The sequence below is a fragment of the Symphodus melops genome (assembly GCF_947650265.1).
Source record: "Symphodus melops genome assembly, chromosome: 7".
NCBI lineage: Eukaryota > Metazoa > Chordata > Actinopteri > Labriformes > Labridae > Symphodus > Symphodus melops.
In genome coordinates, this window is record NC_136697.1 from 5688953 (window position 1) to 5961269 (window position 272317).

Genomic DNA, 272317 nt, shown 5'->3' on the forward strand with positions numbered 1-272317 from the left:
TGCTGGGCCGACTCCTAATGGCACATTTCCCTAAAGGTGAGTCACTTTAACACCAGATCTGTAAAATGTTATCAGAGTGCATTTAATTTTCAAGCTAGAAAATCTTTGATTTATAATTCTACTACATATGTTTTCTAAAAAAAAGATGGCATTCACAAAATGCCAATGAGTAGTATTTTAATCTGTATTCTTACAACACTTCTTGTAGCACCTGCTTAACAGAGAAAGGAGCAGAAGCAACATTCCTAATTATATTGATAATGATCATAGTCAGATTTAAAGACTTTTTCTTTCCCAGTCATACAGAGGTGGAATGGTTTTCTAGACCACTGGAAAGTTTATCTCTGATAACACAAAGCTGCAGACGGGGTCTAACTGCCCGTGGTTTTTAGCGTTGCTGTCTTTTTGACCCGTTGGCACACGTCAGTTGTGATGTTGTGTTTGATTTTGTCATCTGTATCATGGCTTCTTGTTGTTTCTGTCATTCTTCCTTTTTTAAGTTTTCTTTCATGACAGGCAAAATCAGGCCCTCAGTTTTCACAAATCCCTGTACTCAACAGTACTCAACAGTATACTCAACAGTACAGTTGAGTACTGTTCAGCTACAGCAGAGCCGACAGACACAGAGGCGCTGCATGCAAGACAGGACACTGCTTTGGGCCCCCATGCCAGTCAGGGGCCCAGAAGGCTGAAATGTTTTAAAGCACAGCAGAGGCTCACAATGTGTTAATTTTGCAATGACAGTAGAAAACCTCTCTAAGAGGGTCCCATCTGACAGCACTCACAAAAATGAGTTATGTATACAGGTTTCAGTGGCCAAACACAACATCTGTACACTCCTGACATATATCAGGATAGAGACCGAAACATCCAAGCAGAAGATTCAATGTAACTGTTCTGGAAACATACATGCACCTCTGGTTAGACACACATTGTTATTACATCTGTGTTTCTACAAAATGTGTGTGTGTGGATAACGGGGACATCCTTAACCATGTCCATTTCTCTGAAACATGTCCAATGTTTTTCCGAGTGTGACTATTTTCCTGCTCCTGGAGCTTCTGCAGCAGACCGGAAATCTGTCACTGCCATGATCCAACAACGGTCAGCCTGCACAGAGAAGGGGCCGGAGATGAGAAGGAAGTGGACAGGAAGTTCGTCCTGGTACGATGGTACTTAAACTTGATGGGTGTGGGTGGCCTAGTGGTTAGTTTGCTTAATCCATGTACATGGAGCAGGCAGCCCAGATCCAAATCTGACCTTCAAAACCCACAAAAAGAAAAAGATTCAACTTAGCACCTGTGTTAGTCGGCAGCATAACTCCTCATCTGTTAAAGAAAAATGAGCAGACAGATGTTTTCACCGTTGTCCTTTTTGAAGGCAGCCATGTTTCAGGCTGATTGGCTAACAGTGCGACATAGGGGGCGTGTCCCAGCGGGTTAGTGTGCTGTTACTATGCCGACCCACTTTCCCAAACTAGAGAAATAAATAAAAAATTTTGAACAACGATATGCCTGCCTGAGAATGAGAATAACTTTATGGACATAGTAAGTCACAGCACTGGATATAGATAACCTTCTGCTATTTCTTTTCTTCTCATAACACCTCGAGGAAAAATGTATCCTGTGTGTCTGATTGTCCGCCAACAGAAAGAGCAATATTGCAGAAAACACACCGACTTACTGTAGTTTATAGTTTGAAATCTCACTCTCCCCATCCTCTTAGTCTGACCTTTCTCATGTCCTTGAGGGAGTTGTTTTTATCCTCTTCCTGTCACCGCTCTTTATTTGGAAAAGGCTGATATACAGTAGGGAAAGCTGCGGTAGGTATCCGGGTAAACAAGCTTTGAATGGCTTCGCAGAGGCAATGAATTCTGAAGGGGGCTTCAAAGAGTGAAGTGAAGTTTTTTCTTTTTTAAAGCAGCTGTCAGTGTGTGACTAAGACTTTTTTTGGGGACATCTAATTTTTTCCATTTTTTTTTTTTTTTTCAGCTTGAGCAGAATATTGACAGCAGTCTCTGCCAGCAGTTTTTCTTTGCTGCCAATGTAAATTTACATGCAACCAAAGGAAGCCTTTCAGGTGTCCTCACGATCTGCAGAGAGAGAAGCAATGACTTATTTAACGGGTGTTTTGAAAGTTTTTTTGTTTTAGCTGTTTCGAGAGGAGACTACTCTGCAGTGTTATGAAGGTTTTTCAGCCAGAATGGTTCAACTGTCTTAACTGGAGCTGCAGAATATATCATGTAACTGTAATCTCAGCATGTGCATTCCTGGATGTCTGAGGTCAAGCAAATACACAGATGTCATGCTGCTTTTGTTTCTGATGCTTGATAATGCAATTAATCCAGTCAACTCAAATGGGCAAATCTGACCAAAATTGCAATCCTTTGCTGCAGCTTTTTAAACTTGTATCTGCTGAGATACAGTTCTCTCAGTCTGATCCTCAGTCGTTGTCGTTGCCCTCTGCTCTCACATGTGAACGTAAAAAACAAGTCATTTGAATATTCCCTTTGAATAACATTAAATAATAAATAAAGGTATGGCTTGCTAACGGCAGCGCGAGATGTTTTTTGCTGGTCAGTATTAAACAGGTGGTATGACCACAAGAAGGCTAATCTGAAAAGCTGTCATGGTTTGGCTCTGTGTTTCGTCTTGTTTTAGTTTTCTTTCTCTTTCTTTTGGACGGTTTGGATTTATGATTTAGGCAAGTTTTTGTTTTGCCTTTTTAATAAATATTTGTTTACTGCACTTGGGTCCTCCTTCCTTGTTTTTCTACCCATCGTACACCCCGTGACAAAAGCAACATAAGAAAATGGAGTCATTGAAAGGCCCAGAGTGTGGGGAGCAGGTTGTTGAGCTGGCGCCAGAGTTTGACAAGCTGCATTGTGACAGGCAGGATCGTGACGGGAGACCTTGAAGTCTGTAAAAAAAAAAAAAAGCAGTGAACCATTTCAGACACACAGAGGGAGGTCAGAGGGTGAAAGAGACACAAAAAAAGGTCGTGCCAGGGATCATTTTCCTCTCCTCAGATCTCTGAAGTGTCAGCACATCAAAAAAAATGGAGTTCATATTTCTCTTTCAGCCTTTTTTTTTTTTTTTATTCCCTCTCCTCTGAACTTTTTTACAGTCGGACACCGTCAAAGGAAAATCCACGAAAACAGAAAAAAATACAAAATGTTTATGTAAAACTTTGTTGTTGGGTTTGACATGAGGGGAACGATGATGTGACTGTAAATATTTCTAACCATGAGCTCTTGTATTCTGATACGGCCCCTTAATAAAGGATTCCTTTTCAGAAAGCAAATCATAAACAAATAAGGCAGATTAAATTAAAGTATGAAGATTTTTTTTTTTTTAACCATTAAAGGACAACACTGAGCTAATGGATAAAAAGGGCACATTATCACCCTTTTCCACCTTTTCAAACAGTCCCTCTGTGGTCGAAATGAAACATCTGTGCTGTGTTTTGGTCCAAATATCAAGGATAAGGATAATCTTTATTGATCCCCCAATGGGGGAAATTTGGGTGTTACAGCAGCTCCAAAAAACAGTAAAAAACAAGGAATATAAACGGCATCAAATAGCAAAAAAGAAAAAAAGAACAGCTATGAGCAAGTTTACATGAATTCAATAAGGGGGATAAAAAATACAAAGACTTAAATAATACCAGGCATAAACACTATGTACACTTTCGCTCGTGGAAAGACAGATAACATGAATCAAGCAGCAGTAGAAACCAGCTCTCTCAGAACGCTCTGTTTTGGTGTGTGTGTCTCTTTAAATGTAATGAGCCCCGCCCCTTGAGTTTTCCCCATAGACACCTCTGTTGTGAGAATAAAAATGGTGGACCTGCGCAAAAGTTTTTCTCTGGGCTGGAAGTTGAGTCCATGGGTGGAGATACCAGGGGAGGGGAGGGGATTTTTTTTTTTTTTTACCACAATCCAACTTGTGATGTCACAAATTAGGAAAATTTAAAACGGAGCATTTTTCTCTGTCTGGTAAGACTTAAGCAGACCACAAACAAAGGACTGGATGGATTTATTTCACATTTTGTGGGTCTGTAGACACTCAGGTTACCCAAATAAATAAAACAAGTAGATGTTTCATTAATCTTATTAGTCATTATTTATTGGTCAAACAGAAGAGTCAAATCAGCCCACAAAGGGCCGTCAGACCGGGAACCTCTACCATAAACTTATTACAACGCCACCAAATCCCTGAACACAATCGAACAACAAACAAACTGCCTGATCCACTGACAAGACATTTCACTGAAGAGCTATGTAAGACATATGATGTGAGAGACAGAAGCAGAGGACAGAGGAGTGACGCCGTGATCAAAAAGCTGTGTCTGACACATTGCATGGCGAATGGAGTCGCCTGTTTGGGAGCGTCGGCCTGCTGCTGGCACATGGTCACGCCACGTACGACTCATATTTTACTCCAGATTTGCCAATCTTCCTCCACCATGATTCATATGAACGTTATTCCCAGTGGACTAGCTTTATGACCGTAAATGTGTACTTCATGTCTTTGTTGACGACATGAGTGAACGTATGAAATGATTTCAAACTTTACCACTTGCCTTTTTCATTAAGGCTTTATTGAACATTTAGTTATGTGTTATCTCTGTGACGTCAGTATGTCATACGATACGTTTCCAAGGATACCAGAAAGCTCGTAACAGAGTTAATTCCAGCTAACAAGGTTAGCTAACTTAAACCATATTTGGGTCCACTAATTGTTTTTTGTTGTTTTTGGAATCAACCATTGAGACAAAATCACAAAAAGAAGGCCCACAGAGAGACGTATGTTGTTGCGGACCTCTTTTTTATCTTCACTGACTTCAATAGTAGTAATTTGTGGATGTTTAAGATGATCCTCTGACAGACACACACATTAGCAGCAGCAGTCCATTGTCATTGAACCAGGCCTCCAACGATGCATCAACAGGGTGAACGGCTGTGAGGTAACAATCAAAGACGGCGCCACATAAAGACATGTTATTGTCATGATTAAAACATGACTGCATGTTTCTTTGAATTCACCTCCACAGAGTTTTGTTCTCGGGGGGCTACCTCGATAACAGTGACGAGGACTAAAGCTTGTTAAAGAGCGTGTGCAGTGCCTGGAGCTCACACACCACGTCTCTGCTTGTCAGAAGGCAAGTGGCAGAACAAAACAAAAAAACTCAAAACAAAGAGAGGACTTCCACACTCGCTCTGGGGTAACATTTGTGACCTTGGATGAGCTCTCAGATGCATTTCTCTCCTCACACTCTCGGCTCTTTTCTTCTCCCCTCTGCTGCCTCCGCTCTCTTTGAACCACAAAGCGCAGGCCTGATTGTTGAATATGCTTTCACACATCACTGATTTTGCCTCAGTTTCAGCTCTGTCACAGTTCTTCCTCTCTCTCCCGCCTCACTTTTCTCTGTTTGTCTCTCAGCACTCTCTCTTTGTGTTTCCACAGACTGCTATAAGAACACAAGACAGTTTTAAAAACAAACAACTCAGTCTCTGTCAAATGTTTTCTCAACAAGGCGGCATATTAAATCAAGTCTTTCTTCATGACTGGATCTGTATTAAGAGTATTTTCATTACATCGGTCTGTTCAGCTTTTTGTCCTGCGTTATACAAACAGGAATGGGTGAACGTTTAGGTCATCTACGGTAATACATTCTGCCTCCATGACACAAGATACTTCAAGCACTTTAAGACACTTTGGTTTCTCTGGTAGTTAACGATGAAAGAATAGAACAATGACTAGTTTCCACTTTTCTATGCCACCATTTGCTGCCACTCGACTCAATAACTGGATTTCTGCGGTCCGTCTCTGAAAAAGCTGCAGACATGCGTCAAGCTGGACAGAATAGAACAACCTGGACAAGGAAACGCACCGAGTGTCCCGTTCCTTTCAAAATAAAACACAATATACGGACTCATGGTCGTAATTTCTATCACTTTTATCAACATTGTGAGAAAACAAGCACCGAATGAACAGCAAATCATCGTCAGGAAGACAAAGCAACATGTTGTTTGCACGTTTGTCTCTGTGATCTTGTAGTTCTCCTGTGATGTGAGTTCAGCTGATCATGGCTGCGCATGAAAGGAGTGTGTAAAAATGGCGTAAACACTGTGTCCTAACAGCACTCAAGCACTGGATTGTACATTGCTCACTCTCCACGCTCTGTTAAATATGCAATTCTTTTATCTGTCATTTTCGGCTTTGGCTTCCATCCTGAACAGCAGCATCTTGGTCATATGAGTGAGTTTGATTTGATTCTGACCTGACTCAGTGAATTAATGGTTTGAATGCAGAGACGTCTTGACAGAGAGTTTCTGCATCATCAGCAGGACTTTGGCCTGACTGCTGATTGCTGACCACAGAGTGCGATCAGCGGACGAGCAGCCAACAGTCTGCCAATCCCCTGCTGATGACCTTCAGCATGCAGCTGATGATCTCCTCACTTGGTTGCTGTTTTTTTAAGGTCTCCAAAGTCAGTTCCGTTGCTGATGAATGCTTTCAGTTCAAAGGTTTGATTCATGCATTCATTTGATGATGTGGAGGGAGATCCATGAAACACTGAAGACAGAATGTTCCACATTTGACACATAAAGACATCAGAAATTGAGAATCTGCTGTAAATGTGTCTTTGAGTCCTGACGGTGTACAACGAGTCCTGTCAGCTGTTTTGTCATCACATACGACTTTTGCCTTTCATGATATAAGTATCAAGATTTTAAACTCTACATATCAAACATGTCTGAAATTGTTAGGGGTGTCCCCAACGATGGCTGACAGGGCTTTAAGATTGGATCTTTATACTACTCACACTCCAAGATAATCTGGGCAGATATTTGGTTCTGATCAGCTCGACCCAGAGCAACCCTAGGATTGTAGGTGACTGAGAATCGGACCTTAAATCGGCCCGATTATCGTAAGATAAGATAAGATTATCCTTTATTCATCTCGCAAGCGGAGAAATGTGTTACAGCAGCAAAGCAGGATAGCAGAAGAAAATCACGCAGTGCAAAAAAATCAAAAATAAATAGATAAAAATATGAGTGTAGAAAAAAGATGTGCATCAAAACAATAATCAAAGAGCTAGTAAAAAATATTCATCAATTAAAGAGTGAGTAAAAATATGCATCAAAAAAGGAACAGTTGAAATGCCAGTAACCTATTGATGTAAGCCTGTGTGAACAGCATGAACACTATCTTGCACACAGTGCATATAAGGATGGACATGATATTGCACAATTGTGCAATATATTGTCCCATAAATAAATATTGCATTGCAATCAAATTTAAAACTAAAAATACAAATAAGATCAGGTGACATCTTACAACATTATTATTGAACAAGAAGTAGAACTTGTATAGTACAAGTTGTGGCCATGGATGAAGGATGCTGACACGGTTTAGGGTTCCTTCATGGTAAGATGGCCAAAAACATTACAAACATACATACAGGTGAACCTTTTCCAATCCGTGCACAAGGATCAACTGGATGTCTGTCATAGATTGTTTCTGTGTTTTATCTTGTTTTAGTTTTCATTCTGTTTGTTTCCTGGTGTTGATTGTTTCTCATGTGTGTTTTAATGTTTCATAGTCTTGTGTTTACTTTAGTCTGTAGTGTGTTTCTCTGTGTCCTCATATGTTGCCTGTAAGTTTATTTCCTGTGTTATGTTTTAAGTCTAGTCTTTGGTGTTTCCTGTTTTATTTTATAATATCTGGTTTAGGTGTCAGGTGTCAGTGTTGGGTTTGACTTTGTACTTGTCCTCAGTTGTTCTGGTCTTGTGTTCTTTGTTCCTTGTGTTTATCGTCTGTGTGATTACCCTGATTGTCCTCACCTGTCTCGTTAGTCTCACCTGTGTCTGATTACCTCATGTCTATTTAGTCTCTGTCTTTGTTACCCTCTGTGTCGGTTCATTGTCTTTTGTATTCTGTCGGTGTTGTTTGCAGTCTGTCTCCGAGCCTGTCGTTTATCTCCCTCGGCTCCATGGATTTACTTTGTTTTTCCTCTCGTGGTTGTTGGATTTCTTATTTAAGCAAGTTTTTTTTTTTTTTTTTTTCATTTTGTTTGAATACATATTTTGTTTTTCTGCACTTGGGTCCTCCTCCCTGTCTTCTGCCGGCACAAGTGACAATGTCCAAGAATCAGTGAAGCCATTTTTGCGAATTCTCTCCAAAAGGCCAATGCTCCTGTATCCGATCCAAGCTGAAACTTCAGAGCAAGTTACCGTGGTGATCTAGCCAGGTTAAAAGAGGAGGTTTCATGATTCAGAAAACTCTGACTTTAATCTCAACAGACCAGACTTACTTTCCAATCTCCCTTCATGCGACACCTCCCCTGGTGTCATCAATGGATTACTGTTATTAAGAACAAAAGTAAAACATCAAAGTCAACTCTTTTGTGAATTTTTCAATGAGCAGTACAGTTGAAAAAAAAAAGAGTTTCTCTTTGACCCCGGTGTAAAGCAAGAGTAGAAACATTTCAAAAATAAATATAAAGGACAAAAACACAGATTTTCAAAAAAAAATCAAGATACTGTGCATAGATGTGCATTTTGAAAAAACAACAGAAGCAGCAACAACAAATGTGCATGGACTTGAACCGCAATAAAACCCAAGCTTTTTTTATTTTAGAAAGTTTGTGATTGTGTCTAAAATCACACCATCACACCTCCCTCCTCTTTACTTCCTGTGGTTATGTGGTGGACTTCATAGTGCACTCAAAGACAAAGTAGACTGGACTTGCTGTCTTGTTGGTCTCAATAATGAGGCCATCGATGTTTCTTTTCTAAAACGTGCAGCAGCACCACGAGCCAGGGATCAATAATAAACTACTTCAGTGATTACTCATATTATACTGATACATTTTGTGTCATGGCAGACAGCAGTCAAACATCACTTTCTGTTGCATGATGGTTTATTATATAGCAATATTACTGGTTTATTTAACAATAATACACTATTAGGTTCAACTCAAGTCTAAAAGTACAACATCTTAAAAATGGTCACTCTTCTCTTGTAATGGTTTGAAAAGTTTACTTTCAGCAGGCTCCACCCTCTTCTGTCCTCACATTTTTTAAATGCAGAAATTCAAAAAGGAGTGATGAGATAATATCTTAGCCCCTAAGAGTCAGGGGATGCAGGACATCGACCATGAGGGAGAGATCTGAAAATGTTACATCTTTCATGATGAGGATGCTGATGATGTTTGTCAAGTGATCGTTGGACCACAAATGTGTTTTCAGGGTTGGCTCTCATAGTTTATTCTCTGGTGTTTTTTTCTGTACATGTATGTGGGTGGAAAATAGTTGTTGCAGTTGTTTCTATTAATGTGAGGGCCTCTATACAGCAGGCTTTGATGGAGGCTGTCCATCCACAGCAGCATAATCAAACCATTGGCAAACATTCTGTGATCATACAAACATCCTCAGAGACGCCTGAGAAATGTGCAGTCCTCCTGATGTTTGGGCTTCAACAGAACTCGTACTGTTAGTCCGATCTGCTCGGTTAGAAAAGCCTGAAGCTGATTGTTGAGATCACATCAGGTCCTCTCGCTAACTTCTGCTTTATATTTCATTGTTTTCTATACAGCGAGTACAAGCCTTCTCTCCACTGTGTCCTCAGGACACGATGCTGCTGAGTGTATTCCCTGTGTTCACCCTCCTGCATGCTGCCTTGTTTCTGACAGTTGTATCTCAGTGTTTGTGTTCGTAGCCTTAGCATTGATTGTGTCTTTCTTCCTTTAAGTTTGATTTTAGTTTCTTCTGCTACTCGTTAAATCCTTCACACCATTTATTTTCTTTTCGCAACCATCTTTGTTTTCGTTTACTTTTCTGTTGAGCCCATTCTTTGTGTTATGTCTTGACCGAGCTGTAATCTCCAGTGTTGAAAAAATAAAGCCAATGCTGAAGTTTAAAATCCTGCAGTTTTTCTAGTCTCCACTTGAGGCCGGCTGCAGAAGCACAGGAAGTCACATACACATCCATTCAATAGACGGTTTGAACAGCAGATATTAACATGTTTACTGACTGGTTCAAATCATGACGGTCTGCTTAGCTCATGTCTTGATTGGCACACGCGAGTGTGGGGGCGTTTTGATTGGATGAAGGATATGCTTCACAATAAGGCGTGTAGCTGACTTGATTGACAGGTGGGTGGGTGGTGTAACGGTTTTGTCTCGAGGCCTAAAACCCGCCTCAGCTCCGGCTCTCAGCCTGTTGTTAGGTTGACTGAAAGTTAGGGTGCGACATCACTCAGGCTTCGTCCAATAACATTTACAGTCTATGTTCACGTCTCCTGTCTTTCTAACTTTGCCCCTCTTCTATTTCTAATCTCTTCCCAGCTCCCTTACTCTTACTGGAGTGATGTCATCATCATGGTAGCTTTTGATTGGACCGTGTTCAGTGTAGGCTCAGTGTACAGCAGTGTTCAGAGTTCTGCCTTTTCTAGATGTTTAACAAATATACTGTGTTCAACAATAAGAAAGATATCATAAAACACCAGCTCTATGGTTAACTTTGAATTGTTCATAGATTTATTTATCATGTTTGCTATAAATGTCATCTTTACTTGTATTCATCCCTGAGGTGGAAATTACAGTTTACACTCTTTTATTGGGAGACATGCTCCCATACAGGCGGGACCTCTGGACATGCATTAATGGAGCGATGTCAGAGTGAGTGGGCAGGGAGCACTCTTGGGCTGGTGGGGTTTCAATGCATTGCTCAAGGGCACAGCAGCAGGACCCGCAAATTGCCCTGGCACCTCTCCAGCAACCAGACCAACTTCCATACTTAGGTCCACAGTGGGACTTGACCCGTCAACCCTCCAGTTCTCAGCCCAAGTCCCGACAGACTAAGCTACTACTGCCCCCAAATATAATCAAATTATATTTTCTGTTTCTGTAGTTGTTGATCTGACACTGTTCTTTAATTTATTTATACATTCTTTTACAAGAAATATTTCAATTGTGCTCTCTCTTTCACCAGTCTCCCAGCGAGGGTTGGTATCCAACCTCTTTTAGCCAGACAATCCCTTATTTGGTACTTTGTTGATTTGTTCCAAATTTATTTGGGATGCCCGTTGTCCTGTGTTGACGTCTCTTCTATGTAATCACTAGACAACACTTTCCTGGTCCTAGGTCTGATCCTCAGACACAGCTAGTATCCCATCATGCACCAATGACGTCCATCTAGTGACACCTCCTAGCTCTCCTGTGCATCTTAAATACATACAGCATGAAAAGTGCAGAATTTTTCTTCATGGATGGTGTTGTTTATTTAAGTTGTGGCATAAAGGTTTGAATAAGAATATGGACAACCCAGCTAAAAAAAAAGAAAAGCTACAGCAGGCAAGGAGAAGACGTAGGTTAAAGTTACGATGGATGGGAGACGAAGGTGAGACCAGAAGGCCACACTAGAAAAAGGTCTAATTTATATCAGTTCATTTTTTGTGACAAACGACTGCTTGATGCTGTCAAGGGCAGCAAGAAACCATAAAAAGGGGGACTAAGTGAGTCATGCCTCTACTTTGGATTTGATTTCTCATTGTAAGGCTCCAACCTGTAATTTATCTTCTCATTTAGTGTGATATAGTGCTTCTCAAATCAGAGTCCAGGGACTGTGAGATGCTAATAAGGTGGCTACAAGGGGTCCAACGTGTAGAGTGGAATCATTTATTTTCTCTGTAAAAGCCTCATATTATCTTTAATGAACAGAATGACAGAAAGTGAATTATGTGTAGTTGTGTCATTTTGAAGGGAAAAAGAGCTTAATTCATGTGAATGTAGATAATAATACAGTTTTAGTTATGGTACATCCATATTTCTGGCTCAGACTGGTTTTACAAGGATCCAACTTGTGATGTCACAAACTGAGAAAATATGAAACTGAAAAAATCCAGCCTGACCCGACCCTAACGTTCTGACCGAGCCTGATGTACAACAATTGTTGAATAAGTGGGCTGTTAAAAAAATGACGTTTTCAACTCTAGTACAATTCTGAGTTGACCGGCTTTTTCATGTGCCTGTTCATCATCGAGGTCCTTGCTGTGTGCCCACATACATGTTGTCACTGTTCAAGATCAACCTATAAGTCAAAATGATCAAAAAATAAACTCAACCCAAACTTAATTTGTATCGTATACTTCTTTGATACCAACTAAAAATCAGAGATTACCAATTTAAATCTTTTGTAATGCTTGGATATAATGGGAGAAAATTACGTGTAAATGTAATCGATCGATCACTGCTATATCAGAAGAAAAAAGAAACGAGGATTACAAGAATAGGAGGCTGAATAATCCAGTCAGCGAGACCGTCTTTGTCTATGTGTATCCGTCACATGGTGAGGTGATGTGGAATGAATCTTCGGCCTATCGTTCAGACACTTTCACAGGCGTTTCAGTGCTCTTTTCTTTTATTGTACCACCTTCTATCTCCTGTTGGTCAGGCAGGTCAGACTCGGGTGGAGCGGGAGGTGCTTGTTGCAGAGTAAATGTCTGACTAAAGGGCCCGGCCTGGCCCGAACCCGTCGAGTTGGAGCCAGAACCAATTGGGTTCGAGTGGAGGATCAAAGCTGAAGTTGTGGTTAAAAGTCTGGCAGTTCTGTACCAACTGGAGTCAGTCTTTAGACAGAAGACGTGATGAGATAAAAGGAATGGAAAAAACAACAACCTTTTAACACGTTTGCAGTCGAGGTTTAAAAAGACAATGTGGGGGAACAGGTGGCCCATGTGTGGAGGCTATGGTCCTCAATGCCCAGGTTCACATCCGGCCTGTGGCTCCTTTCACACATGTTGGTCCCCACTTTCTCTCTCTCCCTGATTTCCGTCTCTGTCCTGTCTTTATAATAAAGGAACAAAAGGTCCAAAATAAATCTTTAAAAAAACAAAAGAAAAAGAAAATGCAAAGTCTCTGTTTGGTTTGTGAAGACTCCATTGGACTTATAAAGCAAAGAAAAATCGAAAGGCTGTTCTCAAAGTCGAGTTCAATCGGAGTCAAGTATGAGCTTGAAAAAAAGTTCTAAATATAGTCTATCTCGACCAATGCCAAAACACTTAAAAGAACATTAAACACAGTAAAGTTGTAAGGTCCTTCTAAAAAGAAGTTCATATTCATTTTGCTGGTGAAATTTCGAGGTTGCAGTTCTTTGTGTTGGGTCATGTGACTGACGGGAAATCCTGGAGGCTTCTTGAGGCTCTATGACACTGTGGAGCTGCAGCACAGGCTTGTTATCTTACCAAGAAGCACACATTTATGTCACCTAAAAACAGCTGAAAAACAGATATGGAGATCAGCTGCACATTTTTATGCAACCCTCTGGACACCTTTTCAATCTCTAAAAACGGGAGAGTTCATTAAAACTTCACTCCAGTGATGTTCACATGTATCTAGGGGGTCTAATGGTTTCCATTACACCGCCGCCAGAATGAAATACTATCATCAACATATCTTTGTAACATATATATTTTATTTTATATTTTTCTGTCACTGTGGGATCAACCACATGTATTTTTTATAGACAGCTGTGGTGAGAAGAAGTTCTTTATTGATATGCCTGAGTTAAAAAAACAAATAAAAAAACATCAGCATCCTGTAATGTGGTGAGTTTGTGTGTGTGTGTGTGTGTGTGTGTGTGTGTGTGTGTGCTGACAGGCGTTACCGTGATGTGTGTCCCCCCCCTCCACACACACACACACACACACACACACACACACATACTGAGAGCGTCCACTTGATGAACAATTATCATTCATTAGTCCCTATAACTCTCTCTCGTCTGTCTTTGCTAACACTCTGTTTCTTCACCTCTCTCTCTCTCTCTCTCTCTCTCTCTCTCTCTCTCTCTCTTTCTCTCCCTTTTCTACTCTCTGGCTTTTCCTCGATGTCCTTCAGCGATCGGCATGGAGCTGTCATTCTGTCAGCCCTCCATCAGAATATCGATTCACCGATCTCTGCCCGACCGTGGACAAATGCTTGCATGCCAATTTCTCTCTGTTTTCTCCCACACGTTCCTTCCCCTCAGTCCACTCTCTCGCTCCCTCTCTCGCCCTGACTTCTTCTGTAGCTCTAAGTAGTTTTGGCAGTGGGGTAAATAATCCATTCTAAACTTTATTTCACTGTGACAAGAAATATTGCTCTTTTAGACTGAGGCGAAACGTGGCGTGCCAGTGGCGTTTAGGAAGACTGATAAAGGTGGGCAGTGTGGCGTTGCAGATACTCAGAGGTGATCTTCTGAGAGCTCAGAGAAAACAGAAAGACCATTTACTCTCCACTCATGACTCACTCTGACATTGACTTTCTGTTTGCCATTTTCACTGGGGGAGGATTTCAGGACACACTGCCCAATCCAATCACCATTTAGCAGAAACAGTGAGGCATGATTTGGGAATGTTTCACAGGAAAAGGCTGTGGATATTTAAACATCATGGAAGCACATTGTAGCTCCACAGATGCTGTTAACCATTAAGATCTGACTAGATGATGTGCCTTCACTGAAAATTCCCAAAGAAAATGTACTCTTGCTTATTATTCAAATTATTTATGAAAGGTTAATTATGCAACGTTTGGGGTACATTTCCAGTAGATGTTGCACTTTAGCGGCAGTGTCGTTTCCACCAGATCGACCGGGAATGTAGTTCCCCTAAAAAAGACCCTGCTAGGGGTTGTGTACTTTCTGAAGGTCCAGGAACTTTTGATACCAGAGCACGCAGCCCCTGCAGATCTGGAAGGTTTCTGATTGGTCAATCACAGCCGGCCGTTATATCACCTGCTGTGTTCAAACACACTATTATAGACTAAGCATGACTTTAAAAGAACAAATGAACTAAATAAATAGAAAAGCAAACAAGAGAAGAGTCAAAGGTTTAAAACCTTTTTTGTGTTTTAAACTTTAAGTGTTTCACTAATTCATCGAGATAAAACTACTTGGTTTGACTTCTGCTTAAATAATTAACATTTATGTTTGTGTAAAATAGTGTTTTTTTTCTTTCTTCTCTATTTAAAAAAAACATACTTACTTTGGTGACTGAAAATCTTTTCAGAAATACAGTTTGAAAGTGATCCTCAAAGATCTTCTGTATTCACAAAACAAATCATGTTCTCAAGTTTAAATGTCAATGTCACAAAGAATACTTCACCACAACATTAACTTTAAGACATTCATTGCAGGGTTAACATCATTAATCTACCTAAAAGGTGAGTCTTGGTGAAGTGAGGGGAGTGAAGTGTTTTAACAGTTTGATTCCAGTCTTCTTTTCTTTAATGACACTAAACACTCGTCTTCCCAGGACTTCAGACAGCTATGGGCCTCAAGAACCTTTTAGTTCCTTCACGAGGAGTCCCTGAACCTTTCAGTTCTGGGGGCCTTTGGGGCTATTGTGTATGATGTTGTTATGATTTGGGTTTTGTTAGTGTGTGCACTTTTGTTGTTTGGTTTCCCTGTCTGTCTTCTCCTCCTGTGTGCTCCCTTCCCCCTTGATTACCATTTGTTTCAGCTGCACACCCAGGTGTCACTCATTCCACGACTCATCAACTCCTCCTCTTAAGCCGGCTCTCCACATGCAGCCGGCGCCAGATTATTGTCAACCCTCCGTGGTATCATACCTCTAAATCAGGCTCCCTTGTATTTTTGATGTTCCTCGTGATTTACTTGTACTTACCCTCCTCTTGTTCTCTCCTCGTCAAGCTCCCAGTCCAGACCTACCTGCCCCTCGTGTCCTGTCGTCTCATCGTGTTCACTTTGGATTTCACCTCACGTGTGCTGGATTAGGGTTGTTGGAGAGTCACCTGGATTGTTGTCTGCACTACTCACCTTGGAGCTTGGACTCTTGATCAGTATTGTCACTAGTGTCACTTTCCCCATTTATAACAAATTGTTGTTGTTTATCTGGTCCTTGGTCTCGGGTCTTATTCTGGTTTTACAACAGATGTGGCTCCTCAAAGTAACAGTAAAACGTCACCCCTGCACTTGTACATGGCTATGCCGTGCTTCGTTTTTTCGTTGGAGACTAAAACACAGCTTTTTATTTCAAAATAGACAATAGAACAATTTACATCATTCATTGTTTTGGCTTCAGAAAGACTGAGGTCAAATCAACCTTTGTCCAAATAATGAGGCACTTAAAATTATACATCGCAACAATTTTATTAAGCACACGCCTTTGTCCAAATCGACACACATCTGAGAGACAGCTTAACTCAAGCAAGGAGCCTGAGAAGAGGTCAAAATGAGAAGAAGGGCTGAGAAAGTCTGGTCACAAACGTGCTGCATGCATTGAAAAGAGGTAAGGGAAAGGCTGGATACAAAGAGGCTGTATGAAAATGAATTGAAGATTAATTGAAGATATATAAATCTCAATTTCATTCATCAACATGAAAAAAACACTTTTGCCACAGTACTTTGGGCAAAAGGTGCAGTACAACCTGTTATATAAGTGTGAACATATTTTATATATATATATATATACACAAAAATATACACACACACACACACACACACACACTTGGGTCATTGTTAATTTCTCATCTAAATTTCAAGCATAATCTAAAAACTATTTAGATGGGATCTTTGGGGAAAAAGTCAGTTCAGTAAAAAGCAGTTTGGAGGCATCAAGATGAACAGCTGGTGGCTTTTTAATTAAGGAGGCGAAAACATGAAGTTACACAAGAGCTCCAGTCAAACAATGGAAACCTGGGTGTTGTGATCCATATTTCTGAGTCATTGCTGCGTCAGGTGTATCACCAGTCTATTCTGTTGTCCCAACTTCCTGGTTTGTGATAGTTCCCTGGCAACAAAAGCATTCAAACATCCCACTCAGGTTATTCCAATGCAAATCAAAACCACATCTGTTAGATCAACTTAACGGGGCAAAAAGATTTTACAATTCTGTGTTCAGTAATGAATCCCTCTAAATGTCAGATGATTGGAGTCCTTGACGAGAAAGATGAGTCCCTACATTATATACAGTAGCCTAAAATCTGAGAAATAGGGGAAATCACCTACTACCATCTGGCACTAAGAGAGAGTCTTGTTTTCTCTGGCTGGTATTAAAAGCCTTAAGACATTCAATTAACAAAGCAAAGAGAGGACAGACGTGAATCCATGTTTATTCAGAAGCTCCGAGCGAGAGCGGTCCTGTAATGGCATGCAACATTTCCCCCCAGCGGGCGCGTTTGCCTGTGAATGGTGGCAGCGTTCCCTGTGCTCTGCCTAACAGGATAAAGTGTTCTGTTCTGCTGTGTGCCGTCCTCTTCTGTTCGGGCTCTCGCTCAAATGACAGGATCGCTATCACAAGGGACGGCCACTTCCGCTGGGGAATATTTGCATGTCAGCCAGCCTGCCTGCTTCTTCTGCCGTCTCAATTTGTCATCCTTTCATTGTTTTATTTTCTTGTTTTGTAAATCCTTCTTTCATTCTACCCAACACACCGGCCCTGTCAATCATGCACTCACTGTAAGGTGGATAATAAAAAAACAAAAAAAACACAAGGATCAGCTGTGAGGAAACGCACCTGAATGAAGAGGAGACTGTCTCAGTGGAGATAGAGACGCCGCACCTACAAGCTGGACAGATGTTGAATTCAGATGTTATTAGTTGTGCATTGGATCATAATTCATCTGGGATCTGTTCTTATCTTCCCACATGGATCATGCTACTTGTGATCCGAAGATTAATAGAAAAGCTATCCACCTGTTTTATAATAAATGTACTGCTGTTAACTCCCTGTGTGTAGACTGAAGCGTCTCAGCTCGGTGTTGTCCCCCGTGACGTTGCACTGCGTAAATATCCTTTATGAAGCTCTATACGCTTCCAGTCAGGGTCAGGGAGACTAGTGCGTCATGATCAGGTCTTTCTCATTTACCCTTTCTTTTTTTGCACACGCACTCATGTTTCCACTGTCATTCTCCAGCTGTCAGTTTTGGGCTGTCATTGGTTAAGCAGCTGTCTGGAGCTCATCTAACCAATGGCACGGCATTGCTCCCTCATATTTTAGCCTATCATCGTTCTGCTCCCCTTTTTAAATATGATCCTTTCTCTACCTTAGTTCCTTCATGCTGATGTGTCCTGCGCCCTTCCACCTCCCCATCACCGCCATCTTCATCAGCAGATTCATCATCCATCAATTTCTTCACCCATCAAATCATCGGCTTCACCACCACCAGGGTCCGGACTCCATGATGACACTCACAATCTCATTCTTCAAACACATCAACCAGCCCCACGAGCCTAAGCACCAAAGACTTTCTGTCAAGACTCATTTCTATGTTACTCATTGTAATAAAGCATTTCCTTCAATGTTTCTCTGTCCTGATTTGCGCCGTTAGGTGTGTTTTAATGTCTCTGTGTGTTTAATATTTGCTTTTTGCTCTCCACCTGTTGTTGATAAAGCTGATATCAGAAGTCCCGCCCCTTCTTGATTTTGAATTGTCAGTGATGGAGGAGTGAGACGCTGTTCTAAAAGTTACCTCTCTGGACAGTGACCTGTACACTGAGCTGAAACAAGTGTGAGTGTATTGAAAAATACACTGTCGATGGCAATGCCAAAAAAGCATTCTGTGGACACTGCTCCTATAACATGAGTGAGTCTGTATCTGGGTGTAACCTCAGCGTCCCTGTGTTTTCTGTGTTTCCTCATCCCCCTCATGTCTGTCTGTTCCTCCCTTTATATCTGTGTTGTGGGCGTGGCTTATCACTCTCCAGTCCTACCTCTTGGTTACCTGGTCAAACCTCTACACGTCCTCAATGCTGCACACCTGTCTCCCATCAGCTGTCAAGCCTGCAGTGTTTAAAATCTCTGGTCTTCCCTCCACTCTTCGCCTCATCATCTGCTCACCAAAAGTGTTTTTTTTTTTATTCTTGTTTTTGCCTGACTTTTAGAACTTTTGATAGACCTCACCTCGACTTAAGTGTTTTGAGTTGTTGTTGACTAAAACAAGACGTAAATTAAAAGTGACAAAATCAAACACATTTCATCTAACGGCAAAGACTTTAATCTAAAAAGCTAAATGGATCCTGTTGCACATAAGCACACAGAACTCGCCATGAGTCTGGTTCTGTGGGAGGTTGAAGTATGAATGAAGTATTCATGTTGGGTCTTTGTACATAATATAAGAACGAAGTCTCTTACCTGTTCTCTTGTTTAAAGGGTCTTGAGATGACGTTTGTTATTAATGGTCCTACACAAATAAAGAGTGATTACATGAGTTAAACAGTTAATGGTTTAAAGGGTTCAATATACGTAGCTCAGGCCTGAGGTGAAAGTTGTAACTTTAACCTTTAAAGAAAGTTTTATCGAAGAAGAATCTGCAGGGGAGGAAACCTTTGTCACGTTGTCAGTTGTTGTGAGTAAAATGAGTCCAACCTCTGAAAATATTCATCATGCACAGAAATAATGGAAATGTTGATGTGATTGATTGTACCTCTGTTTTGTTTAACGAAGGCACGACGTCGGGATGTGTCATATTGTCAGAGCAAACAAGCTATTTTTCACCACAGCTTTCCTTCAAGATGCTGACGACTTAAAAAAATAAAATAAAGTTGTTCCGACACGATTGAATTGGGAATGTGACCTTGTCTATACTCGGTTCAAGGTAGTAAACAATTTTGCCTAGCGAGTCGTGGAAAGCAATACGAGGAATACATTATTTTTGTATTTCCCGTACCGTGTGAAAGTGATGAGCTGTATAAGACTTGAATTTCAGATATGTCGGCCATGATTCTGCTGTTGACACAGTTATTAGAGAACACCTTCGGACAGTCTGCCTCAGCATTTCTCAGTCAAGGTCAGACAAGCTCTAACTTTTCATTCCGACTGTCCCCTCGCAGACTCCTAACATGAATCATCTCTCCGGACACATTTGTAATAATGTAATTTCAAAGTAATTTCAAAGCCCCAAATATACACGGTTATTGATGATGATGCTGAATGACCTACAGGTACACACACACCTACAACTTGATTTCACCAATTCTACTTCATTAATTCAGCAGCCTGACTCTCTAAACATCATAAATCACTGCAGCACCAGCAGCCCAACCCCACTCACCTTTTCTCTCCCACCCACTCTCTCCCAACCTTATCCCTCTCCATCTCTCCCTTCTTGTCACCCACTCCCTCTTCAATCACTCTCTTATTTTCTCTCTTTGCCCGGCTTCTTTCTGAGGTCTGAAAAGTTTTGTAGTACGCAGTCTAAATAGTGCTCTGATGGATCGTCTGTCTTCCACAGGCCTGAAGATTAGCTCAAGGGCAAACCAACTCCTGTTTCCTGGGTGCCATGCTGAAGATGAATAACTGTTTATTAACCCCGATGTAGAGTGACTCCTTCCCCACCTCATTATGCGGGGTGGTGGTGGTGGTGGTGAGGGGGGGAGGCAAGCAGCGGCTCAAGTTGGCCATGTGGCACTCTCTCTCCGTGCCTCCCTGTTCCAGTCACTCCTCCTGTCTCTCTCTCGGTTTCTCTGAGGCAGATTAACCAGCAGCCTGATGTAAAGTGACAGTGTGTGTTTGGTTCTTGTTTGCCCCTTGACAACACGGGAAATTGGCTTTTCATCTTACCAAAAGCCCCGCAGCGCAGAACGTATGTTAGAGGACATTCATCTTATTATGATGGGCAGAGTGTAATTGAAAGTTATGTCTCCCTTTAATGACAATATCTCACCAAGGGCTTCATTTGTTAGCCCCAAAGTTATCCAGCTCTGTTCTTGTTTTTGCATCTGAATGTGAAGAGGAGCTATCTGCACCTGTCCTCTGTGCTGACGGAGCTCAACTCGGTCCACGTTTAGGTGATGAACTTGGCAGGGAGAGGATTTTTCCAGTTGACTCAAAGGCCACAGGAACGAAACAAACGAGTGCAACTCAGACAGAAACTCAGATTGGGTTGGGGCTGGTTTTGTTCCAGTGAGAGAGAGAGAGACACTTTAGATGTGTGTGTCATGCCACAGCACTGTTTGCACTTTTTAAGGTTCCTCACATACAAAACCTTCTCTTTGTTACACATTGTCACAAGCACACTGAGTGTCTTTGATTCAAACAGTCACCTTCAGGTATTTTAGTGCCAGACATTGTGTTGGCGTTGCGCACTGCGGTCTAATCATCTTCCACTTTCTCAACTCAGTAAAACAAGTTTTAATATGAGCCTGGCTGTCCGTTCTGTTAAGTGTCCGTACCATCATTATCTAACGCTGTCATGACTCTGTGCCACCTCCATGCGTCATTCACAGGAAGCATTTTACAATTTTTTTTTTTAAATGTCTCTTCTTCCCAAAACATCCCGTGGGCCAGATGAAAGGCCTTGAATGACACATGTGCTCTCGACCGTCTCCACACATGTGGATTAAGTATGTGCAGATCTGGTGGGTCAAGCCACGGACTTTGCTCCACTGGAACCGGCACATCATGACTCCTGAGAACAGCTGATCTGGCAGAGAACTATACATCAGACAGGAAATTGTGTCAACAAGACTCTTGCTACGAGGCTTTTCAGCGCAAAACGGCTACAACGCAGACTTTACACACGCTCTATGCCGATGTTGTACACTCGTTCTCTTCCACTGACTCCTCTCTACTGACTCTCCCAACGATCAACAGTGACTTGCATCCATACAAATGACCTTCCTGGAGGACAGATTCAAACTGTGCTGTTTTCCAGTGGAGTGTGAGCTGAATGTGAGTGTACACGATGGTGGTGTGATTTAATGGAAAGGTGTTGAACTGTGATTCTCACTCTGCTGGCCACTACAATGTAGGAGTTACATTTTGATATCTGGAAAGTACTCCATTCAGATATGCAACAACTCGTCGAACAAACTGTCAACATCTTTTAAGCTTGTGTTAACCACAGACCTTCTTTTAAGCGTCTAACCACAAACCCGTTCAAAATCCACATTGACTTTTAGAGGTTAGAACCCATGGCGCTAAAAAGCTAACTCACTTCCTGGTTTTAGGACTCGTTCTAAAACATCTGATTGAAAGTAACAGACATGATTCTAAGCTGTTGTTTGATACGGTGTCAAAACTCACCCAGATCAATCCGGTGGTTGACTGTCCACAACTAACTGCACAAGACTTTCTTTTATTCTTTAATGATAAGATAAAGATTGTTTGTGCATCAGGCTCAACAACCTGTTCATTGGATCCTCTCCCTTCTTGGGTTATAATAAAGGAGCTCTGGTCTACACTTGGCCCGTATGTTTTATCAATTTTAAACTACTCCCTGTCTTCAGGTGTCTCTCCGGAGTGTTTTAAATTAGCAGTGGTAACACCATTATTAAAGAAGTCTGGATTAGATATTGAAACATTATCTAATTACAGACTATATATCAAACCTTGCTTTTCTATCCAAAGTGTTTGAGAAAGTGATTTCTAAGCAGCTGGTCAAATATCTGACTGAAAATAATCTATTTGAGCCTCTTCAGTCTGCTTTTAGGGCCTATCATTCCACTGAGACCGCACTGATAAAGGTGGTTTATGATCTTTTGATGACCGCCGACTCTGACTGTACTTCTGTTTTATTGCTGTTTGATCTCAGTGCTGCTTTAGATACGGTTGATCACTGTATTTTAATTGAAATACACTCTGTTATTCATCCTGATTTGTTTTTAGTGTTTTTAGTACCTGTACAGCACTTTGTTTGAAAGCGCTTTATAAATAAAGTTATTGTTCCTGTGGCGGTCTATTGCTCTATCAAAAAATTTGAAAAAAAACAAAACAAAACAAAAACAAACTTGGAAGGCATTTTCTGTCAGCTGATTGGTCATTCAAAAAACCTGCGGAATGTGATGATGCAATATAGAAGAATAACAGAGAGTGGTGATGTCATAGTACATGGGTTGGTGGTTGGTTTGGCAAACAGCCACAACGAGAGCACGTGGATCAACTCTGGACAAACAAAACGAGAACTTGCGATTCACACTCTTTTTAGTTGAGAAGATAAAGATGGAGGCAGTGGACAAAAGGACCAACATTGCTTGTGAGGCTGAGAATCATAAATTGTTAAAAGAAGTTGTTAAGTTTAAAAAACAAGCTGAAATATACCAAAATGAACTGCTACTTCATAATGTCATTGTAAAGGAAAACACAGAATTGAAACTTGAGCGTGATAAACAGATGTACCGAAAAGGGAATGGATCCTTGCAGAGGGAAATCATTATGCTCAGGAAGCAGTTAGCTGTGCATCAAGAGACTGATACGTCTAATCAAGAGCAGCAACAGTTGAAAAAACAAACAAAACTGTACCAGGAGAACAAAGAGAGAGAGGTCCGGGAAGAGATTTCAGGCTACAAAAAGGAGATGCTTATTTTCAAAAAACAGATCCAGGACCTGGAACAGACCTTAAAAAAGAAAGAGACAGAACATGCGGAGGAAATTCATGTCCTTGAGCTGGAGGTGGAGACACTACGGAAGGAGAATAGCAATCTGAAAAATGATGGACTCATTGCAAGAGCCAAAATCGCAGATGTGTCTCAAAAAAAAAGGGCCCTTTGCAAAGAAGAGAAAAGATGTAAAGAACTGAGCAAAACTCTGAAACAGGAGAGAGAGGAAAGAGAGATGAGCAACAAGCCTCTAATTTATAAAATACCTGTGAACATGACATCTGATACAAACGTGAAGATTAAGATGCTAGAAGACAAGCTCATTGCCAAGACCACTCAATTGACAGACTTGCAAAGAAAACTGGACGTCAAAGGTCAAATTATAGGTGGACTGGAGAAGCAGTGTGAGGAGCTGAAGGGCAGACTTTTAATGTTGCCTCCCCCAGAAGAAATTAGGATGATCCCTGAGTACCAAAGGGAAAACAGACAGCTCAGAGATAGGATCAAGGCATTGACAAGTGTCAATAATACTTTACTAATGACAGTCGAAGAGTCCAAAAGTGACAACGAGAATTCTGTTAATGAGCTACGTTCCACCAAAAAGCTGTATCTGAAAGAAAAAAAGCTAAACCAAGAGTTGAGGCAGATCCAGAGGCAGAGTGGAGTTATGAGGTGGCTTGAAGAAGAAACCGCTCCCCTCCAGGTCCTTCCTCCCATCCCTCAAAAGCCCAACGCAGGCTCTAAGGTTAACAGGCTTAACACCCCTCTACGTACTGTCACACAAAAGAATGGATTTAAGATAGAAAAGAAACCAGTCCTCCCCGAGATAAGCAAAAAGTCCAGCTGTTCATCAAAGGAAAAATCACATGCCAGGGTAACAGCCTCCTCCACACAGTCTGTCCAGGAGCAGCGTGAAACACGACAACTAAAGATTATTTTAAATGAATCAGGTTGTTACCAGGAAGACATGTCAGCTTCGACTAGACAATTATAATTATATATAATATAATTATAACTACTAATTAAAAAAGAAAAGAATTAGGATATAGACATTTGATTTAAAGCAGTGGGTCTCAACTGGTCTAGCCTCAGGACCCGCCAACAACAGCTGAAGAAGAAAACGCGAACCAAGTTTCATTGAGATTTGTTTGATGAAAACTGTTTGGACATAAAGTGCCCCTGACTGTGACTGACTGGTGAACTGTCCAGTGTGTACCTCTCGCCCAATGATAGCTGGGATCAGCTCCAGCCACCTCGCAACCCCAAACAGGAAAATAAAGATGGATGGACACATTCACAACTGAAAATAACTCCACAACCCCCTTTTGACCCACCAGTTGAGACCCACTAATTTTAAACATAATGAACACACTGAATAAGAGATTTGAAATTGAAAATGTGCAACAAAAAAATAAAACAAACAAATAGTAAGTCATAGTGAGTCTATCATATTTATGTCCAAACCTCTCAGTCCCAATCCCCGGTCCCCTCATAACCATATGCATTGTATGTCCTGTTGTCCCACATGTATGTTCTTGTGTTCACCCTTTGTCAGCGTGCAGCCGTTAAAACTGTACCATGTTGGTGAAAAAGAATTTCCCCTCGGGGACAATAAAAAAAAAAAGTCTAATGAACGTGCACTCCACATGGTGCTGATCAGACTGCAGTGTGCAACACTGAAGGATGCATTCACATCTGTTTATTTGGAAACAATCGATCACTTTATGCCTCGCACAGAACTATGACAATGACTTGTTCTACCATGTTTGTATCAAAGAGACTCTCAGGTAGAATAACCTGTGTCAAAGTTACTGTAACCTGGAACAGCGGTTTCAAAAGGATATGAGTGAGAAATCTCAAAGACATTTAAAAACTTAACTTAATGATTGTTGTTTTCTTCTGAAGTGTTGTACATTTCATTTTTTCCATGTGCCGAATTCAGTTTATAGTGACAGACATTTTGTATTAAATCTGTAACCTGCAGCCTTATAAATTCATATTTAGTGAATGCCAAAAAAAAAAATTTAAATGAAAGAAAAAAAAGAAGTTCATACGATGCAAAATCAGCATTTGGGTTTACTGCAAAAATTACTGTAATTGTAAATTACTTTTATTCAGACTCACAGACTCCTAGTGATGAGAAGAGACACAAGACCAAATTACCATATTTGACTGTTGTTTGAAACAGATCACAGATTTCAGTAACTCAATATATAAACTTACTGTGTTTCTGTGTACACGCTGGTCGCTCCTCTCGTCCGTTTGTAAAACTCTGCACAGTGATGCATGATGGAATATATTGCTACTTTTCACAGTGACTGTGGGACACATTGAGCGGACTTATAAAGGGTATGACATTGATCATTTAGAATTCGGACAGCACTAAAAAATTGCATGTCCACTACACAGTGAATAGGGAGTGGTTAAATCCCTGCCAGAAAAAAAACATACATGGATAGTTTGATCTATGGTTCTGTTAACTTAGGATATTGGCACAGCCGGTTACTTAAATAAAGTAAATATCCTTTTTTTCACTTACCAGGTATTCCAATTTCGGCACAGATGGTGTGCCAGGCCCTCTCCTTTTTTCCTGTCCTATTAACTATTACAGGTTATAACATCACATCTTTGTGTCAAAAAGCCCCGGTGTCCACAGACTGCCACGATCAGTCTCTACTCCATTGTCGATCGTATGACCTTCTAAGACCAGTGAATATGTTGAATGTGTCAGCGAAGTTGAATATTTTGAACTTGCGCAAAGTTGCAACAACGTGAATTTCGCATCCATTTTTTATATGGGGTGCGTGACATAACCACTAGGCTACCTGGCAGCTGACTTTTTTTTTGTTGTTTTTATTTAGTAGAGAGATGATGATGACAGTAGAGATCCCCACTAAAAATAAAGTAGTTTGGTTATATTAAATCATTGTGCTTCATAAAAAGGATGTTTGGAAGCAATGAAAGAAGAAAAGAATCCAAGAATAGATAAACCACTCTGTTTTTACTTAAGCAAGCTGAGCACAGAAGAATAGCTAAAAATGATATACAAGGTTTACAGATTTTTCAGTGACAAATTAGTGAATTAATTGAGTTTGCAGCACTTCAAAGTACCAACACTGCCAGAAAACGTGTAATTCCCGTTGCCATGGTAACCAGCAATTAACATTGGACCCATATGTAAAAGAAGAACAACAAAACATCTGCATCTTTGACCTGTGACCAAACCATTATAAATCGTCTAAAGTACTGGTGTGCACTGTGGAAAGTGACTCAAATCATCACAACACTAACTGAAAAGAATTAACTGCAGTATGTGTGACTGGCATTAACATGGAGAAGATACATTACCACGTAATTTCTCGAGAATGTTGTATGCTGTTCTGTCTTGGTAGAAATATTGAAATATAAAAAGCAATACAGCCTTTGCCAGGAAATCAAACACACAAACTAAATGTGCTTCTTATCTTAACATTGACTCTCCATATAAGGCATGAGTTTGTTCTGTTATAAACATTTTTTTGGTCTTTGCACTCGGTTATCTAAAAAGCAATGTGCACTTGTCAACACCTGGGGTTAGATGGAGCGTTATTTACAGCGCTGTTTCCGCAGACTTTTTTTTGTCACCATATCTGAAGATTTCTTTCTGAATTTCAGCAACAAAAAACAAAAATCAACATTTTAGGTGTCTTACCATTCAGTTTGTCGATGTGTACACCTCCTATTGGTATAGACACCACCAAGGACAGAACATCACTAACCAGATTCTCACTCTGATGTTAAGCATAGATACACGTTTTTCAAATGCCAGATAAAATGGAAGGCAAGGGTTAAAAAGAAATATTCAAAGACAGTAATAGGGTTCAGGATTATCAAATTTAAACTGTTAAGCATAACAACAACTCATTCACCACATATATATTTACCAATTTCCTTTCCCATGAGATTGTTCTGTAGCCAAAGAGGAAAGGGTTAGAAAAGGGGGAATCCTCTCCCATTGACTCGTTTTTCAAGACACCATAAGTTCCTCCCTACATAGCAAAACTGCATTTCATTTTGGCAAATGTTTTGGGTATACCACATCACAAGGGCTCTGTCAGGGTTCCAAGTCTTAAATCTATGACGCTGCGCCGTTTTGGTCCAGGAGGCCAACTCAGTGTGACCTTCCCTGCTAAGTTCAGGGCAGTCCGTGAAGCTGCGACTCCACTTCCCATGTCTACTTTCTTTCCTGCACCTGGCTTGTTTGCTAAGTTAGCTAGCTGCACAGCTGGGCAAGCTCAGGTTCAGGAGAAGCATTGGGGAGCTTGGAGTTGAAGATCTGGAGAGAGTCCTTGATGCGTGCCACCTCTCCAGCTGAGAGCTTAAGCCGATGGCGCAAAAGACAAGAAAACAGATCTAGAGGCTGCGGTGCCGGTGGAGACAGGCGGTTAATCCGGTCTCTCATCTCCAGTAACATCAGAAAGGCAGCGTCCTGTGTACCCTGTGTGTACGGGTAGTCCAACTGCAGAATCAAATCCTTGATGCCCTCTGGGTCAAAGTGCATGCTGTATCCAAACACTTTAAGGGTGTTGATCTTCATGTAACCCATGTTGGACGTCTGGTCATCAAGGTCCAATGGTTCATAGAAGAGAGTTTCATTCACTGTTGGATCATCTGTGAGAATGCGGCTTCTCAGGTAGATATGCACCGTTTCAAAGAAGGACTTCCACTTGTTGCCCAGAGACAGTGTCCAGTTGTAACACTGTGCTGTTGCAACAGCGTCCAGTCGAGTTCTCTCCCAGTCAGGGAAGTCAGGTTGGTTCACTGGCATGAACCAGCTCTCAGAGTGACTCCCTCCGAAAGGATTTACATATATCGCAGGCACAGGCTCCAGAGTTGAATTCTTAGTCAAGCAAATCTGAAAAGAAATGCCCAACAGCATGTGGATGAGATTGGACTTGTTCTTGTTACTCTTGAGCGTCAGCAACATCCTCTTCCTCCAGGCAGGATTAAACCAACTACCTAGACGCACGTCATTGCTGATGTAGATGGCGTGGACTTCTAATCTGCTGTCCAGTCGCTGCAGCAGGTACTTAACCTGAAACGAGAATGATAAGCTTTTAGAACCTTACAGGTACACAGTTTATTAAATATCATAGAAATACTTAAAATGACAGAATAAAAAACACACACAGACATGTTTACAGCTGTTTCAGTAGCAGAAACTTTCCCGAGGACTAGGTACCTTTGGTGAGACTGGTGATGGATTGGTGAATTTACAAAAGAAGGGTAGCTGGAAGCATCATGAGCCTCTGTTCCTACAGCTTACAAAAGTCCAGGTCACATCAGATACTTAAGGACCGATATAGAGCTTTTTCCTAAGAATTTAAATGTAGACTTGTAAAAAATGTAAACTTGAAATGGCTGTTGCTAAAGTGGCTAAATGAGACCGCGGTTGTCATGGAGACATTAAACATCATCACGCCGGGAACTCTCTCACTAATCCTCCTTACAGCCTGTTCTTGTAAATATTAGGTTAATAATAAATAGCTTCTCAAAACCGTTGATTAGATCAATGAATCATAGCGGTTGTGATGTCATATTAAACCAACTGCGGTGTAGTTAGCTTGTAGCATAACGTTAGCTTTTTACTTCTCACGGCTGCATTAACACTTCAAACTTCATATAAATGATGTTCATCTGTAAAGATTATCCAGCTGAACGAAACAACTATACATCAGAAACGTGTTTGACACAGAGCTTATTTTCTGCAATGATCCAAAATCCAAAGCAAAAATCCCATAGACAAAACCTTGTTCAAACCCATGGTGAAGCTACTTCAAGGTTTTCCAGTCTATAAAAGGTATGAGAATGAATGGAACACATATAATAGAAAAATCTGGAAACCTCAGCATCAGGCATATCCAAGTCCAAGTTCAGATAGTGGTCAAGGGATGCAGCAATGCTTGGCCGGCAGGAACCAAGATGAAGGAGGTTGCCGTGGTGACAGGCTCCACAGCGGGTTGCGTTGTCAGTGGCACAGGACAGGCAGGAGGTGGAGGAAGTGCCCACAACACAGGGAATGGCTCCCTGACAAGTGGGCTGCTCCAGAGGGCAGATACAGCTCTTCACCTCTTCAGAGAAGGAGCCCAACACACCGTGCTCGTTACAATAGAGCAGAGACTGGGCCCTGTTCAACCAAAACCCAACAGGCCTGCAGAGGAGAGAAGAGAGAAAACACAACAGTGCTGTCATGACTACAGTTCTGTACCTTGTGTTATTCCATCACCTAATATTGTGATCAGCCATGTCAAGCAGACTTATTGAGTGCTTTTCTAGTCTTCTCACTACAACAAGTGCTTTTAACCTGCAGGTCACACCTACGCATTCCCACACCGATGGCAGAGGCTGCTATGTGAAGTGAGATTCAACATTAACTAATCCATTCATTAGCACACTGCTGATAAAGCAGAGAGAAATTGGGCTTAAGAGTCTTGCCCGAGGATACAGCCGACGTGGCAACTCCAACGAGGAGTTTCACAGTACGTACAGTTTACCTTGACAGATCCTTGAATAAAACAATAGCCCTACTGACTAGGGATGTAACAATCCAGCTTTTAAGGTTCTGATACTGATACCAATTCTAGGACTGGAGTATCTGCTGATACCAAGTAGCGATCCGATACATGTATTACATTAAAAGCCTGTATTCTAAGCTGGCAGGGTATCCATTATATGTAAGGCACAATCAGGGTTTTCCAACATTGAAACTCAAAATGAAATACATTTGTAAGCTGACTGAATAGTTATTATAAAAAACAAATATGTGCCAGTACTTTGTTTGAATTTAAAAGTGACAACAGGCAAACGTCAGAGGTCCAGATGTCTGTGGCGAAACTCACACACATCTTTTAACTCTGATGATAAGTGGTTGCACAGTGTGTGCTTCTGCTGGAGCACGACACATCAGTTTAGCAGAAAAAAGCTCAAGCGTGATAGGAAGCTAGACACCGAAACAACATTAACACATCCAGTTTGTTTTAGAATAAAACACAGTTTTGACGGTTCAGAAAAATGACCGTACGAGTGTTTTGTTTACATGTTTTATATACATTTTTATAGCAATGCCAATTCGCTGCTTAAGTTGTTGGTGTGAAATATCTTCAAACTGCCGAGCCTTTAGCTGTAGCCTTTTCTATGCTATCTTAGTTCTGGTTAGCTCTCTGTCTTGATCAAAGCTGCCGGCGCACAGATGGTGACGTAGTACAGGTGTGTGGTTGGTGTAAACACAGCAACACCAAACTAAATTTAATAGCTCAGCTTTGAGGATTGGCTCCATGGATTGTCACCGATCCCTGATTCTGCTTTTTTCGTCAGGATTGGACAGATATCCGATACCAGGATTGGAGCCATCTCTACTACTGATGAATAATTAATACATGGAAATGTAGAGAACTGATCTTTCCCAATAAAATATGTATTTTTTTCTCAAGTTGTATAAACAATAATTATTTTCACAACAACTTGGTTTAGAAGAAAATAAATCTCTGATCTAACGACCAGGACTTTTCCTATCTGTCTTAACAGTGAAGTGAATCTCTGGTACTTTATCTTGAGAGTCATCACAAAGTCATCAGTGAGTCATCTAGCAGACAGCAGTAGGCCTAAAGTCAATGGGAGTCCAAATGTAATGTAAAGTCTTTATCTGCTGTGTAATGGCTGCTTACATTACTGTAAGGTTAATGTTGACCTATTAATGCTGATGCCCATTTCTAAACGCTGGATGGTCATGTTAACGAGGGCAAAGTTTTCAGATCACAGGGTAAACATGTTGGAGTAATCCCAAGATAACTCTGGAGAGGGCGCTAAACGGCCCGCCCTGCTTTACACGCCAGGAGTTCTTTAACAAGATCACATCTCGTCTCTCCATAGCCAGGTTACGCTGTTTTAATTGGCTGTCCCTCCCCTAGCAACCCTGCAGCGTTCTGCCCCACCTGGAAAGGCTTTCAGAGAGCTGCACAATCAGAAGAAAGTGGGCACATGGAAATCGGTGCATTACAAGAACAATTAGGCACCTCTGAAGTATCTTTATTTGTCTGTCTTGTAGTCTGAAGTTGCTGCTCGGTACAAATATGACAAATTTTCTGAAAATAAAAGGGAAGGGTGTTTGGTGCGACATCGGAGATGAAAAGGCTGGCATACATAAATTACCATCCACTTTGGTGCTGTCGCAGCAGCAACAAGTTCAGACTGAAATTGGCTCAGCAGAGATTCTATCCCCAGGCTAAGTTCAGGAAATCACACACCACGTTGCCCAAATGCTCCAGCAATTCCTTCCCCTCAGGCCTATGTAAATAGACAAAAATGGATGATGATAAAACAAATTGATTTGTGCAGGAGGAATAGGGAGCTTTTTGCAGCTCAGCAGTCTCTGATGACTTGTTGCTGTAACAAGGTGGTTTAAGACTCTGAGTGACAGGGTAAGGTGGAGCGTGAGGGTAAGGCTACAGGAAGGTGAGTGAGGGAGAGAAACACAGACAGAAAGCTAAGGCAGTGTGTGGGGGGAGATGAAGTGGTGGGTACTTGGGAAAGAACTGTCAGGGAAATTAAAGTCCTCTGTAAACAAGTGTCCGACTGTCAGCCTGGGAGAGGACTTGATTACAGCACACTCCAACACCACATACCTTACCTCCACAAAGGCTCCCAGCGCCAGTAAAGTAGACCCTTTATTTCACACCTTCCCTTCTTTCTGTCTTTGTCTCCCTCTTCTCATCGCATCTCGACTTTCTACTACAACTTCTACAACAATGTTCCCTTCTTTTTGAAACTCTTACGCAGCTTCAGTCCCTCTCAAATAAAGACATGAGGGTGCTTTGCTCTGGAGAACCATAGTTGAAGCATTCACTCAGCAAAGAGAAGTCAGTTAGCCTGTCACATTGGTTTTAACAACAGTGCTTAATGTGTTACAGCAGTAACAGCACAAATCAGTAAGTGTGTTTTAAGACCCCGGTCCATTTGTGCATTTCAAAACCCAGGGAGCTACATGTATATTGGACATTTCTGCACAATTTCCCACAACTCAGATCTAACGTGGTGATCAGGGGCGTCGGGGGTACTGAGAATCCTGCAACACCCCTCAAAATAGTGCACAATTAAAACCATCAGCTTATAAAATGTTTAACTTTATGTTTCCCACTTTTCATATCTAGATGCATTATACAGGGATATGTGTGTAAGCTGTGGTAGCTGTCACTTGTTTATCATGCATCCTGCAGTGTTGCAACTCAAACTACACTCGATTTACATCTTCTGCTGTTTGCTCAAGGCATGGACCAGGCTTTAGCCTTCTGCTAACAGAGCGTGCCAATTTGCACACACATGGGGAACAATAAACAAGTAACTTCAATTGATCATGTTGTAATGGATGGACGCGTCCTGTTTGCTCCGTGTTTGCTGGGGTAAAATCAATGAATGAATGAATGAATAAAAATTATGCAGTAAAGAGCAACAGAGCAGTGTCGGTCATACAGCAGTCATTGTCAACAGACTGTTGTCATGGAGACGGGACAGATAGGGCCGAACCAAAGTCAAAACTCATAGTAGCTGGTGCAATGGGCCAACAGTCACTAGAAAGCATAAAACGTAACATCGCTGCAACGTCATATTAAGGATTAAATGTTCCAAAGCTTAAAATAAAAAGGATATCTACCGTCAGATTTTCCTGTCCCAAGCAAAAGAGAGAGGGACAAAAGGTTTTGGAGCAGCTGCCTAAATAATGTATGTAGATTTGTTTCTCCCTATAAGGGAAAGATCAAGTTGATAGAAGTCGATGCTGTAAACATTCCTCAAGTGTTGAGTTCATGACAGTAGCCCTATTTAAGGAGACTTTAGCTTATTTAGATGTAATTATTGCCAGCCAAAACCAAAGATCCATCTCGGTGAATCTGCTTAAAAGAAATGATATTGCACCCCTGTGACATCATTTCCCCTCCCCTTGTGTTTAGAACTTGTAAAGAATCCAAAGTTGACTTCTTTCCAAGAAGATGGATCTGGGTTTTCCCATTGTGCAACGTTAAGAATCCTCCAGCTCTAATGAATCAGCTGCCAAAACTTTACATGATGACACATTACGCCTTCCTCGTTTATTTTGTTTCCTGTCAGGGTATGTCAGCGGGATACCTCTCTCGTGGCAGACTGATGCGAGGTTGTTTGGGGCAGCGTTTGCTCAGGGTGAACAGTTTCCTGATGATCTTCTGGGCTTTGCTCTGCACCAGGGCAGTGCTGGACTCCAGCTGGGCGTAGCGCTTCTGGAGGGACAAGTCGGCCGACCAGAACTTGGCGATCATGGACACATTCAAGAACCTGTCAGTGGGCAAGCGCTTCAGGAGGGCCTTAAATTCATCTGTAGAGAATGACAGAGACAGAAAGAACGAACAATTAGACCGACTTTCATCATTTCGCGTCGACAAAAACCCTTTTCAAATGCTGGAAACCCTTGCATCACAATCTGTTCCATCCTCTGTGGTGTGCTTAGATAATGACAGAGGAGCTGAAGGACTTTCATGTGTCATTAGAAAACAATAAAAAGCTGTTACGTTCTAATGAATTGTCATGACAGAGTAAACACCTGTGCTTCAATCTGCAGGGATGCTCATTCCCCTCACCATTAGACACTCATTTTATTCCCAGCAGCATCATTTGCAACACTGTCATTTGGAAACATAGTTATCTAACGATTGACAGCATGTTGTCACGTGCAGATGGCCTTTTTTAACTCTTTTTTTTTTCTTTTTTTTAGATCGTTAATTCTTGTTATAGAACGCTAAACCAAAAAACAACAACATTCAAACAGAAGCATGCAGCTCAATACGGACAGTTTCTACTCAATCTCTTTGGTGTTCTCCTCTTAAACGCAAATGCCACGAAACACTTGAGATTGTTATTCCCAGACAATAATGCAGCTGTCCCAGCAAGTTTGTTTCAAAGCCAAGGAAGCAAAATAGAAGGGAGTGGTTTGATCTGCTCAAGGATGATGACTTTTTTTTAACAAACATCACTTCAGGATCTTTAGCAGCATTGCAGCCATAACTAATTAAGCAGTGGTTCACAAAGTGGGGTCCCAGAACCCCCAGGGGTCTGCAGACCATAGCTTGAATAATTTACAAAAAATTGAGACTTGCACCACAAACTGGGACTTGCACCAATAAAATCAGCTATTTTGACAATACTCCCTCCCACTTTAGTTTTGTGCCTTAACTCTGACATGTTCTTGACATATTTGTCACTTTATAGTCACAATGATTGAAAAAAACAATCAAAATACCTCTGAGCCAATATGTTCTCAAAACTTTTAAAATAAATTCTTTGAATAGTATAAATTCTAATTCTATTGTGGTACTCCATAGTACATAAATACATTGTATTAATATGTGCTTATTAACATTGCCATGACAGACACAATAATGAGGGGCTCCTGAAAAGGGTCCATGTTTTAAAAAAGAACCCCTGCACTAAAGTATCTGAATGACCCATATTGTGTGGAGAGTAGCGGTAGGACCAAAACATCGCAGCGCATGCTAACAGATTCCATTCACCAACAACCAATCACAACCCTCAGAACTAGAATCCGGCCAAATATTTTGCATCGATAAGTAACTTAAAATAAATGCTGAATGATCTTGTGTTTGTTTAGCGTTTCAAGTGCTTTTACACCACTGGTCACACCTACACATTCAGTGACCATCAGTATGAGCTTATCCCATTCACACACTGAAACAGCAGGACCCACCCAAGGTTAAGTGCCTCACCCAAGGGCACATGGGATGTGTTGCTGCAGGAGTTGGGGGTCATAGTGTCTCTATAGTTTGCATCCCAAAGTGGATATAATTTCTTCTACTTAACAACAGATCATCTTGCCGGTATAACAATATCCACCTAGCCAAAATAGAGACCGGAATTAAGATGTTTTTATCAATTCAGATGGTCATTCTTCAAAAATGTGTGTGTGTCAATTTTAAACAAACAAACATTGAGCACTACTGGAGTGACTGAGAACATCTGCACAGGCTCGAACCTTGTGTTACATTTGCAAAGAGTTCCTAAAGCTGAGATCTTTGTAGATCACGTTCAGAACCAGTGAACAAATGTTTTGCCAGTATGATACCTATAGGAGAAATTGAACCTATTATTTCTTTTTCTACCAAATCCAGCTAAGTGAGACTTCATCGGATTGTTTTGGGTCTGCTGGAAAATCATATTCCCATGTGCTGTTGTTGGCAGCGAGAGAGTGAGGAAATCTGAAGCCAAGCCGACCCGAGCTGAGCCCAACTGATGAGACTCGAGCCTATTACAGTGCTCAGCGATCCCAGACGACACACATGGTCTTGCTCTCCCTTTCTGTCCCTCTCTCTGCTTCTGTCTAACAGTGTGATCCTTCTCTGGACGAGTGAGTCAGAATCTCCTGAGGTTTCTGCTTCGGCTTGTTCCTGTCTGGTTTCCCTTCCAGCCTTCTAATCTCTCTCTGTGGCCTCTTGTGTCTTCTGTAGCCTCTCTGAACTGATATGTAGGGCAACATTGACTGTTTATAACATGGTCTGAAAGGATTTTTTTGGTTTATGTAGATCTTGGCCCTTCCTGTGGACAAAGCTGTTCATCTAATATTCTGATATTTCATGTACATATGGTAAAACAAATCTTTTCAACATTTTATGCCTTTATTAAATAGACAGGAGAATGGATAGAGTTGGAAATCAGGGAGAGAAGGGCATGACATGCAGGACGGGAGCCACTGGTCAGGTATGAACCACCCAATTTGAGGACTACAGACTCCTTACAGGGTTGCACTACTAGCCAAGTCACCACCGCCCGGCATGTCTTGTTTTTGAAGGTCACATACTAAGCAAGATACACTTCTCCATGTTTCTCTCACACTAACATCTAAAAACCCCTAGTCATAAGAAAAGCTCATCCTCTCCGTCTTTTGCCTGTTCCACTTTTCAGAAAATATGTGCTCAAACAGGCCGTTTTGAAGGTTTTCCCTCCATGACATCACAAAGGGCAGTAACCCCTCCTCCAGGTGGGTGACACTCCCACTGCTTGTGTTTGTTGTGCCCTCTGAGTCTGCCTTCTCAATGTAAACAATAGGACATGGAGCGAGAAAGCCCGAGCCAGCCAAGCCCTTCCAGAGAGGGGGGCGTGGTCAGACACAGCTCATTTACATATTTAAAGCTACAGACACAGAAACTGCCTGTTCTGAGTAGGGCTGAAATAGAGGGGTTTAAAGGCATAATCAAATGCAGGACCAGAGAGGATTTAGAAGACGACACTTCACACACATGGTTTGGGGATATCTGACACTTACTCAAATTTGTTGAAAAGGAGGAAAATATGTAACCTTTATCAAAAATATTTCACCCTGCTTCCTTTTCTGCTTCCCAAATGTACAACTTTTCTTTACAATGCAGAATTTCACTCATGACTGAGGCTGTTTGAGCTAAATACAAACTAGCGTTATATTGCCTCGCCTTGGCCACTGTTTGTGTTGGCAAGAAGATGAAATCATGATGAAAGATGGCACACTAGGTCATCTGAATTTAAATTGTTAGTAGACTTATTTCATTAGAATACACAACATGGTTTCAGACCTCCCGTAGTTTGTTTTTTAGCCTCAGCACAGAGACCAGAAGTAGGTCTGAACTGACCATTAACAGGTGAGATCGACGCCTCCACATGCCTCAGCACATCCTTCTTCACTCCGTCCTACATCTTTCTTTATCTCCTCTCCGCTTTCCCTCCATCAGTGATTAACACACATTCTTCTTAACACTCCCTCAGCATTATTCAAGGCCCGCCTCTCCCTCTCTCTCTCTGTCTTCACACACTCTCGATAAGAATCATTAGCACCGTCATCACGCCGAGGAAATTTGTCTGTCTGTTTTCCTCCCTTTTCCTGACATTTATGACTCCATGTCTAAAATTTATGGACAATTTGGCTCACTCAAAATCTATCAGATAAAGAGGCCGGGGGGGTTGTTTTCCATAATGGGTGACCGCACGGCCTCAAAATCTCCATCTCTCTGCCGCGTTAGTGATTCACGGCACCATCAAGCAGAGACGACAGCTAAGTGACTGGCTGGCTAAGGCCTGTTCATTTAACTCCCTACAAGGACATGGGGTATTAAAAAGTGAGAGCCAGGATTTGCAGAAGTCAAACTGCCCAGCAGTGAAGTGGAGGGTGAAGTCCATCAAACTCAGAGGGTTCACTGCTGTCTGGTTTTTGGGCCTGGCTGGTATAGTGCAGCTATTGGGATTAGAGTCTTTTTCAGTAACTCTGACTCCCATGTCTAAGAAGTATTACAGCCTTTTAAAAAGATTGGGTAAAGACATTCATGAACCCTTCGGGATGAATGCTAATGACTTTGGTGATCCTCTGAATATTCAAAATGGTGTTTGATCAGAGCAATGGAGACATCATTTGTTGCTTTTTGTTATTCCCGTGAGTTTGCCCATGAGATAATCTGTGTTTTTTCCCTCAAAGATCTGCCCATCGAAAACCAAAAAGCATTGGTTTTTGGGTTCACAACATCACCCAAGAGGCCCTAAAAGCAGAATAATTTCTCCTCCTTATCCAGTGACTGTCTCTGTATTACTTTAATTGCCATATTCAGCTACTGGAGCTTTCCAGTTTCCATTTTAACAAGGTGTTGGCTATGGGTCACCCTCAGCTCAGCTAGAAACCAGCATTTGTCAGACAACAACCACCTGCGTTCAGTGTCACAATTATCCATCTGCCTGTGTTGATTGGTTGTTTTACAATATCTGGAAAAAAGCTATCTGACTTGTAAAAACAGTATTAACCAAACATGAATGAAATTGGTGTGATTTATTGCAACAAGCTGGAAGGAAATATTCTAAATACAAACCTCATTGATATTTGTCTGGGACTTGAACATATATTTTTCAAATGCTTTTGAAACAGAGTTTTTCCACGGCATCAGGAGGATCTTTGTGCAGATAAGCTTTTGTGAATTGTGGGCTCAAGTTGAAAAACTAGTTGCAAAGCTGTAGTTTGTCTTTATGGTCATCCTGTATGTAATCAGTCAGTAAACAGAACAGTTCACTCTTATTTGGTCTGAAGATGTCAAAAGTGATAGTTTAGATAGTAGTTCACCGGCCTCTGCGGGGATTAATGTGGAACTTGTTTGAATGGTACATATACTGATGTTTTTACTGTAGATAATTGCACTATATAACAAAACTAATTTAATTGATTCTCAGGGTTAAACGCCTCTAACACCTCTTTATGCATTAGAATAACTTTTGAATCAAACATAATTGTCTTGATCAGTTTGACATTTCTATTTGTGTTGTTATTTTCTGTACCATTAAATGATCTGTAAAAACATGCACATAAATCAATTGTAACACTTGCATATCCTTCCTGTCACACTGCCTCTGTCGCAGCTTGAATTGGAATTGATGGCTTTACGTCTGTCACGTGTCACACCAGCCTCTGCAACATATTCTCCTTCAGATGCCTTCTTTCTGTACTGTGCCCCTGCTTCCCTGTCTCCTGGATCAAATCCTCTCATTAAATCCCTCATGATTTCACACAACAACAACTTCAATTATCGTCTTTAATTCTGTTGCAAACATGACAGACAATAAGGTTGGAGTTGGGAAATGCAGCAGCTCTCTGACTCCTTTCTCTTTTCTTTTCTTTTTTTTTTCCAGCTCTGACGCCGCCTGGGAGAGACGGAGCGGAAAACAGAGGGTCCTGAGCTGTCGAGTAAGCTGCTGTCTTCATCACTTCAAAGTGTCTGTGGCATATTAAAGGCGGCGTCCATCACAAAGCGCTCACACAATAGTTAGCAGGGGACATTTTATGTGGCAGTTTCTATAGGTGCTTTGTATTAAAAAGTACACCTCAAGTACTTTTTGAAGTCAGATCCATCACTGCTGAGAGGATTGATCCATCTTTTTGAAGTGGCTTTAAAAAAAAAAATCACTAACTTACCTTGAGCATAAATCCTTCCAATAATATGAGAATTATATATATGGCAATAAAATATGGCAAGAAAGAAAACATGTAACCTCAGGACACTTTTAAAGGTGTTTCCAATATTTATACCAAAATATCTAAAAATCTAAAAACTGTACTCATGCTATGTTATATATACTGTATATTATTGTTGAGCTTTTACATTATCAACAGTTATCAAAGCCAGAGAAATCCATAATTGTACATTTGCAATGAGTGTGTCTCGTCGCCGTGGCTGCCATGACAGACATAACATATTTATTGTTGCCAAGGAAACACAAGATGTTATGTAAAAGACTGCTAAATTAGAAATTGAGAATTGCCATTGAAAGCTGCCGTATTGTTGCTGTATGTGCAGCTGTGTTAAAAACGTTGTTGGTAAACTAGCAGGTTGGTAAAGAAATTCTCTCCCTCAGGTCTGATTCTGGGTTTGCGCTCATGGGGGTCGGGGTGGGGGGTAGAACCAAAGAGAGAACTCCCATGATTCCCCTCCAGTCTCGACTTCATGTTTTGTCATTGTTTTGATTGAGAGCAGAATATAAACACACTGTGTGTTAAATCGTGAACCAGACTGAGATTGACTGCATGCACATGTCTAGTGTTATGTTGGCTTTCATGTGTGTGTTGTTGTATAAAGTCGACTACAAAGACATTTTATTGTCCCACAATCCTGTCAAAAGTGATGCAATAGAGAAGAGCAGGGGGAAAAAACAGAGAACTCATCTTACTTATTCATCATGTGAGTGATTCATACGGATACACTTTAATCATGTTTGCTTCTTAATAAAGTCGGCTTTTTGTTTTCAGATTAGCCCATAATCCCCTTAAGACTCGCAGCTTTTCCTGACACATCTTCTGCAATTAGCAGAAATCCTTCAAGAGGACAGGAGAAATGTCTGTACTTGACATGAGGTGAACTCTGAAATTCATAAACAAGCTTTGCACTGAACTGGGTTTTTTTTTTCCCGACGCAGTAATTTATCTCTGCAGATCAACATGTTAAAGAGGCAGATCTGATCCGATTTAGCTTGATGCATCACCACGACGCAATCAAACCTGATTTTGATCTGTGAGGCCGACACAGTTACAGAAAGGTAACTAGCAGGATCTAGTAGCTCATATTAGGGATGTAACATAGAGTCTTCTGGATGATACTGATATACTAAATTGTCTGATTCTTTGTTTTGATACATAAAACTCACATTTAGTTTTTTATTACATTCCTACACACAAACTTCTTAGCCTCTATCAGCACTGCCTCCAAAACTGACCCGACCGACTTGTTTTCAGTCACAGATCAAGCGCTGACCTGGATTTCAGCACCGTATTTTTAGAGCCCCATGCTCCAAATGGAAAATATGGTCAGTGCATTAATGGAAGTTGATGGAGCCGTTGGAGGGGGAGGAAAGCAGTGGGAGGAAAAGTTCAGACCATCCAGTGTACGGAGCAAAGAGACAGCCAACTGGCCTGCAGTTATAATGAGACATACTGTACATCACATTGCATTTCCTCTAAATGTGCCTATCGGTTTATTCAAATAATTATGTTTGCATTACATTTTAATGGAAACACTTAGTGTAGATCATTATTTATTTAACCTTGTAAACCTTAAATGAGGCCAATTGTGTTTTAAATCTGTTACAGCTGTGGTTTGAATTTCCTGGCTGTTGTGTTGATTTGGTCTCATTTTACTGTGCTGGATGTAACTGTGTGTCTGTTCTCCTTTTCTGCCTAATCAGGTGCGAGTGAGACCCTGCAGGTGATTGGCAGATAGGCTTCCATCTCTGCAGCAGATTGGCTGAGTCGGAGGTTTAAGCCCCATATAAATGGCCCAATCAGAACGTTAACATGCACATTTAAATTGAGCTAAGGTCAAAGATCAATTAGACTACAAACTGACTGAGTGCTAGAATATATAAGCACTGATGGAAAAATCGATTTAATGACATATGTGCTCCCTTTAGCTAGTTAATATAGCTCCTTCTTCCGATCTTGCTCATGGGACTTGATTAATCCTGAAGTTTTTTTTATTACTTCACGTTTACTAGCTCTTTTGTTATCACAGGGAGAACCTGCAAACTTCACACAGAGAGGATCCGGTCCGAAGGGGATTTGAACCAGAAACCTCCTCATTGTGAGCAAACAGTGCTAAATACTGCCCAAGATATAACTTATCCTCTGGTGACATCTATTTAGCTAACTCACGCATCAGTTTTAACATGTAAAGTTACATCAGCAGCAGCAGCAGCAGCAGCAGCAGCAGCAGCAGCGTGGTTTGTGGATTGTAATGACGATGGTTTGCCCTCTCTGAGATTTAAGTTTGAGTAACTTGTCCTTTTCTCACTGTGCACAACTTCATCTCTAAAACATAAGAACAGGAAGTATCCGTCGTGTGCTGCAGTGAATAACAAACTGCTGATCCACGGTCAGGGAAGAGAAGTGTCTCTTTTATAACGACTTGTGAATATTTAGGGCTATGAAGGATATCATACAGATTTGTCCAAAGCCTCAAAATCAAAGTCTGATTCACATGCCGAGGTGTGTCTGTATTTGGGCCCAAAACCTTTTTGTGATTTCCCAGGGAGCTGTGCACATTCTGACAAAATCCTTGAGTCTTGGAGTTAAAGGAAATCAGCTAACCAGACCCCTGTTGCTCATTTCTTATCTCTGCTTGAGACCAGAGCCTCGAGGCTAACACTACAGCTACAGGCACAACACACCTGAGTTTAAGATATGAAAACAGAGAGGGTGTGTTGTGCTATCTGTGTAACATAAGTGCTCTCTTCAGTGGCTACGTTTTTTCTCTCTCCTCCGTTTACATATTAATAAAGCAAAAAGGACTTTAGACCTGTCTGCTAAATGAATTGTAGGCAGTTGTCAGTTTTAATTTTATTCATATAGTTTCACAATTAATTCTTTTTTTTTTTTGTGGAAAATTTATTTGGGGTTTGTTAATGCCTTATTAGAGAGACAGGCCAGGGATATATTCTGTCATCAGAGGGAGAGAGAATGATTCTGACTTCCAATGCATGAAACTGCTGCAACCGCTGTATGTGGACATACACAAGGTGGTGAGAACTGAATTGGCTTGCATGCACGTGTCATGAATCCGACAGTGATTTTACGTATGCACTTATTTTATGCGCAGAGTAAGAACATTTCTATACACATATTAGTGAATGAGGCCCATTGTCTTCACCTGTGTCATTAGTCTCACCTGTGTCTGATTACGCTGTGTAATTAGTCTGTGTTCCTTCCTTCTTATTGTCAGTTCATTGGCTGTTTTTAAAACGACATACCAAAGACTACTATCTAAATCAGTATCCAATACTACATACTGTGTTCAGCAGTAGTATGCAGTAGTTATTTAGCCAAGGACCAACAATTATAAATATATGAACACATGTGTTATCGGTTCATGCCCATAATGTGGTCAGATATACAGTCTGACTGACGACTTCAAACGTTTGTGCTTTGGCCTTTCGATCTCTGACCTGGCGCTTTGCATTGTGGGAAACAGTACACGAGGTAGACTGGTCCGATGCATAAGGATAAGGATAATCTTTATTGATCCCCGAATGGGGGAAATTTGGGTAAAAAGAGAGAGAGTGCATTTTTCCCGAAGCAGTATGACATCCTGGTACTTTTGGCATACTGTGAATCTTCGCAATTGTTCGCATACCACACACTGCATACTGCACTTTGGCCAAATCAGTACTTACTAGCGTAGTAGCATATTAAGTGTGTCACATAATAACAGGTACTCACACATTAAGTTCACCTTGGTAACATCCCATCTACCTCAGTGATAGAGGGGTCTCCTGTTGGTTGCTCCCTAGCTGTGTAAGCTGCCTCGGACAGGACAACATGTACTAACAGCTCTCATTCAGATTCTTCACTAAGCTCCAGCTTTCAGTGGAATACAAATGACAGCCCAATCCCCTCCATGTCAGGCATCGCTTCAGGGGAGGTCTGGCTTTCTAAACCACAAATTATATTTTGCACCACAGAAACCCACAGAGGACAGCTCTGTGCACTGGCACGGCATCAGCTGAATAAATCCACGCTGTGTCTCTGTTAAAAGCTGACATGCTATCACACTCACAAATCTAAACATACATGACAGATTTACTCTCCACATCTCAGACACTTCCCCACGACCTGAGTGAAAAATGGGAATCATTTCTGTGGGGGAAACCAATATGTGCATGAAACACAACATGTCAGGGAAGTAATACTATCAGTGTGTGCACTTATTGGACTCTGGTGGGTGATTCCAACATGCGAAAAAAAGCTTAAGTGTCGTGCCTTCCGACTCTTACTAGTCATACAGCAGATCAATCTCACCAAGAAACACAATTTTGCTTCACATTCAAGGCACAAAAACAGAGTCCCAGCCAACGAGGAAGAGAGGCTGATATAAAAAAGTAGCTCCAGAGACACTGACTGTCTTTGTGGTTTTGCAATTAGCTGGTTAAAGCCAAACAACATTCACACAGTAAATCCCACGTCACATATTACATATTATTAACACTAATATGTGTCCCGAGCCTGTTTGCAAAACCAAATTATGAAAACTCACAAAGAGAGAGCAAAAGGAGCTCAAGGTGCCAGTTCTGTAGATGTTTCCAAAGAAGAGGCGCTGTTTGGAGATGACATCACAAAGGGCAGTAGCCCCTCCCCCAGGTGGGTGACACTCCCACAGCTCGGTGTTTGTTCTGCCCTCTGAGTCTGCCTTCTCATTGTAAACAACAGGACATGGAGGGAGAAAGACCGAGCCACCCGAGCCCTTTCAGAGAGGGGGCGTGTTCAGACACAGCTCATTTACATATTTAAAGCTACAGACACAGAATCAGCCTATTATGAGCAGGGCTGAAATAGAGGGGTTTATAGACATGATCAAATACAGGATCAGAGTGGATTTACAACAGGACACTTCAAACACGTTTAGGGAGCTCTGAGACTTACCTTTTGAAAAGGAGAACAATGTAAGCTTTAAATACAGTGACTTTGAGGGCTGCTTCACAATTTCAACTCAATGATTTATGACTTATTTCGACATTCAGTACAAAGTGTGGGACTTTGTGTAACCCAAACCCCCCTGTGTATTAAACAGACAGTTTTGCATGATAAGCACGAGTATAATTAAATTTGTCGCTAAGAGACAAAGTGGAAATTTATTTTCAGTTTGGCTGTATAATCAAAACCCCAACTGTCGCTGATAAAACAAACAAAAACAAACAACAACACTGTTTTTGTTTTATAGAGTAATCTCTGCTTCATCGGTCAAGGTTTAAAAATATAATTTAGAGGTGACATCAAACATTGAATAGGGATATTTATTTTTAATATATGAGGTAATAGTTGTGGCTTGGTATTTCTGAACAAACTGTCTGGAATTGGGGTCCAATTAGATCATTAAAAAGTAATTCAATAACCTGATCTTAAAACCTTGAAGAAATAAAAATAAAAACAGCTAGATATTTTGGAACTTAGATTCATGAATAAATAAATAAACCGGTCTTTATTTTTGTAGCCAGTTCTTATGTGATAGAGTACGATGAAGCTGCCGGAGCCCACATCCTCCTCCTCCTATGTTGTCCAGGTTGAATTAATATGACACCAGCAGAAACAAACACCTAGGATTCTGCTCTGCCTTAAGCCAACCTGAGGAAAGATGAACTACCTCCCTGGCTCCTGTGGAGGGATCAGAGATGGATAATGGATTCAGGCGAACACAGAAGGGGATGAATGGGGGCCAGCTATTATCAAGCTGCTTCGTCCTGAGGGGGGAAACCTTCCGTCATTTTTCTTGCTTTCACGATTTTACTGTGGAGGCCTGACGGATCACATATGCTCTTTTCAGAAACGTTCTGCTTCACATGAGCACAGTCACATTTCGGAGCTGCATGGAAAGCCTTGGCCTCCCGTGGTCAGCTGCTGCCCAGTTAAACCACAGCTCCCCACTGTCAGGAACTGAGCAGCTCCAGTGGAACAGCTGGAGGTTGTTCAAGGACATTTTAACTGTCGCTGCTAAAGAGCGGGAGAAAAATTACTGGTTTACTACCCTTGCTATCCTCTGTGATAGAGATGTTGTCTGTCGATGTGCCACTGCAGTGATTTATTGGCTGTGGACTGTGGGGTGTTAGTGTGGGGAATGAATTGGAAAGTATTCAAAGGAGTGATGTGGGGAATCACTGTAAAGCAGAACTGATGTGTTTTTATCTCCTGAGCAAAGAATTGTTACTCCTTTTTTGACCAATGTCACATTTGTAAAAGAGATTTCTTGTGGCCGGATGACATCTTTGAACATAGCATACATACAGTATATATACAGAGTTCAGAGTAATCTGTTTTTTTATGTACAGAGAGAAATGATCTGTTGACATATGGTGTAAACTAATCTCAAAACTGATTGTGACAGTGTAGAAACCTATAAGTTAAATTTAACCAAAAGACAAAGATCCCCCTGCGCGCAGTTACGTTCAGGAACCTTTCCTTTAGCTGAGAGACCGGCAGGTTTAATGCCAGGAACCTTGTTTTCTTTGTGATCTCGATGAAATGGAAAATGAGATTGACTTTTTGTTGGGATGTTCTTTTATGTTCTTTAGTTTACATAGATTTTTTTCGGTTCGATGAGGATGAAAAACTTGAGTTGTGTTTCCAAAAAGGAACCTTTGTTATGCCAGATTTTATTTCAAAAGTCTGGGAAAAAGCCCGCTGCAAGCGTGTATCAACTGAGCAGAGCAGATCGACCCGACAGGATGTCAGATCAGGGAATGCATAAAGTGTGCAGTCAGTTTCAAAATAAAAGACAATGTACAGTTGTTCTTTATTTACTTATTTCTTTGTGCTCTTTTGTTCCCGTGTGATCTGTGGTTCTCCTGAGATCTTGAGACCCCACAAATCAAACTGCTCATAGCATGTATGTATCGATCTGAACATCAGTCAACTTCTATTTTTTTTACTTTTACTTTGGTAACTCTACAGAGAGCAACAACATGTTACCGCTCAGCACTTTTATTACTCAATAAATCATTTTCCTTTATGTCTCATATTCCTTTTTGCTGATCTTTGTTCGTTTTTTCATTATCTCATCTTAAATCATCCTCACATTCTGGTACTTGTTGTTCAGTCGGGCGTACTGCCATCAGTTAACACTTTAAAGCCTCGAACGGGACAGTAATCTTCCAGGCTGTTAGCAGGTAAAATCATTTGTTTCCTGTCATCAGCATGTGAGGAAAGCCTGCAGCAGTGTCCACATTTTTAATTGATGATAAATGGAGGACAGATGCATCATGGGACACCTGTACTTAACCAGTGCATGACATGCCTCAACATGCACTCGTCATACATTAAGGGGAGGCCATGCTGGGGTCTGATGTTGGTGCCTAATAAGGGGGGCATTAACCTTGAATATTCCCAAGGTCTCGGGTGGTAAAAGGAACCCAGATGGGCCCGGGCTGCTTTGTGTGCGCACAGATGGGTTTTAACTGTGCACCCGCTCGAGCTGCAAACGACCCCAAGTTATAGCACCACTCTGTTTATGTTTTTACACCTTTTACTGAGCTCCTTTATGTGTGAAGGTGATGGAGCCAACTGGATGAACATAAAGTAAAAGAAAGCAATACAAAGACTATTTAGCCTCTGTGTTTATTTTTACAGCAGCTCACATTTACCAAATAAAGTTGTTGCCTCTGTGATTTTTTAACCACTAAAAGTCATCATTCTTTACTTTACTGGATGAAATAATTTACATTCTCTACTGCAATTATTGAAAGTCAGATTTTTCCAACTCCTCGTTTTGCAGATTTGAAACAAACGCCTTTCTTTCGTTGTTTGTCTAAATATTATTTTATCCCTTAATTGCAAATATTGAGCTTAGTTACGTAGAATCTTACTCTAAAATATCAACATGAGTAATAAAAATGGACTAAATCTGTTATATATGCTTTCTTTACCTCAAATATTTCCCACAGTCATCAAAGCCAGACAAACACTTCCTTTATAGTTGGAACGGGACGTGTTTTGTGGCCATGACAGACCTGACATGTTTATTGTTGTTGTGGAAACACTGGAAGCTGCCGTGCTGTTGCTGTACGTGCTGCTGTAATAAGAAGGTCATGTAAACATTAGCTCATCTGTAAACATGTTCTTTTCCTCAGGTCTGTTTTACCTGGTCGTCATGACTACGGCTGATTGGGAGTTAGTTGTTACGTTTGCTGAGGGTAGAGTAGCAGAGAAAATGACTCCCATGATTACCCTCCAGCCTCAACGTCAACTTTTCTTATTGTTTTGATTGAGAGCCCCCTGGTGGCAGAATTTAAATAATGCCTACCAGTATTATCACCACCTGCGCGGGGTGTGGATACTGCCTTGTGTCAATGCCTTTTTTCTCCACTAAAGTGTAGTCATCAAACAACTGCATGCACTGAACTGTCACAGTACAGGATGAATACAAATACTGTTATACCCAAAGCAAGTCAGCGCGTTCTTTCTGTCGAGCTCTCACATCGTCTTCATATTCAAAGAAGTTAAATGTTTTTTGTCGATGCACTCACAGCACTCTCAGCTGAATGAAGTAAAACTTTTTGAACACCTCACTTCTCCTTCACCGTCAAATACAACATTTAGAAGGGGCGGGACTTCTGATATCACTTTTGTCGCCAACAATGGCGACAAAAGTGAGTCTCTCAAGCTGCTGCTGGTGCCAGGACACGACTCGTTTACACCTTCATCATGTTGTCATGGTGATAGGCCTATTTTCTTCCTAATAGCAAATATTCAGCACAGGGAGCTATCGATAATAAACCTTATGCACCGAGGGGAGCAGAAGATTACCTTCGTAACCTAGCAACCATAAGCACTGATGAGACCTGCTCTACAAAAAAAAGGTTGCGGGAGCTGCCATCTGTGGACACTAATATATACTGAAGTATACCTTTATGTTTCAGGTTCTGTTTTATTCTATTTACAGTTTATTGGTGAGCAGTTTGTAATCACATCACTTCATTTCTTCATTTGTGTTTCAAATGTCTGTATGTCTTCTGTATCGTTTAAGGCAGCTAAGGTGGAGCTTCAGGATGTGATTCTCTCCTCCTTTAGTTTACAAAACACTTTTTTGATTTCAGTCCTTCGGAGCACTCACCTTGTGCTTCTTGAAGGCTAAGCTTTTTTTTTATTTCTTTTATCTGCTGCTTGACAATAACTATTTTACAAAGCGGTTTAGATCGAGAAAAAACAAAAGGCACTCTCACATCCTCAGAAAACACAAAAGCATGAAATAAAATCTCCCTCTGGGTAACGTAAATCCTCCTCTTCACCCTTTATGGTCAATGATATGATGATTGAATTGTTGATAGTCTGGATGTGTGAATGCAGTCCTGCCCTTGCTCTGCTAAGATGCCAAATTTGGCCTCTGTTTGTCGATCAAAGTACGTTTACTTTCTGCAGCGCCAGCCTTCAGTCTGCCTAACCGACAGTGTCCTGTGGCAAGCGTGTCAGCAATTACAGGTTCAAACGTCTCTTCACAATGAAGAGCTTGTAGTCAGCTATAAATCTTTGTTCTCTCAGAACAGGCAGAGTACTTCAGCTTCTCCTGCTCCATGCTCTGGGCCCAGGGCGAAGTACAGGTGGGAGGTGTTTGTGAGCAGCTTAGACCGCTCTGAGCTCTCTGCACCGGAGAGATGGGAATGACTTTGTTCCCCGCGGCGGCTGCAGGGTTGGGCAGGAGGAGAGACAGATTACAGATTGGCTGCTAGAACTAGAGGGATGGAGATCGCTGTCAGGGATTTGGCAAGTGTTAGCTCTGGTCACTTAAAAGCTAAACCTGTGCTGAAGAACTGGAATAGACTTTTCCTTAACCTTTCACACAGAGGGAAATAATTAAAAACACCAATGAATAGCCTATTGTGAATTTATGAATAGCAAATTTGGTTCCAATTATCTCTCACCAATAAGATGTCAGTGCTGAGATGAGTAATGAGGGCTTATAATTATCAGCTGTCATGTGGTGTGAAATGAATCATCATAATGACTTGTGTCTTCTCACTAACCTGACTGGCTGATGTAAACAGATTTAAACTGTTGTTTGATGATCAGCTGCTCCATTAAAGACATCACAGCTAACTAAACGGCTGCAGCGCTAATTGTTCACCTTGTCTTGATGAGGAGTTTTACCTGTGATGGAAAAGCTAATGCATTTGTATCAGCATGAGTAACTGAATGGGAACATTTTCTTTAAATCAATGTTACAGCCTCAGCCCCGCCCCCCTTTGTTTGGCTTGGGTGCGTGTGTGTGGTGGGTGCATCTGTAAGTTCCTATTGTCAGGTAGCGAATGGGAGAGCTGAGTGGCCAATCTGTGACAAGGATGCACTAACGAGCGAGAAGTCTGCCACTGCAGTAATGGAGGAGGATGCATCAGAGATGTTTGTTGGTGTGTAACTAGTCTTGTTAGTTATTGTTGTATTTTAGGAGCACACTATAACTGCACGTCGACCATTCATTTATTATTTACACAAGGTTCGGGATGCTGTTTGGTTGTGCTTTATTTCGCTAGTCAAGGTCGCAAGTTTGGCTTTATTTTGATGTTGTGTTTACCAAGATAAGTTCGAGTCTCTTCCTGTATTCTTTATTCATTGATTTAAACAGCACCCGTCGGCCCTTCTCAGTTGCCTCACGTCATATTGTTTCACCGGATTGCAACACAATAGCTGATAATATAGACTGTAAATATGAACGGACTAAGCCTCAGAGACATCATTCATCTGTTCCTGCAGGGGGCGCCAGAGGCTCATCAGCAGCAGCCGACATGTTAGAGACATTGTCTCAGTCTAACTTTCAACCTGACGACAGGCTAAGAGGTGGAGGTGAGGCGGTTTTAAAATCCTCCTGACAAACCAGTACACCGTGAGGCCCAGCTGTCAATCATGTCAGCGTCACGCCAACCTACGGATGTATCGCTCGTTAAATCAAAACGCATGCAGAAAATAAAAAATGACCTCCCATAAAGTGTGTGCCCAAAGGACAGGCTGCAAGTGTGTTAATTTGAGCTGACAGAAAAAAAAAAAAAAAACAGTCTGTTTTTAAATGTGGTGTGTTTGAGACTCTTTGGGCTCTTGGAGCCAGCCTCAAGTGGACACTCAACAAACTGCACCTTCGTACACTTTTGCACTGGCTTCATGTTTTAAACCCGCTGGTTGCCTGACTCGTACATTGTATCAGCAGCTCTCCGACTTAAAATGATAGGTTATAAAAAGGGCAATTTGATCATCATTAAATTATGCAGTTCCCACTAGTTTCTTCAAAAACTTTAAACATTCATACAATATAAATTTTAAAATAACGTCCAACAAATCCTCCTGATCTCCCATCACAGCAATCCCTTTTATAAAACAGTAACCCTGAGAGACAACATCGAGAGTGAGTCATCTGCTTTCTTCAATATGTCAGGCAACCGGACTTTAAATATAGATCTGAGCCTGTGTCTCTATGTGAAGTACATCTATTAAAAAAAAAAAAAAAAAGGGAAATGACCGCCGGTATGTGTCCTCCAGTCTGACTCTGAACCTCTCCGCCTCATAAAGTTTCATTCCAGCGGATGAACTTTACAAGGCCCTGGAAGGATAAAAAGAAGCTGTCTTTAGCTGTAGAGGCTCGTTAATGAGCAGCTCATTAACTCCAAGGCCTGTCCGCCTGGTTGCATGCAGCTGTGACTCACACGAACACACACACATGCACACAGAAGCAATCACACAATGAGTCAAAGCACACACACACACACACACACACACACACACACACACACACACATGCAGTGATGACATTTGATTGGTTTGTATCTGTGTTCTAATTGAGTCTCCAGAGAGTCACGTTGGAACCAGGACTGTTCGGTCCAGCCAGGCGAGCAGATGGAAACACACGAGGGCAAAAGACTCCTGACACTGTCAGAGAAAAAAATCCAATGAATTCAACTGGTGAACTTCATCTGTCCAATCTGATTATGAAATAAATACAAATGTTGATGATACAACAGTTAGTAGTTCTGGTGATGTTATTAACATTACGACGGCTGAGTCTGTGGTCTCTGGACTGGAAGGTCGGGAGTTCGATCTCCAGCTCCTGCAGACACATGTCCGATGTTTTCCTGGGCAAGACACGAAACCCTGAGTAACTCCTGCTGCTTCTTCAGCTGGGTTTATATGTGCATGAATGGGATTAGTTACTTCTACACTGCAGCCTCTACCATCAGCGTGTGAATGTGACCTGCAGTGTGAAAAGCCTTTGGCCTATTTACCATTAATCCTGTGTATAAGACATACTATTAATATGCATTGTTTCATTTCAGAAGTGGGCTGCATCTTACACACTGATGTAACCAATACAGTATGAAATGCAGACACATGCACGGTCATGACCGTGGGTGCAGCCACCATCTCCATCGCACACTACACTGGATGCAAGGCGGGGATCAAATGTTCAGTAAATCAAACTTTTTGATTGAAAGAGTCGGATATTATTGAGTGACCAGCGGAGTCAAGCGCGACTCGTGGTCTGTCGGTATTCTTCCCAACCTTCCACGTAGACCGAGAGCTCGACCAGCGTACTGTACTGTAGCTAGAAGGAGTGCAAAGTCCACAAAGTGAAAACAGATTGTACTAAAAGAGCAACCCAGCTGCACACTGACTTCATGTTGTAGACTTAAACACTGAAGAAATGATCGATGACAGTTAAAAATGTTTTATTTTTCCGATGTTACGGTACCATTATTCTCTTCACTTCAATCACTGGGTCATGTGTGGATGTAAATGTGACTCACAGGAAACCAGATCAAAAGATGCAGAAAAAGTTATTTCAATCGAGATGTTTGACAACTCCTCTCAATGAAAGACTGTTTGGTTTGTTTTCTTTTGCTCAACTAAATCCTGTAAATGCATTCTCAGTGTCCACAGAACAGGGACTCTCTCACAGCTTCACATGAAGCTCTCGCATGTTGAAATCTCAGTCGACCAGGTTAAAGCCAGTCGCTCTGGGCTCCTTCCAGATTTCAGCAAAGTGTCATAATCTTAAATCAACCCAGAGGTTGCCTGGTACATGATGAATTCCCCACCGCATCCATACCACCCTCGAATCCTTAAGAGTGTTCATTACACAGACGGACCCCCAGGGGAGGAGTGCACCTCCTCCTTCTCCACTTATCTCTATCTTCAGGTAAAGAGGAGTTTTTCCCTTAAGACCCTGGGAGGAGGACAGCTTCTAGAGATCAAGCATGAAAAGGTAAAGGCTGTGTGCAAAGAATCTCCTCTTACCCCCTGCTGAGACTCCCTCCAGCTGCTTTACAGAGCCAGTGCTTGAGTGAAAAACAAACGTGAAGGTGCAGCTCCCTTAAAAAGCCCTAAAGCAGGACAGTGTGAGGCATGAAGGAATACATAAATCTCTTGACGGCCCTTTCCCGTTCATCTCCCGTCTAACGACCATCATCTGAACTGATCGTTGTTCATTTGCTCGCAATTTCCCCGCTCATACTCTTTATATTCCTCTCTCTCCTTGATGTACTTTTAACAGGGAGATGTCCTCTGCCTCCACATCTCTTCTCTCCTCCTCTTTCCGATTTTGCCCTCCACTCCTCCCATTCACATCACCTCCCGTCCTCCCCATAATCTCATTTCTTTTTCTCAGCTTCCATGTCCTCCCTCCTCAACCTTCCTCACCCCCCCTCGCCTCTCTCTCTCTGCCTTCATTTACTCTGCCCTCCTTATTTCTTCCTCTCCCCTACACGTGTTATGGGATTAATAGGTACCAGGTTATGCCTTGCAGAGCCACCACGTCACAACCTCTCACCCGAAATGTCGTCCTGAGATGAACTGCGGCCAACAGTCTATTTGTCAGCTTTGGGGGCGTGTGCCCTTGGGCTATTTATAGGCCGGGATGTGTAATAAGTAAGTCAGGAGAGGGGAATATTGAATGCCACTTATGAGTTACTCCATTCCTCGGGGGCTTTTCCTGCTTCAGGCTCTTATGTTTCCATTTTATAATAAATGTTACCGTTCTGTCTGTGGACTCGTCACTCCGCCTCTCTTTACATACAATCCTCCACTAAGCCACCCTCAGCATCGCCTCATCTGAAACCTCCTCCACAGACATCTGTGCTGCTCTGCCAGTGCAGGCGCTCGTGTCTTTTGGGACACGTCCATCCACCTCCTCTTGAGCCTTTCTCCTCCTACGCCGCTCGGTGCTGCTTCAGTGACGACTTTGAATCATTTTAGAATTGGAAACATGTTGTTGAAAGGTGCATGGGTGAGGCAAGAAATATAATACAGGTGCATACAACCACATGACTTGTATGAATGGACTAATGATAGCTAATATGTCCTCTTTAAAGTATAACTTTAAAATATAACTTTAAAGAGGACATACAGTATTATCTCCATTTTTCCACCCTTTCAATCAGTCCCCCTGTGGTCTAAATAAAACATCTGTGTTTCTGAGCTTTGGTCCAAATATAACATGAATCAAGCAGCAGAGGAGGTTTGTGACCCTGTAGAAACCAGCTCTCTCTGAACGCTCCGTTTTGGTGTGTGTCTCTTTAAATGCAATGACCGCCCCCTGAGTTTTCCCGGCTAACATCACTCCTCTGTAAAGAGAATAAAAATGGCGGACCTGCACAAAATAAAAGTTTTCCTCTCAGCTGGAGGTGGAGTCCGTGGGTGGACATACCAGAGGACGGGATTTTCTTCCCAGAATCCAACTTGTGATGTCACAAACATTGTTTTTGAAATGGAGCTTTTTTCTCTGTGTGGTAAGACTTCTACAGACCACAGACAGAGGACAGGGTGAATTTGTTGTAAATGTTGTGGGTTGATAGACACTCAGGTTGTTCACAAACGTGTTCCTTTAATCACCTGGTATTCACATTGTTTAAACAGCCAATCACCATGACTCCTGTTAGCGGTGTGTTTGTTTTAAAGAGAGGAGCGGGGTGTTTCTGTTTATGCAAAGATCAACTGCACTTTAAACCTCCTACAACCTGCTCAAATGTCTAAAGTCTGTGGTGCAGCATGTTTCTGATATTTAAAGGAGTTCACAACACACGTCCGCTAAACTTAATCCACACCCACAGGACGCACAACACATCCACGGTTTCATACCAGTGCATTTTGTGATCCATTCAAACTGAGCTTTTAATTGAACAGAGGGCTGGCACACACACACACCTACCCACACACACACACACCTACACGCACACACTCTGTTGCAACAGAGAGTTGGATTGATAATAAAACTACAAGTGCAGCTGATAATGAAGCCCACAGTCTATAAAGTCCTGACATGTGATCAGATGTCAGACTGAATTTAGCTGAAGTGTCAGTGATAATAAAACAATTGGATACATCATTTTGGTGAGCTGTCCTGAAATACTTTTAAAGGAAAAGAATCAAAGTGCAGACAGTCACCGTACTGACACTCAGTGAGCCCCTAACATCCGCAGTGAGGCTCTCTGTTGTTAAAAAGTGTTCCTCTGTGTGTTGGATTATTGGATTTCTGTGTACTCTGGTTGTGTAAAGAGTGAACAGGTGTCCTGCACTCACATCATTTCATCGACAAATCGTCCTTATAGATGAAACTAATCTTCATGAAGCTGTCTGTTCACCTGTCGTGTCTGTGAGTCAACGCCACACTTCGAGTCAGACTCTCTCTGGCTGTCTGAATGGCTGGCAGCTACAACAACAATGGATTTTATCACAATCATATTTTCTTAAACCTATTAGGTTAAAAAAATCTCGCCTGTCTATAAAAACAATAATAATATCTTCTGCTATCACAAAAAGCATAATGTTGCAAAAATGATAATGCCTAGATATTACTCATACATGGTACAAGTTTTTAGTGCTGTGTCATTGCTCGTTTTTTTTTTCTTTCTCTCTCTCTCTCTCCCTCTCCCTCTTTGTCTCTCTCTCTCTGTCTCTCTCTCTCTCTGTCTCTCTCCTGTGTGCTCTCCAGGTGTTGTGATGTCACACCTGTGATAATTTAGCAATCAGGGCTGAGCTGGAGTACAAACTACGGGACTACCAGACTACGAGGTGATCATGCTGGTTGTGGGCCCAATTCCCCCTGTCAGACCAAAACAAAGGCCTAATCTTTATATCTATGAATCTAAAGATTATCCTGCCAGATTCTCCTGTCGTGTGAGGTGTGTGAAGAATGATTTAACCCCCTTCATCTGCTCTGAAGATGATCAGGGGCCGCCCCGATTTGAATTTGTAAATATTAAACTTGTTCAATATTTACGACCAGAAATCCTGTTGTGTGGGGAGAACACCGAGGACGGCCGAACACGGACTCTGTGAATTTTCATTTGGAACGGAACAATAGCCAATTGGGACTGAAGCACAACAAACGTTACCATGGCGACAACAGCAAACAGGAAGCATAAAGTTAGATGGATGTCATAAATTCAGGACCAACTTGTAGATTTGTGTCTCCGTGTTTGGAGTTGTGTTACAAGAAGCCATAACTACAGTACAGACTCCTCTTCCTTCTGCTAGTCATTATTGGGTTTAAAAAAGTGTTTCTCCCTTGTAGAGCTTTGGAAACATTATTTAAATTAGTTTTTACTTTTGATTATTTATTTTTTATTTAACCAGTTAATTAATCCATTGAGATCAAGATCTCTTCACATGGGTGACCTGGTGAGGAGGGCCGCAGCAGTACACGTCAAACATCACAAGATAAAGAAACACTTTACAAACTAAAAGTTAAAAGAATAAAAAAAACTACATTTTGCAAATTGATTTAGATACAGTAAAGTGCAGAGTCGTGATCACGGATTACAATACAGACAAAGTTTGTGAAATGAGATCTGCCGTCCTGAAGTCGTTCTGGAGAAAGCCAAACTGAACGCTCTCTTCACAGGAACAACTTATGGTGCCATCTTGACTGACCTTGTGTGTAAAAGTTGGGGGATGCTTTGAGCTGAAAAGCTTCATATTCATATTCAACTCCTTACACCAGAATCATCTTTATGCAGACAGAGTTCTGTTTTACATTGTTATATTAATGTTACACAGCCCTGTTGAGTGCCTGTTTGTGATCCGAGCACTGCATCAAAAAGACAGGAGGAGAGGAAGAAAACAGCATGCAGTGAAACATACAAGAGCTTAGAAGACCCTTAATAAAGACATACACAGAATAGAGGAAGAGGGACATGAATAAACTCGAGGCTATGGCAGCTTTTAAAGGCTGGTTAATAGAAAGTAAATGTCATCAGGGTTAAAACACCTCCGTTAGGTGCTGCAGTGGTTGATGTGAAACACTTAAACATCGCTATCCAGGGCTGCTGTGGCCAAAGTGTGGCCCTAAGCGTTATTATTATTTTTTTTTTACGAGCATCTGTTGTAATTTAACAGGACAGGTCTAAAAAGAAGCAGCATATTTACAGGAGGGATGGAAAAAGAGGGCTTTTCAGCTCGGTGTGCGCGAACTGACTGATCACATTTGTCTTTTATAAACTAAATGAACAAGTAGATAGACTGAAGGTTAATATACCTGGCTGTGTGGGCTGATGTTCATTACATCAGTTATATTTCACATATTGCAGGCACCATCCTGATAAACAGGGCGAGAAAAAAAACCTCAGAAAATATAAATCTGAATATATATGAAAATAAATCCCTGTCATAGACGGTAAGGATCTACGCTCAGTGCGTGTTCTATGTGTTGAAAATGTCGGGCCTGGATCTATCAGTGGAAATATAAAAAAAAAATTATGCAGAAACCAAGTTAATCTTGTGTAAATGTGTCTGAGTCATGACTGTGTAAAAGAAGTGTGAGTCCCCGTGTATATAAAAGCTGTTTCAGTCAAAGACCAGAATAAAGAAGAAAAACATACTCACTGCTCATTTGGTGTCACGTACGTGTTTTTAGAGGAGGGTCTTTCCTTGTCAGTCTATGTGCAATGTGCAATAGGAGCTAACTAAAGTATGCTATTATTAGCTTGCTAACACAACAAGGCCGGCCACAGGTGATTTGTCATTTCGTCTGCCACCGCTCCATGCAGACTGGCGTGGAGAGGGGCTGAAGGTGTGGCCAAGCAGACGTTTGTTTTGGTTTTATTTTGGCGCTCAAGAGCGACATCTACTGGATCAGAAAAGTCACACATTCTCCCTTTAAGTTCAATTTGAAATGAGTTATAGGCATATAATGCTACAGAGGCAGTAACAAACATAACATCACACTCATTATTTCTCATTTTTAAAATAATAGATCAATCAAGATTAACCCTCTGGGGTCAATAGACACTCTGGCGTATCAAAATCACATGACCAATTTAAGATGAAGTTGAAGCGAGACAGCATCTATGAGTCACGGCTCAGACTTTTTGTGTTGATGCAGCCTTCAAACTACATGCCCGTTTTTAAATGATGTTGATAGGCCAAGTAAAACTGGATTTATGAAATACTATGTACAGCACATGTTTTCGCTAACGGTGCTGTCACGTTTGCTTCGCGTTTGGTGCTGGAAGAGACGGCGTTCCTCACCTCAAGAAGGAAGTGTTTGCAAAAAACAATCACATGACACCCTTTCTTATTGGCGGAAAAAAGTGCACCATCTAAACCAATTAAAACACAGCATTTCGTTGCTAAGGAAGAGGGCAGCTGTAGGAGTGACGGTAGCAAAAAAGACAACGATATTGACGGAGATAGCAGTGGTTAGATTATTTAGATTTGCGATATTTAGCGTGTTTTGGGTGTATAATTAGTTTGTAGAGTAGTGTTGGGGTTTTTTTGTGTTTAGTGTGTATTGTAGTAATCTTTTAGTTTTGTGTGCCAAACAATAAGGCGACTCCTGAATGTGAAGCAGGCAGAGCAGCTCATCTTTGAAGATGATGCTGAGTCAGAGTCTGAGCGGGAGGGTAAATAGTTGTATAGAACATTGTTTTTTGCAAATCTTGTAAATAAGTTTTGTTACTATGGTGTTAATATAGTATGTAAAAAATAAATAATAAATAATTGTAAATTCATACATTTGAGGTTATGCTGAAAAAAAGAAGATACCACACAAGGCCAGATAAACAGTTTTTTAAGGTGAAATATAAAGAAAAAAATCAAAAGTAGTTGAAAATGGCCAATTAAAGCTTAGACCCCAGAGGGTTAAAGCCCTTAACTATGGGAAGAGAGCCCATAGCAATACTGCATCACCCAGTTCATTTCCAAAGTAATGACATCACATCCCTCATTTATGCACTTTGAAATATTTCTCTAACTTTAAATGAGGACATCATGCAAATAAAAGTACATCCATGCACATTGTGGCTGCCAACAGTTTATAATTTAAGAGAGGCGGATAATTAACATAGCTCAGGAACTGGTTCAAAGCCAGCAGCTCAAGCTTGGCTTTGAAATACAGCATAGACACAGAACCAGCTTCCCACTGAGTTACTGGAGGAAGAGATTACACATGTTTTTCAAGCCTTGATTTTTAATTACATATTTCAAGTTAACTTAACAGTGTGGTGTTACTGTAACGAGTCAAACTGCTTCTGTGTTCTCTGTTTTAAAAGACAAACCTGAAAACTGCCAAAAAGCTTTTTTTTAAACACGCAGTAAGAAAATTCCTCCACCAGGGGGCTCTCAATCTAAACACCAACAAAAGATGACATCGAGGCTGGCAGGAATCATGGGAGGGGTTCGCTCTACTACTAACTAAAGTGTGTTAACATCATAATAATATATACTTTATTCATCCCACGAGGGGGAAATGTGTTTTTTACACTCTTTTTAATAACACAGACTGAAATACACACACATGCACAAACAGGATTCTGCACTATTGGAGAGGTCTCAGAGTGAGGAGGCTGCCCACAGTGAGCGCTCCTGAGCAGTTTCGGGGGATTTGTGCGTTGCTCAAGGGCACCTCGGCAGTGCTAAAGAAGTGGACTGGAACCTGTTGCAGCAAACCGAACAAATTGTGGACTTGATTGAACCCTACAGACCCACAGTCCCTCCAGACTGAGCTACTGCCGCCCCATTAGAGTGCTAATACCAAAATGCAGGCCACAGGCTCGACCAATGAACACGTTTTTTTCTCCCACTTATGTTTAAAGGTCCTTAATTATGTTTCATTTCGTTTGAGAAGTCCTTCGTGGGAACTCGAGGCGTGGCTAAACAGCTGTTTATTTTAGTTTCATACTGGTGCTCAAGGGTGACATCTACTGGATCAAAAAGTTGAACGTTCCGTTTTTAATGATGATCCTTAAACAATGGAATCAGGAATGTTTATATGGCAATGGGTATCTCTACTATGGCATGCTGTAAAGGTGGACTGGATTGTTGTAAAACCCTTAATCCAAAGTATAAGCTCCTGTTTTCGCTTGCTTTCAATCAAAAGGCACTCTAAGACACAGTGCTGACTACAGCTCTAACAGACGCCAGAGGAAAGATTACGTTTGGGAAGCTGCTGTAAAACAATAAAGAAACATACAGGGGGCAAGAGAGGAAAAAATAGACAAAAACAAGAAGCAGAGAAAGCTGCCAGAGCCAAACACGGCTCCCTCGGGATCATAATAAGAAGAGCGAAATGAGAAGGTGGAGGAAGTACGGTATAGCTAAAGCTAGAGCTGAGGAAGAATCCATCCCTGTGACTAAAATAATCCCTCCTTCTTTTGTTGTCGCCACACATCCAGGAAGTGCGTGTGCTGCGTTCACACCCAGAGTCAGCACGACTTTTTTTCTCTTGACAGAAATAAAGGCGTCGATGGGCACAGATTCAAAGCAGTAGGGTCCTGATGGCGTTGGGGGGATGTTTTGCCAGGACTATTTGTAGTTGAAAGTATCAAACAGATTCTTGTTCGCTTGCAGGGAGGCTTTTTAACGAACACAACGAAGGAAGAGAGACAATTAGACAATTTGTAATCACAAAACTACAAGGACAGCAAAACAAAGCAGAACAGTGATGGGGGGGAAACCATCAAAGGATGTGTACCGGGAGAAGGCGAGGGACAGAGAGAGAGAGAGAGAGAGAGAGAGAGAGAGAGAGAGAGAGCTACAGAGATGTTAACACCTGAAGACAAGATTAATGGATTCATGCACAAATTGTGGCTGCTCCTTTTAACAAAGACTGATGGGAAACTGATGTTGCCCGTCACAGATCTGCAATTTCTGGATTTAATTAATAGTTTCATACTAACTATTATTGATTTTGGCAATTATACTTGTCGTGATGGATTTTTTCTTATTTAATACAAGTAGAATTCAAACATTAGGTCCATAGGACTGAATAACTGGTCAGTTCCTGTTTTTACTATGTCAAACCATCTCCTGCACACTGCCCAAATTGCACAGTACAGAAATGTTGCCAATTGATGTGTGCAATGTAGACGGTGACCCTTCCTCTCTGTCTGTTTCTAAGATACATATACGTGATTTTTTTGTCCGTAAGAGACGCTAAATGGTCATCAGAATCGTCATTATTTACAATCCTATGAACGTGAATGAAGCGCCGCTGCCTCGTCTCCTGCTCGTGGAAACTTCAGGCAGAATATGCTTTAGATAAGTCAATCACTGCATACGTCTTGAGAGTGCGTCATAGTACAAAAAAACATTCATGTCAAAGGTCAAACGCTTGGACAGACATTCTGCTCACTAAAGAAAACATTTATACATTTTAAGACTGTGGGTCAGTGGTAGATCACAGCCAGAGAGAAGGTTGACGATGCTGCGTCAATGACGTTTGAATGTGAATGAATTGATAGTTAACGGACACTATAGTCTTCTGACTACTCACAGCTCTGTTACACCTCAGCTCACACCTACACCTTCACACAGTGGTTACAGAGGCTGCTGTGTGAAGCAACCTGTCCCATTCGTATACATTCACATGCAGCTGATGAGGCAACTCGGAGTTAAGTGTCTCGCCCAAGAACACGTGGGACATGTTGCTGCTGGAGCTGGGAATCGAACCCTAACCTGTCGGTTGAGAGACGACAAACTGAGCCTCATGTTGAATATATCTGGGCTCTTCAGGTGAATGTGGCTCATGCTGAGTGTAAAATGAAACTTTTGATTAGGACTGAGACTTTGCGATAGTCTGAGTGTGTCTGAAGCACACATTGATAGCACATCCAATTAATAGTTTGTGACTTGTGTTTGGCATTGTTAGCAGTCCAGACAGCAGCTCCTCACAGCAGTGAAATCATTAAATTGAAAAGCTCCGTTTCTTCTTAACAACATCATGACATCGTCAACGTATAGAGACAATAACAAGCCTGACTCATTGCTTGTTTGCTAATGAACAGAGGTGCAGAACAGGCAGCTGCTCCAGAGCTACAGTCTACAGCGAGGCAAGCACCTCAGGGTTCTGATGCTCTTTTAAAGATGATCTAGTGTTAGACGGATTGGGTGAAAAAGTAAAATAATCCCAGACGGGATTGCTTATATGGTCACCATGACATGCTGCTGTAGCCGACTGGTTTGAACTAGTTTATAATGACTAAATAACAAAAAGTTGTTAATAAACTTCTTAGTGATGAGATTTGTTATAGTGATGACTTTCTGGTCACTCCTGCAAACTTTACTTCATTATATTGAACATGATACAATACTTCATTTAGTTTGGTCAGCCCCCTGAGGTTGTTACAGGAATGGACAGTGACATGAAACATGCAGCACCCCTCAGAAAGAAAAAGGTGTTCCCTTGTGCACAACCACCGAGAGACCGAGCGTTGCACGCAGCTCCTGCTAACAGAGACGTAGAGGATTTGAATTGATTTCACTTTACACAGCAGCCTCTAGCGTCAGTGTGTGAATGTGCAGGTGTGACCTGAAAAGAGCTTCGAGTAGTCAGAAGATGAGAAAACAACGATACACGCTCAGGTCCATTTACCGATTACACCGATTACTGACAGCAGCAGCGACTTCTTCCGGCCTTGGCCTCCAAACTCCTGTGTCATTTTCTTTGTTAAAACAGACGGACACATCATTCGTTTTGGTCTTTTCAATAAACACAACTAAATATTTTGAAAGCCCAGAGTCATAAAAAAACCCTGCTTGACATTAAGAGCTTTGAGTTTGAAGAAAACACATTATTTAGTGAAGTTTTTTATCGAAGCTGACAACAAAATGCGAATTTCCAGGTGTGTAACAAAAACTCACTGCAAAAGAAATCTTTTCCCATCACAGAATATGTTTCCTCTTTTTCTATCTTTATCTGAAGCTGCTTGGAAACATCTTTCAAGTCTGTGGCAGAGAAATAAAAACGACAGCACTCTGCTCATGAATGTGGCTCATTGCAATCTCTTCCACACTGGATGGACCCGGGCGGGAGGAAATCTGCCGCTAAGCCCTGAAGCTGGCTGTGTTTTCCAATTTTTACGAAACCAAAGGTGTGATGTTCCCAACACAACTTATTCACACCTTTGCAGGACACCTTGCCTCTGAACAGAACAGCAGATCTATCCAAGAGCAAAAGAAAATCCTGACTGCAGAGAGCCGTGTGTGCGTGTGGCTAACTACCAAGCTAGCTTTGGGTCTTTCGTTGAGGAAATGGTGAGTGGCTGAGGTTTGAGGGTATTATTCTCCTCGTTCCTCCCACACATTGAATCGGTTCTGTGTCCGCCTATCTCCTCTCTGACATGCACAAACACACACTCACACACAAGCATGAACACACACACCAAGAAGCCCACAATCCTTGCAGTTGTTTTTCTCTCGCCGCGATAAATTTATCAGGCCGTCCCAGCAGACGAGATTCAGCCCAAGTTCCTCGGCACCGCCACAAGCTAAAACATCTCTGACTGTGTGTGTGTGTGTGTGTGTGTGTGTGTGCACAAAGGAGAGAAGTTGCAAAAGAGGGGAAGAGATGGCTCGCTGTGAAAGTCAAACATTATTTGTAGATTAGCCTCCTTTCATCCATTCTTCTTTTCCCACCTCAGCCCTCCCTGTTTGAGCCTTGATTGTATGCATACAATGTGTAATATGAGTTTCTGTGTTCCTTTAGGATTAGATCAAACATGGCTGCAAGTGAATGTCTGTCTGTCCTTTCTGTCCTTGTGTTTCCTGACAAGCCTTCCATGATATTTGTTGCTCGAACACAAACCTCTAAAACTACCAAAGGCCTTGCTTTTTTTATGATAAACCCCACAAAGTTAAGCTCTTGACAAAACATCAGCAGAACAAGGAAGTCCTGGAAAGTGTAAGCCTCCTCCTCTCTTTTCAATAAACTGTCAGTGAGCTAACGTGCTGCAGAAAAAAGCCACAATGCAAAGTCTGCTGCTGTCAAACCGAGGTGAAGTGGATTCACAGAATGCTTTTTACTTCTGCCTTGTCTCTGTCTAACAGAGGTGGGACAGAGTCATTGATCTCAAGTGTCGAGTCAAGTCACAAGTAAAGACGGAAAGGTCCCGGGTCAGGTCCAAAGTCAACTTTGAAGTTGGGTCCTAAGCATCCAGTCAGCATCTCATGCATGCCAAAGCAGTACTTCCTGAAGTATGGGCAGCGGCCCCCTAGTGGGCTGTGTGGGTGCTGCAGGTGGGATTAGAGATTGTTCATATATGATCCTAATGTATTGGTGTCGTAAAGACTTTGATCCCATCATACAGCTGATGATGTAAAACGACAGCGTGGAGGCACAAGTGGCCGGTGTGTTTTTCACTCTGAGCACATTAAAACTGACAGTGAACTATAAAGTGGAGAATAAATATTAGCTTAATCGGTAAAATCAAACAACTATATGTTATGTGAAATGAAGCCGTGGCAGGCGGAAGTTTGGGAAAGGTTGAAGACTTTTTCTGTATAAACCATGGACTGTGTTCTGTTGAGCTAAAAGTAAACAGCTGTGCGAGATGGTGACACTTGTTTCTCTGTCAGCAGTACACCTGTACACAGACCTGTCACACAGTGTGTGTAGTCCATCGGTGTACAGGACCCTTAAAGCTCAGAATCTTTTAATAGAAACACTTGAAAAACCCAGACTTCTTCACACAACACATCCATATTTAGTCAAAGTCCATTATTCCGCGTTTTACAGTTGATCCCATTTTTCATTTTCTAATTCTTTGATTGTGTCTGTGTTTTCCATATCTTGGTATCCGAGGGCCCTAAAACAACATACACACTTTATAATCTACTTTCAAGTCACGTGGCTGGAGTCCACGTGAAGTCACAAGTCTTTGGTGTTAAAGTCCAAGTTGGAAGTCCTTTTGTGATCTCGTCAAGTCGAGTCCAGAGTCATCAAATCTGTGACTCAATGAGTCCACACCTCCGCTAACGAAGCAACTTACCCAAACAATGGCAGAGCACGCACGCACACACACACACAGACAACACATACCTACACCTACACACACACACACACACATCGTCAGAAGAAAATCTGCCGCAGGTCAAATCCTGCCTTCACCCTCCAAGTCATTAAGAAGTGAGCGGCTGATTTGTGGAGATGAAGGTAAAAAAAAAGAGAGAAGATTCCAGTCCAGGTTTGGGAGCCTGAGCTGTTCTGCATGGTTGCTGCCATTACATCACACACCTGTGTCTCCCTCCCTGTGATGAATCGTGTCCATAAAGCTGTCTGGCCTGCTGGAAATCCATTTATCAAGAGTGAAGCTGCACACCTGATGGAGGCTCCATCACTGTGGCTCGGCACGCGAAGACACAACTTTCACATTGCTGACTCCAAACTTTTCCCCATCACGTCTAATAATGCTAAAGTTTCAAAAAGAGAGCTCGACAGAGGGAAAGTGTGAGTCTGGAGTTTTCTGTTTTTAGGGAATAAAGATGTAGAGAAAAACATATTAAACTTCAGTTAAACTATGAAATGTTGTTTGTTTATTTCTGATGAGGAGAAACTGCACACTTTTAACATTGTTTGATAACGTATTCAGCGCTGAAAAGACAGACGTGGTGCTGTGTTAGCCCGTCTATACGTAATAGATGAAGCATAGATAAGTAAACCTCACACAGTGCCGGTGACTGACCCTTAAATCTGCTCACTCTCCTCCCTCTAAAAGCTGAGATGTTGGTCAAAGAACCTCTGCTGCAGTCTTGTTTCTTCATGTGTAACGGGCTTATTGTAACTCTTTGACTTTATTTGAGCACTTACTCTTGTTTTAGTTTCCCCCACATTGAACCTAAAACATTATAAATGCAGCATCCTGAAGTATCAGGCGGGATGAATGCACATCATCCAGCCTGAGGTCAATTTTTCTGTAAATATCTGCAGTGATTGAAAACAGTCAGAGAAGCACTTCACAGGTACACGCTGAATAACCAGAGTGTGATTGAGGATGAACCGCATCCAGCTTGAAGCTATAAATCATCACCATCCCACCTGCTGCATCTGTGAAGGATCTTATACAACGGTCCCCGTCCAGCTGTCCACTGCTCTGCTCTCTTATCTAACAGGAGCACGCTCAGTAAGGACATCTCGCAACTCTGAGCCAAAAAAGAAAACACGGTAATAAAAAGGGATTTCAACTTCCGAACCTCATCGAATGTGAAAGTAAAGCTTTAAAGAACAAATGAACAAACTGTGTGTTTCCAATTACAGTGAATTGTTAACTAAATGATTTTGCTATAAGGTTTTATCAACGTTCAAGGATTTGAGAAAAACATCTGCTGACATGGATTCTTTTGGAGAGAAAATATTGAGATTGTTTCTACCAATCAGCAGACTGAAATCAAAAGCTTTGAGTGCTAACAGTATGTGTCACCTACATGGATTTCAAATGGTTATAGAGTTTTTTGCGTTTTCTTTGAGGTGTAGTAAAATGTGCCAAAATCTCCTTTTTTGGTGATAAATGAAAGATTTAGTTTTCTGCACAATGCCTAAAATACCACTTTAAAAACTAGGCCTTATAAATGTGTTCAACACTACTCCCACAGGACTAGAATTACCTGGGCACCTGTAATCAATTCATTTATTACCAACCCGTTTTTATCAAACACAGATTTGCTCTGATAATAGTAATCAAGTCTAGATTTGCAAGTCAGTGATTAGGGAGGCAATTCTTATTAAAGCTTCTGCAGCTTTTCCAGTAAGAAGAATAAAGGCTGCGTTGGACAACAACGTTTTGAAAATCAAAGATTTGAGAGCATCTTCAGCAGCTCATCTTGCTTCAGTGTTCACAGAAAGAAGAGACGACAAATAATGATAAGATGGACGAAGTGCTTTGCCCGGGGGTCGGCCAGGGAGGGAATCTGATTGGCCAGGCCAAAATCCTTAAGACTGATTAGCTGTCTTCATTCCCAGAGACGGGTCATTTAAAAACAAGAATAAGAGCAGAGCACTTTTAATTGTTGCTACTCGGCTAACCCGAACATCATCGGCTTCGACGCTTCACAATTAAAATCTCAAAATATTCAAAACAAAATTGGCGGTGTGATGTCAGTAGATTTGACTAATTTGGAAACTTTTCAGAAATCCAGATTGAATGTGGTGCATCAAACATTGACATTCAGGGATCAAATCTTCTGTCAGCCCGAAGGCCTTAAAACTGACAGCCAACCAGAGTTAATACCATACCAACAGTTGTTGGTGGAAGCTTTTTTGGCCATGCTTGACTCTAAACTAAATTAACACAATCGCAATTTCTCAAACAAGTTTCACTAAAGTCCATACCTGACTCCATGAACTCCTGGTTGAAGGCGCTCCAAGCCTCTTTGCTCTTTTCCAGGTTCTCCTCCATGACCTTGATGTCGGCGAAGGGACAGTTGCATTCTGGGAAGCGGGGAGAGCAGTGGCACCAGCAGTCGTTGTTGCGGCACAGCAACTCGCCCTCCGAGTTGCACGCCACATAGCTCAGGGCTGCCTCCACGAAACGCCCACGCAGGAACTCTGGCAGGACATCTTGCAATCCTGGGGGAATCAAAAGAAACACACACAGTGAGAGATCTTTCTTTTTAGAACACAGTGGGCTTTTTGTGTTATCTTTGTAAGGCTGAGAAGAGAAATATAAAGAATGTGGAGATAGAGTTTAAGTCTGCAAAGAGAGAGTGAAGGCTGAAAATAAAAATGAAGGAACATCGCAGAAGGAAATCCTCAGCATAGACTTTCCCACAGTGTTCTGACACCATGTTGTTTTTAAAAGAGGCAAACGCTTTGAATCGAGATCACAACACTCACCATCAACTAGCAGCTTATTAGCATGCAGATTAGTAGCATGCTAGCATCTTATTAGTCATGATTTAGCGTTTATTATTATTCTACGTGACCATAGCTAATAGGTCATTTACTTACTCCTGTCCCCACCCTCTATATCAGAGACTCCCCGTCACTCTCCACCTTCAAAACTCGACTCTTTAACATAACAACTACTGACATTGTTTTTATGTTGTTCTTTGTTCAGCATCTTTGAGTACTCAGGAAACCACAAATCTAAAGTATTCTCATTATCTTTGTTTGTCTTTATTGAACATTACTAACAAACATGCCAGGCCAATAGAAATGACGGGATGTGCAGACAGATTCTCAGCTGAAGGGTCTGCAACCTCTCAGAATCAATGATTGCATGAACTTAAGTATCACCTGTGTAAATATCTCTGAGTCCTGACTGTCTACAATGAGTGAGAAGCTCGAGTCGTGCTGGCTGTATTGTTATCAGAGCCGTCTTTACATGGATGGGACGACCGAGTGTATAACGCTTTTTTAGTCAAAGACTGGACTGTTTTAAGATTACGGTCATTCTGTATCACTTAATGAGCATCATGAAGCTAAAAGCTAACCAAAGTGTGCTAACATTAGCACGCTAACACAACAACGCAGGACACAACGCGGTTACAGCCTGCTCTTCATGTTGCGTTCTCATTGATAACTCCTTCGTGCAAACTCGGATGGAGAAGGGTTGGAGGTGTGTCGCTGGAGAAGAGTGGAGGTTTCAAAATAGCGTAGGTGTCGCAAAACAAAAGTTTGTTTTGGTTTAATGCTGAGGCTCAAATCTGATGGATCAAAAAGTTGCCCATCTTCCTTTAACTAACCAAATGTTGCTATTTTAATACTATTTAGCTGAACCAGCGGCTAAGCTAGTCTTCCTACCCAGACCTCTCAGGTCATCAGACCAGCTGCTTCCTCTTCTGTCTGAGGCTGAAGGAAAACAGGATTTTCTGCAGCAAAGCTCTAGAATAGTCTCTCTCTTAATATGGAGCGTTTCCCTTTTTTTAAGAGCACACACTTCTTCTCCCCTCATGCACAAATATATTTCCTCCCATTCCCCACCTTGGTTCCTGTGGTCCTAAAGGTCAAATGTGTACGTTCGTCCTCTCTGGATGTTAGATTAGTTTTTAACACAATGTCTTCATTTTGTTTTTGTATTGTTACCTTGTTGTACAACACTTTATCATCTCTGGTGTTTGTTGTCAGCCTGGAATTAATCTGAGTTTTTTCTGATCAATTAAACAAACTCAAAGCATTATTTTGACAGCTGTAATTACAACATGTGACCACATTGTTCACAGTGGTACAGATTTGATTATCTGTATGTCAGGTCTCTATTCAGCAGCACTTTTTCAGCAGGAATTTCAACAAATCACAGCAGCTGTGTAGCTGTGACAATTCAAACTAATGAAGGGTAAACTTCAATTGGGCTGCTGTGGTTACAAGTTTGGCTCCCTGTTATGGCACTCTTTAAAAAGAGCAGAGCCATTGTTAACATCGGAGGTAACACCTGTGTTTCCCTTCTTCACTCTGCCACATAGAAGCTGCTGAGAGGAAAAAGTGCTTTGGAAAAGTTTCCACAATAACTGGTGGCACTGAGCAGAGAGACGGCGCCCACAGGCCCTGTTTGATGACACATGATGTCGGCACATAGAGTCAGACTCCCTCACACAAAGTTGCATGTTGAAGCATGCAGCGTACTTCAAGAACCGGTTGGCACACGCTAATTTAAATGAATAATTCAAGATAAAATATTTTAATGTAGCATTAAGGATCACAACAGCTTGCATAACAAAGTCTGATCTGTGTGACACATTGCTGATTTTCAGGGTTTTTAACATCACATCACAGTTTACATGCAGTGCTTTCATTATTTAAATTATATTAAAAATGATCTTGATACGCTAATTATAAAAAAAGTTTCATGATTACACAGCTTATTAAAAGCTGATGTAAGGTGGGAGAAGTGCTTTGTCATTTGTTAAGATAGCAGCGGGCGGCTTCCAGAGCTCGAGCTGGGTGCTGCTCACGCTGCTTTTCTCTGAAACTGTCTGCCGGTTGACGACTGCCTGCCTGTCTGTCTGTGGCCCCGCCTGTCTGCCTGTCTAATAATCATTAATTTGTTATGTGGAAAGCTTCCTCTCGCTCCACTTCACCATCTCATTCTGGATGATTTTCAACAGTCAAGTCAAACCCCGCTGTGCCCCGATATGAATATGCATGTCTCTCTTCTTTGGTATTTACTCTTTCAATGGTTTGGAAAGAGATGTAATTAGTCACAATTCTCCTCTCCAATGATTTGGCAGGTGCTTTGAGGTTTGTGTGTGTGTGTACTAGCTGCTAATCTGGCAGTGGGGTTTCTTCAATTTGGGAGACAGCTAAATAACACTACTCCTATTACAAGTCACTCTCCCAATGTCTGTCTTCACCACTCTTGTTTTTCTCCCTCCTCACTTTCTGTTCAAATCGCTCTGTATCATCAGAGGAGCAGACTCGATTATTTCCCTGAGGACTGCTCTTGGCTTTGTAAGGACTTTTTAGCACAGTTATGGTCGAAGTTAAAGGAAGCCATCCTCGTTATTTTAACTCCAATCCTTTTTTGACTGCACTGAAAATCTGCAATCACATCTTGATAACTGCGTGATATAAATCAATGGATTCAGTGCTTTTTCTCTTCCCGAGCAGCCTCTACACTTCCACATTACATCCATCAAAAAATAAGTTTTCTCATATTTGATTGGTGCCTTTAAGCATTTCTAAAAACCTCTTCTGTAATCCACTTGTTGCCAGAAAAAAGTTAGAGAATAAAAACTTCAGCCACATGTTACAATAATAACTTCTATAAAATCCTGTTATCTGTCCATCCTTATCGTTCAGTCCTTGCTCTCAACACTAAAAGCTTATTATCAATGTTCTGCCTATTTTACCAGAAAGAGTTCAGATCACTCATTCGTACTGATCTTTTATCAGGTGGCTACAAGGCTGTTTGATTCCCACTGTCTTAAGTTGAGATAGTGAAGTTTCCCCGTACAGTAAATGTGTCGTCCCCAAGCTTTTGTCTACAGTGCACAATGTTAGTCACCAGTAGAGTCTTAGGGCCTGATTTACTCGTATGTGTATTAAAATGTGTGCAAACTTGATGCCACCAGTAAAAAATGTGCTATCTGATGTACTAACAGCGTGCAGTGAGGATTGCGTCTTTCATGTGAGCAAAACAACACGTATTGTCCAAATAGTACGTTTGCCTTAATGAATATGCACAACGAGGCGTTTCTGCCTCAGCGTGCAAAATACTGGGAGGAGAAAATGTAAATAAGTTAAGTTAGTACACGCAGTGTGATTTACCAAGACGGGCAAAAATTGCGCTGGTTGTGACGGTGTCTGAATTTAACACCTTTGAAAAGAACGTGCTAATCCAAGAGCCCCAGTGTTACGCACTGCAGGCTGCAGTTAGGAGGAGACATAGGCTCAATAAAAGACGTGTTTACATGTTTAAATGACAGAAAAATCAATGGTATGCATTTATTAATAATAGTTTAAAAGAAACACCATGATTAAACTGTAACTGAACATTCACAGCATCTGCATTCTAAAGAATTTCAACATTGACACTAATGTCGTCCTATTTCCCTCTTCTCACCAACATTACATTTTAAACTGGGCAGTTCCTTTTCTCGGGTTACGTGTCTCTGGTGCGCTCCGGAGACACGTCTCTTCACTCTACAGCCCCCTCTCCTGCTGCTGCGCTGTGGGACGCTTGAACGGGGGGCTCACCATGCTTGTACCCCCAACTTCAGTACCTGTTGCCATGGCATTTATGTCCGATTAGACACAGCGCTTATAAGTCACGTTTTCCTTTTGTTATATTCACATTTATCTGCTATTACTTGAAAATACTGGACGTACATTTGCCTCTCACTAATACCTATTTGGCGCTTGCAGTCGTCCAGCTTTCCGTCCAAACTCTCCGTGATGTAAACCAGTAGAACGCACAAAAGCCTGACAGAAATACTACGGCCTCCACAAGGTTTGCACCTGACGCCATTCACGCAAATGCTCTTAGTAAAACGCCCACAAGCCAAACGTGCAAACTTTTGCAATGAACACGCAATTTAGTACTCTTTAATTGAGATCTTAGTAAATTAGGCCCTTAAAGTTTGATTTCCTGTCACTGTCACAGTTTTTATTGAAGTAAAAACTGTGTGTTTTCTCCTTTCCATTTGAACTAAAAGGTGTATTTTTGATGATACAGGGTAGTGGATAGAATAAGAAACCAGAGAGAGAGAGAGTGTGGGGAACGACGTGCAGGAAAAGAGCCACAGGTGGGCTCTGCTCTTTGGGACTTCAGCCTCTGTGTATTGGGCATGCACATTAACCACTAGCTGGCTACTTTCGTCACGTTGTAAGTGAGGAAATCATGAAAGAGACTGTTGATTATCTTTGAATTTATTCGACTGAGATCAGACATGTCAGAACGCACATCGCTCATGGGTTTACTCATCTTTTGAATTCAGTTAGATTTCTTATAGGCCAGAAAGACGAGGTTACCGTGACCTGTGCATATCCAACCTGCATTTCTTCAACCTAAGTGAATATATTTTATTTTTAGCTCACAACATATATACTTTTTATGGACACTTTATTTTCTTTGTCTAATTTTAGTATAGCTGCACGGTTGTTCATGTACTGCTCTGTGTGCTTTTTAATTGCCCCCCGGGGACAAATAAAGTTTTTTGAATTGAACTGAATTATAACTCTGACAGTCACTTTATTCAGGGTTTGTTTGAAGCACAATCACATTGTATTGTTTTCAATGTGTTGTGTCATCTCTTAAAATGTACTGTTTAGGCTGTTTGTTTTCTGCTACCTGTGTTCTGTGAGGTTCAATGTATACTTGTGTACGTGTGTGTCATCAACCTATATGTTTCGATTTGTCCTCGATGAAAGCGTGCCGCGACATACTACTCCACTCATCTGTGGAGAATGCAAACGTAAGCTTGATTTGTTTTTATATAAATGTAATAATATAACGTAATAATAAAGCCTAACGAAGGAACTCAAAGCTGCTGCAGCAACATGCACTCAGTTAGCTCAGATAGTTTTGATGTGCACTGGATTTGTAGGTGAGCTCCTAATCAATGCAAACGTGTTGGAGAAAGGATGTTGGAAGGGATCAAAGCTGACATCTTTGACTTGTTATCAAAGAAAGAAATAACAACCAAAGCTCTGATTCCAAACTGGAGATGGAACAAATGGAAACATGGGCGGGCTGCCTACAGTGAGGTCAGTCCAGTCATCGCCTCGGTTCACTGAGGCAACACACATGAAAGTCATGTTGTGGTCCAAGGTTTTGGCCGACAGAGAGGAGGCACCAGCGCACATTTCTGTCAGAACAAGTTAACTTCCAATCCAGCCCGACCACTTTTACCCTGTGACAAGAACAAAACAATGTAAGACCAAGGCAAACTAGTCAAACAAGTCCCAAAGGACTGCTCCCACATTTGGTGCCTCTCATCAGCAGATGACACACTTCCCATGAGCGGACCTTGTAGGACAAACAAACCTGTTTTATTTTACTGACTGCTTCTGTTCAATTTAATTGCTATTTATTTATTTTATCTATATCCAATGACAGACCACCAACACCTTCGTCATTAGAGAGACCCTCACTACACATATGCATCACATAATGTGGCATTCATATTTATGGATATATAAGCATGCTCAGTTATTCACGTATCGAAGGAAGAATGTGTGACTGTCTTATCCAGTAGATGTCGCCCTTGAGCACCAGCATGAAACCAACGCAAACTGCCGTGTGGTCACACCTCCGCTCTCCCCCAGCGACAGCTCCAACTTATGTTTAAAATGTCGCACAGTCTTTACTGTATAGTTCTATTAGAGAGGTAAAGTTTAGAAAATGAGCTCATTGTTTCCAACACAAGTCATGTAATGGACATAGTCGGAGTATTAAATTACATTCGTCGGTCACTCCCCCTCTTCTCACTTTGCTGCTTTTCACCTTTGACACTTTGGTTTTTTTTCCAGCAGCAGCAGATTGGTATTCAGCCAAATGCTCACCCTGTACATCATGCAATTCACATCCACTGCTTCAACATGAATAAAAACACTCTTCAAAATGTCACACAACGCGTCTGCGGTGAATGTGAACCCTTATTTGGTATGTCATATTATTTGTAGCTACACAAGCCCCAAACATGCCATTGAGCCTGCATGAATATCGCTGAGGTGGGGATGATACGGCAGGCTTACTGAGGTTAAAAGAGGCCTCCAGCAACAGTTTTCTCAGAATCGTCAGATAAACATAGACTGTGAAAGAGGAGATTAGCTGCGAAGAAGTCACATGCTTGAACATTTGAATGGAAGTCTAAATGAAAGCCTTTACAACCGTCAGGAAAAGAACTGACAGGGTGAAAGTTATCTGCCGTGTCTATGACTGCCTAAGAACGTTACCAACAGCTTTGTTTACATCTGCTATGACATACCTTTTTTTTTTTTTTTTATTGGATTATATGACGTAGCATAAGTGTTTCCGAATAACAAGCCAGAGAAGGTGGACTGAAAGCTTTATTTCAGTCTTGTTTCCATCCAGTCCCAAAGGATGAATTTCAGGAAGGAGAACTTGTGTTATTTGCTTCTCCTGGTTTTGGGCTTTTCAGGGTCACTACCCAGAAGGCTTTGCTTCCATCCAGCCAGCCACAGATTTAGATCACACTAGTATCCCTGGAATTAGCAGACCCACGGTTCGCTCGCTCTCTATCTCTCAATCTCCAGCATAGACCACACTTTCCATTTTGGGGCAATTTAAAGCTCTTAAGGCTTCCCACTATGATCTCCTCCCCGTTGCTGCCAGTGTGTGTTCACCAGAGTGTGTGTCTCTCTCAGCCTTTTTATTCAGTGAGTGCTTGTCTGCTACACTAGAACGCACTCTGGGCTGTGGAGGGAATAGTGTTTGGTTGCCTTGGACTCTGCTCTCAAGAGCTTCAGGCTTTGGCGGTGACCCAGCTTTGACTCCAGCCGTTTTTATTCTGCACTCCTGACGATATCTAGGTAACTTCAGGACTGCTCTGGAGATTCTGCTGAGCTGGCTGTTCACATACACCTCACAGCAGGAGACTAGCAATGTCAGATGGGCGGGGGGAAAGGTAAGACATGATGTTAAAACAATGTTCAAGAGATAGTTCAAGAGAATAAAAACATCCACAAACAAAGGAGAGAGCAACACACAGAACACATAATGCAGCAAGTAAATTATGGGCACAGCGATCGTATTGGTCGTGTGCAGGCAGCGTGCAGCAGTCACGGTATAGAAACGTCACTCCCACTACTGTTGGCTCCAGCTGAAATCTCCTGATAATATCCTGCTCAGTTCTCACGTCAGCTCACTCACTCGTGAAATAAATACAAGGCAGCTGGCAGGAGAAACTCCGGGTAAAGTCCGAGTGAAGAATTTGGCTCTTTGACAAACTCTTTTTTTGTCACTTGTGATTCTTTATCCATCTGACTGTTGCTTGAGTTTCCTACAGACGAGCATATATACTTCGGCTGGGTTGTCGGGATGTTTTGTGCTTCCTTCTGATCGTTTTTTTTTGTTTTTTTTTGAGGGGGGGGGGGATTCAGCCACATTTGGAAGGTGTATGAAGGACGCAGGGTGGTAAGGTTGGAAACAGATAAGGCCCGCTTGGATGTGAGAGAATGAAATCCTAAAGGCATTTAAGTTAAAAGGGCAGAAATTCTTTTACAGTATTGTTGCAAGCTCCTTTTCAAACCTGGCACTCTCCCTACATCTCTCCATATCTCGCCACCTCTTTAAAACCACCTTTACATTTGAGACTGCCTTTTATCGCTCTACTGTCAGGGAGGGCACGGATAAGGAATTTGGCACAGGATCGCAGCGCCGTGATGTACGAGGACAGGTGGTGTGTTGAGATTTTGTTTCAGCCACTGCCCAGAGTACGGCCTGAGCAGAGCGAGGCACCTGACAGACCTCTTACTCAACCCGAGTTTACAAGTGTCGAACTGCTCCTGTCCCCGAGGCCCCCGCTCCAGCTATTGATGGGGTTCCAACAGAGTTCAAAAGGTGTGTTTGGGGTGCTGTGGCTGAGGATCTGTGAGAGTTTTTCCTGGACTCCCTCTAAAAAAAAAAATAAAAAAAAAAAAAAGGCGGCTGAGCAGCCGTCAGCAGGCAGTGCTTTCAATTCTGAATAGAAGGCTATATTGCAGACTTATTCTCCTGCTTGGCTTATAAGAAGCAAAGGTTGAGGAAACTACTTTGACTGAGTCATACATTGGAACAAATGTATATCAGATTTCATCTAATAACTCAGAGGTTTTCGAGACTAACTTCCTGAGTTAGGGTTTTTTGTATTCAGGTACGAGTGGCATCGTCATGGTCAAGGGAGAACGCTGATCTCTTCTCGTAGCAGCTGTGAAGTTTCCCTGTAAAACCATCGCTCGATTTTCAGACGCTTAGTATTCAAACACTGCAAACTTTAAAAGTCAACATACTGAGGACTTTATGGTCAACATAAGTACATCATAAATTATGTACGAGGACGAAGTGAAGCCTTGAGCAATTCCGAATGAAAAGGCCTCCTCAATGAGAATAAAGAGGGTGCTTATAAAACGGTGGACAAATTCAAGGATTCTTTAATCCTTCGCAGGCGTGATGGAGCTTTCTTGGAAATATAATTAAGAGGAAATGTTGGACAAGGTCACAGCGTGGTTAGTGGTGGGAATAGTTGCTATAATGTCCCTTGAACGTAGTTTCAGTAACTTTCCTCCGGTTCTCTGCAGCTGAAACCTTGAAAACAGGGATTTCATATGAGCGTGGGACAGAAACGAGGCCGGGGTGTTGTGGATTTGCAAAACAGTTTGTGTCCGTTTTGGGCCCAAAAAGATTGATGAGAAAACGTACTTTCAATATGAAAACGTACAGACGTTTTAATCAAAGTTTTTACAACAGCTGTCATTTCTTTTCATAAAAATGTTGTATGAAGCAGTTTTCTTTTCTGTATCTGGATAAGAGCGAGGCTTTTTATTCGAAAGGAAACCAGTACCACTGTGAAACCTTTGGATGAAGTGTGTAATTCACTCAGCTCAGAGATTTAGTTACGTACTTGTATTAGTGGCAGGGTATTGGAAAGGATCTCATGAAACAGTGTGAATCACGATACATGAATCCCGATTTAAAGTATGCCAATACTTTGCAATACTTTTCATCATTTACTAAAAATAAGTTCAAACAGTGTGCTGTGTTGAGTCAGGAGTTTCTTCAGTTCATGAGAACAAAAGCTCTTCACAATATCACATTTTTTACCTTCACTGTGAAACTAGCGAACTGTTCCGATACCATGGCAACAGAAATGTAATTTCCCAACCTGCTCATAATGCCGGAACTGGAAAAAAAACCCTTAGATACCATCTGTAGCAAACACTAACGTAACTTCTCTGAATGAAACACCGGATGAACACGTCAGCGCTTTACTCTGTCCTCACAACCTTCAGATGTCCTGTCCAGTAAAGGACTAAATGCAATATGTAGAAAAAACTCCAATCAATTCAAGGACAAATAAGGCATGCCTCTCCCGGTGGCTTTAACTCAAGTCTAGGGAAGCTGTTAATCACCGTTGAAAAAGGACCGGCTCAGAAAAAAAGGTCATCTTGTATGATTTCATTTGGTTTATAAAATAACTCCTTCTACAGATAAAAGGACAAAGACAGAGCATCCGGTTGTGAAACTGAATGTTATCTGTATATCCAGAGGCACATTTCTGAAGAATCGTCTGAGCCTTCATGCTGTCTGTTAGAATTTGTCCCTTGAATCTGTTTAGTAGTTTGACTCATTTAGTTGAAACTGAATCTCAGGCCATGAGTCACTAACAATGGATTGCAGCCGCTGACAGCTCCAAGCATTGTGCATCATTTTCTCAAGCTATTAGCTCCGTCTTAGAGTCTTCTCCTCAAAGGAGGATTGACCCACTGACTTCATACCTGTAGATCAGACCTCTGCTGTGTGCAGAGAAGCAGCTGACCCTGAAGGAAAGGAGACTAACAGGACTAAAACACTAATAATAAATGTGATTGTATTTCCAGTTTATTGGCTAAGTTTTACAGATAACTACATAAAGCTGTGGTGTAAAATCGGTCTGGTCCCTAAATCATATTCTGGTTGCTGAATAAAACACTGCAAACTTATATCAGAGGGAGCCTCCTGAGTTTGCAATACAGGGTCTTATAATCATAAACAACAAAAAGTATTTACCATCCAGATATTAAACAATACCAAAAGCTGTAAATGTTCCTGGTGCTGGGTTTAAATTGCTCGTATATTCAGATATGTATTTAGAAAACATCTATAGTAAGGTCCGAGTAGTGACAGTTTTGACATCTGACCATGGTGTTGTGTCTTCAGCTGCTGGTGTATTTCTAGGGCAGATCATTGATTTTCTTTTTTTCTGAAGGCTGCACATATTGTCACATGAATCTTTTCTCTGTGTGCAGAGCTCGAGTGATGTCACTCCCATGAAGGAGATCGCTGTCAAACTGAGGCAGCTACGAATCAAACAATGTCAAGTAAAGAGCTGATCGAAAACATTTCACCAGTCTGGAGAAATGGTCATACTGTAGGCAGTATGAAACATGGACGTAGTCTCAGTGACATCAGCCACTGGTTTCTGAATCAGCATCGACGGTGTTCAACATGTTGGAGTGCTGTCTCAATCTAATTTTTGGTCAACCGAGCGTCAAGCCAAGAGGAGGAGCAGAGGCTGGTCTTTAATGCTCTGGCAAACAGCTACATGGCAGCCGCCTGACAGATCAGCAAATCACACAAAACAAAACTAAAGAAAACACCGGGTACTCAACAGTCAGTAAGTTAGTAAGTCGGCCTTTTTGGTGCTGGATCCTGCATCTCCAGACTCCGGAGCCAGTTGATCCCAGATTGAAATAAACAAATCCAAGGAGCGATTGTGCCGAGGTAACTCCAGCCAACCGAGACGGCTCAACACAGACTTAAAAAAAAACGCTTTTATATTACACAGTCACCTTCTCCTCCTCGACTGTTTTTTTTCTCCACTCACTCTCGACTCCGTCAAAGAGGACGGATCCCAATTTCCGCGGGGATCGGTGGATTATTTCTCATTGGATACTGACATGAATGTGGGTGGATGACGGGGAATGGAGGTGTGTAGTGATGTGATTTTGACCTTTCCATGGCCGCTACAATACTAAGACCAACTTGTTGTTTATATGGGGCTTCAAGGTGGAAGGTTTGGTTTTTTTTCCATGTCCCTGTTATTCCCATGCGCTCCTGTGTGTGAGTACCGGAGTTGATGTTCCTAGACTCTTGATGTGTTGTTGATGCACTTGGCCATCCCGCCCACATGCATACACAAGCACTATATAACTGCAGAACTTACAAAAGAAGATGTTTGATTTTAACAGGAGAAAAAAAACATTTGATATAAAATAGATTTTGCATCTCCACTTCAAAGCATGACACTGAGAGAAGGGCCGCCCCTGGTGGAACCAAAGAAGTTACACACATTAGCACATATAGGTCGAGGTACTCGACACGCACTCACAGGCATGCAATCAGAGTCCAGGAGCAGATGGAGAAAAGAAGAGCAGCACTGATGCATTTGGGGAATAGGAAACAAAGAGATTGTTCAACTTGAATGTACAGCAGCTTCAGAGTTTCACCACAAAATGATGCAACACTTTTGGGTCCTTTCACCCTGATACTGGTTTATTTATATATTTTTCAGCAGTGCAGAGGCTCAAACAAAAAGTGGCTGTGCTGTTGGAGTCATTCATCCTGTAATAATGAAGATGTCTATGTGCAGACATATAGAATTAAGTTAAGTGCTAATGGACACAAACACACAAAAACACACCATCTAATTCAAAAAGCACACACAAAGGGTTAAATGCATCCATAACAGAGTGAACAGGCTCCTGTGCTGTATGAGCTGTTATGCATCCTTTCCATGATAACTTATATTGTTCCAAACCTTGTGCTAAGACAAACCTAGACAAACTTTGTCCACAGGACCGAGGAGACGATTTGCGTCCTCTCACACAATGGTACGGAGAGCTCTTTTTTTGTGGGAGATTAATTACGATACAGCGCTGGAACGACATCGGTTTAAAGGTAGACATGACAAATTCAACAGGTGCTGTAATTGGACTCTGTTGCCTTCATAGGAAAATACTCGTCATACTCTGATGAGGGTCGGTGATGGTGAATTAAGCAATGGTGGTCACTTCCAGTTTTCCAGCTTCCCTGTTAAACATCATTCAACTATTTTGAATGCAATCAGCCACTGCTGTGAACAAACACAATCTGGTTAAAATTCATGTTTGTTTACTCGGGCTTGAAGCCAGTTTTAATATAACAGATTTACAGAACACAAAACTGAAAGTAAAAATGAAATGGAATTGTGATTTTAAACAAACAGAAACCCCAGAGCCTTAAAACATTTCGGTTTCAGCAAGAAAAGGTTTCAATGGCATCGACTTCAACAAGCTGCAACCCCACACCTCAGGCTTTGAACTATCCCCTGGGAAAAAGGAGACAACAGTTGAAGCCAGCCAGCCTCATAAAGTGTTTAGAAGCTGCATACATAGTCATACACATTGTTGTTGTGCTGGTTTAAAGGGTATTTAATTTTCATCTCCCTAAACTGGCTACCACTTAGTACTTTCATCAAATCCCAAACTCTGCTGCATGCTCACAAAACTTTGTCAAAAAACGCCAGGCAGACACTCCCTCCCTCCCACTTCGCTCTGCCAATGAAAGGCGTCTGATCCAAGCTTCACAACAGAGCCCTAAACCTGTAGCTAGACTCTCCTCCTCTGTCGCCCCCCGGAGGTGGAGTGAACTTCCAAACTCCACTTGATCTGCAGACTCCTTTTGCACCTTTAAGAAAAAGCTCAAAACTAAGGTCTTTATGATCACCATACGCACTTATATATTGATGATGACGATGATGCTTTTGATATAGTCACGTTTTTTAGGATGGTTTTCATTCTGATTTGAACTGAAAAACGTCTGTGGATGTTCTGCTCTGCTTCTGGTCAGTGCCTGTGTGTCCGATCAGACTTTAAGTAGTTTGTTGTACATCACTTTAGATAAAAGCATCTGCTAAGTGAATTGTAAAATTGTACTTCTTGGCTTGAAAGCATTTTAAATGGGAAACATTTTTCATCGAAAACCAATTCAGGACATTTGTAATAAGACATACGGGAGCTAAAAACAGACTATATTTAATGCTGCAAAAGGTAGCTGATCAAATGGCCTCAGGTTTTTGGTTTGGCTGAAGGCTATTGGGTTGGATGTATTAGAATGTTTTCCTTCATAGATATAGATAAGAGTTATCCATAGTTTAGTATAACACATTAATGTGGATGCACTCTCTTCAATTCATTACAACTGAACATACAACAAACACATCACACATACGACACCATCAGTAAATAAAAGGACCATTTAAGTCTGTGTTGAATCTCTCTTTCCTTCCTGGCACAAGGATCTGGTAATGACTATTACGTGGACGGATTGGAGCTCTTCAATTAACACACGATTTATCTGAAAACACAATATATGTGGGTGCATTAAGGATATTACATTAAAGGAAGCAAAGTCAACCCACGACCAACCTCTTAATGTACCAACAAATCAAAGTTCCCTGGGACTGGACCTTATAAATGAACTCTTTGTTTGATCACTTATTCCAACAGTGATCGTTTAAAGTTCACTGTGAGGCTTATTAAGCCCTAAAATCCATATTTTTAACCAGCATCTTTGCCTAAGTGATGGGCTTCTACAGGAACATGAATATTTGCAGACTCTGAAATATACAGCATATGCTGTTTATCAAAGGTCCAACATGTAAGATATCTAGCTGGCTTCTGTGAAAATAATGCAGCAGCCAGCACGTCCACTGTTTAAGTTTTGATTCTGGTCCTGAATAGTCTGGATTTATTTACCCCTCAGTTTGTCCGGCAAACATTAAACCAACAGGTGTTGCAGCGATGGAAGCTGAAAAGTGAACTGGTTCAGATAGAAGTGATTGTACCCGACCTAAAAAGCCTCTGTATGTTTCTAATCAGCTCCACCAGCAGAAACCTGCTCAAACTAGGATCAATGTTGGAGATGCAGCAATCAAAGGCCAAAGAAGGAATGAAATATTAGAGTTGTTGGTGTACAGTAGTTCAGCATCAGCTGTTCCATATCAGCTAATAAACAATCAATCAATAATCGCAACAATAATCATTGTCTATAGCCTTTTTTGTATATTTTCTTCTGCTTTTTCCATGCATATGTTTTGTATATATTTTCCAACAGAAGAGTGTTCTATTATTTATTCTATCTTAATCTTTAAATTGTGACTTTTTTTGTTACCTGCTACATTTTATTGTATATGCTGCTGGAACCTAAATTTCCTTGGGGGAGTCATCCCAAAAGGATCAATAAAGTTCAGTCTACGTCTAAGTCTAAGATACACGAGATAGATGTCAGGTCACCTATAGCTCTCATAGAATGATGTTTTATGTGTTTTAATACCTGAAACAAACCTGAACCAATCTTTTTTTTCCTCATTTGTCAGAAGCCATCTTGAGTTATAGTACTCATCAATTCAGAAACACAGGGCGCTGCAATCTAACAGCACTATTGCCTCTGGCCTTACATGAGAAAAGCAAATTACACTTCAGCTTTAGAGACATCTGAAGTACCCACTGTGAAGCACTAGGAAAGACAGTGATGCCCTACACTTTGGATAAGAACAATCAAGGACACACTCGAATCAGAAAGTTTAGACCTTCCTTTTGTCTCCTTCTTGGAAGAACAGTGCTGCTGATTATTGCTCACATGATGGCCTCGGAGAGAAAGGACAAGGCCGTCTGGTCGGGGAGGATAATGGTGTTTTGCTATTCTGCTCTTTTCTTTATGCTCTTTTAATCTTGTTGCCCATTAAACTCTCTGCCCACAAGCCTGTTTGGTTGCAGAATGTGCTTAGACGCTAAAAAATGTTTCATGAAAAAGTTGTGATCATCATTTCAGGAGTAATACAGGAGAAGTAGCTGCTACTGAATTATTAACACTAAAGCGAGACAATCTGCAGAACAGCCTCTAAGGAAATGGCTTTTACTTTTTTTGCCAGAGAAAAAAGGGAGTAAAGTTTAAGGCTTGAACAACAAAAAAAAGGAATAAAAGGACAAAGCATCAGGATGAAATCTAAGACAAACGACTCTGTGAGCTGTCAGCTGTTTGATTTTCAAGTGACCTTTAGAAACAGAGATGTGAGATAAAACATAAAAGGACGTAAACTATAGAGCAGGCCCACAATCATCTTGGTTTGTGCGGGTGGAGAGATGAGCGTTTATCTCACAAGTATAAAAACCAGAAAGTAAAATAATGAGCTGGCTGGCGTTTTGTCTGCACCAAAATGTCAGCTGCGTTAGCTTGAAGAGTCATCACACAAGTCATGTTCACCAGAGGTTAGCTGAGGAGAAACACTTGTTGTGTTTCAAACTTTGCCGGATCTCGTCTCCTTAGGTGTCTCACTTCTTCACTTTGGGTAATTTCATTTCTGTCTCCATGCGAGAAAACAATTAGCCTGAACAGGAGCGTCCTCGATGATCATCTCTCTCATGTACGCAGCGGGGAAGGTGCTTAATTATTGAGCAGAAGAGCATTAAAGACTAAAGCTGGTGTGAAAACACTTTGATAGAAGCCATAATTAAACTTATATAAAATGCTTTTAGAGTCTATACAGGGGGTCTGAACAATGGCCCCGTTTCCACAGATTGGATTTGTTCGGTTCGTCTTAGTACGGCTCAAATTTTGTGGCGTCTCCATAGAATAAAGCAGGGAAATATCCCCGAATTACCAACCCGTACCGTCCTACTTTTTGGGCCCCTTAAAACCCTGAACAGTTAATCACTCACCCACTTTTATATAGGTTGAGTGAGCCTTGATTCTTAATTACCTAAATTGTCTTCTCCTTAAAAAGAATTGGTTACTAGACGAGATGTCAGGTTGTGATAAGAAACAAGTAGGAAGTGTCTTCCCCTACAGATTGGACAAAGGATTCGGGAGTATGATGCACCAATGAGAGAAGCGGAACCAAACATCAGGAGGCGCATCATTTGGAAAGCTGCCCAATCGGAGGAAGGAAACCGCACATTCTCAAATGCATTATTTGGTTAGATCTTCTCTGTCTAATGTATAAAAGGGTTCAGGGAAAGATAGTCGGGGCTCAGACTTCATGAACTGACCAGGTATCTGTCTGTTGTCAGGGACACGTAGTGTTGAACCCAGAGACTCTGTAACTTCTATTCTTGATTCATCGGGTTAATAAACTCTGTTAACCTGAAAGAGACGCCTCCAGTCATTCCTCTCATCCCATCAAAAGAATGCGCAGAGAGATTCAAGGTAATTATTTAGAGGAGTCAGATTTCTATTAACAACATTTGGGAAAAGGATGAAATAGCAGCTTTTATCCTTCAACCTTCACCCACTGAAAACGTCACGTCAAGGAAAGGTGTTAGGAGAATTCATAAAGGACTTAGTGAAAGGCGATCGTGGTGTTTTGATAATCCGACCGCATTTCCACTAGACGACATGAGTGACGTGGGTTTGTCGTGGTGAAACTACAATTACAGTTTCCAGAAAATGGACTACAAAAAGCTCATCATCACAGGTTTCTCCTGTGCCTTCTTACCGGTGAAATAATGCTAAAAACCATGTGGTGTGAATGAAAAGGATAAAGGATCCTTCACTGTGATGGTTTTATAATGTCAGCATCACGTCCAGAGTTCATCTCTGGGTTTAAGACTGTTAAAGTTGTTTGAGGTAAATTATTACAGTGCTAACTTGCACGATCTGCGTCACTTTTTTTTATTGACAAGGTTTTATAGGCCTATTACAATTTCTTGTTTTAAATGAACAGCAAAGCATCTCCACAAACATTATACAGGAATGTTTAAAAGCAAAGTTACCGTAAATTCCGGACTATTGAGCGCACCTGGATATTAGCCGCACCGGCTAAAAATAAGTTAAAAAAATGATTAGTACATATATAAGCCGCACTTGATTATAAGCCGCAGGTGTCCACGTTATAACAGAGCTATTTGCACAGAAAGACGTTTCTTTAACATTTTTTTAACTTTTAATTAAATACGTAATACCGGTAACATCCGCAAATACGAAGCCTACTGTAAATCCTTTATCAAACAGTGTCTGTAACGCGGCTGATGAAAAAGATTACCGTAATATATTTCACAGGAAAAAGTCCATCCATTCACTGCCTCAGAATGACTTCATTACTCACTTCCTCAGTCTCTTTTTCGTTGTCGCTGTCAGTGTCATCTTAACGTGCAGCAGCTCTGTTAGCTTCTTTGACAGCCAGCTCGATCGCCTTTAACTTGAAAGCTGCATCATATGCATTTCTCCGGGTGTTTTCCATGATGAGGGTGCGTGCATGAAGCGCAAAATGACTGATATTAAGATCCGATGTGACGAAGTCAAATGTTATTGCGGCACAAGCTCATTGTCCCCCAAGAAAAATCCATAAATAAGCCGTTTTAAAAGCCGCAGTGTTAAAAACCGCGACAAAAAGTAGCGGCTTATAGTCCGGAATTTACGGTAATCTTTTTCACACACAAAATAAAAAGAAGGAAAAGGAATACAAAGAGAGAAACTAATTGTGAGTCAATCGATATAGAAACCCAATGCAGATTGTCTCACATTTCTCCTCTCACAGATTGTTAGTTTTCCTGAACGCTCATATGTGCGGGTTGTTTTAAAAGTTTTGACCGCAAGGTATTGTGGGGCGGGATTTTCCTCTCTCCTTTGGTAAAGGATGGTCCAGTGTTTCCTGTGCTAAAGGAGGTCATAAAGGAAGCATTGAGCCACCTTTCCTTCACTTTTAGAGAATTTGAACGGCTCTTATCATGGCTGCCACCTAAATGCTTCCGGGGTTAAAGAAAAACAGATAGTGAAAACAGATAGGAGGGACAATCCGAACGCCCCCCTGGTCTTCTCTCGACTATACTCTGCCAGATGACAAAGACAAAGGCAAAGACCCTGTCCTCTGTCTGGATTTTAATTTTTTGTGTTGTTTTAGTTGACCTGGGATTTTTCTTGGCGGGCAGCTCGAGCGTTTCCTTTAACCAATGACAGCGCAGCACTGCAGCGTTCTGCCACCCTCAAAAAAAATCCATAGGGCTGAAAATTGGGCACGTGGGGAGGCGGGCCTTAAAGAGACAGCAGCCATTAAAAAAAACCATTTCAGGCACAGACTGGAATATGAGGCTTTTCATCGACATCAGTATAAGATAAATTAAACATTTATTTTTAACTGCAAATCTTTATCTTTCACAGCCTGACAACATGAAAGGTGAAATTATGTCCATGTTGTTCCCTGGTGTTATTGGTCCTGCGTGACTAAGGCTTAGGGAGAAATCAGTTTAAAGAATGATCATGTTTGGATGTGGATTATATTGTCAGCAAAATATTCACAACAATAAACTGAATCTCTGACATAATTATAGCTTTTATACCTTTCTCTCAATTAATTTACTTTTACTCAATCACAGAACAAACAAATGTTTGAAACTATTGTTGTTGCAAAACTATTTGAAATCATGTCCCAATGCATGCACAGATCTACACATATGTAGACCAATTTTGAAACTGATTTAATAATGGCAGAAAAGCTTGATTTGATTTGGCTGTAGGTCTTGAAATTACACACAAATATGAGCCTGAGATCAACAGATCGTCACGCACACATTTGCGATTCTTGCACAGCAGGAGTGTTGCGAAAGTCATGTGTAAAATGAGAGCCAATGGAGAGGTCCTCCTCAGATGTAACCGAGGATTTGTGGATATTTTTTCTGGGTGTGCATTTGTGGTTCTGTGTATAGATTTTCAAATAGAGCCACAATAATAGCTTGGTACAAATGTTCTTTTTCAGACACATAAGGATCAACACATGCAGTGATTTGGACCTGAGTGCACAGAGGGACACACACACCACTGCTGTGTTACAGGACATTAATGCCAGTCCACTGCCATGGCAACAGAGCCCTATGGATATATAAGGAGCCAAAGTGTCACAGGGAACCGAGTGAACATGACAACATGTGACAAATGACAAATGAACTTCACTGATTGTAGAAATGAAGAGATAAACTGGAGCCAAGGTTTCCTGCTAACGAGCGGACTCACATACAAAAACAACAGTACCAGAAAGAGACAGTCCTTCACAGTGTCTTTATAAGGCCTCACCTCCATCGTACTCCGCCCTGTACAAGAGTCTGACTCAACATTGAATGCTCTACACTGATGGTAAAAAGGTTTGACGTTGCACTCATGGGCTGTTTAATACTTCATCACAGACATAATGATCCCTCGTCAGGAGGACACAGTTCTTCATTTGTGTGATGCAGAGATGTGTCGGAGGATGAGTGGAGTAACTGTTGACAGTGACTGTTCTTAACCTCGATGGTGACGCTGCTGTCCGTGCCTCACAGTGAATACAGAAGCTTGAGTTTGTTCTATAGAATATAGTGCCGGCTGGATGATGAGAAAGTGACGTTTCTTATTGCCAACAAAGGAACAAATTTAAATTATTTAGGAATTATGTGGTGGAAAGTTTAAGACAAGATTGCATGTGACTGGATTAGCACTTCACCTTGACTTTTCTTGTGTAGTGTTCCAGGTGTGGCTGTATAGAGGAGCGAGGCTTGGGGGTCGGTGTGGTCAGATACACAGTCTATCTACAGCCTGGTAAGATAACCGAGTCCCCATGAGACTGAGAGCCAGTCAGGCAGAACAGACATATAAACCACTGCAGCGTAAAGTAAAGGGTCATCCCGGCCAACTACAACACACAGGAGGTGAGAGGCTCGGCAGGGTGGTGGATGGACGGTGGTGTTAGTGTGTGTGTTCAAGCGTGTGTGTGAATCCCATCCTATTCCTCAAGACGACCTTTTCCTCAGAGCTGTGAGTCCATGCGTATGCGTGTGTGTGTTTGTGTGTGTGCGCACAATCCCATCCTCATCCTTTGTGTGTGGGCATGAATTTAAGACTGACATGTACAAGACGAGAGAATGGGTTTTTCCTATATGTGTAATTGAAAATAAATGTTTGTTTGTTGAATAAATATTGCTGCAACAGATTCCTACATGCACAAAAGTCACACACACACACACACACACACACACACACATCTGGTCATTTCATAAATGTTCCTCAGTCACCGGCGTCTGCCGTGCACACATACTTCTGATCACTTCAGGCACTGTTGCTTGTAAAGAGGAATTTATAGCACAGAGGTTGTGTTCATCTGATGGGCTCTTCATGGCTCGTCTGTGACACTGTTGTTTCTCTCTATTCTGCATCTGAGGAAGGTTTAATTCATGCTGAAACGTGGATTATTGAAGAAGCACTTTCCCACCTATACCGTGGTGCATGAAGACGACAAAAATCCATCATTCTCGTGTCAGCAATAAAGCTTACGTTCAGGACTTGGATCTGCGGCTAACTATCCATGCACACTATGTCTGCACCATCAGCTCTGACGTGAAGAGATGTTAATTATATACACACGAAATCATCCCACATCAAAGAAAATCACACAAACACACATCTGTTTGTGAGTCCAGCTGTGCATAAACGCGTTCCTGTCTTTGAAGTGGGAACTGTTCCAAAGAGCTGTGTGAAATGCAAAATAATGACTATGTCTGTGTGTGAGTGTGTGACATGCAGGAGTTTGAGATTGACATGTGATAGATCACTGCGGCTGCGTGTGTGTTTTTGTGCGTTGTCCAGACTTACCCTTCAAGTGGATCTTATTTTCCGGGCTGTGCACCAACACCGAGCTAACTGAATCCAAACTGTCGTAGTTGCTGCAGCCGAGAGGGCCCGTCCTCGTCTCCGTTACCTGGGAGAGAAAAAAGAAAAAAAAGGACGTTTTTTTCCCCCACATTTTTTCTATCATACCATTTTAGCAGCAAACGAGGCAGATGTTTGTTCCCATTTACAGCCGTCAAGTTTGCAACTTGTGGCAGGCGCAGCATGTAAAGGCAGCCGGGCGAGTGCATGTGTCAGAGCCCTCTGACAGCAGAGACAACCATCGCCATCTTTTGCTTCACTCCCACACGAGCAGCCACAGCTGGCTGCGATGCTGTCTCACAGAGGACAGCGCAGGACAGAGAGAGAGAGAGAATCAGGAGAGAACTGTTCCTCACACTTAACACAAGTCTACGTCTGTGTGTATGTAAGATTGCATAAATCCTTTCTATGACCCTGTACTCATAAACGCTACTACTAACCACCACAAAATGAAACACGACCGATGACGAGTGAAGCCATGTTCCTTATTGTGCTTCAGACAGTTTCACTGAACTTCAGGATGCAGCTCAGCCAATCACACAGTGGTACTGAAACTGACGCGACAACAAAAGACTCCTCTTGCTGCTCGATATCTTTAAAAATGTAACGTGGCAGTAATTGGTAAACACTTTGAACATCATCACACTCTCTCATATCTCGCCCTCGCTCTGCCCCTCTGTGTTTCTTCAGAGAGAGAGAGAGGGAGAAGAAAGATCAAACCTCATTTACAGACATATTTGTCTCTCAGTAGGAACTTAATGAGCTATTTCCTCTTTACAAAGAAAACATCTAAGTTACTCTCTGAGCTGAACGGATGTACCAGAAGTCTCTGCCATCAAGGTCAATGAAATATTTATTGTTGGACAAACATCTGATGTGGATATGAGTAGATCCGAGATACACATCCTGAATTATAGGATGGATAAACAACATGCGAGGTGACAGTGTGTGTAAGATGCTCTGCTGTGATTAGGGATGCTAATTGGGTGGGGAAGCAGACAAAGAGGGTGATTAAAGTCAAAAAGATCAAGTGCAGAGATGAAAGAAAGACAAAGAACATTAAGGAAGAATGAGCAAGGGCCCGACAAGTAAGTAATTCCCAGAGTGTTCAACATAGTTCAATTAGAATGAGAAGACGGATACGGATACTTTACAACTTAATCACCGAGTCTGCCGCTCTGCGTCTCAAAGACAGTCTCTTTGCTACATCTCCACACTGTTTTATACAAAGAAGAGGAAGGAGGCCTTCAAGGCGCTCTAAACGATACACACCTAAAACATCTTTCAAAGATGTCGCAGAGATGAGACTGAAATATAGGCCAGAGACGGACGGAGAGAAGTAGGGTAAAGAGCTGTTTTAGGGTTTGTTTAACAGCTCAAGTGGGCAAAGATCATCTATTCTAGTCAACAAGACTGAACTGGTATCCATCTGATTCATCGGCTTGTATTGACAGTGGAGTAAAGGAAGTTTCCTGTTCACTCAGAGTGTTCGCACAGAATTTAAATGAGTTTGGTAGAGACATGTGAAAGTTGGAGAAATGTATAGATTTGCTGCTTTATATTCATGGTGGTCCCTGGAGCGCTGTTTTAAGCTAAAGTTTTGGTGAAACAGTGAAACCGCTTTTTTAGCTCCAAACAGTGTTTCATGTACTAATATTTCTGTGAGCAAAGTTTGTGTATTTAGCTTACAAAATATAACATACAAAAAAAAACATACGAATGTCACTCTCAAGTCTATCCTTTAAAAAGACATCTGACTCGCTCCCACATCGAGAGATAACGTGTCGGCCACTCAAAAAGCTTTTAGCCACAGTCCCAAGTTTTGCAAAGACTTGCGGGGTCACAAACTGCAGGACTACAACTAGAGAACATTTCCCATCATGCACCAGGTTGGAAATGTGCTTTTGAGCAGAAGAGCAAACTGTGGGAGAAGCTGTTTGAGTCCTGGGGACAAAACGAATGCCTCTTTAGAAAAGGAAAAATGGCTGACAGAAGTTGTTGCAGCCATTGGAACCCAGAGAATACTCGGTTAGATCTCGGAGTGTTGCTGGGATGTTGAGGGATACAATCTGAGATGAGTGCAGAAGATTTCCCCGTTGATTTCAAGAGCTGCAGCATCTCTGCCCTCTATCGTAAGCCATGGCTGATTCTCATGGCAACACACAAAGGACGTCACAGGGGAACATGCCAGGCCTGGAACTGCTTTGTTTACAGGAGTTGTGTCCAACGTTGTGAACAAATTCATCTTTTGAGAAGCACAGAAAGAGCCCGGCTGCTTCTGCGTCCTGCGAGGAAACTACATACAGGGATTGACGTTTTGGGGAAAAGTCGTTATCAAAGGTGAGCAGAAAGTTCCCAAGCTAAAAACAGATGGAAGCACAAACGGAGAGTCACTATCAAAAACACCATCAATGGACATATGTTAGTCGGATTATCCTGCAGGGACTACGTGTTTTTGTGATACGTTGTTTGTCTGCATGAAATGCAATCATTTCACTGTTTTTCCAACAGTTTGATGTTTCAAAGATCTTTTTTTTCCCCGTCGTTGTTTTCAAACATGATAACTTATACCACCATCACAATCCTTATTCTCAAAGAGGAGAAAGCACAGCTGTGTTACATTGAACACACCGAGCTTGTTTGTAACTCCAGTGAAGAACTTCAACGCTAATCCACCAGAGAGATGCCACCCCCGTCTCTTTGTCAAAAACTCCCAAGAGCCCTCGACTGAGCGGCTCGTTCAACCTGGACCACTTTGTTGTGAATGTTTATTCAATGATGCGAGTTATGCAAACACTGCACAGTGACAAGAGTGTTTCTTACAAGCCTAGAAGCTTTTTTAAAATTCGCATATTAAGTTACGTAATCCTTCACATGTTCAACCGTCAGTTTGTGTGGCCGAAGATCAGGAGACATGAGCCCCGTTTCCACCGAGCGGTCCGGCTCGGTTTGTCTCGGTACGCCGCGCATTTTGCTGTGTTTCCACAGACTAATCCCAGGAAAGCTTCCCAAATAACCGATCCGTACCATTCTATTTTTTGGGACCGTTCCGTTGGGGTGCCAAGAATGTCGAGCCGACCCGAGGTGGAGCTAAACACTGCAGTTCGTTGATTGGTTGAAAGAATCGTCACTTCCCATGTGACATCGGCAAACAGAACTCTGCCGTGTGTAAACCATTGACTGTAACACACAGCTGATTGTTTACGTCTGTATTTCTCCTCGCCGATCACAGCCTTCTCTGAAACAAAGCTTGATTTAGTTTTTGTAATAAAGAGTCACATGATGTCAGTGACAGAGGAGATGAACTGCTGGATGTCTTTCGTTGTTGGTTTGTTTGTGTCGCGTTTTTCTCCTTTGTGGAATTTATTAGTTAGCGGTTAGCTGTTAGCGGTTAGCTGCTATCGTGTGATGCTATTACGTAGCGGCTATCGGCATCCGTCTTACACGTCGCCTACCAAATAGGGCACGGGTGGCTGTGGAAACACAAACTGGATCAGGCTTAATCGAACCAAACTGTACTGATCCGTACCGGACTGCTGTGTGGAAACGCGGCTATGTTGTAAGATAAACCGGCCCATCCCATCTCAGCTCCACTGATCCCAGCTCACAGCGTCGCCCTCTCTGACTCAGATTGTCATGGTTTTAGTGGTAGCATCACTGTCACATGACTGAACGCTATGAATGGACGTGCGTTCAGAAACAAGCGTCACATCACCCTTTGCTCCGCTCAAACCACACGAACTGTCAACTGGATGAACTGCTCCTCTCTCCACATAGTGAAATAGTCTCCCGCTGTGGGGTGCATTTCACGAGCAGTCCTCCTGACATGATCCACATTTGATATCAGCTTTACAGAGATTATATTTTCCCCTCTTATGTTCAAACAGTATCTTTAATATAAACCTTACTGACGCCTCCTTTTGTCCAGGAAAGAAAATCTGAATTCTGCACCAGATGTGTGTGATTGAGAGTGCTCCACTCAATCTATCTCCACCCCCCCCCCCCACACACACACATACACACACACACACACCCCCCCCCCCCCCCCCACACACACACACACACACACACACACACACACACCTCCTCCTACAAGCGACACGCAGCCGAGAGGCGTTCATGACCACGGGTCGAGTGCCTCCCACTCGCTGCCGCTTCCTCTCCCGCAATGACTTGATCTGGCAGAACGCGACGTGGCAGGTGGCTCGCATACCAGAGATCCTCATTTAGCAAAAACATTTAAAGGATGCTCTTCCCCGAGCAGAAGTAGGAGTGTGTTTGAAGTGTGTGTGTGTGTGTGTGTGTGTGTGTGTGTGTGTGTTTGTAGGCGGATGTGCAAAATCACTGGCTGTTTGTTAAAGGACAGAACTATTTACCTGCCTGTCAGTCTGCAGGAAGAGAGAGCGGGCGCCATCTGTAATCACGATCAGGTCGGCGGCTCCACGTGTGATATTCCACTTTCTTTGACGAAGTTTTGTTTGAATGAGATATGAAACAATAAATGCAGCTGAGAGAAGATGAACAAATCTATGAATCAAGACGTAAAACTGAAACATGACGTCTGATGAATGTGTCTGGATCTTTGTGCATGAAGCCCAAAAGCACTGAACAGAAGAAAGCGTGTGGCGTTGCCTTCCATCATTAATATGCAGATATATGCAGCTCCACGCTCCACCATCTAATTAGATCATTTTGTCATTAGAGGAAACTGTGGAGTGATGAAATGACGGCTCAAGCACAGATTCCTCTTGAGTTATTGTGATAAACGATTTCAAAGTTAAGACGGAGTTAGTTCAAACTCATAACGCCACATTTTTCCAGACATTTCTCCTTATTATGCGTTCATAAATTTCACACTTTAATACACGATTAGATTTCTGTGGGCGTCTTCCAGCCGTCGGAGACCTGGAGGTAGACCTAGAACATGCTCGAGGGATCATCCTGTTTATTTCGCCCCCTCTTAAAAATGTGAATTAAATCTTGAGTATTTTTTTTTTCCTTCACTTTGGCATTAATCGTAAACAGCAATCACAGCTCCAGATTGTGAGCTGTACTTATAAGGAGTAATGCAGCTAATCCTCTTCATCGGGAGTGTGTAGGAGAGCTTTCATCAGCTGTGATTGACACTGACCTCAAAACCTCAGTAAACAGCTCACGACTGTCATCACATTTTGATTGTGAAGTGACGTCATTTCATCACATCTGCAGCACAGCCACTTTAAAGCATGGCAGAAAAGAAAAAAAAAATCTGACATGTTGTCGACATGTTGTCGAAGACGAAGAGATCTGTTTCAACTCAGAAGACGGAGGGAGGGAAGGAGGGTTTTGCAGGTTTTCTTATTAGCTACTTCCTTAAAGGAGATCTTTTACGATGTTGGACGTCAGTACGAAACCTTGACAAAGGTTGTTTTCAACACAAGATATACAGCTGCTGTGTATTTGCCAGATGTGGTTTGCTGCTGCTCTGATCAAGATTTTACTAGAACTTGGTGAGACTTCTGTCGACCTATTAAAGCAAAGTTTAAAGACACACCCACCTAAAAAGCATATGTGCACTCTTGTTGTTTCAAACACATCGGGAAAAACGCGTTTCCATGTTGTAAAATGCACATTAAGGCCTGTTAGGTCAGATAAACAACTTGTAAAAAGAATTGGGTGTCCGACTTGCCAACCAAACATCAGAATCGTCATTGCATGAGGGGCAAAATGTTTTTACTTATATACTATATACTTATACTTTTTGTTCATTCACGTATTGCACATCAACTTCTATCTCAAATATAACTTTTAACAGTTCACAAATCAATACTGTTTTTTTTCCCCTCTTGTTTCAACATTCAATTTCACAAACTGAAATCACGCACACACAGAAGTAAGACTGATTTCCCAACTCAGAAACTCGGAAACCCCCGGGCAGCACACGAATGCAGCATCAGTCACATTTCCCAGATCAGGTCTGTAAAAAGCACAGCACGGATGTTTTAGACCACAGGGGGTTGTTTGAAAAGGTGGAGAATGTGTTGTCTTTAAAGAGAGAGCAGCTCAGACTGAAGCTGAAATACAGAATCAGATAATTAAGGAGGTTTTTAAACTACATATCTCGGAGCGCTCCTCCACAGGTGTCCCAGTCTGACATGAGTCATAGTGAAAGTGAGAACAATAGTAATGAGACCCAAAACAGCTCTGTTGTTTTCAACTATTATTGTCCAACATGATTAATGATTAAATACAAATGTGTACGTCCCTCTGAACGTAGCTCACAGAGCAGGTCTAGACTACAATCGACCATGTGAAAGCACTTTGTAGCAGCGGTAATGAAAAGCTTCCTTTAAAGAGCAAACCCAGACAAAGAGCCTGCTTCACTAAAGAACTGACTGATAGCTCTGTCAGGAGTTTCTGGTTTCCTTATTTTTTTTAATTGTATTTCTGAAGTTGCTGCCTGTTTTATTTTGTCCTGACTGTTATATAGTTCTCTGTTGGTCTTCAGTGTTTCCTGTTTAACTTTGTAGATCCAGTGTTTCTTGTTCCCTCTCTCTGTCTGGGTTCACTTCCTTTTTTCATTGCCCTCACCTATTTCACCTGTTGTCCAATCACTTATAGCCTATTCAGTGCCTGCGTATTTTCTCTCCTTTGTCTGTTTATCACACGTCATCCGCTCGACGTTTCTCCTTTTTGTCTCGTCTTACCTCCCGGCGTTTCCTTGTGACTTTGTTGAGATTTTGTTTTGGCTCTTTTCATTTCTTCTTTTGGAGTTTCAAGTAAGCCTTTGTTTTTTTCACATTTTTTGTTGTAAATGAAGTCTTGTGGTTGTCTCCATGTGAGTCATCCTCTTTCTCTTTCTTACTGAATGTGACCAGCTCCAATAAACGTGCATCATCTTCCCCGGCTACATCTATATCTGAAGGTCGAATTCTTCAAGAATATACAAATGATATTCAGATGCAAACAAGCTCATGAAGTCGTCCCGTTCAGTGCAGTTTTTGTTTCTTTTTTGTGTTTGAATGTGAAGAAGTGACGTCTGCACCTCCACTCTGTGCGGAGCCGAGCTCTCGTGTTGACGGGGAACAACGTGTCCACGTGAAGATGATGGGCGAAGAGGCGAGGGGAAACTTCTTCAAGTTTATTTTGAGTTCACCATCGTGAAATCGTGCAAGACTTTAAAGAGATGAATACAAAGCTTCCTTCTTGATTGGAAGGACAACTCAGATAACGTTTTTTTTTTTTTTTTTAAACTGCATCAGCTCTTGTGGCTGTATATGTTTGTCACTGAGTTCTGCAGGATGATGGAAGCACTGAAGACAACAACACAAGAATCCAATCACACACACTGAATAACTTATGCTCTCTAAACTGAAAATTTAGTTTCTCCATTTCAGACTGAGTTAGGATAAAATGTTTCCACCTGAAGGCTGCAGCATCTGATTTGTAATTTCCGTCGGCTTCCTCTCAGAGTCTCTTGAGCTCAGGCTGTGATAACTCTGTTTCTCTCTTCGTTGGCATGCGATACCTCTCGGGCACCTTCACTTCCCTGCCTTGTGCTGTGCTTGAGCATCCAGCTCAAGTTACTTTTACTGAAGGTTTACCCGTCGACGTACTGCTCTGAATGCATGAGGTGGGCGGCTGGGACGACTTTCTGCTCTTTTAAAGACTTTGAGAGAGTCATTGGTGCGTCCTTGCTTCTGACAGCTGCTGTTACTCAGACTGAGAGTGGAAATCTCCGATAATGCATTCTCAAACTAGGCTCCCTTTTATCCCTCCACTTGTTGACAGGAACACAGAAATTGTGACTTAACAGAGAAGTAACTGAATACCCATCCATTCTACTCAGAGAAAATTCAAACTACTTAAAAAAAAACAAAAAAACAATCAGGACAAGCGAACATGTGCTTTATATTCAAATGTCACTTTCATTTAGAGCAAACAGAATCCTCCGCCTGCAGGAGCCACCTCTGGCTTTTACAAATGGTCCTTTACTTCATTTTTTTAAAGCCTAATTTGAATAGGAGAAAAGCCCAAAAGAGCAGCGTCAATCAGACATTGCTGATTGTATTGCTGCTAAGTGAGGTCGAGTAGGTCAAAAAACAAGACTGCAATTACCATGCTGCTAAAGAGAATGAAACAGAGATTTCCAAGAATATGACGGTTTAAAAAAAAAAAGAAGGCCTTTTTGGTTTAAAGGTTATTAATATTCTCCTCATTTTCAGTTTTAAATAAGTCTAAAAGCTGACCAAAACATGTGTGAAGAGTCTTGTAAATCCACTCTGATCCTGTATTTGATCATGTCTATAAACCCCTCTATTTCAGCCCTGATCAGAACAGGCTGTTTCTGTGTCTGTAGCTTTAAATATGTAAATGAGCTGTGTGTGACCACGCCCCCTCTCTGGAAGGACTTGGGTTGCTCGGGCTTTCTCGCTCCATGTCTTATAGTTTACAGTAAGAAGGCAGACTCAGAGGGCAGAACAAACACCTAGCTGTGGGAGTGTCACCCACCTGGGGGAGGGGCTGCTGCCCTTTGTGATGTCATGAAGGGAAATATCTCCAAACGGCCTGCCCCAATTATGGGGCACGACCTAAGAGTTCAAGCTGTACAAGTAAAATCAGGGCAAAACATTCACAGTTACCAACAGAAAACTCCCCCAGATGGAAGCTGATCTCAGTCGTGTCATATGCACGGCTCAACTGGCTACACAAAAAAACAATCCCTCTCTCACACAAGCAAACTAGCACCTCAATCATATATTATATGTGGGAAGTTAAGTTTGAGCACATGGTTAGCTACCTGGCGTGTTTATCACCTTAAAGTTTCCTTTAACATCTAATGAGACTTTTGACATCTCTTACTGTGCAGATATCTGTATTCCTTTTGATGAAAGGCATTCTGTAAAACATGAGAAGCAGTGTTGCAGTTTAACGTAGCCAAGGTAATTAAACAGATAATCCCTGAATGGATGATAAAAAAGCTTTTCTGATAGTCCATTGCTGCTAAACTTTCTACAACTGTTGGCTTCAATACAAAAAAAACAAATGTATTTTGTTGCACCTGTCATTCATTAGTATTCACCAACAGGCACAAATGTTTCAAAAAAGAGCAAAACATTGGCTCACTATTAATTTATTCTCAAAGGGTAATGTGTTTCTGCATCCTTATGTTTCACTAGTAAGATTCAAAATTAATACTGAATAATACTTAAAGGAGCAATATGTCACTCTGGCATCGAGTGTTTAAAATTGGTACTCCAGCCTAAATTGAAAACATATGAGAAAGCTGTCTTCCCCCGCCCCCTCCTGTCTAAAGTGGATGCTCACACAGGTTGCCATGTGGTGGACACTGAAGCTTCAGTGTTTAGCCAGCTCTGCATTGGTCTGTAAACCTTTCAGCATTCTAGCCTCTCTCCATTTTTCTTCTTCTTTTTGCAGGGGCTTTTTAGGTCGGGTACAATCACTTCTATCTGAAACAGTTCTCTTGTCCGCTTCAATTGCTGCCACACCTGGGGCGTCCAAATCTTCTCTGTGGAGGAGCCTTAGAACCGTCTACCTTCTCTGTTCCAAACAAAACAATTATAACACACACATACAATTATTTTTTAAATCTTTTTAATGCTAGATTGTGATTTCAGTACATTTTTTTCCCCTCTTTTTAGGATATAAGAGCGACCTGCATTGCAGCAAAGTTTGTCTCAAAGCTTAGATTCACTTTTAAAAATGTTGTGCACAAACTTTTTTTTCGGTCATTAAATTTCAATTTCACGTTCTCTCACTAATCAAACTTCTCAGCCGAGGTAAAAGCAATTTGTGCCGAATCCAGGAGGGCTTTTGTGTTCTCTGTTTTCTGACACATACAAATATTCAGAGCTTTGTGGGAGGAAAGTAAAAACATTTCCAAGCAATCAAATTCTCCACAGTCCCTGTTTAAGTGTCTCTTGGCAACTTAAGTGGTCAGTCGCACATCTGCGTGCTGTGCATGTGCCTCATGCGACATGCTAGACATGATTGGACCCCCGTAATTCAAGGTACACAGAGTTGACACACTGCGATGACTCATTCTGCTCAGATTGACTATTTAAGTTGAAGCTTGAAAACACAGTCCGCCCACCCACACACCTGCTGTCATCACATGAAAGCCAACAGATCTGTTTACATGTGGAGGAAAGGGAAAAAAAACAACCCTTGGTTGTGCTTTACTTTCTGTCGTCAAATCGGAGAAGGATTTTAAAGAAAAGGGAAGCCACGCAGAGGAATTATCTTTTCACTGAATGGCAATGAGAAAAAACTGTTCCTCTCAGTAATTACTGATGAAAAGAGCTGCAGAACACCTGATGTTGTTGGTATGTGACAATCAACTCACTCAAGGTGAGTCAAGTGTTTAGTATTCAGGTAAATAAAAACCGAACCAAAGAACAAGTTAAACACTTCAAACTGAGTCACAACTACAATGTTCTCAAAGAAAGGGGATCCTTCGAGAAATAAGGATAATCACTCTCATGTGGTACACAGCCAAGGTTCTACAAGGGTGCTAAAGGATGGATTGTAGCCTCATTTTAAATTACTGCACCCTCAATTCAATGGACGCAAAAAATAACTATAAATAAACATCGCAGAAAAAGTAAAGACATTGTTGTTTGGTTATTTCTTTGTTGTAATCATGCTTTTTCTTGCCAATACATCTCATACCATTGGAAAGCCTGTTTATTCCCTTTTAAATGGTGTTACATTTGTCAGGAATATATATTGCGGGATGAGCAGCAGAGCGGAGTATGTGGGTTGAGCCCATGAAAAGCTTGCCAAAACTTTTCTGCCAATGTTTAATTTAATTCCTGACTTTTTGTGCACCATTTTTTCCCCCTTTTTTTTCAACAAGCATTCAAGGCTTTCAAATGTCACCAGCGTTTGTTACATCCATGCTCTGATGCTGCTGACAGGTGCAGGCGACCTGTCTGTTCATCAGGGACCAATAACGTCAATGTTTTATTGCTGTTCCCAGTCATTGTAGCTGCACTCCCTTTAATCTAAGTAATTTTCTTCTGGAAATGGGCCGATAACCAAGCAGTACTCGCTGTAGTGTAGTGGAAGCTTCGTGATTCATGTTTACAAAGGAGAAGGACCAGCAGCACTTACTTCCTCACTTCTTCATAAAATCAAGCAACAACAACACTGCATTTTACTGTGACTTCAAAATCAAAGCAACTTTTGTCAACTGATTTTAAATGCCTTACACCTATTACTGAAAATAATGTAAACTGTATGTTTTAGTATCTCATTATGAATTATGAATTTAAAGATTTTTAACATTAAACACAGCATTTTATTACTCACTGTCTGTGTGTGTGTGTGTGTGTGTGTGTGTGTGTGTGTGTGTGTGTATGCGTGTGTGTTTATAACCCAGTCCAGATGGCTTACAGTAGAGTACAGTATGCATAAATAAATGTCTCCCTCTGGGACTTTAAAGGAACTTGACATTTGCCATGCTTTACTGCCTCTGTGGGCTACAGAACATACACAGTGTTTCTAATGCAGCCTGCTGTTTTAAAATATGACCTTGCAAGCGCTCTCTCTCTCTCTCTCTCTCTCTCTCTCTCTCTCTCTTTCTCTCTCCGCTCACCTTTGAGGAATGATGCACCTTGAAATAATCTTTTAAAAAGATTTCTTGTGCGCATACCTTTAGAGCGGGACTATTTGTTATAGGTGCAGCACAGAGTAATATATCCCAAAGGGACAACTTTGTAGGAGTTTTAATGTTTTCATGTCTGCCCTGATGGGTGGCTCTTTTGTTGACTGCACAGTGAGTTTGTATAGGAGCTGTAATGAAATAGAGATTTTTCATCGGAACATGTTCTTTCAGTACGCTTCCTCAGTGGTTTCACGCATGTGTAAAAATACCTTGATGGCAGAAGTGGCGATCTGGAGGTGGTGCAGTCGCCTTAGGGTGCTCTCTCGATCTGTGAAGTAGGAAGCGGCCAGCTGATGCAGAAGCTCAAGAGACACCACTGAGCTGTTGCTGTTACCCTCCGACTTCTTATTCAGCTTCTGCTTGTCCAGGAAAATGGTCAGAGACTCCTCTCCTGTGGACGCACAAACAATCAATGAATGCAGGAAATATTGATACTATTTCAGATTGTCATTATTACTATTACTACTACTTTCATCAAGCTCTATTTTAACTTTTAAACACAACCTCAAGAAATGATTGCGAAGCTCATGTATAGATTGGAATAGTGTGCCTTTATTGTCATTAATCGTACAACACAATGATTTGGGTTCACCTTAAAGTGCACAAAGCAAAAAACAAAAAAAAAACAACAGAAGAAGAATATTAAGATGGGCTATGTATGGTAGGAGTCATTTTCACGTAGCAGCATAATAAATTATGAACAGATAGGCAGAAATATAAAATGAATATTTGTACAGTCTAAAGTGTAAACTATTGCAGAAATATAAAACATATATATCGCACAGATCAAAGTGACATCTGTCATGTCACCTGCAAATCTGGTAAGAAATATTGAAAAGTAGTTTTGAATGTTCAGAAAACAAGGAAAGAGCCACGCAAGTCGCGTCCCTTTACCTTTCAAGATCTCGACAGTGTTTGCTAAGGTGGTATTATTCCCAAATCTGAAATGGATTTGTGGTCCCAAAAGAAAACACTCTGATTTAAAGATACTATGAAAGAATGAGCTAAGAGAGCAGTGATTCAAACTAAAGAGAGCCACATGAGCTCTTTTTCAATTATCAGGCTGTGTAAATTAAAAGGTAAATGGATGGTACTTAACCTGTCTGACCATTCAAAGCACTTTTAAACACATTACATCCACCCATTCACACACCAAACCCTCTCCCTTTGAATTTGTTCTATATTTAGCCTCCATCCATTAATGTGTCATTCATTACGTGTGAAATGTTTGCACTAAAACGGAAACATGTGACCATGTCGCCTCACAGCCAACACATGCATGCAATGAATACGTTTGAGATAAAACAGATCAGTTTCACCAAAGACTTCTCTCGGTAACCATCATGAATACTTGTCATCAGGAGAACTATTCTGACAGCACAAGGTTGTCACTCATAAAAAGAACCACAGCTTTAAAGGGTTGCTTTGAGATGAAACTTGTTTATTTCATGATGAAAAGGCTGTCTGGATGGGGTCCAAACCTTGAGCCACAACAGATCAATATGGACAAATTACTTTGGGGCACCAGGCTATTGGGCATATTAAGCAGGAGCTCTTGGAAAGCTTCTGTGTTCACAATAATTAAAATAAAACTATGCCAGCTAAGAGGAATTGAAAGGTTAGGTGGAATGAAAGGAAGAAAATAAATATGACTCAGCCTCCTGAACAACAGTTATGTCCTGGAGTTATGTCCACTGTATCGTGGACAGTATATTAATATGGACAACACATCTTCTCCTGTTGTGCAAAACTGAAGCAAAAGACACCCCCACTACAGGCAGTCACATAACATGCTGGTGGCCTAATTTGGAGCCAAGAAGGAGCTGGATGCTAAATAAAGGCTGGTTCACACGGCAGGATTTTAAAATTGTCGGCGGATTTCCCAAACTTTAGAGACCACACACATGGCGATAAATAATCGGAGGTTTTACAGTTTTGGTCGTACAGTGTGTGGTGTGCGGCCACACGGCGACATCAACACACCACACACCAACCGATTTCACTCGCGAACGTCCCCCGATCAGACGGGAAATCTCGCAAAACCTCTCGAGATCAAACGTGATTCCAGAGTCAACAAACGGACAAAGAGGATGTAATAGGGATCGTTTGTGCTGTTTTTATCTGAAAAACACGTTTTAAAAAGAGGCGTCGGTCAAAGGAGCGGAGACAACGGGAGCATGAACTGTACTTGCTACATGTTGACATGGAGGTGAGTAGTTGTTGTTTTGCTACCAGTGTTTCTTGGCTACTACGTCACCTCGCTTTCTGATTGGCTACGCGTCACAGTCAACAGGCTCGTGCTCGTTTTCTCCTCGGGGGGGAAACACCACATATGATGAGAGATCGGGCCAAAACAATCCAACATGTTGAATATCCCCGATTTGAGATCGGAGCGGTCCCGACATTCCTCTGACCAGACGAGAACGGTCTGAACACACCACACACGGCAGGATGATCTTTTAAGATTATCTGATGATGATCGGAGCGTCCTTAAGATTATCGGAAGGGAGAATCGGGGCCAAAATCGGCGTAGTTTTCCTGCCTTGTGAACCAGGCTTTACGTACACATTTAACTGACCCAAAAAACATCAAATAAACCCTCAGGTTGAAAAAGTCCACAGCAGAACAGAAACTTGCATCTGTTTGCAGCAGACACTTCTGGTTATAGAAAGTTTTAAAACTGTATTCTCCTTATCTCCTTTCCTGCTCTCCTGGTTGAGAACAGGGCTGTGTTTGTCAACAGAGCTGTCAATCATGACAGTGGTGTTTCTGATGTCTGTTGTGGCCCGAGGCAATAATTCAAAGGTGCATCTCCAACAGGGACTCTGACTCGCTGAGGCACCCGCACCGCTCGGTCACATCGAGTCGAGCTGTACACACTAAGCTGCTCCGCTAGCAAAGTTAACTAATATTACACATCATAGAACAAACAGTGGATTTTAACGTTAGCAGAAGTTATGTTATTCAAGTGTCTCTCCCCTAGTTGATTAATATTTTATCGTCATTATCTGCTCTATTATCCTCTCTCTTTCTTCGCTTTCTTTTTTCCTCTAAATCCCACACAGACAACTCCCTTTCTGTCTTTCATTGCTAAACTCACATTCTCTGGAATAATGAGTGCGACGCGTAGCAGCCCATCGAGAGTGGGGCCGTCTTACTTACTGCAAACTTTGCACATTTTAAGTCACTGCTGTGGTTTAAATTTACTCAGACCTCAGGGGTCCCCTACTGGCCCTGGGGCCCCGAGTGATTTCCAGCCTTGCCTGTTGATCAGCAGCGTCTCTGGTTTACAACAATCTTTTGTGCATCATAGAACTGATTTTAAAAAAAGTAGGCGGAGCACTTGGACACAAATCAGCATGATAATAACGATCATGACAGATTCATTTACTCTTTATAGTTTGACCCTCACCCTGTGTTTTTAATAATGATGAGGCAGGGTTTAATACAGAAAGGGCAGCCAGTCAGCAGGGGAAGCTGTACATATTTTGGCACCACACTCAGGTGGTTGTTGCTCCAACATTTTAATATATAGCTTATCTACAGTGTCAGAAATGTGACATACGATGTCCTGCAACACTATATGAGCACCACCAGACGCAAACAACTTTCTGTAGTACGTAGTGTTTACGTTTACTGATTGTACCTACCCTTCAAGCTAGCACGAGCTAACTACCAGTGTTTGGCACGAGAGTGTCCAACAGAAAGCAGACCAACTCTACATCTGTGGGTAAACGCCAACACAAGGTTCTCCTTGTTTAGGAACAAGCGTTACAGTATTCTACAGCATATTTTCTCTTCCTTGTTAAGTCCACGTCTGTCCTTTTTGCTGGTTTCAATCACTGTATTGTAGCTACCCACTCCTAAACTAAGGCCTAGTTTACGCGGAGACGCAGCCTAGAAACGCAGCAAAACGACCCCACTCAGACCGTCTACACGGCAGGTCTTGCCTGAGTGAAAACAATGTAGTTCTCACGCCCGGCCAGTAGTGGGTAGTGGAACTTTGCAACGCGACACTCAGCAGCATAACCGCTTCCTCCACAACATCCTCCTTAGCGGCTAGTTCTCCCAAGTCTTACCCAAATACTGCGTATGGTCGCCCTGTGCTTAGGTAAAGGTTGAACTATTTGCCGCAAGTATTCGATGGCCAATTCGTTACTCAACTATTTCGTCTTACTGTCACAGTGTCTCCGTGTAAACGTGGCCTTACCTGCATGCTGCTAATGTCTGGTGGAAACACACGTCACAGGACGTCCAAACGTGGAGGTTAGGCCACGTTTACACAGAGACACTGTGACAGTAAGACGAAATAGTTGAGTCCAAACGTCCTGTGTCAACAAAAACAATGCAACATACTGTATGAACATCCAGAGTCTCTGCAGACAGTCACCACCAAACGAAGTCATGAGTATCAATCGATATTTTATCTTTAAGGAAAAAGCTACTGCTGCTATTTTTAACAAAGGCAAATAATCTGTTGTGAGGGAGTGTCTCGAATGTGGACATTTCACTGTCAAGCAGGTCTCTGGTCATCTGTTTCCTCAGGTGAAAGGTATGGGTGAACAAAGGAGAGGTTCAGACACACCTTCAATAAACCTAGAGTAGATCAAATGAAACTAAAGAGCAGCCATTAAGACGATCACTTCACAGCTCCGTGTAACGCTGGCTCAGGAGAGAGACGTAAAGAGTGAGACAGAAAGAGATGAAAACAAACTCTAACAAAAAACAGAGAAACGGAGAGTGTAGATTTGTGCAGCTTTGGTCTAATCAGTATGCAGACGAGCTCAGCCCATTTAGTCGAGGCTGTTAATTACATATAGAGTCTAACTATCAGTCTGCGGCTGGATTCATCTCCGCTCTGTCTCCCACGCTAATGCCTCAGTGTATACATCCAGTGATAAGAAGCACCAGAGCGAGGTGTCTAAACCTTTCACTGAAATAACAAAGACACTGCCGGGAGTCGGCGTGAAGTAAACAACGTTTTCGATGTGAACACTCCCTCATGTCAATCGGTGTCTTCCTTTTGAAGGTGCATGGGCAATGTCACTTTGAAATGATAGTGTTTTCTCATAATTTAAAGTCCATTACATCTCCTATAAGCTCGACGATATCTCTCGATATTCACAGTTTATTACAGGGTTTGACTGAGAGCCTGCCAGTGTCTGGCTGCGATGAAAAGGATGCTGAGACGTTTATGCTCACTATCAATTTTCTACAAGTTCCTTTATCAAAAACTATAAAGTGATCCCATATATCTGTGCTGCTATGGGATGACCAGGATCAACAGTGTGTCAATAACATGAGGTCATCACAGCGAACATAACACAGGACTCGGTCTCATTTTGTCAGGCGCACACGATCAATACTGATAGCAATTCTGCCTTGTGAAATACTTCTCCCCTCGGAGATGGAGGTTAAAAGGAAATCCAATAAGAACATATATATATATATATATATAAATTATGCTAAGAACAGGTCAATTTAATATCCCTGCTTGCAGCGGATGCAGCTGCACTTTATGTTCATCAGGAAATAGGAGGATTGGAAAATCCTTGAGGTGAACAGTCTCGGTTCAGTGAAGGAGGGTGTGGTATTGTTGCAATCATTGTCTTTCACTTGACATTTTTACTGAGATAAAAAAAAACCCCAGAAAGAACAGAAATCCTCTAGTTCTGCAGAGCTTGATACACACGCCATAACTCTGTGCATTTTTATTATGAACTCCTCTGAGACCTGACATGAGCAGCTCTTCTATTTATGGTGTGCCCCGACACTTTCGAACCCGAGAATAAAGAGGCGAGAGTGTGTGTGTGTGTGTGTGTGTGTGTGTGTGTGTGTGTGTGTCACTACGCAGTCCTCGCTTACCTCCCAGGGTAGCAGAAACCAGAAAGTGGGTCCCGTACTTCTTGATGAGGTTTTCGTTGATCTGCTGCAGGGTCGGCCGTCGCCCCAGTAACCGCAGGTTTCGTAGGAACTCTGGCGCTAAGGGCAACGGAGCTTTGAGGAAATCTCTCTTCTCTGTTGCCAGGCTGTTCACCTTCCAGTGGCTGAACTCCCTGAAAGGATGAAGACATTACAAGGTTAATACACACTTCAACAGACATTTATGAAGGAAAGCATATCACATTCACACACACAGAATAGATCCTTCAGAGTGGTTAAAGCTGCTCTATGTGTCCAGCGATGTTCATGCTGTTTTCTCTTGTTATCTTTTGTTTCCTGCATTAAAATCAAATTGCACATATTTTTAAAGACTTATACCTGGGCTTTTTTTGCCTTTATTTAGAGAAAGGCCTGGATAGAGTTGGAGGGGAGCAAAAATAAAAACAACTTGTGATCATACACCCGATAGCTGAGTGCATAGAGCAGATCATTGTCTCCGGTGTTGGCAGAAATCACACACGAGTTTTTAGGAGAGTAAATATTGGACTTGAATTCTTGGCCAGAAGCTGAACTCGCTCTGTGTTGCTGCACGCGTTGTGCTCGGTCGATTAACAGTCAACTTTTTGCCAACACAATGTAAGAATAGGTTCATGAGATGATGCTATTAAAGCCCTAAAACTCTTCGCTGGCTGCCAAACACAAACAGTGACAGGCCAAACAATTTGCATTTGGAGAGTCAGGATGCAGATTCTAAAATAATGTTGAGAGTTTCATGGAAAAATGTTTTTGGCTTTGCATTTAGCTGTTTATGCATTATCTTAAAAATGTTGCTGCAGGTCTGTTTAATGCAGCCTGTTTCTCTTCATGGGATTTCCTTGAAACTATTATGGCCTGTTGCAACAAACAAACTCTGAGTTCACCATAGTTAAGACCTGAGACAGAGAAAGTATTTAACGACACGCTGATTGATCTGAGTATAATTTACAGGAGACGGATTTCAGTAGCAGCTCACGCTTCCTTATGAAGCTCTCTTTTGATGTAACATTCTGTGTTTCCATGGCAACGATAAACACCATGGCAGATCTATTATGGTGGCCGCCACAACAAAAGACCCGTCCTGTTACAACTGTAAATCGCAGATTTCTCTGACTTTGGTAACTGTAGGAATATTTGAAGTAATGTAGAAACTCCAAAAATGTTTCCAACAAAGGATTAGTCCATTCTGAATAAATAATATATTACTGCGTAAAGATTCTTGTAATTGTGATAACTGTAATGCTGATCCAGACAGATAGAGGTTTGTACTTCCTATTTCACTGAAGGTGTTTTTTTTTGTTTCAGCAGATAATGCTGATCCACAATGTGAACGTGTTACAGCAGCATGGTTTGATCATAAAGAGTGAGGAGTCTCTCTACTCGCCATCCTCTGAAGTATAACATGACACAAAGAGAGACCTGCACTGTTGAAGAGCTGCAACCCTACATCTGGGGATGTCATGGTTTGGTTTGGTTTATGTTGTATTTCAGTGTTTTGAGTTCTAGGGCCTTTCTCTAGTGTAGTCTTGTGTTTGCTTTAGTGTGTTTCCCTGTGTGTAAATGTTTTCTGATTTAAATTGAGTCCTAGTCTTTAGTGTGTGTGTCCTTCTATATTGTCTGTAAGCTTGTTTCCTGTGTTACTTGTGTTTTAAGGTTCTTAGTTTGGTGTTTAATGTTTCTTAGACTAGTTTTAAGTGTTTTATTTTGTAATATCTTGTTTTAGTTCTAGTCTTTTCAGTGTCAGGTTTTACTTTGTACTTGTCCTCAGTGTTCTGGTCTTGTGTTCTTTCTTCCTTGTTGATTACCCTGATTAGTCTCACCTGTGTCTAATTAATTGTCTATTTAGTCTCTGTCTTTGTCGCCCTCTGTGTCAGTTCATTGTCTTTTGTTGGTGTCAGATGTTGGATGTTTCCCTGTTTTCCCTGCGCTCTGGAATTGCCTTGTTTTGCTCCTTGTGGTTTTTTTTCAGACAGTTTGGATTTATTATTTAAGTCAGTTTTTGTTTTGTCTTTTGTTTAATACATTTTTTTTAGTTTTCTGCACATGGGTCTTCCTCACTGTTTTCTGCCTGCACCCGTGACAGGGGAAGAGCAGCGAGACATTCACCGACTCTTGTCTCCTCAGGTCCCAACACGCTCACACAGTGTTTTAAAAAGAGAAAGTGATGAAACAGAGGGCTAAACATGACCCTGTCACAACTTTTTTGTAATTTGTGTTGTTTGCATCAATTTCCAAATACACACATCGCTTTCCAAGCACAGCTCCCTTTTTTTTTTAACACTTCAGCTTTGTGCTATTTCCATACATAATGGGTATTAGAGTTCTGAAAGGGATCACTTTTTGCTCTTCCACATTGGACAAATTGATGAAGGTTGCTGCTTGTTTGCAGCATATCTTTGCGAGTTTGTCTGTTTTTGACTTAATAGATCATTAAATAAACCCACGGGCTCATGGTCATGGTGACAGAGGAACATGTCAGCCTGTGCAACATTGGGGCTCACTGATGAGTTCTCGGTAGTCTGAAAAAAAAAAAAAAAAAAAAAGGACATTATCCGGCCCTAGATACACACAGCTTGTTTGTATCCACCCGCTGAATCCTGTGTTATCCTCTGAGGAATGTCTGTGACCCGCCCGTTCCCGGTCACTGTGGAGCTGAGTGACATTTAAATTACTGGACTTGTGGTAGCTCCCTGTTCCCCGGCTGTCCGCACAAAAAGCCGGGCAGTTAAGACCTCATTTCGGTTCCATTGCTCAAGCGAACACAGTGACAAGAGAGAGCGAGAGAGAGAGGGATGAGTCTGGGAAAATTCATCCATTCGAAGAAGCTGATAATCATTTCATGTCTTCAGTCCTGCCACAGCGGAACCTCGAGGTGTACCATTATGCAAATAGCTGCAGAAAAGTGCAGATCCACCTCATCTGCACCTTTGGTGGCAAAACAAGAGGCACATTATGTATGCATTCCCTGTGAACAAAATACCAGCAGTGACAGTTTCCCATGAGTGCTCTGTCCCTAACACACACACACACACACACACACGCACGCACACAAACACACACACACAGGGACACACACTCAGGGCCGTCCACAATGGGAGGTGGACTGTATCACTGTCTCCTCTAACACTGCCCTTCTGCGGTCAATAGTTTACTATGACTAACCACCAAACACTATAATGATGTTGTAGACAGCGCAGTGTGTACAGTAGGCTACACACAATAGGCCAATTACAGAACATTATCGGCACAGGGTCATTCAGATGGTACCACACTGAAGATAGCAGTCAGCTGTAATTAGTTAGTAGCAGTTTATAAGAAACCGTTACAAAGCTCTCCTTGAAGGCCCCCCCCCCCCCCCCCCCCCCCCCACACACACACACACACACACACGCGAAGCATATCGGCAAATTAGAGCTTCATTAGGAGCTTCATCCTAACATAATGCACCAATTAATGTCTGTAGCCTGGCCACAGTCACAGGGCAATTTGCACATTAAGTCGGTCCACAAAGAACGCACATCAACCTTAGAGAACTACAGGGCATCATGTGGGGCTGCAAGCAAAACGTAAAAAAAATGAAGTTTGTTTGTTTGGACTCTCAACATATGGGAAGATGTTATTCTGTGTCTTTTATCGCTGTTTTGAAGATGTAAAAGTTATATATTGTTGCTTCATAGGTCATATATTATCATTTTTACCAGTTTAAATAAGTCTGAGAACTCCCAATAACATGTCTGTGGAGTCTCTTGCCAAAGATAACAGGTCGGTGTAATGAACACCTTCTTAACATCCACGCGTGCCAACATTACAGTGATGTTTTCAGAGGCACTTTCTCTACCCTTTAATGCTCTTTATTTCTTCTTTTTTTTTAATCATTCAAAGATATCTTACACTATAGGAAGACTCGAACAAGCAAACTTGTTCTTGTTCTCACTTCTTTATCCTTCAACTCTGCTTCATGCTGACAGCTGCCAACTCGAGCCTGCTTGTTTTTTAAACTACCTGTAGGCAAGTTACGCAATGATGATACTCTAATTCAATGCTCTTGTTGTTTATAAATCAAACTTCCTGCTTTGCACCCTTCCTTGAGACCTCACTGTTCAACCCGGTCTCGTCAATTTGTGTACAAATAACACAACATTGAAATGTTGTGTTATTCATACGCCAAATCCCAATTTTAAGTGCATATGATACGACTTACAACACATACCGACTGGTTAAGGTTAGAAAACAGGATTGGGAGAGGTTAGAATAGTTGTCTATGGGTAACCCCTTGACTCCTCCTGATGAAAGTGAGGGATTGGCGTATGCATTGCACAACATTTCAATGTTGTGTTATTTGTACGCAAACTGTGAGACTGGGTTCCACTGTTCAAGATCCTTTATACTGTTGGACGATATTTAATTAAAAGTCGCTTGTTTGTTTTTTGCAGCTAATCAAAGGATTCAGTACCTGACTATCAGGGTCTGATTCATAAAAGGATTGTGCAGCTTTTGAGCCTGCTCAACTGCTGCAGATGAGTCAAAAAGACACCTTGTTGGGGACGCCCTTCAGTACGGAGGCTGTGGTCCTCCAGGCAGGCAGCCCGGCATCGAATCCACCCTGTGGCTCCTCTTACAGCCTGTCATTCCCTGCTCTCTCTGTCCCTGTTTACTGACTCAATACACTGTCCAACTTCTTAAAAAAAAAAAATCTCTCTGTGTCATTCACAAATGCACATAAAGGGTTAAATGCTTCCCTAACTGGACTGCATAGCCAACAGTGCCTCTGTGCTGTTTGTGCATATTTAAATGATCTATTATGAAGTCATCTGGGGAATAATTTGACCCTTTCTATGCAAATGAGCTTCATTACAAAAAAAAAGACTCATTCACAGATAGCAGCTTTCTTTTTGCCACGAGCACTCAGTGAGAAAGTTCCCGTCTGAGTCCAGCTCAAATACAAACTCCACCTCTGAATTACTGATTCGTAAAGGATCTGCAGATGAAGTCTGGACTGATGTCTTTGACGTGATTATTAACAGTGACATCAGGGGTCAGCATCCTGACACTTCTTCTCTATGTGTGGGGACCTTAAGCATGAAAAACTTGAGAAACGTGCTCTTCCCCTCCGATCTCGTCATCTTTACGAGGAGAAGAGAAGACAGAGCTCCACCGGCCTCCACTCAGAGGAAAGGTGCAGATAACTTCTCCCCACATTCAGACACAAAACAAGAGCAACATCATTACAGCTATATGCTGTATGGATGAGACCTGCTGGAGACGGAGCAGATAGCAAGGGCACATTGATGGACAACATATGGATATGTTAGTGGTCGCAAATCATTCAGGCCGTTCATGTTGAGAGGCAGAAAAGACCTGATAATGAGTCCTGAGCACAGGAATGGATTCAGAGTGTTCCTATATCACTTATCTTGGCTTTCTTACAAAAACCTCTGCAAAATGCCATCACTGAAGGGCTGTGCTCAAACCTCAGAAATCCCCAACTTCATCCTCCTTCAGAAATACACTATATAAACCTACCAGTGCTGTTTACACGAACAATGCTTTGTGGGAACCCCTTTGGAATTCACTTCATAAAAGTTTTATGAGATAAAGAAAAATACATTTCTTTCAAAGTTACACACGTATTTCATCCTGCACACTGCTAACAGCCAGCAGCATCAGAGGGACATCTATGGAGACGAAAGTGGTCCTGAAAGCGATCCAGAAAAAAAAAAAAAAGATTGTTGTTACGATCTCAATGCAGAATTTATGAAAACAAATTGGATGCCAAAGCGACACTTTTTCTGAGTTGACATAGGTGTGAAGAAAACAACATTTGTTCCCTTGTCTTTAACTTATGTGGCAATTTGTCTGCAAAGCACTAACTCATAATCCAAACATACGAAGTTCAAGTCTGCTATCCTCATCTCTGTGACTGTATGACAACAAACACCTCGTAGAGGCACATACCTGCATTTCATTCCCCACTCTCTCTCTCTCTCTCTCTCTGATCTGTTGTAGAACTCTAAATCTGTCTTGTTCACATGACCACTTTTTCAAGTCATCATCTCGGAATCAAATGCATTTCTACACGGTCTTGTCCCAGACTGGGCGGACTCCGGATTTTGAATCGAATAAGACCGGTCAAGTCCTGCACTTTTCACCTTTCCAGGTCAATACTGTGAATAGAGAGCAGATAAAGATAAAGATCTGCATTTTCATTGCTGTGATATTTATGGTCTTGGTCTCGATCCCTGAATGTCTTGGTCTTATCTTGGTCTCAGAGCACTCTGGTCTTGGGTATGTCTTGGTCTAGGTGTGTGTGGCCTTGACTACAGCACTATCTATCTCTTTGAAAAAGAGAGAAATATATTACATATTAAACAATATATGCATGGTGTGTTGCACTGCGTCTCCCTCCTGCATATTTAGCCATTTTATTCTTGAGTGATTAAAACAACATGAATAGCTTTCCTTTTGTGATGTAACATCACATCCCAAACTATCATCTAACATCTGTCTTCCATTACAGAAATCTGAGGCCAAAACATTAAATTCACTAAACAGCAGATCTAATTTGATGTGTAAAAAAACACCAAACAAGCAGCACTGTGAAGTAAACGCATTCTGAAAGGACATTTATTGGACTGCACATCTTTAAATGAAACAAAAAGTCCGAAGTCATTTCAGCTTCTACGCTCAGACCAAATTTAGCTATTCCAATCCCTGGAGCACCAACATGACAAATATCCCAAAGCAAAGGTCAATCTCATTTGAATGCAGCAAACTATAACAATTAGTCTGCAGCTATCACATGCATCAGCAGGCATTAGTTTTAGCTTAGCATTTAGTCCAGCGAGTCACAGGATGGCGGCCAGCAGTTGCACGCTGATTAAGTGAAGCTGATTTAGACTGATGTGTTTTCTGAGCCGCTCCACAGTGACCGAGCACGGGGGAAGGAGAGCTGACGGCGACGGGCTGAAAAGCAAAGAAGAGGCGGGCATCATTTACTTTTCTCCTCGCTTCGCTCTCTAAGAGTTAACGCAGAGACTGGTGGCTGACTATTTGGCTAATGATGATAGATGGTGTTAATTACAAGGTTTTAGTACAGCACTGATTGCACCTGCAGCTCGGGCTCTTGGTTTCGCTGAAGCAGAGGGTATTCGTCTCCAAAAGAGAGCGAGGGGAAAAAACTGAAAGTAGAAGTCTGCCTAGGCAGACATTTCTCATGGATGTTTCTCTTGGCATCTTGTAATAAGATAACACCTGGATGATAGAGAGAGAGATATGAGAGAGAGAGAGAGAGAGAGAGAAGGAAGGTGCTTTGGGTGGATGTGTTTGCCAAACACTTCCCTTCAGAGAGGCGGGAGTGTTTGGAAAACATTTCACTGCATGTCTTGATCTTAACTTGTGCCAACCTATCAATTTTTGTTTTGGTAATGTTTTTTTTAATTTAAGGTTTAAAACTATAAACCCGACGGGGCGCCGGTGGCGCAGCGGCAGCGCGCGCGCCCCATATAGCGAGGCGTTGCTCCTCGCGCGGGCTGCCCGGGTTCGCGTCCGGCCTGTGGCCCATTTCCCGCATGTCTCGCCCTGCTCTCTCCCTGTTTCCGACTCTATCCACTTTCCTCCCACTATCAATAAAGGCCAAAAATAAATCTTAAAAAAAACCAAAAACAAACTATAAACCTGACTTAATTCATCAGCGCTACATGTAGACTGATGAGAAACCGTGTGGAGAATTCAGGGAACTATAGAAACAGCTGTTATCCAGGTGGAGTTGGAAAAGTTCCAACATATATGTGTGGTGTCTGTCAGTCACACTCCTACATTACTGACCATCGTTATGTCCCCATAACTCAGGTTCTGTGAAAACTTACTCAAACCTGTGATAACAGGTTATCCAGTCATGGAAGCAAACTGACTACAAACAATACAATGTGAACGTAGAGATGTGTGTCTCTTTCAACACACAACATGACATTAGCATTCGTCTATCGTCATTTATTCCACAGCTGTGTTTAATATGTGATATATACTCGCAAAGCCCAACAGACGTGATGTACTATCTGAAGTTAGAAGCAGTGTAAGTGGCATACTGAAGGAAAACCATCAGGGTGACACAAGAACCTAAGCTTGTCCGGCGGCCCCTCCTGTCCGGGTTTTAATCTATAAAAATTACAACACATTAAATACATTATCCCTGAGGTGTCTATCCACCTGGTGAATGTGAGACTTGCAATCAGTTTTCTGATCTCATCTTTGGTCTCCACCACCTCTCGAGTGAACCATCTGTCTCATTAGCTGCTCATGTTTGTCTTCTACAAAGTTCAAAAAATTGGCTGGTAGCTTAAATTCATGCAGGATCGTCACTTTCAATGATCCATTTCATTTCTTTGTATTTTTATTTTGTCATGTGATGCATTCTTATAAATCACTGAATGGTATTGCTTTCCAAGTTGTGATCCTCTGCAGCTGATGTGTGTCAGTTAGCTTTTGGTTTCTTTAAAATATGTGTCAGAAAATCCCTCCCAGTCTCCGCCTGTACCCTTTGCATAAAACATTAAGAGTGTTTTTTTTTTTTGTTTTTTTTTACATCTTGGAATTGGAGTTTCATGAATTAAAAATCTATCAAATGGGGTTTGGGATGCTGAGGTTGCACTGCCTTTTTTTGTTCCTGGGTAGCTAAGCTGTGAGTGTTTGGATGGCATTGTTGTGCTCTTATTTATTCATTGCTCCCTCATCCTTCACTTTCTGCAAGTCGTAACAACAGGGGTTGAGTGAGGTTTCAAGGGGGCCTTCTGTTTTGGAGCAACAATGTTGTTTTTGCCTTTGATACTGCAGAGATCCTTGTATATTACGCCAGCATGTAAGCCTGTCGTGGTTTTACTGTGTTTACTCCAGATTTGTGAAGGTCTTTTGTATTATTGGGTGACCATGTGTCCTCACCAAGCAGTTTCCTCAGACGATGAAAAAAGAAGCTGCAGTTCCTTGAGTGTCCACGTTTAGCTTGTTGCAAAGTTCAAGGAATCCCCATTAGGTGCCATATTAAAATGCCAATTTTTATAACAAGTAACAGCATGATTACAGCTCTGTACACATAACTGACAGTATCAGTGGCTCAAGAGTTTATTGTTCTTTTTGTTTGTTTGTTTACAAAAAATGTTTGGGGGATTTTTGGTCTTGTTGGATAGGACATAAAGCGTTGGGAGGAGAGAGTGCAGGATGACACTCAGCAATGGTCACCCTAGCCACGGTACATGGGATGCACAACATAACCACGAACATATCCAGCGTTTGTTTTGATGAGTTATGAGTTAACATGAGTTAAGCCTAAACATTTGCATAATTAGGGGTGTGGCTAAGTTGAATGACAGGTGGATGCATTGCAGATGATCAGTTTCTAGATTCATCAAAAACTAATTGAGATAGCATTTCCAATATGGCTGCCGCCATCGTTTGGCTTAATAATGTCTCTTCAGAAATCAATGGGTGACTTCATTCTTTATAATATTAATCTTGTAATAAAGTTAGAATAGAATAAGAGTTCCATTAAAAAGAGACAGAGACAAAAAACAGGGAACAGGAAGTCCCTTGAAAACATTCCTGAACAAACATTCTGTCCCACATCACAAACCTGTTTGTTCCAAGCTGTGAGTCATGATGAGATGTTTGTGGTTTTCAAAGTGAACCGTGCTGAAGCTTTATCTCAAGCACTTTCACCTGAATCAGGTAAAGTCTCTGGACTGTTTCTGGAGTCAGTAGAGGGTGGACCTCACCCCTGTTGAGTTAAACCATGAAATCCTCAGTGGAAATGATCCTCGATCCATGAGAGGTTCAATCCAATGCATTCCAAGTGTTGAAGTGTTCTATTATGCTCAGGGGAACCTGCTTTCTGCAGCACCGTTGATTAAAAAACACAAATAATTATGAAGTTAATGGGACACAAGTGCAAGTAATTAAAGCTATTTAGCATACTGATATAAAAGCTTGGTTGTTTGTTTTTTCCCCATCTGTCATTTTCCTTTCATTTTTTCCTACCTAAAGACACAAACCTTTTGATTGTTTTGCCTCTGGTTTCGTGCCCTCTAATCATTTTTTTTTTTTTTTAAATCTCAGCTAATTATAAATGAGGGCAACAAATTCACTATTTCTTCTCACCATTACAATTCAAAGAAAATGCACGTTGAGTAAACTACAAAAGACTTTGCAGCAGAAGCTAATTGCTTGTTGGATAAGTGAATCCAGTTTCAGGAGATTGCTAATTGATTTACAAGCTGTACTAAAAACAGCGCAAGACAATTGAGGTGTAGAAGAAATCATTAAATCAGTGTACCCGACAAAAGTGATAAAAGTCCTTTAACGAATAGACAATTTGTATGCGCTAACCCTGCCCAAAGACTTATTACTTAAGTAACTCCTCTTTGAACATACACTGACAACAGTAAACACAAAAAAGTTGACGCTTGTCACAATGTATAGTGAGCCAGTTTACTGTATATTGTCCTGCTAACAACACTTCAATAATTTGACACCAAATATTAGTCTGGAAATGACACATTTCTTCTTCTTATAAATCTGTCTGTGAGAGCTGCGTCCATGGCATTTGTTATCTCTAGCTAACATTAAATCAGCTGACTACCTCTCACATTTAAGTGAATATGTCCTCTGATGATGAAGTGAACAGGTGTGCATGTCACTGCTGGAGTCTGTTAATGTTCCTTACTGGTCACATTTGTACATCTCACATGTGCACACACTGTTATTTTTGTATGGCCGCGCTGAGCTCTTTCCTCTTTACTGAAAGGCGCTGTTGACTTCACGTTTGCTCTTTTCAATATGTCTGATATTCCCTGTATTTTATTTTATTGCTCCATGTCTGCTTGGTTAAAACATTATCTCAAATGACCTGCAGTAAAAAGTGACGGAGCAGTGTCAGCTACACAGCGGCACTATGTCAACAAACTGTTGTCATGGAGACAGGACGGACCTACAGCGCTTTTCTTTTCAGCACTCAAACGCTTCATGCTCACTCTCCTGAGTGCAGATAAACAGGAAGTGAGTTTGGTCCGTGGTCACTAAACTTTGGTGACATATTGCTCGCTGTTTTCGCGGGGGACTGCTCTGATTGGTGAAAGTCACGGAGAAAACTATTTTGATTGTTCAAATTTGCAGAAAAGTTGCAAAATTGCCCAAATTGCAAGGTCGCCCAGAAATCACGACTTCCTGGAGCTAGGGACTGTTTCATGTCATGTGTCAGCAGCAGCATTATTAACATGGGATAGCAGACTGTTTGCTTTGTGTACTTGGCTAATCAGAATCTAGTATTTAACACCAGCATGTACTTATGATAGCCTTTTTACTGTTAGCAAATGCAGCAGCTACAGTTTCTGGTTTAAAATAAAAACAATCTATCAATCCAATCCAGCTTTATTTATGGAGCACATTTAAAATCAATAGAGTGGAACAAAAGGTTTACAAGAAAATAGAAAGTATTAAAGTGAAAAAAGGAAAAATAACAAAATACAAAAACAACAATAAACAATGCAAAGCAAACAGCGTGACTTAAACACAGGCCACGTGTTTACCAGCCCAACCAAGAGGGGCATCAGATTTCACAGTTTTGGGGCTACAGCTGTGAAGGCTGCTCAGCCGGTCTCCCCTATTTTTCAGCCCAGTGTTAAATGGAACCAGAAGTGACTGATCAGCAGACCGGCATAGGAGATAAATCCATCCATCAATCATTTATCATTTGTTATTGGTGTATTACACACAAGTTGTTGGATCATCCTAAAATAGGAAGTCAATTGTTCTCAGTATAGAGGCAGACAAGTTAATTTGTGAGCCTGTCATAATTTGTTTGTGGCAGAATGTGAGATGAGATGAGTCACAGCGAGCAGCGACACAACGATGAAGGCTCACTCTGCTCCATGAGCAAGGTCAGCCTGGATATTTGCTGGTTCACATTTAAGGCTGCAATCTGAGCCATTTTGATAACGATGCCGTCATAATCGCTTTAAAAGAATAAAATAATATATATATATATATATATATATATATATATATATATATATATATATATATATATATATATTCTCATTCCGTTCTCATTCCTAGCTTATTAATTTGGGAAAAAAAAATAAATACAAAAACTCAAGATATGTGCAACATCACATTCTCCCTGTTCGCTCTGAAAAGGTCATTTACATCTTTTAAAAGAACCTACCACAGCTTCCAATTCTGAGATGATTATATATTTAAGTACTTGAGTATTTATTTTGCTCAGATACGTCTATACAGGACACCTAGTCATTCTAATAATGTTTCTTTCCAGATTATGACAATAGTACAAAATATCATAAACAAAACTGTATTGGTCAGCAGTTTCAAATTGAAGTTAGCATCATCTTTACTCTTCAGGGGGGCTCCATCCTTTCATTATCAAAACTGACGTATCACTTCACCTATCAGTCAGTCAGGAGCTCACATTTCATAAACAGGATCCCTGAACATCAAAGTGGCCATATTACATTTGTCAAACCGTCTTGTCAAACACTCATCGAAAGGTTATTATTCCCCAACGCTCTAAATAAATTACGCTCGGTGGCTCGGGCTTTCTTGAGAGCTGAATTCATTCTCTCGTCCTGGGATCCGAGTTCATTAAAAAGTCCTTTCTGTCTCGTGGGAGACCACTAGAAATAGACCCTCCACCCAGCCTGCAGGGTGGAAGCCAGTGCATGATTTTTTAATGATGTCTGAGATCCTCCCACCAGAGTCATTATACACAGATCTCCTCAAAGAAATTAAACTGCAAACTGAGTGCAAGAGACCCAAAGAAGTGGCCACATCCTCGCAGCTAATGTGCACTGTGACATACGGGGGAGCGCTCAGGATTATTTGTAGGCAGAACTGATATAACACCAACAGATTTATGACCCTTTGGAATAATATGTGCAGGTAAGCACTGCAAAGTTTGTGGAGGAACTTTTAAGTATGCAGCTCTCCTGTTTTGGAGTTTACAGTATGGAGAGGGAGTCAAACCAATTTCTTGTTGGGTAATGCTAAATTTGCACGCCGTGTCCTAAATCTGTAGCAGACATCACCTGCCTACTCACGAGCCTGGCGTATCTAGGTTGAGTGTCTCTGTCAGCTATTTTTAAAATTTGTCATGCTTCAGCTGAATCTCGCAGGCTGAAGACACCACACTTTATTCTACGCATGTATTCCACCGACGCTGCAGAGATGTGCTTTAATTGCAGCATATTGGAGGAGCCATTAAGAGATGCATAGAGGCTGTCATGTAATGGTGACGCTGAAAATCAATGACGATCAGATTATAATCACATGAAGGGCAGAGAGCTACTGAGGCTACTCCTTTAATGAAGCATGTCCTCCTGGATGTGATTCTTTCTACCTTCATGACGTTTGTTCTTATACTACAAATACCTGTTACAGCGTTTTTAGACAAACGTAAACGTGAATATCGGCTGCTCAAGCACCAGCTGTAAAAAGAAAATCATGCTTAGACCTTAATGCAAGAGTAAAACTGATTTTACCCTTACATTTCAGTGACTGAAAGTTTGTCTTCAACCCAAGCAAACAAAAAAGTACACAGCATAAAACGTTCCACTTTCACTGAATCGAAACTGTCCACACACCAAACATTCATTCACTTCAGACGTACAGCTTCAAATAAGAATCCTGTTTAAGGGACAAGAACATCTCCATTAACTCTGCCATGAAATGTTTATTCATTTCAATTATTTTCTGGCATGAATACGATAATATTGCTAAAGCATAAAATTACACAAACAAATCCAATAATATTACATATAATAATAATAATATATAATATATATGATAATAATAATGATAATATAAATCATGATTATAACATATACTATGTTTGGGGTTTTTTCCTTTGTTCAATCTGACACGAGTCTCGTTCACTCCAGGTGAGATTGATCACACCTGCGGTCAATCAGGCACTGATTGCAGAGCTCCTCACTGATTGGCTCAAGAGGGCAGGGAGCAGGATATTTAATGAGCTCAGCAGGCTGCTTGATGTGTGTCGCTTTTAAAAAAAAAGCTGTGAGGGGAGCTGGTTTTTCTGTTAGCCGGATGTCTTCTGTTTTTGTCTGCAGAGGAACATTTATTTTTAGTATTATTTTGTGTTGTGTCGACTGAGAAACCTGCGAACTGGTTGTCGATCCTTTTTTCAATGAATCAGCATTGGGGGACGTGTCATACAAGAACATGAAGTAAAATACGTTAAAAATAAGTATACTATCACATCAGATGATATGCAGCAAATTGATGTACAGAGGTGACGCACTTAAAACCAGCTCAAGACCAAGGCTGATCAATTTATCTGTATGTGCATGATATCACTGCATGTCCTGAACATTCATACTTTATTGACTATCATTCTTATCTGGTCTTCCCAAAAAAATGCTTTTATTTTGTGAGGAGTAAGAGTTGTTTTTAATTAGATGAACAGCTGTTTTATATGAAAGTTCACAACCTGTACCCGTTTCATGCACTGCATTCATTTAAACAGTTCCTCCGCAGTAATCTAGACTAGTGTTGACTCACGAGCTTCTGTCAGTGTTCCTCTAAATGAGGCTTTCAGAACACGCTCTGCAGAGGACGACTTAGAGTTGACCAAGTGAGGTGCTTTGAAACTTTTCGCCAACCTACCTGCCTCTCTGTGATGGAATCATTCTGCAGAAATCACAGTTCAACACGTCCATGTTTACTATCTCTCCCCCACCACACACTTTTTTGTTTGAGTGTGCGTGGGACCAATGTGACCTATTTTCCCCAAACTGAAAAACTAGGTTTTGGATTTATTAGTATTTGTATCCACTCCTCTGCTGGTCCCCAAAAGAGCAAGGAGGTGCGTCGCTACAGTTACACGACTCTGCATTGAAATACGGTCATTCCAAATGAGAAGGCTTCCTTGTCATTGTTTCTCAGGCTGAATAATTGTTGTTGAGGGAAACTACGATTTAATATCTTAGGTGTCTTTGACAGACGCGCCCTGCTGATGTTAATTTGAAGAGATACACTCTGTCTGTCTTTGTACAGTACTTCTGTGACTTTTCAGCATTACTTTTCTGAAAAGACAGAAAGCTATACTGACAGTTGCATTATTCATAACTTAGACTGAAGGACGAGATTACTTATTGATGTGCATAAGATATCCCCGGATCACACAGAAAGTTTTTTAACTTTTTAAAGTTCTGCAGGTCTGATGATAGAAGTGCTGCACTATTGTGGTTAGAAGAAGGCAGATGTAGCACAGTTACCTTTTGAAATAGTTTCTTTAGCGTAAACGTAAACTGACAACAAAAGATGGTGGGTTTGCTTTCTTTTTTTTTTTCAGTTGAAATCAAGCTATTGTCCCAGCATCCTCTGCAGAATTGATTGAAAAGATGTCTGTTTACGTCTGAAGAAGAAACACCACTGATTTTCACTGTTAAGTTCAAAGCTACTTGCAGACGTTGCAGGTAAACTGAAGGCTTCTCACCTGCGTTTTTGAAAAGTGTCCATGAACTTAGCATATAGCTCATCGCCATCTTGAACAGTTCCAAAAGCTAAACCGATTTGTTGCAGATACACTATTGGCAGAGTATGACAACAGAGTCTTTCATGATTCAGTCAACTTTAGAACGCCATGTGTCATAATCTGTCCATATCTACTTAGATTAGCAAGGTATGACTCTGTCTCTATGGCTCCTACGTTCTCAGCATGAAGACTAAATAAATTATTTACAACGTAAGAATTTTTCTGATCAATGGAAATAAATGTGTAAGGTAGTAATGGTTAGCAGCGCAGTTAGTAAGTTGAACTCTATTACTATGTTTTGATAACACTCTGATTCGGTCTCTTTAATGACTTCAATCCTATTTATTGACTCATATTGTTTAAGGAAATACATTACTTCATATGTTTGTTAAACCTTTGATGAACACAGCATTTGAAATTTTAACACCAAGCCTCTCAAAAACATCCATAATTAAATTAGATCACTGATCAATTAATCACCAGAAACCTCTCTCCTGGCCAGCTCTCCATAAATAATTCAGCACACGTTTATCTACGTTTCTTTAGCATAAACACAAACCAACATTTATTAATATCAAAAGGGATCAGAAAATTCTAAATTGAGAGAGAGGAACATTTTAAACAGATGATGATATTGAATAAAATCAGAAGACTTGGACTTGTTTTACTAAAAAAAAAAAAAATTATTAGAAAATAATCAAGAAAAAAAATGAAATAGAAAATATTCAATCAAAAATAAATCTTTTTTATTTTATTTTGAAAACATCGGATCACAGGCAAGTTTCTTCAAATGCCAGAAGTGTTTTCACAGCACAATTTAGACTTTGGATGCACAGACCAGGTTAAAAATCACATCAAGCTACATGACGAAATGTTGTTTAAACACCGTGCCCGACCCATTCACTCTTCACCTATTGTTGTGGTGCAGAAACGTAACGATGTCCGTTTGTGTATTGATTATCAGAGACTGAATCTACAGACTGTGAAAGATGCTTATGCATTACCAAACCTGGAAGAGATCATTTTAGCACTCCGTGGATCCAAATGGTTCACTGTTCTTGATTTGAAATCTGGTTACAACCAGCTTGAGATGGATGAAGCTGACGAAGCCAAAACAGCTTCTTTTTTTACACCTCTTGGATTCTGGGAGTTCAATTGTATGCCACAAGGTTTAACTAATTCACCCAGTGCTTTCCAGCGATTGATGGAAAAATGCATTGTTACATTTGAAGTAAGTCATTGTTTTCCTTGATAATCATATTCTCTCCAACTCTTGGAAGCATGAATAATGATTGATGAACGTACTCAAGGAGTATGGACTGAAATTGTCACCTGAAAAATGCAAATTCTTTCAAACTTCAGTACGTTATCTTGGACATATCATTTATGAAAATGGAGTCAAGACTGACCCCGGCAAGATTCAAACTTTCAAAACCTGGCCAATTCCAAAAAACCTGAATGAACTGAAATCCTTTCTTGGGTTTTACGGCTGTTGCCGCCTTTTTTTCAAAGACTATGTTGCCATCGTCAAACCTTTGAATGAACTTACCCGTGGTTATCCACCACTGTGCAAATGACAGAAAATGTAAATGACAAGTTCTGGTCAATACCGTGATCCAAAACACCCTTTTGATGGTCGATGGACCTCTTACACACAGAGGCAAGCAGCACTGGATTGGGAGCTGCTTTATACCAAGAATGTTAACTTTTTATTTGATGAATGTATGTAAAAAAACATGCTCGTGCATGTGTTTCTTTCAACGATTCATGAAGCAGATGTTTTTAGTTTAGAAGAGTTTAAGTGTAACACAATCAAGGATCTAGAGAGGAACAACGTCAGTAAGTACAAACAAGCGGCTTTAAGTCTGATCGAGCTGACAGGAAGTGACCACAGGTGCTGACTGGAAGTAACAGGGACTATGAAGCGACTCTAACAGACCCAGGGCGTCTTTGGGTTCCCTAGCTTCACTAACGGAGATTACGAAGCTGGTTATCAACCTGATCTTTTAACCCAGAGTTTCCAAGAGCGTGTTCAGATGAAAGGGGCGGAGTTAGCTTCATATAACCTTTATCACAATCATCACTGTGTCTGCTGAAGGATATCTGTTAAAATAATTATTAACTTAACGAACTGTATTTAAAATCATACATGAAGTGTCCTCCCCCGTCTCTCTCAGCTCGTTGTGCTCCTCGATCGGGAGATCTGATTCCCTTTTAAACATGCATAACTCTTATCCTTCATGAAATCAAAACATTAACAAAAACATTTAACAGATTAAAAAATTAACCCCCCAACAGTGTGTGCTGACAACCACATGAGCTATAAGGACTCTTAAATCATTTTATAGACAGGGCTGTAAGCGTGATAACAAACATTTTAATATGGATTGTGTATGGGACTCACATACATTTTTCAAACCAGCCTTAAGTGGACAGTTGAGGTAGTGCAGTTTTTTAGCTTTGTTTTTAATATCAAAGGTATGATTCTGAATCTTCGGTTATAATTACTCTACTTGTGATGCTAATTCACTTGGCCCAATAATGGCTATTTCCATGATGTATTAGCATCAAGCTAGCAAACTAAGATGTGCATCTCTGGTCTGTCTGAAATGTTTTCTCTCTATATGTTCCTCTCCTTCTCAGGTTCATCATCAGTTGTTCTCTTGATGCTTCTTAAATTCTTCTATTCCCTACTGCCACTTAAACACACCATGTCAGAAAACCAAAATTATACTTCATCAAAATATTAAACTACGAAGCTAAACAGAGGTATGTCACAATGTCTTATTTTGTGAAAGGTTACAACCAAATGAGACCAGGCATTGTTCAGACACCAGTTCAATGTCTCATTCTGTCCCCCACTCTGACCTCCATCCCCACCAGTGTCCAACCTGCACTTATTGAATAAAGACTGCACCTTGCAATTAGACTTCAAATTGACTCGCGGGTTATTCCATTTCCAACTGTATTGTCCTGGGGATGTATTCTCCACAGAAAATCAGCAGAATCAAACAAATGTGTTTGTGTTTTTATGTTTTCAGCTGGGAGGAAATAATTGGATCAGTATGTGTTAAAACACAGTTACTGTGGCACTTATTATCACAGCAAGCTGCTCACTGTGTCCTGGTGTGAAGCCAGTGCATTCATATAAAACACACCGACACACAACAATTACCATCCAATCTTGGTGCACCATTTAGGGGTGAGATTGACTGCCTCCCCTCTCACACTGATATGTGATGAGGAACATTGCTGCTTTTGAGACCTAATGATGGCCGTGCTGAGGAAAATAAGTCCCTATAATCAGAGACAAATGCTCTCCTATTTGGCTGCTTCAAATTTAAAAGACAGTTAAGGCTCCGCGTTAAGATGATGTTATTCTAACAATGAGCTTCTTGCAATGAGGAGCCAATGGGAGCTGAAAAAAATCCCACCTCTGTAGCAATGAACATTGAACTACGAGATGGAGGTGTAACGCTGTAAGTATTTGACCAGAGCTGTCACTCATGAATTACATTTCAAAACTACTTCACCATAACACTAAACTCATGTGATTACAACAGGGCCCTAATCTAATACCATGTTTAAAATGGGTACTGCGATCCCTATGCAAAACATTGTTGAGAGCCGTCCCTCCATCTCTATAGTAAATGCTCACACAGGTTTTCAGCATCACCACATGACTGTGTTATAATCATCTTTATCGTTAATCTTACACACTGCATGTTTTAATTCCTGATCTGTCTTTCCACGAGCGAAAGTGTACATAGTGTTTATGCCTTGTATTATAGTGTTTATGGTGTTTATAGTGTTTATGCCTTGTATTATTTAAGTCTATTGTATTTTTCTTTAACCCCTTTATTTAATTAATGTAAACTGACTCATAGCTGTTCTTTTTTTTTTTCTTTTTGCTATTTGATGCCGTTTATATTCCCTGTTTTACTGTTTTTTGGAGCTGTTGTAAATTTCCCCCATTGGGGGATCAATAAAGTTTATCCTTATCCTTATGTGGTGGACAGTGAAGCTTCAGTGTTTAGCCAGCTCCGCATCGGTCTGTAAACCTTTCTAACCTCTCTCCGTGTTTCAAAAGCATCTCCAACACTGATTCGAGTTTGAGCAGTGTTCTGCTGGTGGAGCTTATTAGAAACATGCAGAGGCTTTTTAGTTTGGGCTGAATCAGTTATATCAGAACCAGCCTGCTTGCCCTTTGGGTCCAAAACATCAGTGTGGGGGAAGCCTTCAAAGTGCCTACCTTCTCTGGTCTCAACAAATCCAGACCATTCAGGACCAGAATCTAAAGTTAGGAGGAGGAAATACTGGTTGCTGCATTCTTGTCAGAGAAGCCAGCACTTCAACAGAACATGTTTCCTTCATGTCTGATCATACAGCACTAGTCAAGGTCAACACTGTACGTCTCTCTCCCCTGTTGGACTTATTTTGCTGTGAATAATTCTTCTTTTGTCAGTTCAAATGACTTCTAAAACAGTGGAAAGGCACCGTGAGAACAAACTGCTATCTTATTGTAAGATGAAACACATTGCTAACATTTAGGTGAGTCTGAAGAAAACAGAAAACCCTATGGACGTTTTCATAAGATCTCCAGAGACGGGCTTGTGCTGCACAGATACAACATTTTTTAGAGCCACAGGAGCTTCATATAGTGGTCCACTTCCTTGTTTGAGCACGGTTCCATCTCCTACGAAACGTACACAAGTGCACATGAATAGTGCCTGTGGGCGCCTTCTCAAGCGGACTCGGACACAGAATATGGTACGTGCAGTATGTTTCTGTTCAAACTGATCAAATCCCAGACTTTGGGGTCAAGTTTTCAGATCGGGGCTCAGATCCAGGCTCTTAATAGAAATTCTGTTGTTCAAGTTGTCAGACAACCAAATGTTTTATGATCCAAGAATAATAAATATTATTGGACAAGTTTCAAATATTACATTTTTTTTTTACACAAATGTAACCTACTAGTTTTTCCAAAATTAACACTGATCACACTTTAGATACGCATACTCCATGTGCAAGCAGCCATCGTTCTGCTCTTCCAGTGGAGCAGTCTGTTCCAGAAAATGCACCTTGCAGTGTCCTAGAAGCCTGAAAAAGTCTGAGCTGTGGCAGTTTGCTCATTTCCATTATTTGCCAGATCCCAGCGTGCTAAACATTAGGCCTGCTGCCAAATAACACAATGTGGTAGAACTAACTGGTTCTTAGCACAACCTGGCCACCGTCTGCTCTTATCCATATGGTCAATTTGTCTTCCGCTCTCACAGGCAGACAGACTGAGACACACACTGTTCTTCTCTTCTTCACTGACACACTTCTTTCCCCTTAAATCCCTCCTTCCTGGTCTTTTCTGCTGAATTGTACTATTGGCTTCCTCCCCCACCATCCTTAGCTCCTCATCTCTTTCTCCCTCTCACTTCAGCCAAGGCAACATTTGAACGCTCACTCAGCCTCTCGGTTGCCTCTCTGTTGCACTGTTTGCATCCTCCTTTGTCTGCTGTTTCAAAATCAGTTGCTAAGTAAGCCTTTTGGCTTCTGCAATCTCCACCGGAGAGTTTATTCCACCCAGAGATTTGTGAGTGCATCGTGTGAGTGAAAGATAAGCAGGAACAGAGCAAACATTATGCAACAAAACCATGACTTCAGCAGTAAGTTAAAGCCTTATATGAAAGAGACTGGGGGGGGGAGTCAACACTTTTTTTTTCTCCAGGATAACGGCAGAAAAATATTATTGGACATTGCAGTGAATTTAAAAGTAAGTGTAAAATTTGTTGCACCTGGTAACAAGTGTTTTCCTTTTTGCCAAGTAATGAGTCATCCTGCGTCAAGGAGCAAAAAGCTCTCCCCCTTGCCTATGTAGTGCTGCTAAAATAATGCCAGCAAACATTGCAACATTGTGAAAGCCCAACAGAGGTATGTCTTGAGCTTTAAGGTGGACGATTGCCAACGGCAACATCGATCAATCTGACATGGAACGAAATGGAGGACTGCAACATTTCAATCCTTTTTTGGAAAGAAAGCAGAAAGTAATGGGAAGTTCTGCTCAACCAAAGAGTATATTTATTGGCTATAGCAGAGTCAGTAGACGGAAACGCATTCTGTCTGGTTTTCTAAATGTTTGTTATTGAGGAAAACTTGTAAAATGTCGCTGGATCGGAGACAGAAATAAGGCTGGATGAAAAGCAGCCAAATTGAAACTGGCAGCTGACTGTGTGAGAAGCTAACTTTAGTGGTAATGATTTGACATGTTCTGATCCTCCACCTCCGACCAACAGGCAGCACACTCAACACATCGTCGGCTCGGACTGTTCCTGGAACGACATCAACCGCGGCTCGCTCAAACAGAAGCTTCTCTGTGGTGATTTCTGCTGCAGTGATGAGGAGCTAGTTTGACTGCTATTGGACTGTTTTGAAAATAGAAGTTTAAGTTGAGCAAATTACCACTAATTGGTCCATTTCTTATGTACACCACAAAAAAAACCAAGCCAATGAAAACAGGAGATGACTTCATTCAATAAATGACTCTTTTTTTCTTTTTTAGTACAGTATACAATAAATATTTGAGATTGAATTTATAATTTATGTTTTCTATAGCTTTTTCATACTTTCTGATTCGTTATACAGCCACATGCTGTTATTGATATCGTCCACAAGGTGTCACTGATTGGAAAAATGCTTATTTGAACATCTAAGACGTGGATGTTCGTGCGTCATTGGACATCAGCCTTGTCTGCATCTCACACATGCACACATGTACACTTCTACTTGTTGTTATTTGAGCATAGAAGGTTTTTACTGTTGTTCTACTGTGCCAGTTCTATAAAAGCTTGCATTATTAACAAACTGATACTATTGCCTATATTGATGCCTCAAAAGGAATTCATCTATGCAGAAGGCGTAGCCACAAGGGCAAGCCGAGACCAATGACAAACTGTTACTCTTGTATGTGCAATAAACCTATCCCCTTTGATGCAGTCGTGACTGGTGTCACTTCTGTGGCTGATAGCAAAGAACGTTTACTGTATTCAATACACAAAGACAAAAGACATTGTCTTGAGATCCGTTTTTACCAACAAAAATCCACAACAAACTAGTCAAATACATGTGCTGATTGTAATGTATTTGTTTTTAATTTATATACGCTCCAGACAGTGCCGTTTTGTATTGCTGAGGGAGCAGAGGTGCAGAAAACAAATTTCCATTACAAGCTGAAGAACAGTCAATGTGTTGCTTCCTTCAGTGCCCCGACCACATCTGTTACATACGCACAATTCAATACACCAGAACTGCTGTGCTATGACACAAGTTCTGAAGGGCGGCACAGCAAGTAGGAACATCAACTCCTTCTCAGATAGAAGAGAGAAAGATGGCCGCACACCATCTCAGTTTTGAGAAACTGAGACAAATCAGACTTTATTATTCCCATGAATTATCTAACATTCCTCTACGTTTCGAAAATACTGTATGTCCGACAGAAAGCGTCTTGAATTTATTATGAGATAACTGGATTGTAGCAGAAGTGAAATCAGTCAGGCTCCTTAGTCCGCCTCAGCTATTTTCTCACTTCTCCCAATTTGAAATTCATTAGGGAGTCAGAAGCCCCCTCTGGCTCGGACTACCTTCCCAAACCCTCATGCATGCTGTCTGTTGCCAATCACTAACCAGCAGGCTCTTAAATCAGCTAGTTAGCTGCAGCTATCCCCTGCTGCCGGCTGCTACGGTCTCATTAACATGATACCACCACATCATTTAGGAAGTGTTTTTGGACACCGTGGAACATTCTCATCTTGTCCTGAGCTGTGACAGTAAACCCGAGCGTGTCTGTCTGATCTGGTCTGAAACTGTGATGTGATCAAGTGAGGTTCAGCTAGTTCTGTAGCCTCTACAGTAGGATTAATGCCACAGTGTAACGGCTGAATGCTGATGATTCTTGAGTTTCAATAAATGATGCTGCAGCCGTTTCTTTAAAGAAACTGTGAGTCTGAGGAATGGACCTGAAGTGTTTCTACATTCTAACATTTATAAAACTGACTTGTGGAAGTGACTACAAGTGGACATTTTTAAAATCTGTACTCTCCTTATTGTCAACCATCATCGTCCATCGTCTGACAGCAGATCAGCACATGTATTTGACAGCAGGTAGACAGTAAAATATACCGTTTTGTCAGGTCTGGCGTGAAAAGGGCACGGACATTTTTGATTAATGATTTATTTTGGGCCTCTTCATGCCTTTATTTTAGAGTTGGAAATCAGGGAAGAGAATGGGGAATGATGTGTGGAAAGGAGCCACAGGTCGGATTCAAACCTTAGCCGCCTGCTTAAAGGACCACAGCCTTCACCCACGGGGAGCACACAGTGCCCCCGCAAAAAAAGTTTTTTGAATAGACGTCAAAATTGCCATTTTCTGTAGAATCTGAAATTTGAGATTCAGTCATTCATAAAAGTACAACTCTATAAGTTCAAATTCTACGACTACAAACCTAAAGGAAGATGTTTTGTGTCTTTTCCATTGCAATAAGTTTAGCATCACAGTCCAACAGATCCAGAATCAAACTCTGAGGTAAAAGTGACTAACTTTGTTTGTATAATATTCCTGTAGCCTCTTGAGTAATTTTGAATAGCTTTTAAATCAGTCCCGTTCAAACAAACGGTTCCAATAATACACACCTCTCTTCAACATGAAATCTTGAGTTAATTGTACACTCTAAAAACAAATCTTCTGGCTCAACTAAGAAAATTAACGCAACTGTTTGCGTCAATCTTTTTTTTGGGAAATAGCTTTTCCTTTACAGTCAAAAGGATTTTTAATTACCACCTACTTAACAATTGGTGGCACAAACACATATGTAGTGTATTTTAAGAATTATATACTTAATTATCATTGTTATGAACATAAGTTTTTAAATTGACAACTGTTAAAAAATTAAGTTGCTCCAATTCAATTTTTTATGTTTTTGTTGATTGAATTAATTCACCCAGAAACAAAACTCTTCGAAAAAAAATGTTTTATTCCAAAACATTTAACGTATATTTCAATATGTGAAATAGGGAAAAAAATAGACAAACTTAAATTACCCCACAAGTTAAATGACCAAACTGGCCATACTGCCTTGGGAAATTAAGTTGTAACCAAACTAATTTATGCCATCACAACAGATCAGTTATGCTATCACAGCTAAGTTCTAGGCAGTTGTAGTGAAAACCACAGTGCCAAACATGTAAAAACTTCAGAACTCCAATATTTTTAAATAATTCTGTCAAATCTTTGTAACATTTTGTGAAACTACAGTGATAACGGTCCATGTGTCTCAACTGCCACCAAACCTCTAAAGGTCCTGCAATTTTTTTTTACATATATATATATATTTACACGGTATACTAAAGACCACAGCATCTTGGAATATCCTTTCCCTCAAGGATTTTGGTTCCCTCCACCACGATGGCTGCAGTCCTGTGGTCAGTGGGCTGGTAACCGATGATGGCCATTGTCATCATCTGTCTGTCAAGGCCTGCTTCAAACTCGTCCGTGTCCTTGTAAAGAAAATTAAACAATAAGTTAACGTGCTAGAAGTTAATGAACTGGTGATGAGCTAATAATCAATTACATTATAATCTCAATGAGTGACTGAATTTAGTTTGAAATGCAAGTTACTGGCAAAGTAATTATCATACCTCAAGAAGTCTTTCTTTGATCCACCTGATTCTCGCACCTGTAGCTCCTCATCTTGATGAGACCACGTCCATAAGTTTTGGGATGCAAAGGTTGAGTTTGCCCGTAAAGACAGGTTCAAGGCTTACAGTAGTGATTCTTTTGAATTCTTCATTTAGCTGTAGAGCACATAAACAAAAAATATTATTTTCTGCAGACAACTAAGAATACTGTGACAATTACCAACGAGTATTACTATACTATACCTCAATAGTCAAAGAAAATCTCCAAAATTAAATGATGACCTCCTAAAAAAAGAAGAGCACCTAATTGACCCATTATTATTGACTAGTAATTTGTTATTATCTTCCAAGAAGGTATTGATTTCAGTTTCTTACTTTAAACTTGCAAAGACTTAAAACTTGATGCAGATATTTTGCATAATTTGAAAAAAAATTGTATTTTAACATTCATGTTGCAAGCAGGCTATTTTCATAATTCTGCTTCGTAGTACGTTCAAGAATGTTCTAATGTATGAATGTGTTCTATTTTATGCATTGATGAGAATTGTTAAGAAAAAAAACTAAATTCGAATCAAGAAGAATAGGCATATGATGAATCAATCTTCGATTCAAATCTTAGCCACAAATAGATAAATGTAGGTCTGAATGATATCAATAGAAACACATTAACAACCAATGCTGTCCATGCAGCGCGCACATGCTGGTTGCAGCTATATTGCACTTTTGGTTACATACACATTAAACAATGTAGCTAACAGTTACACAAACAAAAATGAAATCATGAACTTCCATAATGGAAAGCCCTTTCTAGCTGAGAGAACTTGTCATTTGCAACTTAATGATTCCTGTGCTAAATTAAATGGGATGGACAAAAAAAATTACTGCTAATGCTAACTGTGAATAGCTTAAGCTACATGTAGAACATTACATGAGCTGTACTTGCAGGTGTAGTCTAAAATCCATACACAAGTCCACTGTTGGTCATATCAGAATTGACAATATGCCAAAATACATTGTTTTAGTGGAATAAAATTGTAAAAGAAATAAAACTCACCTCAAAATGTCCTTTGTGTGGTATTCCTTCAGCCAACACCCAGTGTTAACCGTCAGAACTTATCCGGGCATGTGGGTAGGTGAAATTTTGAACTTATGGTGAAACAAATTAAGTCATCAAACCAATTTAATGAAGTTACTATAACTTAAATTTTGTTTTAAATCAGACGCAGAAATTTGCGTTGAAATTATATAAAATATTACTACCAACATTATTAAGTCAGCACAACTGATGAAATTATGTGTCCAATTCAAAAGGCACAAGTCCACAAGGCACAAAATATTTCTTGATTTAGAAAACCAGATTTAATCTGGTTTTCTAAATCAAGAAATATTTTTTTTTATGTTGCGGCTATGCATTTAATTAAGTGGTGGTAACAGATCCCCAGAATTACTTTTTAGAGTGTAGTTGTGCTGCCTGCACAATTACAACATACTATGGTTCATCCACTTCTCTGATTTATTGAGACACAATTTGAAATTACGCAAATAAAAACTCAAACTTTACAAGCCGCTATAAAATCATTGACCTGTCGTACTTCAGATGATATATCCAATGCTGTGCAGGTGACGGCTCTGCTCTCTCTGAGAAGCCTTCTCTTTCAGGTTATTTATTTGTGACAATCAAAGTGAGATTCATGCCTCGTGAAGTTGCTCCGACAGAGTAATCACTGTTGCACAGCTGCCTAATATTGTGGGGACATCTGTTTCTGCATATGTGTTTACCTCCATTCAAATCTGTCCAGCTGAATGTCTTCTCCTGGCATCGTCCAACAGGTTAGGAAACCCTCTCTCTCTCATTTCCTCAGTTTAGAAGTCTCTTACATGCTGTTAAAGCAGATTTGCCTTCGACTTTACTGTTTCGAGTGACAGGTGGACATTAAGGTTGTCAACACGTCGCCCTCTCGCACACAGATGATTTCTTAGCTGAGCATGGAGAGGGAGTGTTGTCACATGGGGCCTCCTCAGGGAGGCGCTCGACTGGCATTGAAAAATGCGGACATTTTGAGCCACTGCTGTGGTTTGAAGTTGGTCGGCCGTTCGGGGGCCCTTACTGGCCTGGAGCTTTCCCTGCAGAACAAGTGGCGTCTGCATGCGTAGGGCTTACGTCTGTAAGAGAGAGGTGCAGGGAAGCCATTGAGGGCAAAGTGGACGGTGTGCAGCTGTTGCCTGACGGAACAGAGGAGGGTTTTTAGTCTGGAAACTAATCTTTAGATGATGAAAAAAGGGGAAAACATTGCCCAGTTTCTACTCCATCAGTGTTGTATCTGCAGCAGAGGGCTCTTTTTGATGTCTCATTGTCTGAGTGTAGCTCTGAGGTCTTTGTCTCCCTCTGTGTCACACACACACACACACACACACACACACACACACTCATGAGCACAAAGAAACAGTTGGAGGCTGAGGGGTTTAAATGTGTATGGGTATCTGACTGTTCTCAAAGGGACTTGGAAAGGAAGGAAGTCTCCACACTTCACTCTGGTTCCTGCTGGGCGTATGAACACAACTCTCAACAACTCTCCGTGGTGCCTTTTCATAACGTCGTGTCACAACAGCGACTTAACCAATCTTTCATTAAGCCTTAAACATTCATATTGATTCCACAATGGCTTCATATTGGTACACGTGCACACACAGTGTCAGATAGGCACACACACACACACACAGTGTCAGATATGCAAGCGCACACACACACATAGTGTCAGATATGCACGCTCACACACACACACACACACACACAGTGTCAGATATGCACACACACACACACACACACACACACACACAGTGTCAGATATGCACACACACGCACACACACACACACACACAGTGTCAGATATGCACACACACACACACACACACGCACACAGTGTCAGATATGCACGCACACACACACACACTGTCAGATATGCACGCACACACACACACACACAAGCACACAGTGCTTTTCTCCGCCGCTCCTTCCATCTTGCCCCTGTAACTCAGCTGTTATACCCACAAAACCACCCTATTAAACCTCCAAGACTTTCTGACTGAAGGTGAAAGGTCAACAAGGCTGCGTGCATTTACATTTGGGTGCATGACGTGTTTAGTAGGATTGTTGGTCTCTTTTTTTTAACTCTTAATTATTCGCTCCCCGACCTTAAAACTGCCAAAATTCAAATTCAATCAAACACGATTTTTGCACACACTTTTTTCACTTTTAACAAACTCAGAATAGGACACAGAAACGTTTGAACATGTTCTCCCCCCCCCCCCCAAAAAAAAAAAAAAAGAAAAAAAAAAAAGAATTTCTAGGGCTGAACTGTGGAGGAAGCCTCCTGACGTTGACGTGACATCGCGCGCCAACCTGTCAACCATGTAAGCTACCCGCCCAACTATGGATAACAAGTATCGTTTTCAAAATCAAAACTGCTCACCGGTGTGAGCCTTTGATGGCAATAACTAGTCAAACTGGTTTTGTTTTCTGTACCAGGCTGTAAACTTTATTGCTGTCTTTTTTTTGGCCAGCTATGTGGATGTGACTACTTGAGTCCTGGAGTCAGCTACAAGCATACACTCGACCAAACTGCAGGATGTTGTACTTCTGCATTCATTTTTTCAAGACCAGAGTTTTGCCACATGACTCGGGTTGTTAAACCCACTAGCGTGTTGTGTTACGACAACCGAGTAGGACTGTATAAACTGAAGTTCTCAGAAAGCTGTTTTTGATTCTTTTTTAAAGTCTTTAGATACTTGTTTTCAGCTGAAGGACTCAAGGATTATTATCTTTTCTTTTCTTTTTTTTACTGTCAGTTATTTCCTCATTTTAATTGGATGGAGACCAAACAGAAAGGGACTCAGACTCACATGTTCAGACATCCACCCACGCTCTCCTCTCTCTGTATCACAGCTTCTCTTTCAACAACATTTTGTTTTGACAGATTCAGCTTTGCATTGCATATTTGATGGCTGAGCTTCTCTTTTATTTTTTTTTCATCTGCTCAATAGCTCATATTAAACATTGATGTCAAATCTCGCTTTCAGAGAACGTTGCATCACTTCATAGGTATTTACTTTCTAAGGAGACGGTCTCATTTTGTTTTCTGACTGCCTTTGAAAACATTTAATTAACATGGTAACTGCTGGGTTAATTTAAAAAAAAATATGGCTAAGAACAAAGACGTGCTAGTGCAAGACCAAGACCATGAAGATCGTCATCTTGTGTGCAGGGAGACGTGTCACTCACTTAGATTCTAAAAACGGGATGATCTAATAATTGAATTGAATTTATTCCTTCTTTTAGAAAGGGTTTTTCTTCTCACAGTGATGATGTGGAAAAGTAGCCTGTCAGGTGGTCCTGACCAGTCTTATTTTAAAACCCAGAGGCCACCCAGTCTGAGATCAAGACCAAAGACCGAGTAAATAGTTTTGAGACCGAGACCTTTAAAAAGTGATCTGGACACCTTTCAAGTGCTACTGACTGGACTACAAGGCACGGTAGACAATAACTTCCATTCATCATATGATAATAATGAACAAAATGCAAACACGGCTTCAGACATGCATACTGACATTGTTCTGTCAGTTTTACATATGCATGTTTCTCTGTAGTAAATGTTTTTTCTCTGCTCTCTTCATCTCTTCTCTCAGTGTGTTTGAAACATGCGTGTGTTTTAGACCGGTGGTCATGTGTGCAGCAGTTGGTGCTTCTTCTGTTTCATGCCTTTATAAAATATAAAAGTTAAACTTTCAGAGACCCTCTGTGTTAGCGCGCCAGTGTGTGACTCGCATTGGTCCTTGGTCCTATACAAACAAGCACACACACAAAGAGACTGCTTCCATCACTGAGCCACAGGCGTTTTTCTGCCCCGCTGCGCTGTCCACGCTAAGCCTTCTGTGTCTCTGATGTTGTGGACCACAGTGGGAAATCTGCAGTCCAAGCCCTACCACCCTCCAACCTCCCCACACCCTCATCTCATGTCTCATCAGCAGCCAATCTCTGTGAACTCCTCCAGAAGCCTATAGGTGAACATGAAGCAGTGCCCCAGTCTCAGTAAGAACAGCTCCGCACGGCGTCTTTGCCACTTTAGAGAGATGTGATTGAACTGGCAATGCTTTGTTCTTCCAAATGCTGCCAGTTAAGACTCGTCACTCTTAACTGCAGGAGTCCGAGGCGATGGCTGGCTCAATGATTGAGTGATCATGTTTTGCAGATTTGTTTCAAAACGTCCTCCAACCTATACGACCGGAGAGCTCGTCTGTCATGTAATACGACACATAATAGCATTTCCTAAATTAGCGCCCCTACCGGCGAACGGAGACATGTCAGTACACCGTCACACTGCTTGATGCGCTTACCTAGGTAAGTGGTAATTAACTAATGTTTTGGGGAAAAAAAGTTATCTAGCTTGGACTTGGGTTAGGGTTTGGGGTCAAACACATTCACCGGATCGAGGTTATTTATACGTCCGCTAGAGGTCGCTTGCCTCTAAAAAGTAAATATGGGTCGTAATTTGACACTTGGACAAACGACCAGTGGAGTCGTATAGTTTGGAGGACAGGCTCATTTGTTTAAAGATGGGATTAAGTCTAACAATTTGTTCAGACTCAAAATATGACTTTAATTGAAGTTTCTTCTTTGAGATGATCATCATGTGGGGCTCTGTTCCAATACCCACAAATTCAACACGAGCTTCCTCTTAATCCCACATATGGTTTGAATTACTTCCCTATACTGCCCTACAAAGCAAAAAGGCAGTAACTGCAATTTTGGTCAAAAATGAGTTATTATCATTTTCCTGACATTCATTGCATCCTTTATTATGTAACAAAATATATTGTCTTAAATGTGTATCGTTTTGGAGAAAAACTTTTTTTTTTTTAACAGTAACTGCAAAAAGCCCGAGTGAAACAAAGCAAAAACACAGTAAAAGCCATTACTGTTTTCTTGCTTTGTTTCATACAAGTTACTCGTGCTTTGTATTACTAGCCTACATTACAACCATGTTACTACACAGTGATGTCACAACTTTAATTGAGTCACACAATGCTGTGGTCTATTCCAAATGAACTGTCCCCATTTGGGCCTTCATGGAACTTGAAATGTGAAATACTTTTTAAGCAGCCATGTCAGCACCAAAACACTGACCAAAAATGGTCAAATGGCTTTGGGCATAGTATATCCATGTTCAGGAAAACAAAGGATTCCAATTATTCTAAATGCAGCGTATCTAACACAAGCTGTGATGAAATGTTTTTTGAAGAATATGTAGTTACTGCCTTTTCCCTTGGTATTGTGGCACATTTTTGGTAAGCAATACAAAGCAAGAACACAGTAACTGTAAAATGGGGTAAAATATCAAATAAAATATGATGATTGATATGTACAAAGAATAAGCTCATATAAAGTAACAAAAATGCCACATGTCCAATAATATACCTACAACTACTTAGGCTGGACGAGGTGATAACTTTAGAGTCATTTTTCTCAGTTCTGCACTCCGCGTAGTTACTGCCTTTTTGCTTTGTAGGGCAGTATAGATCTGTCAATATTTAAAAACTGTGTTTGTGATGAATAATGATTTAAAACACTTGATATGTACCACATTGAAATGCAAAAAAAAAAAAAAAAAAAAAGGAACGATGTTCAGATAACGACATGTGTTGGCCAATCAGATTTCAGTTGGGGCCCTAGCTACCCCCTACCCCCTTTCCAAACTACCTGAGAATTACCTGAGCCCATGCAGTTTATAAGTAGCCACACACCGAGGGGCCAATTAGACAACCTTATGGATACAAACACACGACTACTACACGTTATACAAATTGGATTGCAGTAGCTCAGTTTATGAGGACATTGGTTATTACTAGAGGGTTGTAGGTTCAAGTCCTGGTGTGGACCGAGTCTGAAAATTGGTCTAGTAGCTACAGAGGTGCCAACTCACTTCAACGTGTCAGGTGCCCTTGAGCAAAGCAACATTAATAACGTTTATTTCAATTTTGCCAAAAACCATAACTCCCCTTTCAAATAAGCTCACTTCGCCCACATATTGAAACATTGCTAGAGACACGAGGGAGTCACACTGGGAGCAACAGTAAAAAGCTGCTGCTCTTTTCTTTTCCGTGAACCAGTTTTCAAACTTTGTCAGAGTCCTGGACTGTTCTGTGTATGTCCTCGAGTCCAAAGACGTTTATATCATCTGTTTCATTTTGTCCTTTTTTCTTGCTTCTCTTGTTGGTCTGAGCATCGACCGTCTCATAGTCATGTCTTTGAACAGTTGACGCTAAATGTACTGGACGCCTTTCTTTACATATTACTGTATGTCAGAGCCAGCAGACAATGCCTCCAGAGTCTGATCTCCCTTCAGACTGCAGCCAGAAGAGAGACGACGTCACAGCAGACATCTCTACTTGTGCTGTTACCATTTTACAGCTTGTTAGAGGCTATACAGCCGCTCATGTAACTTACTGTATGCAATGATGAGATTAAAGGATTTTATGGATTAGGGTTAGAGCGGGAAAATACTTCTAACATGTATTCTCATCTCATTACCCCTTATTTAAAAGCTAATGAGAGCGGACGATTTCGCTCTAGAGAAAAGCCCGGCGGCACTTATTTCCTTTAATGGTAATCAGATAATCAACATAAGTGAGGTCACAGGAGTACAATTACAAACAACACAAGAGGAGTGCTTTTTTGTGTGTGAATTGTGTGACTTCATCATTTCCGGCTCGTACTGCAGGCCATCTTTTCTCTGAGATGATGAAAAACAAGTTCAAGCACGTAGCATTATAATGAAGGCCTAATTGCTACATGATGCGTTTTGATCTGGACTGTCAGTCTCTTCATTTATCCAGCTATTGTTGTCTCATGTACACTATCTCCATTATCACTAATCAGATTTTAGACAATGCTCACAAAATGAGGTTCCTCATTACCCCTCTCAGAATTACACTGATTAGTGTTTCCATTTATGTGCAGATAATCTTGAATATTTCAAACTGAAAGTTAGTTGTGTAGCGTGGGAGCTGGACACACCACTAAAACTATGGTGACGACCGCTCGGACCGACAGCTGACGATCTCCTTGGTGTGTGGGGATGACATTCAACAAAGGGCCGACGTCAGATTCATATAAAAGGCTGCTGTGATGACGACTACAGCCTCAAAACAGGGTGGCACAAAATATTGTCTCGGCTATCCGACACCCTGAAATGTTTCTTTTAATGGGATTTCACAACGAGACATGAGTGTTTGAAGCTTTATATAGTGTTGTTTTTAGTTGTTGTCTGGTGAAAAAGAAGTTATTTTATTCAGCTCTGCAGAGAATCCTTGAAGCCATGTTGTCAGGCCCCCTCTGGCCTTGTTTATCTACCACTGTCATAGTTTTCATACAAATTGGGGTTGGGGTGGGGGTGTGTGAGCGTGGGTCGGCTGAAATGTACAAGTGCTTTGTTGTTGTGGGAAGCAGCAATCAAATCAAACGCACAAAATGAGTCCAGAAATTTAGGAATGCATTTAGAGAGAGAGAGAGAGAGAGAGAGGCAGAGCGCGGAGATGAGAGGACACAACAGGAAACTGTTACTTATGAAGAAGCCATGACTTGTTCATATCTGGAATGAAAGCTCATGCCAAACTCATTAAGTGATAAGTGTTGAATAAATTCATTCAGTATCCCGACCAACAGCACAAACTGTTTACTTGTTTCCTAGTAACAAGAAATAACACCCAATGGCTTTGCTTTAACACAACAATATGAAAAACATTTGGAGGCTTGAAATATCCACAGTGGAGTTTAGGAAGCTCAAAGTACTTGGTTAGTGAAGACCACCTAAATCTTTCCCCTACATGCATGGACGGACTGTAACCTAATTATTTTACCTCTTGCAAAGTCATTGTCTGGAGTGGCAGGACAACAGCATCATGCATTAACATGTACAGTCAATGGTCTTGACTGATGATGGAAGTTCAATCGTTGTAGGTTAAAGTTATGCTGCCTTGACATTATTGAGGTCGATTGCAGAAGCTAAAAAGACAACACCAAATGGATGCTACAGAAACATATAAAATCTTCACACCCACTGGGCGGCTGACAAGATTACTCTAGATTGTTCATTTAGACGGCTGTGGCTCAGTTATTGGAGTCGGTCATCTATTAACCAGAAGGTTGAGGGTTCAATCTCTAGCTCCAGCCACAAGTACAACGTGTCCTTGGGCAAGACACTCCGTGTTCCCGCTGTTTAGTGTGGAGTGTAAATGTGTGAATTCTTTTCATTCGGATGGACTCTTTACAGAGCAGCATCTACCATCAGTGTGTGAATGAGAGGAAGAGCTTTGAGTGGTCATACAAGCTCAAGTTCATTTACCATTTAATTGGAGGATTGCAACAAGTATTCACTTCATGACTTCGATGTAATCACGATCACAATGTTATCTGATGTGCTGTCTGAAATCTGCCCGTGTCACTGCGTCTGCTGAAAATGTTCTCTCCACATATAAAGGGCGGTACACTTTTTACTTTGCAAATTTGGTGTGATTTATCACTGGTCCAGTAAATTTATAATGAGAATTGTAAAATGTCCTCATTCTGCCATTAGTGGTAAACCCATGTCTTATTTAATGTCAGTGTTTTTACAGCTGTTCTGTTTTTGTCTCAAATGTCCCACAGCAGCTTTAGAAACACTTGTTGACATGATTTGTTCTTCTTAAGTGTTGTATTTAGTTTATTTCAGGGTTTAGATTTATTTCCTGTTTTATTTTGACATCATTTTTCTTGTACTTCCTGTCTTCCATGTCTCCTGTCATGCTTTAATCCCTGTGTTTTTCTGATGGGTAAAGCTTTCAGTGTTATTCCTGTTGAATTTTCTTCTGTCCTTGTGTTCCACTTTCCCTGAGTGTGTGCAGTTCAATAGTCTCTTCTTTAGTGTTTCTTGTCTTACTTCCTCCCTTTGTCTGGTTTCCTCGCACTTCGTTCACCGCCACCAATTTCTCCAGTGTCTTGTTTGTCACACCTGTCCAGTCATACCTGGTCTATTCGGTGCCTGTGTGCTTTCTCTGCATTGTCATTTTGTCACATGTCAAACACCCCTAGAGTTGAGCACATTTGAACTCTGCCAGCACAGCTCGCGGTCCCACTGCATCAGGACCAACCATGACTGAGCACGATTACGTCTTGGACATAAGATCATCATACACCACATGCATGATTTATGTTATTATGAAGCATTCTCAGTTTACATACATGTGGACTCAAGAAAAAAAATAGTAAAATGGACGTACAGTCAAGACGTCGAAGAACAACACGGAGAACATAACAGCTACTTTGTGACTTATTTTAAGTCATGTTAGTGAGATACAGCTATAAATCTCTGCATTTCTCCAGAATGAAGGCTGTCAGCGTTGTGTAGCTGCGAGCTTGTGCTTGTGCTCCTGTATGAAGTTTACTTCTCCAAAGTGTAACAAAGTCAACGTCAAAGTGTATGGAGCGGTCACACTGGTCAAACGAACTGGACGTTAGTGTTGAAGCGTGCTTGGGCACTGTACATACGTCTCCTCTGCCCGCGCCTTTATCGTAAGTTGCAGAAACATTCAGTCTACAGGATGAAACGGCAGATTTTTCCTTGTGAATTTTTCCTATACTCATTCCACCTCAGTGTGCTCTTCTCTTCCTGGGTGGATATGAGAAAATGGGTATTTTGGAAACAAAATGATTACCTTCACATTTTGGCTTCTGTAAAGGACATCAAGGGGAAATTAAGGTGTTCATCCCAAAATGAGTCAAACATGACCTGCAGAGAAAGTCTTTTATTTGCCACAGTAGGAGGAATGCATCTGCAGTGCAGCGCCAAGACACGAATAAAAGTGATTCATGTTAATGCTGCCTTGCATACACCCCAACTCACGCCATTTCTAAAAGGTGTTTTTTTCTCTTCTTCTGTCCAGCTATGAGTTTTAAAAGCTGTGCTGGCATGTATAATTGGCACTTACAGATTGCCAGTTCAATGCTGGTATTGATGTCCCTGTTATATCTCACCTGCAACGATAAATGGACTGGAGCTTGCATAGAGCTTTTTTATTCTTCTGACTATAAAGTGCTTTTACACCGTAGGTCACACATACAACCATATGGTAGAGTCTGCTCTGTAAAGTGACCATCAGAAGTAACTAACGCCATTCACACACAGTAGCGCCACTGCTAGAGCTAATTGGGGGTAAGTGTCTTGCTCATGGATACATCGGATAAGATGCTGCAAGAGCTGGCGATTGAACCCCCAACCTTCCAGTTAGGAGATCCAAATCTACCACTGATCAACAGCAGCCCTGCAAGAGGATTAAACAGTTGGAGAAAGCCGTTCTTCCCATGATCTGCTATTGGAGGTAGTACCAGAGACACAATGTGGGAAGATGGTGGAAATGTGTATTGCGGAGACTACAGGACAGAACAGTGCTGCAAGTCAGGCGGCTATTTGTGTGTGTTTAGTTTACCAAATGGTCAAATGTCATCAACCTCGCTAGGCAACACCAGGAATACGAGTCAAAGAAATGTGGCCTTCGATGTCAGTTAAATTGTATGCGCAAACTGCAATGCAGCCCCCGACTTGCTGTAGCGTGATGTAAACGAGTGAAGTGATCGGACTGCATCTTGTAAGCACAGCACTGCTTGGCATGATTTAAATCTAGAAAACAGTGATGGAGTTGATGCATCCGGTTAAAAATATCCTCCGGAGCATGCAGTGATCACATCACGTTTCATCGAAGTAAAGATAGAGCGAGACAGAAAGGACAAAACCAAAAGGATGTCATACAAGAGGGACGGGTCAGCTAAAAATGTCTAACCTCTAAGTCACTGAGTGTGTTACCATGTGGGGGAAAAAACACTGATCAGAAAGCAGCCAACGAGGAAGGCAGGCAGAGGAAGTGATGGCAGAGTGTGCATTTTTTTGAACATCTTTTTAAACAAGTTCTGAAATGGTTAAAGAACAAAGAATAAGGCAAAGATAATTAGAGCTCTCAGGCTAGTCTACATTTCTGACAGTACAAACAGGCTGTGACAACTTTCAAGGCTGAGAGAAACACTTTCTAAAGCTCACAGAGGGAGGGAGTGGGGGGGAGGAAATGAAAAGTAAAGAATCATACATAGATATTCCAAGTTCAGGAAATGGAAATCCGAATTGCAGCCTCAGCAGAGGTAGTTTATATCCATCACTTTTGGTATTAAATTTGCAGTAATGATAATGGTGACAGGGTCGGCCATGAACTCTGGACCTGGCACAGGACTGTACTGCATTATTTATAGCGTGCACAGCGAACAGAATCTGGACACACACTGAAACCTCCTGCTTTGGCACACGCTCCTCTCCAGCAGGGAACTGTTTGGGCCAAAAGAGAGATTTTAGGTTTTCTAACGCCATAATTATTCCAGCATACAGCCAACAATAAGTACACTAAAATGGTTATACATTTCTGCATGTTTCTGCAAGCAAGCGCCAGAAATTATACCCTGTATTACTCTATGTTGAACACTTGTTTCTGATTGGCTGATTTCACATAGCAACGATAGATAACAGCTTATTACTAAGAAAAGCAGGTGATTGCTAGGGAAGTGGTTCTAATCACAGACAATCACAATTAACTATTGAATTTCAGTGTTAAATTGCAACTGGAAAAAAAAGTAATAATTTGACAGCATTAACAAAAAAAAACATCATCAGAGGAACACTTCAACATGTTATGTTGAAGTGCTGGCTTCTCTGACAACAATGCAGCAGCCAGTATGTCCTTCTTCTAACTTTACATTCTGGATGTTTTAATGCACCACCCACACAGCCGTTTTGGACGACCCACGGTTTGCCAGGCTAACTGCAAACCAACAGATGATGGAAGCGATCAAGAGAACTGGTTCAGATAGACCTATAGTACTCGACCTACTTTACATGTTTCTAATAAGATCCACAAGCTCCACTGATGCAGAGCTGGCTAAACACTGAAGCTTCAACGTCCACATCGACTCTAGAAAGGAGGGGGCGGGGGAGACAGCTCTCTCTAATGTTTACAATTTGGACTGCATTTTCCGTTTTAAGCACCAGGTGTCAGAGTTACATACTGCACCTTTAACATGATTTCACTATAAAATAGGTCACAATGAGCATGACTTATAATACTGGAGGTGAGAGGTTAGAAAGGCAAAACACTGAAGCTTCAGTGTCTGATCAGAATCCATTTTTATTGCCAAGTGCACTTACATTTATGAGGAATTTATCTTGTTGTATTGGTGCGAAAGAAAAAAACAAGCCAATAATATGAGCATGCAGTTCCTCTTTTAAACACTAGGTGTCAGAGATACGTATTTCTCCTGTAATATTATTGTATCAGTGTTTCCCACACATTCCTGGGCGGGGCGCCCAAATACACTCCCTAACTGTTTTTATTTAAAAAAACAGTATTTATTCATATAATTTCTACCTGCATGAGAGAGTAAGAGCAAAACAAAAATTCTGTTAAAGTAGAGAGAGAGAGAAGGTCTGCTGTCTGTGCAGTACATCCCTCTTGTAAATGCACCGCTTGAGGTGCCTTGTTGCCACTAACAGTGAAGCTTCTGTGTTGGACTCTGTTCATTCTTTATTAACAACAGCTCGTCTGATATGTTACTGGTTAAAATGAGCTCATTGCTTTTACTTAATTGAATCTCACAAACTATTGGTTTGCCGTCTTAAGCAATGAAGACAAAGACAAAAGAACAAAGAAGAAGAAAAGGAGTCATTGTCGTTGTTGTCTCTCAGAGTTCTAATCCCGCTTTACACAAATCATAATGCTGCAGCTTGAATTGGATTTCTTCCCATCAGGCGGATTTTAATAAAGCGGAGCTGTGTTTTGACAATAATGCGTGTTCTGAGTGATAAAAAGTGATCCAGAACATCTTTTCATTACATGCTCTCAGACACAGACAGGAGGCGCTTGATTGAATTCTAGTACCAGTGCTGCATTATGAGAAAAAAAATATATATTTATATAAAAAGAGCTGAAAAGAAAAGTAACATCACATTGACCTCCACTGTTTGTTTCTGTGCATTTATATGATTTCATTATAACTGATTTATTCCATTTCATTTGCGGTTTTATATTTGATTTAATCCTCTGAGTGATGTTTTGCTTTCAAACTTTAAGTCATTACTTTCTTTCCAACCAAAGAATAAATAGGAATTTCTTTATAACTGTATTTTAAGCACAGAAGGGTGACATTTACATTTTCAAGATATTACACAGCTAAATGTTTCTCAAGCTGTTTCATTACCTCGCCAAACCGCCACTGTGTTTGCAGGAGAGACAAACAGCAAGCAGCCATGAAGGCTTCTAAAGATTTGAACTAACGCCACTTCAATATGAAATACAGGTGGAAATACTTCACCACGGCTTTTGTCCACAGACTCTTTGCGCTGGAAGTGCTCGCGACCTTCTTTTCAGAGTGCTTCTCCCCGGCACTTATTGTTGCTGGTTCGTAATGTTAACTCCTTCGTCTTTAGTAAAGTTTGTAGTGTGTTAGGAAAGTAAATATCACAAAGAACACACAAATATGACGTAAAGGAGCCATGTAGAGGTGCTGCTTGTGATCAGGCAATTTGGGGTCTCAGGTCAGTAGGGGGCCCGTCCAAGGGCAGACAAACCTTAAACCACAACAGTGGTTCAAAACCTCTCTCAGGTGGCCCCATCTGACAACACTGTTGCCCTGCTGAGCACGGTATCATTGAAGAAGAAAAACTGAAAAGACCGTGCAGAGCCTGATCCAGTGTCGCACAGACAGCAGGCTCGGAAGCAGCAGCTCTCTTCCCTTAGCCAGGTGGATGTATGGAGAAGGATGCACACAAGCTCCAGAAAGTACACATGGTCCCACGTTAATAAGAACAGAATCTCCTTAGCTCGTCTTGATTGCATTTATTGTTTTAAGCGTCATTTGAGTATATTTAAAACAGATCAGATTTAACCAGATAGATCATTCTTTGCTTTTAAGTTGTGTTTGTGTTTGAATCATTTTATCTAAAAGTGCCTACTGGCATTTCAATTTAGTTTTAACTATTGATCAAAGTTTTAGACAAGCCCCAGGCATTGATGATCTCACTGTTGAGTTTTAATAAGCCTACTGGGATATTTTGGCTCAGGATTTCTTGGATGTGTGAAATAAAAGTTTGTCCATTGGTTCACTCCCACTGTCGAGCCTTCATCACACTCTTGCCAAAAAAAGAGCATAGGGGCGTTCGACAGGGCTGTGCTCTGTCTGGGATGCTCTTTGCACTCTCTCTGGAACATCTCCTTCAGAAAGTGTCTTCTACTCTTCGTAGGCTGTTTTTACCTGGTTTTAATAGCAATGCAGTTGTATCTGCTGATGCTGATGATGATGTTGTTTTATTAAGACAGCAACAAGATGTAGACACAGGAGCAAATGTAAGTGAGGAGTTTTCTGTTTTATCCACTGCCAATGTGAACTGGACCGTTGGTGAGTGGTGCAAAAGCCTCCCTGTTCTCCCTCAAAGCGTGGTCTGAAGAAGAGAGACAGGGCTTCTTAGCAGGAGACCAGAAGAGATATGGCTTCAAATATGTAGGCCATTTATTTAGGATAGCAAAACATGGTAAAAAAAAAATAAAACAAACTGAAAAAGTAGAGAGCAATTTGGCAAAGTGGAGATGACTACATTCCTAAATGTAGTCAGCTCTCTGCACTAGTTTTTAACAGAGCCTTTGATTTGTGGCGCAAGACTAGATGTGTACCAGCTCTGTTCCAGGACTGATGGGGACGCTATGCAGCACAAAGACCGTGCACTCTCTGACATCCAGGTTGTGACTTCTTTATTGGGGGTCCGTTCTGCCAGGCTGATGCAGAGAAGCCTGGAGCTGTGGAGACGGAAACTCCCTTCAAAGATAAAAAATCTCCCCCTCCTGTATGGTGAGGAAAGGCTTCAACCTGACCCCAGGCTTGGATCATTTAAGATTTAGGCAAGGCAGAGCAAGCAGTGGTTTGTATTTGTTACATTGCTGTAAATTTAGTTCCTTGGAGCCCAAGGACTGAAATCAAGGAATATTAGCCGACATTTTTCAAAGTGTAACATTATCTGAGAAACCATTCTGAGGCCATGAGCCAAAAGGTTTGAGAGGTACTCCAGAGGTGTAGGGTGGTAAGAGCTTAACACCAGCTTGTTGATCTTTTGAGTCCAGTCACACAAAGTCTGTTTTTATCCGACACACACACAAACTAATTCAGGGGTGCAGACCCCTCTCACCTGTAAATCTTGTATCTGGTAGAAAATCCCTGCTGGAACCTCTCTCTGAACTCCATGTACTCAGGACATCTGTGGAAAGGTCCTTTCTCCGACAGCAGCCAGTCCAGCTGCCCCCCACTCTGCCTCGTGTTGAAGCCCCACGCCGAAGAGCTGGACGGAGACGAGGAGGATGAAGACGACGTTAATGAGGGGGACGACAGGGAACCATGGAAAGCCTTCCCGCCATGTCCCCCACCGCCAACTTGTTCTGCTTGGGTGGGCCATAGCAACACCCACGGCAACCATAGGAGCATGAAGGAGGATGCCGACCATCTAGCAATGCAGGAGGAGCCATGGGAGCACCTGTCTTTTCTCATTGGCCAATGAGTCGCCATGGTCCTGGTGGTGATGTACTAGGGCACCTAGGACCGGCATTTCTTCTGACAGTCACCTCCCACTGGCCCTAAAATGAAGACAAACACACATTTAATTTTAGAATCATAATAAAAATGGTTTAAAACACATCCATTGGATGAAAACATGAAAAATTGACATTTCATTGCACATGTTATAATTACAGTCCAGAAACCCTTGAACACAGCATAATGACCCCCAAAGTGGTGTTAAACAGGAAAGCGTCAATCATCACAGTGTGTGGCTGTTTTCATCTTGTCTGCACTAGATGAAAGGATTTCACTGCATGCCAAAGACCCACCTAATTATCATAATAAAACTGCAAAAATGTATTCAATGTACACATCAGTAAGGCACTGCCTTCAGTCCTCCAAAGACATTTTATTCTCACACATTTCACTGATAACGGCACTGCTTGCTGACAGGCGCCATTTTTGCCACTTTTCATATCAAGCACCTTATACTTGAATAAATCTGCACTTCTTGTACGGACACATCCCCAATCTGATGCATCTGTCTCCCCTTGCTAAATGCAAATCAAGGTGAGCACAGCTTTAGTCCAGCTGGTGGTAATACACCCACCATGCCGCCCACACACCCACACAGGTCAATACTGTCCCACCCGCAAAGCTTCGACAGATGCTACACCTTCTGGGTGATCAGGTTAGAACTGCTCGAGCCTCCTGATTAAAAAAAAAAAAAAGGGTTCTAATATTGTTTGGATTTCTGTTCTATTTTACAGCTGCACTTAGAGTCATACAAACTTGATTCCCCACAATGCATCTGAAAAAAACTTAAAGATAATGAGCATGATCGATTTGCTGTTACTGTGGTATACATGGCAAGAGAAATGGGAGCATGGTGTTAAGTCAACTGGTAAAAACACATTGCTCTTCCATGATTGGGCCATTGCTATGACGATCTGTCAGTCAACCACTAAGGACACAAAGACATTAGCTGCTAACAGACTGTGACAGCACCATAACAAGCTCCCCCCTGTTATTACACTCATGTACTTGTACATTGAACCTGTACTAGCTTAATATTGGCGTCCCAGTGTGTGTATTCATATTGCATTACAGCGTTGCAGAACACAATAACTATTAAGATTCCCTAAACATCCTTTGGGCTTGTTGTTACCCAAAGACACCACTAGAGCGTGTCAGCGTGCCAGTGCTCATCTCAGTCACTGTTCTGAAAAGCGTATGTGAGCACACAGTGAGAGCTTCACATACACACACTCTCAGACATGCACACACACACAGCTGTTCTGCAGGGCCAGCTTAGACTGACCGCTCGTCACTACCGCCAATGGATGGCAGATCTGGGTTGGAATAAATCCGCCTCACCATTCCTCAACTGTCATTGCACGCGAGGTCACACACAAGGTGTAACGGGGAGGAAATATATTCTGTGAAAGTCAACTCATTACTTTGTGCAAGGTAGACTATGAGCAGTCATCCAAACATGTTAGCATGCATTCATGTAAAAGTGCTAGTTTATAATGCAAATCAAGGCCCAACAAATGTCTGAATGAAGCTGAGAGTGATATTTAAACTGATCACAATCGTCTGTAAACTTGAGGTGCAAATGGTGTCATACCAGTGTGCCAGGAACATGAATCCATAATTTGTTATCCTCGAGACAGCACTCTTAAGATGCTAAATCCAGCAGAAAGTGATTTGACATTAAAGAGCAGAAAAAAAGACAAAGGTAAGAGGTTATGAATTATTTATAAAGAAAAATAAATTCAAAATGAATTTGGTGATTAGAGTAAGTGCTTCCCTGACACCAAACAGAAGAGCCGTTGTACATGAGCGAAATAAAAATAATACAAACAAAGAGATGTCGCAGGAAGTAACATCTCTGAAAGAGTCTTACAGCTCCTGTGAAGAGACTGGAATTAATACTGAGGCACTTTCACAACCTTCAAAAGCAAAGAATACCATCACTATAAAAAAGTACAAGAATTTCTTTAGGGTCATAATTAATGTCTGAAACCTTAGCCTGTAAGGTGATTAATGCTGCGGAAACAACCTTTTCCACAGTAGAGTGATACATTCAACTGAAAGATTTTTTTCAGGACAAAATCTGCAAAGATGAGGCGTACTGCTTTGTCCACATGTGGCACACGATAAGGTTGTTCTTATGGTGTGTGGGGCACAAAATACACCACACTCACGAACAGATTCCACCCATAAACATTCAAGAATCCCGACCATAAAAACTGGATATCTCCATCTGTTCAAGGAAAATGTCAAAAGGAAAAACTAAAAAAAGGAAAACTATGGATACAACTGTGAATGGAGTATATATAGAGTGAGCTGAAGAGTAACAATTAATTTTCGGCAGTTGAGCTTCCTTCTTAAGTCAGTGAGCTTTACAATGAGGGGGCTCAGTCTGAAGGGACATGAATTGAGAACCGGAGGGTCGACACCAGGACTTGAACTAGTTGCCATCCATTTCCCAACCCAAGTTCCAGTGCAGAAACAAATCTGAAATGTTGATTCGGGAGTTGGAGTGGAAATTTACTTCCTAAGCACTCCCAAGCTTCCCCCTGAGCAAGGCACTGAACCCCCCTGAGCAAGGCACTGAACCCCCCCACCAGCTCAGGAGCGCTAACTGTGGGCAGCCCCCCTCACACTGATATCTCTCCATTAGTGAATGTCTATAGGATCCTTTGACTTCTAAGTTGTTGTATATTGGGTTTTACATCAATGGCAAAATGTGTCCAAGAAATGAAATGCAGATGTATAGCCGCCCACTCAGTCTGCAGTCTTTTCTCTCAGTCCAGCGCATGCTTGGCTTATGTAGAACATGTTTTATATAATATTGTGCCACCTTGATGTTCTTCTGAGCAAACACAAATCTTACATCTCCAAAGGTTGAGAGTGTGTTGAAATCAATCAGTGCTATAATAAAGGTCCACTTATTAATAATGTGGAGACCAAGATATTAAGAATGAGGCAGGACAGCAGGACGGACAGCAAGAACTGCCTTTGTAGTGATAACAAAGGGATTTCACTTCTTTCAGATTATTAAGAGGTACTCGGAGGAGCCGTTGTTACAGTATATATCGAGTGCTGAATGTGCGAAGCCGCGGCGGCACCGTGACACGTCTGACTGATATCCGCGTCTTCACACTCGGTGCGTTTGGACAAGACTGTCATCACCCACCTCCACATCAGGGTGCTACGTGAGAACACAGCAAACACATCAGCACACTGCAGCTCGAGTGTGAATTCAAACCGTCTGACGCAGAACTCGCGGGCGGAGCAGACAAGCACACTCTTTATTAACACTTTATTTTAAGGACTATTTATGGTGCCCTTTAGGAAAGTCGAGGCGGGCTCTTCATTTCACTATTAATGACTTGCCGGGCAGCTGGGTGGAGCCTTTAGGGACGAATCAGCATTACAGAGCGGATATGCAGAGTAGCGGAGAAGACGCTGTAAGTGGATGGGGATCTTAAGTATTCCCAGTTTGTCTTACAAACAAATCAGAGAATTAATTTCAGGTGGATAAATGCAGGCTCAGACATGAAAACACAATACTCAGGGCGCTGCATTTTTAATTTTCTCTCGCTGCGCCGAGAGATTACGGCAGTTTAAAAAGGCAATTAGCAAAGTCATGTGTCAAACGAATGTATTTATGCATCCAGGAGCAGGATCACTGTTTGATGAATAGAATATTATGCTAATGCTGCTTCTTGTACAGTCTGGCCCAAAGGTAGAGCTGGTGCAAATTAGAAATGTGCCGCATGGTAGGTGTCTAGTTTCTATTTTTGTAATGTCCCGGGAGAAGCAGAAATCATGTACTGTGGAATAAGACAGCTTCAAATTAAGTACCCACCCTCCTATTTTTAAATGAGCTGATTGACATAAAAGTACAACTTTTAGGGCCAAAGGGACGGAAATGGCACTCTTTCCTGTGTACATCAGCACTTTTTTCAATCAAGTGACACTGATCATGCAGCTTATTGATTCAACCAACTGGACCAGTTTTTCAAAAGCCATATAAATACTATCTTCAAAACATTCTCACATTAAAGTTGAATTTTAAACACATAATGAGAACAGATCATCTCTGTCCCTCCAACACTCTCAATCTGAAGACGTTTGACAAATACTGACTTTTACTATGACGGCGTAGTAAGCCTACAGATGGATGTCTGCATGTGTTTCACTTTGCTGTCTGTTTTTCTTCTGATTATTTTCTGGGATATTGCGAATAAAACAAAGGTAAAAGAAGGTCTATTAAAACCAGCCTACATTACAGACCAATCTTAAATATCTCTGTATCAAGCGAGTCCTTGGGAACATCAATTACAAATCCTAATAAATAGAAACCCTAAAGTGAAAATGTAAATATATCCAAATGCAGGTCAAAGTGTGGGCACAGAACAGTATAAGTCAATAATACAGTATAATATATTATTATGATATACATACTTTAAGCTGTCGGGCACTCCTACTAAAATAAAGGTTTTCTTTATATTCACCATTTTCTACATTTCAGAGTGACGTTAGGTATTCAAATATTAAAAAATAAAAGATTTCATTTCAGTTTGGAGTTAAATGCGACCACACGTAGGCTCATCTTCACTATTCTTATAAGAAACAGATGTCGAACATGAACATCTCTTCCAGATAATAACATGCAGTTCATTCAGGTGTGTATAAAACATGTGACTGGTTGTTTATATTTTGACCTTTTCTTATTTTGGAGGCCGGGACAGTGAGAGTAGCAGACAACAGAGTGGAGATGGTCAGGAGGACACGCGGGATAGAGGCCTGGAGCGAGAGAGAAAACCGGGCCTAACAGCGAGGACAACAACACTGTGCTGATAAACATTTGAAATCAGTGTTTCATCACCTAGAAATAAATACATGATTGTGTAGTTATTTAACTGGTGCTGAAGAGGAGAAGCTATGTCTAAGGATTAAGCTTTCATCTTTGTCAGGGAGAATATTTGATTTGTATATTTATTCCAAACATGTAAGAAAAACAGACGTAAAAATAGAATAATTGCAAACAATATAAAGTATAATTCAGAAAAAATAAAATACATTACGTTACATGTCCGTAAAGGATTAAGAAGAAAATAAAAACTTATTGAATCCAACCCCCTCTCCATCTGTTCAGCTAGCCTGTATTAGATTTAAGTTGTGACTTTCTGTAATATAATATGAAAATATATTTTTGTTGTTTGTATATGTAATTTTTAAACGTCACGTTTTATATAAATAAATGTATAAATGAACGACAGATTTTGAATAATAAAATAACAACAGCAACAAAAAGGAAAATAAATAGTTGTTGTGGTCGTTCAGATTGGAGAAATTAATATGAGATGCTGCAACTTAGCTCAGTGTTCTGCCAATTGTGGGAGAAGTTTTTTATCAAATACTGCACGTCGATAATTGGATGTTTTTTTGTCTGATCTGCACGTTGGACTTGAGTGAATTCATCTTCCAAAGAGAGACGGTGTTTGAGATGTAAGAAGTGAAAAGAGACTCCATGTCCTGTACCTGCGACACTGATCAAAACAATACATGAAGAGTCTGCAGAAAGGACAGGCTTCCTGCAGAGTAAGGAAACATGGATGTGAGTGTGTAACAGTGGAAAGGATGGAGCGGCAGGACATCAGAGGAATGTGGAGAAAGAGTGACAGGGTTTAGGTAGACCGAGTGATTGACAGGGTGGAAACAAAGAGACAATAGAAATGCAAAGGGTAAAATAGAGGATTGTTGGGAGGAAAGACTTTGTGTGAGAGTGTGTGCCATATACACTCAGCTCGTTCTTTTTCTTCTCTGCTGTATCTCGTCCATCCTTTCTTTATAATTATGTCTCCAATCTGTTTGTCTCATTACTCGTATCTTACATATTACTTCCAATTGTATTGACGAAAAACATCTGAAGAGAACGTTATTTGTTTAAGGGCTGTTCTCCTCCTTTTTTTTTAATAAATTTGAAATATATAAGAGACACTCATAGTGTTGAGAAGGATATTGGTTCAGAATGATTGTATCCTCGTCAAGCAGCTAAGATTTGACTTTCAAATGAAGTTCTGTCACTTCTTCAAAAGCTACCGCTCGCTGAAGTAAGGGAACTCAATATCTGCCATACTCCCCCTGACCCCCCCCCCCTCCTCTCCCGCTCCTCTACTCTGAGACTCGCCCGCTAATTATGAAATGCATAAAACATGCAGCGAATGCCGGAAAGACAATAGAGGGAAATGTGAATTTTTTTGCCTGACATTTAATGTTCCCCTTGCATTATTCACAAATCCAATGCCTATTTACTCTCCTCTCTCGGGGGATCAGGAGGAAAAGTGAAAAAAGAAAAAAAAGGGCATGAAAATCAAGGCTCTGTATTGGAAAGAGGGGGAGGGGTGAGGGGTGAGGGCATGCAGGTGGAATGGAAAAATCGACCACGTGTCGCGCTTAAATAACATCTCGGAGACGACAGCGGAGTCAAGGGTGAGCCGCGGCGTATGTTTATTGGATTTTTTTCCCCCATCGGCAGCAAGGAGTGACTTGTCGTACCATGTTTGCACATAGAGGCGAAGGCAAAGGGGGAAAAAGTCGGGAACTGTGAGAGATGAGGAAGAGCTGCGAGAAGTGCTTGAGAGATGAGGGTGGGAGAAAACAAAGATTTTGTGTAGATGGAAAAAAAAAAAGGGGGGTGGGCGTTTTGATCGAATGCAGTGAAGTCTGAATGATCCATACATCACGTCTCCATACTGTCGCTCTGATCTCAGGTGCTCCAAATGATTTCACCAGCAGACTCTTTCTGCAACACTTGTTTGAAAACGTGTCAGATTCACATACCCCAAAGATCACAGCAGCTTGTATCACCTGATGTTTAGGTACCTGCACACGTGCAGAAATGGAGAGGCGCTAACACGTCATCATTTTCTGTGCAAGAAAATCTGCGACAAATGCAAGAACAAAGGATCCTGTTTGATACTACAAACCTTCACCTCACAGCATCTGAAGCACTTTTCATACGCGTGTCCTTTGGAAAGACACTTAACCCGAAGTTCCCCCCTCAGCTGCGTCGGCGGCGTATGAATGTGTATGAATACATAAGTTAATAGTTATTGACACTGCCAGCAGCCTCTACCATCAGTGTGTGAATGTGTAGTTACACAAGCTCAAGTCCATTTAGCATGAGAGAACCCAACGGGACATTTTTAGCCGTCTTCACTGCTCATGGGCAGCAAACACGACTGTTTCACAACCGACGGCATCACTGTGTGAGTAACAAAGCTGCTTCTTTCATTCTTTCTCTCATGCTCATGAGGTGACACTGCGAGCACGTCCAGTGACACACAGCCTTGATAATCTGTCATAATAGTGTCGGGCTCGCTCGCTTGGCAGTGTCCTTTTATTATGTCATGCACTGCCTCCAACCGCACCCCGCCACTCCCATCTGGCATGGATGGTTATGCATGAATGGAAATAACTGAGTGTTCATGGTTGTCTGTTATTCGACATATTTGACAATAGGGTATCTGAGTGTGTGTGTGTTTGATTGTTTTGCAGATATCAGCAGCATTTTAAACAAACATTTCCCCGTCTTTTCTCTTTCCTGCCGCAGCGGTCTCTCCAATAAAACCCGGGTCCTTAAACACCCCGTCCAGCCGCAGAGTGACCGAGCTAAAGGCTAACGTGTGAGCGGTTTCACCTCCTGACCCGTTGAAGCAATCCGTGCTCTACTTCGAAGGACACAGAATTATGTGTGGAAGCCGTTCTCTGAGCTTCCCTCCTCTCTCCCTACCTTCATTTCTCTCTGCAGCAGAGAGCGTGAACCCAGAGCAGAATTCATCAGCTCACTGTCTGCGCAGCATAGTTAGCACAGCTGGGAATCCTTATTAAATCTGACACACACATGCGTTCCGTGTCCGTTTGTACGCGCGAATGTGTGTGTGTGTGTGTGTGTGTGCAGATTGTGTGAGTGTGCGTATGCTGAGGAGCACCTGGCCGGGCCTTTGGCAAACATTAGAGCTAGGGGAGGTCCATCAGCATTAGAGGCCAGCTGTATTCCTCACCCCAGCAGCTCACTACTCACCTCTCAGCGTTTACGCGAGTCAGCAGCAATGGTCAGCCAGCTGCACACCTGCTCTGCACCCCCTGTAATTTAGACCGCTCGCACACCCAGGCTCGGCTGGATGTAGTTAGGGAGACGGGGGATGGAAGTGACAGAGACAGAGAGAGCAGGAACCAGACAAAAGCTCGAGCAGGAGGATTGATGCTGACAGGACAGGATGACAGTCTAAGAGAGACAAACAGGCAGGTGAAGAGAGAGAGAGAGGCGGATGTACCCAGAGAAAAGGGATAATGGCAGCGACAGAGACGAGATCCGATCTACATTTAGATGTGAGCCTTAAATGTGGGCGAAGAGCAAATGCTGGCTGAAGGGAACGAAGAGGACGCCATGTTTGGATTCTTAGTTAAAGGATTAGTTTTACATCCCTTTTCCTCCAAGAGATTTCAGAGTTTATTAGAAAGCTTTTAAAAGCGCCATTGTAATATTAGCCAAATATTTCTGTAATAAAATAGAAACAGAAAAGCGCTATTTTTGATTAATTTTCCTATTTCTGCACACTTAAAGAGAGCCAGCTGTCTGTTGGGGGATTTCAGTGAAGCTGTCTCAACCCTTCATGAATTTCCTTTCAAAATAGACAATTCAATATGCCTTAATAAACAAACAATGCCTCTCCTTTGAGAATCAGCAGATGAAGTTGGATGTAAGTGAAAACTGTCAAATGAACTCACTGAAAGCTTTAACTATGCCACTTTTGTTCGACACATCTTCCCTCCATTTTTAATATTTCAAAGATGAAATGAGTCAATGTGACTCCGGACAAATGGACTTTTACAATCATGCGTGGTTACAGTCCTAGCTAACATGTGTCTGTACCTTCTTAACATTATTGAGCATGAATCACATCAGAACAACCAAAAAAAAGAAAAGAAAGATGATCTTTCTGGGTACAGCAAATGTCTACACAATTTTATTTCCATCCCTAATAGAAAGGTCATTAGAGACACTTTGTGTTTGCTGTGGCTGGAGTGTACAGTGTTGTCAACTTTACTTATTAGCAATCTAATTAACTTCCCTGAGAGCGATGCTTGCAATATTATTCTACTGAGCCTGTTTAATAAATTCAAATTGTGAAATGCCAATAAGAGTCTCAAGGATCCGCCTGAGTGAATGGAATAATAAAACGTGTGCTCTGACTGATTTGTTCAAAGACGTCTCGTAATCAAATGTATTGAAAGCAGTTCCACGATCTTTATGGGTGAGCAGATATTTTGGTATTTGAAATATTCAGAGAGCAAACTCCAAATCCATCCACGTCTTCCTCCACACCGAAGGCAAACACAGACGCACTTGTCCTGATGAAACTGCACTCAGCATCTCTTCACTGGAATCTGCAATCTGACATCAAATTAAGCCACTTCAGCTGATCTTCAGAAAGTTGTTTTTCAAAGGCCTGACTTTCCAAAGAAGCCAGCAAAGAAGAACAAACTCTTTAATGTCAATTATTCAGCAGGCCTTTTTCACAACCTTCCAGGACGATCAAAATGCCTTAACTCTACCTACAGCTGTGCAGTAAAACAATAAAACCTGCAAACAGACCATGGAAAGAAGAATGATGCTGGATAAAGAAAGTGTTCTGCAATTAAATTGTGTGACTGGATTAATCAGCCGAGGACAGGAGACAGAGGCGTGAAAGGGCATCTGATTAAAATGGAAAAAGAGAAACGTATAATTGGCTTTTTTTTTTTCTCAGAGTCACAGCGCCTACAGGCTGAATCTGTTCTTGAACAAGCGGGGAAACCAACCCCCTCACAAACACACAAACGCACGGATACGTCTTCGCACAAACTCACGCACACACAAAACGGCCGGATTATAAGGCAGCAGAGCCAGCAGTAATGTCATTGTAGTGACGATAATGTCGGGAGACACGCACGGATGGGCTGTGGTTGGAAACTGGAACCAGGACAAATTTCAAACTATGCTGGCTATGTGTGTGTGTGTGTGTGTGTGTTCATGTATCTGTGCAGCACATATTTCACCGCAGTGCATTTCTTTGTGTGTGTGTGTGTGTGTGTGTGTGAGAGAGAGAGAGAGAGTCTAATCAGTGTGTTTCTCCTGCCATCTCCAGCTAGACAAACAGCCATATGGTCAATTAAGGCCCATCAATACCTCTGTTAACATCTTTACCAGCTGATAATTAAGAGAACAACAGCCTGTCAGCAGCAGCACGCTCTGCTGAAAGTCATATCGGCCTGCCTGACAGGCCCCGCCCACTTCTCAGTGAGAGGCACAATCTGCTGCTTACACCAAGTTTTATCAGCAAGCATTATAACTACAATGATTTATGATACAATGATTGATGTCATTCCTTTTCAAAAATCTTTGGTCTTATTGTTTCATTTCGAACATTTCTAGTTTTTTTTTTTTTTTTTTTTGCTGTGTGGTTCAGCTGCACCTACAACGTGAGGGATCACTGGATGATGAGGAACACAGAAAAGGAGGACTGTGTCAGTTTTGTGCGCGTGCAGCCTCGTTGTAAATCCTCCTGAGCTTCTGTTGACAGGTGCTGCAGAAAGGCTTCAGGAAAAAAAGATTTAAAAGAAGAAAAAAAAGAGCAACTGGAGCCAAATAACTCAATCAGTTGAAGGTTATTGATTACCTGCCTTAACAAAAAAGCAAGCAATCTAAATGTAATCAAATATATCATGGTCTTCATCATTACGAACAAATATGTGTATACGCCATAAATATGAGATTAACTAAACAAACTGAAATGACTGAAATCAATCTGATGTTACCCATGAAAGTTGTGAATGATTTTCAGATTACTCTGTATAAAGGTCTGGCTCCCACTCGAGAGAGAGAGAGAGAACCTGACATGTCCAGTATGTTGACGAGGTCAGCCTCCACTAGTGTTGTCCTCCCCCAAATCACTCTCGGTCAATAAAGTCCAGGTCTCGTCTAAGATTTACAAGTATTTTTACTCAGCCTCGTCAAGACCAGTCCCACCACCACTGAAAAGCTTTTCTTCCAGGTCATCACTGTGATTAAATGGAAAGCACCTCTTTCCAAAAGAACAAATGACTTCAATTCATTCATAATTCGATTTTTATCCCCCAGTTACGTCTGCAGCCTTCCCAGTGTTAAAGTAACTCGCCGGCTCCCCACAACATGAGGATTTTTCAGTGATATTTATGGTCTTGGTACGCCCTCACTCTGCCTTGGTCTTGACTCAGTCTTGATCCCTATAGGTCTTGTCTTGATCTCGGTTAGGGTACCCTTGACCACAACAATGGCCTCCACCACAGGTGTCTGCCCTGCGCATGTTTGATCGACACAGGTCGATGATTACTGTCCATGTGATCACAGCTGGCTCGTATTTACTTTACATTTTCTTAGAATAATCTAGCACTATGAATTAATGCATTTCATCAATGAGCACCTTTCAACAGTTTAATTGTTGGTTGGTGTTACAGCAGCTGCTGCTTCCCACAGTGTAATTACAGATACCAGATACAGATGTTTGAATGTTTCCACTCTTGTAAACGCATTTTATCAAAATTACTAAGAAACTGAAACATCATATATTGAAATCTCTGTATACTTCTTAACCTTTAAAGGTTTTCAGTGTAAGAGGAGTAAAGGGTTAGCACTTATTTCATCAGAACATATTTAAGAAAGAATGAGCAATTATTTAACATTTTAGGAAAAGATAAATGTGAAATGTCTTTGGTGAGTAGACTCCGCCTGATGACTTTATATGTAGTCTGAAGGGTAGCGAGACAGACAGCAGGATAGGACACGCCCCCTGATGGAGTCTAGACCCTGGTGGTGGTGGTGGTGGTGATAGAAGAATGCAGGATGTGATGAGGAGTGGGGTTTTTTTTTTTTTTTAAAAGGTTTATTTTTGGCCTTTTTGCCTTTATTGATAGGACAGTGGATAGAGTCGGAAACAGGGAGAGAGTGGGGAGAGACATGCGGGAAAGTGGCCACAGGCCGGACGCGAACCCGGGCCGCCCGCGCGAGGAGCAAAGCCTCGCAACATGGTGCGCGCGCTGCCGCTGCGCTATCGGCACCACCAGAGGAGTGGGTTTTTAAAACTGGATCTCTGCTGCTGAGCTGGAACGAAGGTGACCAGGGCAGAGGAGTAAATTCAAGCTGGACAAACCTGCTCTCTCTCTTCCACAGTCAGTCTGTCATTTCAGTGAGATCATTGAAATGATTGAATTAGTTGAACTACATTATGTTCATTCTCCTTCTGGTAGTTTAAAATCAGTGTGAGCCAATAATGAACTCATGGTTTCTTGCGATATTAAACACATTTGTAATTTCATTGTGTTGATCTTTCTTTATTCTTCATTTGACAGTCAGTTGTTGATTTCCTGCAGACGTTGATAAAAGTACATTACTGAATCATACCACAGGTTAGACATCATGATGCCTTTGACCTTTGCTTGAGGAAATGTTCCTGATTCCTAATTAAACCACTGTCTAAACGCTAGCAGTCGGGAAAGAGAACTTCTACAAACCTTTGGTCCCAACGAGAATACTGAAGAGAACTAATGAAGAAAAATATTGAATGTCATGCCACAGCTGCTAATTACTGAAGAACCTGATACTAAATATAATCAGTGCTGCATGCATCCACTCAACAGACCACGGTCCTCTGAATCAATGTTAAAAAGCTCTTAGCCGAACCCTCCACAGCTGAGTAAAATCTTTACACACACAAACATTTGGCAGTTAATTGAGCGAGCTTCAGGCCTCCTGTGGCACATCACTTTTTTTTTTTTTTTTTTTACGAGTCCAGCCACATAGGCTAATAGGACAGCCATGCAATTAGTACTGGGCACAATGTAGCTCTAATGATTATTCCCACTATTACACAAACAAAAGGCCTTTGACCAACTAGCCACAATGTCACTGGGATAATTGCTGGTTTGACATATTGGGCCAAGAAAAGCTGATTCCTTAAGGAGCCAGTGCTGTAAGTGAAAGCCACATTGTCAACCAAACGCATCCAGTAATGAGCTCATGGTAGCTTTTGTGGACACAAAGATGTTTGAGTGGCAGAGTGCACAGATTGTCATGTGGCGCCCCTGTGATGAATGAACAAATATTAACACAGCAGACGTCAGGTTTTGAAATGAGTTCGATGTCGAAATCAAAGGGTTAGGTTTTATCCACGGTTATATTTGCTGATTAATTTTTTCAATTATTTGCTCTGCTCATTGCTCTGCTGATAGATAATGGACTATTTCATGTTTGAAGGCTGAGGGGCTTTGAATTCCTATTAATACAGCTTACCTCGCATTGTGGCAGTGTTGCTCTGATAATATTCTGATACTGTCACTCATGAAAAGTAGAGGGTGGGAAATAAAATAGATTTAAGTAAAAAACAATTATTTTCTTCAGAGATTTTAAATAGATTCATAACTTCCTAAAAACAAGCAATCTTTATTTATTTGCATAGCTGTTGTTGTTGTTTTTTGGCTAATCAGTCCCTCCATGCTAAGTGCTAAGGCTAGCTCTTTTACTCAGTAGAATACCAAATGGAGCAGCAAGAAATTCAGCCAGTCTCACAGATGACTGGAGCAGATCCTGAAGTATGTACTAATTGAAAACTAGACTTTGAATCATGAGTCCAGAATCATTTTGAATCGTGAGACACCCAAAGATTTCCCGCCCTGAGTAGGTGTTGACCAGCAGTGTCCATTAACCAGACACTATATATAAAAAGTGACGTCCACCATCTGCCAATACTGCTAATTTAACGGAAACAACCATAATTAGCCATAGCCCAGGGCACATCCCATTTTAAAGGAAATCCATTGACAAACTAACTGCTGGTCATTTACTTCTGAATAGGGTCACTAACAGCCATGAAAAGCTTCCTGATAGTCTGATGATAAAAAACATCACCTTTTTAGGGAACGAAAAGAGATCAAAAGAGCTTATATTTTAATTTACATATTATTTTGGATTATAAGTCAGGAGAAAGGGTGAGACAATTTAGGAAAATTATAACTTTATTATTACAGCACCTAAGACGCCTTAGTTTGAAGGAGCAGCTCAGTGAGTTTAGGTTTTCAAATTCTTCCTCCGTATTTTGTCGTAGAATGAGAGCAAAAAACTGACATTAAAGGTTTATTATTATATTTTAAACAATATAGCAGTTATCAAATATATCCTAACTAAATGTGTTGTTCAGTAGAAAAACAGTGTCAAACTCCCTCTGGGCTTGTTGTTCTCTGCTCTATGTTAACATGGACGAGACAGCGCCTTCTTCTGCTTGTTTATGTTTCACTCAGAGGCTTAAACAGGTCTTGTACATGATTTGTCTCATGAACCACTCCCTCGCCAACTGTTAGCCTGGCAAACCCTTTTGGAGACGAGCAACATCCCCGCCCACTCAGGGAAGCTGTTTCATTGCCGTGTCACTGCAGGAGAACCATTGGACTTTTCAAACCGAAGAAAAATCTTCAACTTTGGGCTGCATGTCAGAGTGGAGCTCAGTCCTACAAGTGGCTGCACTTGGCTGGAGCACTGAAGGAGCCGTGGGGGATTTCAGTTCAAATGTGTTGTGCTTATTATTTTTAAGTAAAAGTTCTTTAAAGTTTGCATCACTTGCAAAAATTCTGCAAAAGACTGATCATTAACATTTAAAAATCAGTCCTCTGGTTCACCCAGGACTTTGACACACATTAGTGTGACTGTGTGGATATCCTGGTTCACGTCAAAGGAGTAATCTAGAGGAGCAGTTGGCCCCTAATTAAAGTGGCTTATGCACTAATGGCCAATACGATCATTGCTGGGCAGGCCATATGTGGGCTAATGGGCCAACCATGTTTTAAAAATGAGTCCAGTGATAAAGGTGTTAAAGGTTCCCTCGTGCCAAATATCAATAATGCACATAAATGAACCTTGAAACACAGGTGGACTGATTCTCATTCAAAATGCATTCTGTGACCGTGCTGCATGACCTCATCTACATTTTTATGTAGAGCACTCACTCTGGGCTGGGGTGACCAGACGCTGGACACATGGACCCAATACTGATGTGAATAAAAATGAGGAGCTCAAAACCAGGATTTGCATGGTTCAAGGGAAACGTGACTGTATCCTGGAAACGTTGGCTTATCACAATCTATTCCTGCCGAGGGATTTAGCAGAGGTGGGTCATTAAGTCAAGTGCTCTGCCTATGTGCAAGTCTAAGATACATGTAATTGCATTCCATTATCACTATTTCTTCACTTCATTTCAGACTAACACATGGTACATATGAGCTCTGCTGGCAGCATTGGTGTATGGACGAACATGCTGGTTGACAGTTGGACAGTAGCTTCACCGCATAATGAAAAAAAAAAAAAAAAAACATTGGATGGATAAATAAATATTGAGCACATGGTTCTTGTTTTCAGAGGATTTTTCATCTTGAAATAGTTGGAACTCTTGCCTTCACCATAGCTCTACCAGAAGGTGTGTAAACATTGGCTTTTAGTGCTATAAGAGACAACACACTTTAGCACTCTGCACAAAGTATTCAGTCACATGCTTGACTGCTTTATGAATATAAGGCCTTTATTTTTTGCTTTGCTACACTTTGTAATTTGTATTTGGATCTTTTAAAAGCTATTTTCAACTATGGGAACCTGATTCATTTACTGCTGGAACATGAATGTACCTTAATGCTCGTCGACATTTTCTTATGTATAATAGATTTGTTTTTAAATGTGGCCGACTTAATGGTGTTGGGTCACATTTGCGCTGACAAAGGCTATGCCACCCCTTTTAAGGCCATTTCACGGGTAAGTAATGGCCACCTAGAAGTCATCAATCTTCAATAAGTGGTGAGCGGGCAGGTGGAGAGCCACAGTCCGTCTGGCAGCCACAGAGGCGAGTGAGTTCGTTCTAAAACTGTCATGTTTATGCTCATTCAGCGCTCGCCCACACAGCTGCTCAGCCAGAGTTTAATCATACAGAAGTTTCTTTGCTTGACCTTTGAAATGATGTGCAATTACGAGGAGGCTTAATAACAGATCATTGCTGCTCTTTTGTATTTAATGACATAAGCCTAATAGTTTAAGTGTCCCGCTCGTAGCGAGGGTTAAGTTCACTGCAGGGCAAACATGGAGCAGACAGTGAATCGGATCAAACTAGATCCACCTGACAAGTTTATTAAAAGTACAGTTATTAAACAGTTTGTTTAATACATGGGGGACCTGATTCACAAAAAGGATCGAGAGTCTTTTTGCGCTCTCTTTACCTTGCTCAACAGCGACAAATTTTCAAAGCACACGCAACGGGTCGAATGCACTGCTAATAGGAGAATCTATGTGCTTCCCTAGTGTTTGCTTGTATCAGACGATTTATTGACCATTTCAATGTGGCAAAACAAGCCCCTTTCTGTGGGAATTAAGCTTGTTGCTTATTCACAAACAATCGTGCCAATAGCCACCCACAGTTAAAATGAAAACATGACTTTCTGCTAGGAGTGGGTGGTCGTAGTGCCACAGTATTTTACGCATGTCATGCACACATTTTCCAGTCATAACGACACCTACTCCACCTTTGCATGACCTACAATTTGTGCATGGCTCTGTGGCTCAACCTCTTGAAAATACGTGCACACTTTGGCCAAATCTTTTGAGTCAGTCGACGTTGTTATGCATCCCAGAAATGATGTGTTGTTTATCTGTATAAGCTGCTTTCGCTCGCTTGACTCAGGGAGGGGATTTTGTTCTGAATGGAGGGAGTTGTTTTGTGACAGCCGCATGGCCCGTTATGCTGTGTCTTCTCTTCTCCTGTGTTGCAAGTACATCTAATTGTTAGGTGTGGCTGTCCAATCAGCCTGACTGAGAGCAACTGGCACCATGGGCTGCTCAGAGACTCTTTATCCATGCACCTTGTTTGGTTACGCCATCATCCTTTTCCATCCAACACATGCACAAAATGTTTTTCACACAATATGACGTGACCTCAGAATAAACTGTCATCAAGTGTCTTCTCCTTTCGGGCTCATCATCTACATGTGGACAGCATGAGAGCCCTCAGCGCAGCTCTACATTCAGACACAAAACAGGAGCAAGCTGCACAAAGTGGAACAACTATGAGGGCGTCTTTGGACTTTAATACATTTAGTGCAATAAACTTGTGACTTGAACCTTGAGAGAGAGAGAGAGAGAGATAGATAAATAGAGTTTTTAAGCCGCAATCTGAGGTTTTGTGTTTTGTGTTAGTCCGTCGTCTCTCAACCAGGAGGTCAAAGTTTCCTTGTGCAAGACACTGTATCCTAAATTGTTCCCGCTGCTGTGTCAATTGTGTTTGAAAGTGAATGAATGGGATTAGTCACTACTGTGGACAGCTGTAGCTCAGTTGGTAGAGTTGGTTGTCTATGAACGAGAAGGTTGAGGGTTCAATGAGCAGCTCCTGCAGTCAATAGTCAGTGTGTCCTTGGGTAACACACTTAACCCCAGGTTATTCCTGCTCTTGAATCAGCGGCTTGTGAATGTTCATGACAGGAGTTAGCACTGATGGACACTTTACACTTAAGTCCTTTTACCAATTACTTTATTTAAATTCCATCAGATGAGAACGAGGAGGGGGAACATGGTATTTCTCACAATGTCTAAAGTGTCAGTATTCACTTTCTCTGACTGCTAACTACCTGATAAAGATGCATGAACAAAGCCCGCCTCATTATCTACTGGTTAGGGTGTCTGAGGAGTGAAAAAATACAAGTAGATAATGGTGTGAATAGACAAAAGAAGGTGTCCAAGGGCTCAACATTAAAGAGCCGGAGAGCTCAAATTAATGCCACTGTGACACTCAATCACAGAACTAGTGCACTTTTATATTAAAAGACGCACTGCTTTATATATCTCAATCTCACCCGCCTGCATTAATACAGCAGCAGCCTCATAATACCTACTTATAGGCTGTGGAGGTAAGGCTGACTCTCAAATAGAGTTCATAGAAATAATCTTGGATCCTTCGCTGAGATATAAAAAGAATACTGAAAAGAAAAGTTATATTACACAAAAAGCTCAAATGTTGTAGCTACTCAAGCTGAGTGTTAACACAACCTGTCTTTCTGTCCATTAGTTTCCCTGATTGTGCTCACCTGTATCTCATTGTCTGATTGTCCCTGTCTGTCCTCCCTGATGTTGGCTTGTGCCAGCAGTCCCTGAGTCTCTTGTTTCACCATTGCCTGCCCTCTTGGATTTTCTTCTGTGTTTTTGGATTATCTGTGTCTTTTAGCGTAACCTGCACTGTGGTAGCCTACATTATTGGGTCCTTTTATCCGTCTGGTTCTGTTGTGTACAGTATGTGCTATTATCACCAGATGTGGTTAAAGAAATCTGACATCTAAAACTGTTTTGATAAGGAAAGTAAAAGGACTTGAATGGTAAATGGACAAAATATGAAACCGCCACAGTTAGCGCATATGTGTGCGTGTTGCTAAGTAGCAACAGCTAACATCTGTGCAGTTGGTACTTTGGCTGCTCAGAGTGAATAAACACAGGCGAACATTTGCTCAGCAATCTGTTGAGAAACTCTCGGTGTTCGGAGCTGTTCTGGGGTCTTTGTCTTGCATGTCAACTTAGGCTTGCACACCTTTCTTTGTCCAACTTGAGATGAAAGCCAGCTGCACTTTCACATTAATTTAACCACAAGACCAGATCACCAGATGGCTAATAGCTTGGTGTCTTCATCCAGCTTTGCCTTGCAGTAATAACAAAGCTCAGACAACTTTTATGGAATAACATTGGATCCACAATTACAAAACCTTACTTTCTGAATCTCAAACAAGAAAAAATAGTTTCAAAGAAAAAAACACTTCAGCAGGTGAGATTAGCAGATTCCTCTTTTAAGACACTGTATTTACCCGTTTAATCGCAGACACTTAAGGGGGATGGATTTAATTTATCTGACAATATCTTTGCTAACAATCTTCTGCACTATGAGCAACGTCAAGGGTGCTGTTGCTATCTAAAATTTATCAGCCAATGAGGACACACCTCCCACTCAGGTAACATGGTTAACACATCAGGTGACACGTCAGTCTATAGCTGGATCTCAAGTCCCTTATTTACACCGAGTGTCCTCTGAGTTGTCTCCTCCACTTGTGTCTTAGTCCCGCCCACCAGAGATGCACTGAGGAAACAAAGCCGAGGAGAGAGGACAGAGGAAATCAGCTTTAAGAGACATTGGGTGGATCCCAAGTGTCTTATTTGCAGTCTCCTCGGTCCTCGGTCCTCGGCCGAACCGGAAGTAGTTCCAAAGCCGCCATGTTGAGGATCGTCCCAAAGCTCTTATAGCGAACGGAGGAGAGAGGATCGAGGAGAGAGGAGGCTGATCCGAGGAGCGATGACCGAGGAGACACGAGAGCCGACTTCACGGAAGTCTTTTCACTGACAGACACGCCCCCTTCTCGTATATCACTCATTGATTGGACGCTGCACAGGATCAGACTTCAGTGAAACTTCTCAACATGAGCAGAGTTTAATACGGGAGAAAAGAGGGACATTAAAAAGACGCTAAGCGGAGCGTCGGACATTTAAACAGATGATGAACATCAGTGAGTTTGTAAAGAGTCGCTCTGTGATGAGCTGGGATTAAAAAGAGTCTGACATGAAGATTAACAACCAAATATGAAGCTCCATAACTTCTATAAAATCAATACATCCTTCATGTTCTGTTCATCATCCCTCAGACTGTTTGAATGTCTGAAGATGATGAGGATGACAGTTTGACGAAGAGGAGTCCGTTTTATATTCTCACTTATTTATCTTCACAAAGTTTCATCATTTAGATTCTAATCAATCATTTTCAGTATCCTGACACATAAATATGTGTTTATAAAATACAGAGTTCGTTGTCTAAATACAGGCTAGGTTAAGTCCAAACTGTTTAATAATAATCAATAATTATAGACAATTCAAAATGACATCTTTGAGTCAGTAGAAACTGTCCTTTTGGTTTGAAACAGACTGCAGGTTGTTCTTCAGGTGTTTTTTTTAATCAGGTAAAGACACTAAACACTGTAACTGTGTTTGATTAGAAATAATACAGTGTGTGTGTGTGTGTGTGTGTGTGTGTGTGTGTGTGTGTGTGTGTGTGTGTGTGTGACATAAACAGCTGTTCGGCTGATTGACAGCTGAACGTGATCAGCTGATGTCGCGTCATGTGACGCTGTCAAGGAAACAACGTCTCATGTGTCTTAAAGCTGATTTCCTCGGTCCTCTCTCCTCGGCTTCGTTTCCTCCGTGCATCTCTGGTGGGCGGGACTAAGACGCAAGTGGAGGAGACAACTCGGAGGACACTCGGTGCAAATAAGGGACTTGGGATCCAGCCATAAAACGTTATTTCCTCGACAGCGTCACATGACGCGACATTCTCTTACTAAGCATGTCGGGCCGGTTCAGTCAACATTGGTAAACGTGACATCCTGCTTTCATTACATTGGTATTTTGTGGAGACATTTCTTCTTATTTGTTTTTCTGCTAGTTTCATGAGGCCAGACAAATGGATTTCTCTTTCAGTTTACTCCTTCTTTCCATCCATTTTTCTTCTATCATTAAGAAAAAAGATTTGAAGTTGTATTTTGATAGAACCCTCTCAAATAACCTTTATATATCTGAGGGCTTTTGATCAACATAGGAGCACCTGCTGCATAATTCACAGGCCTTTAAAAAAGCATCTTTTGTTCTGGACCAGGATGAAAAATATAATCCTGTCCCTTGGGTCCAACGCAGCCTCATTATTCATCCCCACTACTGTCACGCTGGAACCCCAGCAGAGGTAGCAGGGTGAAAAATTGTAGGTCCCGTCCCATAGTTTAAGAAAGCACGAGGTGCTATCTTCTGTCGGTGTGTGTGTGTGTGTGTGTGTGTGTGTCTGTGTGTGTCTGTGTGTGGGCTGTGTCTTCTATCTCTTTTAATTCTGTGTGGGCTGTGACAGTCACTGAGGGCATGCATGCACTGTCGCTTTATTTCCATGGAGAATGAGTGTGGCAGGGCAGGAACACGTTACGACCCCGTAATCATAAAAAAGATGCTCCTCGTTGTTACTGCATTGCTTTGGGTGCTGATTCATAAACGAGGCCAATTTCCAGGCTATTGTCTCATCTCTCCAGCAGGCAGTGCATGTTGACACATGTGTCACTCACGCTTTGTCCCAGGCACCTCAGACATAATGCAATCATTCAGTGTGTGCAGGATGGGGTCGAGATAAAAAATTACAACCTCGGATGTTTATCAAAGAAAATAATGTGGAGGGTTTGTTTTTTTTCTCGGCGGAGCGCATGTTTCTATTTGAACTTTATTAAAACCGTGAAAATTGAATCTAGTCAGCCCACGAGCAGCAGGATTTGAATTTCTGAGATTAGAATTTAGGTGAATCAATGAAAGAAAGCGACTGAAGGCCTTTTACAGGATGGATTAATCTGTATAAGATTCATCAGAGCCGCCCTCTGGGACAGACACAGCACCAGCCTGCCTCTTTCTTGTCTGTGTTTTCTGTAAGTGAGAGAGACGCTCTTGGCCCGCACTGAAAGAGAAGCTATGATTGAAGGCTTATTTCCACTTTTAACATCATCCACAGCAACCTGCTGCAAATACACCAACACACCTACTGTTTATAGCCCGATCACTGAAAGGTGATGATGAAGGCTCTGCGTCTGTAACACGTGCTCCTGAGCCTCAGTGGCTATGTGGACCTCACACACACATGTAGATGATCCAAGGACAACTGGACAAGGCTGAAGATATTAAAAGTCAGTCCAGCTAGCTTTGGATAAAGCTTCAAAAAAACCTGGATGCTCAGTCGCTCTTATTACCATAAACTCCTGGATTCATGAAAACCAAAATAAATAATAAATAAGGTAACTGCGTGTTGGTACACTACATCTACATAGTGTATATGGAGGAATTTTTAATTAGCAACTGTAGTGGTCATAGCAGTAATAAAGTTGTATAAAAGGGCAAATACACACATCTCCAACAACATCCCAGATAGATTGAGAGTTATTTCTTGATCGTCCCGTCCTCCGGGATTTCTATAGAAAAACCTTTTAGTTAGCAGCTCCCAGAATAAAGGCAGCAGAAGTCTTTGTGATGGCTCATCAGGCCACAACAGTATCGCTTCATTTTTTTTATTTATTTTTTTCCGAGCAGAAACTTCTGCAGCCTCGTAAAAACAAAAACAGCCCATCGTGCATCTGTGCTGTGTTTAACCTTCAACAGAACAACAACGCTGGATGCTTTAACCTCTCAGATCTCGTGGAGCCAATCAAACACAGAGCATTCAGTCGAGTGTTACTCTGGTTATCAGACAAAGATAATAACGCGTGTAAGGTCATTATTAACCGTGTCAGCCATGACAGACATGTAATCACACAGCTTCTGCCTCTGTGATCCTTCTCCAGGCTCCGTCTCCCACACTGTTCATTATCACTCCTTGCACACAATCATGTGATCCTTTAAGAATAGAAAGAGTTATCTCTCTGGGATCTTTGCCTTCGAGGAAAATCTACAGGAAGTCATTTATCGCTATTCTTCAAGCATGGGTGGATTAAAGCTGTGGTCCTTTTTTTTAAGGTTCTTATTTTAGGACTTTTTATGCTTTCACTTTGAGATAGGACAGAAGCAAAAATCTGAGAAAGAGAGAGTGAGAGAGTGGGGAATGACATGCAGGGAAGGAGTTCCAGGTCGCCAGCCCAACTAGGCCTATAGTCTTTGTAATCCTGCTGTGGAGCTCCTCTCCAGTGGGATCTCAGCTGTAACTTCTAAAGATGACGGTTGGCTTAACTGCACTTTCCACTATGTCATTAGTGTAAATGATAAATGTACTACACACTTTAACCAGAGCACCTACCATGCTGAACATAATCCACACCCCTGGAAACAGATTATTTCTGTTGTGTCTGTAAATCAAGCTTTCTTAATGCCGTTTGAAGGCCATTAGTCCATAAAAGCAACCTTCCCTTCAAGATGGACGTCAAGATGTTTGACATTTTATAGTGTCAATATCCCTGTATAGATGTGCAGGATAAGATTCTGCTCGCAGGAAACAACATTTCTCGCGTGAGCAGATAAATTCTGCGCTCGAATGCTGCGAAAGCGCTCGCAAAAACAATAAGCGTGCATGACTCCTTTACATCCGCACTCAAGATCTCATGTGCATGCTCGATTGTGTTGACAGGGACATAGTGCCATCCCACTTTCCCCTCCACATAAAATAATCCTACCTAAAGAAACGAACAAATCGTATGAGGAATTTTTCATGAGGTCGTTTCTAACTTGTTTATTGTTATTGTACAAATGTGTGTATTAATAAAGCGGTGATACCCAGAAGGAAGGTCTGTTAGTTTCTGTTAAATGTGAGGCAGGAAGACAGGTGCAGCACCAAGGTGTTTATAATAATAAGTACAGAACATACTCAAGGGTATGACAAGTTTATACACTCATGTGTATGTCGGCTGCTTTCACAGAGCGAGCATGTTAGAGCAATAAAACACATCACTTAACAGGCTGAGAGACAGAAATGTGGTGACCACATATTGGGCTGTTTGCTGCAGTTTCGAGTCAATGGCAATCGCCTGATTGGATTATACTGTTCTTTATGCGCTCGATAACAAGCTTATCTGCTCATGATACTTTGTGTTGAGTTTCCTCCTGAAGGAATTGGTTGCTGACGTGACCCTGCCAAAGTATAATCAGTGTGAAGAGGATAAACGCTCGAGAAAAGTCTCATAAATCTCCCCTCACGGAAAGTTCAGGCGGTTAATAAACAGAAGCAAAGTTAATTCCTGTATCAGTTCACACTTTCAGTTTGGTTTGAGGCACCGTGGGAAAACGTACCGCCGATTTCTCTGCCTTTTTGTCCTGATAGAGACGCAGTTAGGAAACAACAACGCTGAAAACATGTCCGTCTGAATGGACAAATGGGTCTCACCTTGTCCCACATGTGAATATAGTTCAAATTAATTCTGACTTTAACATTCAGTGCTCATACATTTCATGTTTAGGACGACACATTAGTGCAGACCTGTGAACATCAAGTATACATAAGGTCTGCTTCTGCCCGAGGTTTCTGCATGCTGTTTTTTTTTCCCACTGTTTCAAAGAGCTTGCTCATTGTTTGCTGTCAAACTGTCTCTTTAAATGAAATAACACTAAGTACAGATTAGACTTTAGTCCTGTTGGAGTCGGTCGTCCTGCAACTGAAAGGTTGAGGGTTCGATCCCCAGCTCGTCAGCGTTGTGTCAATACGTATGAATAAATGAGTTTAAAGTGATGGTTGCTTTACACAGCGGCCTCTGCCATCAGTGTGTGAAAGTGTCAGTGTGACCTGTGGTGTGAAAGAGCTTTGAGTAGACTTGAAAAGCACTAAACAAGCTCGAGTGCGTTTACCTTTTACATTTACTCTCCTTGCTCTCACTCTCCTTGCACATGTTTTGGCATCAAACGACGTCACCTGTGACAAATATCTGCACCTGTCTCCTGGTGATTTTTGGCTGCCTTTCGTACACCGGTAGGATGATTGAGTTGTGCATATTTATCTACAGGCAGTGGTCCTCAGGGAGTGAAATATCTTTCATTACATTTTCAAAACAAATATTCTATATTTTTAATGTTGAGATAAATTGAAAACACTTTGATGATTTGGTTATTTGATTGTCTCTAAACTTTAGCTGACAGCTTCCACACTAATCCAAATGGATCAAGGCAAACAAGTTGAGCTTGAATTCAAATATGTGTAAACCACAAAAAGAGGATATAAATACCGTTTCCAGCTGAGTGACTTTTCTGTGTCCTTCACTGGTGACACATTAAGATCCACTGAACCGTTTCCTAACAAGCGAGCAATGCGTAAAACTGTTAAGTCTTTGAAAAGTAGCAACGCGTGAAGGTTAAACCATATATTTCATATCGCTGGCTTAAACACGGCGTGTTTCTAAACAACCTTTCATGTCTTTCATTTGGCCATTCATGTGCGCCACACTGTCATTACTTCTGATCGTCTCCAGGAACTTTTTAATGTGATGGCACCCAAGAGGCATAATCATACCAGAGGTGTTCTTTACTGTGATTACACAGTATGAAGACAGCGGCAAGGTTAAACACTTGAGGATTGCACCAACTAGTGTCCTCAAAGGAGAAAGATGTTCAGGGCACACTCTGCGTTTTCAGCTGGATATCAGACAGCCGGGCTGCAGCTGCAAGTAGAATCATGGGCTGAAAAATTAGCATGCAATAAAACTCAACAACTTTACACACTCGTAACTAATTCGTAGCACCCATAATGTAGAGTGCACTCGCACGTCCTCTCTTCATGACTCTTATGTATGAGATTGTGTTTTACAGTGAGGTGGGAGGATGGGTGGTTGAGAGGTAAAGGTTAACAGACGGGATCAATAGCAATGCATCAGCAGACATATCTCCAAACAACTCCAAGCACTATTTTAAAAATCACTCACAACACACTCAAAGGCCAGCGCTCATCGACTTTCTAACAGTATGTAGGTGACAGTAAATGCATGCGCGTGTGTGCATTTTTAATTGGTGCTTCCTGTCCTCTGAGAGTTCCCCACCATTTCTCAAACAATTAGTTTAATGGAGCATTACTTCAGTATTTGGGTTAGCAAAGTCAATACATCGACATCCTGCAGACATAAAGTGTCAGTGCAGCCAATCATACGGCCATGGAAAGTCTGCTACACACTTTAAATTACAAACCGCTCGCGCACTAATGTGCACTCTGGACGAGCAAAATCCCCTGCATCACACTCACGTCCAAAGACTGAGGCTCCTGTTGCAATACATGCAAGTCATCTGAAAAGCATCAAAGAGGTAAATGATGTCACGTAGGCATTCGTAGTTTGTTAGCTTGATGCTAACACCTTACTAATATGGCCATCGACAGGGTAATAAAATTGCCGTCACGATTTTGGTAATTTTATTTATCGATCATCTATTTATCTGTTTTACTGAACAATGTAAACTGATCGTTTGTAAAGCTACGTTTTCTTCAACTCTACTGCCTGTAAGTCAAAGGTCAAAAGTCGGGGCTTTCGGGCTGAATAAATTACAATCAAGTGGCTCCGCCATGACATCTGCCCCTCTTTTACACTATGTGCAAGTAAATGGAAGAGGTCGCTACAGTCAAACCTATTTAGAGGTATCACAAGTTGTTTTTGTTATACGGTTCAGTTGCTTCTCTCGGTTCCCCAAATGTAAAGCAATCTCTTGTTAGTATAAAGCAAGAGTTAAGTCAATCAAAGCCAGTCAGATTACTATTGACATAACTATTGATGTCAAAAAATAAAACAAACATGCACACATTTTATTTGATGCTGGTCGGTTAACTTTTATCATAAGATGTGAAAAGATCCCAATTCTGTTTTTCAATAACTTTCAGCAACATTATCTCCTTTGTCTCGTCAGACATTGACGCAGCATTCATAAAACCAATTAGCATTGACCACCATCGTTCAAACATATTTGAATCAAAGTCCATTAGATTAAAATATCTCAATGGAGTACATCTGAAGAAGGATGACTCAATGCTTCTACTGGGCCAATACTGCCAGACAACTCTAATTCAATTAACACCAACCTATTTCAGAAGAAGCTCTGTGTAAATCCAAGTGAGCGGCCCAGTTTGAGGGATTTTGGTAACTGAGACAATTTAATTGAAAAATTAGCTTCTGCAATCTTGCATAAAGATGTGAATGGGTGCATCCATGTGAAGTCATAAAAAGGAACAAAAGAAATACAAAACCTTTCATTATTTGACTTCTTTGGTGCGTTAAATAGTGCAAAGTTTTGGACCGTAAGCTTGAAGAAATTGAGCTTTTGGAGCCAACTCAAAATGAAGTAATATTATAAAGCATTGAGAAACCTGAGCTATAAAAGCAGGACTTTCTAACATCCACAGAAACTGAAATCCACTGCGCACAGACGTGTGCATGTGTGTGTATGGTTCAGAAAACATTTGGTGTTTATGTGTTTAAATGTAGGCTATAGAATATATTTCTCAGTCTGAATGCTCAGTATTTTAGCAGCTCACAGAGGCTATAGCCAAAGGCAAACTGAGAAACCATCAACAAAATACATCTGTGAGAAAGCACTTCATGTATCCTTTTGTTTATTATTGCCACTAGACACGAGAGCTTACTGCAACTCGGCACCAGAGTATTCATGACACGTCAGGGGCAGTTTGAAAGTTCAGTGTTTTTTTTTTCTGTTCTTAAATCAGAGCTTAAACTAAAGAGAGACGGCGAAATAGGACGTTCTGATTCTCTTTGATCTCTTTCCTCGAATTTTTGATATTGTTCCGAAAAGCACTTTGGAAACTCACATGTAAGCAAGTTCTCTTTTATCTCTGCTAGTCGCTCTTTCTTTGCTGAACATATCGAAGGTGCAAGAGGCATTCATGCTTTTGTAAATTACCCTTCTGCTTTCAGGTTTTTTTGTGCATTGAATTGCCCCCTGGGAACAAATAAAGTTTTTTTGAATTTGAATTTAAATTCAGCTGAATCCTGCTGCTGCTGCCAAGGACGGTTAGTTTCAGGTTTGTCTGTCCTTCTCCCTCTGAGGTCAGAGATAATGCACTTGTTCACATACTTGACCAAACACAAGTGTTGCTGGATGATACCCGTAGAGGGCGCACTAGAGAGCTCAGGCCATATGCAATACCACATGTGAGCATACTGGATTTTAACATGGGTTACTGTGGCGAAGAACTGGAGCTGAGGCGGACCTTAAGCTTGCTGTTAGATCTGCCAGGCCTCCTTATTATCCCTCATCAAAGTCAAAACAAAACGTGTTTAAACACTGATCAGGAAATGAGCTGACCAGACCAAATAGTATTATTACTATCAGGCTGTAAAAACATTACTTTAAATGGTTGTCAATGTGACTTCCTGGACTTCTGCTGCCTCAAGTGGATACTTAAGGAACTGCAGTTCTTGCACTTCTGCATTGGGTTCATTTTTTTAACATGGGCTGCTGGATGTGCGGTGCCACTTGAATATGAAGAATGTAACGACAGACAACAAGACGGTTGCAAACAAGGTCATATTCTGATCAGAGCAAATGAATAACTTTATGTGGTCATAATACAGACATATCAGAGCCATGTTGATTTCTTGTTGTGCTTCCCCCAGGTGGACACATAAAGGTTTTCAATTTACTTTAACTTTTTCTAATAATTACAAAATAGCTTTTCTTCAAAATGACTTGAATCCTGACCTCTTTGTGGAGAAGACGTTTTAAGTTGCTTGTTAAGGCATTGTGAAATTAATTAAGAGCAACAAGTGTTAATGGTTAATGGTAGAGGAAGGCAAAGATCATCTGGATTCATCATGCCACGTTGTTTTGACGGATTACACTCAAGACCAGAGAGAAAGGTCAGCAAAGGGCCATGAAGGTGGTCTGCCGCGGCTCTTCTGAGCTCAAAATAGAATACTGCATGATGTAAAATTCATGCACACTAATTTTTCCTCTTCTGAAAAAATGATCCCAGTAGATGCATTGGACTTTTAATCCCCTGTGTGTGGCTGAGCCCTGCATGGGGAAAGCAACCCCAAACAGTGCCCATGTTAAGTCAAATCATTTTTAAAGCCGAGAAACGATGGCATTGTTATGTCTGTAAGTAGAAAAGAGGCAGGTACGATGGGATAATTATTGCCTGAACAGGTTATGATACTGAGAAGTCCAACTGGGACTTTGTAAATTCTTATTGTTGGTTATCGGTCTATTAAAATTCTGCAAAGATTTGGTGCCATTTGATATATCTGATGACATTTTCTGTTCTAATCTTGCAAGACCTCCCTGAGATTTCAATCAGAACAACAATGGGTGTCAGCCGGCCTCTCTTTGCTGTAAGCACAGGGAGATGTCTGCAGCGTCTGTAATCCTCCACACCACAGGACGGTTCAGGACCCCGTGGGTGGCTGCAAACATCAAACATGTTTGATATTCTCAGCATGGTCCCCGGATTGATTGTTGTGTTTAAGATTGAATCTGGACTGTAAATGTCTTACAAATGTTAAGGCTTTAGCTGTTATCGTAGCTTGTTGACTTTAGTTAGCGCTGCTTCTCTCATCCTTTCTATTTTCCCCTCTTATGATTGCTTCTTTCCCTCTTTGTCAACAGTATGCCCGTATAGTAGTTCTATTTCAAAAAGGCACAGGGAGATTTGTCTTCATTTCCTGAATCAAACTGAACCTTATTGCACATTTTGCGAGTTCATTTCATAGCTGGAGAATCGTTTTCCTCCTTGAGACCTTCGTCCCGTATTTCTCTCTTGTGACTCAACAATAGCTGATTTCACTTTTGTAACCTTTTTCATTACAGCAAGGTCAAGCCAGTTTTCTACAAAGCACATTTAAAAGACCTTTGTATCTCTTCTTGTGACTTTCAGTAATAAAGCCCATTCATCACATACATCCTAACCTATGGCCGAGTCCTTTCCTGCTTGGAACACAGAAAAGGTTCGACTTGAAAATACTGAAAAGACATGTATTGTTAACAGCAGGTGAACTTGGTGAAAAGAGCAAAATGGCTCCTCTGCTCTTTGGTGGGAACCAAGGCTGCTGCATGCACCTCCAGAAAAACCATGAAGTTAAAGCTTTTGGTTTTAATGCTGCTAATCCTGCAAATGAACACTTTCAGGGTCAGCAGAGGAAGCAAATTTCGGTGTTGCAAAATAAAGCCAGTGCAAAAGTGTGAAAACACTACAGTTCCTCTAGTGGCCACTTGAGGCAATCTTTCATTAAAATGGGCATTTTGACAGCAGATATGATTACATCGAACAGACAGTATTATCTTTATCTACAATGTCTGTACGGTTGGCTTGTATAACATGCTTGTGAGGCCTTTTATTTTTGCCATCCATGGTTTAGCACAGCTCAGCCTGAGAAAGTTGAGGAGCTTTCAGGATATTAAGTCAACAACCAGTTGTCAAGTTCCTTACATATTGCACAGATGGACATTATTATTATATATTGAGGGGACTGCTGAAACTATTAAATGGACTAAATGGTAAATGGACTTGAGCTTATATATTTTCTAGTCTTCTGACTATTCAAAGCGCTTTAACACTGCAGGTCACACTTACACAATCACAAACAGATGACAGTGGTCGTACGTAGTGATTAATCGTCTTCATAGTCCACAGACGAAGCAGCGGGAGCAATTTGGGGTTCATTTACTGGACATGAGGCTGCAGCAGCTGGGGATCGAACCCTCGAGCTTCTGGGTTACAGGCGACAACTCTACCACTGTGAAATCCTTTCACACCCCCAATCTGTGAATAAATGTACGCATTTGTATTCCGACGACTCCTCCGTCGTGGGCTGCATCACTGATGACAATGAGGAGGAGTAAAGAGTTCTGATTTGGCAAAAAGATTGAAATGATGAGGAGTTCAAATTATCCAATTCAGTATGGAAAAAAAGAATCTCAGATCTTATTGTGTTATTTGTGAGAGGATCATTGAATTGAATTAGACTGCATATAGTCTGTTTCTTTTAGAGATGAAATGAAAAAGGCAGCAGATACTGGAAAGGTCTTCATACTTAAAGATGATGTGAAGCCTGAAAATACCTCCTTATAAGTTTCCAGTGAGTATACCAGAAATGATCTGCTTCTTAAAACGACCAACAACTCATGTATCAGCTAGTCTTCTGGGGTTTCACTTTGTGGATCGATATACTCTGTACCAGATGCTTTGAATTAATTGCACATACCGGCATGCCCTGCTCGCCTGAGCTTACAGTGAACATCTGAAGCAGAAAATATTTCTTAAGGGACGTAAATGATACCTGCGCTCTGTTATTCCTTCCTGTCGAGGCTGCCGGAGTCTTTTTCTGGATTTAGATGTGTGGTGAGAGCATGCTCTTTACTCTCTGGTCTCCAGGTGCAAGCAGAACCTTTTCTTCTCAGCAAATTCAAGAAGGGAAAGTATTACATGGCTGCTCATGGGGACCTGTGAGGAATCAGTAAGAAGCTATTTTTCTACATCTCAGATAAGAGGAAGGGAGACATTGATCATTTCTACTATTTCCAGGCCTCAAATTTAAGCAGTGTTAAGAGGAGTGTTTTTTTTTTTCCTTTATTCATTTTATTTTGTTGTAAGAGTTGCTCTTTCCCGTCAATGCAAACACAGGACTTCTCCCCAGGCTCTTTTGAATTGCCAAAGCTATTTGACAAATCATGCTATCGAAGTTACAGGGTTGTAAAGTGGCTGTGGGCTCAGGCTTTCATTCCACTCTAATAACACTGAGCTGAGCTGAACTGAGAAGAGACGAGATGGGAAAATAGATCGGGCCTCATGGAGCTCAATGATGGCCGTACATAAACAGCTTCCACTTTTAAAGATTGGTATCTGACAAAGGGAAAACCAGGTCAGTTTTATGAAATGGGAAAATGGACAAAAACGTTCCAGCTTAGTTTAGGAGCTGGTAACTGTACGTGTTGCTCGTGTGATCATAGGCACAGTTTGTCTTGTTGTCATGTCTTGAAATGTCAAAAGCAAGTTGTGAGGAATTTAAAATTAACCTCTAAAAAGCAGCGATGTCTGTCCTCTCAGAAACCAGCACTGGAAGGCAGTACGTTTGGTGAAGGGTTTTCATTGTTCGTAAATTGCCTTGAAAGAAAAGTATCTTTATTTATTATCATAACCATAATGAGACCTATACTGGATGAGCTGCTGTGAAAACTCAGGAGGTAATTAATCACTATAAAGTTAGATTAAAGGGTGTGATGACCTATACGAGGCGGCTCAGTGGTAGAGACGGTTCGGTTGTGGGTTCGATCCCCAGCTCTCTGTAGATACATACGATATGTAAATGGGCGAGACTCTTAACCCCAAGATGCTCCTGCTGCTTTGTCAGCGGTGTATGAATGTGTATGAATGCATAGTTAATACTGATTGTCACTTTTCAAAGTGAATGTATATGTGTGACCTGCGGTGTAAAGCTGAGAAGTCAGAAGACTAGAAAAGAGCTATACAAGCTACAGTCAATATACAACTTACCATAAGGTTTAACGTATTGTCCACAGGGGGCGCCAAAACAGACACAAACCAAAAACATTTCACACATTAGCTTAAAGATGCACTTATGACAGCTGACGCCTGAGCTGGTCCAAGAGAAAAGAGAGACCAAGAAATGACAAATTTCCCTGAAATCTTGGGGAATTTGGATTTTTTTTTCCTTTTGCACAAGAAAATTAAAAATAAGAGTTTGTCCTCCTGGATGAAGCCTGGTAAGCTGAATACTTGGGGATTGGATGCAGCTAAGTGGTGGAAGAAAAAATGAACATCGTAACACAATTTGGATCTAAGATTGTCCCATGATGCCAGGGTGACACGAAGCCCAGCACTTCAACTCACTGAACAAACAGACTCAAAAAAGTGAAGATGAAACGCTGCAAGAGAGATCTGTCCATCAGCGTTTGACTTTTACAACCTGCTACACTTTTTGTATAAGCTGCATTTGTGTCTGTCTTTTTTTCCAAGTGAATTGTGTTCTGCTTCGAGGAAACACGCCTTTAGTTCAAATAAATCCTTTCTCAGAAGTGACAGCTATGATCCCAACATGCGCTCTCAAAATGAATTGAACTGTGATGGAACCGTTTTGTGAATTGTTTCGAATGCATCTAACGACTTGAATGCGGACAACTCTCCTCCTCCTCCTCCCAGTTTTTTCCTCCAACTAAAATGGAAGTTCTTCCTAAACTCTACCCTGCACCTTCCCTTCTGCCCTTTGTCCGACTATCTCTTTTCCCCTGATTCCCTCCCCATCGCTCTTTCTGACATCCAAGCCAACAACACAACTGGCAGCTGAATTCAGACATTACACTGCTTTTATACCTTTCCTCACATTTCAAATCCGACTCCTGGGAAAGAAACTCTTTAAGTAGACAGATCAATAGAGAGAAAGCTCTGCTGGCACTTTGCCCTGAAAGATAGAGAGCGCACGCAGGTATGTGTCAGAAGAAAGGAAGGTCAGAAGGTTTCTGGACGAAAGATGCTGTTTGAAAAATGTTTTATCACAAAGTGGACATGCAGGGACTGAAGGGAAAAAGATGTCTTTGGATGTAAGAGAAAGCTTTGAGAACTGCATAGATATTTATTGTATTCAGCATATACTGCATTTGACCTCATGTGAGTTGGGTTGAAAGTAAATGTGAAGAGAGAACTGTGAAACAAAGAATTCAAAGCAGTATCAAATTGCTTCATCTCTTTCTGAGTCGAGTACAGTTGTCCCTCAAGGATATCTCTCGGCTTCTTTAGACTCAACAAACATCTTAAGGGCAGATAAATGGATGCAACATTTTGAGTTTGAGATAAAGTCCCATAAAGGCAGGGTAGGTAATTTCCTCCACATACACTTTCTAAGATTTTGGTTGAAATTGTGTTTAGGTCCTGACAAAAAAAGTGCTCTGAATAAGGAACGAAAAAATCCATCATCTGTAGCAGCCGTTGACAAGTAAACCAATGTCTGCCCTCGACCACGTTTCATGAACCAATCAAGCCTCTCTACCTCATGCATGCGTGAGCCCACACTCAAAGCATGAGCTGAAATCAGCTTCTGGACCAATGGTGTTAGAGCATGTAAGGGTGCGGCTTTTGAGGGAGCACAGATTGGAGGGAGTGGGTGAAGACAGAGTAATGATCCCCTCATTATTGTAACATTGATAAGCACAACTGTATTCATACAATCTCTGCATGCATAGAGTATTGTATAGTTGTACTGTACTATAGAGCAATGGTAGAATTAGGCTTCATTTATACTTTCAAGTAGCGAAAGTATAAATGTTTGCTTCAAGCTGCTTTTTTTTATTTTTTATGCAACGACAGACATGTCAAGATCATATCAGAGTCCATCTATTGGCACAAAAATGAGGTGGGCGGGAGTATTGGACAAAATAGCTTTTTTTATTGGTTCAAGAGGTCTCACTTCGTAGATATGCTTTTTCAATGACACAGCACACTTACATGTTTTTGTAAATTATTCCACCGACCGCCATGCTATGACTCGCTGAGCCCTGCGACTTTGAGAATTACTAGCATGGATTACATGGAAACATATCGTACTGCATCCTATTTTATCTTATCGGATCATATCATCTTATCTTCTCTAAAGACAGGACAGTGTTCACTCCTCATACAGCTTCCAAGCTCCAGAAAGCTGGCTCACTGGTGGGTCCTATTTATATATGTAGCAGTGTTGTGAGTCGGTGAATTCCCTGTTCATCTGTTTTCCTAACTGTGCCCGTTTTAGTTCTGTAATTTCTCTCCAGTGTCTCTCTGTGCTGTTGGTCTTCCACATTTAAGTGTAATTTTAAACTACACCTGGGAACTCTGCTTATTGGTGTTTAAGCAGACTAGAAAAGAAACCCAAGTGCCCCTGTGTGAGTCAATATTATGTGTCTTAGTTTATATTCATAGAAAGTGAAGAGAAAAAAAAGCCTGGTGTATTTGGCACAATTCATGTGTATTGATTCTGGTCTATGAGCAGCAAAATAATCTCAAGACAGAAGTCCCAGGAAAGCTACTTGCCTTCATTAGATAACAGTGATCTGGATGCACATGAAGAAAGAGCTGCAAAGTGGGGAAGCTGCTCGGAGATTTTAGTTTTGAAACGGACTGAAATTAAACATGCTGCCTCTATATGACCTCTGAAACCAAACAAAACCATCAGTGACAAGACTGGTTATTTCAATGTATTTATTTTTAAAGCCTGAAACCACAGCTGGTAGGTGTCAGACACTTATTTGACTCTTATCTTGGTTAAATGTTTTAGCGTAGTTGTTCATTTGCTTCTCTGTGTGCCCTTGAATTGCACGCTGCTGAAATCTTTCCCCACGTTTTACGCCAGATGCACTCGTGATACATTTCACTGATGACAGAAAGATTTTTTTTTTCTACTGAAACAAGAGCAAAGATAAGAGGGATCCACAGGGGTCGCCATAATCCCGCAAACAGAACGTTCTTCAAAGGAGCTTTAAATTAGTCACTAAAATCATACATTTAAAATGACGTACTGATTTGCTGCTGATCTGATTCAAATGCCCAATGCTTAAACATTCACTGCCTGTGTGGCTTGTACTGTTTACTTGTGCACATTGGTCACCATTGTATCGGCACAGATACAATCCTTCTTGAGCGTGAACCATTCAGATTTGTTCTAACACTTTTTCTCCATCTGGAAGAAGATGGAACGGCCATGTTGTTTTAAAGTTTCTTATTCTTTTCAATGCACAGGCATGATCACTTTTTCACAAGCCCAACACAATATTATTACTCTGCACTCCCCTTCCACATTTCTACAGCCTGTGTGTGGATTAAACAGCCAATAAGAGGAGTGGACAGAGAGGGAAATGTCCTTTAGGGTTCAAGCACAGTCCGTTCCTCTGTGTTTCTCTTTTGAAATGTAGGACTCACACAGTGTTGTGTCTGCACCATTATCACGCCAGCTTACACCTGTGGTGCACCCAGTCTGAAGAGAGGTCTGCTTGCCAATGACTGTGGCGATCATATTTGTGGTAGCGGCCAGTATTCCATCCTGCAGAGAACAAAATGTCCACACAACGTTTAAACAATTGCAACAAAATCAGCCAGAGCTAAAGAAAGACATTCAGGCTTAGATAAGTCACTGAGCATTGCTGTGTCTGGCTGTATTCATGCAAAAACATGTGAAGCCAGCACAGCTGTTTCCATATAAAAGGACACAGTTGTTTTTCTGTTTCCTGTCAATTACTTGAGTGCTTCTGGCCGACAGAATACACCCAGTTTGCAAACCTTAAAGCCACAGTGGAAGTGCAAACATTGTAGTTCTTCAAGTGTCCACTTGTTTTTGTAGCTGTTTGCCAGGACTCATAAGGCTGACCTGGACTCTGGAAGCTACAATGCCAAAGCATTGTCAGAAATACAACTACCATCTTTGCACTTCAAAAAACATCTTCACTAATCAATGTGTGATGTTACTGAGTCTACACATCCAGATTTGACACAGTCCATGGTTAAAAAAAAAGCACTTTTGCAATGAAAAAAGAGGAAGCAGTAACAACACTGCACCAAAAAGGTGATCCAAGCACATTTCGCGGCATTGATTTATTAATTTGTAAACAATGTTCAAAGTAATATATGAGGTTTCAACACTGTTACTTAGAGATGGTTTAGGACTTCCACACTGCAGACATTGCAGAAAACAGAATCAGTTTGTCCAACAGGAAATTCATTCTGCCCAACGAAAACTTCTTCTCTTAATCGGCAGCTGGCAGCTTTGAATGAGTGCAACGCAACTGATACACGTCAACTGTTTTGTTTCCTGCCCAAAGACTCAAATGTGTTTTCAGCCAACAACTGTCCCTGTCAAAAAACCCATTTCTAATGGGCTGATGTCTGTCAACTAGGCTGATATGTCCGCTAACAATATTGAATCAATGCATCCCTATATTTTATGTAAACCAAAAAAAAAACGGGCTAGTGAAAACTGGTGCCAAAGGTAGCCTATTAATATTTGGTTTGGACCAATTGTCCTGATGTTAAAGTGTATATGCAAAAGACTTATAATGCAGTCAAATGTCATGAAAGTAATGCAGCAGTGCAAAAGGTAGAACAGCCGTGACCAGCCAGTCTGAAGGAGACTTTGTACTGGTTACATAAAGAAAGACAAGTGTGAGGGAGGGACGGTTCTTTAATGTTACATAAGGCATCATACATTCATTACTCTCTTTTTTATTCGTACAGCACCAATGCATTTTAGATGATTCTCAGTCTTTGGCATGCAGCATTCCCAGCTTTGTCAGAGACTGGTGTTAAATAATAATGAGCTGCTGGGATTGGTGCTGAACCTTGGAGCGCTGTGGGTGCACAGCAGCACTGTCATGCCAACTACTGACCCTGAGGGAAGAGGAGAGAAAGGAGGCCATGAAGGAAACACTCGGGCATTAAGTTTGAAAAATATCCCTCTTTGTACTTAATGAACTTGTAGGCTGTAGCAGCATGTCTTGCATGATCCTTACACAAAATAAAGGGGTCCAGAATAGCATGGCGTACAGACTTGACAAGAGGTAATTATTTAAATTACTGCCAGAGGGCTTCAAGGTGAAACATTGAGCCTTTTTTGGCCACCGTCACTTCTTTGAGTGTAGGCTTGGCTTCTGTGACGCTAGAGGCACAGCGCCCCTGGCAACACTGCCATGCCAACTCCAATCATGGGTCCTGCTTCACTACAAAACAGCTGAGTCCCCCGGGAGGATGGAGCCGGCAGCTAAAGAGTAACAAACACCTCTCTGTTCTTGACGCTCAATGAGAGTCGGCCTTTAAGAGAGACGCGGTCACAGAGGGGGGACGAAACAGCAAACAGAGATAAAGAGCTTAATCTGTGAGCTGTTTTCTCTAAAAGAGCAGTAGACTACACAGCTAGCCAACTGTAGCTGGAGATGTTTGCTGCAACGTATTTTGTTTTGGCACAGACAAAATAGTCTGTTGTACTTGTGTGTGAGAGATGATTGTGTGTGAAATAGGCTGTAAACAAGGTACTTCACCACAGGGTCTCACAGGAGGTTAGGGAATGCAAACCGCACAAAAAAAGCAATTAATTCGCGGTTATTTTGTTTCAAGCGGTACTTTTTAATTTTCTCATGCAGACAAAGGATGTGTCGTAATTTGAAATGTGCAACTATTACAGCAAATTAACCCCTTGCCCTTTTTTTTGGAGCAGCAACAAGCAAGCGATTTCAGCAACAAAAACAAAACTATGAGGAACAAACTGCAGAGCAACAAAGTTTGGACTTTAATTCATTAGCTAACCATAAACAAGCTTTCTGAGATGCAGGTCGGACCGTCACCTGCAGGGGTTCTCTGATGACTCCGCCGTTGTTGGCCTCGTCACTGACGGGGACGAGGGGACTTACATAGAACTAAACCAGGACTCTGTCGACTGGTGCCAGCAGAACAGCCTCAGGATCAATGCGGGTGAAACCAAGGATCAGTGAACATCCACAGAACTGATATGTATACTTGAGTATAAATACCTGGGCTTTTCAGCTGAACAATAAGCTGGACTATACATGAAAGGCCAGAGCAGACTTCCTCTGCTGAGGCGACCCAGGTCTTTCCGAGTGCAGCGCTCACTCCTGAGGACTTTTTCATGACTCAGCATCAGACATCCTGTGTGGAGCGGTCTGCTGGAGCTGCAGCATCACCGCTACAGACCAGGACTTAACAAGCTTGTGAAGAAGGCCAGCTCTGTGTCCTGGCTGCCCCCTCCACCCTATGGAGGTGATGGGAGAGAGGAACATGGTACAGTCACAGCACTGAGCTGCTCCTTCAGCACAAGGCACGCGCCGTGTGTGAAGGAGAGATACGGCAGGTCCTTCCTTCCTGCTGCAGCACAGCACCACAGTCCGGTGTTGCCGGCTGAGCAGGGCCAGTGACAGCCTTTATGTTAGCCGATGCCTCACATTCTGCACAGACACTGCATCAGACGATGACAGATAGTGAATGTAATGGGCTCCCAGGTTTCAGCTAAACAAATACCTCATATTGTACCAAGTTCGCTTTGTATTAGTACATTTAATATGTTATCCCTTAAGGTTATATATTCATTGAACTGTCTCAGAGCTAATCATTCTAATTATAAGTCTTTTAAGTCAGAGGCTTAGGAAGAGCGGCACAAGGTCATCTCTCCAGGAAGAAAGCATGTTGGCCCTGTGTACTTTTATTTATGAACAGTTTTGTTAAATATGACGGAGAAGGTTAGGAGTGTGTCGTCCCCTCAACCACCGCCGTCCTCATTCATGCACGGCCTGCTCCGACCTCCACCTCAGTGGACAACGGGAAAGCGAGGGATCCACCTGTCCCATTTTTCTTATAGCTTTATTATTTTTCGCGAAAGAATCTATGGATGTCTGAGCTATGTTGCTGAAGGGCAAATCAGTGCAATGCATACGACCCGGAAACACACACGGTGATGAATGACCATCATGGAAATAGTTCACATTCGGCCTACATTAGTGCCATGCTATGCAACTATTCCTACTTAGCTTTGGACTCTGAAGACAAATCTGCAGCAGCCTTATAAAATTACGGCAATAAGAATGTAGTAATCAAAAGGTGTTTTTTTTTAAACCTCATTCTCAGCTTGCTGCAAATATAACAAACTAGCCGCATTAACTGGCAGAAATCTTTACTCCACGAATGAAAAGGTTAACTAACTGAGCAATAATGGCTGCAGTGATTACTGAACTGGCCTTTAATGAAAGCTTTTACTCCCTGGCGCTGCTCGGCAGTACAGAGAGCGTGATTGCTTTCCTCCACTGTTAGACATGGATGTTAGAGAAGAGGAATCGCCTCACTTCTTCTTCGGCAGCTCCAGCACTGTTAAGTGTGGCCCCACGGGGTAGCAGTTTGAAATTAATTCCCTAAATTTCAAAAAAATGTGAGAAACGTGTCAGACGATAATGGAGGCAGTCACTGTGTCCCGTCTTTGCCTCGCTCTCACTTTCCTCTCTTTGTATTCCTCTTTTCCCGCTGCATCTCTCTGTCCCGTCTCGCTCCGGCCATCTTTCTCATTTCCTTTCCCCCCCCCTCGCCTTCTGAATCTGTATCCACAGGCATTTGCAGAACCTTCTTTCAGCTTTACAGCGATGAAGGAGCAACATCATTTTCACAATCCTATTCATCCTCATGCCGTGAAAAGAAAAGAAAATCATGAGAGGAAGGGAGAAAGCTCAGCTGAGGACATAAAATATGCCGCCTACATGCCCAAACGGGCTAAACATGGGAGCACGACTCGGCTCTTTATGCAGCTTAATGTAATGACTATGTCTTAACCTTCCAACCTCACAGTTACAGATCAACAGCAGCGAGCTAGCTTGCGTTGGAGCTTGTTGAACAGCCTGCAGGGCTGAGTGTGAACCTGTGAGGGTTAAAAGGGTGATCCATTTTAGTACCTTTTGAGATTGATTTTCACTGTTATGCAGATGACTTGCAACTATACATGCCTTTGAAATGTGAAAATGGGTCAAAACTTTTAAAAATTGAAAGTTGTCTTTTAGCTGTCAGAAATTGGCTTTCTAAAAATGTCCTTTTCCTTAACTCAGCTAAGACTGAAATGATGATCATTGGACCCCAGAAGCTACAAAATGCATTCAGTAATGTTTCTTTGTCTCTTGACGACTGTGTTGTCCTCGGCAGAGACACGATGAAAAATCTTGGTGTCATATTTGACCAGACACTTGCTTTCGATAAGCACATCTAGGAGATCACTAAAATATCATTTTTCCATCTCAGAAGGGTCGCTAAGATGCTGAAGTCCTCATTCATTCATTTGTTACATCCCGTCTGGACTATTGTAATGCTCTTCTGTCAGGACTACCTAAAAAAAGTTTCCGAGGCCTGCAGATGGTTCAGAATGCTGCAGGTCGGGTTCTGACAGGAGCTGGGAAATATGAGCACATTACCCCAGTGCTAGCCTCTCTTCACTGGCTCCCATGTCTGGTCCGTGCTGATTTTAAGGTGCTTTTAATGAACTATAACATTTTAAATGGTGCAGCACCTTCCTATTTAACGGATCTTATTGGACTATATGGACCTTCTCGGGCTCTTTGCTTGCAAGGATCTGGTCTGCTGACTGTTCCTAAAGTGAGGAAAAAGACTGTTGGTGAGCGAGCCTTCTCTTACCGTGCACCAACACTCACAGTACAACAGTTTACCTGTGGACATAAGGCAGGCGTGCTCTGTGGATGTTTTTAAAGCCGAGCTAAAGACACACTTGTTTACACTCTATTATTCATCCTGATTTGTTTTTATTGTGTTAAGTTTTTAGTGTTTTTAGTACCTGTACAGCACTTTGTCTGAAAGCGCTTTATAAATAAAGTTATTATAATTATTATTATTATCGATAAAAGGAGGAGGTTATCGCTTCTCCCCTCGTCGTCAGGATCTGACGGTAATGATCTCTGACGGATAACATGAGCTAAACTGAGCACATATCATATGTGAGGTAGTGGTTACTTCTCCAAGTGCCTTAAGGTTCTCTCTGTGTGTTTGGGTGGTTTGGTCCAATATAATGTGATTTGGAAAGCAGAGATCGCAGTTTCTCTCACCTCGATTATCAACAAATAACTTTGGTTTCTTCTTAGAGAGGAGGAAACAACGTCAGTAAAGTGCAAACAAAGTGTGTCTAAAGTTTGATTAGACACACAGGCGCTGACAGGAAGTGACCAGAAGCAGAGAACAGGTGCTGACAGGAAGTGACCAGAAGCAGAGAACAGGTGCTGACAGGAAGTGACCAGAAGCAGAGAACAGGTGCTGACAGGAAGTGACCAGAAGCAGAGAACAGGTGCTGACAGGAAGTGACCAGAAGCAGAGAACAGGTGCTGACAGGAAGTGACCAGAAGCAGAGAACAGGTGCTGACAGGAAGTGACCAGAAGCAGAGAACAGGTGCTGACAGGAAGTGACCAGAAGCAGAGAACAAATCGTCAATATAAAACAAAGCCATTGTCATCATTAGTATCATAAAGTTAGTCTGTGATCATATAGAACTGGGTCTTTAGCCTTTTCTTAAAGGTGCAAAGGGACTCTTCAGATTGAATGGAGTTTGGTAGTTCTTGCCACCACTTGGGGGCGACAGATGAGACGAGTCTACTTAGTGAGGTAGCATAGTGGGCGGGAGGAAGTTTAGACCTCGAGCAGCAAAGTTTTAAATTTCATCTGAGCACTATTCAAAGCAGAAACACCTTTAATTTTGTACACGCTGATGAACTAAGTGGATTGATGTATTGACTTGGTAACCACAGAAACAAATTAGCTGGGTCCATGAAACTTTGAGTCATTTTTTCTAATCGACCATCCATTAGAAATAATAAAAAGTTGTAGTTTGTTGAGCTTCTATCTTTTGATTAACACAGAGATTTATTTTAATATTTTTTCTGAACGTTATTCATAAACGAACGTTGAAAATGTAACATGGAAACATCATCGAGCAGCAAAAAGGTTCAGTAAAGAGCTGCATGACCTGCGTTATATTTCCCAAAGCTGATCCTGATGACGTGATGATGATACCAGTGGACGGGTAACTCATTGGTTGGACAGTTTCTGTCATCATGACTTCATCATAAGAGCCGGTGTCCACTCTTTTTGTGCTGGCAGCATCTTTTTTCTATACAGTTCAGTGTTTTTAGAGCTCAGCATCCTCAGCACGACATGCCCTCTACGTCAGCTGGTTTTCGACACAGCGCGCACAGCTCACCGTTAAACTTTGGAACGCCATCGTGGTATTCAATGTCACGTCTACCTCACAAAGCAATCAAAATGGATAAGGGACAGGACTTCAGCTATCCGCTTCGTCGACAGCCATTTTTGGAGGAGACTCTTATCTGGCCCTTCCAGGTCTAGAGCTGCTACTAATGCAGGATTCCTTTATATGGTTTTCATGTTTGCTTGCTGATGTGTCCTTCAATAACAGCAAATATTGCGTACTCGGAGTAATTTTAAAACAGACCGAGTAACTACCGAGGGAAGTGGAACTGCTGAGAGCCAGCGATGGTAACATAGCAACAGTAAGCCTCGGTGAGAAGCACTCTGAAACCAAGGTCGTGGGCGCTGCCAGCGCAAAAAAAAGGCCATTAGTGGACACAGACCCTTCCTCTTCCCATCTGAACAGAAGGACTTAAAGACAACACGGTTTCCTTTTACCTGGACTGATGAAGAAATCTTTCAATGAACCCTAAACTGAACCCATGACGGTCTCAAAAGCAGATGATGCTCAAAGTGGTCACATTTGAAGAGTCATTGAGTATATTTTCAGAAAGCACTTTGCACAGTCGAGGAGCGTTTGAGAATCCACAAAACAAGAAGAGAAAAGAAAATTTACAACTCTTTCAAAAGTAATGGGAATTTTCACATTTGGCATCCAAAAACACGAGATGTATTTTTGTACTGTTGGAATCTAAAACAAGTGATTCTTTTACGTCTGTGTAGCTGTAATACATAATGTGTGTAAGGCATCTCAAAGCAGCAGAGCTTTATTTGGATAGGAGCCAAGTGTGTGCTGTGAGCTGCGAGGGAAATGTCTTCTTTCTTGCCTATTAGAAGTGTATCCATGTGTAAAGGTTGGCTGTACAGAAAATAAGCAAGACTGTCAGCATGCGTGTCAGTCATTCATGCTACATGTTCTATCCGACCTTGTCCAAATAAATCTTGAAATAACCCACAGTCTGTTTTACGATTTCATGTCTGAACATTTACAGAACAAACAGCACCAGGAACTAAAAACTGCCTTTATTCAGACCGGGTAGTGAATGGATTGAGACACTAGGGGGAGAGAGAGAGCGAGAGAGAGTGGCGAGTGACACACGGGAATAGAGCCAGAGGCCGGAGTCGAACCCAGACTGCACTCTTCGAAGACGACAGCCTCGGTGCACTTCCTTCTTTCTTTCTTTGTTTCTAAAGCAGAAAAGCGATTGACAGTCTAAGCTGCTCTTTCTTTTGTAACAGGTGTGCTTGCAAACACAATGGAACAACAGGAACAGCACTGAGCTGTGGATTAGGACGAGCAGGTTTTTGGATCAGTGCTGCGTCTCTCCTGAATTCTTCTCTCACACGGCAGGTGAGAACGTGCAACAGTTTGATCCTCTGTTCATCGTTACCACACTGACAGACGATCACATCAAGTTCTTCTTTCTTTCCTGAGTTCATCGCTGTACATACAAATTACATGTATGTAGCTTCTATATACAGTACAGTGTTGTTGCTTTTATATGTAATGTATGAAGCAATCTGCATTTAATACACAGAATACACAACACAAACATAACTCAGAGGTGGTGAAAACATTGGGCCTCATTCATCAAATGTTCGGGACGAGAAATGTGATCACTTATGTTTCTTAGTTTAGCCCCTTCATATTAAGGAGTGGCAAATATAAATACATCATGTAGTCACAGTTATTCATTTTTTGAAGATGTATTTTGGGCTTTTTGTGCAAACATTTTAAAGTTAGCAGTCAGAAACCATGTGAGAGAGAAAGTGAGGAACGACATGCAGGAAAGAAGTTCAGCTACATGAGACGTGCACACTCGTGCCTCTGTGATCAACTCTATCATTTCATTTCACCTGTTATTGCCCATTTTAAATGATCACCTGATCTGTTTCTGTATTATTTATTTTTAATCATTATTTTGCTTCGACATATGAATTCATGAATCTGCCTGTTTGTTTTTTCAACGCTACGGACGTTTTCTGATACTTGAAGCTCTTTCTTTCGACTTCTTCCTTGTCTTACGTGTGTGCACGTTTCTCCTCAGTCTCATGCCCTTATATGGGCATTAAAGGGGCATTTCTCTATGGTTGTTAGGAACAACACACTTAACGCTTCAAGCTAACGAGACAATGGGATTCATCAATTTAAGAACACGGGTATGAAGGATTCTTAAGTTTCTGAACAGCTTCATGGATCTACCCAAGATTTTTTCTAAAGATATTTTTGCCTTCGTTGGACCAGAGAGCTGAAAAGAGACAGGAGATGTCGGGGGGAGAGAGGGGGAAGACGTGCAGTAAAGAGACGAGGTCGGTTTGGCATTCACGGTCGCTGCAACAATGACTGTTGTCTCTGTACATGGGGGTACGCAAAAGAACTTACAGGCAGAGTTTACTTAACAATTGTTGTTGTCTCAGGCACTTCCTCAGGTCGAATAAAATTAAATAAAAAAAAACACATTGGAAGATTTTGATACATGAGGCCCAGTGAAAGGTTTTCCTCTCTCTGAGATGATCTGTGAAGGACATGTCCACAAAACAAAGGCTTAAGAAGAACTTTTTTTCCCCACTACTTACTCATGTTTCTTAATATCTAGTCGTGTATTTGTATTTATTTATTTTTTCATCAATAATTTGCTCCAGAAGCTCTGAGGAAAGTCTGTGTGATAAAGACTGATTGAAAAGTGCTGTTTGCATCACAAAACTAAAGCAAATCTTCAACTCATCATTCAGCTTTTTATTCTGAGGGACACACGCCATGCCAGCAAAAACACGACAGTGTAAACTTTTACAGCTAATGGTGCATCTTGGAGCACACTCACACTTTATGCATCTCCCATAATGCATCCCTGCCGGCCGCTGTCAGGGAGCAGCTGTCCAATTCAGAATGCTGTATCTGTGCACAATCCCATTATATTTCCATGCTACTTAAGCTGATATGAAAATGTGTTTTGAAAAAGGCAGTGAATAATTTAGGTGGCCCTTAGCGGAGCAGCAGAATTATTAAATTGGATAGTTATTTTCAGTGAAGATGGGCATCAGCAGTATAACCCGGCTCATCAGGGAGCGTTTTCAGCGCAGGAGTGCTGACAAAGCTTCCGCCTGAAATAGCTCATGACTTGCAAGTCAGGCTGGACGTGAGCGGAGATGATTTCAGGATAACGTGATGTGACTTCTCTCTGGTTTCAGATGGACGGATGTGGACCTGTGCAGCCTGATGACACGTTGTATGTCAAATCGGGCATCACCTATAGATTTGCCTTGGATTTCGACGCCTTTAGTTTATGATTTTTCCCCGACATGTCTTTTTTTATGAATCTCAGTGTGTGTTCCAGAAACCCGACCTTCCCCTCTCCCCTACTGGTCTGTGTTCATATTAGCCGCCCAAAAGGTGCACATGCCGAGGCAATGCTTTGGGTGCTTGTTAAAATATCCACGTCGTTTGATGCTGAATTTATACGCATACTTTGTAGGTTCATGACGTTATTGCTCAGGGACATGTTTTACCCGGAAACATCATGAAGACCCTGACTAAAACTATCAGGGTGACTGATCATAAATGAAATCGACTCAAAGAAAAAAACATGTTTGTGGCGACCCCAGACGTCTGCTTGGGTGTCTTATTAAATACCAGTTTGTGTTGGGATCCCTGATTAGTTGTTATCGTGACAAAGATGTCATGCCTGTCATATGTTTGATTGGAAACAGATTCAAAAGAAGAGTTGAAATATTTGGTATCCTCTCTGAACAGTCTTATGTGTCCCTGGCAGCATGGTTTGAAGGTTAGACTTGTTTTTTTTTCTTCAAAGAGAATTGACTCTCAAACTGAACCAGAATCAACAGGGACACATTTTATGTTCCAGCCCCACACTCCTCTTTAGCACCATGCAAGCTGCAGCAGGGAGCTGCAGCAGAGCTGGATGTCAGGGGGAAATAAACACACAAAGCCCGTCACATGTACTCAGGGTGGTGCTCAGACTGTGGGATTGATAGGTCCCCTGTTATCCATCCGTCCTGCATTATACAGCAGCAGCTGCTGCTGTCCCACATGTCCTCTGTGACCAAGTACTCGCAGGTATTCGGATTTCTTTTGCTTCAGGCAGAACATTCGCTCTGACACTGAGCTCGCGTGTTCAGAGTTAGGAGGCGTCAAGCCGGAAAAAAACCCCATCTTTGCACATAATGAATTGATGCTTCATTTAAAATCTGTCTAGTGAACGAAGCCACCACTACAGTAAAGAGTTACACTTTGTTGTAGAGTATTTAAAATATTTCTCACTAAAGGAGAACACTCTTTCTTTTAAAAACACAGGTTGAAAATGTCAGCACAATAAGCTAACTTTATTACTTTCTCAAACAGTATGTGCTGGAAGTCTTTCAGGGCTCAAAGGTCAACCACATCACATCAAACTGGAAATGAAGGTAAACTTTTCTTTATTGCTTTGTGCCTGTAGGCAACAACTCAAGTCAATAAAAAAAACCAGACCAACATGTGGAAAAAAACTGCATTAGAAACATGAGACCAACATTTCCTCAAATGCTACCTCTCAGGACGCCGATTGAATGCATTGATTACCTCTGTGCTGTTCTGCCATCATGGAGCGTGTCGAGGACACGTCGAGGCTGAAACATCCAACGCATTGATCACGCTGAAGGTCTTTTTGTGTCATGAGTCCTCTCCTGATTGCTTGCTGTTTACTGAAGTATCACACGTCAAGGTTTTTAGCATTTTACAGACTGAAAAAATAAACCACTCGTGAAAGCATCATTGTCGATTTACTTACAATAAAAATGTTTTAAATTAAATAAAAAGCTTCTCTGAAAACAAATCAGAGTGATCATTTTTCATGGTGGTCATTAAATGATTATACATATTTCTTCTTCTGAAGCTTTTTTCCACTCGGTGAATGAGTCTTTTATTGGTGTTCCTCGATGTGTGAAAAGGAAACACAACACTGATGCTCTGATACTCCCTTACAGGAAGTTTGATATTCTAATCAGGGTTTGCATCCTGCCTCCATTAATGTGTGTGACAGCTCGCCGGCTCAGGTTACAGTCAGATCATCACATTAGAGAATATCTTGGAAGCGTCTGCAGAGTATCTGACTGTTATTGTTTTGTAGCCTTTGGTTTGAGGCTATCCTCCACTTAAAAATAAAGTATGCTAAAGTTTGTCTGAAAATCAAAAGTTTAAGATAAAAAAAAAAATCCAAATTGTGGCGGGGTTCTCTTAATAAACACCCCAAAAAAGTTTGAAAAACACAGACGTAGTCGACGACTGTGATTGGTGGATTTATTTTTCACCGGCCTCCACAAGTGTACAATATTTACAAAAAAAACAATAGAAAAAAAATATTTACAAAAAATATTTACAAAACAAAACTCCAACATGAGTATTGAGCAAACAAACTTTTCCTTCCTCAAGCTGTTACCTCCTCTGTAACTTGACTTCACTCAGCCAAAGGTCTCAAACAGCCTTCCTTTTAAACAACAAGCCCCGCCCACCGGGCATTATGATTTGCATAATATTTCTAAACAGGCATTTTCTTATAAATGAATGGAGTTTTTGTACCTCCCTGTGGATGCCTCACCACTAACTTACCCTTTTTTAACGGAACATTTTATTCACCAGACAGCCACATTTCTGTCGATATATTTCAAACAAACATTTCAGCAATCAATTACATCACGTGATTGTAATTCGGCGCCACGTCCGCCTATTTACCTGGCGGAAATGTACCGCCTCTGTTTGAATCAGAACGGGATGCTGCGGAGTGCGTATCCAACGCCCTGAATGGTGAGTGCGCTGAAAGTTGATATAAATGTATGACACCCTTGGTCGCGCTATGGAACGGGAAGGGAAAGGAGGAAGATGATGTGTTTAACTTGCATGATAAGGAGCATTGGTGTGTCAGTGTACGTGTCAGCGTGTGTGTTGGTGTGTGCGCCTGCACTCAGTGATGGAGCCGCTCCGTCACACAAACACTGGCTTAACCAATAGACCAGCAAAAAATTGATGAGTCATGTGCCATCATGGCCGCCACCATCAAACGTTGCAAGTGACCTGAAAACTCCACCCCAATTTATTGTGCATTGGAAGCGTCCAACATGGAAACAAAGACAACAAGTATCCAGAGGAGGTGGACAGCTTGACTCGCTGTGACCCGGCTGAACGTCACTGCAGGCTGAGAGCTCAACGACTGTACAAGAAGCACGCAGGTTTGCAAACTGCAGACAAAGAGACACTCAGCTGCACAGTGTGAAGGAGGACTAATGCTGCCTGTTTTAAATGCTGCACCAACTTCATGAGGCGTGTATACAGGCGTGAGCTTGTATAGCGATTTTCAAGTCTTCTGACAACTCAAAGTGCTTTTACACCACAGGTCACACCTACACATTCACACACTGATGGAGGCTGCTGTGTGAAGTGACACCACATTCATAATGTGGCAGGCCTTTAATGAGGCAGCCGGAGGAGCTTCGGGGTTAATTGTTGTACACAAGGCCACATCTGACGTGGTTGCAGGAGCTTGGGATCGAACCCCCAACCATCCATTTGAGAGATGACCGACTCAGAACCACAGTCGCCCCGTACAGAATCAGCACAAACAGAACCTGCATGTACCTTCTCCACAGTGTTGTCCTGCAACAAATGCAAGACTTTCCCGTAAACAGCATGCATGCAGAAACTGTGTTGCCCCTTCAACAGTCGTCCTGAAACAGAGAGAAGGTGTTTCATTGACCACGTTCACCTGAGCCTTTGGAGATACAGACAGGCGTGTGATTACTGCGTGTCAGTATTAAGCTCAAAGAGCACAAACACGACATAGATGAAAATACACAAACTCCATGTGTTAATCCATCCCATTCCACATAACATCCATAAAGAGCCATGCACACTTGAATCCTGTGAATGTATCTTATTTATAAAACGACTAAACCCTCCGAAACCCGTCGACTCTTTATGAGTTTTTCTGACTTCTTTTTGGTACTCCCTTACCGCTGATTTTTTTTTTCTTTTTTTTTTTTCGCAGATCTACTGCTGGAGGCTTATTTCAGTTTAATGATGCTACTATATCTTTTAAAAGACTTAAATGGCAGCAGATAGATCCAGCCATAGATTATTAAAAGGCTCACCTTCATACTTAACGGGCCTATTGTAGGAGCTCTATTTATTACCAGTCTCCTCATTATATATGGTGTGAGGTGACCAGTGTGCACGGATAAATCCAAGCAGTCCAGTGCCCATAACTCCTCGTGCTCTATCTGTGTGATTCCTTGCTCTTCTTCCCCCTTCCTTTTGCCAAGAACGATAAATATGTGTGAGCGCATACAGGCAGAGTTGTTTTAATAAGGGATGATGTATTAGGAGCACGTTCAGGCCTTAAAGAAACACATGACAACTAGAGAATGTGTTTTGAGGAGATATCAAACTATCTCTTCTATCAGCTTGGCTCTCCAGGTTGCAGGCAGTATTTTTTGTTGTAGGAATAATGCAGTGATGTGCAGAATACACACAGCAGCAGTGTGGGAGTGTGTAGGGGCATTATAAAGCTGTCTCATCTCCCTCCTTATCTAAAACGCACTTCTGAAAGGTGCTTTTTACATTTAGCCTCCAGGTGTTATCTCACATCTCTCAGTCTCATCTTAAAGGCAGATACATACTGATTTATTCACACACACACACACCCACACACACACACACACACGCACGCATAGTCTCTCGGGTTCAAACACTGCACATACACACATCTTATATCTGACAGCCAGCCAGGCCGTGCTTAAACCACAGCTCCTCTGAATATTTGGACTCCAGGGTGCACCGGGGGAAATTTGATAGATGGCGGCAGTCATGATCCATGAAGGGAAATGTGATAGATGGCGGCAATGACAGCGGCCACGCCTTTTTGTTTTTTTGCCCAGGAATGGCACAAAAAGTGCAATGATTGATTTTACTTCATGAAAGTTGACGAGGCTCTTCAGCCAACACAGTGAAAACATCATATATATATTTATGTTTATACGTCTATTCTTCCATCCCTTTATTTTTATCCGTAATATTTGGGACATAAGTCACACTGATACAGAAGACACAGAAGTCTGTTCTTTGTTTTTAGAGGAACGAGGGAAAGAAAATGTCTGCGATGATTTCCATTTGTGTTTAGCAAAGTTCAAAACGTGCAGTTTCTGCACAGCTTAAATGTTAAAAGAGGCCTTTATGAACACATCTGTGAATGTATTCCCAGATTTTTGCAGCGTTCCCTTTCTGCAAATATCTTCAGAAATAAGGCCTTTAAAAGCTATATAAGAGAAACACACAACAGGTTTCTGCACTGAAATGTAGCACTTGGCACACTGAGGTTTACTCATAGCAGCCCCCCTTCACGGAGCAGATTCTCATCCATTCTGGACCGTCCTCAGGAAACAGGACATCTTGCACACAAACAAATGGCAGCATTAAATCTCAGCCAAAACTGACAGCTACTAAACAAAGAACCCAAAACAATGAGAAGCAAACAATAAGTCCCTCCATGTTCCACACTTCCTGTTCACACTCTCATCCTCCATCTGTTGGCCTCGCATGACTCCTTGCACACATCCCCTCACATACAATCATGTGTGAACCCTCAACTAACCGTAAAAACAAAATGTGGCACACATGTCAACATGTCCAGTCAGCTTTATGCATCGCTCCCCCCCCTCTTTCCCCCTGAACCTCTGATTTATTCATGACGGCTGATTAGGCTGGAGGGCCAATAAGCCGGTTGCATCATTGTGCGGGTAAATTGCTGTTAGTCGGAGCGGCTCGCTAGATTTACAGCTCCTTAATGGGACGAAATTGGAGGAGCGATGGTTGGTTTAATTAAAGAAGCTGAAAGAGCTGAAGAGCGGCTTGCAGGGCACTGATGTGTGCATGCAGAGTGAGCAGGGCGGCGATGATTGATGAAGCTGTGCCAGGTGTATGTTTACACGTGTTTACCATTACTTATTGAAGCGACCTGTGCTGAGCTGCTTTCTGCAGTCTGCCTCAGATCGCAGACACACAGAGCCAAATACTCTCACCCAACGGGACAGCACGCCACTCTTCTAAAGCTATGCTAGAAGCTATTCAGCTTTACAGCTTCCGGACTTGTTCAGCAGATGCCAGGGTGGACGCGTTCCACATCTTTGCTCCATGTTTTTGCTCTGGTACGTTGGAAGAACCGGACATCGCCAAGTCTCGCAAAGTTCTCGTGACGTCTCGCTCAGAGCAGCAGGAAACCACGTCGAGGGATTACGCCAACAGTCGTGCGTCAGCAGTGTGCTAAGGGTTAGTGTGGACATCCGACATCGTAACAGAGCATGTACTGTATGTCTTCAAATATGGATCAGCAGAATATATCTCCTCTAAAGTGTGACTTTTTGACTTCTCTCACATGATGTAATAAAACGTTTCTGGTTTTGCATTTTCTGCTCCCCGATCACTTTTGAGAACTTTCACTGGAGTTCAGCTTTGAAGAGTTCGACTGATACCAAAAACACACGCTGATGATGACTGAATGCACCCCTGATTGCTCGGTGTGAGTCGTTAAATAATCTGAACCCAACTAATGAGACGTATTATTGACGCATACATGATACAAGTATCCATCTTCTCATAGCATTCACTAAAATCAGATTTGAATTGTGTGCCTCCAATTCAACCCGGTTATTATATAATTCCCTGGAGACCATCATACTCTGCTCTTGTTTTTCCGGAGGTTTTTCCGGAGCCCTCCTGCTGTGTGTCTCCTGTGTAAAGTAGAGGGCGAGGGCACCCTGAGGAGCTGCTCAGCTGCTCACTGCTGCCTATTAAAGACACTGAACGAGGGCACCGGTAGCACAATGAGATAAGACCTAAAGCACACTCATGCAAGTTCATTCTCTGAAGATGTTGGCTCTCTTTTTACATTAAAAGCTCATTTTTGGAGTTATCTAATATCCTAAACGGGTAAAAATAAAAACCAGGGAAGGAAGCCCACAAACCGCTCGGATCAAAAGTCAACAGCTCCTCTGAATACATCTCATTTATGGAAAAATAATACTCTTGCCCTTTTGAGGCAGCGCACCAAGATAAACATTTGTGTACGACGCGGTTCATGCTAATGAGCTCGATTTGAATGTAGGTCTTCCAGCTGTGAGTCAGAAGTTGCCCCACATCCCAGTCAAACCAGCACGGCTGCTGTCGTCGTCTCCGAGGAGTTGTGGCATTATTCATCACAGGCTGCGTCTCTGCTGAGCAGATTAAAAAGGAAACTGGTTCAAGTTTTTACATCACACCTCAGCTTTTGATGCTCCTGATAAATGTGTCTGCACATGACTTATTAAGGAAGGGAGCTGGCACAGTTAAAATAGACACTTATTATTAAATTTAAAGTCAGCCATATAAATCTGTGGATCGCAAACTTTTTTTCCTGTCAGGTCTGAATTTTAATTCTAAAGTGCAATTCATCTCGTTTTTTTAATGTCCATCACTTTTCATTTCAAATAAGTTTTAGCTGGAATTTTATTTTGACGTTTGTGCTGTTTGAAGCTGAGGGTACTTGACTTCCTGTTTGTATATATTCCTGCTCTTATTTTGTAAGTTCACTTAACGGCAGAAAAAGGAACGTGCTACAGGTTGAAAAATACAGCCTTTATTTGAGATAGCCGTCATTATGAGACAAGCCACACACAACTTATTTCACATCAAGACGGGAAAATGTGCAACAAATTCAGGATATGGATAAAATAGGATAATGCAGTGGATAATATAGTCATGTCTGAATGGGACAGATGTTGAGGGATCTTTGTGTGTTTACTGACACAATGCTAAATGCATAGAGGGCCTCTGATTGAGTCCTGCCTTTATTTGCCAAAACATGTAGCTACACTGCACTTGTAAAAGGGACTGGCTGTAAAATTGGGGTTGGCTTTTCTTTGAAGTTTTACAGTATCAACATCGTTACATGAGAACATGCAGCTCAGTTTCAACAGAACCCTTTATAATTTGTAACTTTTGTCTCGACAGCAGGGGAGAAATACAAAAGATAGTTCTGACTTTCTTCCATTACTGAAGGTGAAGTACTTCACACCAAACACTAATGGATCCTGAAGCTATTCTTGCAGCAGATTGCACTGCAAGTAGCTCTGCACCCCAGTGAAGAGGCTGTTCTTTTGGTTCTGTTACAACAGCAAAAAGTTATATCCTCTGTAAAAACTATTGTTCCTTTTCCCTGGATGGCCGCTGAAAGCCAGAGTTGGAATCGGATATTGCTTTAACAGCTGCCAGGGGTCCATTTCCAACGGGTTTTTAGAGGGAGGACACTGCAGAGGAGGTGAAGCTGTGTGATCCTTTTACCTGCAATGTAGATAATAGTGAATATAGTGAACAATGACTGATCACTTTTCCCATCATTAGGGGGTTTGTAGACGGACTAGGGACACTTATTAGTGTGAGGGAAACATGTTGAAGTGTAAATGTAATCTAATGTAAATATAAAAAGTACCACATTTCCTTCATTGTTTATGTATTTGCCATGATGTATGGCCCGAGGAGACATTGCTGCGCTTCATTAAAAATAAAAGCTGCACAGTATTTCACAGGAATCCTGTTTTACATCGCTGGAAGATGTTTTCACTCTTGGCGTTAAAGGTGCCCTGTGGACTTTTTGTAAACAAACAAACTGTTGTTTACATTCAGTGTTTCTCACTCAAATGTATTTGTGTGTGCTCGAGGTTAAACATGTCAGATGCATTTCCTTCCTGTTTTGCGAAAAGCAATATTTTAAGGATATTTGAGGTCGCAAATTTCAATCTTTCCATCTGATTGTGTTCACAGTTTTCTTCTCCACTGTCTCTGCAGAATTGAGATTGTGTGAATGTGTCGTGTTCGAAGAAAAGATTTAAAGGATATCTCTGAATTAAATGATAAAGTGACTCCGTCTCTGAAAACTTTATTTGTATTTTTGCTTCTGCCAGGTAGCGATTGAGCTGCGACGTTAAAGAAATAGTAAATATTTACCAACTTTTTCTGCTTTTTTTTCAATCCAATGAACCTAATAGGAAAACACCTCAAATCCCCTGACAAGCCTACTGACATCTAACTCCACCCTGTTTGTCTCAGTTCTTCAACCCAACCCTCCTCTTTCCTTCCTATCATCCCTTCATCTAGTTCATCCAATCCCAGACCAGCCAGCAGGCAACACCCGCGTCCATCAAAATCAGGATCTCAACATACAAAATACAATCTGTCTCATAAGTCACATGATCTTTCATCTAATATCTAAACTCATATCGTTGTGGCACGGTCCTTGCCAGTGAAATATATTTATGAGAAAAGTTTTGAACGTTCTTGTTGAATTAACTTCTTTTTTCTTTTCATAGAAATAAACTGCTGCAAACATAATTGAAAAGGACAAGCCAAGAAAAGTCCTTCCTTTCTAATCTGCTGCTTTGTGTTGAAGGCGGGTGAAAAGGCTGTTTGCATACATTTTCACTCTCGATTCCCAAATGAATCTGCATTTGCTTTGTGTTTCTTTGTGCGCTTACAAAGGGCGTGATTTATTAGTCTGACACGCGGCCTGTCAGATTCAGAGCTAAACATCGCTTCCTCCAGCACACCTCCTTTATCTTTCCCTGTTTAAAGCCCTGACATTGCAATCAGAGATATGCAAACACGGACGCAGACACGCCCACAGCGATAAACGCTGAGTCACAAAGCATCGTACAGTCATTCATGTTTCATGTCTAGATCATTAACTTACTCAGCCTCAGTCTGACAGAGTCTCACCCTCTTGGTTTTTACGCCCTTTAAAAGTGTGACTTTTTTCTCCTGTCATAATACATCTGTGTGTGTGACAGAGAGTTTGTGTGTGTGTGTGTGTGTGTGTGTGTGTGTGTTTGGTTCATAGGAAACAAAGGGGCCAGCTCATGACATTATCCTCCCGTGATAAAAAGGGAAAACATGAACCCATTAAGGGGGCTTATCTATTATGCGGGAACAATCTCTGTGACCTTTCTGTCTTTGCTAATTTCACACAATGCCCTGACCTTTCAGCGAGTCCGACGCAGACGTGCGGCTAGTTAAGAATCTTTGCCGCAACAATGCCGCTTTATCCTGCCCGCCCACCACAAAGAGGCTGTAATTACCTCCTCTATTATTACCCGGCCTCTTGGTTTCCCTTTTCTTTACTTGTGGAAATTTGCTATGAAAGTGATTCATTTTCCACTTATTGTGATTCAAAATCCAATGCCCATTTGTAAATAAATCTATATTGAGCTTCTCGTTGATGAATAATCATACTTCAAACTCAATTTCAGCTCAATTGTAGCCCTGCATTTTTGATCTGCATCAAAGGATTATGCAGAAAGGCTGGGACGGAGCAGGGGGGGGGGGGGGGGGGGGTCTGTTGAGAGTTGGCTCTTCGGCAATCAAACGCAAAACTGTTTGTTCTGTAGTGTTTGGGAGGAGGAGAAAGATCCTTTGCTTAAGTAAAAGGATCAAAAAAAGTCACGGAGCAGATGTTATCAGCAAAGTATAGAAATTTAAGTGTCTTCAATCTGTGCAGCGATACTTCAGTTACAACAAAAACACCAAATCTAAGCAAGTGTCTCATTTCTTGTTGGAAATATCTCATTGCACTTTTTTTTTTTTTTTAATGGAAGATTGTTCAACTTTTGGATCCAGTTGATCTCACTTTGCCTGTGTTGTGCAGGTTTATCGTTTGTGTTTGTGTACAGACTGCAAATAAAAAATCAGCTGGAGTGTATTTGTCTAGTTTCTGGGCAAATCGATCTCAATATACTGAATAAAAACGCCCATTCATCAGACAAGTCTTTACTCAGTGTTTGTGAACTGTTGTCCGCCTAATTCTCAAAGTTTTTTCTTCCACTTTGCGTCCTCACAGAGAGTCTGTTGGAGCATGTCTGCACGCTGCATTTGTCTCCTTCACTAACAATCACGGCCATTTGATTTCCCTCAGTGGCTCCTTTACAGCAACAGAATAGAAGCTTAAAGATGAGCACAGACTGAGCACCCCCCCCCCCCCCTTTTTCCCTTCATGGCTTCATTTAATTGACTAATCTGCTGTGCCCTGCCCATGAGCGCAGTAAGCCAGTCATCGTCTGAAAGAGGCCCCTCACTTCAGATAAATGAGAGAGAAAACATCCAAGACTGGAGCCCCATTTCGCCCTAACCAGAGAGAGAGAGAGAGAGAGAGAGAGGACTCGTGAAATCTATTAAGATGTATGAGGAGAAAGTTGCCAAAGCCATTTAATCGCGCTTCTGTTCTGCTTAATCCGAGCGGGGCAGATGTGCCTTTAGGTGAGGCGGGACAGGGAGATGATGAGTCATGGAGCCACCCCCAGGAGAAAACTGGGAAAACACAGAAAAAACCCAGACACACACACATTATGCTTTGTCTGGATATATATAGATATATAAAGTAAAACTCAGGTACCAAGAGGATGAGTCAATTTCCTCGTAAATGGATTCTATCTTTACAGCGGTGGTCTGAGCGTCACAATGGTTGCATAAGTGGACGTTGGATACGGTGGCTCCTACATTTAGAAACACCCTTCTGTCTCCCTCTATCTCACTTTCACTGTCTTTTTTTTTTTGTACAGTTTTATTTATTTGTCCGCTTTGCCTTCACTTGCCATAATCCCCAAACATGAACATAAATCGTGCTGTGGACTCTCAGCAGACGCGTTGGATGTATCCACAAATAAACACGACGAACAAAGCAGGAAGTCAGAGAGCAGAGGGCCGGCGACACACACCTGTGGACACCTGTGTGACATGTGCTCAACATCTTGCTCCAGTGCAAACAAGAAATGCTTGCAGCTTTTGTCTGCATGACACTTTTGTGCTGCTCTTTTGTCACGCTTAGCGCCGTCCATATTGATACCGACAGGAACTGACTCTGCAGGGCTCAAATATCTGCGCCTACATATCCTGGGCTGTCACTGTCTGTAAGCCAGGCTGATATTACACCACATTCAGCCCTGTGTCAATGCTGTTAGAAACACTCTTGTAAAATGTAACAACACTTGTCACACTGTGTCGCCTGTCTGCTATTTGTGTTCATAAAGATGTCAGCAGTGGAAGTCGACATGCAGGCGGCAGGTTTATCACATACTGTAGGTATGTGGCCGACTTCAGAGTGATGCAGGATTTCAATAACGACGGCTTCCTGTAATAAACACAGGTGGATGACAGATACTCTTTATGTCACATGTCATCACACTTAACTGAAAGAAGAAACACATCTACATGTTGGGCTTTGCTGCAGCACAATATTGCATTTCAGGTTTTGAAGCTGTACATGTGTGCTGTGGCTCATGTCCATAGACTGTAAATATTAACAGATGAAGCCTGAGGGTGGGGGGAGACACATCGGGTGGCGGCCACCATGATGGAAATCCTGTCTCCGCCTCTCTTCTTTTCCCTGCTTTTACTCTGTCCTCTTCATTATGACATCATATTGCTCTCGTTAACGTCTCAGTATTTTGCTGTGTTTTTTGTCACAACCGTCCTTCTCGTTATGTTTTATCGTCCGGCACCTAAACTGTCACATTTGCACTTAAAAAAACAAACAAAAGAGTTCTGATGAAAAGTCTCATGTTGCTTTAAATTGAACAGTGAAGCACGTCATTCTCTGTTAATCATTGCATAGAAGATAAAAAAAAAAAGAATAAGGTGCCTCCCCCTGCATGAAATCTGTTTGTCTGACACCTTGTGGTTACAGAAATTCAAAACTGCTCTGTAGAAATAACCAATCAGTCTCCTCGTTTTGCTTCTGTAGATCATAAAAAGACATGAAGATTATTCTATAACCGGTGAAACTCTCCTCACAGGAGCTTTAAAGAATAAAACATATCTGCACACACACACACACACACACACACACATTAGTCCATCACATGATCTCTAGTCATGATCTCTCGACTGTCTCCCTCCTTACACAACAATGCCATGATAAAAAAAATACAAAATCTCATGTTGCATGGAGACGAACACGTCCTCGGGTAAGGCCATTAAAACCCCAGACAAAAGCAGAACCACATCTCCGCTCAGCTTCACTCTCCCATCTTTAACCGGATCGTTCCCGACATCACACGGCGATAAACAGGATCAGCGAGCGCTGGCTTCATGGACTGAAAGTGATCGCTGTGACTACGGCTCAGCAGTGCTCAGCCAGTCGGCTGTAAAATACAGAGGAGCAGACAGTGTGGGCGTGTCCTTGTCACCGTCAACAAGCTCTTGTTATTAATACATAATAACAGCCAGCCGTCGGCTTGCTTCATTAACATGATGTGTGGGTGTATTAAAAAGCAGCTTCAAGTATTCATGATGAAGCTCGTCTCTTTGTTTCTTTCTTTTGTTTTTTTGCTTTGTTTGTTTTCCCCCTTTCCCTCATCGGGCCTGGAGGTTAGTGAGAGTATATCTGCCGTCAATCCTCTTTCTCCTGGTTTTCGACCATATTTCAAGAGGATTTTCTGAGGCTCTTACAAGCTCATTAATAATCCAAAAACACAGATCCGTATCATTTCTGTGTTTGCCTTGAATGCCTGTGTTGATGCCAAAGTTACCAGATCTTTAAAAGAAAATCCTGCCCCTGCGATCTGGAAACCCACAACATGACTGAGGGCGTTGGTGCACGGCTGCACTCCGTGTCAGTGGGAAGGTGAGTTGAAAGCCGGGTGAAGTTTCAAACTGTCTGAAAACGTCAAGACAAAACAGCGTTCACCAAAAAAGAAGAACAAGACGACAAGGAGAACACACCTGCAAAGTCTCGATGTTCACCGTGCGTTTGCAAAGTGTGCAGGGTGGATTTGACTACAGCGCATAAAAGAGAGTGACCCTGCTCATCAGCAAGGATATGAACTACACACTCACACTATCAACCTGAATGTTCTCATCTCTTCTGTTTGGTTCATTTATTGCTGGCTCGTGTTTTATTTTTGTATCCTTGTTTGTTTTACTCAGTTTAATTGACTGTTTCCTGTTTAATTTTGTCCTTTATTTCTCTGTGTTTCACGTCTCCTGTCTCTTTTCTTACCTCCTCCCTTTCTCTGTTTTCTCCTCCAGTTTTGATTGCCCTGACTTCTCTCACCTGTGACTGATTTTATCTCCAGTGTCTATTTAGTCTTCCTGGTCAGTTCATACGTCTACTGTCCTGATTTTGCTCAACTTTCCCTTTTTTTACATTTCAGTTGGACTTTTGATGAACTTTGTTTCAGAACTTTATAAACCAAGATTCTGTTTTACCTTTTGGCATTTTGTCACTGCCCTTGGCTCCTCCTCTGCATGTGTTTTTGAAACTGAACACTGCCCTATATGAGACAGATTCTACATTTTCACAGACAGTGTCCGTGGAAAACGGACTCAAGGTCCAGAGAAGGGGTGGGGATACTGCTACACGAGGCGATAATGAGAATATTTTCCTTGATGTCTGTGCTACATGCAGTTCGACAGGAGAACATCAACTAAAGAGTGGAGAACAGACTGACAAACAGGAAATGTAATGCAGCCGTTTAATCACGTGCACGGAGATCGTAGTGGTGGCGTGCAGACACTATGCACTGTGCAGCAGTCACAGTATATAAACGTTAACCCCTTGATGCCTGAATTTGTTTCCAAGTATTAAAACATTTTTTTACACGTTTCTGCTTTCAAGTAGATGCTAAATTAAGTTGAGAAAGACAATTTGACAATAGCACAAAAAATAGATATAACATAATAATAGCACATCAAACAGATGTTGTTCTGTCTCCGACTGGTCCTGTTAAAATCTAATGCTTGCTCGGTATGTATTGAAAGTGCATCAACTGGCAGTGGAGGAATACGGACGCTATCTTGGCTGCATTTGGAGCAGAAGCGGTTTGATGCAAATTTGCGACAATATGCGTTGGGTTGATCGTCCTCCCATTGGCTCGAGGTGAATCCTCCACATAATATCCTGCTGAGTTCTCACATCAGAAGAAAAACATAGCAGAGGTCTGGCGAGTTTGTTGAGTTTATTGCAAGTGTGAACGCCCTAAAAACGTCTAAGAGAACGAAAACGTTTTCTCTCAACAAGCTGGTCCAGATCTCTCTGTTCTCACTTGATTTATTATGGTGTCTTCTTTATTGGTTAAATGTGGAAATCTTATTTAAAACACTGAAATAAGAGGGAATGATATCAGTATGCTATCATTCATGGAGTAACCATTTGATGGTTGCCGGATTGTAAAATCCTGCGAAAACAAGTTTGTCTGTGATAGCTCGTCTCTTCTGCAAATTCATCTTCAAAGATTCCGACAGATCTATTTGAGCCGAGGCTCTTTGAAAGAATCGAGCATGTATAAAACAAAAAGATATGAAACACAGTGCTTAACGCCGTGAGGCCACAATAACAGAGGTGTCGACGAGGTCAGAAAAAGGTCGAGTCCTCTTTCTAGACTCCAGCCATGATGCCTTCGATGTGCTGCAGTTGCATTGCTGCGGGATGGTTGACTGGACGTTCACCATTAGCAAGTATCTTACATCAGGCGCTGTCAGAGCACGAGAGCAGCTCCCCGTCACACGGTCAATATGGATTCTCTACCCTCAAGGTCAACTTTTAGACTGACCTCTCGCTCTTCAATCACAACATTCTTGTAGGTTCTTTCTTTCTTGGATGGCTTAAGAAGAGTTCAGTTTTTCAGGTTTATTATTCGACTTTTGATCTATATTGGAGAGACAGGACAGTAGACAGTCAGAGAGAGAGAGAGAGAGAGAGAGAGAGAGAGAGAGAGCTGGGCTCGCACACTGACTTCTACCAGGAGATTTGATGCAGTCTAATAGATTAAATGGTAGTTTAGATATAAGTTATCTTGTAATGTGTGTGACTATGGAGAGTGTGTCAGACACTCCATCCTACGTATGCATTTTATTAATGCTGGTACATTAAATAATGTAAAAACTGCACACTATATTTGATTTAATCTCATACAACTAATCTCCTTCCTGTACAGTTTTTCCTTGACTCCTATTAAACAGATCTTGTTTTATGTATTTTTTTTAAATCTTCATTTATTACTATTTAGGCCCCCTGCTGTTCACGAGCTTTCTACTTCTTTTTTTTTTTTTTTGGCATCTAAAGGCGTGTCCACGATATGATTTCATACTGATCACGATTGCTCCCTTCTCTCTTCTGTTCTGCGTTTACATTGGTGACATCGTTCTGTACCTGAGTAAACTTGCGTGTACTGCTCACTGTGGATGTTACACGGCTAACATCGTCACTGTCGGTCAGCTCAGAGGGTGAAATGGGCCGGTGCTGCACAGGTACGTCTGGGTTCACACTGATCAAATGAAGCAGTCTTTAGGGTCAGGCGTACTCTGATATGGGTCTGGGTCCCGAGTGTGACTCAGAGACTATAATAGATACGTGTAAACGTACTTGGTGATGTAACTCTACTTGTTATTTTAAGTCAAATCATTTTGTTTCTCTGGTGTCTGGTGCACATTTTGCAAGTGAATCCATGAAGAGAAAATCACAGACACAAAAGTAAAAGCAACGTTATGTACATTCATTATGTATACGTGTGCTGCCCAAACATCATAACGTAACATCTTTCCATTTAGATCTGCGACTATGAAGCTTGTAAAAGTAAGGCCTCCTCTAAAATTCCCTTTAGAGTCTGAACACGCAGCAAGTAAAATAAAATCTGCTATTGAGAGAAAATGGGAAACTTTTTTTTATTTTTTTTTACGTTTAAGTTCATAAGACATACTGTAGATTATTAGAAAGTTTTTCAACCCGAGCATCTTTCTTGTAAAAAAAACTCAGAGCAAAGGTCAGCTCACTTGACCTGCAGCCTTTAAACCTTTAGAAACTTTAGATTTTCTACTTGGCTCCAATTCTACAGAAAGATATTGTATCTTCAGAGAGTTTATTCAATCTTGACTACAGCAGAATCTGGCAAACTGAGTTCATTGCTGTCAGGGAAATAGATCTGAAATATGAGCAATGTTAAGATTAAACCCTTATAGTATGAGGTATTATTTACAGAACAATATATACCAAGCCATGCAGAGAGACTACTGCATTTTGAATAGAGAGGAATCTCAGGGTGGGGAATGAGTCTGCCTCCAGTGAAGAAGTTCAAGTATTTCTGGGTCTGGTTCACGAGTGAGGGGAAATGTATCGTGAGATTGAAATGTGTGATTGATTGGTGCTGCGGTCGCTAAAACCGGATAGTTGTGGTGAAGAGGGAGCTTAGCCGGAAAGCAAAGCTTTTTAATTTAACGTTCGATTTACATTTCAAACCTGGCCTATGCTCATGAGCTGAGAAGAAGATCGCACATGCAAGTGGCCCTAATGAGTTTGCTCCAAAGGGTGGCAGGACTCAGCCTTGGAGCTATACGGTGAGGAGCTGGAACATTTAGAGGGAGCTCGGAGTAGAGTCACTGCTCCTTTGTATCCAAATGAGCCAGCTGAGGTGTTCAGGCATCTGATAAAGATGCCTCTTTGTTGCCTCCCTCTGGAGCTCTTCCAAGCACCTCCAACTGCAAGGAGACGAGCCAGAGACTTGGAGGATTTATGTCTCCCTCCTGCCCTATAGGAACGCCCTGGGAGGAGCTGGAAAACGTTGCTGGGAGGAGGGAAGTCTGGGACAATGAGTAGAAGAAGGTAATCGATAGACAGACAGTATTTGCATTTCAATGAGGCCCTTTTCTTTTTGTTTGTGCATCCACATGATATTTAAGAGACACCTCTTCTTTTCCAGCCATCACAGGATCAAGCTTAGAAAATACATGTGCACTCACATGTACGTGTGTGTGTGTGTTTGTGTGTGTGTGTGTGTATGTGTGTGTGTGTATGTGTGTGTGTGTGTGTGTGTGTGTGTGTGTGTGTGTGTGTGTGTGTGTGTGTGTGTGTGTGTGTCCACATTAAACTTCATGCCACTCTTGCATAAGTCAGTGCTCCAGTTTGGTGACCCCGCCACACAGTATTGCACAGTCAGATTATTGCACAGATCGCTGTCCAGTTTCAGTTCAGTGTTGACACTGATACCAAATAATGAGGTTTTATCTGCTGCTGGTATCAAGTCCAGGGGTCGGACAGAGTGAGTACTGTCTTTTAAAACCTTAGTCACTGTCATGTAAGGAGGATATTTGTACGTAACACACATGCTTCAGAAGCTTCCATAAGCCACATGTTTGCAGTCTTCAGTGTTGATTTGTGTCTTGTTTAGTTAGGTAATGGTCCATCATATCAGGGAGAGGAACGATTGGGCTCTGTCTGCTTAATTGGGAAGAAATTAATCTCATTCATCAATCTATGACAATGTTTGGTTAGTTGGAAAAACTCCTTTCACATTTCTTGTTCGTGTCTCAAATGACTCATGACTTCCTGAGTCAGAGTCAACAGGATTTAAACCTGTCAGTCAGTTGTGGTTTGGTATGGTGATGCACATTGAAAAGAAAACTCTATCACACAGATTTGGGGGAAATTGCTTTTAGAAAAAAGGCCGAACGGTAAATTCTTCTGCACCTTCCCAGGACTGAGGATTTAGAGTGTATCAGTGTATCTTGAAAGTGCTTTACAGCAGTCTGTGCACTCGGACCGAGGACCGAGGAAGGGCATCTAATCGGTGGAGGATTTCCATACCTGCCTCCCCGCCTCGGGTAATCTGAAGTACATCACACGCCTCGGCCAGCTTTCTTTCAAGAGGCTAGAAAATAGATAAGGAAGTGACAGAGATGAAGATAACACTAATCCCAGAGAGGCGCCCGGTCCAAAGGAGAAGACACCACAAACACCAAGGTAATGAAGGGCCTGAGGGGCAAGAGAGAGAGAGAGAGAGAGAGAGAGAGAGAGAGAGAGAGAGAAGGAGGGAGAGAGAGGGAGGGAGAGAGAGAGAAGGAGGGAGGGAGGGAGAGAGAGAGAAGGAGAGAGAGAGAGAGAGAGAGAGAGGGAGAGAGAGGGAGAGAGAGAGAAGGAGAGAGAGAGAGAGAGAGAGAGAGAGAGTGAGAGAGAGAGAGGGAGGGAGGGAGAGAGAGAGATGATATGACAGGGAAAAAGATAAAAAGTGAAGAAACTGAGAGAGAAAGAGAGATGATGATGATGATGATGAAGAATTAGAGAAAGTAAAGCTGAAGGACGACAAGATGTGAAGAGTGGAGAGAAAAGAAAAGATAATGAATGTGTCAAAGGGAGGTGTGAGGCATGTCCACTGAAGGTGTGTGTGTGTGTGTGTGTGTGTGTGTGTGTGTGTGTGTGTGTGTGTGTGTGTGTGTGCTGCATTATTACTCTGCCAGGTAATACCAATGACTATACACTGTCTCCGTGTCTTCATGACTGTCTGCTGGGTAAATTCAACTTCTGAAACTAGTCATGTAAACGTCAGATTTAAATCTCTTAGATGTCTCTAAAATGTCTCTGATCCTGGTCCTCATCATTTGTCAAAACGCATTATAAATCTTTGCTCACAGCTCTGGAAACTGGAGATTACTGAAAAGGTGTTTTTTTCTTTTTTCATCTGGTTCTCCTATTCCTGAAAAGGTTTGTTGTCGAGTTAAATGAGCCTCTGCTGTAAAAATGGGCTTTTTTTAAAATGGGTGTGAATGTGACTTCCTGGGCTCTGCAGGACTCTGCATGTTTGCATCGGCTTTATTTTTCAACACTGGAGGTTGCCACTTAGTTTGTCACCATAACTTACACTTTGAACCTTTCGAATAGTCCTGTGATCTATTCTTTATATGAACGTATTCTGATATGAACAAGGTTCAGTGTTGGAGACAAACACAGGTGAACAGGTTGTTTCAGGCATGAAAGAAGACTTACAGGAACTAAGACAACAAAGGCTGATTTAATTGCTTAAAACAGAGTCGTGGCAGTGAGCAGCTTTTTCTATTACATTTTCAAATCCGCCTGCGACGCATGTCATGATAATGAAACCCACTCAGACCTTATAACGCAATTTCATACTAGGTGAGGACATTTCAGTTTCCAATTACACGATCATTGTAGATAAGCAGGTTTTATAATGAGCCTGTTTTCCAGTGGGGAGCTTCGAGACAAATCATTGTTACTGAACTCCAGCGTGACAGAGAAGAGCAGCCCCCGTCGCAGCAGTCAGGCTGAGATGACAAGGACGAGGAACAACAAATCTCTTCAGAGCGACGTCTCACTGACAGACCTGAATAAAATGTTTGACTAAAGTGTCAAACATTTGCTCTCCTTGAACCGCCTGACGTGCTCTTGATCCATCGCAGCAGACGGTATCAAAACCGAACATGACATCCCGGAAGAAAGATAATAAAAATCAAGCTCTGATGTTCCCTTCTTCTTCCTCTATCTCTCTGCGACCTGGAAGCAGCCGTGGATCCTTTGACTCACGCCGCAGTGAAATAATCGTGCTCTTTGTGATGTGGCGTTTCCTCACTGATTTACCTTGAGTGAAATAAATCACAGATTCTCCCTCTCATTCTCTCTGTGATTTATGATGATAAGTCTGCAGCTGAATATGAAAGCCCAACACTCGTCTCCACCGTGATTAATCAATCTGAAGCGACTCAAAAATAATTCCCTCGTCTTCGATCATGTGTCTGCATGCACGAGGATCCAGCAGGACTGTGATTGTTGTTAGACACAAAGCAGCTGGCATGTGTTCACCCCCTCATCCATCCTCCATACCTGAGTACATTTCTGTTCAGTCCCCTGGAAACAAAAAAAAACAACCTTTTAAACCTGAAAAAAAGCAAAACTGTACCAGGGTCATTTCTATTTCACCCTCTTCTCGTAGGATAGAGTTGGTCTTGTTTCAGGCTCTGCCGCTCTGAAGTCGACCTTCTGTTTTGGAGATCTCCTATGATGAGAGTGGTTATTATTTTTCAACCACTGTAATTGGAGCCTGACCCCTGCTGCTGTTTGTTTTGGCTGGGCCTGATGTTAAAAATCTAATAACCATGTGTAAGCCATGACATATTGATTCAAATAAGTAAAACAAAGACTTTAAGTGAGCAATTTAACCATGAAAAATGTTCACTCAATAAGCACGATGTGGAGTTTTGACTAGTTGACATTAAAAATCCTGTTCAAAAGAAAACGGACGGCAGACTTGTGAGGGCCCTCACTCTGTGGGCTCCATGATAGTGCTGGGTAGATAGTGTGTGTCACTGATTGGCTTTGATTAAGCCCAGGTGTGTGTGTGTGTGTGTGTGTGTGTGTGTGTGTGTGTGTGTGTGTGTGTGTGTGTGTGTGTGTGTGTGTGTGTGTCACTGATTGGCTTTCATTAAGCCCAGGTGTGGAGAGCTTTTCTATACTCTGAGTGTCCACTGCTCTGTGCTCACTCATTATCTCACCTTCAGAGGTAGTGAGAGCGTCTGCCTGTGTTTTCTCAAGTTGTCTGTGTGTATATACTATAAACACCAGCTAAGATCTTTGTGTGTCTTAGTTTCTAATTGCCTGTGGCCCAGTGTGTAACATGGGGTGCTGGATAGTTTTTTTTTGACTCCAGCCTTTTGTGTTATCAGAGGTATTTCATGTTTCTGGGTCTCCTGGATAATTTTGGTTTGAAGTCAGCTGCTCGACAGCAGTGGTTTAGTTAATCATTTTCAGTGTGTTGTTTAGTTTAAGAAGCCTGATGGTGTGGTTTTATACACTTTCCAATCTTTTACCTATGATTTAGTGGTTATTGTTCTGGGATAGATTTGAGACAGCGCTGGGTCTGCACGTGGGTCCCGTGGGTCAATGCTTCCTTTATAACCTCCTTTAGCATAGGAAACACTGGACCATCCTTTACCAAAGGGGAGATAGTGCCGCCCCACAATTCCTTGAGGCCACACGCACATCCAAATACGAAAATTCACAAATCCGTTCACAAAAACTACCGATGTGTTAGAGGAGAAATGTGGAGACAATCTGTATTTGGTTTCTATATGAAATTGATTTATTTGTTATTGCCTTAATATTTATTTTATGTGTTCAAGAAAGCAAACTTTACTTTGAGACGTATCATGTTTAGTGGAGATCCTTTGCTGTTATTTCAAGTTGATTCTAATGTAAACAATGTTAATATAAAACCATGTTAATAAAAAAAAGAAAAGGGATGCAGATCATGGAAGTTAGCGCTGTAAAAATTTGCCTTTAACAACTTTAAACTACCTTGAACACAGATGAACTCTGAACATGGTGCTGATGTTATATCATCCTGGTAGCCTATCTAATATAGCCTACTTTATATTTTAATTCCAGTAAAAATATTGGGTTACCCCGTGACGTTTTTCATGGGGTTAAGTTGAAGTGGATAGTTGATGGGAGGGACAATCCAAATGCACCCTAAGACTCTGTGACGTCACCTATTGGTTTTCTGAAGAGGCTTTATGGCTGCCATGTTGAAAATGCTGTCTCAACCAAACTTTAGATATATCTAAAGACAGTCAGAGGCAGAGCTAAGGTGAGTCTTCAGTCCATTAGGAAACGCCCCAGTTTGAGCAAATGTTTGTGTAACTCTTGAGCCTAAAAATAAAAACAAGTGACTTTCAAAAGAAAATCATCCCCTGCACGGCGTGTACCAGTAGACATAAGCAATGATTCAATTTATTTGAACCAGGCTGTAAACATGGTTTAAATGGTCACTTGGTTATATGAAGGATCTCATGGGATTTTTTACCTTCAGAGCCTGCCTCAAGTGGACAACAAAGGAGCTGCAGTTTGCCACTAGATTTGATCAGAAACCAACACACAATGATCTGAGGTTTGCTGTAACCTACTTTTATAAAAGATGTAACATGACTCTGAAAAATACATGTGAGTGAACATGAATGCTGCCTCCATCACTGCTGCTGTGCTAATATGATGAATCAATCAAGTCTCTGTGTTATTGATGTGGCATTAATAATATTCCATAACCACATACATCATAACATATAGATTCATTAGTACTGATGTGCTAACGTCACAATGATGGACAACAGGTTGGGATGTGAAAAATGAACGTGTGCTGTTTTTCATGGAGCTGTCACACATTAATGTCTCATGCAGACTGAACTGGTGCTGCAGCCGCTCCACTCTCCTTAACAATCAAATAGATAAGTATGCTACTGTCCAAACCAACCTTCATCCATCTCATCATTTGCAATGATCGAGGAGGGAAAAAATAGTTTTTGTGATTTCTAAATGACAGAGTTTTAGTGCAAGAACAAAATCAAATACAATTGAATCTGTGGGATCCAAAAAGAAAGAGACACCTGTTAACATGAGAGTTTTCCCACAGCTGTCATGAGAGTGCACTCACTCTTTTTAAAATCCTTGCTTCCATTTTTTCCACCCTCACTCAACCTGACGGATGACAAGGCCCTGCAGGTATTCCTTCATGACCCTGAGACCAAGCCAAACCGCTGAATATGGATATAAAAAAAACGGTCAAAATGCCACCAAGCCTTTTTATTGAACGGCTGAGAAGCGGACTTTTTTATTGGAAATAGAAGCACAAGGCTGAATATTCATGTAATATTTATAGGTTGAAGCACAAATAAAGGGAGTTCAACAGCTCAGCTTCCTGCTACATGAGCCTGAATGTACACACATCAAAGCTCAACCTGATAGCTCAATTATGAAGCCAAGATCCCGTCTTACAGCCGAGCCGTCAGCGCCACCCAAGCATGAAAGAGCAGGAGAAGAAGAAGAAGAAGAGAGAAACCTTTTTCTTTAACCCTTTCCACTCACTGGAGGACAAAAAAAAACAGTTAATTAAAGGAAGTTTAAGTTTAAATATTTTTTCTGGGTTCTCTTTCTGCCTGGAAAGTGTGTCATCTCTGCCGCATCAGCCCAATGCCAGAGGGAGTATCTGCCTTTTATTATTTTCTCTCTCTCTCTCTTTTTTTTTTCTTCCACTCTCTCAATCCTCCAATTTTCCAAGAACATCGGGATGTTAATCTCATTACCTTGTGGGTTTGCATGTGTATGTATTTGTGTGTGAAAGTGTGCGTGTTCCTGCTTAAAACAGTGTGTGTGTGTGTGTGTGTGTGTGTGTGTGTGTGTGTGTGTGTGTTGTGTGTGTGTGTGCTAGCACAGAGGAGACTACAGCCTCTCTTTTGTGTGTGTCCAAGTCAGCGTGCTTTAATACAATATTCAAACGCTCCCTTGGTGCTTTTACATCAGGGAAACATTAAAAGCTCCTCTATAAACTGCTTCTCCCTGCTACGCCAACTGTTCCAGCTGACACAGACTGAGAGCTGGGCTTAATGATCAGACGCAGAGAGACTTCCTTCAGATTCAATCGTTCTCTGAGACCCTTCCCTCCCACAAGACTTAATATTTAATACATAGGTGCAGGGGCAGGCACCGCGTGATGGACAGGAGGCAGAGTGGAAGATGATGTGTTGCTGCAAACCTTAGAGGCAGACGCATCACTGTGAGACGCATCCTACAGTTTAATGAGAGAGGCGGAGCGAGGCAAGAGAGTCGCTAAGAGTTCAAAGGTGACCGAGAAAGAAAAAAGCACTTATGAACATGTTTCTACTGGAGAGATGTGTTTAAATCTCCTCATACAGAAATCAACCATATATCAGCACATCACGGTATGACTTAGAAAATGTAGTGTCGTGGTGCTCCAGAATTATCTTAATCAGCATTTCACAATAAAAGCGCCCAGGGCAAAGACTGGTGTTTTGGTTTGTTATTAAAAACTGTCAAAAGGAGGCGCTATGAGCTCTAGCTCAGGCTGTCTTCAATCCATCTTACCATCTCAGAGTTTGGATTCAACTGAAACCGATTTTACAGTATTTTTTAATCCATGTTAAAAGATATTTAACACCGATATTTAACGATTAACGGACGTGAGCCCAGATCGGAAAACAGCACTTATACTTTTTAGATTTTAAATTATCTTTAGATGATCTGTCATTAACTACACAGTCTGATACCTCAGGTGACTGTCCACATGTTTAGAAATGTGGAATTAAATAATATCACGTTAATTGAAACCTTAGTTGGAGGAGTGTTTTAATTTTCTCCCAGTTGTCGTGTACACACTGAAAAGCATCTCATTCTATGGCTGGGTCTACCGTGGGCCATCGTGATTAGAGAACTATAATAACATGCAAATTTCACTACAGGAGAGACTCAGTGGTGTCTGTAAATTGAAACAAAAAAAGTAAATACATATCTCCCCAGGTAATCATCTATAATTATTTGGAAATCCTCTCCAATTCAGATTTCAGAAACAAAAAAACATTTTTATTTTAAGATGAAAACTTCATTTACTACCAGAGTAGTTTTGTTCCTGTATAAGTGACAATACTTTATTTATTACAATTAAAAAAAAAAAAAAAAAAGACGGTGATTGAATGGCTCACTATTTACAGAGATTTAGAGATAAACAAAAAACTGATCAATTCATTGAATCAAGTGAATCATGAACTGAAATTGACCTGAAGCCTGATCGTACCAGTTAGCACAGCTCAGCTCAGGTTTGCTGGGTGTTTCATCAAAAACAACAACATAGCTTTAGTGAACTACTATAGAAAGGTGAAACATGTAACTAACTGTGGATACATCCACATTCATAGGGTGCATCTAAGCGGCAACATCCAGTGTTGTAAAATGAAGCTAATGCAGAAGTGCAAAAAACCCTGCAGTTCTTTGAGTGTCCACTTGAGGCTGTCTGCAAAAGGCTAATGCATGTGCCATATTAAAATGTCAGTTTGGCAGAAGAAATTAAAATGCTGAGAGTATTTTGTGTAACTCTGGGCACACACTATAAGAGGGGTTCAATGTTTGGATTTTATGAAGGATAAGGGTTAGTGATTTAAAAAAAGGGCGTGGCTTATGTGACTGACAAGTACACCTGTTGTTACTGTCAGGAGGCCTCACCTCAGCTCAACCTTTTTGGCGAGGGTGACCAAAAGTTATTTTGAGACATCATTTACAAAAATGTGACTGCTTCAAAAGCCTAATTCCAAAACCAATGGGTGATGTTACTGAGGCTACGTCCATGTTTATACACATACTACATGGCTGCAATCGGTGGAGAGACTTGCTAACTTTTGACCAGATAAAAACAACATTTTGGATTTTAAAAACAGTAGTACCTCAAAATAATGGCTAAACATATAAAGATTATCTGTGCCATGAATCCTCCATTTGGATCTCTGTTTTTTAAACTCGTCATTTTCAATCTCGTCGTCGTGATGTTAAAGTAAGAAGAACAGTAACAGTATAAAATCTGGTACACTCCAGGAGTCAAGCAAAATATGATGCATCTGAGGATGTATTCAGACAATAAGGTATGAATAAAACACAATAAGTATGTATTTACAGATGTGTCATGATAACATGCTCGTTCTTTCCTTCAAAGGGAGGCGTGCAGCCTGTTCAGCTGGTGGATGAATATTTAGCAGAGATAGCGCTGACATAAATCTCCTCCACATGCCAAGGCCTTTCACTGGAGGATGCTCTCAGAGGGCTGTTCATCACGCCAGACATCATGCTGTGCAGAGTGTAATGTATACAATTCTGAGCGATGGCACATTTGCCCAATAAAGCATTGTGTTTTCTCAATGACAACACTGACCATACCTCATACCTGACAGGCTTGTGCTGAATTCTTTTGAGTGCACATTGTGATCTTTATTCTGAAATGTGTTTGTCCATGTTGCCACATAGCTCCATCGTATCATATTTCACATGAACGTCACTGCTGCGAGGTCTATAAAGTAACATTTCCATCATGCGGCAGGTGTTTCAAAGCCTCATTCTGCAGTAGATGCTGCATTTCACGCTGCCACAGGGATTAAGTACCCTGAGACATGGTGCAATCCAGCCTTTAAAGCCTCTTTTGTCTATTCTCCATCTCCTGTTTTGAAAGAATATGCATGGCAGGATGCATTTTTTTTCACCTAAGGATCGTCAGGACTGTTTCGTTTAACCCTTTATTACCGTCATCACGTGGGCTGAGCAAATTCTGCAACTAGTATTTATCTTGTTGTCTTTTTACTCTCACGCTCTCTTCTGAATTCTTGTACGATCCTGTCTTGAGAGTGAACCCGTTCATTTCATCCAATTTAGTTACATTAGGTAGGCTGCAGCTTTTTGGAGGAGTCAGGATGATAACTGTTATTGTGAACTTCTCACTCCTCAGATCAAAGCCTCCAGAAAGGAGAAGCAGCTGCTGAATTAAGACATATTGTCCCGCTGCTCTTTGAAGATGGCGTTTGAAGCAACAGCCCATTGTTGTGCATTAATCTTCTGCAGGTAGCGGTAACACGGCGGTGACAAGCTAACGTATAAACACAAGTGAAATGATGGAACTGGGGTCAGAGGTAACAAATTCTAGTTCGAGGCACAAAACGTGATACAGACGAGAAATATGTCCAAGAGAATCAGTGATTTAATGTTTCTCTCACATTGCTCTTCATGTCGTACTGCTTTATAGTTTTCTGGCAGTATAGGCTACCCCCTCGGATTCCTTTTAAGCATTACCATTTTTAAGCAAATCAACTTCTCAAAATGATCGCATTTGAAGTCGGTTTAGCTCGGCGAGTCTTCAGCAGGAACAACAGTGGGATGTATGAAATTGGCATCCGTTGCTGCCAGATTGGAGCATTTAAAAAAAAATCAATTAGACTGTGACCACACGAATGAAGAGTTGACGGAGAGACAGGCAGAATTCAGCAGACGAGCAGCTCCACTATCACATTATTTTGTACCTTACACAAGATCCAACAGTAAAATCCTGTCTGTCTTTTTCTTAGGTTAAACGCTTGTGACTGAAATACTGGGAAATCTTTTCCAGAAAGTCTTTGTTTTGGTCTTAAATCCTACAAAACTAAAGCACATGGACTTTAAGAAACATGTTCCTGATTTACAAGAAGCACATACAAACATTGAGATCTGCAGTTTTGTAAAGCTAAGGCCACAAACTGTATTTTAGATTTCAGACAGATTTATTATGTATTTTGTAAATACAAGGTCTCTTTTTGTATTTTTTGCTGCGGCTGTTTTCAATCTGGCACTTCTGAACATTTGTAGAAAATGTGCCTTCATTTGAAATCCTCCTGAGTTGCTACCTTATTTACCTCTATACCTCAAAAGCGGTACATCTGGGGGGGGGGGGGGGGGGGGGGGGGGCGTCAGGAAGCCGGACTCGACACAGAAAGGATGCATCAAGATGGCAGACTGAAGACAGATGGCTGTGGTGACACGTTTAGCCTGTTAACAATGCAGGCTGTTATTGACCTCACTCCCAGAAAACAATGATGGAGTGGAGAAGAGAACATACCGAAGCACATTACATACACAAAGATTGCACTGGCACACTTCACCTCCTGAGGGTTTCCTGCTGTGTTCACACACTGAATAACCTTGAATTCTTCTGGATATTTTACTCGAAAGTTGCCTTGAAAAAAAAAAAGTCAGAGTGAAAGAATTGGGCTGTAGGCGTTCTCACATGCAGCTCTGTGTGATTTTTCTAGTCTTTTGTTGTATCTTATTTCTTTTTTGATGTTGAAGATTGACTCTTACTGAAATGTTTCTATTGCAATAATGTCTACTCCTTGAATAAATTCATGAATAAAACAGATTTATACTCGACTGCTTTGTGATTTATTTATTTTTCTTTTGCTCAGGTTATTTCTGTTCTCCTCGCCTCCAGTAGAACACATTTCAATCAAACCTGTCGATCAGTGCAACTCCTGCCCTTTGATTCTTTTCTCCTGAAAAGACAAAAAACAAAGTTTTTGCAGCTTTCTTGTCCTTGTGAAACCAAACAGTTCATTCCAACACCCTCTGCTGTGTCTGCTGCCTCAAACCCTGAATGCATCACCTCCTGAACCAAACACTGTTAACATAGTGTTTGAACAGTTTGCACCATCCGCCGCAGAGAAAAGTAGCTGTTATCTTTTATAAAGTAATAAATAGAGAAACATTGCTGAACATATTCCCCGGCCAAACAAGACAACCCTGCACAGCACTGCTGACACCATACTGTGAATTGTTATGACAGAAATACAACTCCATATTTCATGGCTTGGTTTGCAGAGGGGATTTGTGTATGCATAGTTCTCCTGTGCACTTTGAACGCTGCTGCTGAACTGCCTGATAAACGATACGCCGAGCTCATCGCTCATCACTCGCCACATTGACTTCTGTGAACGATCCAGCAGGAGAGATGAACCTCGGACTGACCCCCCCGAGAGATAAAATTACAGCTCGATATAAAGAAAGGAACCACGGCCTGACGCAGTGCGTGAATCAGAGGAGGGACTTCCACTTCGCATCAATCAAAGTCTTCTGTCCTCATTAAAGAAGAGTCCTTCTGTGTGTGTGTGTGTGTGTGTGTGTGTGTGTGTGTGTGTGCGTGTGTGTGTGTGTGTGTGTGTGGATTTGTGTCTTCGGGTCCCATTGTTCAGTCCATTGGTCATATTGCTCACTTTAAATCACCTCATCAACTTTAACGTCTACTGTGAGTTGATACACCCATCAACCTGGTCAAGGAGACACACACACACACACACACACACACACACACACACACGTTCAATATGCTCGTAACTTCGGTCAAGGAGATGCACGCAGCCTCACCACATGCATGCACAATGATCAGCCTGGTCCTTTGCACACCTCTCCTCTTCTTGCCACATTCCTATCATCCCTGAAGTACACACCCTTACGACGCACACACTCACACACACACACATTCAGCTACACGTTTTCCTCGAGCTCCTTAAGTTGGAGCATTTGATCGATAGGTAATCCCTGACGGCGGTGGCCCTAAAAAGGGTCAGCGGACTCGAGCCGTACGCCAGGGGAGGACAGATAATGACAAACATCCATCTTGAGGAGCAGGGGGCGAATGAGACGACACGAAACCGCTCGGGTATATGATATGTTGTGATGTGGTATGTGTGTGTGTGTGTGTGTGTGTGTGTGTGTGTGTGTGTGTGTTCTCAGGTGCTGCTCCAGTTCTTATTACCTCCTCAGAGCAGCTGTGCTCACTTTCAGTGTGTTTCCTGCTCGCAGCGTTTCTCAGAAATCGTCAGCGTCGGATTGCATCTGTGATGTGTTGTGATTTAATGGGTCAGTGCATCAGACAGAAGATGGACTGTAACAGCACCGTGGAGTCATCGCCAATAAACAATAGATCCCAAAGAAGTGGAGCGGAGTTAAGCTGACTTGAAGCCCAGTGTTTGTTTTGTTTTTAAACTTTTTCCTCGTCCTTTTTTTGTCTCCTTCCACGCGAGCTGGAGCGGAAAACATCCTCACCATCATATTTTTCTTCAATATTGATCCCCACATATCATGATGTTAATGAATCATCCTCACATATGATTCATCACACAACACTGATGCACTTATCCTCAGCTCTTTGTACCTCAACTCTACCTTCACCCCTCCAGTTTTGTTCTCACTTCTTAGTGTCAGACTTTATTTTTGGACTTGGTGCAAAGAGTCGTGCAGAGAATGAGTGCAGCAGCTGACGACTTCTCTACGGCTCCCACTTTCCAATTACATGTAGGGAAACGGTATAATACACGGACGAGATCACGAGATGGTCACACTCGGCTTGGCTGTACTCTGAAACCGAACAGCAGCGGGAACATTTAATCTAAAAGGAACATTTCAATTTTCCTACCATTAGTTTCCAGAGATTTTAATTAAGCATAAGCCATTAATCTCCATTTCTGCCCATTTCTCTGCTGTCCCGTTTTACAGTCTGTGCGCTCCGTCGGTGAGCTGCATGAAAGCCAGCATGCAAACAAAATCCTGTGCTGCATTAGTCTCAGTGCACACGTGAAGACGTGGTAATATGAGGGGTGGTGTTGCTTTTTGCTGCAGTAAATATCCTGAGCGGCAACCGCCTGAGTTTTAATTTGTTCCCATGTAATAAGACCCAAGTCAGAATAACGAGGCTGCAAAGCTACACAAACTAGAATAAATAAATAACCTATGTGATTTGGACGGGTCATGGGATCAGTCAGACGAATGCACAGAATTTCCAATCCATTAAATAACAAATTCATCACAATATAGCAGCTCTGTGTTGATCTGTGGTTTAAAAAACGATTATTAACATTTTGAAAAAGTAAAGCTCTGATGTATTTGATTATCACAGTACTTGATTTCTAAAAATGTTTCAAGTATAAATCAAACCTGTTTCCATATCACAGGAACAAAAATACTTGGGCAATATTACAATATTGAGTAATTTCCAGGTTTTTAGTTTTTTTTATCAACTCCAAAATGTGCAAGTCAACACCTGCACATAAATCCACTGGCAACATTCAAAGGGAAAGGTTTCCTTTGAATTTGTGCATCTCTCTTACACGGCCTCGGGTTAAAAAAAAATGGCTGAAGATCTGAAGAATACTACTGAAAAGTAATGAAGAAGTATAAGAAATGTTGAACTCTATGGGGAGAGATGAGTTTTTTACTCTGTTTAACGTGATGTCCTGCCCCCCTCTGCCTGCACTGGTTGGTTTAGCTTCTCAGGAGCCAATAGAAAGAGTGGGGAAGGACATCAGTACACTGTGTAGACCAGAGTAAATCAGGCCACACATCGCTATCTCTACACTTGATGCATCACACTCACAACTTGACTCATCCATCTCACAGTGATTTTTTAGAATCAGAAATGCCTTATAAATCCCCAAGTGAAATGCAGTATAACTTAACTATACAATAAATGACATTCTTCATGTCGGGGATTCCCTCTTTTGTCATTGAATCTGAACCATTTTGTGACATTAAACTCTGAACTTAAAATTCCTGCAGTGCTGATTTACAGTATAAAGTTCACGTGTTCCTCTATTTCACAGAAAGGCTGAATGAGCATGTGCATTGATTTACAGATAATGGAACGCACTGTGACCAAACCCATTCTTGCCCGTTTCCATGGATTCCTCACATCACTTGGCCGAGAACGCTGATGAAGGATGCTTGATGGCTCCTTGACACCCACTCAACGCCCATCCAGTATCCATGTTGTTTCCTCAGTGTCATGGCCACTTCAAGTTGATGTGTTTTCTTCTTGGTTGCCTCATGTTAGTCCCAACACCAACCCACCATGCTCCACTGAAAGCCCACCTCACCAAGGTCAGGCTGATGGAGGCCAAATGTGGATGTTTTGGAATCGGGCTCAAAGCACCTCTATGCCTAAGTTAAGCTACCAAATCACAGAGAAGCCGCTGTGCTAAGTTATTTTAACAAACCTATAATCACCTGACAAGCCTTCTTACACCCAGCCATCCCACCATGTTTGTCTCAGTTCTTCAACCCACCCTCCTTCCTCATCCCTTGTTAGTCTAACTCTGTTCATAGTCTGGGCCTTGATCAGCTCGGGCAGAATAAGGTGAGGTCCTTGCTACTGAATAAAAATAAATGTTTGAACATCCCAATTTATTATAGTGCAGAGGATTCTAAAAACATCAAATCTCTCATAGCAGTAAATGTCCAAAGAGACTGCACTGACATGTCTCACCATGTAGGTGTCCTCCATCTATTCTCTGAGGACTCGTTCAACGTTCATCCATGAAAACATGAAAACGAGAGCTGAGATACTTCCATGTTTGCAGAGTGTGTTGAGCTGTTTTAACCTTTAATCACATCTCCAACCATAATGTTACAATATGTAGTATGTAAGCGAGCTTGAGAGAATAAAATATTCATCTCCAAATAATATGGTGCTCAAGGAGTTTTTCTAAACTCGTTTTGAACTGATCTAAGTAGTACATTCAATGTGGAGTCCCACAAGGCTCTGTTTTGGGGCCTAAACTCTTTAATTTGTAGATTCATGATATATGTGAAGTTTCAAAGTGAATGCAGTTTGTTTCATTTGTAAATAACAAGAAAATGTTTTGCTCAGAACATGACCGAAAAAAACTCTCACAGGAATTATAGAAAATGAAATGTTAAGTTGAAAGCATGGTTTGATAAAAATAAGTTTTCCTTAAATTTGAATAAATAAACCCTTTAAGATTATTCTAATCAAAAAAAGGATGAAAACATTTCTTGTCTACAGATGGAGTCAGTGTTGATTTTTGGGTTTGATTATGGATGATAAATTAACGTGGAAATCACATAAAGCTCATGTTAAAAAAAGGTTTGAAACAAAACGTTTATGTTGGATTATACAAGTACTGAGGATTTTCTATTGTTCACTTATTTTGTCTTATATTAGTTATTGTGTTGAAGTTTGGGCTAACTCTTCTGTTTCTAACATGAATCCATGATTTATCTGATAGAAAAGAGTGGTAAGAGTTATTCATGAAGAACACACACTGCGTTTGTTTTTATTTCAGAAGACAAAAAGCATATAGAAGAACATCTACTTTTCTTCAAAACAGATGTGTATTTCCATTGCAGAAATTAAATTCTTTAAATACTGATTTGAAGCTGTGTCAGATGTTTCAGTTGAAGAAGATACAAGAAGAACCTGTTTTCCTTCTTATTTCTGTGGGAGGCTGATTTGTCAGATTTGTGTGTGGCCTTGATATTCATTGCCAAGTGATTATAATTGCAAGGTGGAGGTAAAATAAGATGTATTCTTCTCCCTGCTCCTTTCCGTATACACAGAGTGGGAGGAAGAGTTGAAATGTACTGTATAGAAAGAAATATAATACTGTCTTACAGCACAGAACACCTCATTTGTTCCTCTGTGTGAAAAAAACCGACTGATACTAATTCATCTTGAGCCTTATAAACGTGGACTTACAGTATATAAATGTGTCACAGCCCTGTATAGACTTTTCATTGGGTGTTACAGATGACCATAGAGAAAGGTCAACCTCTTTTTTTTTTTTTACAACCTCGTTGTAACCACACCTGGACAGGGTCTCATGAATAATGCGTATTGCTCGGACAGCCGAGCGCTCGCATATACTGAGGTTTTTTTTCCAATTACATCACACGCTGTAATTCTCGGCTGCTGCACTCCGGGCTGGAAGTTATTAAAAAAAAACACAAGAGGGAGGGTTGATTCACAGGCTTTATTTTCTCATTCTGAGCCAGCAACAGGGTTTAATATGATATTGCTCTCAATCTTGGGAGCAAATCTTCTCTCTCATGAAAAATCAATACCTCGCCTCTTTCTTTTTCTTTTTTTTTTCTTTAAGCTGTTAATTCTTGAGCCTTCTCTTCCTCAGCTTCCCTCTTTCTATCCATACCCTCTTTTTTTAATCCAGATGACAGGGTTGGTGGAGTTATGTTTCACGTGCTTCAACAGAAGCTCTGTCTCGGCAGTGCAATCAGTGTTCGCCTGACCCTCCCCTCCGGGATGACCCTCTGTGTCTCCACCCTGAGTAATGGGCTCTGGACAGAACTCGCTGGTGACCTGCAGGACCCTTCAACTATCTCTATCCTCTCTGAATCCTCACACCCCTTTCTTTCTCTCTCTTTCTCTGCGACCAATTAAAAAGCAGCGACAGTCGTGACGGAGGCCCCGCTGGTGCAGGTGATTGGACGGGGCCCCAGCCTGCTCCGGCCCCCGCGGTGTGGCTCGTCCGTCTCCTTTGATCTCGGCCGACTTCTCTGTGTCCAATAAATCATTTTCTCAGCGAGCGGAGCCCCTTTGACCAAGGCAATCAAGAAATTCCACTTTATCTGCCGCTGATATCAAAGCCAGCTCTGCCTTTAGACATTAAATGGTGATTTTGAGATGACCCCAGGATGGCCCGGGGGTCACTCGGCATGATTTATTGTGTACGTCTGTGTGTGTGTGTGTGTGTTTTACCGAGACAGAAGAGTGCAATCACAGGGAGAATGATACATCCAGCCACACCTGTGCTACATAGATTAGATGTCATTTTACAGCACTTTCAAGGAATTTTAGATTATAGCCCCAATATTTCAAGTAATCCAACAGGAAGTATCCAAAGAGTGAAGAGTCAGCCGGTCCAACAGGGGGAGCAGCTGGCTCAGGCAGTCTTAACAGAGACCTCACACACTTCACTCTACTACGAGAGGGGAAAGAGGAAACAGTCAACAGAGGGAATGATCTCAAACTTTCTCAAGATTAGACAATGAAGTTTACTCCAAGGACGGCTCTCTGTAATTACTGTATTATTAGTTGTGTTATGTTAATTTGAACGTGTTTTCCTGTTGCTGTACATGTATTGGAGGTCTGTAGTTAAACAGAAGTAGTTGTGGTAATGATGGATTCTAAGTAACTTGTCATCATACTGAAATAGGTATATTAAAATAAAAGCATATACAAGGAGAGGGTTATTTATCTTTCTCTTTTTAAAACATTTTTTCACGCCTGCCTAGGGAGGAGAACAAATCTGGACAGATTCCAAACTCAGAGAGAGAGCAGGGAACAACAACATGCGGGAAAGGAATCACAGGTCGGACCCGAACCCGAACCGGGGCCACCCATCTGGAGGACCACAGCCTCTGCACATGGGACCTGCGCACCAACCACAGCGCCCCATCTAGTCTTTCCAATCAAACCAGTATTCAACCAGGTTTATTTCAAACGCATGTTCTTTAAATGCATGATTATGACGTAATGACGAAGGTATTCAAAGTTTGTCTTTTACATTGAAATGTACACAACATCACCTCGTCTGACTATGTACATCCTCTCTGTCCATGAAATGGATTCACCTCCACAGTCATCCACACTTCAAAGTTATTATGTGGCGACCCGGCACAGTGCGTGGACACACTTATTGCAGACATTTATGAGCTGCTCTTGACGCCTCTGGTGCTTACACATGTAAACACATGTTCAGACATGGGTGTATTTAGAGAGTAATACACACATTAACGGGATTAAACACACACCCAAACATGTTAGCCACATCCTTCTACAGCAGCAGCATCCGCATCTCGCTTCATGCTTGGATCCCTCTCAGTCGATAGCAGCAAATCCCCTCGCAGCTTTTAATCAGATGGACGACTATTGGAGCTTAGCTAATGAATGCACTGGGATAATATAATCTCAATAATCTCTATGAAGCCTCTAATTGAACCATATGCTAAATGTGACGTATGACTTCATTAAGAGCTGATGTCTTCTTTTGTGTGATGTCGTTAGTGACCTTGACTGGCTTAGTGCGTCACCGTGGAGGCAGAAGTCCAATCCTGTTAACGCTATATTCAGTGGAGCTGGCACGTCACGGCTGACGAGCAGGATCAGGGGAGGCGGTGAAGTGGAGGAGACGCTTCAAACTTGGAAACACTTCTGAGACCAGGAAGCAGAGCGCAGAACAAAGGTTTTACTCTGTAGGGGGTCCAATATGTTGTCATTCACAGCACGATGTGGATATCAAGCATTAACCTGGACACGTTTGACCTCTTGACCTTTTTATTCTATCATGAAATGAATTCAGTAAAGTCTTGGATATAAATACAGGATCTATACTGATGTGAATCACCTTTGTAAGCATGTTAGACTTTCCCTGTTAGTCCATTCGGTTTCTTTTCTCCACACTTTGATCAGTGAAAAGATTGAACAGAAAAAAATAGAGGTCGACTGATTAATCAGCCAGCTGGTATCAGCCGGTATTAGCATATCCAGTGACTATTGGTATCACAGATGTCTGCCAAAATTACTTAATTTATTCACCAGTCAAACAACTTTTGATTTGAGTTTCATTGTTTACACAAACAATTCTCTTCACCAGCAGAGGGCGCAATATGGATTACAACAAGCATCGTACCTGCTCAGTTAAGTCTTCATGTTACATGTTAACTGCATCTGACATAATTGAAGATATATTTATATAAATATATAAAATGGGTTTTTCCCATAAATCTAACAGTCAGGCCGTAGAAAAGACTAGAAAAATGAACAGATGTATTGAGTTTGAATTAACACGAAAGAGAAGAGATAAAATGTGTCACTAATGTTATGTACTTGTTTTATTTGAAAGATTAATTTCAAGGCCAGACGATTCGTTTCAAAAAGCAAAACAGAATTAGTTTGTTTTTCTCCTTCTAAATAATTGAAGAAACACGCCTGAAAAAGATTTTCTGATTTTACTGAACAAATAACTGAATCAGGGACAGAGCTTGGATTTAAACCCCTAAAAAAAACACTGAAGTAGAAAAATAACATAAAAGCAATTATTCATTTTGTTTTATTGAGATTGTTTCCTGAGAGATCTGTGATGCATAAGCTAATATTGAAATCATGATCAAATAGCTGACAGTATTCTTTTCCCAGCACTGAGTGCCATCTACCAGTGTGGGGACTTCAGTACTGCCACAACTATTTGCAGTACCATGTAAAGAATGGTACTTCGTTGCAGAGGTTGCTCATTGCTTTATCCGACAACAAGCGGACGAAGTCACAAGCGGAGCGTCAGGGAGAAAGAAGGTCACGTGCACTAAACAGGCAGGTGACCATTCAGCTCTCTCTCTCTCTCTCTCTGAAGTACTGACGTTGTTTCCCCTGCTCGAGTAAAACGAACTTTGAAACGAAGCACTGAGCTGAACAATGACACGCTTCTGTTAAACTAGATGTGAGAGAGCCCGGAGCTGCAGACACCGGAGACTCTGGTGCAGCTCCTGTTAGCTCGACAGACCAAAGAGGAGATAAACAGCCGGCTTGATTTAGAACTCTTTGTAACTTGTTGATAGTAGTAACACTGGAGCCTTATTGGGATTCTGTCATTTAGGCTGGAATCATTTTATGTTATTAACTTGATTTGTCATTTTTCCATCTCCTGTTCACAGGTCTCCTCTTTACACTCTCAGGTTGACAAAACAGTCAAATAAATCTGTGACCTGCACGTCAGTAACTCTTCCATATTACTCTGAGCCAGGCCTGTATCCAGCTGACAGCTCTATGGAGCGGTTTCCTGCCTCGGATCTGACCTGCTCTTAAATTTCTCAAAGCTGCTCTTCAATGTCAATCTGTTTTTATTCTCTAATCTGCTTTATTATTCATACACTTCGATTGAGCTCAGAAGCCTCTTACTTATTTCACCCTTAAAGACATCACATACACACAATCCTTCCAAGCATGTGATTCATATTATTCATTGGCTGGAATAAAAACTGTATTTGTTTGACTTCAGGTCAAAGGGGGGGGGGGCTAATTAGCGTGTGTTTTGAAAATGTCTTCTCATTCATTAAATATGTGATCATGCATGTAAACAGGGCTTGACATGTTTGCTGTTTTAACTTTGCAGAAGTGGAAGGAAACATGGTCGACGGAAATAATTAGCATTATGAGAAGCTTGCTTACATTAAACTCTTTCCCTTCTTCAATAAGATCAACTTATTTAAGTTTCACATTTGTTTTTACAAGAGGCAGGTTGACAGACTATAATCTTCAACATTATAATGTTACAAAACAGATAAAGTCCTCTTGAATGAAGCAGATGTATTTTAATACACTGTGGTTGTAGATGCATTCACACGATACTCCAGAGCTTGTATGTAGATCAGACAGTCGACCATGCGGCTGCACATGGTGCTTCACATTACAGGTGTTTGGAGGCTCTGACACTTCACCCCCACAGACCTGAGAAAACGTTGTCACATTACATCTTTTCTGCTTCACGCAGTCTTTAAAAAAAAACCCTCACAGATATTCTTTATGGTATCATGGGCGGAACAACTTAAAAAACAAGCCGACAAGCCTGACAAAATATCACTTGAGTCGGACAGCATCATGTAAACATGTTAGAACGGGCTGTTTTACTCTCGGCTGTGTTTCAAGTGTGGTTTAAATAGTTTCTTTTTCTACATTTGCCGTGACGCCTCCTGACTCGCCTGCTCAAGTATACGCTCTCTGTGATAAAGGTTGAGGTTAGCCTGAGAGGAAGGTGCACACTCCTCTCACAAATCAAATTCTACTTTGCCGATTTAAAACCTGAAATTTAATAGTTATTTACATTTTAAATGTACACTTTATGTCCTGTTTCTATACAAATGTGCTTTTATTTTGAAAAACAAGTGGCATGTTCGACGTCATGAGAAGGATATTACTTTCCACTCTTCAGCTCAGGTTTGTAAAGTTGAAACGCAGAGGTGGCGCTCTTTTCCATCACTGCGGCAACAGCTTCACAACATAGTCATTAAATCGCATCTTGAGTCATGCATTAACGCTGACAGCCTTCATTTGTATGCAAAAATATGTGTTATTTAAATAAGTTTCTTTTTATTAATTTTAATTTTTATTTTATTTTTTCTCACAACATTTTGAAAACATTTATTGAACGTCCGTTATAGGACCAGATGTCACCGTAAAAAAAGAGTCATCCCAAATTTACACGCGCTGCAAAAAGACTTTGGACGAATGTTGCAATAATGATAATTACTGTTCCCCTTATAATTCTAAAACTAACCGGCTAACAAATTATACATGTTTTAGACTCTTGAAAAATGACACAAACTACCTTTTAGACAATCTCATGGAGATGCTGAGCAATGTTCAGTTTGAGTCAGTCTTTGTTCATCTCTTCTCCTTTAAACACCTGAGAAGAGATGCTGCTTCGTCCTACGCAGTGGGCCTCGACCTGGAGTTATACAAGTCTTTTGTGATGAATACTGCACACTGATATTGCTGGGATTGGCGTTTAAGAGGGTGGCCTAACTGTAACATATAGTCAGTGTGCCGTGAAATCCAAACTAAAAGCTGGAAAACATCTTTTAAAACAGCATTGTGGTTGAAAAGCTGAGTCATGATCTCTTGCCCTTGAGGAGCTTTACTCTTTCTTCACTTCTTGACCTTTAACTGACTCTTGTTGGCATCTGAGATCCCTTCTCCTGTCATCTTTCTATTGACTCTCCAGGGTTCGGTATCTCCCCTCTCCCCCATCTCACTTATCGTAACCATGACAGCCCGCTCTTCCCGTTGGGGCTGCGCTGACAAGGACTATACTATCACGTCCTCCCAGATGTTCATAGGAAAAGTCTGTTGGGCTGATGCAACGTCTTGATAGGTTAACACATTTTCTGGCCACTCAACTTCACTCCACTTTGCAGCGAAGCACCAGATCTGATGTTAGCACGGCTGATGTTTGGCTGCAAATGTATTCCACGAGTATCTTATCCATGTGGGACACGAGTTGAGGCGGCGCTTCTTTGACCTCATATTTTCCTATGCACAGTTAAATTCCTCCATGCAAGATGTGAAACGGCATGAATATAAAGTGATGTGTATGTTACATTCCTCCTTCCTTTCCCCCTCGGCCCTCCGTGCTCCCTCCTCCTCCTCCTCCTCCTCCTATCAGAGCTCCCTCCAAAGATGAGCGACTGAATGCTTGTGCAAGCACTGAGCTCATGACTTTTGATGAAAGTGGGTCAGGAAAGTAAAATCAGTATGTTTCTGCAGCATTACCTGTTTGGCTTAAAGCAGCTCGTGTGTACGTGTGTGTCAGAGAGAGAGAGAGAGAGAGAGAGAGGGGTTCTGTGGTTAAATCTCCAACAGCTACAGTGAAAATCAATGACAGGAGTTTGGACGTCGGAGCCAATGAACAGGGATGATAGAGCTTGCTATTCAGATCAATGCTTAGACTTATAATCGTTGTACTTCTCCTCACCAAATGTCTTCCCTAATCATTATCAGGGAATGGAGGAGGCCGGAGAGAAAGAGGGCGAGAGGAGAATAACATGCCGTCATCAGAAGCTGTAGAGCCGCAGAAAGCATGAATAATGTAGCACCTTAAGCACTGAGTTTGGTGTTCCTTAATGTGCTTTCTTCCAGCCTCTGACGTGCTCCTGCATGAAAAGTTTGAAACTCTCTTATACGTGAATTTTTACAGTAACAATGCACTTCATTTTTATGCAAATGTGAGCCCATTTGGGGAATTTCTCTCCCTGACAGATACAGGAAAACACTAATGGAATCCTTGAGGGCTTTCGCTTCAGTAAACATGGCCGCATGCTAATGTGCGTGTGCTGCTTTATTTTTTTCCTGCTCGACTTCAACAGAAGTTAGTACGTTTGGAGAGGAAGGAAGAACTGAGTGTTGTAGAAGCAGATTCACCTGCACAAAGACCAATCAAAACGGTGTGCATTATCATGCCTGTTTGAACACATCTTTGCGTCTCGTCCCTCTCTACAACACAGGACTTTTGACAGCCCTTTGAGCGCGGCTGAACAGCGATAAACACTTTCCCTTCAGACGTTGTCAGACGACATATCGCAGTGCGTTTGAAACACTGCAGCCTTGACTTTTAGCTAAATCAGAACAGACAGGCCCCAGATTAGCAAATCACAAATGAAGCAGTGTGTTTTTTGTTTTTTCTTGTTTTCAAGAAGTACTACAGTATAAATGACAGATACCTAGTTTTCATTTGGGCGGATCTGGTAGCTTTTTGACATCACAGAAAAGAGGCAGAATCCCAGTGATGGATCGCAAACTAGAGTTACCATCATGTGTAATGGACAGACGTGTTTTTTGGCTCTTATCAAAGATTGTTTTGTTTTTTTGGTCATTTTTACGCTGAAGCTCTTCATTATTTGTCATGTAAAAACAGCTCCAGTTGCACATCTGCCATCATCTATAAGAGAGAAAATTTAGCTTGGATTTAGTCTTAAGGTCGCAGTGTCACGTCTGCACTGTTCTCGTGCCAGCCACACCAGCATGACTGAATCAAAAAGACACTGCCTTAATCACAAAACACACAAATGGTGAAACGCGTCCCTAACTGTGCTGAAGAGCAAACACATTTGTGTGTACCAGCACTGTTTGCAAGTGCATTATGCATTCATTTGGGGGAAAATTGGCCCCCTTTTTATGCAAATCACTTCATTGCAAAAAAAGGAAAAAAAGTGTTTAATTCACAAACACAGGCGCGAACAGCCACGCACAGAGTGAACACAATACTGAACTGAGAGCTGGAGATGACTATGATGGAACGATGTCACATGTAAACAGGACAACAATCCTGCCTGTGCATGATTCATACATAGCTGTGTGTCTGTGGAGTAGTACGAGCATTTCATTAAGTTGCTCTTGCTTGTTGCATTCAGGGAGGACATATATATTTTCTAAACTTTAAAACTCATGTTCCTTTTTTTTTAAAGTCCGTCCTTACATTAAGTCAATGTGAGGTTACACACAGTGAGAGTGCAGCTCCATGCAGAGTTGAGGTGCAGAAAGCGTCATGTGCAGCCATGATCCAGTCGTGGTGAATTCGGCCCTCAGTCTGCTGCAAGCTACTGTGTTTTGTTTTGTTTTTTAACCTTTTTTGTAGTTTCTTTTCAAATCCTAAAGGTTCAAGTACTTTCACACAGAAGCTGAAGAGTCTGTGAATCAAATACTTTCATTAAGCAGTTCTGCTCATTAATTTCCAATATAAAAAGCCATCTCTGATTGAAAAGCGATCTCTGCTGACATCCTTTTATAATCTCAAGGTATTCATCAATATAATATCTCCCAGACGTTGAATGTCTCCTCCTCATATTTTTAATCCAGACAGTTGGTCCCTTTATGTAAAAATCTGTCCTCGAACACGTGTGACCATGTCAGTGTCAAAACAGCCTTTGACTTTTTCTGCTTTTTGTCATCCGGGTCTTTAAGTGATAAAAATGAAAACTGAAAAAAAAAAAAAATAAAGATAAAAATCCTCGAACAATTTCATCAGGCTATATGGGTAAGACAGAAAGAAATCCCCAACTGAGTTAGCAATAAAAACCTCTTTAATGAGACGCACGTTTTTCTACACAACTCAGCTTAGTCCTTGTAAAAATACTTGGAAGCAGCTTAAAAAAAATCCAGAGTGGATTAAATAAAAAGAAGGCTGCAGCTTTTTCTATGCTGAAAACAAAAAGGGGTATTAAAGTCTACCCACACACACACACACACACACACACACGACACACACACACACACACACACACACTAATGCTCCATCACTCTCTTTGGACGGATACAGTGCATGTAGAAGTTCAGCTCAGGATGGATGTACATTTGGAGAACAATGAGGCGTTCACACTGCTCAGGCCAACTCTCCTCCTCCTACAGCTGCAGCGGGACGCACGTGGCTTCTCCTTAAGAAGAGACGACGGCTTTGATGTACAAAGAGAAGAAGGGGCGATGGGGCAGGGAGGATGGAGAAACAGAGTTTTACTGCCTTTCATGTCCCTCCCTCCCGTCACTCCAACGCACCTGTTTTTTTGGTTTTTTTCTGTCGCTGCTTTAAACAAGTGACTGAAGCTGGGAAAATCTCCAAGGTGTGCAAGTAGAGGCGTGTCAGCGGCAGTAGTTAGGGATATTGTTTCATCTTTTTTTTTTTTATCCTCCCCAGAGGAACTTTTTCTAATGAAAGGCACAAAAACAAGGAAGAGAAAAAAAACTCAAACTTGTATAAAAGAAGGTGGAGGGAGCTGCTGGCAGTAATAATTTATCGGTCAGGACTCCAGATAAAGGCGTGTTCATTTACAGCTACTTCTAATCTGACTTCTAATCACAGAGGAGATGGGCTGTGCTGATATAATTAGTGCATTTACATATACGTGTCTCGATTGCTGTACAGATAACCAACAACCAGTCATAATGGATTAATTAAGTCATTCTTAAACCAGGATGAGCTGATGTTATCTGGTTTCGGTGACTTCAGTCTGAAGATTTGATGATTTATCAGTTTAATGTGATGTGTTGAACTGACTCTGAGTAACTGTGATGCCCCTTTCTGTCAAGTCTTAAAGGTTTATAGTAAATTCAGTTTCAGGTCAGTTCTGCCAATCAAAAATATTCTGTCTATTCTTTTTGAACAGTTTCACTGTTTGTTTCACGAGGTTTATTTTTTGGCTTTTTATGCCTTTATTTTAGAGATCGATAAGATAAGATCATTTATTCATCTCACAGACGTTTACAGCAGCAAAGCAGGATAGCAGAAGAAAAATCACAGTGCAAAAATTTTATTTGATAATAATTTTAAAAACAATATGCATCAAAAAAAAAAAATTTAAAAGAGGCAATAACTTGAAGACGTAAGTCTGTATAAACTGTAAGAACACTATCATACACAAATCAAATGAAAATAAAAATAAGATCAGGTGGCGATGACGCCAGATAGGACAGTGGTTAGAGTCAGAAACAGGAGAGAGAGAGGAGCGAGCGACAGGCAGGAAAGCAGCCGCAGGCAGGATCGGCTCACGGGGGGCGTGCATCAACCAATAGGCTAACGGCGCTGTTGAACCGATGCACCCCTACTTCATTTATCTTCATGATTTATTGAATCAGGACAGCGCAACTTCATCCGAATACAATCAATACACGTCAATCTTAAAGTGCAGGAAAACGTTTTATATGCAATATCTGATCAAATGATCTCCACACATGAATATAAATGATGGAAAAACATCCATCAGAGACCTCCTTTAACACCAGCTGTGAATCACCCCAGTTCAGCATAACTTCATGACATCATCACTCGCTGTCTTGGTACTAAAGAGAGCAAAGCTCGGCGTGTGTTTCTAAGAGCTGGTGAAGAGTCAGAAAGGCAGCCGTTGGAGGCTGTGCAGGAGTGTGCAGAACCGTTGAGCTGGGAAAGCGACACCCTGACCAGCTGAATTTATGTTCCACCAAGAGGGGAAAATAAAGCCGGTTTCTTTATCCACTCATGCTTCAGCTGCACTTGGTGACGGCTCCCGGTCTGAGAAAGAGCTCAGCTCCCGGACGCTGCTGATGGACTTGATTGCCTGAATAACAAAAGATTAATGTGAGTTTAATCACATCATATTCTAACCTGTATGAGATCAGATCACTGAAGGTTGTGAACCAATTACATAATGTCTGGATATTATTGGAGAAAACTCATCATGTTAAGTGGTAATTTTCTTTCCATCATGAAAAAGCTCCATTGCTGATCAGTGTGACAAACAAGCTTTTTCTCAGTACGCGTCACAAATCTTGTAAATTTGTTGTCCAACATGTACATTTGTTTGGTTTGAGTTGAGTTTTCCCAGCCGCCCGATATCTTTGAACCCTGTCAACAGTAAATCGGGGCTTCTTATAGAGAGCTGCCTTTCGGGGACAGGGCCTTACATTTGGAGGGCCTTTATGTGAATGTTTATGGTGATAAACATTTTTCTCCAAAGAAAAGGAATACATCTAAAATAGCTGCCAGAACGAACCGAGAGAGGTGTTTATGACTCTTTCAGTCAGTCTGTGCGGGGGTACAGTGTGTTTGTGAACCTGCAGCGGGTTCGGTCACGACGCAGCGAAGAGGCGCCACAGCCTACAGCTGCCGTGGATATCTCACGGGAGGAGTGTGTGCTTACATCAGCTCTGTCATCCACGTCTTCAACGAACCCTATTAGTGCTCCATAGATACAGTGACATAAACCTCTGTCAATCAATGATCACGTTCTCCAGCACTACACAGCACAGACACGCCTCCCCTCATCCACTTTGACAACATTGCTTAATGATTTTTCACCTCCACAGACGTAGACGTACACTTCATGGAGCCCGGATCAATATGTGAGGAGTGAAAGGTGAATGTTCCTACATGGTTCACAAGAGGGTGAAAGGCCACAGCTTATACTGAATGTTACTATGGCGTTGATAAGCACGATACATTCACACTGAAACTATTTGCGTCATTTATATTGTCCCATAAGTAATGATGCGTCTTTTTAAGGTTAACTTTGGGCTCTTTTTGCCTTTATTCACTGAGAGATGGGTAGAGTCAGAAATCAGGAATAATGAGAGAGGAGACCTCAGAAAAAGGCTGCCTCTGTACATAGGGTACAAAGTTTGCTCTTATTTTCATGGCACTCAGCCATTGTATCACTGAGACGGGTTAACTGGCTGTTTGAAGTTTTAAAAAGTCTCCGGGGTCCTAAAACACATGAAGGGCTCGGGTGGCTCAGTCTTTCTCCCTCCATGTCCTATTGTTTACGAAGAGAAGGCAGACTCAGAGGGCAGAACAAACACCTAGCTGTGGGAGTGTCACCCACCTGGGGGAGGGGCTACTGCCCTTTGTGATGTCATGAAGGGAAGATCTCAGCCCTTTTGAGCACACATTGTCTGAAAAGTGGAGCAGGCAGGAGACGGAAAGGATGGACTTTTCTCATCAGTCAGGAGTTTGTTGACGGACTCGAGACACATACTAGTGTCAGAGAAACACGGTCAAGTGTGTTTTGCATAATATATGACATTTAAAGGCGTACGCACTTCTCACTAGATGACCTTTGCTTGCTGCCAAAGCTACATTGTCTAATATACAGAGATAGTTTTGCGTGAAAATGTGGCACTTTGCTACATTAAGCTACACCTTGAACGCTTTGTCTCACACCGGTATCATTTGTTTTTCTCATAGATGAAGGTCTTGTGTCTGAGTGCCCATCCATCACCCTTGGCAACCAACCAAAATGGACCTTATGGCTGTTTATACACAGGAGTCAGGAGTCACAGGACGTTCAGGAAAAATGATGCTCATGACTTTCTTTTGGCATTGTTTAACTGCAGACACTATTAACTAACAACAAAAAAAATCCATCTTTTTGTATTTGTGAATCATCGCAATTGTGCTGAGACGGTTCAAGAACCTCACTTGAACATTAAAATAAAAATATTGAAAGTGCAGCTCTCAATAGTGCGAGACCCTGAGCTAATATGAAAAACACCATCCTATTATGTATTCATTGTTGAAAAAGCTTGCGATATTTAATATCTCCCCATGCCCTTGAAGTTTGAAGGCCACAGGCGTATCATGTGCACGAGTCAATCTCTGAAGAGCCTAAACGTTGAGTCCATGTATTTACATTTATATACATGCATTTAGCTGATGCACTTTCTACATGACATGCATTCTCTGCACAGTGAATCACAATGAGCGTAACAGCGGGCCCAGCTCCAATTGTTGGATCTTTTCTAAAGCAGAGGAACGGCTCGGAGACAGAGCACCATAAAAATAAGCGACCTTGTGCGAGAGGCTGGGAGAAAAAATGAAGCAGGAGAGATGACAGCTAATAATAAGAAGGTTCAAATGAATGTTTCTGTTCGAGTGGAATAATGCTGAAACGGAGGATACTATATGATCCACCTCTAAATGTGCTTTTAACAGAACCTACCATTTCACCATTTGACCGATTATTTTTCAGTAAAGGATTTTCTCTTTCTTTAACCTTCTACTACCAGGAGAAATTCAATCTGAACCTCTGTGCTTTAAGGACACGGCACCGACGCCACCTTGCTATGAACACACTGTGAAGTGAGAAAGCTTCAAAACATGAGCAGATTAATACAGTGTCACTTGAGATAACAGTCCTGACATCTGTAAGAGGTCGTATCTGTGAGTTGTTCCCTGCTGTGGTTTGTGTATTTCAGCTGTGGGACAAGTGTATACAATAATCCAAACAGAGCTTTTGCAGATCTAGTTTAATGGTTCCAAAAGTACAGAGCGGAGACCCCTTTAGGGCTCTTAAATAGATTGCTAAGAAAATAAGCAGTGGATGTTAAGAGAATGCATGCAGATGATTGGTTAATCATAGGTATCAGTGCGCCGGCTGCACAAACTGACAGCTGAATAAATCTGAAGCAAACTAAAAAAAGCAACATGCAACAAAAGAATCTGTCTCACTGTGGAGTGTGTGTGTGTGTGTGTGTGTGTGGGGGGGGGGGGGGGGGGGGGGGGGGGGGGGGGCTTCTCTTTTACTTTGTTTGTGTGAGCGCCCCTTTACAATGTGATGGCGCATCTTTGCTTTAATGTTTTAAAGACAGATGCAGCTGAGGAGGCTGACCGGAAAGGCTGCAATAGTGAAATGCAGAATTAATGCACATAAAGTAAAAGTGCCTTTGCCTCTGCTGCACCCATTTTAATCATTCTTTTCTTTTCTTTATTGCAACTCTCTCAACTACCGAAGCATTTGCACTAAACTGCTTGAGGTGCCTTTAAATACCCTAATATTGATTCCAGCTATATCGCCTAACTCCAGTCTCACACACTCTGAAAACACGGAAGGCTACAAACAAAAAAAGTTTGGAGGCAGCTGCTTCAGAGGAACAATGCTAGTTTTCAAAGATCCGATCAGTTTTGTACATTTGTGTTGTTAAACTCCCACCTGGCTGTATCCTATAATGGACACTTATGCCTCTTCATCGAACGCCGGTCTCGGCCTTGACTGTTCAATATTCCCCTTTTCAATGCCATTCCAGTGCGGATGTACGCTCACACTGCCATTATATTTCATGTCATTAGAGCCCTGTGTGCTGTGCACTCAGCCTTTCATTTACACACCCTCAATGCTATAGTGCAAAGCAGCGATGTCCACATTGTCAGCATGTTTCACTTCCATTTGCTTCAGCATACGCAGGATGGTGAGTGCATGTGGGTGTATTAGAATGATATGAGTTGGGTTTGACTTATTTTTCTCCCTCCTCCATGATCTGTTTGACAAGCTCCGGGTCTCTGGCAGTGGCAGTGGGTGTTAAGTCTAAATCTGAGGCAGCAGATTCTCTCCTTTACCTTCTTTCTTGGGGGGGGGGGGGATTCTTACAGCCACATACGGGACAAAGTAGCTGACAGGTAAATGTTGTGCTTACATGGTTGAGGGAATTTGTGAGGGATTGCGTGGTGCGTAGCAGGCATTCAGGGTGACTGATGGAGCAACAATATCACACATACACACAAACAGAGGCAGAGAGAGAGAGAGAGAGAGAGAGAGAGTGCGGGGCAGGCTGGAAGGTATTTATTGCTTAGAAGAAACAGCAGGAGCCCCCCCCCCCACACACACACACACACACACACACACACACACACACACAAACACAAATGCAAGTAGGTGAGATGAAGCAAAGCAGAGGTTGAAGGACAAGTCACATGGAGCTCCGGCTGTTATGTAAAAGGATGTGACAAGAGTATATTATGACGCTCTCTCACACAAGGGAATCCAAGGGTTTGCAAAATATAGTATTCATAAACAAAACACTTTGGCAGCACTCACACACACCCAAACAGATTTCCACAGCATGGTCAGACTGGCAGGCTGCATCTACGCCAGTATTAAGCGTTCACATCAGACTTATATCGGCAAGTATTGCACACAAAAAACTGCCATTAGATTGAGTTTATGACCCGAGACCCACGTGTGACCTCTGGTGATTATTTGCGCGTGCGTCCACTCTGCACTGGAATCGCTGTAAACCCTGACATACAGTACTCTGGCACACATCCTTGTTGGTGATGAAACGACCCAATGAGCCTCCAATCTAGTTCATCTAAATGCAGATTCTTGCTCCCTCCTTCCTCACCCTCTGCTGATCGATCATGCGTCACGACTTGAACGCTGCCACACTACAGCTGACCATCCCATCCCGCGTTCACTGTGCTGTGCGTAACAACACGAGGTGTGCGTTGCGCGTACAATAAAAAGAAACAAAAAATGCGCCTGGCACGAACACGCACAGAGTGGATACTTGCATTACCCCCCCCGTTTGTTTTATTCCCTCAATGTTGACACACAAACCCGCGTAAACTCACCCAGGGCGTGAACGCAGGGTCCTCCCCGTGCGTCTCCTGATGCGTGTCCGTGTATCCAGTAAAAATCAGAAATGGACGAGCAGCAAAGGCGCTAAACAACTAATGGACGGCAGCCAAACGCCACCGACTTCTCTCCTTTTTCTTCTCTTCTTTATCCGCTGTACTCTCCTTCTCTCTCTGCTCCCTCACTCATCCCCTCTTCCTCGGGGCAGGCTAAAAAGCTGCTGTAATAATCCAGACATTGTCCTTTCCATCAGCACGTTAAAACACCAATGTGATTTAAAAACTCAGTTTCTCTCCGCGATAAACACGTTTAAAGTTCAGAGGAATTCTCCCTTCACTTTGGGGAAGCTGCCAAGTGTAATCCGCGTTCAGAGACAGTCTCAGAGGACAGTCCACCATGAAAAAACTCCCGATTTTAAAATCGCTGTTTTTCCCCAAACTGTTGTGGCGATGTGATTGAAGAGGTTGCAAAAGCAGTAAAAGTTTTCGTTTGCAGAAACTGGAAACCAGATGAGTCCTGGCGAGAAAACGACAAGTAATCCTGGGGTGATGTATCTTCTCTCACTTCCTTCCCCGGACCAATGATAACTCCCCCGTCAGAGGGATCGTAGCGCACCTGCGGCCGAAGCGGAGACGCGCAGGTGTCCACAACCCCGAGCAACCCTCCTCCCTCCTTTTTTTTCTTTTTTTTTTTTTTTGAGTATATGTTTTATTCCGGGTTTTAATTCTCGGTCGTAGACTCTCACTGCGCCACGGTCATCACTCAAGTGTCAAGCCTGGCGTTGGTTCTCCAAGTAGCTCAGGAAAGCGTCTCTTTTCTCCAGCGCTCTCCCCTCTATCTCTCTCTCTCTCTCTCTCTCTCCTCCACAAGCTCCGTGCATCGTCCTGTTGTGAAACCACACCTCCCGCGTTTGCGATTGGCTGAAAACCGCAGAGAAGGGGGTAAGGGAAGGAGGTGAGCGCGCTACGATGATGCGCACTGGGAGGAGAGGAGCGGAAAGGAGAGAGAGGATAAAATAAAGGAAGAAGAGGAAAGGATGTAGAAAGTGGGCATAAAGGCGTGAGGATAAACCTAGATAAGGGAGAGCAAAGGATGGAGAGGAGGATGAGGGCAGCGGGATGAAAGAGAAGTGTAAATGAGAGGGAGGGAGGATAAAGGATGCAGAGAAACAGTGAGGGTGTGTGTGTGTGTGTGTGTCAGGGGGGCAGTTGATGCACTGAGCTCTATGTGTTGGAGCCCAAAGGGACAGACTGGCTAATGAAAGTGAAAATGCTTCTCTCTTCTTCTTCTTCTTTTTTTTTTGGTATCCCCCGCTCTCATTCACCGCACAGCTTTAGACCAAATTTGTCTGCTGCAGATCTGCTTTGACTGCAGGCAAATCTGAATTCATCCTGACAGTGTCCCCCATTACTGAGCACAGTCACACGCTTCTGTCTGTCTGTCTGTCTCTTTGTAAGGATCTGGTGTCTGTCAGCTCAGCAACTTTCTTGGCGAGTCTCTGATGAATAAGTAAGTGGTGGAAGGAAGGCTGGAGAGTGGAGCGCATGTTGAATATACTGCCCAGGGGCATCAAAAGGGAAATAAGTAATAGTCTTTGCTGCCTCTGTAATGGGAGCAAATGAGGTGGTCCGGATATTGCAACTGTTGTGGTGCGAATGCGCATGTGAGCAGGGAGCATGCAGACAAGAAGCGCTTGACAGCTGCTGGGAGAGGCTTTGATTGATGGCAACGCTCCAGGGAGTGTTTCAATATGAACTTGGTTAACTCGGAGCCGCATGAAGCATTCATCACTCGCTGCCATGCAGGAGTGAGATGCACACCGCAAGCTATACAGCTTTTTATTTAGAAAGGCACCTGGGGAGCATCTTCACAGACGCAGCAGCTACCTATTTACAGCTATTTTAAGGCTCACGTCAACAAATCTGCAACCCTCCCTCAAATCAAAGCTTCAACGACCCGACTGCAGCTGCTTCAAGTCGCTCATTAAGTTTCAAGAGTCTAACGATCCAGGAGGTCTGTGTACGTGAAACACACTTCTTTAAGACAACTAACCAGCCTGTTTGACTTCTAAATACAACTGAAACAATAAGATCTTTTTTTTTCCGATAATAATGTGGGACATTGTCAACATGTCATTTGCAATGTGATAATGTTAATAAATGTATTTATTTCTAATTCATATTTCAACAAAAAAAAAACAACAACCTCTCAAACAGCTCAGTTCATGAGTCATGGTTGATATTTTCAATCAGATATCCTGTTGAACTCTGAGCACACATTGTGTTGGTTGTCTCACGAAGGAAAAGCTGCTGACTGCAGAAGGAGGAAAAACAACCACAGCAAATCAACCTGCAGCTAGAAACTGCAACGTAAAGCTCACTTCACTTCATGTCTTCATCCATAGTTTAACTTCTTTATTTTTGTGATTTTTCTGTTAAAAGAAGTCCAAACCCCATTTCAAATTATTTCGGTCTTCTTCTGAAGTCAGGTCTGACTGTGAGTGTGAGGAAGTTAGCCAGATTTTCACGTTCTTAAGAGTCTGTCTTCTGGTTGTTTGTTGGTGAAAGGGATGTGTTAGATGTTCAGAACAGCAGAGGACACACTATGGGAACGCAGCTGTTGTTGTCTCATGTTTCAAAATCCAAAAGTATTTGAAAATCTTTGTTTTTTTTGCAGGCCAGACTTTAAACGCAACGTTGAAAACGCGCTCTGAGTTGACCGTAGTCATGGCGACAGGGCGAAACAGACCTGAGGAAGAGCATTTGAGCTAATTTATCGAAGTATATTCAACATGACATTTTTATTACAGAAACAGTACGGACGCTTTACGTAGCAGCTCCAACTTCCATATAAAGTGGTCTTTGACGTAACAATCTGTCGTTTCCATGGCAACAATAAACATGTCATGGCTGTCACAGGACTCGTCCCGTTACTGGTATGACCAGTGCATTTGGAAGCCGGATGCAGGGTAACAGAAGGGTTGATTGGTTGCAGAGGTTGACTGCAGTGGATGGAGATGAGTGAAGACTGAAAGCAGAGGAGATGAGCGAGCGTGACTGATGAGAGCAGGTTGAGGGACATGGATGAGTTTTCACTCTGAAGCAAAGAAAATGACATGATGAATATCAAGACATCAACTCTTAAAATCTCTCAAAAATCTTTTCGATAAAGCCTGAGACGTAGTGTACCGCAGTAGCTGAGTGGATACAGAGCCGGGGTAAATATACAGCTGATGAGCTGAGAGAGAGGAGGTGTGCACGCCTGAGCAGCAACAACTATAGAATGACAAATCCTTGAAGTCGACAAGACAATCGGAATGAGATGTTTACATGACTCCTACGCAATCATAATACTGTCATTATTCTGATTAATACAGGAATATGGTGTGCATGTAAATGTAGTCAGTGTCCGATTTCAGTACATGAAACATGTAAATTAACTGTATATAAAAAGAAAAGGGCTCTTCTGCGACCAGACATCACACTCTGTCAACACGAGAGAGGTCATCTGTCTTTATAACCGTCTGTGACCGTCGCCATCAGAGGTCCCTGCGTGGGCGTTTATCTCAGTAGGAAGGACAGACACATGAACATCCTTCAGCTGTTGTAATTATCCAATGCATGGAGAAAGAACTGTCCCTGCAGTCCAGTATTTAACATCACAGCCCACGGCAGAGAAAAAAAAGAAGAAAATAATAAAACACAGAGATCAGGCTGAGCTCCTGAGTGGGTGTTGTACTTTTCTAAGCCCTGAGACAAAAGAAATACATATCCTGTGGATTTCACTGAGATGCTGTCATCTTTTTACTCCACTCCCGTCACAGTCTTCTGTTCCAGATGTCTCTTGCTTTAATCCCTCATTTGTACCAAGGCAGGAAGGGGGGGGGATGACAAGAGAAGGAGTGAAAAAATCCCATCTTTAATATCCTGATGAGGCACTTTGCTTTGGCACTGATAGAAAAAGACACGGTTTCATCTTGCATGTAAAATTTTCTCCCTGTGTCAGTGTGATGACGGCTGAGTTTCAATGTATCGATATCCACTGAGGAGTGATGTGTGTACACACATCTAGATCTAGAGTGCCATTAATCAGTCCCTCCAGGATTTCACAGACTTTTAGGGGGATTGTTGAGGATTCCACGGCAGCTAACCTGAGCAGAGCCATTTCCTCTGTAAGGTCACATGTTCCTCTGCCTCACTCAGTGACGTCTCTCTCTTTGACACACACACAGACACACACACACACACACACACGCACACACACACTCTTCATCTGGTTTCATTACACATCCAAATGAATATTTTGCTTTAGACCCCGTGTCACCTCGCCCTTTTTTTTCTCAAGCCAGTTTTTTTTTTTCAGTTGTATTTAAAGAGCGTCCGCAGCAGAAAGCAGCCATCTTTTTACGAGTGCTCTGCCATTTTTGTGCATCCGCTCCGATCTCTTTCATCTTTTCAGACGCCGTTGACTTCACAGGTGCTCTTTTTCAAAATTGTATAATAATAAGTATTTTAGCTTCCCACAGATTGTATCTCGTACCCACATCGTCTTCACAACGTGTCTGCTGGGTTAAAAAACATGCGGTAAAAAGTGACGACGCAGTATCAGCTACACAACAAACTGTTGCCATGGAGACAGGACGACCTGCAGCACTTTTCTTTTCAGCGTACAAACGCTTCATGTACACACTAACAAGTGCACATAAACAAGGAAGTGAGTTTGGTCAGTGGTCACTAAAGTTTGGTAACGTATAGCTCGCGGTTTTCTATGATTGGTGAAACTCGCGGGGCAAACTATTTTCATTGGTTGGATTTGCAGAAAGGTTGTGGTGCTTTGACAAAATTTCAAGGTCGCCCAGAATTGACGGGGATTGTTAGAATTTTCTTGAACTGCTGTGATCGCAACATCGCGACATCCTGTAGGTACTGATTAATGAACACATTCGTCAGCCGGTGCACCAGGAGGAACAACACAGAGAAATAATAAGAGGCAAAAACAAAACATACACAAAACCTACTTTTGCAGAAATTGCCCACAGCTTGTTTATGTGCACCTGCAAACAGACCGCTTCAGTGTCTTTCTTTTTTTGAGTGACAGAAGTTTAATTTGCATCTGATTTCACTAAAAACTGGAGACTCCATCCAGCATCCCGCTGACATCCTCGTCCCTGTGAGGCTCCAAATCTTCAGATGCACGCTGCAGGAATCAAGTCATTTATTTTGGTGCCAAACAGGCCTGAGCTGCTCCTCTGATGTCGATCCATGTTAAACTAATTTCCCTTCTGTCGGTGAGACGCTGAAGGTACAAGTCTTGTTCAACAGTTGGAAGGTTTTGGTGACATGGATAAATGTGATTTATAAATGTTGATGTATTATTTCAATAAAATGCACTATTTTCAAATGGCATGTCGAGTTTTCCTTCCTGCCGCAATTTAATTGCAAAATAAACATCGCAAGATGCATTGCAATTTTTTTTTTAAAAGCTGCCGTGAAATCAGGCTTTTTAGCAGCAAATCCCCCAAAAATTCTGCGAAATGCTGGAGGGACTGAATATGATAAAAGATGTGAACTGTACATTGCTCTATGTTAGCTGTTTTACTTTGGAGAGTCAAAGTTGCCATCTTCCCCCATTGCTTTCTCCCGTCCTCGACTTCACCCTTCTTTAATCAAAGCGGAATAATACATTTGAGCAAACAGAAATGTTCTGCGTTCCCCAGTGAAAATGTAAGAAATGAGAAACTGACTTCATCCATCAGGAAATTCTGTGAAAGGACTCTCTGTGCCGAATATACACATGTTCACATTACTGGCTTTTAACTGTTTCGAAAAACTAACCCCCATGGGGGGGGGGGGATCTTTTCAGGGTTACTGCTTTGAAGGAGCAGTATGTAACTAATGGCACCAAGTGTTTAAAAGTGGCACTGCAGTCTGAATTCAAAAGATCGCCCCACGCAGGTTGTCATGTGGTGGACACTGAAGCTTCAGTGTTTAGCCAGCTCTGCATCGGTCTGTAAACCTTTCTGTGTTCTAACCTCTCTCTATGTTTCAAAAGCATCTCCAACATTGATCCTAGTTTGAGCAGCTTTCTGCTGCTGGAGCTTATTAGAAACATGCAGAGGCTTTTTAGCTTGGGTACAATCACTTCTATCTGAAGCACTTCCACTGCCCGCTTCCATCCTTCCAACACCTGTTGGTTTGACCTGGTTACTGCTCTCATATCTGGCAAACCCAGGGGCGTCCAAAATGGCCGTGTGGGGAGCCTTAAAAGCGTCTACCTTCTCTGGTTCAAACAAATCCAGACCATAATCTTCAGTCTAAAGTTTGGACAATCTGAAGGAGGGCATACTGGCTGCTGCTTTGTTGTCAGAGAAGCCAGCACTTCAACACATGTTTCCGTCATGTCTGATCACAGAGTAATACCATGTTATGATTTGATTCAGTAGATATCTTAAATATTGGACCTTTAAGAAATTCCTTTGGATCATTGCTTGTCTGCATGAACATTTTATCTGAAGAACTGTGCACATTTTCAGATAAAATCTTTTGCAATGTATTATATATATTTTTGAACTTACTAATAACATCACAGTGATAAACTTGTTTCTACTTTTGCCAGATTCTGCTGTTTGAGTTTGAAGCTTTAAATTAAAAAAAAAAAAACCCTGAAAATAAAGCTGTGTGTCTCTTCTTCTCCAGCTTTCATCACTTTTCACATCCTCTTCTCTCACTCAGTGTTGCTTGCTCCTCGACAACCACTGCTTCCTGTCTGTCATTCACTCAAACTGCTGTTGTCAGATTTGTTCGCTCTCTTCATTTCGCTCATCAATGAGACATTCTTGACCTCTGAAACCTTACTATAGCTACTAAATTTAGCTTAGCTATGAGACGGGTGAAGTCCATTAGTACCTCAAAAGGTTCTGGCTCCCAAGGGAAGGTTCCTGCTGAGGAGACAACCTGTTTTGTTCCCATTCTTCAGAGAACAAGATGGTGGGCCAACTTTTTTCAAAATGTTCGTCTGACTGTTGACTTATCCATTATAATATAGAGCCATGTTATGGTCAATGAGTCATTCCAAGAGATTTATGTATGGGCACCCCCAGTGTCGGCTCCAGCCTATGTTAGGTGGGGGGGCATTGAGACTGCTCTGGGGGGCGCAGTTTGCGCGCGCGCCTGCACGCACACCTTTGTGGATGAAGCCCAGGGGTCGGCAACCCTAGGCACGCTTGCCACGCTAAACGCTAAACTCTTCTTCTATGGTGTTGTTACCATGACAACTTGTAAATAAATCATTCTCCTGGCTGGCGCAAGTTGAAATGCAACAAATATATTTAGCCTTCGTTTTCTCCTTCATTAACTTTTTATATTTAATACAGTGCGTAAAAATATGTGATTTTAAAATGCAATCATCACTAAATGAATAGGATTTTTTTTACACCAAACACATTATGGAACTTGGAGGGGGACAGTGACTCAGAGTGTCAGTGTTTCCACTGTAGGCCTATGCCTAACCCCCATATAATAACACACCATTCATAGGCTAGCCTACTGATAGATTTAATGTGCATTTCCACCTCCTTGGACCTTCAACTTCACGTTGCTCTTCATCAACTAGGCTATTGTGCACATCTAGCCTGTGGACTGGCGCTAGCTAGTGATTGGCACCTGTAATTGGTGGACGTTTGATGACATCATAAGCCAAACCAGAATTGATGGAGAAAATATCAATCTCTTTGTAAAATTGGCGTCAATTTTGAGTGAATAGTGAGCTAGTCATGCAAAACACAATCTAATGCGACATTTGACAGCTGTGAATGAACATAAAATCATATTGATTTTTTTGTTATTTTTACCCAAGGTAGGGACTATATATACTGCCTTGGATACTAGGAGATTAATTAACTATTGGGGGTAAAACAAGTTCACAAATCATGGGGCGACGTGTTTGGGGGGGCCTGGGTAACCGCTAGGGGGGGCACGGCCCGCAAATGCCCCCCCATAGCGCCGACACTGGGCACCCCCTGCATGAAAACCCAAACATAATTATCATTAGACCTGGATGCAAGGACCCAAATAAAGTATCCGATGGGGCGGCTGTGGCTGAGCTTTAAGTGGTCAGAAGACCAGAAGAAGAAGAAAAGTGCTTAACAATCTCTTAATCATATACTGGTGGGTCTGTGGCCCACTGAGAACTTGCAATAGTGTTTCCTTCTTCACTTTAACACTGATCTGTATGATCGACTATAGCCTCCATACATGAAGCCTGCAACATGACTAGAGGTTATCCGGCTCCCCCCCTGCTTTTTGTAATCCATTTTTCAGCCCATTAAAAAGTACGATCTGGTCGTGTATCGAAGAATGAACTCCAGTAGGTGTAGATTAATGCACTGATAAAAAGGTAAAGCCCTCGTCTCTTCCATTGGAAGTTGTAGTCATACCAAAACATACGCATGAGACACTTCAAACACGAGCAATGACAATTCAACAAAGCACCGACTTCTGAGGGAATGAACAAAGAGTGAAAACTAAAATTAAAACCAAAGTGTTGCCTGAACAGTGAAAAATGTCAGCTTCTATGAAATTCAAGAAGTTTGTGAGTCTTTTAATCTCGGAGCCTCAGGCAAAAACCCAGGAATAACCTCTGCAGTCTGGCCCTGCAGGCTTTGAAGTATTTTTACTTTATCTTGATTAAAAAACACATTATTGGCTGCAAAAGACAGAAATAAATCTAGAAAAATATAACATGATCACTTATTAGATTTGGATACCAAGAATCAGATGTTTTCCTGATCGACCCTGGCTCGTGGGGAAACAAGTTTGCAAAATGAAAAATAGACTAAAAATTGACCTTTTAGCACAGTCGATGGAAACATTCCACTTTCAACCTAACAAGGTGCCTTTCATTTTGTACAAATTATACAAACAGCTCAAGGTAACAGTGTGAGTGTGCGGCTCGGGCTTTCATTCCTGTTAGTTTGTGCATGCCTGCGTGTGTTTTGACAAGCACACATTAACAGATTGTGACAGCTCTTATCATTATGAGGGCAAATCTGCAGAGTCACAAACACATCTGAGTTTCAATCAGCAGGCTCAATGATACATTCAAAGTCTCAAATGCAAACACTCAAGGTTGAAACTTTAGGCGAGATGGAAAGTGAGTTTGGCTTCGGTTCAGCCTTTTTCCTCACTTTAGCTTTTAATTAACCATTAGTCATAATTCATGATATTTTTATATTCGGTTCCCATTATGCTTTAAATTCATCCACTTAAGTTGAGTCTCCATAATTAAGAATAAAAGAAAAGAAAGCAAGGCTACAGCAAACTTTACATGCAGCACCCAAACATTAGCAGCAATGTTCCTAGCTCTCAGTGAACTCAAGTAATTCAAACTAATTTGGCTGAAGAACACGTGGCTATGTGGCGTGCTGGAGCAGAGCGACATAAAAGGATTTTTTTTTTTTTTTAAATAGTGCACATTCAACCTGATGATGTTTTCTCTTCAAATGAGCAGCGTGAAGTAAATCTGGTGAAATATTATGTTTTTTAATCATATTATTTTGGATGAAGGTCTCCTGAGGATAAAACAAAATGTTCATCTTTATGCTTGACTATAATACAGTTTGATTAAATTACTATAAATTTCCAGTTAATATCCATTAATTCCAATGGAAAAAGTCCAATTTAGAATATTCACAAAAGACCCGAGCTTAATTTCCAATGGAAAGTTTCCAGAACTGTTGCAGTCCTCTGCAACCCTAGAGCTGACCAACATCTCTGGTGTCTGATATAATTACTCAAGCCCACTTCAAGAAAACCTTTAATGACCTCCTTAACAGGCCGAAACTTTAGGAACCAGACTCATGGGAAACAGCCATCTCCTGCAACTGGCAGGAGAAAAGGACAGACTGACGGACAGACGGATTGGCTGCTGGACAGATGACTGACTGGCTGGGTGACTGGCGGCAGGAAAGCAATCACAGGTTGTCTGTAAAGGATTGAAAACCAGATGAAAGCGTCGAGCTCTGTGTGGACGAAGCGTGTGGTCCAAAAGGCTAAAGTGATAATGAATCAACTAGCACACATTCTTTTTTTTCAACGTTAGAATAATCACATGATCCTTGTACCCTGATGAAGGATAAGTGCTCAGTAAAGACTCCCCTTGGTCCAGTAAGCTGAACTGTTGTTACTGGCATGTTAATGCTGCTGTGATGTGTGTTTCCTTTATGTTTTGACTTCTTTTAATGACTCAGTGGGAGGTGAAACTGAATTGCCTTTATTGGATTAACAAAGTCGTCTGAATTTGAAAAAAAAGAGAGCAAGAAAGACGCGCTGATAGGCCAACAAAGAGACAGGGACGACGACACACAGCCACAAATACAATCATCGATAAATCTGGATGATGGTTTCACTGCCAATTGTTGTATTCAAAATGTGTCTAGTGTTGTAAAATTGTGAAATTAAAACAACTATAAACATCGACATCATCACCTACACCTACATGGAGAATTGAAAGTGTTTAACTGGGTGGTTGGTATGCAAAGATTTCACTGCCACCTCTCTGGGCTCCTTTCGAGGTGTCAACACAGTAAAAGTGTGATTCTACCGCAGCGAATACTCTGAAGCTATTTCCTCTCTAATTACACCAGAAATAGAACCTGATGGCACACCTGCTTTTCTCTCTTTATTCCCTTTTCTCTGAAGGCAGCAGTCCATAAGAAGGCTCACCGAGTGAGGAATGAATGAAGAATCTGAATTTCATGTTGTTTTCAGAAAATTCCAGCTATATCTATTTCTGCGTATTCCTGAGGCTGATGCTGTGTTTGGAGACACAGTATAGGAGCAGAGCCTGTAGCCTCACAGCACTCATGAGGTGTATGTACACCTTTTGGACTGTTTCAATTTTTTTATTTTTTTTGGCTTTTAATGTTAAGAATACAGGCCAGTGGATAGAGTTGGAAACAGACATAGAGGAAATAGCATGGGGTAAATAGCGATGTAGTCTAAAGTCTAGTCTTCAACGTCCCATCGTACACTAAAGCCATTAAACAGAGCTCAATGATTCATCCAGGGGGCGAAGCTACGCAATTATAACAGTCGCATAAAACATCCTTGACATTACTCTAACTCGCATGCAGTCTTAGTCTAATTTAGTCAGTTATAGTCTCTTGTCCTTCATACTTAGTCAGATATACAGTAGTAATAATATAATATAATAATATATTTGTTATTGATTTAATTTAGTCAATTACTTGCTGACTAAAATTGCATGACATTCTAGTTGATGAAAATAGAAAATATTTTAGTTAAAATTGTCATGGAAATTTTTTTTTTCTTACTTAAGTGGAAGAATAAGCTCTCGTTCCGAGGACACACATGATTGTAGGTCACAATAAAGGGATTGATTCCTCATTTCACCTGTTGTTCAACGGTTGTTGTTTCGATGTCAAAAGTCCCTTTGGATCAATCAAAGCATCCATCGATCCATACATCCATCCATCGATGATCAGTCCCTCCCTCCATCCATCCACAAAACCCAATCAGAACTGGAATCTGCTCATAATCTGAATAATTTGTTCTTTTGCCGATTATTCAATAGTATGATACGATTCCTGTAAAGATGTAGGAACAATCATGTCAGATGCAAGCTTTTATGTTGCAGATACACCGAAACAGGAAGCCAGAAACGAGCAGTCATAGAAGATCGGGTGGATTTCAAAATAAAAGACCTGACTGATTCTTTATCCGAACACTGTGTCAAAACAGAACAGCAAACAGTCCGCTGAAAGAGACAACAGGCCCGATGTTAGGATCAGATTTATTCATCTCACAAATGGAGAAATGTACAGTTAGAGCAGCGAAGCAGGACAGCAGAAGAATGTTGCTCTCTTTATCCCCACGTGAACTTTTTTACTGTTTATTTTAGAAGGAGAGAAAGTTGCTTCAATGATTATTTAAAATTCTGTTTAAAAATGAAGAGGCTCATTAGGAGCTGAACAATGTGCCGACCTTTCTCTTTTTTTTTTTGCATTTCATTAGTGCATTTTGCTTGGATGTGCACACACTGTTTTTATTTATTTGTTTACCTCAGTTTCACAGTCCATAGACCAGTCTGCATTAGGAGTTGCAGGAAGTTTGAGGAGATGCATATTGATGAGAGTATGTGGGCTTTAAAAACTCTAACCTCTTTTTATCCTATTTTGTATTCATGGACACCTCAACCATGCACACATGCACAGGATGCAGTCCAGCATTGTGACTTTTCAGAAAGACTGTTTAGACACTCGACATTCAGAATCTTTTTCATGTCAAAGGACAAAATGCTTTATATTTATAGAAAGTATTCCTCCAGCTTAGTCCTTCAGCGTAGGTTGTTTATGGTCTTTGTTCCTCTAAGCCTCTGCTTTCATTTTCTTAAAAATACCTTCTGAAACCTGCTGGGAAATGTAGTTTAACTCGAAGCTTCTGTGACAGTGTAATCCCCAAGACATGCTGCAATAATTCACAACATATTAGACATCAAATTGTCTCTTTTTTTCTGTCTGTTTTCCTCTAACGAGAGGAGATTAAGTACAGTTTAATGATTTGGTGATAGAAAAATGCAAATTGGTTTCAGCTTGGACTTAAGAACATTAAATTGATATTGCATGCATCAAAGCAAGTGTGCTGTGAAATACTGTATTTAGGAATAAATATTTTTATGCCCTTTCTTCATCTTCTCCGGTCGACTCGGTGAGGAATTTGTTCATTTAAATCCACATCTGCGTTTAATTTGATTTGACTGCGTGCAACATCGTCTTCCACTGTGTGCTCTTTCTTTGCCTCTCGCACTAAACTCTGGCCGCCTCAATGTCGTGGCAGCAAGGCAAAGACAATTAAGGTGTATAAATATGTAAATATGGTCACGGCAGCTCAGCAGGAGAAACAGCGTCATGACATTTTGTGCCCTCGTTTGGCTAATCCCCAAGACACCTCCAAATTAGAAACCTTAATGACAACCAATAACGCGCAGATGGTCGAACTCTGGGGGCACACCGGCCCTTCTGATGCTGCCCAGGCTCCTCGCGGCATTGCTCTTCATGCCAAAAGATCCACACGCACACACATACACCATTTGACACACACACACACGCACACACACATGCACGTGCAGAGAAACACACACAGCTAAACACATGCAAACAGGCAAGCCAGAAGTAGCATGCAGAGAAGCTGGGACACAAACACGCATGATGCAGGACACACACAGGGCACACACATATGCACAACACCTAGCCAGATGCCACCCGTGCCCATGGGGGTGATTATGGTCGTAACGAGAAGGTCAGGTCTTGGCAGGCCGTTTAAGGCCAGGCATGGCTCTGCTTCAGTGTGCTTTTTCCCGCACTTGTGTGTGCATGTGTTTGTGTGCATGTGTGTAGCAGAGGCTATTGTTTGGTGTTTCAGGTAATACGTCCAGAGAGGCTTTATGGCAGATGTCGACCATCCGTCTTGCAAAGCTGACATATAGAAACACTCCCTGCGGTAAGTCCTAAGAGAAAGAGTGTGAGAGTGAGCGCAAGGAAACAACGTTTGTGGTGTGTGTGTGTGTGTGTGTGTGTGTGTGTGTGTGTGTGTGTGTGTGTGTGTGTGTGTGTGTGTGTGTGTGTGTGTGTGTGTGTGTGTGTGTGTGTGTGTGTGTGTGTGTGTGTGTGTGTGTGTGTGTGAAACACAGGAGCAGAGACAGAGAGGGAGATGTTTTGGCTGGTTTCCTACAGTAATTAGTTCAACCCAGCTATTTGTTCTTCCTACCTCTATTAGATGAGAAAATGTTTCTTCTGGGAGTAAGCAAGTTTTCACAGAGGGCAAAGCAGTTCAAAGCAAGTCGGAGGAACATTGAGAGAGTTGCCAGAGTCGGTCAAAGACGCACGAAAAGAGGGTGTCAGTCAGCTCAGAGATAATAAATCAGCCAATGATGGCATAAACACATTTTGCTATGTAAAACCAGCTTGATAGCGTTTGAGTGGTGCATTTTTTGTAATTGCAGGTTGTGGCTCGATAGAGTTTCAAGTGTGCGCTGAGAGTTTGAGATCAACAAGATGTCAGTCCTGCATTAGCAATATTACCAATATAGATGCTGTTGGACCACAGTGTTGAAAATATGTTTGAAGCTAGCAGTTTGGTAAAAAGTGTTCGTTTTTTATCCGTGTTCCTCAGCAGAGTTTCTTTCCTTATAAATAATAAACAGCTACATTTCTATCATAGAACATTCAATAGCAGTAACTTTTTTAACTACATTATAGCCTTTAATATACTCGAATGGTACGAGTGCACAGACTGTAAATATTAAAATGAAGTCTGAGGTGTCACCCATCTCTTCCTGCAGGGGGCGCTGCAGTCCCATCGATGGCGGTCTCCATGCTGGAAATGCTGCCTCAGGCTAACGTTCAGTCAACCTATCAATATAATGGAGCCATTATAAAAAAGTGCACCCCCCCCCCCCCCCCCCCCCCCCGCACATTGTGTGTCCATGATGACAATAACTAATCAGACCTTTTTTTGTACCAGGCTGCAAACAAGTTAATTTCTACTGTAAAAACATTTGTTTGTTGGAGTTTTTTTTTCCATGGGTGTGTATGTGACTTTCAGGGGATTTGGAGTTAGCCTTAAGTGGGCAGTTGACGAACTGTTGTACTTGCACTTCTGCATCTGTTAATTATTCAACACTGGAGGTTGCAGCTTGTAATAGTGAAGGCAACTGTGCCTCAAATTAAGACAAATAAATCTGGAAAGAATCCAGTTGCTGCCAGTCTCACGTCTGACCTGGACTCTTCTCAGAGCTGACACGCTTCGTGTTGCTCAGAGTGTCGAGGTTCATCACTAATTGAAAGTCCTCACTCATCACTGTTGTTTGCATATGTTGGATTGTCTTTTTTTCTTCACTGGTGTGTTCCTATCAACAAGGCTATTTAAGGTCTGCTTCACACCTACTATCTGACCTACATCAGCGAATTTATCATCATTGGTCCAAACAACTTTACTCATTATTTGCTCCAAAGGTCAGAACTGAACTGGGGGAAAAAGGCGAGAAAGTTTGCACCAACCACATTCAACAAGCAATGTTTGTCAACATGTGCGTGCTGTGTAAGGGGTATAGGCAGGAGTGGCAGTGTTTATTGTGTTTTACGACAGTGAAGTAGCATGCAAAGACCTTCGGTGGGTGCCAAAGCCACTAAACTTCCTGCAGATTTTCCTTATCGGATGCTTTCTGGTGATTTTGAATGACTTATCAGCAGACAGATCCCGCTGCACATGTTCTGATCGTTCATCTCTGATGATAGTCAGATCTGACAAATATGTGCTGTTGTTACTTACTGTTGCTTCTTTATTCTTTATTTATTTATCATTGTACCACCACTATGTTGATAAAAGGTGTTGTCCGTTGGCCAGGACACTGGGACACATAGTTATAATCTCGTTATGATGTATTATAGACAAAGAACAACTTCCAATTCCTTTCTAGTTGAAGGGAAATGAACTTTTCCTTTACAACTGCTGCAAAATGTATGAGTACTCCAGATTCAAATCCAATATATTTGAGGAATTACTTTAAACTTTAGCCCAATGAAAAACAAACCTTCACTAACATCAGGGCTTATCATCATTTCTTACAGTTCCACATTTTTTTTCGATGAATGGAGAACAGCACTATGTTTCAGCAAAGACAAAGAAGGAGAATATTCCTAGAAATTGATCTATCCTTGCTGTTTGTGTTTCTTATCTGGGCTGTACATCAGTCTGACATCTGCAGACAGTTGTTGGTTACTTTGAGCTACATGGTAAGAAAAGACAGACGGTGAACACAGCAGATTTGGTTTCACCTTGACATCGAGTCACAAAGCTTTAAGCTTTCAGCTTTGTATCATAGAAACATGGTAGTAGTGTTGAATGGTCGTGAATCCAGCCCTCATTTCGCCCTGAGACGAGAAAAATGTGTTTTTCTTTGCCTGAAAGTTTTCTTTACACGATGCAAAAAACGTCATATTGCCTCACGTAAAGAAAAGTTCACTTCATGGGCAGAATGTGACATAAAGCAGTACGGTGTGTAAAGTGCAGACAGACAGTGGATACAGTTTAGTGTCGGCTTGGCTTTTTTTTTACATTATCTGTTATCTATTTTTTTCCACTTTAACTGATCAACTTGTCTATCAATTTTATAAATGGAACATGCACATGTCTCATGAATTTTCACTATGTTTTATGTATTGTCTGTGTTTTATTAAATGAGACTCTCCCTGCGACTCTAACCTGAACCTGGAAGGGTTTTAATCTGGTGTTTGTATCAGTTACTTTCTAAACCTTTAAACACAATCTCAGTCTTGAGAATGAGGTTTATCAAGAGGCTGATTACAATTGCAACTCCCCTTCAATCATCATCACACAAACAGGAGAAGGATCCTCAGGGTGCCTCATTTCCTGGCCGAATGCTTCACTTTGCTTTTTCAAGTTTTTTTTGCAGAAAGAAAAAGGGAACTTAACTTTGAGTCAAACCTAGCAGTATGTTTGCAGGAGGTTCAGAACTGAAGGAAAGGGAAGACTGTGCCTCTGTCACGCAGCCCTCAGGTACTCATTCAAAGACCGTACCTCCCCCACAAACACTCCCTGTGAACCATTATGATATAATATTATTCCGGGCGAGGAAGCCTCATTATTCCGGTGTCAATAAATTATTGATGGCCTTACCAAATTATCAATCACTAGAACTTGTTTAAAAATGTATGGAGCACCTTGCGCTCTCGACTATTTGGATCATTTCTGCTCATTAGTCTGAGCACTGAAGCACACGGTGTGATTCCAGTGTAAAGTAATTCATGCCTGTTCATGAGTGAACGATGTGGTACGAGTCTGCACCTACTGCACTGTGCACGGTACACATCTGTAAGCATCACAAAACAAATTTGGGCTGTCACTAAACTCTCAAACGATCACTGCCTTGAAGAGAGCACAAGAGTTGCTGGGGTTTTTTGGGGTTGAAATCAAATTAGCATGCTATAAAGAGGGTACTGGGTCCAACAAGCATTTTATTTTTAATCCATCTCTTTCATTTATCCTGTTGAAATGTTTTCTCTTTGAATATCTAAATTATTGTTTAGTGTTTTGAAGATGCTCACCAAGCTTGAATCTGTGTTGGTGATGTCGTCATACAGTCGTGTAATGACTCTACCCTATCTTTACTGAGTTTAAACTTTAGAGACGTAAACTAAACTCTAACTATGCCAATTGTGTCTATATTGTTAATGGGAAACAAATGATCATGGTTACAAGAGAACAACAGAGAAACACATGAGGAAGTTAGACTAGGAAACAAATGAGGACATCAAGTGCTTTTATTTTGAAGGTGGACTAATATAAATGTGGTGCTTTGTATTTGTATAGTAGAGCTCGCTCCTTTCCCGTTCTTCGTCTGTCGACACAAGTGATAAAGAGGAAAATAGAAATGGGGCTGATGCTGTCCATCAACGCCACCTTTATTGCTCTGTTGGATGGCGCACGCCCTGTCCCACTGGATCTCGAGCGCAACACAGTAAAACTACAAGATCACACAGGAATAAAGAGAATGTGAAATGTGCAAAAATGAGTCTTTCTGAGGTTGATTTGTTGCCCGTTTTGACATAATGTTGATAAAGTGAGGTAAAATACCATCCGAAAATCTGTATATTCTATTTTATTTTGAAATTTCTCTGTGCGTTTCCTTTTCTGACTTCCTGTCCGGGTTGTTATATACCATCTAACTTGATGTGTGCATGCAGCATTCTGCTTCGAAAACAGACTTGCAGCATATTTGAAATGGAGCAGAGCGTAGTGGTGAAGACAGACTATGGCGCTCGCTGTGGAAACATGATTTGATTGACCAGAGTGGCAGTCAACGGCAGCAAGGTGCGAGGCACTAAGGGCGATACAATGCTGCTACGTGCTGCTTTTACTCCAACGCCCCGTTTTTTATTTTCCTCTGTCGCTCATGTCTACGGACAGGGGAGATGAAAACAAAGTTGATAGATGATTTCTACCCTAACTTCTAAGTCCTTTGTTTAAAGTTAAAAAAAAAAAATATATATATATATATATATATATATATATATATATATATATATATTCAGACAAATTCCACTTATACAAGTTGCACTTATACAAATTGAGCTTATTATTGGAGAAATAACCACTACCACTGAGTCGCCATTGCCCAATGCTGGGAAAACCAAAACCAGAGGTAGGGTCAGCTGGGGTAATAGAGATTCTGCCCAAGAGTGTAAAGGGATAATTAATTTTCTAAGCTTATAATTGTGAGCTATGTGCAAGTCGTGCAGTTCCCTGTTGCCACAGCAACAAGAGTCAGCAGAGTTATTCAAATCAAATATAATTAAAGTAAAACTCAAATCATGCAAAAGGTCAGCGAACTTGGCTAAAGAGAATATCACTAGAGTACGTCTTTCCAAACATGAAAGCATGAACAAATGGAGACTGTGAAAAACCAACTTATTGATTTCTTCTCCAAAAATTGAAGCTGATGGTGGAGTCAGTAAACTCTTGAGTTTTTAATACACAAAGCAGTCTGAGATGTTGGACTCAACGTGTCGCTGGTGAACTCTGCAGCTTATACCAGAGCCAAGTTTGTAGTGTTTCAGCCACTAAAATGCCTAAAGGACACTGTTAACTTCTTAAAGGGGCACAGTGTCTTTTTAACGTTTTTAATTAAGCTGTATTCTGTCAAAAGATTTTTTCTGATAGAGGAGACAGCAAACAACAACAGTGGTTACGGGTCTGACAGCAACAAGCTAGAACTTTAAAGAGCTCTGTCCAACCCAGGGCAGATCAGTGGTTTTAGGATTATTGTCTGATTTCTGCACTTTGTAACTTCCTTTGCAGGACAACGTCACCTAAATAGTAGAGTAAACGGCTTTACAGAACTAATTTACACAGAAGCCTCCAGTCGAAAAAAATAGGGCAGCTAGCCCTTCTCTGTACTGTTTGATACCAGGACTTTGGGTAAGTGACAGACGAGGATGGTGATGGATGAGTTAAGGAGGAAGTGACTGAGTTAGAATCATATTGCCCTGTAGATATCATCATTTTTAATAGATTCTGACATCACATTACGTTCTATCATTACCTGTGTCATCGTTGTCTGAGGTTTAGCAGTTTTACCAGGTGCAGAAAGTTAATGAACCCAAGTTATGTCTCAGGTCTGCAAACAAATGAATAAAGTAATAAGTAATGAGCTAAAGTCAGTGGAAGTAAGAGAAGTTCCAGCACACCACAGTGTCTTCCTCTTTGCCTCCAGAAACTGAGGTACAACTAGGCTTCAAGATTCCTGGCAATATTGTTGAGCTGCAACACCAGGATGAGAACCTATGTGAATATGTCCAGAAAGCTACAGAGAGCGAAATGCTGAATGGAAATGGGTGCTGTTTGCAAAGTGACATTCTTTACAGACAGCAAGGGTCAGTGAAACAGCTTGTGGTTCCGAGGGACATCAGAGATACTGGTCTGGGCTTGGGCTACTCCATTCCCTGGGTTGGCCACATTGGGAATCATACAACCTGAGCACTTTTACTGGCCAGGTTTATGAAAAGATGTCGCCAATTTTTATAGTAGTCAGTATCAGTAAAGATCAGCACAGTTTCCTCCAAAAGTTCCCCTTAGGCTGCTGCCAGTCATCACCACCCCCCTTAAACGCCTGGGCATGGATGTTGTTGGCCCCTTGGGGAAAAGCAAATCAGGTAACAGAGACATGACGGTCAAATACCCAGAAGTGTTCTCCCTAGAGTCAATCAAAGGCCAAACCGTAGCATTCTGACTTATTCAGTTCTTCTTAAGGGTAGGCTTTCCACAGGAAATATTGACTGATCAAAGCACCTACCTCATATCAAAACTGTTGAAGGATATGTGTCAGCTGTAAGGGGACTGAGGACTACACCTTACCACCCTCAAACAGATGGTCTCACTGAGAGATTTAATCAGACAAGCAAATACTGTACAAATGTGTAAATGAGGCAGGCTCATTGTCTTCTCTACCTCCTTTTTGCTTAAAGGGAAGTTCCACAGTCCTCCACCAGTTTTTCACCACTTGATTAGCTCTTACCTTTGTCCATTTGCCTTATTACTTGACAGTCCCTGACAGTCATATTTTCACAAAATTTGGTACGATTAGGCTACCTTATCAGTCGGCAGCTTCTCACGTCTTCACCACTCCCTGTTTGTCAACAAATGCATGCTCGCTAAGAGGAAGTGGTATAATAGCACTAAGTGAATTATACAACAGTGTAGTTGCACACAGGCACCTTTTGTGGGCGCCAAAGTGCACCAAACAAAATTCCTACATATTGCTGTTTTGAGACAGCTTGAACATGCTGATATTACCCCAAACAATGCAGGTAAAAGGACAGTACCAGAACTTTAAGTAAAACCTTCAGAGTATGACATTTGTGTCTGTATCCACAGAAAGACGATGCAGCTACAGCGTGCTATTAAAAAATAAAATAGCCCCTGCTTCTTGTCCATGTCTTCATCAAACTCTGGTTCCGCTTTGACGAGCACCAGAGCAGGAGCCGCGAGCGTCACTGCAGCTGCCCCCAACATGGATGCATGAGTTAGGATGACGGAAAGTCCCTGGAGGTGATCCACATGTCTTGACAGTGGAGCTGAAGGTCTAATTTTAGCTGCTAAATTGGACCTGAACAGCAGACAAGTTTTCAGGCCCTGGCAGATGCCTAGAATGTTTTGTAGCCTTGTTGTCCCTCATATTGTTTCTCCACTTTTGGATCCTGTAAGATGGGTCAGAGCATGAAATTACTTCTTTGTTCTCGGCTGTATTGTGAAGCCTCTGACACACACTCCCTCTGCAGCACCCGCTGTGCTATGGGTCTTTTTCCATTCCGGTATTGAGCTCATATCCTTTTCATTATCTTTTGAACAGCTCTGTTTGCCACGCTTAGGGCATTTCTCACAGTTTTGTCTCCCTAATGATAAAATCTTTGCATGTAGACATCCTCCTTTCAAGTGTAGAATTAGCTTCTTCCAAGTGACCTTTTCTTGTCTCAGCCAGATGTCTTCTGCAGAGAGCAAATGGCCTTTTCTGCAGCTAAATCTCTGGTGGATACATTTTTCTTGTTCTTTTGTGTTGTAAGTCAGACCATTATCTATTATCTTGAAACACAATGCATACACTGACATGCTGACATCTGGTAGTTTTATCATTTCACAGCTGTGATACATGTGGAAAATGAAAGATCAATGCATTTTTAATTAAGCATGCATGAAACAATATGGCTATTACAAAAACTACATTCTTGAAACTAGTGTACTTTGAAAAATAAAGACTAAACTTAAAAATGTTATTAAAATTTATATTTTTTATTTAGCTTCATAAAAGTCATATAAGTAAGCGAATATGTCCACAGAAGTGTAAGTACTTAATACTAAAACCATAATGTAGTTCAGCTTTTTTAGAGGTGCACAGTGCTCAGTTGAAAACAGGTTATCTTGTGTTAAAGCACTGCGCTTGTCAATGTCACTTCTCCCTCACCAACCAATCACAATCAAGACGAAGTGGGACTTAAAACCTCAGCTTGCTCATCAACAATAGCAGAGGAGACTCTACTCTGACTGGTGTTTTGGATGGAACAATTTCCAGGTGTATGCCAACACATGACTCCTTTACATCGTCTTAACATTTCCTTAGAGATTTTTCCTTGAAATAAAGAAAATATTAAACCAACAGACTTGACACACTAAATGAAACACCAATGCACATTACTGAGGAAAGCAGAAGTTAAAGATCCCATATTCTTCTTTTTCTGGTTTTATTTGCTCTTTAGTGTGGTTTCCAGGTGTCTTGTGTTTGTGATCACAAACCCGTGATGTCACTGATCCAAGCCCTTTGGCTCATTATAACAAGCTCAATCTCCTTTCAGACTGACTGTATCATTCCCAATATAGTTAAAGGGGCAGGACAGATACGAGAAGAGAACAAAGCTGACAACCAACCAATTACGAGAGAGCAGATCAACCAACCAGTCAGATCAGACTTGGCACAGTTGGGAACCTTTTTTTTCTTCTTCTTTTCATTGTGAATTCTGAGCATTAGAAATACAGGCAGATGAGAGAGCCTGCATGGAGCGTCAGTACATGAAAACAGACACTTTTTCAAACATTAGGGACTGTGAACATATTTTAGTAGCCACATGAATTAGAAATATGAACCCCAAGAAGGGAATGAAATGGGACCTTTAAATTGTGTAACCTAGCAACAATGAGTGGTGATGCTCTCTGTGGACGCAGGCCACAAAAATGGTAACACATGGATCTGCTTCCTTCTCTACTTCCTTCCTTAATGCAGTAAGAGTGGGAAAGCAAAACATATGCGAGATGCAGAGAAATATTCCTCAGCTTTACTCTCTCAGTGATCTCATATATTGTCACTGTCACGGTGCGTTCCTGAGCTTCACGTTCACGGATAGATACGAGTTCAAAAAAAGCAACAAAAAGCATAATACACTGCATCATTTAGTTTGTTCCATGGATGGTGCAGCCTCTACTTTATTAAACATTGAACAAGAAAAAGAGGGTAAATGGTGATGCAACAGAAAGAAGCAACACAGAAATAATGAAATCTCTTATTTGAAAATGTAAAATTAAAAACACTAATTAAAATGTAACAATGTTGCTATGGATACAGTTAAAATTGTAGAATCCAGCAGAAGCTTTTGCTTTTGCCAGATTTAACCAAAATCATTTTTTAAAGGGGCAGTAAAATTGTCATTTTGTTGACAATTATTGATTTCCGAAGTAAAAACACACACACACACACATATACATATATATATATATATATATATATATATATATATATAATTATAGGACATGTTGTGCATCTAAACTATTTATCTGACATTGAACAACAATTCATGTACATGTTTGTGAGAGAATTTAGCATTTTACAAACGTTTTAAAAAATCCCATTGAAGCTGACACGGAGAAGCAGCGGACCTTGAGGCCTTTTTGAGAAATCCGGTTTAAGGCACACTGACTCTTTTAACTGTGAAATGTCGAAAACTCCAGGTTTTCCGTTCAGTCAGTGAGTTCACTCAAGCCCGTTTCCAGAAAGAGAGGTAACTTTTTCATCATTTTCATACAGTCTCATCCACGGTTCATCATCCAAAACACTCAAGAAACAACAATATTATCCAGGACTCTGCTGCCCGTCTTCTCACACACTCCTGCACCCGTGACCACATCACCTCCATCCTTCAGAACCTCCTCCCATCTCCCTGCGTATCCACTTCAAATGTCTTATCTCCTTTAAATCCTCTAATAACCTGTCTCCCCCTTACCTGAGCCCCTCCACAAGCACTAACCGGTCTGCTGACGCAAAACTCGTACTTTTAAAAAATTTAGCAGCACTTACTAGAGGAGACTTATAGTTTTGTCTGTGTTCCCATTGGTTGAAGTTGTGACTGATTCATAAACATGCAAACTCCTCCGGTTCAGAGCTCTGGAACATAAGTGTTGAATAGCACCTTCATCCGCACAAATACACATCCATGCACGTCAACAGAAAATGTATGTAAAATGTTACCTTAAACAACCTTGCAGTTTCACTTTCACGCTCTCTTAAAGAATCAGTGTTGATGGAAGGAGCCACGAGAAGGAAGCGTAACAGGGCTGACAGCAGCATGAACACTTCAACTGTCTCAAAGAGATGAAAAGCTGTCCAAATATTTCCCGAGCCAGGGGTTTACACAGTATCTGTTTCTTATGGTAATTTCTTGGTAACCATGGCAATAGCTCAACCTGAAGGCATTCGTTTGGATGGAGATGTGGTTGAGCTAACAGTGATCAGCCTGGCTCTGCATGACTTACACAGCATGTAAACAAAGAAATTAACAAGTGTGTGGATGGAAAGGTTGAGGAGTTGTGTCGTGTCATTGAATTAGTGCACACCTTTGGTTTTACAGTCAGTCAGTGCCATTCTCCACTAACTGATGTGTGAATGCCATTTCTGGTGTTTAAGATGCACACAATGCCCGCTTGTCCTTGTTAGGATTACAGATTAGTGACATGCATTCAGTCAAAGACAAACATCCTTCCTATTTAGCAGATCCAGGCCTGTGTCTCATGAAAAAAAAACAAAAAAAAACAGCTCCACTGATTCAATGCTTTCACAAAAATCTGCAGACAGCAGCAGCAACACGCTCATCTACAGTGTCACATCTGAACGCAATGTTAACACATATGCTGACTTAAGTCTAATTCTAACATCACAAAGCTTTGCTTCCCTGTCAAGCAAGAAACAGCAAGCAGTTTTATTTTGCACACTTGTTTCTTATTTTCTTGATGTGCATGACTTTTACTTTATTTATTTTTCTGTATAAAGGGCTGATCCTCTCCGTCCTTTTTAATGTTACCCTCATCCTGAGAAAAAGCTAACTCTGCAGTTAGGGAGACAGAAGGAACATAAGGGAAGGACTTTTTGCAAACGTGTGACGGTATGAACATCAATAATTCTGCTCGCTGCTTCTTTGTCTGTCCTCCCCAGAGCAGCTCACACCTCTCTGGGGTTACTTTGGTAAAGGCTACTCTTAAAGAGACTTTTTTAGACCACAAACTCAAGAACAGTGTCAACCGATTTTCCTAGGACATGAAAATCCTGGAATGCAAAGGCCTGACCAGGAGACCACACACATCATCCAGGAGACGCCTTCAAAAAAGCATGGAAAAAAACCAAGTCTTTACTGCTCTCAATGTGCCTCCAAAGTGCCTCTGTTATTTTATGTTACTATTGGAGGACTCACTGTCCGCCTGTGAGGAGAGACTGACAGGTAAAGATGCAATCTAAATAAATCAACATTGATGCCTAAATACAGCACGGCCAAGAACAGCAAATGAGGTCATCTTCAAAGTGATTGATTTTTTTTTATTTTTATTTCCTAAAAGGAGAATTATGCAAGATATTTACTGTATTATATAAATAACCCAGCTATATCATCAGACACTAAGGACACATGCTATGTTGAAGTTTTCTGGAACAGAATGACATTAGTGCACATGTCATCAAGGGTAACCTGCACATTTGAGGAGGCTCCTTTAATGCTGAACCATATAGAGTTCTTATAGAGCGCAGATAAGGGAAGACCTGACTTACTGAAGCAATATACTGCCAAACCACATTGTGAGCTGAACTGGGCTCTCATCTCCTCAGGTCCCAACACACTCACACAGTCCCATCAAAAGAAAAAGTGATGCAACACAGGGGTAAACGTTTTAACATGTGTCCCTGGCATCAAATTCCATGTACACACATCACTTTCCAAGAAAAGTTATTTGTCCATAAATGAACGAAGTTGCAGCTATACTAAAAATGTAACCAAAGATAAAGTGTCAAGATGTAAGTAGAAATTTAAAATACAAAATGATAAAGATACAAAAGAAGGTATAAGTATATTATTTAACCAATCATTCCTCCAGTAAAATTTTTGTAACAAAATCTGTTTCTAACTTTATCTCTTCCATGTTTGCACCAATGAAAGAATACTAACACGTGAATGAGCTTCCATCCACAGGATTCAAACTGATCAACATCTTGAGAGGTTTTAAACACTGATGTTTAAGAGACAACTCTTCAAAGAAGATTCTTTCAGAACATCCTCAACACACATTTCTCCAAAACGAGCCAGCGTTCTGAGAGAGCTGGATTTTACAGGGTCACAAACCTCCTCTGCTGCTTGATTCATGTTATATTTGGACCAAAACACAGATGATTTATTTAGAGGACAGGGGGGATTGTTTGAAAAAGTGGAAAAAGGTAGATAATATGTGATCTTTAACATGTTTTGACAACAGGAAGCTAGAGCTGCTCAATGTTTTTTTTTTGTCAAAGTCAAGTGACTTAACTCATCAAACCCCACTACAGACCAAAATCCATCAGTCCTACAGAAGATGGAGTCCTACCATCAAAAAATGTTGATATGTTTGGCTTGACTGTACTTAATGATCAATTTATCTTAACAAATGTGCAGCATATATTTTTTGTCAAACCACTAAAGCACTTTGTGCAAGAAGGAACAGGAGGAGCCCTGCAAAATGACCTCCAGCAGACCACACATGCGTCTGCTCAAACGGTCAGAAACAGACTCCATGAGGGAGGAATGAGGGTCCGACGTCCACAGGTGGGGGTTGTGCTTACAGCTCAACACCGTGCAAGACGTTTGGCGTTTGCCAGAGAACACCAAGATTGGCAAATTCTCCACTGGCGCCCTGTGTTCTTCACAGATGAAAGCAGGTTCACACTGAGCACATGTGACAGACGTGACAGAGTCTGGAGACGGCGTGGAGAACGTTCTGCTGCCTGTCACATCCTCCAGAATGACCAGTTTAGCAGTGGGTCAGTAATGGTGTGGGGTGGCTTTTCTTTGAGGGGCCGCACAGCCCTCCATGAGCTCGCTAGAGGTAGCCTGACTGCCATTAGGTACCGAGATGAGACCCTCAGACCCCTTGTGAGACCATATACTGGAGCGGTTGGCCCTGGGTTCCTCCTAATGCAAGACAATGCTGGACCTCATGTGGCTGGAGTGTGTCAGCAGTTCCTGCAAGATGAAGGCACTGACGCTATGGACTGACCCGCCCGTTCCCCAGACCTGAATCCAACTGAGCACATCTGGGACATCATGTCTCGCTCCATCCACCAACGCCACAATGCACCACAGACTGACCATCCACCACCTCATCAGGAGCATGTCCAGGTGTTGTAGGGAGGTCGTACAGGCACGTGGAGGCCACACACACGACTGAGCCTCATTTTGACTTGTTTTAAGGACATTACAACAAAGTTGGATCTGCCTGTGGTGTGTTTTTCCACTTTCATTATGAGTGTTACTCCAAATCTAGACCTCTATTGGTTAACAAATTTGATTTCCATTGATCATTTTTGTGTGATCAGCACATTCATTTATGTAAAGAACTTAGTATTTAATAAGAATACTTCACTCGTTCAGATCTAGGATGTGTTATTTTAGCATTCCCTTTTTTAGCAGTATATATAACAATAATAATAATAATAAATTTCTCAGCCTCCCTTGTCCTTAAAACCTAGTGACGTCCCTGATGTTTAATCTTCTGCGTGATAGTTTTGGTTTGTTTTCTCCATTTTAACATTTCATATTTTCTGACTATTTTCTCTTCTTCAAGATGCTTTAGATGTCGTGTGTGAAGCACTGTGAATGGCCTTGCTGCTGAATAAGAAATAGACCTGACTCGGATATAATATTGTTGGACTTAAAGCATGTTTTTATTTACCATTCATGAGAATGAAAAGTGCTGTTTATCTCCGTCTGTGAGAGTTACATAATTTTCCAGCCACATTTCAAATAACAACTCTCAGTATGTGGTACAATTTGTGCAACATGAAGTGTTTTCATGATAAATATAGACATATCTGAGTCTGATATCGAGCTGTAAGCACCCATGATTTTAAAGGATTAGAAGAGATGAGAAAATTGGAGTCAGCTTGACGTAAACTGCACCAACAACCCACTGAGCTAACAACATATGGACGTGTATGAACATGCATGCCCAACATCAGGCAACCAACAATTCCAGGCCATCATGGACCTGCTGCGGTGGGTTTAAAGACCCTGGGTAGTCTGGATTGGTTTGCATTGGGTGAGGCGTTTATACTCTTTGCTTTGCATGTGGCTGAGAGGCTGAAAACACGAGTGCTGCTGAGTGATTTTCAACCAGCTGCTGCTCCGACAACAGAGATGACAACAGCCTCTTCTTAGACTGTAATCAACATTGCAGCCCACGCAGACTCAGAGGGGCGAGCAGGCTGAAAAGATGAATCTGTTTGCTCCCCGTCGCACAACAAGCCATGTAACGGGGCCAAAGCCTCGCTAGTCTGGCAACGGGAAGAGTCTAAAGATTAAACAATGAGAGCTTTCTCTTGATTGCGCGCTCTCTCTGCCCTCCCCGCCGTCGATGCACCTGCTAGTCACAGCCACTGATGTATGTGCTCCCTTCTTCCCCTCCCTCACGCTCTTTCTGTCTCTCAACTTTCACTGACTGTCTTTCTTCTTCTCCCTCCAACCCTCCCCCTCCAACCCCTTTCACCGCTTTTGATTATCGGCAGCGACCCAGAACTCGTGCGAGCGAATCCATCGGAATTTCATCTCTGCCCCTGCTTGCAATCACTTTCGCATGTGCACTCTGTCTAGCAATCTCTGCACACGCGCGCACACACACACACACACAGATACAGATAAATCTATTTTGTCATTCTCTCTGCGAGTCGTTCCCTCTTCCATTTTTATCATTAAGACTGGAACTCTGCATAATCCAGACTACACTCGAGCAGCTCACTCTTTTTCTCTGTTTCTAACATGGGGGAGTCACTTCTTCCGTTTCCACAGCGAGCGATGATGTTGCACTCGTTCCCTCTGAACTGAGGTGGTTTCAGGTTAGCTGTTAAATGCTGTCTCGGGGCTAAATCAGACTAAATGCCTGGAAAGTAATTGGAGAGACAGAGAAGGATATTTTGGGGATCCCTGCAGGGAAAATGCTCTGCAGCCTGCACTCTGTAACAGAGAGATCAGAGGTCCCTGTGAGGTGCACAACAGTATAGCTGCAGAGAGGAGGGTGCTGAGTGACACGGAGGCTTGATGTTGAAGGACATATTGTCCAAAGCAGAAATCAAAAGCAACCAATTTGCTTGATATACATAATGAAATTAAATCTAAAGGCTGGAAATTAATTGTTTTTTTTATTTAACACTATCCTACTTATTCTATGACCATCGGCTTAGTTCACTAAAAATGGGTTGCGGCCATGAATAGCTCCATGAATTGTGCATCCATTGTGCCTGAAATCTGCTCCGTCTCATAGTTCACTTCACAAAGTGTATGCAGTGTTTGTTTTCAGGCACAGACGCGGATGGATCCTCTTTGCTGGAGAAACAAGGACACATTTAAAGGAGACTTGGACGAACCCCGTGTGACGTAATCAGTCTTCAGATGTGCACTTCGAAGGATGGATCCCTTAAATTGGCACAAAGCTGTAGACTCTGTCGCTGGCCTATATCCTATTGAGGCTAGCTCCTTGATTCAGAGGCCATACTCGTTGGACCAAATCATCGTAGCTTTTTTTTTTGTGTGATTTGTTGACACGAGCAAAACTAAAGAAAAAGCGCCAGGCTGCACTCCACAGAGACACAACTTTGCATCTGATGCTGACACGTCATCTGAAATGATTCCAAATGATCCTTTAAAAGTTTCTCAGGATCTTTGAGGACATGTACCAGAAAAGTTCCACTCCATCCTTATCTTTGCTGTCACTTATTTCTTCTTGACTGTCCATCAGCAGGACAGTTTGTACTGAGAGTAAGAAGGGCAAACACATCCAATAGAGAAACTTTGTTTTAAAAAAACCCCAAACACTTGATCTAGTTTGAATACTGATGAGTTTTCCCTCAGCAGGGTCTTCAGAAAGCACAAATCCACCATCAATAATGAATCTCTGATAGTCTGGTCACTGTTTATTCCCTTTAAGTAATTGAAACTTTTTTTTACATTTCACAGAGGGTGGCCGAGACCAAAACCACTTCTCTGCTCCCTTACAGCTTTGATCCCAAGCATTGGCCTCTTTTTTTTTTT

The 272317-nt window shown here is 41.5% G+C and overlaps 1 protein-coding gene and 1 long non-coding RNA gene across 2 annotated transcripts; both read right to left on the reverse strand.

Moving 5' to 3' along the window:
- Positions 1-26308: 26308 nt before the first annotated feature.
- Positions 26309-243499, reverse strand: brinp2 (bone morphogenetic protein/retinoic acid inducible neural-specific 2). Its single transcript, XM_079347800.1, has 9 exons — positions 242640-243499; positions 147537-147978; positions 105945-106135; positions 100289-100470; positions 88355-88460; positions 66952-67188; positions 33482-33704; positions 29210-29516; positions 26309-28400 (listed from the first exon to the last, which is right to left on the reverse strand). The coding sequence occupies exons 2-9, from the start codon at positions 147908-147910 to the stop codon at positions 27579-27581; spliced, it is 2442 nt and encodes an 813-aa protein (XP_079203926.1). The 5' UTR covers positions 147911-147978; positions 242640-243499; the 3' UTR covers positions 26309-27578.
- On the reverse strand, positions 130823-131630 carry LOC306826495. The gene is made up of 2 exons (XR_013779440.1): positions 131236-131630; positions 130823-131094 (listed from the first exon to the last, which is right to left on the reverse strand). It is a non-coding gene; the product is annotated as an uncharacterized lncRNA (long non-coding RNA).
- Positions 243500-272317: the final 28818 nt, after the last annotated feature.

Bases quoted from the DNA above. Each gene is read 5' to 3' on its own strand.
- brinp2 (XM_079347800.1), bottom strand. From the start codon at position 147,910: ATGGCGACTCATTGGCCAATGAGAAAAGACAGGTGCTCCCATGGCTCC. The intron at 106,136-147,536 runs GTGAGAGGGGTC...TCATCCTTTCAG, and splicing joins ACCAGATACAAGATTTACAG to GGAGTTCAGCCACTGGAAGG. The intron at 29,517-33,481 runs GTATCCCGCTGA...TCTCCTCTGCAG, and splicing joins ATCAGTCTGCCACGAGAGAG to GCCTGTTGGGTTTTGGTTGA.